Here is a 288,358-nt window from a genome sequence, read left to right on the forward strand (position 1 = left end):
TATATATTACATATATACTGTATATAAATAAATATCATCTACGGTTCCGAAGGTAGGCCTGGTACAACTCCAATTGATCAGAGCTGCCCATTAATCCTACTGTCAAGCCCAGATTCCTCCGCAGACCCCCAACCCCTGAGATTCCGCCTGGATGCAGAGATCTGGGCCTCTGCGTTTGCGCAGCACTCACGCCCCCAGAGCCCTGCCTTTGTCTACGGGGCGCGCGCTGTGGTCTCCTGGCAACGGCAGACGCGGAGCCCAGGGTCTCGGAGCCTGCTCCCAGTCCCAGCTGAGCCCAGCCTTTGCCATGACCACCAAACAAGCCAAGAAGAAAGAGGTGCATGGTATCACTTCGGTGCATAGCTCGGATAAATCTAAAGAGTAAGGGACCTCTGCCGGCCCATCCACCCCTAGCCTAACCGCCTGGCCTTTCCCTTCTCCAGGGGCTGCTTTCCTTAACAAACTGCCAGAGCTGGATTTTAGCGGGCGCCCTCCCAGCTGCTTTATCTTCTGTGGGGACTCAGATCGGGAGATGGAGATTCTTGCTCCTGTTCCTCCCCCACGCCAGCTTCCACCCGCCCCCTTGCCCAAGACCCTACTTTCTCTGCTTCCGCTGCTGGGCTCTGTGTGTGTGTGTGTGTGTGTGTGTGTGTGTGAGAGAGAGAGAGAGAGAGAGAGAGAGAGAGAGAGAGAGAGAGAGAGAAGAAGAAGGAGGAGGAGGAGGAGGAGGAGGAGGAGGAGGAGGAGGAGGAGGAGGGATCTTAAATCTTAACTTTAAATGGTGATCCCCTAGTTTAGGTCTGCTCCCGTCTGTAGTTACTAATGTTTACTCCAAGAAATTATACAGAGCCTAGTTTATAGAATCTATATGTCTCTCTATCTGAGGTGTCTGTGTATGTACCTCCTTATTATTTTTACCCTTTGGTCTTCTTTTTTCTCTAGAAATACCCAGTCACTAATGGCACAGACTTTGGGCTACCATTTGAAGTTAAAAAATTGCTAAAATATATTCCAGTTATGAGAGAGTGCCAGCTGCCAAATCTACCTCAGTGGGATCAGCTGCCAAATCTACCTCAGTGGGATCACTCATGTTCTTCTGGCCATGCCTGTGGGGGTGGGGAGAGGCATTCTTTTTAACCGGATTCTCACATTTGGATGCCTATTTCTTCGCCTCCTTCCTTGCCTAAAAAAATTCCCACATTGGACTTCTGTTCTGGTCCCTAGTATTTTTCCTCCCTAATCTCCTCTCCCATCCTCATTTCCATGTTCATGATTCCAGATTCTCTAATTCCTAGTTCTGTCATAAGCAGGCATCCTGCTACCTGGCAGATAATACATTCATTTTTAACTTAATTTTTAGATAATGTATTATACACATAAGTACAATTTTAACAAGATCGCTCCCCTGCTAATGGCTTCCATTCGTACAGGTCCAAGACCTACAAGTTTCTATAAGATTAGGTCCCTATTACTTTTCTGGCTTTACCTTCCCTTGTTCGCATACTGGCTTCCTCTGCCCTGGTACACCCAGGGCTTGTGCCTACCTCAGGGGTTTGCACTGGCTGTTTCCTGTGCTGGAAAGCTCTTCCTCCCAGATTTCCATACTCTCCTCCCTCACTTCCATTAGGTGTCTATCTAAATGCCATTTCCTCATGTCAGCTTCTTTGGCCAATTGGTTTAAAATCGCAACCTCCACTTTTCTGACCAAACCAAAAAACTCCCTGTTTTCCTTTTTCTTCATTAATCTTTTGCTCATTTAACATGCTGTATATTTTACTTTTTAAAAATTTTGATTTATGTGTCTTCATAATAGAATGTAAGTTTCATAAAGGCAGGGCATTTCCCATTTCTATTTTATAGACCAATGAAACCTTAGTACCTCGACTGATTCCTGGGTCATACATAGTAGATACTAAAAAATATTTATTTAATGAATGAATGACAGTGATTAAATAAGAAGTTATAAAATTATTGTAAATAATTTTTAATAGACTAAAAATAACTTAGTCAATGATGGTTAGCATTAATGCACATTGAAGGCTCATAACTCTTAAGGAACTTGGGGAAAAAATGTTTGACTTTAAAGAGTTTATATCCTGGAAGACATGAGATTCCTAACTCCTATAAGAAACTCATCAAACCAGATACCATAAACACAGTAGTGGCCTGGTCCTATGATGGTTAATAATGCCCCTATGGTAAGATGCTAACTCTTTCCTTGCCTGTACTTCTTATTTCTTTTTGAGATGATAATGTTATTTCTAAAATGTTTTCTTTTCCAGGAAATATCTGAGTTGAATTATTTCAGTAAAAACATATGTGTATATTTATGAAAATGGAAGAGTAAAAGCTAATAGTTATACAAAACCTAGGCTTTGCTAGAAGTTATCTACTGAGCATTAAACATCAAATCATTAGGTTTTGCTGTAGCATTATATGATAGATTGTCAAGTTCATCATAAACCAAGTTTTTCCTCTAAGTTCCACTGGAGGACTAATCATAGATACCAGGCTAAGTCATCAATAAAAGGTAAAATGTTACACAGCATAGGGCCCAGAGATCAAAGTCTAGCAAGGCTCTGCTGTAATTATCATTTGAATATACTGGGGACATATAGAGTAAGTTTTTATATGCCATTTTACAACACCTTGTGGTTATACATCCAATAAAGGCAACTAACTCTACCTAACGTGGCTGTCCTGGATACAGAAATAAAAGAAAAAGTCTTCAGAGTCTTGAAAATGGCCATCCCATGGAGTCTCATTCTCTGAGAGCTGCCATTTATAGCATATATCTTTTCTTCCCTAAAATTATGTGTCCGATTGGGAACAAGGACCATGTCTGGCTTTTGCCTAGCATGTGGCTAGCACATAATAAGCAGTTACCATTTGTTTATTAAATGAGTTCACAGTTTAGTTATACCCAGCTTAGTTTTCATTCTTTCTGATTTTGATTGAGGCTCAGTTCTCCCTTCCTTTCTGTCTGATTCACTGTTGGCAAAGTAAAAAAAAAAAAAAAATTAAGATGTTACAACTGCGAAAGCAGAATCATCTATGTCCACTTGTGACCAAATTTGTAAATAATTATGATTTTGAATCCCCAAGAAAAATTATGCCAGGTAACTGAGCTGTCAGTTTTACACCAAATTATCATATTTCTGCTTTAGTTATTCTCTATTTCTCTGTATTTGGGAAGAATAAAATCTATATTATAGGGTTTGCTTTGATACCAATTTTGTGATATTAGATATGTCATTTTTCTATTTCAACATTTAATTTTCTATTCTTTAAATGAAGAGCTATCTAATTAAAATCACTACCAATCCAACATATTCTATCCTCTCTTCTCTGCTTTATTTTTTCCCTCTAAACTTCCATGACTTTCATTATATATATATATATATATATATATATATATATATATACACACACACACACACACACACACACACACACACATACACTAGAAGCCCGATGCATGAAGATTCGTGCTAGAATGGGCTTTCCTTTCCTTGGCTGCCGGCACCACCTTTCTACTCTGGCCCAGTCCCTTTCCACTCAGGCCCCAGAGCCGCCTCTTTCCACTCCAGGAGCCGCCTCTTTCCACTCCGGCCCCACCTTCCCATGAGCCCCAGAGGCCCTGAGAGACCAGGGGTGGGGCAGAATGCCTGCATCCCGCCCCTGTCACTTGGCGCCTGTGTATGCAAATCAACCACCATCTTTGTTGGGTTAATTTGCATATCACTCCTGATTGGCTGGTGGCATAGTGGAGATACGGTCAATTTACATGTTTGTCTATTATTAGGTAAGACTAGTGGCCCAGTGCAAGAAATTCGTGCATGGGGGCGGGGTGTCCCTCAACCAGGTCTGCACCCTCTCCAATCTGGGACCCCTTGGGGGATGTCCGACTGCCGATTTAGGTCCAATCCCATTGGGCCTAAAACAGCAGTCGGACATCCCTCTCGCAATCCAGGACCGCTGGCTCCTAACTGCTCACCTGCCTGTCTGCCTGATCACCCCTAAATACTCTGCCTGACAGCCTGCTTGCCCCCAACTGCCCCCCCGCCAGCCTGCTCGCCCCCAACTGCCCCCCCCCCCCCCCGCCGGCCTGCTCGTCCCCAACCCCCCCCCCCACTGGCCTTCTCACCCTCAAATGCCCTCCCTCCCTGCCTGCCTGATCACCCCCACCTGCCTCCCCTGCCAGCCTGATCGCCCCCACCTGCCCCCCCCACCAGCCTGCTCGCCCTCAACTGCCCCCCCGCTGGCCTGATCACCCAACTGCCCCCCACTGGCCTGATTGCCCCCACCTGCCCCCCCTCCCGCTGGCCTGATTGCCTTCAACTGCCCCCCTGCCGGCCTGATCACCCCTAACCACCTCTCCCTCAGCCCTGCCACCATGGCTTTGTCCAGAAAGACGTCCCGAAGGTCTCCCAGTCTAATTAGCATATTATCCTTTTGTTAATATAGATTTACCACCACTGTGTCCATGATAAGTGAGGGAATTTTGCCATAGTTAAATAGTTAAAACTTTGAACTATATGTCATGGACAAGCACAGATGGTTTTAAATATCAAAATGATGAATTATGAGCTATAATTTTAAAACTGCATGGAATTCATACTGGATAAGAATCAGGGTAGCAAGAAATTGGTGGTGGTCTGAGAACAGGGATGGCTGATTCTGGGAACTTTCAATGATAGGAATATTTTTAAATGGGGGGAGGTGAATGGGTACAGAGCAGACCTGAAGGTGATTGTGGTTCAAGCCTATAAGAGCCAAATTTCTGATCTTCAATTGAAGTGACAAAATGTGCTCTGATGTCCAGGTGATGCCACCACATCTGAAAAGACAAAAAATTAAATAGTGTAGATAAAGTTTAATTACAATTTTCTAAATGCCTTACCTTATTTATTTTTGCATTCTCTTCAGGGCCCGGCACAATGAGAGTTTAATAATGGTGTGTAATTTAATTGAGCTGAACTGGAAACCTGGTATGGCAGCTCGGCCATAAAACCCTCTGACTCAGAACCAGACGGGGACTGGAAGCCAGAGGGAAGCGGCCCTGTCAGTCACCCCAGGGATGCATGGCAGCACGTGGCATAGATTGGGGCATTGTAGAAATGTCACAATATGTAAATATAAAAACCTAGCCCAAAGCCCTGTTTAATGAGGTTCGATGTAGCCCTTTGGTCTTAGTGGGGTCTGCCTTCAGTTCTTCCTTTGGAATTGTCTTCATCTGAACATTTATTCAACAATTTATTAAACTTTGACACAGTTTAAGAATCGTCTCTGGCAGTAAAATACATTTTTTTAATCACCCAGTTTTTAGTTTGTTTAGTTAAAGTGGTTCCAAATTTACTCTGTAGCATTTTTAGTGTAGTAGACATTAGATTAAAAAGATTTAAATTTATAAACTCATGGAATTTGTACTTTATTATTACCTAAAAATATAATCAAACTCATACTTTGAAACAAATAACATTGTTGTTAATGTTTCTAGATTTAGCAAATTAATAGTGCCTCAATCAGAAGTGACTATTTAAAAATATTTTGATTGACTTTAATATTTCTTTGACATTTCCAGGTCACAGATTATTTAAGTCAAGGGATTAAATAGTCTGTAAACTGGTCATGCCACTTAATGTGAGATAAAATTATTAAAAACTGTAACCAAGATGGATTAAAAATATACCTCTGATATGACTTGTATACTTTGTATAATAGGAAAGATTTTTCCCTCACTTTCACCCTTGACAAAGAAGGTACACATATGTTATAAAAAGTAGCCAGTCAAGGAATGTTAAAATTTTATTAACATTCCTTCCCAAGGTCAGTCCATGCTAATTAATTCCAGGTTCTGGGGCTATAACTGTGTTAATTTTGTATGGCTGAATTAACATATGGTGCATTTTTTAAAGTGAACAAATATTTATATTTTGCATGTTCTTTTTTGCTGGTGTCAAAATGAATGCAATAGTCTGAATATTTTGTAATTATTCTTAGTCCTTCTGACCTGATGACTGTCAAAAGTTCATATATTGAGGCCGTGGGCCCCTGGATCCGGGTGAGCCTGGCCCCGGGTCCGGGTGAGGCCGTGGGCCCCTGGATCCGGGTGAGCCTGGGTCCCGGGTCCGGGTGAGGCCGTGGGCCCCTGGATCCGGGTGAGCCTGGCCCCGGGTCCGGGTGAGGCTGTGGGCCCCTGGATCCGGGTGAGCCTGGGTCCCGGGTCCGGGTGAGGCCGTGGGCCCCTGGATCCGGGTGAGCCTGGCCCCGGGTCCGGGTGAGGCCGTGGGCCCCTGGATCCCAGTGAAGCAGTGCCCCTGGGTCCGGCCGAGACCAAACCAGAGGGAGTCGGACCTGCATTACCACCATTTGTCCACCATCCAGAGCTGAGGGGTCAGTGCCGACATGTACTCATAGGGAACTGGTGGACATTGATATTGGGTCTCAAAAGAACTGTTGGTCCAGAAAGAAACTCACTACAGACTGATTCATTTGCCTGTCAGCATAACTATTATTGCTCGTCGCACATTCAATTCTTATAAGTATATCTCTAGTGACATATGATTTCGCTCATCTAGGGGAAATGATGAACAACGTAGACTGATGAACAAGAACAGAACCAGAAACAAGGAGGCATCGATCGGACTATCGGGCCTCAGAGGGAGGATAGGGGAGGGTGGGGGGAGGGGGGAGAGATCAACCAAAGGTCTTGTGTGCATGCATATGAGCCTAACCAATGCTTAAGTTCAACAGAGGGTTGGGGCATCCAAGGGGAGGGGTGTGGGATGGGAATGGGGGGATGAGGACAAATATGTGACACCTTAATCAATAAAGAAATAAAAAAAATAAAAATAAAAAAAATAAATTTCCACCTTTGTTGTAAAAAAAAAAAAAAAAAAAAAAAGTTCATATATTCCCTTAGTTCAAGTTCACAGAAGATCAGTGTGCCCTTTCTGCCCCCATTCCCTCACTCTAACCTTCAGCCCAGAGTACCCTTCCACACTCTCAGAGGTCAGGGTAAGCTCGGGGCCGCTCCTCCTCATCTTCACTTTCCGCAGCACTTGCTTCTGAGTAGCGCTGCTTAGGAGGGTGTTCAGAGGAAACGTATTGAAGCTGAGAGGAGGAAATGTACCTGGGTTAGTTATCAATTAATGAAATCGGCCCACAGTCACCAAACCTTGTGGACACACTGGCAAAAGGAGAGAAACAGGGAGAACTGCGAATGTTCTGCCTGCTTTTGCCCCACGTCTGAGTCACAAACACAATGAGACTTGAACCAGGTCAGGCCAAGGTCAAAAGTGAAGGCTGGAATGATCACACTGGCACCAGAGTCCTTTCCGCATACCGTTATACTGAATTGGAAATTAGAGGCAAAGCTTCCAAGCAGGACAAACAAACTGGCACTGCTCCCCCTTGAATCATAGGCTCGGGGGAATTTAGGGCTGGTTTCATCAAAGATAAAGAATGAGCTTACGAGGAAAATAATTTGGAGTTGTGTAAAAAAAAAAAATGTTCATTGGAACCTGTGCATGTACGAGTCTGTGGATTTGGGTTAAAGCCATCCTGGATACTCATGCCTTGCATACCATGTGCTGTGCTTGCTCTTTATAAACATCAGCTTTGCTGCTGGAGGTGTCGCACCCTGGGAAAAGGCAGAAGCTTAATTTACGATCCCAGCAGCCTCCCTGCCCTGGGGCCAGAGCAGCAGGAGCAGCTCCAGCTTGTTTGTCCCTCCCTGGCTCTCTAGAGGGTTGGGCTGCTTGCAGGGGAACACGTGTCACTCCAGCTACACACTGTGTTGTCCTTGCATGGAGTCCTCAGTTCTTTCTGCCCCTGCTTTGTTTCTTTCTTCTATTCCCCAGAATTAAGTGATTCTCCAGTGGCCTTACTTCGCTCTCCTTTCTTCCCTCATCTGGTCATCTAAACAAGCATTCCCGATTAAGACGACCAAGTTAACATCTGTCGTCCTTGTCAGGTAATTGAGCTCAAGTTCACTTGGATGTGCTCATCTACCCCAAAGCTAAATATGTCCAAAGTGGAGGTCATCATGTTCTCTCCCAAATGCATATACCAGGGTGGGCCAAAATAGGTCTAAAGTTGTGAGTATCCAAAATACAGAGGTTATTCTTGTATTGCCCTTTGTTAATTGTTGTATTAGAACTGTAAACCTACTTTTGCCCACCTCTGTATTTTCCGTGTTCATGTTAGAGAATCTTATTAGGACTTCCCTGATACCTCAAGTCTAAAGAGCAGTCATCTTTGACCTTCCCCTTGCCTCTGCTCATCCTATCCAGTCAGTTTCCCTTTGAATTTCCCCTCCGAATTCTTTCTCTTCCCTGGCTCAGCATTCGTTGTTTTCCTTGACATCCTCTAGTTTGGGCCTTTATTAATTCCAGGTAGAAGCATTGAGAAAACATTCTAGTTCCCTTGTCTTCAGTCAAGGGTGTTTCTGACCAAGTGTACTTTATATGTAACTAGAGGCCCGGTATATGAAATTTGTTCAAGGGCCTTGGCCCTGGCCCCTGCCCGCTGCAGCTTTGTCCAGAAGGAATGACGTCTGGAAGGACGTCCAGTCTAATTAGCATATTACCCTTTTGTTACAGTCAGTAATCTTATTACTGACAATTCCAATGATGGATGTTCCTGTTTTAAAAAATAACAGAAGGAAGAGAGAGAGAGTGAGCTAAGTGTCAAGGCCCCACCGAGCTTCAGCTCCCTCCTGTTCTCTGTATCAACAAAACACTAACATACTATTTACAGTCTCCACTTTCTCCCTTTGCACCTCTTTCTATCCGCCTTTTAGTTGGTCTCTCCTAACCTTCAATCCCATCCTTAGTTTCAGTGCCACTTGTCCATGAAGCCATCATTTGATTTTTTTGAACTTGAAAGCAATTTTCCACCTCTTCTGTGTTGACAAAGCACTTTGTTTATAAGTTCACTTAAACGCTTCACTTTGCCTTTGCATTTTTTATTGTGTGTACTTATTCACATTAATTTTGTTATTTGAGAATATAAACTGAGTCTTATTGATCTTTGTATTCACATAAGCACAATGTATTTAAAAAAGATAATGTTGAACTTTTATTTTTTATTCTATTTTTAAAATTTTACTTTATTTTTTCATTACCATTTATCCCCTCTATGCTCTCTTCTACCTCCACCCACTCCCCTCCACCGCCCATCACCACACTTCTAAAATTAAATGCCCAATTAAAGACGTCTACTAAAACCAAGAGAATAAAAGGTCAACATTGTAATCTGGCTTTAACAATTTTAAATTTTTCTAAGATTGCAATTTATTTCCTTACATAGTTAATATTTCTGAAGAGTGTGGGTCAGAATGCCCTTAACCCAAATTAAGTCAATTGTGTAATTCTATTCATATTTTGACTACTTCAGGATATTAGCTGACACTACTTATGATGGCATGCTGATTGCACATTGCAGAAATAAACTGCCTCCCACTATGAATAAAATTATGTCCTTACCCTGAACAGCATGCTTGAGGAAAACAATGGCAAAATTTCAGAACCTCATTCTATTGAAATTTTAATATCCTTACAGTGAAATGATCTAACGAATATATAGGAGTTTGTGTGTGTGCATAAGATTCTGCTGCTTTTTTTCCTCCTTAGAAGTCTCTGTGAAGATCTCTCCTCTAGTGCTCTGTCCTGCAAACTCTACCTGCCTTGGTCTCCCCAGACTCTCATCTCCTTCTCCTCTACTCAGGGAGTCTGCTGGGATATGCATGGGCTAACTCTCCTGCACTGGCCTACTTCTGGTGTCCTGACAGTTACAGGTTAAATTCAGCTTCTTTTCCAAAATACACTTAGAGACTTTTAAGCTTGGACTGCTTCTGCTCAAATCCAATTCCTCATACCTACTTGTGGATTTCATGCACTATTCCAGCCCCCAATCCACAACTTACAGGTTGTTTCTGTAATTAGTCCATTGACTTTTTATATTGAGGTATAATTGACATATTACATTATATTAGTTTCAGGTGTACAACATAATAATTTGATATTTTTATATATGGTTAAATGATCACTATAATAATTAGTTAATATATGTCATCATATATACTTTGCATATTCATTTTCTCATTCAAATTAAGACTTTTTTCTGTGATGAGAACTTTTAAGATCTAATCTTTTAGCAACTTTCAAATATACAATATGGTATTATTAAATACTAGAGGCCCGGTGCACAAAATTCGTGCATGGTTTGGGGGTCCCCTCAGCCCTGCCTGCACCCTCTCCAATCCAGGACCCCTCAGGGGATGTCTGACTGCCGGTTTAGGCCCAATCCCCAGGATCGAGCCTAAACCGGCAGTCGGCCATCCCTCTCACAATCCGGGACCACTAGCTCCTAACTGCTCACCTGCCTGCCTGCCTGATTGCACCTAACTGCCCCCCCGGGTGGCCTGGTCACCCCCAACTGCCCCCCCTGAATGCATAGTTGCCCCCAACTGCCCCCCCTCTGCTGGCCTGGTCGCCCCTTACTGCACCCCCTGCTGGTGTGGTCACCCCCAACTTCCCTCGCCACCAACCTGGTCACCCCTCACTGCCCTCACCTGCTGGTCTGCTTGCCCCCAACTGCCCCTCCCCCCCCCCCCCCCCCCGCGGGCTTGGTAGCCCCATGCAGCCTGCTGCTCAGTTGTTTGGTTGCCCCTCACTAACCCCCTGCCAGCCTGGTTGCCCCACTCAGCCTGCTGCTTGGTCATTTGGTCACCTCTCACTAATCCCCTGCCAGCATGGTCACCCCATGCAGCCTGCTGCTCAGTCATTTGGTCATCCCTCACTAACCCCCCTGCCGGCCTGGTCGCCCCACGCAGCCTGCTGTTCGGTCATTTTTGGTCATCCCTCACTAACCCCCCTGCCGGCCTGGTCACCCCACACAGCCTGTTTGGTCGTCCGTTCAGTTGTTTCAGATGTGATGGTCACTTAGTCTTTTATATATATAGATTCCATGCCATCAGACCGTCAAACCTCAGAGGGAAGGTAGAGGAGGGTGGGGATAAGGGGGAGAGATCAACCAAAGGACTTGTATGCATGCATATAAGCCTAACTAATGGATACAGACACCAGGAGGGTGAGGGCATGAGTGGGGGGTAGGGTGGGAGGGATGGGGGATAAGGACACATATGTAATACCTTAATCAATAAAGAAAAAATAATAATAAAATAAATAAAATAAATTTTCACAAATAAGTTTTGTATATATAGACTTATAGTCTCTGCTAAAAAGGACATTGACAATCCTATCTTAATAGCATAATTAGACTCTGTGGAAGGGAACATTTAGCAATATATAAAAATAGATTTATCTTTGGAATCTTTTATAAAACTTGTAATTTTAATGGATTGAATCATTTACTAATACTTGGGTATATTGCTATGTGAGTAAGATAACTCTGTGTATATCCCTAATTTTTTTCCTGGTGTGTTAGGTTTGATTTCTTTACATGTTTATATTTCCTAACATTTGGCAACATATATTTCCTAGTATTATCAGTTCTTAAATCTTCAAAAGTCCTAAGCTACTTTTATGTTTAAAGATTATCTTGTTCTCAGAATTGATGAGACCAAGAATGAGGTGATTTAAATATTTAAAGGATCCAGACTATGTTAGAGCAGTAGTTATACTCTGGCAGTGAACTTTAAAGTTCAGAGTTTCAACACTTGTACGTCATCATTTGAAGTCTGCAGTATATTTGACATTGGGCCTATTTGACCAGTGTTTATATTGTGTGTATAGCACTATAGGTGAGCTACTGAACTGATATAAGATACCTCTAATTGGTACCAGCAATGTTGGCCCTCAGTTCCTGAGTTCAGCAAAAAAAGAAATCACAGCCAATAACTCTAGTGAAAGAGGAAGTATATTAGTTTATTTAGCATCAAAGCGAAAGTACATGGGAAGAGATTTGAGCAGGCTGCTCAGAGAGCTGCCTTGCCCCTTTAGAAAGGAAGTCACAGAGGCAGAAGAATTGAGCCAGCTGGGCTGTGTGGACTCAGGAAATAAGTTACAGAGACTAAAGAAGGGCCCTTGGAGAGACGTTCAGGGGATTAGCCCAGGATGAGCTGCCACTGCCCATTGCTGCCCTGATTGCAAGTCTCCTGGGGACCCTTAGAGCTTAGGAGAAAGAAAGCAAAGATAGCCCTAGCTGGTTTAGCTCAGTGGGTACAGCATTGGTCTGTGTACTGAAGGGTCTGGGTTCAATTCCGGTCAAGGGCACATGCCTGGGTTGAGGGCTTCATCCCCAATAGGGTGCATGCAGGAGGCAGCTGATCAATGATTCTCTCTCATCATTGATGTTTCTATCTCTCTCTCCCTCTACCTTCCTCTCTGAAATATATATATATATATATATATATATATATATATATATATATATGCAAAGATACATGCCTGAAGAGAGAAGGTGTGGGCTTCCTTTGTCTTTAGGGGTTTTATTTGTTTTCTAAAGGCAGAAATTTTAGGGAAAGTCTCAGGGAAGGGTCTCAATAGAATATTTCACCAGCTATCCAGGTTTGTCCTTTAATATGCTGATTCATCAAAATGAACATATAGGGTCAAGGTTGTGGTCTCCACTGATTGTTTAGTGCTAGGGCAGGGGGCCATTCACCAATGCTGCTGGTCCTGATGTCAGCCATGGTATAACTTCATCGGGTTTCGCTGTTTTTCTGGGCCTGCAGCTGAAACACAATTGAGGCCTGGATGTTATCTCTAGTTTGACCAAAACTCTGTCTCTTTGAGCTACAAACCCAAAGCTTTGTTCCTAACATTATTTGATGCTGGTAAAAACCTCATGGTCTGAGTGCTGAATGCTTTAGGGAGTGGTCCTGCAAGGGAGAAGGAGGCAGGTGAGTGGGGGTGCTGTCTGAGGCTAGTTTGAATTAGCTATCTGTCTCAGTTTCCCCATTCCACTTGCCAATCATTTTTTCTGGCTTCATACTATCCTGCCTCATAATAAGAGTCTTTTTAAATGATCTTCAACACAGATGGAAACGAATTTGACATGTTACAGAAAAACTAGGCCAATTAGTGGTAAAGATGAGCAGCTTAAGGGAGGGAGCCAGAACAGTTCCTTACACTTGACAGAATGAAGAGGAAAGCAAAACATGATCTTAGCAGGGTCCTCGTTTTTTAAGAAAGTATATCTTCCTTTTATAAAAATAGCTTTTATTTGAGCTCCCCAAATGAGGTAATTTTATCATGGTTTGAGTGGATACAAAATCACCAATTTCTTTTATCTGTTGTACCAACACTCTTGATTTTTCCATTAATATGAAAAATTTCCCCTTTTTCCTAAAACAATTCTTCTCATCATTTTCTCATATTTCCCTACATGCTACTTAGGGACTATCCTTTACAAAGTATATATTCTCAGACTTTCTTCTCCAACAAGATGGTCGATTAAGATTTTTTTTGAAGGTAACAATATCTAGAAATGCCTACATAAAAAAAAAATCTCCAGAATTCAGAAATGAGGAGGGAACTGAAGGTCAGAATGTCATGGCTCTGAGCTGAAGCTGCTGCTTCACTAGGGAAGGCTTACCAGTCTTATGAAAATGGAATCTTTTTTAAAAACATATTTGGTCAAGGTCTTGAGCCCAGAAAAAGAAAAGGAGTGTTCCAACCTTAGATAAAGGTATGTCTTTCCAAGAGTTAAATTCTCTTTAATATGGTGAATGTGAAAACCTACCCAACCAAAAAATAAGCAGAGAAAGGTAGCTTTTCTCTGCATGGGGTCTGACTGAAAAAAAGAAAATTTTTCTCGAGAAATAGAAACTCTTGGCATGAAACTGCAAAAGTTTGAGATCTTGCTTTAAAGCACCTATGGGAAATGTAGGAAATGGGGAAAAAAATTGGTGAGCATCTGGTCAAACTCTACCTACATGCAAAAATTTGAAACAGTATTAATTAGAAATATATTACTATAAAGGCATTTGTTCTTTTATTTTATGTAAATAGATAGATGACAGAGAGACAGATAGATTGCTATGTTGTTCAGACACTCTTCCCAATGTTGGAGATGAAAGGAATGAACAAATAACCCAATGTTCCTACCCATGTAGACAATACAAACCCTTCCTGTGGAAACATACAACAAGCACATTAATAAGGATTGTCAAGCACTCTAAAAATAAAGCAATAAAAGCATGCAGAGAGGTGAGAGTTGCTATAAAAGCAGTTCTTCCTGCCCCCAATCCCAGAAGTTGACTTTTGAGAGAGACCTTAACCTTCTTGTTGCTAAGTACACTTATTTGTTTATACTTCATCTTGTTTGATCTATTAGTAGCATTTAGACCTGTGGCTCATTATCTCAGTTTTGAAAAAAATTGCTTTTCTTGACATCCAAGGCATCACCCTCTATTGTTTTTCTACCTCACTATTTCTTATCACTGCTGTAACATAACTGAAAACAATATGTATTTATTATTTGCACTTGTAGAGGTCAGAAATCCAAAAGCAGTCTCACTGAGCTAGCATCCAGGTGTCTGCAAGGCTGTGTTCCTCTCTGAGACTGGAGCAAAGAATCCTTTCCAGTTTCTGAAAGCGTTCCACCTTCCTTGGCTGCAGCCTCTTTCCTTTTCATCAAAACCAGCAATTTCGCTTTTCTCTGTGCATTCTTCAGGAGTCACATCTCCCTCTGATGACTACTGTCTCCTTCTTCCACTTTTGAGAACCTTTGGGATTACATTGGGCCCACCAGATAATCCAAGGATAATCACCCCATCCCAAGATACTTAAAGATATCTACAAACTCTCTTTGCCACGAAAAAGAGATCCATGTATCCATTGGCTCCAGGAATTAGGATGTGAGATATATATTATATATATATAATAATATTATATATATAATAATAATATATATAATAATATTATATATATATTATTTAGTCTATAATTAGTCTATAATACTGACTGCTTTTCTCAGTTTTCTTCCTACTCTCTCTGACTTTTAACATGGAATGCCAGGGCAAATGTACAGCTATAGTGACAGTTCTAATCCTGAAACATTGTGAGAGTGATTGGTGAATAGCCTTAACAATAACCTTACCAATAACCCTGAACCCAAGATATTTCTGCCCCTTGCCCTGGGTCCTGACCTACCCTGAAGACCTTACATACCCAACCTACCACTTAAAGTAAAGAATAAATGTCTGGCCTTTCTGGTAGCTTTGAGGACATGACCCAGCACTGTGACCAGGGTCCATTTAGATTTTTCATTCCATACCAGTTTTTATCTGTTTTGAATATGTCTCTGGGAGTGCCTATGATAAATTCATATTGTTTTAAGTCATGATGTTTGTGGTGTAGGTTTGATCCCCCATTAGGGGGTATGTGGGAGGCAGCCAATCAATGATTATCTCTCATCATTGATGTTTATCCCTCTCACTTTCCCTTCCTCTCTGAAATCAATAAAAACGTATTTTTAAAAATATGTTTAAAATATATTCTTTTTAAATTACAAAATTTTAGTCATGTCATCTTATACTTCTGCTCAAACCCTCCTTTGCTTCCCATCTTCCTCAGACTAACAACCAATGCTCTTTGGCATAGATCATCTTTACAATCTTAACATCTCCTGTTATCTCTCATAATCTGCCCCCACCTTCCCTTCAGCCACACTGACCTCTAGATCATTCTTCAAATAAGCTAGGATGCTCTCTGCATCTGGAATATCCTTCCTTGCTCTTTGGACTTGCTGTTCCTTGTGTCCAGAACATTCTTTCCACAGATAGCCACACAGCTTGATTCTTTGTTTTCTTTCACTGTTTACTTCAATATTACCCGGTCATAGAACACTTTCCTTGACCACTGTATTAAAACTTGGGTATCTTACCTCTTCAGTTCCCTCATCCTGTTTTTATTTCCCCTTAACATTCCCCACTTTCTAATATACTGTATATTTTACTTAAATTATGCCTTTTATTTTGTGTCTCCACCCACTAGGACAGTGGTCGGCAAACTCATTAGTCAACAGAGCCAAATATCAACAGTACAACGATTGAAATTTCTTTTGAGAGTCAAATTTTTTAAACTTAAACTTCTTCTAATGCCACTCCTTCAAAATAGACTCGCCCAGGCCATGGTATTTTGTGGAAGAGCCACACTCAAAGGGCCAAAGAGCCGCATGTGGCTCGCGAGCCGCAGTTTGCCAACCACAGCACTAAGATATGAACTCCATACGGGTAGATTTTAGTTTGGTTTGTTTATTTCTCATTCTAGGGACTAGTGCAGGGTTGTAGCCTCGTGTGTAGTTAAAACTTGAACAATTAAACAAGATGCCTAGTTTAGACTTTAAAATTCATAAAAATAAAAACTCAAGGTTTAGAGATGTGAAACTGTAATACACTAATAATGAGAGTATAAATCAAGTCCAACTTTTCTATGGAAAATTAGGCAAAATATATCATAAGCTATAAATATGCATATATTTTGGTAGAGTCTCTTTATTAAAAGCCATCCTACGGAAATAATTAATAATGCATAGCAATATTGCATGTCCATATTTAAAAAATAGTCATTAGGCTTGTTTTTAATAGTGAAAAAAATTTTAAGCCAATACCCTCAAATTTCTAAAATAGAAGCTTAATTAAAGGAAAGGCAGTATATTCATATAATGAAATATTATGCAATCATTAAATTCATATTTAGATAAATATTTATTGATCTGGGCACTATTTTTTTAAAATATATTTTATTGATTTTTTTACAGAGAGAAAGAGAGAGGGATAGAGAGTTAGAAACATCGATCAGCTGCCTCTTGCACACCCCCTACTGGGGATGTGCCCACAACCAAGGTACATGCCCTTGACCGGAATCGAACCTGGGACCCTTGAGTCCGCAGGCCGACGCTCTATCCACTGAGCCAAACCGGTTTCGGCGATCTGGGCACTATTAACAATATGCTGATAAGTGGGTAAAAGCAGTCTATAAAAAGAGTATGCTGAATGATGGCGTCTTTGAAGAAAAGATGTGTATTCTTGTATATTAGCGTAAGGAAATGGGCAGTTGTTAATGTGGTTTCTAGAATGGATTGGGTATGCCCTTCTTCTTTACCTGATTGGTTAAATTTTCTTTTTAAATAATGATCACATAGTCCTTTTATCCTGAGAAAAATAAAAATTACGTTTGTACTAATCTCCAGAAAGCTATTAGTACTATACATGTAAAGGATTTTCAAGTGGAAATTGTATATAAATATTTCCCTATGTGGCATCTTATAGGTTTATGATGAATGTCCTGCATTAGTAAGTAGGGACTAATGTACAACATTTATTTATGGAATTGTCTGTTTGGGATATTTCAGTCATTAGAACCCTAACATGTGGAAGCTGTATGGCCATAGGTATGACTGTATTGAAAAATGCATTTACCATGACTGCTGACAAGAGAATTACATTTATGTCATGCAATTAATCTAACATTTCATCTCAGAGATTTGAATTAAAACTAACCCACCTCCCTCCCGCTCTGTCTCTAGTCAGTACTCTTTTGGTAGTAATACACAAAGTACTGTTGAACAGAAGAAGTGGAAATTCCCAATCTGGCCAGAATGGAATGAAATTGACATAAATACAGAAAAGTGGGATGCAGGCAAAATTGGAAAAGAAAAAGACAAAGCCGGAAAAAGCCCTATATTTGTAAGTAAATTTGAAGGTCACTAGATTTCATTTTGGTCTTTAACTCTACAATAGAAAAAGATTTGCTAACCTGTAAGTGTACTCATTTTTCTCCACAGCCTCAATTCAAAAGAGAACTTCTGTTTTTGTCCTCATCCTACCTTGTCATCCAAACTTAGTCCTGAGCTTTGGTGGATCACACTTGAATAAATGGGACAAGAGAGATGACCAAAGAGGCATAATGAACTAAAAGGGAAATTGATAGGACAGGTTAGCTAGAGGGTTTTGGACAGAGTTGGGAACCAGGCATTTCCTTAACCAGGCTGTGGTTTAGAAAATAAGAGACCTCTGCAGACTTGTGAGCTGTTATTTGGAGTTTACAGGAAAGATAGTTGTTTTGTTTTAAAGAGAGTGAGAGAGTGTTACAGAATGGCTAGGTTGAACTCTGGTGTCTTTATTTATATAGAGTACTCTGAAATAGTACTTAGTGGCATTTACATTTTGTTCATAAAATGCAGAATCCCAAACTGTATGATTCATATCAGTAACTTATTTACAAAAGATATTCAATGCATATTACTAATTTCTGCCTCTCAGTACTTGAGCAATTTCACATTAGCAATGTGTGTGGGAATGCATTCTTTATACCACACCTAAGTTGATTATGGAACTCTTAGGTGCAGAGGACTTTTTAACATTCTGGGTCCAAATGAAAAAAGTCACATTTTACATATTTTTAAATATGTTTATTGATTTTTTTCTTTAGAGAGAGAGAGAGAAATGTGAGAGGGAAACATTGATTGGTTGCCTCCTGCTGGGGATCTAGCCTAAAACCTGGGCAATGTGCCCTGATTGGGAATCGAACCAGCAACCTTTCAGTGCAAGGGACGATGCCCAACCAACTGAGACATACCACCCAGGGCTATTTTACATATTTTAATAGCATTCCAAACTTATGGAGGCTGTGTGTGAGTTTACATCAGGAAGGTAGTTTGTGCAAATCCTTAGTGAAGCCGTTGAGCACAGCAGTGCCAAGCGGTACCATCTGGGACAGAACCTTGCTCCCCTACCCCAGTTCTGTTCCTCAGCATCAGCATTCATGGCTTGGGAAGCAGCAGTCCCTCCACTGGAGTGAGTGGTGGACACTGCAAGGCTTGAGATTACATTTCTGTGGTATATTGGCACAAGAGCTCTTAGCCATGATTTGCAGCATTGATTTTTTTTTTACCAGGATTAATTGCCTTAAGCATCAAACCATAGCAGATAACCTTGAAACTTTACAGAAAGCGGCTACTTTGGATGTGAGGCTAGTGATCAGGGTATCAGCCTCAGATGGATTAAACCTTCCCTGCAAGCTCAGAGTCTGGCCCCCTACTTCAGCTAAATGATGGCAATGAAAGGACATGATGGGTGAACCAAACTGAGAAGTATACGATGACGTATTGCAAGGTGGATATAAGAAATATACCTAAAATAAAGTGAAATGGAAAAGTTACCATTAACTTAATGTGAGGGGTTCAAATCCTATAGGAAAGGGAATCAAACCAGGATGAGCCCCACATTCACCTTGGTTTTGTTTATTTGTTTCTCTCAAAGACATTTATCAATTTAAGCCATGGTAATTAGAGTCCAAGTACAGACTAAGGCCTTGGGGCTCGTATCAGAAGGGAGAGAATCATTAAGGGCTGCCAAGTAGGCAGAACTTGTCCAAAATCCTAGCGGTAACTACAGAGAAGTGATCTGAAAATTTTGCATATAATTTTATTTTGAGACATTTGCCCAACTTCTAAGCTATGTATTTGAAGCTTTTGCTGCTGAGAAAATGAGTAAAACGTTAGTAGTTTGAAGGCTAAATAACTGGGAAAATAATTAGAGAATTCCTGGTACTATCGCCAGAAATTAGAATTCAGGGTACACCAAGGGAAAGGACCCTGATAAACACTCCATCCTTTCAAGTAGGACTGCACTGTGTTCTATATTGAGGAAGGGCAAACCAAATTTACACCAGCCTTACCAAATCCTGAGGCCCATTCTTGACTGGGTCAAGTTCGTCTTGTACTCTGTCTGCCAGAAGAGAATAAAATCCTCCTCTCTGGAGCAAGACGTTATTATTTATAGCCCGTAAAACTTTTTATGTTCAGTGTATAGCATGCAATCAATTTTACTAGACATGAAGATAAATAAAACCAAGCGACTGAAAACCAAGAGGAAAAACCAGGTAATATAAACAGAACCACGGGTGACTCTGATTTTCGAATTGTCAGATAGAGGACTTTAACCAAATTAATATTTGCAAGGAAAAAAAAACAATGGGAGGGAATCCCAGAAGTCTAATGCAGCTTCTGGAAACCTCAGCCTATTTTTAAAAATCTCATTCGCGAATCATTTGACTTGATGTTGGGGTTGCCTTTGTCTCCATCTAAATTATTCCAGTATCTTAAATGTTTCAATAAACCACATGCTCCAGATACATACAGACACTTAGCTTTAAACCTTAGATGATGCCCTCAAATATAACCCATTCTCAGGACACACCAGCATTGGGATAAAAATATGATTACCATGAAAATCACAAAACAGTATTTATTCTCCCTCACCCCCATTCATTAATATGAAATTTAGTTACCTTTTTTCCCTGTGCAGATAGTTCATATTTCTTAAGTATTTTGCTTGTACTCCTACCACTTTTCATATTATTTCCTGTAAGGAGCTATACACACACACACACACACACACACACACACACACACACACACACACCTTTATGAGCTGTGAAAACTTTTACACAGTAGCTGCCTGAAGCCTCTCTAACTTACTAGACCACTAATATTTGTGAGTAGACTCTTAGATATCATTCTTTCTTCAGAGCTCACTAATTGACCTCAAGATTTAATTAATTAATTTAATCTGGGGCATTTATCCCACGGAAATGTAAATATGTTCACATAGCACCTGTAACCTGTACACAAATGTTCATAGCAGCTTTATTAGTAACAGCCTCGAACTGGAAACCATCCAGATGTTCTTCAATGGACAGATGGTAAGCAAACAAATATCCAGATCATGAACTATTGCTCAACAATTAACAAGAACAAACTATTGATACATACAACAACTTGGATGAAATGAATCTTCAGAGAATTGGGCTGAGAGGGGATAAAAACGGGTCCAAAGGGCTACATACTCTATGATTCCATTCATATAACATGATGGAAATGGCATAATTATGGAAATAGGACCCAGATTAGAGATTGCTAGGTGGTAGGGATTAAGCACAGGGTGTAGAGTTTAGGGTAGGTGTGGCTATAAAAGGGCATAGGTAGGACCCTTGTGCTGATGAAATTGTTCTGTATCTTGACCGTGTCGATATCTATTTCCTGGTTGTGATATTGTAGTATAGTTTTGCAAGATGTTACCACTGGGAAAAGAGAAAGCAGGAACTCTCATATTATTTCACACAATGGAATGTGAATGTATAATTATCTCAAAATAACAACTTTAATGAAAACAATAAATGAAAGTCAAATCAAAGGTACACATTGCATATACATATTATCTTTTTTATGGATTCTAACAGTTGACAAGTAAACTTGTTCAGTTTTCTCCATTAAGTTAAACACAGCAACAAAACAAAACAGTATTTTCAGTGGGCAGGAACTCCATATCTGGCCTTTCCAAAATGGTTTTCCCTCCATTCCTACTTCACATTCCAAAGAAGCTCATGCTTGCTTGTATTGTTTCTTCTGCGATCAAAATGATACTCAACAATCAAGGTCTCATGAATTAAATACAGTATCGTTAACTTCAGTATTTTCCAAATATCCCATAAACTAGCTCTGAGAACAAACAGACGCAATGCTCTATAAATGCCTTTTTATTGATCTATGCATTATTAATTTTTAAGATTGAGTTGTTTTTATTTTAATAAAACCATATAGAGATAAAACTCAATGTATTTTCATATAGCATTATTTTGAAGACCCTGAAGGCAAGATTGAATTACCGCCATCACTGAAAGTTTATTCCTGGAAACGTCCACAGGATTTTTTATTAAATCGGGTAAGAAGTATTTTTATTTATTAAACAAAATATATATTAATGATGGCATGCAATATGCTAATTATGAAAATCTACATTTTTAAACAATTTAGGATAATTTTTTCTTGTGGTATTCAATAATAATAAGTAATTGTGTTTTGGCATTTAAATTAGAAATAAATGTTTATCGGTATGGTTGAATATTGCTTGTACTGATTTCCAAAAGAATATTGAAATTTTGTTTAGCACCTCCAGTTTTCTTTTTCTTCTCCCCATGATGTCACATTATAGCCCTTAATTTCTGACAGACTTTCTCCTTTCTACTTTTTAGCAGGAACTTATATGGCATGAAGGTCGGTTTACTGTAGTGTTTATTAGCCTTAATTTTCAAGCCCAAGAGACTTGCATTTGGATCTCTCTATCCCAGGGATTGTTGAAGTACTTTCCAAGGGCCACCTTCATTTCTGGACCCTATGCCCAGCCACTTTAATCATATTGACTAGGACATCATCTGAGAAATCTTTATTTAAAATAGCACTTATGTAACATGAAATATTAGACCCACTGGCCTATCTTCCTAATAGCTATGTTCATTGAAATATATTTGGTGTTTCCAAGTACTTAATTATCATTAATGCCTTTTTTCCCTTCTTGGATCTTTTATTATTTTTTAGTTAATGCATAGAAAATCAGTAGGCTTAATTAGTTACTAGTTAGCTAGTCAACTGATTGCAATGGAGCTGATTCTTGCATACATTATGGAATCCATTGAATCTCTGTTTCTATTCAAAGTAATTTTAACCCAAAAGTTTTATCTTTTATAAGCACTACCAATGCAAGAAAATATAATTTATCCACCATATTTTTCAATTACTGTTACTAGCTGAGGAAGTCAGATAATCCTACATTTAAAAACACTAAGATGAGAAAATGGAAAGATACATCTCTCTTCTTCAGAGTATTTATGGAATGTCACCTGCACCTGTAACAGAAATAATGTGCTTACTTTTTGTCTCTAATCTCTCTGGTTGTAAGAGATGAAATCGGGTTTGGCCTGTGGACAGCACATGAGCTACATATCCTTTCTATTTCCTAAGGAATAATACCTTCTTTAAAATATTTTATTTCAGGTTCCAGTAGTTGTAAAGAATGAAACCCAGTTTGACTTGTTTTCAGTAAATGAACATTTACTCTGCAGTGAGGTATGTACAGAAGCACGAACTAAAGCCTCGTTGCAAAATGCCTTCCGGACCAGCTTAAGCAATTCCCAGTCTCACTTCTCCTTTGCTCACCTTTAAGTTTTGGTATAACTGAGCTGTGAATACACCGGACTTTCAAAGGGAAAGAGAAGCCCCTTTGCGTTCAGCAGGCAAATTGTGGGGAGCTGTTAGTATCAGCACTGCTTGGTCTGCTCTCCTGCCCGGTACTGGCTTCTCACAATCTAGGCTTTTCTCCTCCAGCTCCACATGCCTGGTAATTGACTTAAAGTTGCTCTCCGAGAGAGAGTAGGGTGTTATATTGTTTGATTTGCTAATATGGGGGAAATCATGGGGTGCAGTTTGATTGCAACACCTCCTCTAAACAAGCCAGTTACTCAGCACAGCGGTCCTACTTCCTGTGGGGTGCAGGTCCCCACCTCCCCACCCAGCCTTTTATCCGTCAGAAGCAGACTTGTTCCACTTCCCCACGGTGGTTATTCAGAGACAGGGGATTTCTGATGGTTTTCTTTTAAGACCAATTAGAGGAGTGGAGCACAGTCATTATTGATTCAAACCCTTTGTCTTTCTTATGTTTAGTATTTCAACAAAATTATCTCCCAATTTATGAATCCTAAACATATATAGACTTTAGCTTTTTTACTTTTCAAGAGAGGAAATTATAAAATAACATGTAGTATTGTCATATTTACAAGAGGATACCTGATTGGCCTATTTCAACTTAACCAAAATAAAGCAAATTAAGAAAAACATAAATCTTATGAGGTCAGTTTCAAGTATTTAATCTGTAAATACCAGTCAGTAAAACATGAGATGAATATTTCAGAAAAGCTAGTACTACTGAGGGTAGTAGTGGCTTTACTCAACACCCACTGTGACACATAGATTTCTTATGTATTGTTTCTATTACTCACAAAGAAGGCTGAAAAATAGATAGTTTAATCTACATTTAATAGATGAAAAACTGAAATTGATAGAGGTCGAAGTGACTTACTCAAGAACAGAAGGATTTGAAGGAGGATTCAAATCCTGGTCTCTATTTCTACTCCAAAGCTCAGCTCCCCACTGGGCCTTTCTGCACGTTTTTAATGCTGCAAGTGGGAGTTTCACTTGGAGCATTTATTTCTACATCTGTAGATCAACACATGAAATATGAGCTTAGCCTAACACATGTACAGGCTTTAAAAAAAATTAGAGTATATTTAAATGTGTGTGCAAATTTAATTTTTTTCATGTCTCATTCCTTGTCTAATTAATCTTATTGATAAGAAAGATATATTTTTTTCTTAAACTTCTTAACGTTTACAGAGAAGTAGCTCCCTCATTTATAAAAAGTTAATTCCAAAGTAAATCATTGTTTTCAGAAGCATTCAGGCTCTCTCTCTCTCTCTCTCTCTCTCTCTCTCTCTCTCTCACACACACACACACACACACACACACACACACAGAATTCAAATGAAGGTCTATGTCAAATGGAGGTCATTGACAGTTTACTCTGGAAGACAGATCTTAGCTAAGAATAGATTTAATATTACATCTTTTAGCCTGTAATATGACAATACTTCCCCCAAACAAAAGCAAGATGTATGACTTTATTCTGCAGGTCAGCAATGAAAATGTGAACACATTACATATAGAACTTAATGTTATTATGGGAAGTAGGTTTTTAACTGATTTCTCCCCTAAATCACAGTGCCAACAACTGAAAAATAACTAACACTAATGGTTTTTGTCTCTAGTTGATGAGATGGATTATCAGCGAAATCTATGCAGTGTGGAAGATATTCAATGGGGCTTTTCTGAACAATAATTTTAAAGGGACTACAGGGGAACCTCCCCTTCCCATCTGGAAGCCCTGGGAACACATTTACTCTCTGTGCAAAGCCGTGAAGGGTCACATGCCTTTGTACAACAGCTATGGAAAGTATATTGTGAAACTTTACTGGATGGTAAGTTCATGTTCGTGTGCATGGAAATTCATTTTCTTTAATATTCAAATGTTTCTGCCTACGGGCTGATACCTAGGCGAATACAAAATGATGCCGTTTATGCAGGATATCAATCCGGTAGCTGCTGGGGGGAAATGTCCTGCATTCGTAATTTGGGATTAATAAGAAACAGTTGTTTCTCCTGTGATACCAGTGCCCTGTGTTTTTTAAATTGGTGCTTCATGAACCAGTTTGTGGTTCAGGCAGGCAGGCGGCGCAGGCAGGTGGATGCACTGGGCTCTCTCCCTTCCCCTGTTCTCTGTGATGTGCTGTCAGGGTCACGAGCAGGAGGACGTACTTGGGCATGGTCCACTCCTTCTCTCCTGGCACTTGCTGCTGCTGAGGAACCTGATGCCATCGTTTTTGTGTGTTTTTTTTTTTTTGTCCTAAACTTGAGATTTGTTTTCATGTGCACAAACCTTACAGTGACACAGAAAGTTCTACCTCTGCCTAAAAGGCAGCCAGAGGGATAGTAAGAAGTACATATAGAGAATCAAAAACCCCTCGGTTATTAGGACAAAGTAGACTCACACCACAGGCAGCAATGCGAGATTATATTAGACACCTTTGGGTTGTTCATGGGGAAATGCTCTTTCTGAAGACCCAGAGTCCCCGGCAAGACCAGCGACATGATTTGCGGGTCTCCTTGTCCAAAAATTGTTAGCAATTTCAAGGCAGTGATAGCAGCACTTTAAACCAAATATGAGGCCCTTCTGAGCATGGGGTCCTGTGTGAAAGGTCATATGCCCACGAAACTGGTCCTAGTCACTGAGAAGGTTCTTGCACATTTGAAGAAGTGGGGAAAGCATGAAGAGTTACACATTCCATTCTATATGTCTAAGAACACGACTTTTTCTTAATGAGGCCACGCCATCCATCTGGTTGGGCTAGGGAACGTTGGAAGACCAATGCTTAGGAATTAAAAGGACCATGACAGTGGGAAGGTGGAAGTAAAGAAGACAGGCTTAGCCACTATTTTCCAAAATAGGATTTTGAGGTTTGTTTTTGGTATTCATAGCAAGACCATAGACCTTGAAAGTCAAAATGTTATTAGAAAAGCCCAGCCTGTGTGGCTCAGTGGTTGAGCATCAACCCATGACCAGAAGGTCACAGTTCAATTCCTGGTCAGAGCACGTGCCTGGGTTGCGGGCTCAAGGCAGCCAATCAGTGATTCTCTCTCATCATTGATGTTTCTATCTCTCTCTTCTCCTTTCCATATATGGAATTATTGAAATCGTATTTTTTTAAAAAGTTATTAGAAGAGAAAATAACTTCTTTAATTCCCTTATCTATTTATTTATCATCAGGAGATAGGCTGGCCGACTAGACTTCAGTTTAAATGTGTGCAGAGGCATGAAGGGGAGGCTATGGCATTGAGAAAGTGGATTCCCAGTAGATAGTGTTGAGGGATGATGGAAAGAAGGTAAACATGGGAAGAGTGAGGAGGTCAGATGTCTGGGCATTTGGCCCCCAGTTCTGAACATTCACCTAAACCTGACTTGACATGGAGTTTGAAGTTATTAAGAATTTCAAAACAGCATCAGCAAAACATTAAACCAATGTTATTAGTTTCAACCTCTCTCTCTCTCTCTCTCTCTCTCTCTCGCTCTCGCTCTCGCTCTTGCTCTCTCTCTCTCTCTCTCTCTCTCTCTCTCTCTCTCTCTCTCTCTCTGCTTCCTGAAATCCTTCCTTCTTTTCAAATTTCTTTCCAGACAGGGATCAACATTTATTAATACTACATTCCATTTTGCATAGAAAATGTGATTTATTTTTCTTTAACTATACTGATTCCTCACTATCCCAAACCTACTTAGATACAGAAAATTTTAAAAAATTGTATAGCTAACATAGTCTGTCCTTGAGGTCTCAGAGCCTCTCTATATGAAATTCAAAGTTCAGATTTCCATACCAGTTTTTCCCAAAAAAATATTCTGATTATTTCCAGTTTGGATTCTAAGTAAACAGCATCAAGGTTCTTTGACACCAGCCAGACCAGAATATACTGAGTAGCACAAAGAACAGCGTTATGAAATGGACCAGTTTTCTCTCTTCTTTCATCTGCAGTGATATATCTGGAATATATACAGTCTGGTCATGTACTTTCCAATGTCAGCATTCTTTTGGCTCCTTGAAAGAAACAAATTCATTCTAGCTTTCCACTTGAAATACTCATTGCTCTTGGCAGCCTTTCCATGATTGTCCCAATGCTTTCATTTGTCTCTGAATAAACAGAAAACACACACATTGGGACCAATAATTTTCCCCAGTTGCCATCAATCTATTGGTAAAAAAAATGTATTAGCTTTTGTTTCTGATTAAACCTTGTACTTCTTAAGGACAATATTATTGTAGAATTCAGAGTTTATTATTTTTATAGATTTTTATGGAGAAAGAGAGGGAGAGAGAGAAAGAGAGAGAGAGACATCAATTTGTCATTGCACTTATTGATGCATTCATTGGTTGATTCTTATATGTGCCCTGACCAGGGATGAAGCCTGCAACCTTGGCATGTTGGGAAGATGCTCTAACCAACTGCGCTACCCGGCCAGGGCCATTTCTTGAACTGTGGAGGTGCAGAAAACCTTCAGTGCTTCCATGCCCCAGCCCAGACCCCTGAGTCAGTCTCTGGGCAGAGCCTGCAGTCTGCATTTGAAACAAACTCTCTCCCACCAGGGACATTTCTGTTGTTCTCTAAACCATATAAGCAAGATATAGACCATGACAAATTATTTTTCTAACATGCAATTACTTTTTTACAAAATGTAAATTTTTAAATTCTTATTTCATTATTATTAACATTCTGCATGTTTTTAGTAAAACAAATTCAAATACTGTTAAAATGTTCAGAGTAGAAAATGAAAGTTCCCTGACTCTACCTATATAGACAATCACAGAAAATGATTTATGTATATCCTCCTAAACATTTTTCCTTAGAAACCTAAGCAAACCTACTACATATAATTTGTAGCACCAATAATATCATGTAGGAGTTATTGTTCTGTAAAGTATTTTTTTCCCTTACCATGGACATTTTTTATGCCAGTTTATCTACCTTGTACTCCATTGTTTAAATACAACAATGACTACACATATTTTGCTAATTTCATATGGACATTTAAGTTATGGACCAGTGTTTCAGCAATACAAAAATAATACTGTAAAATAGCATCTTTGTGTATAGACCTTTGCCCATTTTCATGACTATTTTTTCTTGGATTTCTACATGTGTAATTAATTTTTCTGTCAAAATACATGCAAATTCTTAATGTTGATAAGTATACTTAGTTACTCTTTTGTTTTAATTTGTGTATACTTTATATTTCATATAATTGGAATTTAAGTCTGTTAATTTTTTGGGGGGAGGGATGTTTCCCTTTTCCTGTCCTCCTGTGAGTTTCTTGAACATTTCATAGGATTCCATTTTCAGTTATCATCTATTAGTAAAGGAAGAAAAAGACATATAACCATCAAACCAGGCAATGTAAGTTTAGAGTTACAAGTGTCATACAAAGAAAGCATTTTTTTACTCTATTGCTCCTATCTATCTGGGGAAAATATACTGTTCCTTGACTTTTCATTTCAAATGCCACCTTCCTGTGAAGACATTAGCAAAATTAGTTATACTTCCTTTCCTGGTCCTAGAGCACTTTGAACATATGGAATTTCATATTGTTTCTTTCCTCGCTAAACTATAAGAATTGAATGGCATTAGCCCTGTGTTATGTCAGTCTTTGGATTCACAATGCTTATATCACTGCTGAAAATAGTCATTGGGTAAAGGAAGAATTCTATAATAAATTCTATATGTAAAACCAACATTAACAAAAAATTTAGAGTTCATAATCATTGTTATCATTGCTTCAAGCTTTTAATTATTAAGTAATATGCATATAGGTGAATGTATAATGATTGTATTAAATAAGGTATTAATTAACTTCATGTTAAAAATTAGATCTTTAATTACAAGTGGGAGTAATATGATCATTAGAAACATAAGATCACTGAGTTTAATAAATAATAATTACTAAAGTTACATTTAGAGAATTTTTATTATGACTATATTAAATTATTTAATTATGCCCAAATTCATTCATGGTTGTATAATGTTTTGATTCTGTTATTTGAAACACTTTAATTTACTGCATTATGTAGGATGGGACATGCAAGAATATGCTTACAAGACCTCATAAATAAAGACAGATGCTTATCTTTGTCCTTATTTGAATGCACTATAATTACATTAAGTAAAATAATAAGCCAAAACCCTCAGCCAGAGTAGTACTAAAGACCAGTATGTCAGTCTTTAGATGTAAGAAGTTAAAATAAAATTGTAAAACAAAAAATATAAAACAGTAAATAATGATGTCAGTAGTATACAAGGTGGGGCAAAAATAGGTTTACAGTTGTTTGTTTGGAAAATAATACAATAATTAATGAATAATAATCCAAGAATAAACTCTGTGTCACATATAATTGCAAACCTATTTTTGCCCCCCCCCCCCGCTCCTCCTCCCCCACATAATGATGTATGAGTGAAAAGAACATAAATCATTGTTGGTATATTTCTTTCTTCTCATTTTTAGGGTTGCTGGAGAAAGATAACCATTGATGACTTTCTGCCTTTTGATGAAGAGAACAATCTATTGCTTCCAGCTACAACTTGTGAACTTGAACTCTGGCCAATGCTTTTGTCTAAAGCTATCATTAAGCTGGCAAATGTTGAGTATGTAGAATGTGGAATTATCACTCACTTGTATAAGAACAAAAAGGCAACCCACAGTAAAAACAACAGTACCACATCTATATCCCACAGCTTTATTTTTTTGATTAATTTTTAAAAACTTTCTTTTCAAACAGTGTAAATTTTTTTATGTAAAAATGTATATGCCAAAGTCACTAATTTGAAGTCTTGGGTTAGCCAGCAATCAAATAAAATTCCCCCCAGTAAAAGTATTCAAGAAAACTAGTCTATATTCAATGCTCTCTAGGAATGGAAAGTCAACCCCAGAAACGAATGCTTCAGCTTAAGGGGAGAAAGAAGTTGTTTTGTAGAGGAAAATACTGGCTCATCTAAATACTGAATAATATGCTGGGATCCAGTTAAAGGGTTAGGTCTGTCTGTGCAACAATAATGTGCTAATCTTGAAAACCCTGAACCGTTTTGAAGGATGCCAACATGCTCCTCATGCTGTTGATAACATTGGTCCCTTTTAATACATTCCTGGTGTTAACTATTCATATTTATTCAATATCCTTATGAAATCTGCTTGCATCCTGCATGACTTGTGCACCAGCATAGATGAGGGATTTCTGCTATGTTTATTCTCTCAGTTTCCACGCCCAGAGACCTGTGGTCATTCCATCTCCGCCCTAGCGATGCAAACAGGCGTAGATGCTTGAGTTGCCAACGCATGGTTACTTTGTGTCTTTGTTTGGGGGGAGAATGCTCACTTCCACTGCACCAGATTGAATTTGACATACCCCTCCCCTCACAATGTGTCCTAATAGCTCAGTGTTCAGCAGAACACAGGCTTTAACAGGTCACATCTGCCATTTGCTCAAACCCCAGCGCTCCCCCTTCTGTAAACACAGCAAGATCAGTCAGAAAGCAGGCCTGCTCTTCCTGGATTTTCTTTGGCTCAGCTTCCTTTTTCTCCCCCAAGGCTAAACAGCAAAACCACTCCTCCTGCCATCCTCTTCATCCCCCCTTTTTCTTAACAACCCTCACTTTCCCATTGGGAATTTGTTCCACCCAGCTTGCAGCGCTTCTTTTCAATAATTAAAGAAAAACAACCTTATTCCATAATGTTTTTTGGTGTCCTAGGACACACTGCAGTTTATGTATGACAGTTTTCATGGATTTACAGGTTTTTATAACCTAGTTTTCATACAACTAACCCTAAAATAAAAAATAAAATATGGTGATGCTAGTAATCTCTCTAAATTATGAGATTCCCTCAAGTTTTCTTGTCTGTCATTCAGAGCAAGAGAGAGACCAGTGTCAATCTATTTATTAATTAGTAGTAAATCTTAATTAATGTTTTATTTTCTATAAAAAATAACTCTAAGGCCCTAGCCAGTTTGGTTCAGTGGATAGAGCATCTGCTCATGGACCCAAGGGTCCCACGTTCAATTCTGGTCAAGGGCATGTACCTAGGTTGCAGGCTCAATCCCCGGCCCCAGTTCTTGGTGCATGTGGGAGGCAATCAATCGATGTGTCTCTCTCACATTGATGTTTCTCTCTCTTAGTCTCTCTCCCTTTCACTCTCTCTAAAAATCAATAACCAATGGGAAAATATCCTTGGATGAGGATTAACAAAAATAATAATAATTTATAAATAACTCTAAGTTCAAAAATTTTCTTCCTGTAAAATAAATAAATACTTATCCAATATCTTTCTAGGTAGCTGAACACTATTAAGTATTCACACTGGTGACAACTATGTTTATTTTATTTATTATTTATTTATTTATTTATCAATCCTCACCACAGGATATTTTTCCAATGATTTTTAGGGAGAGTAGAAGAGAGAGGGAAAGACAGAGAGAAACATCGATGTGAGAGAAACACATCAATTGGTTGCCTCCTTTACGCGTCCAGACCAGGGCCTGGGCTGGGAGGACCCTGCAACCAAGGTACGTGACCTTGATAGAAATCAAACCCGGGACCCTTTGGTCCACAAGCCAATGCTCTACCCACTGAGCCAAACTGGCTCAGGCTATGTTTGTTTATTTTGAAAGAAAATAATGTTCCTAAATGTCAAACTTCACCTGAAGTTCTGAGAATTAAAGCTGCAAGGCCAGTGAAGCATTAAAGGCATGACCTGAATAAATGGAGTGGCATTTTGTCTTTCTTAAAGCTATAGTTCAATAGAATTTTCTAGCAACTTGAGTAATAGAATTATTGTTATTTTTAAAAAATAAATAAATCGAGCTTGGAAATAAAAGATCAGACTAAACGTGAGACATTTCTTAGGCTTTCAAATATAATGGTACAACTTATATTTGTCTACAAATTTTTCTCAGATTATATTTATTGTCATATGAATTTTAGCTTTCTACATTACAAATTAATATTTAGTAGTTGTTTCAATATCACTGTGAGATATGTAAAGGAAAAAGCATTATTTATATGAAGCTTTTACAGTCAATTCTTAAATATGATTATCCAAAGAAGAATTTAGACTAAACTATGAATTATCTCAATAGATACTTGTTATCTTTGAGATATGTAGACGCATCAATCCATCTATCATCACCATATGGTCGACTAAAGCTGTGACTCCTGGGCAGAAGAGGGATTTGGCTGTTACTGTAAATGGATTAATCTTGTCAGGAAAAAAAAAAAAAAACTAAAATGATAAGAGTGACATTTGGTCAATCACAATGTCATTTGATTTTATGCTATGGTGGCAAATTCACTGGTTTGTATAGGATGGAACAGCTGTTTGTGGTTTCTCTGAAATTATCTAATAATTTAATTAAGGATGGCTGATGCCCATCTTGACCTGCCATATAAGAGACTCACAATACACAGCTTCATAGGCATCTTAGAATAATTACTAAAACCAGAAACATAAAGTCACTGTTCTATTTTTAAAAGAACAACATGACAATATATTGAATATATAAAATATATAATATATTATCTGTATATATTTTAACATAGATCACATATATGAATATGTTTTATGTATATGACAGTAATCTTAATTTATGTCTTTTAAAAATAAAGCTTATAATCATGTTTTGTAAATAGATATGACATTTTATCATTGGATCTACTTAAGTGCTTTACCAAAACAAGTAATCTGACTGTTGGAATAGTATTTTTTTGTGCTATAATGTTTAACCAGTATGACCCCTACATTCATTATTATACCACTATTTAATAGAGATTCCTACTTCTTATATACCTCTCTATGCTTTCAAATTTATTAACTATACTACTGTGCATTTGCTTCTTTAGCATCCATATAATAGAGAAGAGAGAGCTGGGAGAGTCCACCATTATTCATGCACTTACAGGATGGTTACCAGAAGTCATTCCTCTCCAGTAGGTTTGACCATTAACTTACTTGTGGGGTTTTTTCTTTCTCCCCTTGTAAAGTTTCTTTAACCAAAACATTTGTGCTTTTTAAGAAAATTTCAAGAAAAGTTACATTTTATAAAAATGTTGGGGAGAATAACATTTTATAGTTTTACATAAAATTCTTTGAGAATTTCAAGACAAGAGACTAAGCTTTCCACATCGTATATTCTTGGCTTTTTTTGTCATGAATTAATTGACTGTATATGTGTGAGTTTATTTCTGGGCTCTCTATTCTGTTTCATTGATCTATGTGTCAGCACTAAATAGAATGTTAGCTGTGGGCTTGTCATATATGGTCTTTACGTTGAGATATGCTCTCTCTATACTCAAGTATTTGAGAATATTTATCATAAATGAATGATGCATGACAAAGGGTGCATAAAGATAGTGCCTGCCCTCTGGTCTGTGGAGAGAATTACAGTTGGCCCTTAGATGTGTGTTTAATTATAAGCCTGCCCCTCAGGCCAGTGCATTAAAATAAGCAAACAAGCCTCTTTCATAGAAAGTTTGCTGCTTCTGCACTGGGCTTGGGGTGGGCGAGTCTGTGGGATCTTTTTAAGAACTATTTCTGAGGATACTAGAGCCTCATGGGTCTTTGGATGCAATCCCCATGAGCTTTCAAAGCTAGATGTTTTGTGGGCTCATTTATTAGGGGAAGGTCTTAAAAGTTTGGGTGCCAGATGTGAGTTTCAAACCCTTTGCACCTCAGGGATAAACTCAGGGTTGCGAGTTCCCTCCAGTTGTGGGTCACCATGCTGGGTTTATGGCGATATTGCACCTCAGTCTCTCCTACCTGCATCAATGTGGGTTTATTCTCATTTACCAGATGTGTGGAAGCCACTCAGCTACTGTTTTTCCCCCAGAGGTAACTATTTTATATGTACCTGTAGATTCAGTATAGTCATAGGAATGGATGAATTCAGGGTCCTCTTATGTCTCCATTCTGAACCAGAATTCCTTGTTTGGTCTCTTTCCATCAGCAAAGCCCAGCACATCATAGGCACTCAATTCAAATTTGTTTAATCAATGAATACATAATGGTGTTTTAAACTAATATATGAAATTAATCTTTTAAAATAGTAAGTTGATTTTTTTTCTGTCAGTAATTTCTTGATGTGGAGTTTAAATCTTAATTTGAAAATTAGTGTTCATGTGTTTTATCAAAGCCCACGATATATGGACAAAGTTTGGGAGCTCTTGAAAGAAATATTGCCTGAATTTAAGCTGACGGATGAATCCAACTCTGAGAGTAAAATAACAGAGGTAGATAGCAAATTAAAAGATACAGGAAAAGAAGTGAATTATGGGAAAGAAGTGAATTATAGCAAAGAAGTGAAAGATGGCAAAGAAATGAAAGATGGCAAAGAAGTGAAAGATGGCAAAGAAGTGAAAGATGGCAAAGAATTCAAACCTGAGCCTTCAGTTACAACACTAAAATCACTTGATAAAAGTGACAAAGTTCCAAAGGGTAAGACATTATATATCGCACATTATTTAATATGGATATTGTATGTAAATGCTTTACAAACATTGCTGAATTTAATGGTTCTTCATTGTTATTATCATGTATTAAATGTTGTGGAAATAATTAAGATTCTTCCTTGATAGGATTTCAGAACTTCTAATGGTATTTGCTACATGTTAACTATTGTTTCATATTTTACTCTCTTTAGAAATCAAAGAAAATTATACAATTTGATGATACTAAATTAATATAGTATTAATATAGGAAGAGACATTGTTTTCAAGTTTCATCTTTCTTATATATTATATGTAGGGCACAATGAACCAAAATAGCAAGGAACAAAGTGGTCCTGTTTATTTTTTTAGGAAATGTGAAATGGCCAGGGATTAGATGATGATTCATTGATCATTTATTGTAAAGTGAAAGTTCAAATTTGAGAAGAAAAAATTCTAGTTGTTTTACAAGTGTAGGATTATTTTCTTAAGGCAGGAAATGTATTGAGTAATTTTTTATTTCTTAAATATTTTATATAGCTATGTAAATAAGCAATAATGCTTGTTAAATATTCTAGAAAAGACTGAGCTTTCTTTATATTTTGATCTTTCAAATATTTATGTTTTAGAAAATATTGACATTTTATCCAATTATTTCTTATCAAGGTCTTATCTACAGTACAGTGCATAGAAATTGTTACCATAAATGTTCCTCAAAAATATACCAAGACCAAGTGTGTGAGTGATATCTGCCTATCATAGGCCCTTTTTGAAATGACCTAGTATGCTAGTATGAAAGAAAGCAAAAAAAAAAACAAAAAAAAACTGATCAAATTTGTTTTATCTAGTATATCCCCAATTAATTTCAACTGAGAAGCCCTTTCTCACATACCACAAATTAACATTTATCTCTCCACCCATTCATCCAGCCACCCATTCATCCAATATACAATTTACTGAGTATAATTCCAATAAATGTTCCAGGGATTAGTGATAACTTATTGAACAAAATCAGATGAGAAAGGTACTTCCTGAATCTTATTGTCTAGGGATAGAGACTAACATTCATTTAAAAATCATAACCACTTACTAACAAATAAGCCTTAAATGGAAATGAAGGAAACGATGGGAGTTCATATAGGGGACCTAGTCTCATGTAGGGAAAGAAATTCCTAAGGAGTTTTGAGCTGCTTTTGCAAAGATGAGAGGGATACCTAGAAGAAGATGAGGGACTGTGGAAGAAAGGGCATTCTAAGTAGAGGAAATAGCAGATATACTAGTAAAGGCTATGAGACAGTAGGAGGAATGACATTTTGGAAGACCTGGCAGAAGCTGTATTTAGCTGGAAGAAAGGATGTGAGGATTAAAGGATTGTTTGAGAAAACCTGGAGAAGTAGGTAGGAGAATTTATCTTACCTTATAATAGAGAAACATGCAAATTGACCGCACCTCCGCTATGCCCATGATTGGGCCAGTGGAGGCTGAGGGCGGGACTCCGGGTGGCCTGTGGACCGTTGATAAAATCAAGATGGCGGTGCCCAGTGGCTGCGCCCGAGCCGCTGCTCCCCTGGGGTGCCTGGGGTGATAGGCACCCCTGGGGGTGTGACCACGCCCGTGCAGCTGCTCCCCGGGGGTGCCTAGGGTGATCGGCACCCCGGGGGGCGTGGCATGGGGGCGTGGCCGCTCCCCGGGGGTGCCTGGGGCGATCGGCACCCCGGGGGGCGTGGCCGCGCCCCTGCTGCCACTCCCCGGGGGTGCCTGGGGTGATAGGCACCCGGGGGGGCGTGGCCACGCCCGTGCAGCTGCTCCCCGGTGGTGCCTGGGGTGATCGGCACCCCGGGGGGGCGTGGCCGCGCCCGTGCCCGCTCCCGGGGGGTGCCTGGGGTGATAGGCACCCCGGGGGGGCGTGGTCACGCCCGTGTAGCTGCTCCCCGGGGGTGCCAGAGGTGATCGGCACCCCGGGGGGCATGGCATGGGGGCGTGGCCGCTCCCCGGGGGTGCCTGGGGCGATGGGCACCCCGGGGGGGGGCGTGGTATGGGGGCGTGGCCACTCCCCGGGGGTGCCTGGGGCGATCGGCACCCCGGGGGGGCCGTGGCATGGGGGCGTGGCCGCTCCCCGGGGGTGCCTGGGGTGATCGGCACCCTGGGGGGGTATGGCCGCGCCCGTGCCCGCTGCCCGTGGGTGGCTGGGGTGATCGGCACCCCGGGGGGGCGTGGCCGCGCCCCTGCTGCCGCTCCCCGGGGGTGCCTGGGGCGATCGGCACCCCGGGGGGGCGTGGCCGCGCCCGTGCCCGCTCCCTGGGGGTGCCTGGGGTGATCGTCACCCCGGGGGGCGTGGCCGCGCCCCTGCTGCCGCTCCCCGGGGGTGCCTGGGGCGATTGGCACCCCGTGGGGGGCGTGGCCGCGCCCGTGCCGCTGCTGCCCGGGGGTGCCTGGGGCCATCGGCACCCTGGGGGGGGCGTGGCCGCGCCCCTGCTGCCGCTCCCCGGGGGTGCCTGGGCGATCGGCACCCCGGGGGGGCGTGGCCGCGCCCGTGCCGCTGCTCCCCGGGGGTGCCTGGGGCCATCGGCACCCTGGGGGGCGTGGCATGGGGGCGTGGCCGCTCCTCAGGGGTGCCTGGGGCGATCGGCACCCCCTGGGGGCATGGCAAGGGGGCGTGGCCGCTCCCCAGGGGTGCCTGGGGCGATCGGCACCCCGGGGGGCGTGGCCACGCCCCTGCCATTGTTCCCCGGGGTTGCCTGGGGAGATCGGCACCCCGGGGGGGCGTGGCCGCGCCCGTGCCACCGCTCCCCTGGGGTGCCTGGGGCGATCGGCACCCCAGGGGGCGTGGCATGGGGGCGTGGCCGCTCCCTGGGGGTGCCTGGGGCGATCCGTGTGAGAGGGATGTCCAACTGCAGGTTTAGGCCCGATTCCACAGGGATCGGGCCTAAACCTGCAGTTGGACATCCCCCGAGGGGTCCCATATTAGAGAGGGTGCAAGCTGGGCTGAGGGACACCCTCCCCAGTGCACGAATTTCGTGCACCGGGCCTCTAGTCTATAATAATAAAAGGGTAATATGCTAATTAGGACATCTTCCAGACAGCCATCCAGACAAAGACACAGTGGCTGCATGGGAGAGGCGCCACCACAGGAGAGGCGGGCCGGTCCAGAGCCTCCTGTCCGGCGCCACAGCCCCTTCTGCAGAGGCGGCAGGGGACAGGCTGCTGCGTGGCCCCTTCCGCAGCCGCAGCCACAGAGGCAACAGGGCAGGCTGGTCCAGGCGCCATGCCTCGGCAGAGCTGGACAGGGTGCAACCAGCTGTGCCTCAACCTCCCCCAGCCCCTCCCCCAGCTGGCCTGGCCCCAGATCACCCCCCACCCACCAGTGGGCGGGGCAGGGCCAGCGCTAAGAAGCAAGGGCCAAGGGCCAGCCACTGCAGCAGCAGTGGGGTGATGGGAGCAGTACCTTCCCCTGATCAGCCCGGTTTCCTCCCACAGAGGAGGACATCCCCTGAGGGCTCCTGGACTGAGAGAGGGGGCAGGCCGGGCTGAGGGACCCCCCCCCCACCCCAGTGCACAGGGCCTCCAGTGATCATATAAAATCTAGGTCATGTTAAGATTATTGATCTTTCCCATAAGAAAAACTGACAGCTAATGAAGAACAGACTAGATTCTGCACAACCTAAATCCTATTTTTAAAACAATATTCTGGTTCTTTAAAAAAATAAAAGACCTTAGGGTGGGGGTCAGGACCTTGAGGTTTGGTGACATGAGTGTATATAAAAAAAAAACAGTTTGGAAACTCTTGTACCAGCTCATGTTAGAGACAGTGGTAGCTGGGAGTGGGTAGTAGGGTAGTAACAGTGAAGTCCCAGACAAGGTGAATAATTTGAGATATATTTAAAAAGTAAAAAACATGGTAGCTGAAATGGAGATGATGGTGGATACTGAAAAACGAATGGCTTTATGAGGAGAGATCATAAAATGAGTTTGAACATATTGAATTTGAGGGACCTTTTGAGATATGCTATGAGTTTCGGGGTGGTAATATACGTTTTGGCATCATTGACAAATGCATGCTAAGTTACACTATGAATGATAGTCTCAAGAAGACAGCATGGAATAAGAAGATGTGGCTGCCTGAGACTGAGCTTTAAAGAAGCTAAGCATCTGAGAGCCAGGTACACGATGATGATCTGGCAAAGGAGGCTAAGGGATGGCCAGAGAAGCAGGAAGAAAACCAGCAGAGCATGATGCTACTGAAGTCAAAAGAAGAGAGTTTCAAGAATCAGAAAGATAGTTTGTGTCCAATAGTGAGAGTTGAAATATGATGGGAACTTAGGTGTCCCTGTTGAAGGTTGTGATGTGATGGTCATTGGTCACTGGTGGAGGATGGGAGTGGAAGGCATATTGAGAGTGTTAAGAAGTTAGTGCAAAGTAAAATAATGTACAAACAACCCTGTTAGAAGTTTGTGAACAGGAAAGCTACAAAGAGGAACCTGACAGGGACTATGTGGACCTACACGGGGATACTTAGGTTTTTAATCTATTGAAGGAGAAGTAAGTATTTTTAAGTGAAGATTGAAAGAATCCAGCTGAGATTAAAGTAATAGTGTATGTTTCCTGAGAAGGCAGGCAGAGGAGGACAGGAGTCCAGGTGGGAAAGGTTGGACCAATCCAGGGGAGCAGGCGCTCCTCTGTTCTACCAGATGGGTGCATGCCACGGGAGAGGATAGGCGCAAGTGTTGGTGGGTGAATGGGTTTCATAGGGAGAAGCTGAGTGTTTCTGACTAAAGGCCTCTATTTTTCTCTCTCTCTCTAAGTAGCTTATAGATGAGCCGAGAGTGAGGTGGAGGTGGAAGATGAAGGTTCTCGTGGTGATTTAAATTAGATGTAGCAGAGGTTTGCAGAACTAGGGGAAGGTTATCTCCAGTAAGACTCAGCTGCTAACTTTACTTAAAGTGATATTTGCTAGATGGGTGGCATGAAATGGCAGAGGAGCAACACATTTGGGTAAACACTGTTGTATATTATCCAAATTGCTATGTGAAAGAGTGTATTTTTCTATTTGTAACTTTTATTATAAATTCTATTTTCTGAATTCTGAATAGGAGTTTGAAGGCTTTAAAGTCCCATTTTAAAATCATACATGAAATTATATATTTCTACCTAAAATTAATTTTGAGTGAAGTCAAATATTTATAGAAACCCAAAGTATAAAATTTGATAAACTTTAGTTTTCCAGTTATATGTTTCCTCCTGCACTTAAAGTTAACAGCTATCTTCACTTTTATATCTCACATAGGTGATAAGTCTACTATAAAAGCTAAGATATGAGACAGGTTTCCATTATAGGCTAAGGAACTTTACAAGTTGTTAATGTCACAGTTTTTATTTATGCAAATTGAAAAAAACAACCTGATTACTAATTTAGCAGATGATGAAAGAATAAAAAGGCAGAAATCTGATTTTTTGTTTCAGAATTGAATTGACTTCATTAGGGAATAAAAAACCTTGGATTTTTAATTTTCAATCTTTATACTAATTATTTTCTTTTTAAATTAAAAAATAATTACAGTTTGCATTCAATATTATTCTGTATTAGTTTCAGATGTACAGCATAGTAGTTAAAAATCATGTACTTTTCAGAGTGGTCCCCTGATATTTCAGGCACTCACTTGGCCCCATACACAGCTGTCATGATATTGTTGACTATATTCCCATGCTGTAACCTACATCTGCATGACCATTCTGTAACTACCAATTTGTACTGCTTAATCCCTTCACCTTTTCCACCCAACTCTCAACCCCTCTCCCCTCTGATAACGGCCAATCTGTTCTCGGTATCTTTGTTTCTATTTTGTTTGTTTATTTTGTTCTTTATGTTCCACATATAAGTGAAATCATATGGTATTTGTCTTTCTCTGACTTATTTCACATAGCATAACACCCTCAGGTCTACCCAAGCTGTCAAAAAAGGTAAGATTTCATTCTTTTTTGTGGCTGAGTAGTATTCCATTGTGTATATGTGCCACAGCTTTTTTTTTTTAGTTGAATGTGAATACGTTTTATAAAAATGTAATTATGAATGGAAATTCAAAGGGTGCATATAGTTCTGTGTGTAGGGTGTGATTAAGAAAGTCATTTTGGCCATAATGTATTGGTTTGGCATTCAGTTTTCATCAGAAGATATTCTGGAGATAGCAAGCTATATTTTCTTGAGATGTAGGGCCCAAATAAAAAAGATCTGAAAGGTCTCCACATTTAGAACTCAACTTTAAGAATATGATTTGTTGTACTTTAATTTTTCCTTTTAAAATGAGAAAATTAGTCTGTAATTTTCTATACAAAAATCATATATCAAATTATCACCTATATTGAACATAATATGATGAGTAGTCAATAATAAATAGTGCTGCAGGTCTTTCACAATACACATTGATTTTCAAAATGTTGTCTTGCTTTATTTTAATGTTTCTAATTAGAGGTAAATAGTGTTTGAGGGAATTTGTGGCTATTGTGTTTCAGGTTTTATAATTAAAAGATTTATTATATTTTTTAATATGTTAGAGAAAGCAGATACAAAAGACATTGGGAAGAAGAAGAGTAAAGATGGAGAAAAGGAAAGAGAAAAATTTAAATGGTCATTTCACGGTTCCAGACCCTCATCAGAAGTCCAGAACTCTCTGATGTCTCTGTCAGACTGTAAGCATGCACCAGGCCTCTAGTATATTATATATTAGCAGATTACAAAATTTATATTATTCTACCTAAGTAAAATATGTTATATGTTATATATTCTATATAAAGTACATATATTAATATACAATTATACAAAGTGTATAAATATTAGCATATATATTATATATTAGTATATGTCTTCTGTATAAATTATATGTAGCATATATAATATTTTAAGATTATATAATATATATTATACCCATTATCTTTGTTTTAAATAAATATGTTTTTATTGACTTTAGAGAAGGAGGGAGTGGGAGAGAGAGAGAAATAGCAAGCGGCTGCCTCCTGCACACCACCTGTTGGGGACCGAGCTCACAACCCAGGCATGTGCCCTGAGAGGAATTGACCCAGTGACCTCTCCATGTATGGGAAGATGCTCAACTGAGACAACTGGCCAGGGCATATTATACACATTGTCTTTTTTAAAGACTTTATATTTCTACTATTGGGTCATCTATCTTGGTGCTTCCAGAATGTAGGTTCTAATTCTCAGCTTGCCATTCATTCCATGGTTGGATACACATCCCTTTTCTTCCAGCACTATGCTTTATCTAGTTTTTCTTTTCATTTTGTCTTCTTTCTTAATACATGATTATGGTTTTTGTGAGGACATTTTAATAATTATGGCTTTTTATAATTATAGAAACATGTCTGGTGGTTTGTTAGAGAAGAGAGTCATTAGTCATTATATTTTTAATTCTGTATTAAAAATTGTTTTCTTCTTTTGATGCCTTAAGCAATCTTTTTTGATAGTAGATGACATGACATTCCCAAAGTTACCAATAATTCATCATCACTGTGAAAATGACTAAACCTTTCTCTGAGTTTCTTTCTTTGGGAAAATAAAGTTAACAATGCCTTTCCCCCCTACCAAATTAAGAGATAAAGTTAATTTCAAGATACAGAATATGGTTTAGAATTTGGGCTGTGGATAAAACTGCCTGGGTTCAGATCTCTGCTCCATGAAAATCACACAAAGTTTAATTTTTTTATGTAAAAATATGTTTGTATAACTTTGTTATATTTTACAATTAATCCATTCAAGGGAGATTCTGGTTTATGTCTAATTTATATTTTGTGTCTCTAAAGATAGTATTCTCAATGAATACATCTATTACAATTACATGTAAATGCTCAAATTAGTAAAGAAATAACACAAAACTTTTAATTAAAAATAAAAATAATAAAGGAAAATAAATTCTATTATTTTGGCCAGAATCTTTAAAGAACAAAAGTACACCCAATCAAATATAGAAATATCAGGGATGTTAAGGAACATGTTGACAAATAAGTGATGCTCAGCAGCAAAGTCTAAAAGCATTAAACATTTCAAACTAAGTTACTTATGTTTTCCTTCTTTCCTGGATGGATTTATTTATTTATAATTTTTTATTCCTTTTCTTTAGGTCTTATTGATTTTGTTGAGAGGAAGGGAAAGGGGGAGAGAGAGATAGAAACATGAATGATGAAGAGAATCATTGATCAGCTGCCTCCTGCATGCCCCCTACTGGGAATTGAGCCCACAACCTGGGCATGAGCCCTGACCCGGAATTGAATAGTTCAATTGCTGGTTCTTGTGGACGCTCAACTACTGGGCCATGAAATGACATGAAAACTCCTGTACTTCTTTAAATTCAAAATAAAGATTTTTATCTATGAAAGCTAAGAAATGTCACAATGTTAAAATCATTCGTTTGAACATAATTGTTTGTAGACCACCCTAAGTTAGATTGACTGATGACTAGTAAGTCTATGTGATAACATTTTTACAGTGAGATAAAATTATTTTTAAGCAACTAAATGGTACTTTATTGAAGGTAAAACTAATGAGATATTCTATAAAATAAATGCACATATTTATTTTAAAATTTAGAATCATTTATCTATTTTTCACCAGCAAAGATAAGGAATTATCTTTAATTCTAATTTTTTAACTTTTAATTCTATCTTAATGTTCATTAAGGAATTTTGGAATGAACTACTGACAGACCCATTATAACACAATATATGCTTGCTTTTGTAGGTTCTTCAGGAATACAGTCCCCTCACATGGTTGTATATGCTACCTTTATTCCTCTCTATTTGTTTGAAAAGAGGATCTTTTCACTAGAGATGATGGTGAGTACTCACATCCAGGAGGCACAGTATCATTTATGGTTTGTGTGTGTGTGTATGTGTGTGTGATTACTTCTTGTGATAGAAGGTATATCTGGGTTTAAATAGAAACCACTCCTTCCTGTAAAAGTCTGCCATACAACAAGGGTAATATTGTCAAGCTAATAGGACATAATGTGCCATTATCAATATATAGTACCAGTTTCTCTGTTTTAATTCAAAGTTTTTTACTTTAGCATGGGTAAATGTCAGTGTGCTTCCCAGCCCGCCCTCCAATTTGAGCCTCTTGTGAAGATCTGGATAGGCCACCTCAGCCCTAGTTTGTTGTTTCTTCGGTTGGTTGTTTTTAATTTCTTTTTTTATGGCATTGACTAAGGTGCTATCTTAGATATTTCCGAGAGATTAAATGTTCCAACTCCAAGGGCTACAAAACAATATGAGCCATGCTTTTGGAGTGCCATGGTCTCGAGTAGAGGAACCACTTAAACACGTTTAAAGCTGAAAAATGTAAGGATGGATGAAGGCCTTACAAAAAGAAAAGGGCTCAAAAGAATCCATGTGAACTTCTTTCTGGCCATCCTACTTAAAAACTAACATTTAAGCACAAAGTTAAGTTTTGAATTTAAAAGATGAAAAGAAAAAGACATTTATTCGTTAATTCAACAGATATTTATTGTTACTATAATGAGCTAGGCTCTGAGCACGATGAACAAGATGAACAAAGTGCCTCCCACCTCTCCGCCCCAGGAAAGTTTAGTCTAATGAGGAAGGCAGACAAGCAAACACCAGCAATGAAGTTAGAAAACTGGTCTAACAGAGAGCATGTGAGGTGCCTGGCCTATGGTAGTGCCGGTGTTCAAATAATGAGTTGGATGCGTGACCGAATGGATGGGAAACTGAATATGGCACACAGAGCAGAAACTCATCTTTCTGTCTAATGGTTGGCTACAGAAGTCTTCCCAAAGAAGAAATGTTTAAGCTGTGGCCTTAAGAAGTCAGCCTAATTAATAGGAAAAACTCTCCAAGCAGAGGAAAGCTTGAAGGTGAAGGAGAACCCACTGGGTTCAGGAAATGACTAGAGGTTGAATAGATTGCAAGGGAAAAGTATTAGAGGCAGTTTGAGAAGTGAAAGGGAGTCAGGACAGAAAGAGAATTATTATTCCTCCTGACAATGGCTTAAGGGACTCAAGGCTCAGGCATTAGCCCAGTGTCTGTAGCAGTAATTAAATGAACTTCAAGGCTGTAATGAACTGACTGTACTGTCACAGTCTTCCTAATTTGCCTGCTAATTCTTTTATATTACCCACTAGGGTGATCTAGTTCTCCTGGTAAGAATCAAAATTCAATGGAGGTATAATGTTTTAAAGTTAAATCTACTGAAGAAAAATATCTGTTCTAATGGAATTTTGTTCAATGGAGTACATTGATAAAAATTATAGCCCCAAAGATAATGAGCCCAACATATAAAATAAAGACAATACTTTACATTTATTTAAAGAATTGGTCCAGAATGCAGAAAAGACAACAAAACTTGGGAAGGAAAAATGTGTCATGAGCATTCCACATTTCCCCCATCTTCTTGCTCTTGGGTATTCTAAATGCATTTAGTTTTATTTAAATGGGTCCTAAAAAGGCCTCTCCCATCTGCTCAAACCCTACTTTTTTAAAAAAATATATTTTATTGATTTTTTACAGAGAGGAAGGGGGAGAGATAGAGAGCTAGAAACATTGATCAGCTGCCTCCTGCATGCCCCTACTGGGGATGTGCCCTTGACCAGAATCGAACCTGGGACTTTTCAGTCCGAAGGCTGATGCTCTATCCACTGAGCCAAACCGGTTTTGGCTCAAAACCTACTTTTAGAATGTTTGAGGTGGGATGGGAAAAGGGAGTGAAAGTGTCTTATGGGCAAGGAAACTTCATTAATTATTTTTAAATATTTTAAAGTGCCTGGCCTATGGTAGTGCTGGCCAAATGGTCACGCATCCAACTCATTATTTGAACACCGGCACTGTTTCACTGTTCTAAATTCCTCTCTGTCCCTAATTCTAATCAAAGGAAACTTGAGATCCTTTAACAAAGCTTCTCAACATCAAACTATAACTACTATTAATAGCATTACCTTACATCACTCAGCAATGTTGTGTGTTAGAAATAAAATGTAGCATGAGAAATTGGCTTACATACCTTAAATCTGGCTTGTTAGTACTTTTGTAGATTATTCAAACAATACAATAGGTACTAATACCAAACTTAATTATTTCACACAATAACTTACACTTGCAAAATATTTCAAATTGTTTTGTTTTATAATGTTTGACAGCTCAAAAACGGAAAGTAAATAGACTACAACTTTGGTTGAAATTGTGAGAAGGGATTGAGATTTGCAGTAAATTTTATGAATAGTAAACTATCTTTGAAATATGCAGCTATCTTTGAGTATGACTTCTATTTTTGATATTACTTCAATGTAGATTTTATAGCAATATAATTTTTGGTTTAACTGAGGCATTATCTTTTTGAATAAGAGCCATAAATTTTATAATAAATTCCCATGAAAAGAATTAATTTAAAATATTGGGAAATTTCTAAAATTTGACGGGTTAAAACTGTAGAAAAAAAGTTAAACTTTTTAACATGCATTAAAGTAATTTTTAAGCTACTATTGGGCATAATTCCAGAGTTTCTGATTTTTTTTCAATAAATTACTAACATTTCACAAAAGAGATTAAGTGAATATGAAAATTTTATTTTTAAATTAGTCCTTTTTAAATAAAATCACTGTTCTCTTTATTTTGAATATTTATAACACTTTTAATGGCTCATCTGGGCTCAATAGCACCCTGATGAACTCCTTACAATTCTTGTTACAATGACGAACTAATCCCTGGATTCAGAAGGAACTGTCCAATGTTACAGATGCCCCACACCCTCCCTATTTGGTGTCTCCCTGAAGTTTAGATTGAGCCATAGAGAAAGTCACAAGAGCAAGGCATGTTCTAGCCGAGGCAATAATTTGGAGTAGCCTGAAAGGTGGGTTTCTTGTCCTAATGACAGCTTTATAAATTTACATTTTCAAGCATTTCTATTCACATAGAGATCAATGATGCAAAATCACCAGGAGAATAATAGTTACTGGTAAAACTAACTTTAATGTAGTTAATATTTTATTATACTTTAACAGTTTCAACATTTAGACTGTGAGCATCAGAATTTGACTACAGTGTAAATTCCTTTAATCTTCACATTCTTCTTGATTTCTTATGGCATATCCAGCCATCAGTCACTAATTGAATTGCTCCAAAGCCGAGTGGCTTCAGATCTGAATGGTGGAATATGGGAAGCATCTGCGTGGGAATCTACTTGCTTTGGCAGGATACAGGGCAGACCCTATTCTCTGTCCTATGAATGGCTCCATTGTCAGAGGGACCACGGGGATTTCCTGTGGGGAACTGCTGTTTGCAGGCGAGGGCATAAACTATGGACAAGGCAACTGATTATCCCCAGACACTCAGTGCAGTAGTGCAGGGGCCTGATGCGGCGGGGGCCAGACATGGCGGGGATCTCCCTTTTCCGCGTCCCGCGCGGAAAGAGAGATGAACGAACCGGTTCTAAGTGGAGGCGGCCAGGGATTGAGAAATAATAGAAATAAAGAAAACAAGACGCAGAAATAGATTCATGAAGCTGGGGCTGGGTGGGACGCCATCTTTCCTCTCTGATGGAGAGGCAGCATGACGACTACGCTGAGCCACCCAGCAGGTTTATTTTATATCCCAGAAATCCAGGAAGTAACACCAAAACTTAGGATCAAAGGAGCTTATTTGCATTCTTAACTAGGCCCCAGCATTACTGGATTTACATATCTAGACCCGCCCCTGCTGACACTTGGGCTGCTATGAAGTCAGAACTGATTAACATGTCCAGCCTCATTGGGGAAGCATGTTCCCAGAGCGTGACTCGGCCTAAGCCCTGAGTTCAGCTGATGATAATTAAGGAAATGCCCAGGTGCCTCCCAGGCGGCCCTCTACACAGTAGATTTTATGAACATTGTGTAGCGATTGCTGGACACACACACACACACACACACACACACACTACATATTAAGTACCTGTATCAAAGTTTTAACCTATAAATGCCACGATTAATTACTTTGGACCAAAACCAATGTACTAAGATTTTTCACAATCTCATAGATCAAACTTTTAGAACTCAAAAGTAGCTTATACCAGTAGTTCTAGAGTCTCATTTTGTAAATAAGGAAATGGGGCCACAGAAAAAAGAAGAGATGTTAAAAACACAAAAGGTAATAGTGCTTATATTAAGAAATGTAGTAATATGGGTGCTTATTTCTTTTCCCATTATTATCACTACATCTCTATAGTGGTGGCAGTATTTCTATAATGACAAAAGTATTGTTTTAAATGCATGAGACAATGGCAAGCATCTTTTTAAATCTGCCTTCTACCTGTTAGACCACTTCTGCTGAGAAACTCAGAGAATATGGCCTGTCCCACATCTGCAGCCATCCCGTGCTGGTCACCAGAACCAGGTCCTGCCCACTCATAGCACCACCAAAACCACCAGCAGTGCCTGCCTGGAAACTCATTCGTCTAAAAAGGGAAACTGTGATAACAGCTGAACCTCAAGGTATGGTGTACATTATTTGAAAGTCTTTCTAGTCAACATCACTCTGGATGCAGGTCTCATAGTTTCATTTGTAATGAAAGATGTGTTGCCCTAGCTGGTTTGGCTCAATGGATAGAGAATTGGCCTGTGGACTGAAGGGTCCCAGGTTTGATTCCAGTCAAGGGCACATGCAGAAGGCAGCGATCAATAATCTTCTCTCATCATTGATGTTTCTATCTCCCCCTCCCTCTCCCTCCTTCTCTAAAATCAATAAAATAAAATAAAAGATGTGTATTAAGGCAAACCACCCAACATTATGCCTAAATCCTTCATTGAATTTTATGTCTCCTTTGTAAAGTATATGATTGTCTAACCACTATGTGGTATACCTGAAACATACAAAATAATATTGAATGAAATATTAATTTTTTAATTAAATTTTGTATCTTTAAAGGATTAATTCTCCATAAAAGACGGGCCAGTTTGGTTTATGTGTAAACTGGCCAGCTATATCAAGGCCATTATGATTATAATAGTGGTAGAAAAGTGGTTTGTAGTAAATAATATAGAAACTTGGGTAGCATAGGTTAAACGACTGCAGTGAATTTCTAATATGGAAATCACTCTAGGTTACCCTTAGGATATAACCTTTGAAAAAACTGGTTTCTATTTAGAACTTCTATAGGAATCACTTTTGTCCTGGATCGCCTCCTGTGTTAACCTTATCATATAGCCACTTAAGGAGTGGCATTTGTCCTCAGAAATAGAGTCACACTGACTGAGAGTGGGGCAGGGGAACCGTTCCCACCCTGCTGTTATTCTCTCAGCACATTGCTAAATTCCTCACAACCCCTGCCAAATTCTTCACTTCTTCAATATTTTTCTTTACAAGTCTTTTTCCATGGGCATTAACTGAATGAAAGAGAGATGAAGATGGCAAGAGAAGAAATTAGATAGTAATTGAAAAATCAATTTTAAAGTAGAAGCACAAACATAAGGAGATGGAATTAAAACAAAAAAAGCACTAATAATTTAAAAGTTATGACCTAGCAGAATAACTCATAATTAATGTTTCAACGAACACAGCCTTTCCACAGCAACTTTAGCAATTGTAGCTTTTTATGAAGGATGATAAAAAACTGGAGTGCTATGTTATATACACCGAGTGGCCAGATTATTATGATCTCTGAATGCATAATAATCTGGCCACTCAGTGTATATCCTATATAATAAAAGGCTAATATGCAAATTGTCCCCTCGACCAGGAGTTCGACCAGCAGGCAGGCCGACCAACCGCCCATGTCCCCTCCCCCTGGCCAGGCTGGCCGAACCCCACCCATGCAAGAATTCATGCACCGGGCCTCTAATATATATATATATATATATATATATATATATATATTAAGAGGCTAGGTTATTATGCATTCAGTGATCATAATAATCTGGCCACTCAGTGTATGTTAGATGTTGTTATTAAACAAACTTAAATTGTGTTTAATAAGAACAACCGCTTTTGTCATTTTTTGATGTCATTTTCTTGCTTTTGCGCTCTCTCCCTTTGTCGTTTCTAAGACCTCATTATTATCTCAGTGCATTCCCCCCTCCACAGTACTTCACGTCCCCGAGGTTAGTACATCAGGGGCTGTGTTCACAGGCCTGTCACTGAAGGAACAAGAAAGCCAAAGCCACAATGAACATGCCAAGTGCCAGTTTACAGCAGGCATCCCTGTGACGCGTGTCAGTGTGCTTCAAGCCTCTGATCCCATGAACCATGGTTTGTACCTCCACTGGCGGTGATGCTTGGTGTCGCTCCCGGTGCCAATGCAAGCATCGCTGATCCTTCATTGCAGGTCACAGGAGAACCACACCTCGGTCACAGTGTAATTCACACATCTCAATGGTACTCAGGGTCCTAGAGCTGCAATAGCCACGTGTATTGGAATATAGACCTATTCCTCACCTCCTTCTTCCAACCATAGTTTCCACATTTTAAAAATATAAATAACAACTGTTAGCCATGTCATTTTCTTCACATTTGCTTTCTGCCTACATTCATACAGCCAGTACAGCTGGTAGCAAAGACTTCTCTAGCACAAATGTTTTATTTTTGCTAAGAAAGAACAAAGAATAAAGAAATGTCTAGTTTGGGTGGAGAGGAGAAATGGTCAATTTGTTCTTTCTTTAGGCCTCTCTGTCTCTCTCCCTCCTGCTTGATTACGTTAGTCATCTCTTTACATTTCTTGTATTTCTGCAACGGGCTATTGGTGCCCCCCCCCCAAAAAAAAAATGCCATCAGACACTGAAAAGGAAAGAAACTCTTATCTTTAAACACAACATTTTAGTTAAATGCACAGAGAAACATTTAAAATCATTGTTCCTCCAGATCATCAAGGAATTGCTAAATGAAAGGAAAAGTATTAAACATATAGATATTTTCTATTTCACTACTGATGGTTGTGTAATTCTATGTGAGTGATTGCTTTTGCAAGCTGGTCAAGAAAATTAAGGAATTGAGGAATTCCAAAGTCACAGTGTCCCAACTCGAGGCTTCCACATATTTGTCTTTCTCCTCTCAATTAGGTTTAATGTTTAGGGTGAAAACTAACAGGAAATAGATAGAGGACATTTCAGAGACTACCCCAGAGCAAGCACAGAAAAGTCATGTGCATGTGTCAAAGCTTCACTTTCTCCCCAGTGGGCATCCCTTCGCCATTCCAGGAGCTTCTGTTAAAATAACCTTCCTTAATGTTTAATTTCAGTGTTCGCCAGGCCAGTGCATAGTCTGTGTCCCGTATCCACTGAGAATTCCTTCTAGGTTAGCTTCACATTCCTAGGAACATCCACATGCCCTTTCTCGACCTGCTGCTTTCTTTGCTGCTCATGACCTTTACTTTGTTACATTTCTGTCCTTCCACTACTACTTCCATGAGTTAGTCCATGTTTCCTTTTCATGTCCTAAGCTATTGCACAGGGGTTAACTAAGAAAATACCTTTTTTTTTTTTTTTTTTTTTTTTTTTTTTTTTTTTTTAGTAAAAGTCTTTTATAGAAAGCCACTCCTGTACTTATGTACTTGAAATAGCAAATGCCAAGTAATAACTCCAAAAGACATTGCTAATGTTCTCCATTGAGACTCCATTGTTTCATGCTGTAAATCTGAAAAGCAACTGAGGAGTAAGCTAAAGAAATCTCATATTGGCATGACTGATAAGCTTTTTACATTTTTTTTTTAAGAAAAACAACCTTATGTATCCTAGGACATTCCTATTTAACTCTATTGAAACTTGATGGGTAAATAGTAATGTAATTAGTATTACATGTAATCTTAGAAGATGGAGAAAAAGAACATCACACTGCCTTTTTCTCTTCAGAAATAATACAAAAGAAGCCTGAACAGTTTCTTGAAATATCAAGTCCATTCTTGAATTTTAGAATGACTCCATTTACAATTCCAACAGAAACGTAAGTATGTTACATTCTTTCTTTTTTAATTTAAGAATGGATTTTATTTATTTTTTCAAAGCCGTTTATTTATTTATTTTACATTTTATTTTTTAATTATATTGGGGTGACATTACTCAACATGAACATATAGGTTTCATGTGTGGATTACTAATGTACAGAATCTGTATATAGGACCCTGTGCCCACCACCCAAAGTCAAATCTCCTGTCACCTCATATTAGGACCCCTTTCTTCCCCCACCCCCCTCCCTCTGGCAACCACCACACTGCTGTTTGTGTACATAAGTTTCAGTTTTATATCCCACATATGAATGGAATCATATAGTTCTTAGCTTTTTCTGACTGACTTATTTCACTTCGCATAAGTTCTCAAGGTCCATCCATGTTGGTGTAAATGACGCTATTTCATCCTTCCTTATGGCCGTGTAGTACTCCATTGTGTATATGTACCACATCTTCTTTTTTTTTTTTTTTTTTGCTATGTGTTTTTTTTTTTTCAATTTTTTTATTAAGGTATTATATGTGTACATATCTTACCATTGCCCTCCCCACACCCCACTCCCATATATGCCCCCACCCCCCAGAGTTTTGCATCCATTGGTTATGCTTATATGCATGCATACAAGTCCTTTGATTGATCTCTTATCTCCCCCACCTCTCCCTAACCTTCCCCTTGTAATTTGACAGTCTGTTTGATGCTTTACTGTCTCTGTATCTATCTTTTTGTTCAAGTTTATAATGTTCTTTATTATCCATAAATGAGTGAGATCATGTGGTATTTTTCTTTCATTGACTGACTTATTTCACTTAACATAATGTTCTCCAATTCCTCCCAGGTTGCTGCAAATGATGAGAATTCCTTCTTTTTTATGGCAGCATAGTATTCCATTGTGTAGATGTACCACAGTTTTCTGATCCAGTCATCTGCTGACGGGCACCTAGGCTGTTTCCAAATCTTAGCTATGGTGAATTGCGCTGCTATGAACATAGGGGTGCATATATCCTTTCTAATTGGTGTTTCTAGTTTCTTCGGATATATTCCCAGGAGTGGGATTACTGGGTCAAATGGGAGTTCCATTTTCAGTTTTTTGAGGAAACTCCATACTGTTCTCCACAGTGGCTGCACCAGTCTGCAATCCCACCAGCAGTGCACGAGGGTTCCTTTTTCTCCGCATCCTCGCCAACACTTGTCGTTTGTTGATTTGTTGATGATAGCCATTCTGACAGGTGTGAGATGGTACCGCATTGTTGTTTTGATTTGCATCTCTCGGATAATTAGTGACGTTGAGCATGTTTTCATGTGTCTCTTGGCCTTCCTTCTGTCTTCTTTTGAAAAGATTCTATTTAGGTCTGTTGCCCATTTTTTTATTGGATCATTTATCTTCCTTTTATTAAGTTGTATAAGCTGCCTGTAGATGTTGGAGATTAAACCTTTATCAGTGATGCCATTTGCAAATATGTTCTCCCATGCAGTGGGCCTTCTTGTTGTTTTGTTGATGGTTTCTTTTGCTGTGAAAAAGCTTTTTATTTTGATGTAGTCCCATTTGTTAATTTTCTCTTTAGCTTCCATTGCCCTAGGGGCAGTGTCAGTGAAGAATTTCTTTTGGCATATGTCTGACATTTTGCTGCCTGTGGATTGCTCTAGTATTTTTATGGTTTCCCGTCTTATGTTTAAGTCCTGTATCCATTTTGAGTTTATTTTTGTGTATGGCGTAAGTTGGTGATCAAGCTTCATTTTTTTGCATGTATCTGTCCAATTTTCCCAACACCATTTATTGAAGAGACTGTCTTTATTCCATTGTATGTTCATGCCTCCTTTGTCAAATATTAATTGAGCATAGTGGTTTGGGTCAATATCTGGATTCTCTATTCTGTTCCATTGATCTATATGTCTGTTCTTGTGCCAGTACCAGGCTGTTTTGAGAACAGTGGCTTTGTAATACAGCTTGAAATCTGGTATTGAGATCCCTCCTACTTTATTCTTCTTTCTCAGGATTGCTGTGGCTATTCGGGGTCTTTTTTTATTCCAGATGAATTTTTGGAGAGTTCTTTCAAGGTCTGTGAAATATGCCGTTGGTATTTTAATGGGGAGTGCATTGAATCTATAGATTGCTTTGGGTAGTATGGACATTTTAATGATGTTGATTCTACCAATCCATGAACATGGTATGTTCTTCCATCTGTTTACGTCTTCCTCTATCTCTTTTTTCAGTGTCCTGTAGTTTTCCGTGTATAGGTCTTTTACCTCCTTAGTTAAGTTTATTCCTAGGTATCTTAATTTTTTTGGTGCGATGGTAAATGGGATTGCCTTTTTAGTCTCTCTGTCTGTAAGTTCACTATTGGTGTATAGAAAGGCCATAGATTTCTTGGCGTTAATTTTGTATCCTGCTACATTGCCGAATTCATTTATTAAGTCTATGAGTTTTTTGACGGAGTCTTTCGGATTTTTTATGTACAATATCATGTCGTCTGCAAATAAAGACAGCTTTACTTGTTCTTTTTCAATCTGGATGCCTTTTATTTCTTCTTCTTGTCTAATTGCAATGGCTAATACTTCCAGTACTATGTCAAACAGGAGTGGTGAGAGTGGGCATCCCTGTCTTGTTCCTGTTCTTAGGGGAAATGTCTTTAGTTTTTGTCCATTGAGTATGATGTTTGCTGTGGGTTTATCATATATAGCTTTTATTATGTTGAGGTATGAGCCATCTATTCCCACCTTGTTGAGAGCTTTTATCAAGAAAGGGTGTTGGATTTTGTCAAATGCTTTTTCTGCATCAATTGATATGACTATGTGATTTTTATCTTTCAATTTGTTTATGTGATGTATCACGTTTATTGATTTGCGGATATTGTACCATCCTTGCATTCCTGGGATAAATCCTACTTGATCATGGTGTATGATCTTTCTGATGTACTGCTGGAGCCGATTTGCTAGAATTTTGTTGAGGATTTTGGCATCTATGTTCATGAGGGATATTGGTCTGTAATTCTCTTTCATTGTGTTGTCTTTATCTGGTTTTGGTATTAGGGTGATGCTGGCTTCATAGAAGGAGCTTGGAAGTGTTCCTTCCACTTGAATTTTTTTGAATAGTCTGAGGAGGATAGGTTTTAGTTCTTCCTTGAATGTTTGGTAAAACTCTCCTGTGAAGCCATCAGGCCCCGGGCTTTTGTTTGCTGGAAGCTTTTTGATGACTGCTTCAATTTCGTCCATAGTTATTGGCCTATTGAGCTGTTTAGATTCTTCTTGATTGATTTTTGGAAGGTTATATTTTTCTAGGAATATGTCCATTTCCTCCAGATTGTCCAGTTTGTTGGAATAGAGTTGTTCGTAGTATTTTGTAACAATCCTTTGTATCTCAGCGGGGTCTGTTGTTATTTCACCTCTTTCATTTCTGATTTTGTTTATTTGGGTCCTCTCTCTTTGCTTCTTGGTGAGCCTGGCTAGAGGTCCATCAATCTTGTTTATCCTTTCAAAGAACCAGCTCTTGGTTTTGTTGATCTTATGTATTGTTTCTTTGGTCTCTATGTCATTTATCTCCACTCTGATCTTTGTTATTTCCTTCCTTCTGGTTACACTGGGCTTTTCTTGCTGCTCTTTTTCTAGCTCTTTGAGTTGTAGGGTTAAGTAATTTATTACCATTGTTTCTTGTTTTTTGCAATAGGCCTGTAGAGCTATGAACTTCCCTCTCAAGACTGCTTTCGCTGTGTCCCATAGATTTTGGATTGTTGTGTTTTCATTGTCATTTGTTGCCATGATGTTTTTTATTTCTTCCTTGATCTCTCTGGTGACCCAGTCCTTGTTTAATAGCATGCTGTTTAGTCTCCATGTGTTTGATTTCTTTGGATTGTTTTTATTGTAGTTGATTTCCAGTTTTATGCCACTGTGATCTGAGAAGATGCTTGATATAATTTCTATCTTCTTGAATTTGAAGAGACTTTGCCTGTGACCCAGCATATGGTCTATCTTTGAAAATGACCCATGTGCACTTGAGAAGAATGTATATTTTGTGGCTTTGGGGTGAAATGTTCTGAAGATGTCAATTAATTCCATCTGGTCTAGTGAGTCATTTAGGATTGCTGTTTCTTTGCTGATTTTTTGTTTAGAGGATTTGTCCAGTGGTGATAGTGGGGTATTAAAGTCTCCTACTATGATTGTGTTGCTATTAATCTCTCCCTTGATATCCTCCAGGAGTTTTTTTATGTATTTGGGTGCTCCTATATTGGGAGCGTATATGTTTACCAGAATTATTTCTTCTTGTTGGATTTCTCCCTTTAGTATTATGAAGTGGCCTTCCTTATCTCTTGTTATGGCATTTACTTTGAGGTCTATTTTGTCAGATATAAGTATTGCTACCCCAGCTTTTTTTCATTTCCATTTGCCTGAAAGATATTTTTCCATCCCTTCACTTTCAATCTGTGTGAGTCTCTCGTTCTGAGGTGGGTCTCTTGTAGACAGCATATATATGGGTCGTGTTTTTTTATCCATTCAGCTACTCGATGTCTTTTGATTGGAGCATTTAGTCCGTTTACATTTAAAGTTATTACTGAAAGGTATTTGTTTGCAGTCATATCTATTTTTGTGTCTGTATTCCTTCTTACCTGTTTATTTCTTCTTTTTACAGTATTCCCTTTAGCAATTCTTGCATTGCTGGTTTGGTGGTGATAAACTCCCTGAGGCTTTTTTTGTCTGCAAAGCTCCTGATTTCCCCTTCAATTTTGATTGATAGTCTTGCTGGATATAGTATTCTTGGATTCAGTCCTTTGCTTTGCAACACTTTGTATACCTCCTTCCATTCACTTCTAGCTTGTTGTGTTTCTGATGAGTAATCATTTGACAATCTGATGGGTGTTCCTTTGTAGGTAACTCTCTGTCTCTCTCTTGCCGCCTTTAGGATTCTCTCTTTATCATTTATATTTGCCATTGAAATTATGACATGTCTTGGTGTGGGTCTTTTGGGGTTGATCCTGCTTGGGACTCTCTTTACTTGCGTAACTTTTATCTTTCCCATATCCGGGAAGTTTTCTGTCATTATTTCTTCAAATAGATTTTCTAATCCCTGCTGCTCTTCTTGTCCTTCTGGCAGCCCTATTATACGCATGTTACTTCGTTTCATGTTGTCCCGAAGCTCCCTTAGGCTTTCCTCCTGCTTTTTAATTTTTTTCTCCAATTGCTGTTCAGCTTGAGCTTGTTTCTGTACCTGATCTTCTAACTCACTAATTCGGTCCTCTGCTTCTTGTAATCTACTGTTGAAACTTTCCATGGTGTTTTTGATTGTAGCTATATCACTTTTCATTTCTTCCTGATTCTTGCATAAGTTGTTGATTTTCTCATCCATCCGATGTATAAATTCCATGACCATTACTCTGAACTCCTTTTCCGTCATGTTGCAAGCTTCATTTTCACTAATTTCCTTTCTTGGCGACTCCACATTTTCTTTCCTCTGTGAGTTATTTCGTTTCCCCATTCTGGCTATTACCAGAAAGCTCAAGCTTCTGTTTGCGTGGACCTGGGCCGTGTGCTGTGGGGACTTCGCTCCACCCTAGTTTCACTGAAGTGCTCTGACACTAGGACGTGTGACTGTCTTTGGTTGGTGGGAACCAAACTTGCCCAGGATCAGTGTCCCCAGTGTTCCGTGTGGTCTCGTGTGCACATTTAGAATCAGGGGCCCTGTCTGCACCACACTGTTGGTATGTGCCGAGAATGAGATCCTTAGCATGTGCCAGGAGTCAGAGTTTCCCTGTGTCTGCACCAAGACTCGAGTGTCAAAGTCTCTGTTGCCTTGTGCGGTTTCTCGTTGAGAATCAGGGTCCCTGTGTGTGCACGCACCAACAATTGGGGTCGCTGGCTCTTAGTGTGAATGCGCTGTGAGTCAGGGATCCCAGGAAGCTGTGTCCGGCGTGCCAAATTCCCTGAAGTGGGGCTGCGTCCTGTGTGTGCTCTCTCTACTGAGCCAAACCGGCTAGAGCGCACATTCTTAAAAACCTGAAGGTGAGCCGGCTCAGTGCACTCTCCCAAAGTCCCAGAAGGGGGGCGGAGTCCGTCCTGCGCGCCAAATTCCCCAAAGGGAAGCCCCTCTGTGCACGCTTTTAAGAATCTCCAAAGGGGGAGCTGTGCCCCGCGAGCCAAATTCCCCCAAATTCCCCGAAGGGGAGCCCTCTGTGCGCACTGACAGATTTCCCCGACGGGGAGCTGCTTCTGTCCCGTGCGTGAGCGCGCGCCAAATTCCCTAAGAGGGAGCGCGTCCCTGAGCAAAGCTCGGCAGCTTGGGCCAGGGGCGGGTCTATCAGTTACTATGGCGCTGTCTGTGCGCGCGCCTGTGAGCAGCTTGGGCCAGGGGCGCATCTATCAGTTACTATGGCGCTTTCCGCACGCCTGTAGGCGCTCAGCAGCTTGGGGGAGGGGCGGGTCTATCAGTTACTATGGCGCTATCAGCGCCTGCGAGGAGGGGGATAGGCTCTTTGACTCACGGAAATCTGCCCGGAAGTCTGGATTCTTGTTTGTTTGTCTGAAGCTGTGATAGCAGTTCTCTGTCCCCAGTGGCTGCAGGGTCCTGGTTTGTGTCGGAAGCCAGGATCCGAGTCTCGGGCAGCTCTGTTTCCCAAGATGGCGTGGTCTCTGCGTCCGCACCAGCCGCCGAGAAGTGTCCGCTTTGTGCGCGGGGCTCCGCCGTCTAGGGCTGCCCTGTTCGGGAGCCCCTTGGAAGACCTGCAGAATCTAACTGACCCTATCTCATACACACACACACACACCACACACATCTACACTCTCCTCTATGGGTTCCTCACTCACACTCTCTCTCTCCCTACCTTCCTGCCAGTCGCCATCTTTTTTCGGAACTCCACATCTTCTTTATCCAGTCCTCTATCGTAGGGCACTTTGGCTGTTTCCAACTCTTGGCCACCGTGAATAATGCTGCAATGAACATAGGGGTGCATATATCTTTGCATATAAGTGATTTAGAGTTTTTTGGGTATATACCCAGAAGTGGGATTGTTGGGTCGTATGGTAGCTCTATTTTTAATTTTTTGAGGAATCGCCAGACTGCTTTCCATAGTGGTTATAACAGTCCACATTCCCACCAGCAGTGAATGAGGATTTCCTTTTTCCACAACCTCTCCAACACCTATTGTTGTTTGTCTTGCTGATAATGGCCACTCTAACTGGTGTAAGGTGGTATCTCATTGTATTTTTAATTTGCATTTCCCTGATTGCCAGTGAGGTTGAACATCTTTTCATATACCTATTGGCTGTTTGTATGTCTTCTTGGGAGAAATGAAATATGTTACATTCTTTCCCACAAATGCATCTTGCTCTCCAAAAAGTATTTTGTGGTTTGTGTGGATAAAAATAACACCAAATGGGAGCATTTTGAAAATTATTAATTTAATGAAAAGGTGAAATATATGTATAAAATATAGTAGACGATAGTTCTTGGATCTTGTACAGCTTGTGATTTCACTAATCTACTTAATTAACAAACATGTCTTTTTCACTTTTTATGTGTGTGTGTTATGGGCTGAATGTTTAAGCCCTGCTAAAATTCAGATGCTGAAGCACTAACCCCAGTGTGGCTGTTTTTGGAGATAGGGCCTCTAAGGAAGTAAGTGTGGTTAAATGAGATCATAAGATTAGTGTCCTCATAAGGAGACAGAGTCCTCTCTCTCTCTCTCTCTCTCTCTCTCTCTCTCTCTCTCTCTCTCTCTCCATCCACTGAGGAAAGGTTATGAGAGGACACAGCTAGAAGGTAGCTCTCTGCCATCCAGGAAGAGTGTCCTCACTAGAAACTGACCATGCCATCACTCTGACCTCAGACTGACAACCTCCAGAACTGTGAGAAAATAAGTTATTGTCTAAGCAACCCAGCAAACCTAGAAAACGACAACACTTGAAAACAAGTGTTTATATTTCACTTGAAAACAGAAGCTAGCACACTTGTCTTGCCCCACAGAGATGTCAGCTCCTGGGGAAGCTGTATGTATAAGGAAATAACTGTAATAAAGTATAATTGTCATAACAAAGGTATGTCCCAAATGCTATGGTTACCCCTCCACGAACCTATTTTGCAGAAAGAATTAGAACCCCGAGGGAAGGAGCCCGGATGTCAGTGACTGTGCAGGCGGTGGGAGACCTTGCCACCGGCCTGTGATACAGGTGGCTCTCTTTGTAAATGTCATGGCTCCTCATCTCCCAGTTGGAAGTATGTGAGGGCCAGCCCGGCTTCTCTCCCTCCATCACCCAGATAACCTAATTCAGAGCCACACTTCCAAGCCGCAATGGAAGCTTTACCTGAGGCCAAAAGTTCCGGTCAATTGCTGGGGAGGTGATTGGAGAGTTAGCCCACCTGCCCTCTCCATCACTTGCTGTTGCGTTGCCCATGTCTTTCCCTGGCCTCTGCTGCCTCCAATTTAAAATTCTCCAGAGAGGCTCCAGGGTAACCTCACAGGCTTTGGATGCCCTCCTTTTTGTCCTAATGGGGTTTGGGGTTCTCTGCTCTGCTGGGTTTTGCCATCAACCTGTTCTTATCTGTCTCTAAGGGATGTGTTACTATTCTAATCGTGGCACCTCTGTTTTGCCAGTTCTGTATGATTTTGCTTTTATTTCTTCTGAGACCCCAGTGGGGTTGTAGGTGGGAGGAGCGCCTACAGTACAATACATCTGTGTTCAGTTTGGTGTCTTGAACTGAATGTGTAACTCTGGTGGTGATTCCCTGCTTCTCCTGCCCCCTCATTTGCATTTCACCTGGCATGGCTGTTCTCTCCTCTCTGCTCCTTACCCATCAGGTCCAGAATTCACTTTACCTTAATTATTCTCTAGTTCCTATTCTCTAGAATCAACCAAACAAAAGCAAAACAAACAAGAAAAATACCCCAAAATTTGTGCATACAGCAGACTTTTTTTAATGGCACATGGAAAGTTAGGGTAGGTTGAGGGAGGTATTATATTTTGGTCCTATTTGAGTAAACCAGTTAATTAAAAGAGAGGATTAGGTACTCCAGCTTTTAAATCATTCAGCCACTCTACTACTGGGAAATCCCATTGGCCACCATTCTCCCTACTCTCCAAGCTTCTCGCCATGTTGCATAGTCTTGTCCATCTTCTCCTCAGGCTGGTCCTCTCCATCTCTTCAGTTCTCATTCAGAGAGCAGGCCAGCCCTCCATTTTGGTTTTGTGCTGCCTCCTCACAGACGGTGTTCTCAAAGCACTTCTTACGTCACCCTTCCCTTACCCCTTGATCTAGCAAGTAATGTGTTCTGCCAAGATGTTTCCTAAATGAATACCGTTCTTCCCCCAAAAGGATTAACCTGTGAAGCTATTAAAGTAATATGCCTCAGTTTTTCATTGTCTTTCTACGTAGCAGATCTTTATATATTTAACAACAATTATATACCTAGTAGGTTTCTAGAAAGGTAAAGAGAATATTGTATAGGTTATTTTCCATTCCTGTTAGACTTTTCAGTTACAAAAGCCAATGTGGTTTCTTTTTCTACTAATTCTACCAATGAATTAGACTTCCTGCCATTTTGGGACAGAAATAGTCCTAACTATTAGTATAATATAAATGACACAAAAGCTATCATCATTGTTGTCATTAATTTGATTTAAAAAAAAGTCATGTTATGTCAACTACTTGTTTATGTTATAAATATACACTGAGTGGCCAGATTATTCTGATCTTGGAACACATAATAATCTGGCCACTCAGTGTATATCCTATATAATAAAAGGCTAATATGTAAATTGTCCCCTTGACCAGGAGTTCGAACAGCAGGCAGGCCGGCCAACCACCCATGTCCCCTCCCCCTGGCCAGGCTGTGGCCGGACCCCACCATGCACGAATTCACTCACCAGGCCTCAAAAAAAAAATCTATATCTATATATCTATATCTATATCTATATCTATATCTATATCTATATCTATATCTATATCTATATCTATATCTATATCTATATAATGCGTTCAGAGATGGCCAGATTATTATGCATTCAGAGATCAGAATAATCTGGCCACTCAGTGTATTATACAATGTCTTTTCTTCCTAGGTAGAGCATACTCTAAGGTTTCCTTACCTAAATGAATCATACTGAGCATTGTTGCTCTGCTGTTTTTCTTATGTCAGAGGGACTTCAAGAAACTATATTTAACCAACACTCAATGGCCCCAGATGACCGGCCTTTTCTGGAATGTGTTTGTTTGGTTGGTTTAGTTGTAGTTTCAGTTTTGCTCTCACAGTTCCGATTATTGTTTTATCAGTGCTCAATATTGTCTGCTTCTAGTAACTTTGCTTCCTCCAAATTTGGCCCTAAATTTTTGGGTGCAATGAGAAACATCACCAAATTTTTTGGCTTAAATATAATTAGAATGGGGACCTTAAGGATGCATATTAGTCAGATATTTTGTAGATTATAAGAACGGAGGCTGAAAGCCACCGGGACAAATTTTCTCACAGTTCAGAATGCCACCCAGACTTCTAAAATCTCTATGTCAACAGGGATCACAAGCAGGTTTGTTTTGTAACCGGAACTCCTCAATCTACTTTCTTACTTGATTTTCCTAGGCCTCCTTTCAGCTTTATTACCTGATTAAGGTATATTGACTTCTATAACCCAAGTCCAGGTGACTAACACTTGATTTAATTCAACTAACCTGTATACCACTTGAAACTTATGAATTTGCTAGCGTATTTGCTTTATCTGTCAGACGCAAACACGAAGATACGTGAATGGCATTTTATCCCATGTAGGAAAGTAATAGCCCTTCTCCCGCTTTGCTGTAGAATCTCAGTTCTCAGATCAACATTAAAGCAATTTTTCCCCCAAGCCCTTGAAAGTGACTGCTATCACTATTGCCATTCATTGGAACAGTCCCTGTGTAGCAACAAGCCAGACTCACCCCCTCTTGGCTCCTGGCCTTGTTTGTCAGAATGGAAGCCTCATAAATATGCTTGTGCTGCCCTCTAGTGGCAGCTTCAAGGAAATCGGAGACGTGTGGCTTCAGGGGGATTAAGAAGTTTTATTGAACACTGGCAAGGGAAAAAAATCAAAACGTTTAGGAAGTCTGTGTACATGAATTTAATTTTATCTTTGAACACACTTATCTAAAAACATATATGTATACATATATACTAAAACAAATGTCTTTTTATTGAGCTTATAAATTTTTCACTATGCAATGATGACTTGGAGTCATATTTGCAATTAAGTACTTGAATGGAAATACTGTAAACTTGGGTAGTTACTATGGATGTTTCAGTTATTAACTTGAGTGCTCATCACTCATAATTAAATTTGACTCTGAGCTCTATTTCCCTCATACATAACTATGATGCTTAGGTAAATCAATTCTAACTGTGGTCAAATTCCTATGTTCTGTTCATCGACATTCAAAATTGATAGCCGTTGTTTTAAAATAAATAGTGCTTCAGAAATTTTTTGCACAAGTGCATTAACTGATAGAGGATACTTCTTTGGTCTTATAGAAAGAAGTTTAATGTTGTTGATAGGAAAGAAATACGATTGGTTGTAAAAGAATGACAATGATGAAATGAACAAAATCATAACATTCTGTTGTTGACAAACTTCAGTTAGTAATATATAATGAAACATTATTCAACAATCATAAATAAGGAAATCTTGCCATTTGCAACAACATGGGTGGACCTTGAGGGTATTGTGCTGAGTGAAATAAGTCAGAGAAAGACAAATACTGTATGATCTCACTTATATATGAAGTCTTAAAACAAAGAAACAAACAAACAAAAAAAGAAAAAAAAACACTAATTCATAAGTACAGAGAACTTAGTGCAGTGGTTGGTTAGATTGGTGGGTGAGAAAAATGGGTGAAGGGGGTCATAAATTGCAGTTATAAACTAAATGTCCTGGAGGCACAATGTAGTAAATAACACTGTGTGTATATTTGAAAGTTACTAAGAGAGTAGATCACAAGAAAAAAAAATGTAAGTATGTGTGGCTATGGAAGTTAACTAGACTTGTGGCAATCATTTTACAATATATACAAATTTCAAATTATAACTGAAACTAATATTATGTTATATGCCAATTATATCGCAATAAAAACTGCAGTTGTTGATCAGTAACTTTAAAGAAGAGATAAGATAACAAGTTTGTTTTTGCTTTCCATTAGTCATTTAGTACAATCTGTTATTAAGAAAGGGATGCCTCCAGGATCTGGTTTATCTTCCGTTCCGGAAAATGATGAGACCTGTACCCAGTCAGATGTAGGTCAAGTGACAGGAACTACATCTCCGGTAACTATGTTACTCTTACTCTTGACCCAGTTCTTAATTATAATTGATGTTTCTTCCATTGTAAAATATATTCTACATAAAAAAGATGTGTAACATGCATCTGAACAGAATAAAGAGTGCTGTTACAAGAAGCTTCTTAGGTATCCATCACCTGTATTAGCAAAATGAATATTCATCGCTTACAAAAAGTCTCCTCTGTGTCTCCCTTCTGAGTTGTATTTGCCATTCAGAGTTTGGCATTAATTAACTCCATACACTTCTAATTTTCCAATTATCTGATCATTTATAAACCACGTGTATCTTACTTTAATTGTTACATAATTGTGCTTAAATGGACTCTTGCATTAATTCTCCTGGGCCTTCATTCACTGAACCTTGTTAATGAGATGCATTTATTTTGCCACATGATCACCGTTCACTCATTTCACTGGTCAAAGACATTTAATGTATAACTTTCACAGTGGTACCGACCATATCCATTGCTTGCTGTTCAGCGGTACCAGGGCTATTCTTGAATGTCCCTGAACACATGCGCAAGAGTTTTTTTTAGTTCCAGAGTTGGTAAACTTTTATATGTCATGGCTCCCTTTGTCAATTTTCTAAAACTTTAATACACAATGAAAGCAAATCATCTCTTTGTGTGTATTAGTTGAGTATTTTTGATAGGGAACAGGGGAAGGCAATATAGTTGTCTGGGTTAGCACTGGGAGGACACACAAGCTCACTATTGGGTGGCTGAATGACTGCTAAACACAGTTGCTAGATAGTTGGCCAGCTGCAGGTCACAGGACTTTCTGTAGACAGAAAGATGTCACCACTTGAAATCTAACAATGGGCCTAATTACTGCTTTAATTTCAAAGTAGTGATGAGTGATATTTTAAGATATTTGCAACAATTGGAATATAATGTAAAATAGTGTGATTTATTTTCTGGATAAAGTCACAATTATTGAAAATTGAAGAAATGTTGAGTTTCAGCTAAAGATGTATTTTTTAAAACATATCCATGTTCATGAACTCCTGAAATCTAAGCACAGGCCCTGTGCACACTAGACTAGGAAACCCTGCTAGGATAAGAATCTGGTCATAAGGCATGTATCTGTTTAATCTATATTAATAAAAGGGTAATATGCTAATTAAGACGGACACCTTCCAGACATCCTTCCGGACAAAGCAGCAGTGGCTGCGAAAGGGGCCAAGGCGTGGCTGCGAAGGGCCCAGACTCAGGCCCGCAGTGGCAGCAGCATTGGGTAATGGGGGCGGTGCCTTCCCCTGATCTGCCAGGTCTCCTCCGCAGAGGGAGGCCAGACTGTAGCTTAGACCAGGAGCGGAGGCAGAGGTGGTTAGGGGCGATCAGTCCAGCAGGGGAGCAAGTTAGGGTCAATCAGGCCGGCAAGGGGGCAAGATAGGGGTGATCAGGCCAGCAGGGGGCAAGGTTGGGGTGATCAGGCTGGCAGGGGGGCAAGGTAGGAGTGATCAGGCCAGCAGGGGGCAAGGTAAGGGCGATCAGGCTGGCAGGCAGAGGGGTTAGGGGTGATCAGGCAGGCAAGCAGTTAGGAGCCAGCCGTCCTGGATTGCGAGAGGGATGTCTGACTGCCGGTTTAGGCCTGTGTGGATGGGGCCTAAACCGGCAGTCAGATATCCTCCGAGGGGTCCCAGATTGGAAAGGGTGCAGGCAGGGCTGAGGGACCCCCCTCTCCCTGTGCACAAATTTTGTGCACCAGGCCTCTAGTGTTAAAATAAAATACCAAGCAATTTTCAATATTGGTGTATGCTTAGCCACTCCTGTCAGCCCTGGATGAGAACTGTCTTTGTTCCATATCCTGGCCAAGACTTAGGTTGTCTGCCAGTTCAACTTTTGTCAGTGTGGTGGGTGTGAAAAGGTATTTGTTTTTAATAGGGAATATATCCACATGTTCAAAAACAGAAATATAAGGCATGCATTACAAAGTCTTAGAAGTCTTGCAACTTTCCCCTTATATTCTCTTCTCAAAGTGTTAGAGTCTTAATCTCTTTATCTATTGTATTGACTCTAGCTTACCTTATAATAGACAAATATGCAAATTGACCGCACCTTCGCTACGCCCAACCCACGCCCACCAACCAAGCCATGCCCACCAAACACACCCACCAGGAAACCGTTGCAGGGACGTTGGGGTGTGGCGGAGCCCAAGGCCGGGAAAGCCTCGGGTGGAGGCTTTCCCGGCCTTGGGCACCAGCGGGGAGCCTGCACCGATCGCAGGAAACCACTGGGGTTCAGCTCATGCGATCCCTAGCAGGGACGATGGGTGCGGCCGAGCCCAAGGCCGGGAAAGCCGCGCGAGGCTTTCCTGGCCTTGGGCACCAGCAGGGAGCCTGCACGGATCGCAGAAAACCACTGGGGGTCGGCTCCTGAATTCTGTAGCAGGGATGCTGGGTGCTGCCGAGCCCAAGGCCACCACCCGGGGCCAAGCCCCGACCCTGAAAGAAGGCAGAAGGCGGTGGCCACAGCCAAGGACTGGGTCCCCGGTGCCGGCAGAAAACTGGTGCAGGCAGCCAGGTGAATGAAGGTCTATTGCACGAATCTTCGTGCAAACGGGCTACTAGTCATTTAAATGTTCTATTGAATATATTTAACTTTCCTATTTTTAGTTCCTAAGAGCTCTCTCTTGTTCTTGATTATATTTTTGTAGAAGTTTATTATTTGATAAATGAATATCCTCTTATCTTTCTGATGGTACTAATTTAAAAATTTCCCCTTTGTTTCTGTTTTCTATGAATCTCCCCACCCACACACATTAGTGTGTGTGTGTGTGTGTATATATATATATATATATATATACTAGAGGCCCGGTGCACGAAATTCGTGCATGGAGGGGTGGGGGAGGCAGTGTCCCTCAGCCCAGCCTGCACCCTCTCCAATCTGGGACCTCTCGAGGGATGTCCAACGGCCCATTTAGGCCCAATCCCAGTAGGATCTGGCCTAAACGGGCCATCGGACATCCCTCTCAAAATCCAGGACTGCTGGCTCCCAACTGCTCACTTGCCTGTCTGCCTGATTGCCCCTAACCGCTTCGGCCTGCCAGCCTGATCACCCCCTAACCACTCCCCTGCCAGCCTGATTGATGCCTAACTGCTCCTCTGCCAGCCTGTTTGCCCCTAACTGCCCTCCCCTTCCAGCCTGGTCACCCCTAACTGCCCTTCCCTGCAGGCCTGGTCCCCCTCAACTGCTCTCCCTGCAGGCCTGGTCGCCCCCAACTTCCCTCCTCTGATGGCCTGGTCACCCTTAACTGCCCTCCCCTACAGGCTTGATCGTCCCCAACTGCCCTCTCTTGCAGGCCTGGTCCCTCCCAACTGCCCTTCCCTGCTGGCCATCTTGTGGTGACCATCTTGTGTCCACATGGGGGAAGCCATCTTTGACCACATGGGGGCCATCTTTGTGTGTTGGAGTGATGGTCAATTTGCATATTACTCTTTTATTAGATAGGATATATATATATATATATATATATATATATATATATATATGAATCTTTCCTCAATTGTCTTGTGACACAATTTATTGTACATATGCATTTAAGGAATTTATGACATTAAAGAACTACCCATTGGAAGCAACTTTATGACACTGATAGACCTTGTCAACTGGTAGCTTTAATTTAGGATAATTGGGGATGAATGAGCTTCATTTGAAGGTGGGATTAGTTCCAAATGTCAGATTCCCTGAGGCTTTCCCTGGACTCTGGTCAGTTTATCCAGTTGAGGGTCCTCTAATCTCCCTCCTGGGGAAAAAGGGGGTCACAGGGATTGGCATGCACTTACCCATTAATGTTATTGAAGCCAAGCAGTACAGAATTACTATCAAGGTTCAGAATGTGGACTTCCTCTCTACATTGTAGACTCTCCTGCTTCCCATGGCATCTGTGAACCCAGATCTGAAGGTTTCTCAAGTAATTTCTTCACGTGTAGCAATTTCCAGGGCCCTGTTCAGGCAGAAGCAGGATAGATGTTAAATGGATTAGAGAGAACTGGAGACTTATCTGTTCTTTATATAGATTGTCAACCCCTTTCTGAGTGTTCAGCCCATATCTCTTTTCTCTATTTCTCAGATACCTGCTAATTGTTTCTGGGGTCCTGAGGCTTGGCTGGGCTTCTTTCTCACTAGCACTTAGCTATTCAGTTATCTTTATTATAGTATCACCTCCATCCACTTTACATTATCCAAAATATTGTTGACATTACCTATCATCAGCATGTACAAATTTAAACCATTTTAACTTCTATACTTATTTTAATTGTGTTAGAGAGAGAACAGGTTGTAAATGTGAATTCAACTTAATTTCCCTATTAAAATTTTGAGGAATCATTTTTATAATTTAAAACCAGTCTTTTTATGATCTGTCCACTAATTGCCTATCATAACTTCATTATATTCAATCTTTGTTAATAACAGGTGCCACATACTAAGTTATATATCTACTTAGGGATATTATTGTTTTAATTTAACTTTTATTATAAAATTAAATCATGGAATGCCCTCAGATATTCTGTATTTTAATGTCAAATTTAAATCCTCAAGAAATGATTTAATTAAATTCACCTCTTGAATTTTAAGATTAAAAAATTCTCTGTTTTACTGTATGCTTTAGTATTTTCAGAAATTAATTTCTAATGTTTAAAAGACTGTATTAACTTTTAAAAACTGTGATGCTTTAGAACTATAATGTTTTGTTCAATTTATAAATGGTTTCTTAATGTGCTTTTTTTCAATTCATAGGGCAATGTTTACTCCCAAGTTATACATGGAAAAGGTAAGTGAATCTTCTCATGACTTTGCCTCTTGACAGTTTCGAGCTCCCCTCCTGACTCCCAGAAGCCTCTCTCCAGGGTCTCTTCTTATGTAATGAGGCTAATCTGCTCTGGGCTAGAAAAATCAGATAATCTCACTTGTTTAATTCAAGCTTAAAGTCAAAATAAAAGGCAATCTGATTAGCCCCATGAGTAAAGATCATGTGTTTTAATGCATGCATGTTTTGATCAAAGCACTAAAACATATTAGTTCTTGAACAAAGAAGACTTGGCCAAACCCCAAATCCCCAAAAGTGTTGATAGCAAATTTAGGTTCAAGAAGTCTATAGGAATTTTGTGGATTTACCAAATGAGCATGAAATAAGATCATGAGATTACTGACTGTAGGAGCAATTAAGTCACTTACTGAAATACATTGATTCTAATAAATCTTTCAAATTTTCATTTCTCCTTCTGTTATCCAAGTTATCCCCTCTTATATAAATATGTCTGTCTATTGCAGATTTTAAGTACATAAGCTAGCTAATTTCTGTTATCCTATCTAATAAAGAGGGAATATGCTATTTGACCCTCATGCTGTCACAAAGATGGAGGTGCCCACAGCCAATAAGGAGGGAATATGCGAATTGACTGCCCCGCCCTCAAAGATGGCAGTGCCCACAGCTACAAGATGGTGGCATCCAGTCCCCTCAGCCCTGCCAGGGTGGCAGGTGCAGCAAGGCCGAGCCTGCCCCCAGGCGGGCCCGGCTGCTCCACGCACCTGCTTCCAGAGTCCCCCAGTCCCCTCAGCCCCCCAGCCGCCCAGGGCTGGCCTGAGGCGCAGGCAAGCCTTAGATGGTGGCTGCCCAGCTGCCAAGGGCCACCCAAGGCTCAGGTAACCAGGGCCGGCCGAGGCTTGTGCTTCTGGCATTGGCAACAACAGAGGTGTGATGGGGCATTGCCTTCCCCTGATCGCCAGGTCGCCTCCTGCCCCTGAGGGCTCCCAGACTGTGAGAGGAAGCAGGCCAGGCTGAGGGACGCCCCCCTCCAGTGCATGAATTTTCATGCACTGGGCCTCTAGCAACTTTATAATCTCTAAAGAATGTGTGCACAAATTTACAAAGTAAATTAGAAATTGCTAAAGACTCTACTATGCATATGTTATGAATAAATTATGTTGAGTTGTGAAAATATTTATCTGTATGGACCTCTACAAATTTGAGGCCTGCATGTAAATGATTATCTCAGTAAATGTTTTCTCAAAAGTAGACTTTGAACTGCCCTCTATGATTTTCCATGTCTTGATAACTTAATACTTAACAACATAGGTGGATTTGACCTGTGGTTGTCTTCTGCCATGCACAGATGAACTGATAGACCTTACATTGAATGACTCATCCCATCCAGTTGATGGATTGAGTTTGGAAAGAGATCTGGTCAGCCTGACAACAACACTGGATAAATCACAAGAGGAAGTTACAGATATGAATACTAGTGTTACTAAAGAAATATGGTTAGATTTTGAAGACTTCTATGCATGCTTTCAGTAAGTATGTTTTTCATGTGCATTTAACATAGTAGATATGTAAGGTATTAATTTTTAGCTATTACTTAAAAGAGTTAAGTCAATATTAGTCCAGTTTTGGTATCATATTAAAAAAAAATGTTAGGAGAAAAAACGGCTGAGCTGATTGTCCACATAGAACAGTAGGAGGTAAGCCAATTTTTAGGCCAGTTTTAGCTTATCCTCAAAGACTTGTTTAATTAAAATAAAAACAGTTTATTCACTGAGGTCATTTTTGTCTCTTTCAGGCAATTTAATACAGTTGTTATTTTTTCCTAGATTTATTAAGGTATAATTGACAAATACAGTTTTAAGGTATTTAAAGTATACGTGGTTTTGAATTGATATACAAATACATCATGAAAAATCCCCCCCATTGAGTTAATTAATATATTCATTGCCTCACATATTTACCTTTTAAAAATGAGAACACTTAAATTCTACTCTCTTAATAAATTTCAATTATATAAGCCAGTGTTATCCATTATAGTCACCATGTTATATATTAGATCTTCAAACCTTATTTATCTGAGAACTGAAAGTTTGTACCATTTTCTCAACCTCTCCCTATTTCCCCCACCCCTCTATCCCTGACAACCACTTTTCTTGTCTCTGTAGTCATTATTTTTTTAACTTTCATCAGTCTTTACTTTGTTCTGCCTATAATTAAATCTAAGAAATTTAACATGTAATAGTAATTTGTTGAATATAATGACAATAACCTATTATAAATAATGTTTTTCAGAAATCTATATATTTTCCACAGGCCAAGTTCATATTGCTTTAACTTTCAAAAGTCAGAATTCAAGGTAAATAGTATGATCTCTTATTCTCTTTCCCTTCTTATACTTAAACTAGAGGCCTGGTGCATGAAATTCGTGTGGGGAGAGGCATTCCTCAGCCTGGCCTGCACCCTCTCCAATGTGGGATCGGGCCTAAACCAGCGGTCAGCCATCCCTGTCACAATCCAGGACCGCTGGTTCCTAACCACTCACCTGCCTGCCTGCCTGATCACCCCTAACCCCTCTGCATGCCTGCCTGATCACCCCTAACTGCCTCTCCCTGCCTGCCTGAACACCCATAACTGCCTCTGCCTGCCTGACTGATGCCCCTAACCACTCTCCCCTGCTGGCCTGATCACCCCTAACTGCTCTGGCTGCCTGCCTGATCACCCCTAACCGCTTCTGCCTTGGCCCCACCACCGTGGCTTTGTCTGGAAGAATATCCAGAAGACGTCCAGTCTATCTGGTGTAATTAGCATATTACCCTTTTATTAGTATAGATCTTTGATAGAATCATGCTGGTAAAAAATACCTTCAAATTTAGCAAGCATTTCTAAATTGGTGATATAAGTATATTTTAAAATCAATTCTTAGCATGTTCTGCTAATTTCTTATCTAGATAACAAGAAAAATTCTGCTACTTCTTATCCCCAAGTGTAATTATGTTGTAGTGGTTCATTATTATATCAATTCACAAGAAGAAAATTTTGATCTTTGAGTAAATGAAAGAGAAGCACAAATAAATTCACTATATATGATTTCAATTAATTGTTTATTGAAACACTTGCAGTTCCTAAAACAGCAAACTTTTCACTAACATTTATGTTATTTTTACCCATGTTCTTCCTTCTGCTGCGAGTTCATCCCCCTTCATTCATATTGCTTTCATCTAACTAATGCCTATAAATCCTTTAGAACAGCATGGATGTCCTTGACCCTGTCCGACCTCCTTCCCTGGCCATAAAATCTGGATTAAGTTCCCTGACTCCACAGACTCTGTAGAACCTATTCTCACCCAGACACAGACCTCTCTCCATTCTAACTGCCTGACTACTTCTCCATGTCCCTTCACCTTCTCACCCAACTGATATCAGCATCTTTGGGAGAAGAGCTCTGCCCCTTGGTTCGCTATTGCAGTACCCACCCTGGCATAAAACATTGTTGAGTGAATGCATGAACGAATCTCACCTTGAGGGAACTTTTTTGGAAAACTCTGAAACACGTTCTGGGAAACTAAATTGTTCTGAAATTGGCATGTTGCTTGCCCCACACCTCCGGGAGCAGTAGGCAGCATTGGGGGAAGTTAGGAGTCTTGGCGATGACTTTTCCTGTTGCACTTGGACTGGATGACAATACAGGCAGAGAAAAGCTTTCGAGCATTCCTCAAGAGGGGCTCTGTAGCCAGCTGCCTGCTCTGAAAGTAAGAGTCAAATCTGTAGTAGTGACCGGGGATGGGGTAGGCAAAACAATGTTCAACCTAGTCTTCAGTGTATCTATAAGAACACACAGAGGAATGCTTTGGCTTTATGAAAACAACAGAACTTTTCATTGCAAATGACTGAACCCAGAGTATGCCATGAGAGTACTATACAGTTTACAGTCAACTTAGCAATATACCCATGTTCAAACTATTGGTAAAAATAAAATGATAGTCATTTATAGACGCTTACTCTGTTGTCATCCCTGAACTAGGCTCTTCATTGCATTAGCTCCTATAGCAAAGCCTGTGAAAGGACTATCGTTATAGTTTTTCAGGTAGGGAAACTAAGGCAGATCAAGGTTGAGTAAATTGCCCAAGATCACCAAACTAGTAAGTGGCACAAGCATCCTGAGAACTGGGTTGTCTGGCGTGGAGCCTGTGCAGTTCTCACAGGTTGGCCTTTAGGAGAAGCAAATTAGTGACTCTGGAGTGCTATTGTCTGGTTTTGAATCTGTGTCCCATTTGGGGAGGGACTTTGAGCAAGTTGCTTAACTTCTCTTTGCCTTAGTTTTTTCCTCTGTAAAATGGCAGTAATAACAGACCTGCATCATAAAGTTGGAGGGTAAATGAGATGATGTATGTAAAATACTTAGAAGAATGCCTGGAGTAAATGAAAATAAATGTTGACTGCCATTATTAATTACTAAGGGCAGTTTGCATATCAGTGTTTATTATATACATCACCATTCTAACATATTTATACTAGAGGCCCAGTGTTCAAAATTCGTGCACAGGGCAGAGGGGAGGCCCTCAGCCCAGCCTGCACCCTTTCCAATCTGGGAACCCTTGGGGGATGTCCCACTGCCATGCAGGATCGGGCCTAAACCAGCAGTGGGACATCCCTCTCACATTCCAGGACCACTGGCTCCTAACTGCTCACCTGCCTGCCTGCCTGATCGCACCTAACTGCCCCCCTGCTGGCCTGGTCACCCCCACCTGCCCCCCCTGCAGGTGTAGTCACCCCCAACTGCCTTCCCTGCTGGTCTGGTCACCCCCAACTGTCCCCCCTCCCCGTCGGCCTGGTCGCCCCTCACTGCCCCCTCTGCCGCCTGGTCGCCCCTCACTAATCCCCCTGCCAGCCTGGTTGCCCCATGCAGCTTGATGCTCAGTCGTTTGGTTGTCCCTCACACAGCCTGTTCTGTCATCCATTCGGTTGTTTCGGATGCAATGGTCGCTTAGCCTTTATATATAGAGATGTATACTAGAGGCCTAGCATGCAAAATCATGCAAGACCCAGACCCGCTACACCTGCGGGACCCCAGACCAGCTCTGTGCCAGCCGCGGGACCCCAGACCCGCCCTGCACAAGCTGCGGGCCCCGCCTCTGCTGTGCGAGCCACTGGCCCCGCCAGCCCCACCAGCCCCACCAGCCCCACCAGCCCTGCCAGCCCCACCAGCCCCGCCAGCCCCGCCAGCCCTGCGTGAGCCCCAGCCTGCGAGAGGTGCTCCATGCACCTCCTGGTGACTGGTTGTTTGGTTGTTCCCCGTTACAGTGTCACAACCACAGGCCTTTTATGACATAGATGTGTTTGAAAAATGGCCAACTGTTCTTTATGCTGATCCTATTTTTAAGAAGTGATGGTAAATATGTTTTCTTTTTAATTTTAAAGTCCCAGCTTAGTAAAATAAAATGATGACATCTCTATATGTTTCTCTTCATTACCCTGATTTTTTTTTAATACCAATGATGTGAGAAAATGATAACTTTTTCTTAGGATTTTTGGAACGCAAACATAAAGACATTTAGTATGGCCTTTAAGGAAGGACAGGTTGTGGCCTGAGGCCAGGATTCCTGATTCTAGTGGCCACAGCACCACCAGGTGAGCTGGGGGCGTGGAGCCTGAGGCCTCTCCTGGGCACCTTCCTTAGATGTTCCCTTGGTGCTCAGTGTTGGGGTGAGGCAAGGGCTCTCAAAGGTGCCTTGTGTGGCACAAGGGAAGTCTTTTCACATAGCCACCCCACCCCAAAATTCTCTTAAAAATGACAGCAAATGAACTCAGCTTAGAAAATTCACTCAGGCATGCACACAGGGTTGGCCAACCCAGGGTCCTTCATAGGTTTAGATAGTGAATATTTGAAACAACTGTCTCTATCCCAACATGCTATAGCTAAACAGAAACAAGGGAAATAAAGTGTCAAATGCTAAGTATTGCAAAATACTGGGGAAGCGATCATTGAACCCTTGTTACACTCTATGAAGCATTTCTAGCAATCTTGTCATATTTAATTAAATAGCAAAGTTTCATTTTTCACAGTAATACTAGAGATTTTTCTTTCATATTTTAACTGGTTATTTAAATATTGTGGTAAAATAACATGAAAAGCGTTTAAAATATAGTGACAGTTAAATTAATTTAACACATTTACCATGTACCATAAGTCAAAATTATGTTGAAGCACCGAGATTCTGAGATGCAACAATAGCACAATAGTCGAGATTACTAGTCTTGGGGTCAGATAGACAGAAAGAACGACTTTTGAATCTCAGTTTTGCTACTTGCAAGCTCTGTGACCTTTGGAAAATTACTTACCCTTTCTGTGTTTCGGTTTTTTCATTCATAGTTATGGCTATTAGTAGTGCCATATAGGATGGATTGAGATCACGTATATGTAACTCTTATGTGGCTGTCCATTAAGGGAATTTTCGGTTTTGCTCAATACTTTCTTCCATCTCCAAAACAAAAATCCAGGCTGGTGCCTTAGTGTGCAATGGATATACACTGAGTGGCCAGATTATTATGATCTCTGAATGCATAATAATCTGGCCACTCAGTATATATATATATTAGAGGCCCAGTGCATGAATTCATGCATGGGTGTGGTCCGGCCAGCCTGGCCAGAGTGAGGGGACATGGGCAGTTGTCTGGCCTGCCTGCTGGTCGAACTCCTGGTTGAGGGGACAATTTGCATATTAGCCTTTTATTATATAGGATATACACTGAATGGCCAGATTATTATGCATTCAGAGATCATAATAATTTGGCCACTCAGTGTATTTCTGAAGATCTTGTAGAAAGAAGGAAGAGAGGGTTTATATGGCATTACACTCTGTAAAATATCTTAATGCGTCCTCATTACACACTTCCATTCTCTGCCAAAGTTACCCTGTGGCCTCTCTGCCTATCAGGGACCCACTCTCTGAGCATTGCTCAGCCTGGGTCCAGTCTCCTCTCTGTTTCTGGGACAAGCACACCCCTTTCATTCCTCATGGAGATGAACTTTGACTCTGATATGGGACCAATCCCACACAGGCCCTGTAGAACCCTAAACATTCACTCCGTATGATTTTCTTCATCTCACGAAACCTGTAAAGGACTTATTGTGGTGTCTGGAACACAGTAAGTTCTCTGTAAATGAAATGTTAGATGTTGTATTATTATGAGAAGTGGGGATACAGCACTTATAGGCGAATATTAAGTTCAATGTTTGGTATGATTTCTTGCAGTTCTCAGATGAGCGTGTATCCTACTATCTCTTTGTGGATAGTCTAAAACCTATTGAACTACTCATTTGCTTTTCTGCGTTGGTACGCTGGGGAGAATCTGGAGGTAAGAGAGCTCTGAGGAAATTATAGACTTAAATCCCAGCTCACTTTCATTCAGTCCAGGGGAAATACAATAATAAGATTTTAAGGCTCTGTATGAAGGAACTTATTTCCTCTTCAGACCCTCTTCAGATGATTATAGGAGATGGTGTGTATATCTCTTGTAATTGTCTTGCTCCCCAGACATCAAGGGTTGTGCTCATTTTTATCACCCACACCTCTTCCTGCAGTCATCTGTTCACCTCCTTGGCACACCTAGTCACCCTATTCGTCAATTCTTTCAAAATCTATGTTGAAGAACACGAACCCTTTCTTCTTTAATTTGACAATTCTAAAGATCTTTTTTCTCATTCACCTACTTTCATGATTATACTTTAGAACTCATTGTACCAATAACTGCATCATATCCAATGTTTCAATTTCAAGCTCTCTTACAACCCCCTTTCCTCCCACCCCCTAACCTCCCACCCCCACCCCCGATTCTCCAGTTCACTCTCTTGGGAACTCTCACTCCTACAATTGTTTGACTTCACTGGGACTACCATCCATTGACCCTACCACTTTTTCTCTTTCCATTACTCTCCTCATGTCTTTATTTCTCTCATTACCAGTATATTTTCCATGCTCCACCATTATAATTGTATTCTCACATGTACCTCAACCCTTTCATCTGACGTTCCTGGAGAAATCACAATATTGGGTGAACTCAACAATGGAACTCTGCACCAATACTGTGGTTACATCAGAGCAGCTGAATGTGACTGAAGAAAAAAACAAAACAAAAACCCTATCAGCTAGCTCCACTTTAAATTGAGGACCACAGATTTCAAAAAGGCCTTGGGGCACTGACAACATTTCTCAAGTTTGTTTATTCTCCCACTCGCGTTTTTTCTGGATGTCTATCTTAGACCTTCAAATCTCTCCCTTCAGATGTTCACTACCCACTCTTATTCTTACTCATTTTCAACTGATGATGTTTTCACTGAAGAGATAGGAAAAATTCAGAAATGACCTGCCTCATCCTCCCATAATGGGCTCTCCCCAGCTTTAGTCAGCCTCCCCTCCTCTTCTAATGGATGGACTGTTCCTGCTTCTAAGACCAGCCCTTGCACACGCACGCACATTTGCACAAAATATTCTTAATTATTTGGCTTGTTTTCTTAAAACATTTATCTCTAACTCAAATTAATAGTACCTGGCACTGTAGAGGTTCAATACATATTTTTGAGTGCTTTATATTGAAAGTCCTACCAACATTGAGTGCAGAGACTATGCCTTTGTACCGAGATATAGCCAATGTTTTCAATGGTATCAAGAATGTAGCAGGTGGGCAATAAATACTTGTTTAATAAACTTTTCAAACTTTAGTGGTGTAGGCTTAGTATTTCTACCTAAACAAGAGCTCCTAAGCCATACCATGTCCTCAAACATTTAAATTCTATGTGTATAGAGGTGCTTTGGGTCATGTTGGGACCGTTATATACTCAGCTTGAGTATTATCTGGAAATAAGGTAAACATATAAATCCCAGAGGTGACTATAGTTAACAATAGTGTGTGGTATATTTTAAAGTAACTAAGACAGTAAATCTTAAAAGTCCCCATCACAAGAAAAAAAATGATGTGTGGTGATGGATGGTAACTGAACTTACTGTGATAATCATTTCATGATGTAGCATATATCAAATCATTATGCTGTTCACCTTAAAATAGTGCAATGTTATACATCAATTTTATCTCAATTGTTTTTTAAAAATTTTAAATGTATTTTGCCCTCAGCTACAGATGAATAGTCAATATTCTTTATTTATTTTAGGAGAAAACACGTAATATTAACATTAAATATATGTTAATTATTTGCTATTTCTACACCCAGTCAAAGCTAAGAATCAAAAGTAAAACCTTTGATAAATAATGGACTATTTTGACCTTGCTTTGCCACTCTCCTAGGAAAATCTTGGTGTCTTTTTTTTAAAAGTACATCTAGAGGTATATTCTAATTTCTGCCACAGATAATAAAAGTGATGGTTTACTCCAATAAATGTCCTTGCCTGTTCTGTTCCTCATGTTCCCATCCCTGGTTTCTTCACCTGAGGAGATGCTTGTGAGGAAGAAAATGGAACAGGAAGGAAGATCTGGATTCCACTTAGATATTATTTCCAATAAATATTTACCCAGAGTAATTTCTAATGTTTATGAAAATATTAGAACATCTCTATTTCCTGATGTTATTATGATTAATGTTGTGAAGTGAAAGCCAGCTACACTCTATCAATAAAATTTTAATATTTTTCACTTTTTCTAGCTCTTACAAAAGACAGCCCCCAGGTAGAGCCTGGACTACTTATAGTTGAAACATTTTTTTGGAAATCTGTGAAGCCACGTGACATCATTCTGAAGATTCATACTTATAATACCAAGGCATCTATGGTTCGCCTGCCTATTGGGTATGGACTGACTTTATTTTTCCCAGAGTAAGAATTTTTAAAGTCTTGTAAGCTGTTAATTATTAAGTAATTAAACAATAAAGAACCTCAGATATTGTTCCCTAATGTGATTTGATAAGAACAAGTCTATTATTATGGTTATTGAGAACAAATAAATTGAAAAAATGCTGTACACAAAACCTCTTCTAGAATATTCATAATTGTCAGACTAGTAATTTCTTTAGTAAAACATATGGTTTAAATTTATTTTATCAAGCATTTCCTAAAATTCATTTATTGAAAAATCCTTTTAGTTTTCTTATAAATCTCATTATATTTCTTAGCAAGAACCATGATTTTATTAAAAAGATTGAGAAAGAGAGCATTTCCCCTGCCAAACCATAGTTTTATCTGCAGTTTGTTTTTCATTTTACTTGTAGCTTTATTTTTCATTAAGATAAAGTTGGCTAATCTCATCACATTTTCCATTTTAAAGAAAACAGGTATAATCAAAGAGGTTTTTTTTTATTTTGGTAAATAAAATTCAAAATATTACCTTATATTTTAGATTAATTAAATATTTTTCCTGGATTTCCCAAGATCAATCATGCTAATTCCATGTGATCAATGACAAGCTATGGCTCTGGTACAAAAGAAAAAAATCAGAAGCAACAAAATCAACTGCTAAAGTAATCTATGGCAAGCATACAATATTTCTTTAAAAATAATGAATTTTAGAACTTCAATAATTCTTACACCTGCCTTAAAAACTCTGGCATGGAGAGATTCTCTTAGAAATCTTACTCTTTCTGAGTGCTCATTCATTGAGATAACTAAGGTCAGGGACCTAATAAAGAATCTCCTTATATTCATGTTTTCCTCCACTGGGCTCTCAGCATATGTGTTTTGAACATGCTCTAACTGGTCAATAACTGAGAGAAATGAATCACCTGCTCTCGGTGACACTGCATCCTGGTAGGAGAGACATAAACCGCATTCATGAAAGTATGTATTTGTAAAAAAAGTGACTATGAAATCTACTTTCACCATGAATGATTGTTGTTCAGGAAACAACATGGAGAGTCTTTCACAATGTGACTGCTGTGTGTGACAGGTGTTGCCACAGTGTGAACATCTGTCACTTAGTGTAACTATTTTCGTCTGATAGTGAAATGTAGATTCTATGATATCTGATGGCTCTTTGCAGTGAAAATTCAAAGGGCTTTATTTCATCTGTGTTAAAGAATTCATTCCTCACTAATGTTTAACGTTAAGTGCAAACTGTCATCAAGAAACACACAGAGGCAAGAATTCCAACAAAGGAAGCCCTTGGTCCTCAGCATTCTCCATTCTCTCTAGGAGGCATTTGCTGCTCCTCACGGCGTACTCGCCCATCGGGCACTCCTTACACGTCTGCAGCATGGTGAATTTTGTCATCGGGGATGAGGATGTGGTGCTGCCCAACTTTGAGCTGGTAAATAATTTTAGCAACTGTGACGTGTGTGTGTGTGTGTGTGTGTGTGTGTGTGTGTGTGTGTGTGCGTGTGTGTGCGCGCGCGCCTTATTTTCAAAGAATTTGCACTAAACCATGTTCTAATTTTATATTTGACTTACCCATTTTTTAACCCTTTAAAACTATTATAAGTATACTCTGCAAGAAATTCCAGAATATGACATGTACAATAAACACTCTAAACTCTCCAGTGATACAAATAAAATAATTTTAGCTTTTCTCTAAAAACTACCTTCATCTCTGCTCTGTTGAATCCTCTTTCACATCTGTAAACATTTCACATAGATTCATTCCATAGTATTAGTGGTCTTTCGGGAGGTAGGAGGATCAGTACAGTCCTTTTTAATATACTTTAAAATTTGGTATTATACCTCTCCCTTGGCCTGAGGAACCTGCAGTGTGTGTCCCTGCCATTCAGGAGGAGAGGATCATGGAAGGTTCTGTCCCTCTCCTTCATCTCCCCTTCCTCCTCCTCATGGCCTCTCCTTGGTTTCGGAAAGAAGAGAGGAGGTAAATGGGTTCAGCATCTCCCCCAAGGGCCTGTCTTGGTTTTAGACATCCTCTAAGCGGCATCCTCTTTAGATATGTAGGCACGTACATTTGGGGGACAGATTTGCATAGGGCTTTCCCACTACAAAAGTCAGCTTTATCCCTCCCCCCAATCCATCTCCTACATAGCACAGTTTCATAGTAACAAGATGGGATTTTCTCAGCCAGGGAGCAAGCTCTGGGTCAGGGTAGCAACAAGATGGCTTAAGATCAACCACTGAGCCCAGGCAAGCTGAGGTTATGCATGCTTGCCTCTCTGGCCAGTGGTTGTGCAGGCTGCTTCATGGTTGCCTCCAATCTTTGCTGCACCGTCTCTCACCAGCCTCTCCCTCCTGCTCAATGGACACAAGGGAAGAACAGCAATCCCACTTGATTAATAGATGTCCCTCATAACCTTCATCATGTTTACCCTGCTTATTTTAAATTCGTGTTTTGTCTTTTCTCTCTCTAAAGAAAAATAACTGTTTTAGATAGCATGGCTTTTCTGCTTTGTTTCTTTTGTTAGATGGCTTAACTTCCTAGGTGCTTAGTTATTTTGGTCTGTGAACCTATATTTCCCTGGGGTTATCAACCCCTCCATCTTATAAAAATTATTGGGGCTCAAGGCCAGGCTCCAGTGTCCTTTGGTTCTAATGAAAAAGCAAAAGGGGACAGGCTTTTATTGTTTCTTCCTAGTTGATAGCAGGAAGGAGCCAGCATCCCATGCTAGTTCACACTCTTGTCTTCTTTTTTAAAAATATTTTTTTTATTGATTTTAGAGAGTGAAAGAGAGAGGTAGAAACATTGATGAGAGAGAATCATTGATCAGCTGCTTCCTGCATGACCTCCTGGTTCCTGGGCCAATGCTCAACCACTGAGCCACACTGGCCAGGCAACTGTTTTGTCTTCTTGATCTTTATTGCTCTCTCCTGGACCCTTCCCTGCCCATCTGTCCTCATACCCCATGCTGCTTTTGTCAGACTAATCCCTAGACATTCTTCAGAACTAAGTCTGGATATTAATACTGTGGAGAAGCTTTCCCTAACTCCAATATCAGGTATGCAGTCTTCCTATGTGTTCCCACTGCAGCAGGAACCATTGTTTGACATCTCTGAGACAACACCACCCAGTGAACAGCCTTGGTGAAATAACTTCTCTATAAGTAACTATTGAATCAGCCATGTAATAGAGATTTAATATATTCACAGAACTTAAATTGTTGTAAATCTAACTACACTTGACTAAATGAAAGTGAAGCTGGCTGCGATGCTTTGTCTTCACAGGAGAGCTACCGATTTACAGAGCAGGCTCTCACAATTTTGAAGGCTGTTGGAAATGTGATTGCTAATTTCAAAGACAAGGGCAAACTTTCTGCAGCGCTGAAGGACCTACAGACAGCCCACTACCCTGTGCCCCTCCACAACAAAGAGCAAACTGCACAGCACTTCAGGGTAAGCACACTCACCACATGATCTTAGGAGGAAACTTTCTCAGAGAAAGTGACTCCCAAATCAGAGCCTGAGAAATGTTGTGGATGAAGGCAATTTGGGGGGAAAGTGACTTTGGGAAGCAGAAATGATGGAGTAGGCAGAATGAGATGATAAAGAATGTGGTATTCTGACTGACTTATTGCCAGAGGGAAGTGGGTTGGAGAAGGTCCTACTATACGGTAACAGAAGATTTGACATTGGGTGGTGGGCACATGGTGCAATATACAGATGATGTAACATAGAAACTCACACCTGAACCCTATATGTTCATGTTGACGAATGTCACCCCAATCAATTTAATAAATCAGAAAAAAATAAAAGAATGTGGCATTGGCTGCTGTGAGCTGCTGTGGCTAAATTGTCCAGGGGATGCTGATAAGTTAGGACATTCTTCTGAAGGGTCCCACTAAAGGATGGGAGATGGTGACACACCCACCAACTCTTTTCCCACTGACAGATGGTTACTCCCAGGGGTGGTAACTTCCCCACAGTTAAAACTTCCCAGGGGGTGGGGGTGGGGGGGTGGGCTGAGTAGCCTTCTGGCTTCACAGAAAGCATTGAGGGAGTGAAACAGAAGACTCCATGGTACCCGCTAGGTTTTGGTTTTTCAATCCCGACACAATTGAAATGTTGGGCCAGATGATTTCTGTTGTGGGGCATGGCTGGCCTACACCCTCGAGATGCCAGTAGCATCTGTTTTGACAACTAAAAATGGCTTCAGACATTGTGAGATGTCCCCTGGGCAGTAGCATTGCCAGATCTAGCAAATAAAAATACATGGCACCTGGTTAATGGTTTTCTTTTTTTTGTTTTGGTTTGGTGTTTTCTTTTGTTTTTTTCACTAAAGACATTTTTAGAGAATTTAGGTTTACAGCAAAATTAAGAAGAAGTTAGAGATTTCTCATATTCACCCTGCCTCCCCCCTTCCCCCCCACACAGGTACAACCTCCCCCATTAGCAGCATCCCCACCACAGTGGGACATTTGCTATATTGATTCAACTTACATTCACACATGATTATCTCTCAAAGTCCTTAGCTTACATTAGGGGTCATTCTTGGTGTTGTGCATCCCATGGATTTAGACACATGTATAATGACATGTATCCATCATTATGATAGCAAACAGAGTATTTTCACTGACCTAAAAATCCTCTGTGTTTTACCTATTCATTCTTCCCTCACCCCAGCTCCTGGCAACCACTGTGCTTTTCACTCTCTCCATGGTTTTTCCTTTTTCATAATGTCATATACGATAGCTGGAATCATACATTATGTAACCTTTTCAATAGGCTCCTTTCACTTAGTAATATACTTTTAATATTCCTCCATGTCTTTTTATTGCTTAATAGCTCTTCTTTTTAGTGCCGGATAATATTCCATCGTCTAGATGTGCCACAGTTTATCCATTCACCTGCTGAAGGACATCTTGGCTGCTTTCAAGTTTTGGCAGTTATGAACAGAGTGGCTATACACATCCATGTATTAGGTGTGTGTGAGTGTGTGTGTGTGTGTGTGAGTGTGTGTGTACATAAGTTTTTAACTACTTTGGGTAAATACTAGCCTGCATGACTGCAGGCTCATATAATAAAAGAATGTTTAGTGGTTGTGCCATTTTTCATTCCCACCGTAATGAAAGTAAGCTTCTGTGGCTCCACAGCCTCAGCAGCCTTAGGGGTGTTTCTGTCCCAGATCCTGGCTTTTCCAGTGTGCAGTGCTATCTGGTTGTTGTTCTAATTTTCATTTCCCCGGTGACATACGATGTGGACCATCTTTCATATGCTTAATACCGCCTGCATGTCTTCTTAGGTGAGTTGTATGTTCAGCTCATTGGCCCATTTTTAATCAGGTTGTTTGTTTTCTTATTGTTGAGTTGTAAGAGTTCTTTGTATAATCTGCATACTAGTTCTTTATTATATGTGTCTTTTGCAAATATTTTCTTCCATTCTATGGCTTGTCTTCTTATTCTCTTAACATTTTCTTTCACAAAGCAGGAGTTTTTCATTTTATGCAGTCTAGCTTTATCAATTCTTTTTTTTCATGAATCATGTCTTTAGTGTTAATCTAAAAGGTCATTGCCATATCCAAACTCACTATTTTCTCCTAGGTTATCTTTTAGGGGTTGTATAGCTTTGCATTTTATATTTCTGTCTGTAATAAATTTTGAGTTAATTTTTGAGAAGTGTGTCAGGCCTATGTATCAAGTTATTTCAGCAAGTTAAATTTTAATATTAACAAACAACATGTGCAATAAATAGGACATATACAAAAATTATTTATACAAAAATTTATTTTATGTATTATTCCAATTTAACTGGGGATTGGATTTTGTTGGGGAAAGGTAATTAAAAACAAAATCTCCAAACTCATAAAACCTCTCTATGAAAATAGAAGAGAAAGAAGGTAATTTTGTTGTCGAATGAGTATTAAACCAGGATAAAATGCACCTCACACCAATCTGTTAAACAGATTACAAAGACAGAAAGAAATCTCACCCTCTTGCATGGCCAAGCACATATAGCTCATCACAGACATGTTCTAAAGATAAATGGCCACGAGTAAAAGAACTTGATAGCACCATTCATCACACAGACTGAATACTAAATTCACTTGGTATTGGGGATGCTTGACTGAGTTTACTAATTGACTCTATCCAAAAGAAAAATAAACCTCTCTTGTATTTATAACAAAAGTAGTTTTTTGCAACTTGGAGGTAGATGCCCAACCAAGTTAGACGATGACCTTCCACAGATACTAGAAATAGTGGTGTCATCTCCCAGATTATTACTTTTCAAAGAGATGATTCCAAGGTCCTTGAAAAATATATTCTGTATTTTAAAGCTGGCAAGGGCTTATTTAGCTTTTTAAAAGAATTGCATACATTTTAAAGAGAGAGAAAGAATTTGCAATGATACGTTTTCTAAAGGAAATGCTCTAAGAAAAGGGAAGACAGGATCCTCTTCCCGTATTTTTCATAAGGAGAATTAAGTGTCTCATTTTTTAGTTGTATTTTCCTTTGCAGTGTCCTGCTGTTGTTTTTATTTGGCAACCTTACCTGGGATACAAATCACTCCCAATCAAAAACCATTCTCCTGGGGCATGAATAATATACAAGAAATATCTGTCGTGATCTGTCTCTTGAGCCAGTATGATTGTGCCTCTTTTAGGTGAACTCTGTCATCCACTCTTAAAGTGGTGGCTCCAGATGGCTCAAGGTGGTAGTCACAAGCTCTAAACATAATTAAATCATTATCTGGCAAGGCAACAATAGAGCCCACTGCTGGCCCCAGGCCATGATTGGTCTTCAACACCTCTCTCATCTCCTTCCCATCGCCTTTCTTCCAGCTAGTGTTTCATCTGATCTAGTTGGTTGCCTGATGGGTGACTGAGACCACCCATTTGATAGCGACAAGATCTTGACTGCCCTACTCTTACCAGGCCCTGATTGCTACAATTAATCATTTTTTTGTAGAAGCACCAAGAAGTATCTGAGCAAATGCAGACATAATTCTTCCTGTCCCCATTTTGTGGCAGAAACCCTGTTCTTCCCCAACTCCGTTATATTAGTTCTGTTTTTCCTGCTTGTCCACCAGGATAAAGACCTCAGTCTTGTCCTCGGCATGAGTCATATGTCATAGTTAAGATTTATTGTAAATTATGTTGTGTTGCCTGGTGGGGCCTTTCCCTGCCACCCAACTTCAGGAATCAGATCTTCCATTCCAGCAAACTCCCTGTTGTGGGGACAGGAAAAAACACTAATTATGGCAAATGAGTGACATGATGGTGAGAGAGACTATCCTACTTCTCATTTGTAAATCCCAGGTCTGTTTTACCTACTACAGATAGAGCACTACTTATTGGCGTATGGTTCTGTATATACAGCCTGCATCCTGCAAGGTACTGCTTCAGTTATGCAGGGTGTCATCTCCGGGCTTTATTTATTTTTTTTTTTATTTATTTTTTTTTTTTAGCTGAGCCTTTTATATGCCATTCCAATCTACCTGAAATTTTATCAATTCTATCTATGATAGATGTTAGGACCAATGAGTTCCAAACATTCCCCAGTGGTTAAATCTGTATAATGTGACCCTTGGTCCAAGAGATGTTAGGCTGGATCCCATGTTTGTAAATCAAATTTTCTGTGACAATTTAGATAGTGTTGGCACAGGTGCTGAGCACAGGAAAAGCAAACTCATATCTGAGTTAAGTATTAATTCTAGAAGGCCTTGCTGCCCCTTCTTGATAGAAGTCCACTGAAATCAACTTGTCACCAAGTGGCTGGCTGGGCTCCTCAGAGGACAGCACCATATCACAGGATGAGTCAGTTTCTGCTGCCGACAGGTTAGACAGTGCAGCCTGGGTGGAAGAGGGCCCATGCCGTTGGGCCCATTCATACTCTCTATCTCTGCTACAAAAGGGGCCTTTGTGCATGCCTCATTTACACAGTAGGGAGATATTGTGGTAATGAAATATCTTCATCTTATATTTTGAAAATTACACATCTATATGACATTTTTCAGAGAGCCAAGTTCCATAAATCAATAGATTCCAATTTATTCTCAACAAATCAGGTGCATTGTGTTGTAAGTATCCCATAGATAAGAACTCTCCCACTAGTAAATCACACTTGTGTGTGTGCTGTGAGGTCTTTCATTAGCAAGTTTATGACAAAAAATGGACCAGGTGATCTTTCTGTCTTTCCTGGCCTGCCTAAACCTCCAGCAGACCACTCTCTTGCTTTGGATCTCCCTCAAAGCTGATGGTTCTTTGAACTGTTCAATAAGTTCTTTAGAATAATATTCCCCAAAGCAGTATTCCCAAAGCAGAATATTCTACGACCACAATCCAGAGAGGACCACCAAGCACTGTTCTTTTTCTTCATTGCAATATCTCATGCTTTACTTTGGAGGGGATGTCTCAGCATATCCAGCCCTCTGGACACCTAAAATCTCCATTGATATAGTAAATTCATGAGTCTCTTTTTTTTTAAATATATTTTATTGATTTTTTACAGAGAGGAAGAGAGAGGGATAGAGAGTTAGAAACATCGATGAGAGAGAAACATCGATCAGCTGCCTCCTGCACACCCTCTACTGGGGATGTGCCCGCAACCAAGGTACATGCCCTTGACCGGAATCGAACCTGGGACCCTTGAGTCCGCAGGCCGACGCTCTATCCACTGGGCCAAACCGATTTCGGCCATTCATGAATCTCTTTAGGGATTATTCCCCACTCTCTAGCATGCATGTGTCTTAATCATGAATTCAGAGTAATGGCCACTTTCTGCCCACAGAAAGAGTTCACTGAATCATCAGCATTCACTTATAGACCAGAGTGATGTCCTACAGAATGAAGATGATCAAGGGCTATGAGCACTCAAGTGTAACAGAATGAAAGGATTAACATTGATTTTTTCAATTTTTATCTTGAATGTTGGACATTTAGGACATTTTTAGCATGTCATAGAAAGCACCAAAAAGTTGGATGTGTGTATGTTGATCTATTATAAGAATACAGGGACATTTTTTTTTGACACCTAAGGATAGGAAAGACTCAGTGAGGAACTGCAAAGAGGGAACAGAAGACCCTTAGAACTTTCCTTTCTTTTTCTATTTATAGACGTCTTTTCTCTACTCCTAAGTTCATATCATGGAAAATATGGCTCCTCCATTTTACATCCTTTTCCCCCATATGAGGCAAGTCTAGAATGTCTTGGTCCTGATTTTATTATTGGCCAAAGTGACAATGATTTGCTCTTGTGTTAACTGCTTGCACTCAGGATTGTCTACTATTGCTGGGTGATGGGGCAGGTACAAATACAGGTTATGAGATTAGTGCCGGTTTCTATACATACGGGGAGGGAGGAGTGAAGAGTTGTTAGAAAATGTACACTAAGCAAGAACTGTAACAGTCATTTGCCTTTGAAGGAACCGTTTTTCACCAATTCTATGATGCACATTTCTTCACCCTTTAACATCAGAATGAAATCAGAGTGTGTGCTATACTTGGTGGTACCTTATAATTGTTGCTTGTCAGGTGACCTCTAAATTCTCTGTGTGCTTGTGGACTTGTTCATAAGGTTTCATATCATCATTGCTTCAAAAGATATGTGTATTTATGTGTATCATTTGACAAAAGCCTAATCCTTCTGGGAAGAGAATTAAATGGCATAATAGAGATTCTCAAAAAAAAAAAAATGTGAAGGGAGAGAGATTTTCCTCATACCAAAATGACTCCCTTAAGGCTCAAACAACAACAACAACAAAAAGAGAGAAAGGTGTGACTGACAAAAAGTCACCTCAAATGGTCCCCCAGGAGCTCTGCATAATGCACCCAGCACAGTGCTTCCTCTGGACAGGGAAAGAGCTGAAAGTAAGCCCGCAGAAATGTGTGGTGGCTTCATTGTTATTCTCAGTGGCTTGACTGGATAAATGGAATCCCTCAGCATTTTAGGGTAAAAACCATGAAACAACATTGGAAGACGGAATATGTGTTTTTATTGTTGTCTAAAATCATTCCATCAGTCATCTTTGGCAAGATAAAATATGAGCCAGCACCAACACTTTCTGAATGAGGGTCAGTGACTTCAGAAAACCCCAGGGACAAAACTAGAATATTCTTTAGGCAATGGTGCATCTTCAAAGCCTTTGATAACATAAAGGACACATTATATAGGAAAAACAGATGCTAAGTATTTTCTTTTTTAACATGTAAATAATTTTATAAGTAGTTAGAAAGAAAAAACATGGTGGGTTTTTGTTGTTGTTTGTTTGTTTAATCCTTGCCCCAGGATATTTTTACATTGATTTTTAGAGAGAGTGGAAGGGAGAGGGAGAGACAGAGAGCAAATTCAGATGTGAGAGAGACACATCTATTGGTTGTCTCCCACATGCCCCCTACCAGGGCCAGGAACCTGCAACTGAGGTACGTGCCCTTGACCAGAATCAAACCCGGACCCTTCAGTCCACAGGCCGATGCTCTTTCCACTGAGCCAAAACAGCTAGGGCAAAAAACATGTTTTTAACAAAACTAGAGGAAGGTTAAAGTATCAGTTATGGAAATCAAAGAATGATGTTAAGTATTATCAAAAAAATAATTTGCAAAAGTATGAATTTGAATATGAATAAATTTTTGGAATATGTAACCAATTTATGTAGCTTGTTTTATTTTTCATGTGTGTGTAAGTGTGATAAATGATGGAAAACTGTGTCTAAATCTAAAAGAGCTTTTTCAATAAGAAGTAAATACTCATCGATAATAAGAAAGCGATAAAAACTCTAACTAGTCTATTTTCTTTCCTGTAGCACATGAAATAATAGTCTTACAATAGATGGCATCTTAGAATCTATGAAATACAGTATTTAACTTGCTTAAGCTCAAGGACCATAATATTTTTTATCTTATGCTGAATCTTTTCAACCAGTTTAATGTTATATTTTGATTGAATGTACATTATAAAAATTGTTATAGTGATAACATTTTATTAGATTAGAAAATCATATGATTATTTTGGTTTCTTAGTGGATGAGTGAGACTTTGAAGAGTCTTTTTGTAGATTGCGTATATATCTGAGAAATATATTTTTAAAACTTTTAGAGTAGCTGAAGTTTTTTAGACCTCTCTGACCAGGTAATAGTATTTTCTTGGTTTAAAACATACACTAACCTATTTCTGTTTTAGTTTTTTCACACTTCCTTATGGCGTTTAATGAAAAAAGCTCAAATAACGAAACCTCCTTCATACTTTAAATTTGCATTCCGTGCTATGGTTTTGGACTTGGATGCACTCGATTCCTCCTTGGAAGAGCCTTCTATAGGTACTGAATAATTTTAGATAATTATTAGACAAAAAAATTCCCAGGCTCACATAGGAGAAATAATTTGAGAAGTGCACTCAAAGTGTTTGTGGAGTTGTAGAGTTTAAGGTGTGCTCTGGAATGCTCACAGGGTTCCAAGGTTCTTGTGTGTCCCCTACCACACATACATCCAAAATCTCCTTGTTCATTTGTTCCTGACCTTAAAAGGTATGAAATTCCCTAATATACAGGGTGTCCCCCCCAAAAAAAATCTATATATACTTTAACAGCTGATAGCTCAGTTTTGAAAATGAAATGTATTTTAATGAACACTGCCTTTATTATTATTCTAAGTGTGTATACATTTTTGGCACACTCTATACACAATATGATTTGAGGAATTCTGGAAAGTTTTTCTGATCCAAGTAATACTCCTTTCCCGCCTCTCCCAATACTCCACTGTATTTCCACCCTTTTAACATTTTATTTTAATTTTGAGAGAAGCCTCTTGCTACTTTCACAGAAGACTCAATAGTAGTTCACTAAGGTGTCAGTATTTAGTGTTACCTTCTCCAGAACAGTTATTTTCTAAACAAGGATCATGTACAGAGGACAATCCTATCTAATAAAAGAGAAACATGCAAATTGACCATACCTCTGCTACACCCACAAGCCACACCCACCAGCCAATCAGGAGCAAGTATGCAAATTAACCAACCAAGATGGTGGCAGCCATGGAGCTGGAGCAAGCAGGAGGCTTGGATTGCCCCAGGCAATTGAGGAAGCCAAGCTTCACTCTGCCCTGGCCTGCCCTGGCCTCCGCTCAAGGCTACAAAGTTTCAATTATAGAAGATAAATAAATCCCAGATACCTGCTTCCAGCCTATGCTTGGGTCACTGGGGGGCATAGCCAGCCTGCACACCACCACAGGCCCCTCGCTCAGGCTGCCCCAAGCCCCAAGGGAACCCCCACCCTGATCCGAGACACCCTTCAGGGCAAACCAGCTGGCCCCCACCCATGCACCAGGCCTCTATCCAATCTAATAAAAGAGTAATATGCAAATTGATCATCACTCCAACACACAAGATGGCTGCCCCCATGTGGTCAAAGATGGCTGCCCCCATATGGACACAAGATGGCCACCACAAGATGGCCAGCAGGGAAGGGCAGTTGGGAGGGACCAGGCCTGCTAGGGAAGGCAGTTGGAGGTGATCAAGCCTACAGGGGAGGGCAGTTAGGGGTGACCAGGCCGGCAGAGGAGGGAAGTTGGGGGCGACCAGGCCTGCAGGGGAGAGCAGTTGGGGGGGATTGGGCCTTCGGTGGGGGGGCAGTTAGGGATGACCAGGCCTGCAGGGGAGGGCAGTTAGGGGTGACCAGGCCTTTAGGGGAGGGAAGTTAGGGGTGACCAGTCTGGCAGGGGAGGGCAGTTAGGGGCAATTGGGCTGGCAGGGGAGCAGTTAGGCATCAATCAGGCTGGCAGGGGTGTGGTTAGGGGGTGATCAGGCTCACAGGCAGAAGCAGTTGGGGGCAATCAGGAAGGCAGGCAGGCGAGCAGTTGGGAGCCAGCAGTCCTGGATTGTGAGAAGGATGTCCTAGATTGGAGAGGGTGCAAGCTGGGCTGAGGGACACACCCTCCCATGCACGAATTTCATGCACTGGGCCTCTAGTGTTAAATAAAATAATAAATCTGTAGTTGTGGTACTTTATATGTCAGAGGGCTTTAGTAGTTAAAGACATTGAAAATTGGGGAAGAGATTAAATATAACTTTCAGTACAGTTTGTTTTTCTCTTTCCAGCAGAATTAGCTGATGTGAAATTTTTCATACCAGTAAGTGATAAAGAGACAATAGCAGCAGCAATTAAAATTCAAGCCATGTGGAGAGGGACTTATGTGAGATTGCTTATGAAAGCTAGAACACCAGGTATAATTTTTCAATCACTTATTAAATGAACTTGCCTGTATATCAATGAATATTTGTGTGTGTATTAATGAAAAATATTTTAGAGTCATTTTACTTTATGAATAGGCTAAATATTTTCATTTCTATAAATATTGAAATTCTTTGAGATCAAAAAAACATTTTCAGTACACTCACTCTCTTGCTTCCAGAATTTAGCATAGTGCCTAGCACAGAGTAAGCACACAACAAATACTTGCTAAAAGAATGAATGGGAGAATGAATGAATGACTCAATGAATGGGTAAATGAAAGAATAAATGAATTGAATGAAGAGGCTTCTATGTATGTCCATGGTCACATACATTTAGAAGGCATACATTTTAAGTGTATTAGTATATTTATTAAATCAAATATATTTGTGCATATAAAATAAACAATTGTGTGAAAAGATTTAACAACCTGTTGCAGTAAAACACTGCAGAGGCAAAAAATTAAATACAATTATGTTCATACTGCAATTTTGTTTACATTTACATAGGAAAAGCCTTCCCTCTAGTAGAATTCTTCAACTTTATTGAAACATTTTGTTGTAAGAAATGTTTCTTACAACATTAATGAGAATCATCCAAATGTTTGCCTAAGCAGTAAAAACTATACATGCACAAATGTAGAACAATCTAACTACATTGCATAGTTTCATGATAGAAATATATTAGTGTTACTTGATTTTTATATTGTTTCTATTAGAAAAATAATTATGAATTTGTCAAATTAACTATATGGTAAAATACACTTTTTATTGTCCAATTGCTGCAAAAATTACATTCGTAAAATAATTTTTTCTCTTGATGAAGACAAAATTTGAGCAATTTAAAAGTGTTTTCATAGTATTTGCATGCCTTCATTCAGCACATACTTATTGAATAACTCTTGAGTATTCAGCACTGTTCTAGATTCTGGCCTTCTAGGAATCAGTAAAATCAGCAAGCTTTCTGCTCTGATGAATCTCGTTTTCTACTGGTGGTGGGCAAATAGTAGACAAGTAAATATATTAAGATATTAATTTCAAATACCGGTAAGTACTTTGAAAAAATCAAGATGAGGTAATTAGAAATATGTCAGTTTTTTACATCAAATTTGAAGTGTTTACTATAGATTTGCATTTTTCTTTCTAAATGATTTACTCTTAAACCATTTGTGGATTATTCTTTAGGTTGAACTTTAGTGAAATCTTATTAGCCACTGTTTTTTTTTTTGTTGTTTTTTTTAGAAAACTTGGATGGATTATTTTTTCTGACATGATACTTTTATAAAAAATATATTTTATTGATTTTTTTACAGAGAGGAAGGGACAGGGATAGAGAGTTAGGAACATCGATGAGAAAGAAACATCGATCAGCTGCCTCCTGCACACCCCCTACTGGGGATATGCCTGAAACCAAGGTACAAGCCCTTGACCAGAATTGAACCAGGGACCCTTCAGTCCACAGGCCAACGCTCTATCCACTGAGCCAAACCGGTTAAGGCTGACATGATAATTTTCAAAACAAATTTTTGGTGTGATAAAAAGATCTGATGTGAACTCATTAATGAGTATTTCATTAGATAATAGAATATTTTATGATTTTTTTAAACTAAAAATAAAGTGAAAGCATAAAATGGTGAACAATGCTCTCTGCTAGAGGGATATATCTTTATATTTTATACATGATTTTGCTGCTAATAAAGCCTATGAGTTTGATACCACCTGACTCATGAGTTTCAACTTCTTTTGTAGAAAGAAGGCTTTGAACAAAATCATCTTCCAGGCAACTTACGGCATTTATATTGTTATTTTTATTGCTATTTTTAGACACAAAGGAAAATGCTAATGTTGCAGATATTCTTCAAAAAGTTTGGGCTACATTGGAAGTTAATATAGATCAGTATGCAGTTTCTCTCTTAAGGTAAAGTAATATAATGATATTTATTTTTTTACTTAAAACTTTTAAAATTATAGTTGACAGAAAATATTATACTAATTTTAGATAGTCAATATAGAGATTAGACATTTATATAATTTATGAAATCATCATCCAGGTAAGTCTAGTATCCACTTAACACCGTACCTAGTTATTACACCATAATTGACTATATTTCCTATGCTGTACTTTACATTCTCACGACAATTTTTTAACAACCAATTTGTACTTCTTCATGTTTTCCTCTTTTTACCCATCCCTCCACCCCCCATTCTGGCAACCATCAATTTGTTCTCTGTATTTATGGATTTGTTTGTTTTGTTTGTTTGCTTATTTATTTATTTATTTTATTTTTTTATTTAACATGGGCCAGAAATTATGCCCAATGCCTTACTTTCATGTAAATGAAGTGCTAAAAATATGACCTCCCCTCTGGAGGTGTATTTGAAACACAGGCATAATTTCTTTAGAGATCTGGTATTTCTCTCCAAATGACCTGCCCACCATAGCCAAGAGCATTTATTTCCCAGAAACTCAGCAAATATCCAACCTAGAAGACATGCTTTTTCAAAAGTTTGAATTCCACACCCATGTCTAGTGGACCAATGAAACTGACAAGTCTGACACTTAAATGCCAGGAGCATCCAAAGCTACCTCCTCATGTTAGCAGGCATTAATTACACGGTCAAGAGCACATCTTTTGGTATAAGACCTAATGCCAACTTCAGCTCTGTTAATTATCAGATGTATGACCTGGGGTAAATTCCTTATTCCCTCTGAAATTATAATTATTTTTCATCTGTAATATTAGGGATAAATTCTAGCTTATTTTACCATCCTATCTAATAAAAGAGTAATATGCAAATTGACCGTCACTCCAACACAAGGTGGCTGCCCCCACGTGGTCAAAGATGACTGCCCCCATATGGACACAAGATGGCCACCACAAGATGGTCAGCAGGGGAGGGCAGTTGTGGGCAATCAGTCCAGCAGGGGAGGGCAGTTAGGGGTGACTGGGCTGGCAGAGGAGGGCAGTTGGGGGGGGCAGGCCTGCAGAGGAGGGTAGTTGGGGGCAAATAGGCCTACAGGGGAGGGCAGTTGTGGGCAACCAGGCTGGCAGGGGGAGCAGTTAGGAGCAACCAGTCTGGCAATGGAGGGCAGTTAGGGGTTACCGGGCCAACAGGGGATGGCAGTTAGGGGCGATGAGGCTGGCAGGGGAGGGCAGTTAGGGGTGACCAGGTTGGCAGGGGAGGGCAGTTGGGGGGGACTAGGCCTGCAGGGGAGGGCAGTTGGGGGTGACCAGGCCGGCAGGGGAGGGCAGTTAGGAGTGACCAGGCCGACAGGGGAAGGCAGTTAGGGGCAATCGGGCCAGAGGAAAGCAGTTAGGCATCAATCAGGCTGGCAGGAGAGTGGTTAGGGGGTGATCAGACTGGCAGGCAGAAGCGATTAGGGGCAATCAGGCAGGCAGGCAGGTGAGCAGTTGGGAGCCAGCAGTCCTGGATTGTGAGAGGGATGTCTGACTGCCCGTTTAGGCCCGATCCCAAAAATTTCATGCACTGGGCCTCTAGTTTCATTATATAGTTGTTAAGATAAATTAATGTAGGAAACATATTTAGCACAATGCTGAACATTGAGCTAATCCTACCTAATAATAGACAAATATGCAAATTGACCATACCTTCACTATGCCTGCGATTGGCCAGGAGGCGCAGGGGGGCGGGACTTGGGGTGGCCGAGGTGGCTGATTGGGCCGGCGGGATGCTGAGCTCGCGTCGCCAGCGGAGGTTCGAGCTCAGCGTCTGCGCCATGGCTGTGCTGCGGCACAGAGGGGGCCTCTGGGGCAGCAAGCTCACGTCACACCACAGACCATCAAAAGCGGGGGAGCTGGGTGCCTGTCCGCTCAGGCACCAGGCCTTTCAGAAGCCTCCAGTGGGGCGGAAGCTTCTGAAAGGCCTGGTGCCTGAGCGGACAGGCACCCAGCTCCCCCGCAATCAAAAGCGAAAGTGTGGGAGCTGGGTGCCTGTCCGCTCAGGCACCAGGCCTTTCAGAAGCCTCTGCCGCGCTGGAGGCTTCTGAAAGGCCTGGTGCACCAGCGGACAGGCCCCCAGATCCCCCGCGATCGAAAGCAAAAGTGTGGAAGCTGGGTGCCTGTCCACTCAGGCACCAGGCCTTTCAGAAGCCTCTGCCGCGCTGGAGGCTTCTGAAAGGCCTGGTGCACCAGCGGACAGGCACCCAGCTCCCCCGTGATCGAAAGCGAAAGCGTGTAGGGGACCCTACACATGCATGATTCAATCATGCACTGGGCCTCTAGTACTATTATAAATTGTATATGTACACTATTATAAATATTGGTATTATTATTACTAGTATATGGAGGACTTTGAGGTTCAGGAGCTGAGCCTTTTATTCTTAGACTAGAGACCAAATGCATGAAATTCATTCATGGGGGAGGGGGTCCCTCAGCCCAGCCTGCACCCTCTCCAATCCGGGACCCCTCGGGGGATGTCCGACTGCCTCTCGCAATCCAGGACTGCTGGCTCCTAACCTTGCCTTCCTGTCTGCCTGATCACCCCTAACACCTCTGCCTGCCTGATCGCCCCTAACCAACTCTGCCTGCCTGCCTGATTGCCCCTAACTGCTCCCCTGCTGGCCTGATTGCCCCTAACCACTTCTGCCTTGCCTCACACCCAGGACCCAGGATTCCCTCCTCTGGCTGGTTGCAGGCACCTGGGACCTGGGCTTCCCTCCCTCTGGCCAGCTGCAGGCACCCAGGACCCAGGCTGGCTGTGCCTGGGCCGGCCACAGCCGCAGGGGACCGTGGGTGGGCAGCTTCACCTGGGCCTCAGCCACAAGTGCCCGGGACCATGGGGCTGACAGCTTTACCCTCTCCCAAGCCACAGGTAAAGGTGCTGCCATTGATGCCCAGGACCCTAGGGCAGGCGGCTTGTCCCTCTCCCAGGCCACAGCCTGGCTGGTCCCAATTCCTCTCTCACTAGCTCATTTGTTCCTGGCTGGTCCCCATTCCTCTCTCCCCAGTGTTGCGTGTCTGAGCCATTATGGAGGGACTTCATGAGGGCGTGATGACCATTTGAATATTAGCTCTTTATTATATAGGATCATAAGGGGCAGAACTTCCCAAAGTCTACTTTGGGCAAGGCTCAGTTTACCAATATGACTTTCTCTCTGTCTTAGAATGCAAAGATAAAAAAAAAACATCTTTCAAGTCTGTCAGGGATATCTCTCTGGGTCATTCAAAATATTCCACATGGTTCATCAAGATATTCTAATGAACATGGCTGGCCCCATCTTCATTAGAATTTCCTGAGGTGTATGAAAAAGGAAAGAAACTGGGGATAAACCAAGATGGCGGCATAGGTAAATACCTAAACTTGCTGCCTCGCACAACCACTTCAAAACTACAACTAAAAGACAAAACAGATGTCATCCAGAACCATGGGAAGGCTGGCTGAGTGGAATTTATACAACTAGAAGGAAAGAGAAAAGCACACTGAGACTCGGAGGAGGTGTGGAGGTGCGGAAGTGAAGTGTGGAGGCGCGTGCGGAAACAGGCTGACAACTGAGTACGCTGTTGTCTTTTTCAATCTGGAGGGAGATACAAGCTCCCAACTGCTCTGAACTCCAGTGCCAGGCAAGACTCTGGGGACCCAGACTCATACAGGGAGAAACTGGACTGTCTGGCATAGGGCACGAGGGTGGTTTTCTCTCAGAGGTGCTTGCAGCGATCATTGTTCCTGCACGGTGCCGCATGACACAGAGATCTGGGGACCTCTTCAGGGCAGGGCTGACGGTCAGCCATTGCTGTTTGCTTTGCCCTGGTGATTCCCTGAGACCCCACCCTACCCAATTTACATCCCTACCCAAGCTGTGTGCAGAGGCTTTTGCATATGAGTGGCCCAACCTTTTGCAATCTAAAATCTAACATACTGTAGCTGGGTCAGAGAGCTCCAGAGCCCTCAAAAGAAAGCCCAAAGCTGGACAGCAGCTTGCATTGCTTCACAGCTGGGCCTCATCTGGGCACCTCAAAACCCCAAACAAAGAGGAGGAATCTGCAGATCTCTCTGTAGCTCCTGCTGGGTGGCCTCAGGCAGTGGCTGACTTTGCACCTCCTTGGAGATCCAAGAGCCAGTGTACCCAGTGGTCAGAGTGAGACCATCCAGATTACAACTCTTCACATCCATAAGAGACACACTCAAGGGGCAGACTCAGTGAGCGCCAAAGCCCCACTGAAGCAAGTCTTGCCCCATAAGGGTGTCTCCAGCATAGAAGTTCTCCCATTGTAGACACAACTGACCCTCACAGCCAATTGGCCTGGAGGTCAATTCCTCCCAGTGATAACAACAGCAATCAAGGCTTAACTACAACAAGACTGTGCACACAGCCCACAAAGGGGTGCGCCAAGAATGTCCACCTCAGGTAACTGGGGAGGCTGAGCCACTGGGCCCTATAGGACACCTAGCACACAAAGCCACTCTATCAACACAGGGAAGCAGCCAAAATGCAGAGACAAAGAAACAGGTCACAAATGACAGAAATGGAGGAAAGCAAACGACTGGATATAGAGTTTAAAACTATGGTTATAAGGTTATTCAAGAATCTTCTAGAAACCTCTGAGAAATTTAGTGAGACCCTCAAAGATATGAAAAAGGACCAATCTGAAATTAAGCATACAATGACTGAAATAAAGAATAATATACAGAGATCCAACAGCAGACTAGAGGATCCCAAGAATCAAGTCAAAGATTTGAAATACGAAGAAGCAAAAAACACCCAACCGGAAAAGCAAAAAGCAAAAAGAATCTAAAAATATGAAGACAGTGTAAGGAGCCTCTGGGACAACTTCAAGTGTACTAACAATTATGGGGATGACAGAAGAAGAGAGAGAGCAAGATATTGAAAACCTATTAGAAGAAATAATGACAGAAAACTTCCCCTACCTGGTGAAAGAAATAGACTTACAATTCCAGGAAGTGCAGAGAACCCCAAACAAAAGGAATCCAAAGAGGACCACACCAAGACACATCATAATTAAAATGCCAAGGGCAAAAGACAAAGAGAGAATCTTGAAAGCAGCAAGAGAAAAACAGTTAGTTACCTACAAGGGAGTACCCATACGATTGTCAGCTGATTTCTCAACAGAAACTATGCAGGCCAGACGGGAATGGCAAGAAATATTCAAAGTGATGAATAGCAAGATCCTACAGCCAAGATTACTCTACTCAGCAAAGCTATCATTTAGAATTGAAGGTCAGATAAAGAGCTTCAGAGATAAGAAAAAGCTAAAGGAGTTTATCACCACCAAACCAGTATTATATGAAATGCTGAAGGGTATTCTTTAAGAAGAGGAAGAAGAAGAAAAAGATAAAGATAAAAATTATGAACAACAAAGTGACAACAAATACATATCTATCAACAAGTGAATCTAAAAATCAAGTGAATAAAAAATCTGATGAACAGAATAAACTGGTGAATTTAATAGAATCAGGGGCATAGAAAGGGAGTGGACTGACAATTCTCGGGGGGAAGGGTGTGTGGGGGTATGGGAAGAGACTGGACAAAAATCATACACCTATGGATGAGGACAGTGGGAGGAGTAAGGGCACAGGGTGGGGTGGGAACAGGGTGGAGGGGAGCTATGGGAGGGGGGAAAGAGGAACAACTGTAATAATCTGAACAATAAAGATTTATTTTTTAAAAAAAGAAAAGAAACTTTGACAGGAACAGTGATTAGGCCAGCCCCAGGTGATAGACGATGGTGTTCTACATTGTCAGACTACCACATTATAGTTGGTCATTAGGATGATTAGGTTATTTATCATCCAAACTGGGACACTTTCACAGACAGAGGGGACACTGTTCATATTTATGATAGGACTATGAGCATAACCCAGGCTGCCTCAAGTTAACCAGGATATATGGCCAGCCCTTGTTCTTGTGACTAAAAGGCTTAAAAGTCTTCCAAGTATAAACCTATCAATTTCCTCTCACCACCAAAGATGTGATCACATGGACATATAAATACAACCCCCATGAGAATCTCCATGGCTTTACAATTAAAGCATCTAGAAGCCAAGAGCACTGAGAGCTCTGTCTAGACCTCCAGGAGGGAACTATTTTCTATGTTTATTATGGCTTCTATCCAGGCCAATACCAGGGATTTTATATGCAAGATCCTAGATTCCTCGTGCTAGATCCAGTTGCTGACAGAGTGGGAAGAATATGACCCAGAGAATCCCTCACTTCACTTTCATTATGTTCTGGAATATGTCACCGCCTTCCAGGGTGCAAATGTGGAGACACTTCAGCCCATAATTTACAAGTTGCACTCACTACTCACTCATGCACCAGAAATCATGTAAAAGGAAAGGTCTGCACTCTTCCCTTGCTCAAGGTCTTAGTTTTCTAATCTATATTTTTCCAAATCCATGCCACACTTTAAACTCTATCCTACTATTGATTTCTCTATATCCACTCCAGAATTTTCATGGCTGCCACCGAGTTTTGTTGCTACTTTGCCCGCTTCTAGTTTTCCTACCCATACAGCTTGAATTTTGGTCCTGACTTTCCATGATGTATAAACACAGTTACTCCCTGGATCATGAATTAGGTTCTTCCTTGACAAAGAATTTCAGATAAGTTTGGGCACCTTTGAGTGACATCTTTCATGGTTGACCTGGAGTGGTCTGCCCTACCTTGATGCCATGATCAATGAGCCCCACAGCTCCCCTTGATCAATGACTATCATACTTTATGCTCATTTTTATCAATTTCTTATTTTGTAAATAGAATTTATTTTTAAAGTTGCTTTTGCCATTGGTACTTAAATTATTTTTATATTTCTAGACTAATGTTTAAAAGCAAGTGCAAATCTATTGAATCTTATCCATGCTATCAAGATGAAGAAACTAAGATTGCTTTTGCTGACTATACTGTAACTTACACAGACCAGCCACCAAATAGTTGGTTTATAGTATTCAGGTGAGGCTCTCATATATTGGTAAGTGATGTCTCCCTTAAATGGCATCTATATTCATATGTATAGAGTTTTATTCATAACAGTAGTAAATGTATGAACTTGTAGGTTGCTTTCACAGCTTAGTTAAAATTTCTTCTACATCTGCTATGGATAAATGAGATAGTACAGAAGTGTTTATACATGTTTACTTAAACAAAATATGAAAAATGTGAAGTTAATTACTAGAGCTTTTTATTAGTATGATAACCATAATATTATAAGCTGATGTGCTTTTAGTATAGAAAGAAAAATTTGATTTCTAAGCAATGGCATATTAGGTAAAAGTCATAAATTACAAAATTGGATTTCTTAACAGGTTTGCATTGGCATGATAAAATAATATGTTAATCATCATTTTAAAGGAAAGCAATAGGTGCACCTTATAGTTATTTGGAACTTTAAACTTAGGTGTTTATTTCTTAGTATCAAACCTAATTTCAAACTTTCTTTACAATTCATGTCAAGGGAAAGTTCATGCTTTTGTAATTACAGAGAAATATTTTCGGTTCATCAAGATATGATTTTGGTTCCCAAAGTATATACTACAATTCCAGTCTGTATGCTCCATGTTGTTAATAATGACACAATGGAACAAGTGCCAAAGCTATTCCAAAAAGTGGTGCCTTATCTTTATACCAAGAATAAGGTAGGTATAAAATTTATTCTCCCTGTCTGATAGAATGGCGGTGAGAAGCTTGCACTTTGTAGAAGTTTCAGGAGGAGGTACAGTGGAGATGCCTTCAATCTACGTAACAGAGGAATAAGGTCATGGTCTTGTTCCATAGAAGTTCTATTATTTGACAGCAGGATGTACTTAATGTGAGTGCTAGGACATTCACCTCTAAACCCTCTTCTTTCTTCTCTCCAAAGAAAATAAGAAAAGGAAAGCAATAGAAATTCTCATTATTAAAATCATAAAATCTTACAAACCCTTAAAATGGAAATGGAGCTAGAGAGCTCTTTTAGTCCTATCCATAAATCAAATCAGCTGGTTGTCTCAGTTTCCCACTAGGTCTTTATTCTGTTGCTAAATATTTCAGATGACTGTGATTACACAGCCACTCAGCACCTGCCACCCTATATTTTCTAGGGCTACAATTCCTTCCCAGGAGAGGAGCACTTGCCACATTACTCCGGCAGTGTGAACAACCCTGTCATTCACTGAAATCACATTGCCTCTCTATTTATTTGAATCTCATATTTGTGTTTTTGGCCATTTCCTCTGGGGGGGAATCATGACAAAAAATAGTGTATACATGCACTGGTAACCAGGAAATCTACTTTAGCTGTGATCTTTCATTGTTTATCTGTATGACTTTGAACTTCACTTTTCTCTTTGAGCTGTGGTTGTAACTGACTTTTGAGGTTTATACCAGTCTATGATTCTATGCATTATTTTATAGAAATTAAGACATACCTATCTAATGAGTACTGATCTGTAGAAAAAATAAAAAAAGTTTAATGATTCCATAAAAAACCCCAATAGCTCTTTTGAGTTGTTTTAATGATTTTTAAAAGTAAGATCTAGATTTCCTTTTGAATAGAAACATTTGTTTAATTTGTATTTATTGGAAATAAATTATCACAAAGACTCATATGGAAAAGATGATTTCGTTCAAGGGGCAACTCTATCAAAGTCATAAATGTCATCAAATCCTAGAAATGAGCTCTTTATTTTACTAGATAAGTAAACTTATATTAGTCACTGACACTTAATTTTGGTAGGGACCATTTGAGTTGAACCAAAAAAGAATCTGATACTTATTTACAGGTAGTATGCTTTGTTGTTTGGATTTGGTTTTGTTTTGTTTATTAACTCCAGTGAAGATCTCTCTTCTGTGACTAAGCATGAATTTGGGGGCATGTTGGGGGAGCTCTAAATGATGCATTTTCAGTCAATATACAGAAGACCATCCTATTTTCCATCTATAATAATAAAAGCATAATATGCTAATTAGACCGGACAGCCAAATGACCTTCCGGATGTCCTTCTGGACAACCTTCCAGACAAAGCTGGGGCTGTGAGGGCTGAGCTCCTTGCACAAATTTTGTGTACCAGGCCTCTAGTTTAAGTATAATTTTTAATTGCAAATTCAGGATTGCAACAAAGGTAGCCACCTCACTCATCTGAGCTAATTTTAGGGGGTGGAGGGGAGATGAAAGAATGGGGAGGAGGATGTCTAAGAATAGTGTCAGTGGTCCCTTTTGTGGCATGGTTTTTCTTTCTTAATGATTCCTGATCTTTGGATATTTCTCCAAATTATCTCTGTTCCTTCTATATTGTGGTTCCAGAACTGAATGCAGCCTCTAAGGAAAATCTTGACCCATCTAAATCTAAGAAGGATCATTATTCCATTGTCTTGTAGCTCATGATTGCATTAGCATTTGGCACCTGCAAGGTATTTTGACAAATATTTTGACAAGGTATTTTGACAAATTTTTCAGTGTATGTCCACATAACTAGTGTCCCTCAAGATATTCATTTGTTTTATGTAAAAAAAAAACACAACAGTATTCTAGATTTAAAAAATAAAACAGGGATAAACATTAGGAATTGTTTTATTTTTTCATAATATTTCAAAAACTGTGATTCAAAATACTCATTTATGAAGTTTCTCATTGTGCAGTAGTCTATTATGTTTCTCTTTCTACTCAAGAGTCTTAAAATCATTTAGAATAAGCCAGGTCTTCTCTTATAATCCTATCACTGGTTTAGCTTTAGATTTTCACTTACCGATATCTATCCTATTATTTTATAACTCTTCTTTTCCCTATCAAAGTTACTCTCTGAGTCTAGACCAACAAAAAATAAGAATCCTCTTACTTTGTTTTGCTTCTTTAATACATTAGTACACAAGTTCAAATAATAATGAAAATAACAGTAAATCTTTGCATTACAATTTGCAGATAAAAATATTTCATATACCTGATTTATTTTCCTTTTCTCTTTGCTCTAAACATATCAAAAGGTCTTTATTGGTGTTGCAAGTTTCATCTCATTATGAGTGTTTGCATTCTAGTTAATACTCCTGGACATTTATTGCAATGTTATGCATTTATTCTATCTTGTGCATTCCTGATTTTTGTTTCTGGAAATCTAAACACATCAGAGAGCTTCCTCTCATTGATAGCAACTGAAATACAAAGCTATCTTTTTCTTTCTTACTGGAAGTATCTGGAGTTATAAACTCAAAATTACTTGGAGCTCTTGTGTCTCATGCTATTGTACTTCTTTGTACCTCATTATGATCCTTACTTCACCAACTCCTTGGCCACATATCCAGTTATGTTGAACCCAGCTATTGCCCACTAGGTTGTTACCCCTTTCTCAGGTTCCTTAGCTGCTGCTTTTCTCTAACCTAAAGAGCTCATCTCCAGACTCACATCTCGGTTTCATGGAACCAGATCTTCTGTCAATTTCTTATCTTTACCTCCCAAAGGAACTACATTTCCATAATCTCTTCTGCTTTCCTCATCTTGTACTTAGAAAGATGAGGAGACAGGGATATCAAGTAGGAAGCTACTGGGGTGCTCCAGGATGATGCAATGATAAAAAAGCTGCCTTAGGAACCAATAAAACAATTTATTACTACTGTTAAGCACTTTATCTTATAGGTAGGGAATCACACAAATCAAAGTGTTAAGAGTTATTCATTTCCTCTGAAAACATGTAAGATGGCTCTTTCTAAGAGGGATTTCAAGAAATAATGCTACTGATTTGGTGTTTATCAAAGACCTTGGGATCTTTATGTATATCAAGATGATAAAGTATTTCAGTACTGAAAAGCCACATACTGTACATGGAAGAGACTAGTGGCAATGTGACTTCGTTCTGTGTAATTCTCTTTCCCTATAGAAAGGATACACATTCGTGGCTGAAGCATACACTGGTGACGCATATGTATCCGCCTCACGATGGAAACTGCGTCTCATTGGTTCTTACAACCCACTCCCAAGCCTCTCTCGAGATTTTCCATGCAGCACTTTTGCCATAAAAGAAATCAGAGATTACTATATACCCAATGATAAGAAAATTGTATTCAGGTATGAATATAATTCAGTACATGATAGAAGGGGAAATGCAGTCTTCTTAAAATAGTACTTGTATTACATTTTTACATATTAGTATTATTAAAAACAATAAATTCTGTAGCAAAATTCTGAGTCATTTGGAATTTCAATTTATATACTCTCTTAGAAACAATTAAATTAGAGAGTAATTTTATTATTTAGATGGTATATAGGAGGATATCAAGCCTATGTGGTTGCATATAATGGCAGTGATACTAGCTAAGTATCATTTGACTTTTATTAAGCATTTTTCATAACACTCTTTCCTCTTAGTACTTCCTTTTTGTGCTATTGTTTCTTTGACTAGTGGATTTCTCCTTATCTGCCAATTAACCTTCTTTTCATGTATATCTATATACTTTCCATGAAAAGCCTCTTTATGGACTCCACTCTCTTTCTCTAATCAGTCCTTTTGATTGCTAATCCGACTTGCCTTTAATCTCCAAGCCCTTCTCTCTGTTCTCAATGTCCCTCTACTACTTCAGAGCCTCATTATATTTTGTCTATAGAAATGCTGTTTTCTGGAATTTATGGCTCCATTGTATTTATGACATAAGAGTTTGCTTTGCCCATGCCTTACCTGTTATCTCAAAATAGCCTAGATTCATTTTTGTTATTTTTAAAGATCAATCACTTTTAATGATTATTTTCAACAGTGACTCCTCTGTGCTGAAATTTCCGAATACAATTTGTTGGTACTGGTCATTTCCTACAGCCCCTTCTTTCTGAAAATATGATACAAAAGTTGTCATGCTCATAGGGGAAGAGTTTTAGAGAAGGTTGATTAAAACTTATCAAATTCTCCTTAAAGGTCAACAAACAAGAGAACCAGAAGTTTCTAAAGGGTGGTGACAAGCTGCTTGAAACTGTCAAGAGCAAGTTTCACACCTGGGTTGGGGGCCCAGTGGAGTGCTGTGAGCAACTGGGAGGTGATGAGATGAGGACGGTGGAGGCAGCCAAGTCTCATAGATGGCGAGCTGGGGAGGAGCGAGAGTCCTTGGATGGCAGAGTTGGCTGGAGATTTTTTGTTTTGTTTTTTGTTTTGTTTTGATCTGTTTTTAAGATGGATGAGACCACACGTGTACAAAAACCAACAACAAGGAGGAATAAGGAGGGGTGTTAAGATAAAGGAGAGAGATGATACTCAGAAAAGCTAATTTTAAGAGAAATTGAAAGTTGATAGGATTCTGAGCATTTGCAAGGATTCCACAATAATAGGGGAGGGGAAACCCAAAACAAACAAACAAACAAAAAAACCTCTTAAATTGCTTTAAGGGAGGAGTTGGGTTGGAGTCTGACTGTATGGTCCAGTTTTCAGCAAGAGGTTCCCAACCTGCACAGTAAAGGTTGAGCATGCAGGCGGTGCAAACTACTTTCGATTTCTCTGTATTTTGAGAATCACGGAAAGCTTTGAGGCCTACTGCTCTGGCCAGTTGTGGTCCTTGCCCAGATGGAGAGGAGGAGGATGTATTGGACAAGTTTGGCACTAGTTTGCCCATCAGTCAAGTTTTATAAGTGAATGCTTATCATATCTAAACAAAATGTTACATTTTCTGTTTAAGATTTAATGATAACAATGAAGGTCCTATATTTATTTAATTGTACCAGACCTTTTTGGGAATTTTGCCAAAGTGTACAATAGTTATAATATTTCCAGGATTTTAGTTGACTTTGCAAAGTGGTTTTACTTTTAGATTATCATATCAGCAAATTATAATTTCCTTACTGGTTTGAGGAAAAGACCAATACAGTTGCTGATAAACTTGGGTGTCTTTCTTTATAGGTATTCAGTGAAAGCTGTATTACCACACCTTGTTACAATCCATGTACGTGTGTCCAAGCCAGATGCCTTCATCAAGCTACAGATTCTAGAGAGTGAAGAAATTGTCATTAGCGCCACCGGGAAAGGCCAAGCCATAATCCCAGTATTTAGCTTCTTGGGGAATGAAAAAGTTCTGAGCTCCCAGTGTAAGCTTGTTTTTTTGTTTTGTTTTGTTTTTTGTTAATTATTTACTTATTTATTTATATTTTTATTTTATTAAAAATTTTTAATGTTGACATTATTGCAGTTGTACCCCTTTTTGTCATTGTAGCCCATGGGTATGCCTTCCCAATATGAATAAGAATTTGGAGGAGCAGAGAACTGAAAAGACTCCACACTGTGATGACACTATTAGCACACAGATGTAGTGCTTTAGATACAGGGAAGTGTCTAAAGCTCTACATACTATAAAACATGCATTATATCATATTAGTGAGGCGGAGCTCGGGTAAAATTGCAAGTTAAGCAGGTTTTTTGTGCGTTTTTTAATATGTCTCCTCTCCCATCATTGGTCCTTCATCCCTGCACACCCCTTGGGTCATTTTCAGTACTCAATTCACATCTGTAATTTTTCATTCGGATCTGCTTGTACAACATTAAGCATCTCCATTAGGCTCATAAAATAATTTGTTTGCCGGATACAGTTAGGTGTTTGTATAAATGAAGTTTAGAATTCAGCTAAGAACTCCGGTGGAACCCTCTGCATAATTCTGAGCTCCTTTGCTTCTTAGCTGCCTCCTCTTTGGTACCCTGCCTCACAAACTTCAATCTTTGCTTCCTGAACATAACAACACTGATGCTCCCGGTCCGGACTCTCCTTCCCTGTGCAGTGTAGAAGGTTCTCACAGGCAGAAATCTGGGGGAGTGGAGCCATCATCTTGAATGTTTCCCTTCTCTGAAGGACCACATCCTGGACTGTCTATTGCCCAGTGAGTGCAAGCAGTTGCTTTACATATTTTGTCCAATTTTATCATTTGTATGGTAAGAGGATAATCCAATACCCATTATTCTGTCCTGGCTGAAATTGGAATACCTCTATGTTCTTCACTTATGTTCCCTCAATACATATTTAATGAATTAATAAATGACATTCTGTACATTTTTATTTTTATCCCTCCTAGTGGTGCTCATTGTTAATTACAAAATAATGAATGTAGAAATTAAAATGAAAGTTTTTAAAAAGTGTGATAACATATACACACTTACTATAAAACACGGAAGCTGTCATATTGTGTGGTATTGGTGTCACTGGAGTGGCACCGAATGAATGAGAAATCATTGAACTGTTGTGTATTCTTTCAGCAGTCAGCGGTTGCTCAGAAGATGCATTGCTCTGTGCTAATCACATACTGTTATAGTAAGTTTCTATAAGACCAGAATATTTCCAAGAAACCAGTTGGTTTTTATCTCATTAAAACAAAACAAATTGATTTTCCTTTTGAATGTCTTATAAAGGGAAATGACTAAATGATACAGTCAGTAATATCTGTGCATTTCACATATTTTAACTTAAGCTTAATATTTTTTCTATCCAGCTAGCAAGCAAATTCTTTTGCTTCATACTCCATCCAAGAAAGATCAAGAAATGTATGGTAAGAAGAAAAGTGCCCAGGGAAGCCAGAGAGGCAATAAAAGTAGACCTGGAAGTGCAATAGTAGACAGCAGTCAGCTTATTTTGGAAGAGGAAACTGTTAACACACCCACCCTAGACGAAAATGCTGGCATATCACAGCAGGTATATTTACATTTAAATTAAGCATTCAATTGCACTGCTCCTAAAAATCTCATATAAATTATTTTCCTAAAAATTGTCAATAAATAATGCTCTGTATATGCACTGTCATGGGTACATAATCAGAATTGAAGGGTTTCTCTATGCCAAAAATTTTAAATATGTGGCAAATTCAATCTGTACACTGACCCTATAGTGTAAATATAATTATATTATGTTACATATGTGGTTATCTTAAGTTATAAAAGGCCTCATAACTTTTAAAAGGGTCACAATATTAATAAAAAATGAGTTGTATATCTTGTTAAAGAAATGTAAAACAATGCATATAATTTAAAGCAATGGAAAAAAATGGCCTATCCATTGAAAACTAAAATAAGAAATTAAGAAAATAAAATGCCAGAAATGAATTCTAATGTGACAGTAATATAATAAATACAAATGGATTATTAATAAGTTGAAAAGATAAATGTTTAAAGTTAGATAAAATCAGGATCCACAGAAAGTTTAAAGCGAAACAAAAGAGAGCTGTGATGATATTTTAATATCTCAATACACATAATTAATGAGATATTATAATAAACTAGAGGCCCGGTGCACAAATTTGTGCACCAGTGGGTTCCCTCGGCTGGGCCTGTGTGGTCCCTCAGCCAGGATCAGGCCAAAACCGGCTCTCTGACATCCCCCAAGGGGTCTCAGATTGCAAGAGGGCACAGGCCAGGCCAAGGGATCCCACCAGTGCACAATTGGGGCCAGGGAGGGACATGGAGGTTGGCCAGCCAGAGTGGGACCGTAGGAGGGCTACAGTGTGTGTCTGGCCCCTCTTGTTCAGTATTGACTGGCCGGACCACAGCAGCTAGCTAACCTACCAGTCAGAGTGTTTGCCCCCTGGTGGTCAGTGCACACCATAGTGAGCAGTTGAGCAGCCTTAGCATATCATTAGCATTATCAGGCTTTGATTAGTTGAACGGCAGACCAGACAACTGGACAGTTAGCATTTTAGGCTTTTATTATATAGGATAAAAAGCAAAAATTATTTTACAGAGAAAAATTAATGTTAACAATTAATAGTTAAGATTTTAACACAAATCTCTCAGCAACTGATAGGTCAAGCTGAAAAGGAAAACACTTAATTATCACTAGAATTTGAAAAATATAGATATGTGTAAGCTTAATCCTTTAGACATCTATATGAACATCTCACCTCATAAACAAGAAAAATACTTTTTTCATAGCACAGAAAGCCTCAATAAAAAATCAAACTGTATTATGTAGATCAGAACAAAATGCAGTAATATAGACATTAATAAACGGACTAAAATTCCATAAATATAGAACCAAAATAAAATATACTAAATAATTTTTAGTGAAAACAGCAAAAAGAAATTATGAAATACAAAGAATTCAAAACAATAAAAAGTTTTATATCAAAATTTGTAAGTCACATCTAGAGTAGCATTTAGTGAAATGTTGACTTTTAAACTAATTCACTAGAAAGCATGAAAGATTGAAAAATGAGCTAAGCTATAGGAACAAAAAGTTAGAAAAAGAGCCAAAGATTAACTCAAAGAAAAAAACTTCAATAACATTGAGGACAAAATTTTAAAAGATTAACAAACCCTCATTTTTAAAAGAATAATACAGTATTCATGCTGCTTATAAGACCAATTAAGAAAGAAAGTATAAATAAATGAAATATAGAACAAAAAAAATAGGCTGGAGGTACAACTCCAAACAATAGGATTTAAAAAAAAAAGTATTATATACAACTTTAACAAATTTAAAACAAAAAAACATGATAAATTTCAGGGGGAAATGGAGGAATGTTAAAGTTGCTTCACTAGAAAATATAATAATAATAATAATAATAATAATAGTAATAATAATAATACTTAGAATAATAATTAATAAAATTGAATTGATAATCAAAGTCTTATCTTTCCAAAAAGCCTAGGCACAGCTGGCTTTACAGGTTAGCACTAACAGACTTTTAAATTGTTCTAGAAAACTGAAAACAATAAAACTTTCTAATCTTTCCTCTGAGATTAATGTAATCCTAATTAAAAACTGATAAATAGAACAAAAGTAAAATAAATACAATTTATTTACAACATGGATAAAAAATTATAAATACTAGAATATATCACGGCAGGTACTGGTAGGGATGTGAGGATAAACTTTTATAGACTGTGGTGTTACAGAATTTGGGGGAACATCTGATAGTATTTAATTAAATTATGATTGTATGATTCAGAAAAAATAGGCACTTATTATGTGCCTAAAATAATAGATTCTTCGGCACATATGTTTATTCTTATTGATTTTGCTTAAACCTTGCATTTTATTTCAGACTTACAAGTATATTATACAGTGTTTGGTATTGTATAACAGTTGGCCTCTCACTGAAAGTCAACAGATGTTTGTTCAAGCACTAAAAGACTTGGAGAAAAATGACATCAAAGGTATGTCAGCCTAATTATTATTTATGCATTTAGTATTTCATAGAAATATTTAATAGTAAATGTATCATGTAATTATTAAAACATTATCAACTCAAAATGGATTAAAGACTTGATCATTAGACCAGAAACCATAAAACCCCTGGAAGAAAACATAGGGGGTAAGCCCCTTAGCATTGGCGTTGGCAGTCATTTTTTGGATTTGATACCGAAAGCAAACAAGTGAGACCACATCAAACTAAAAAGTTTTTCCACAGCAAAGGAAACCACCAAAAAAATTAAAAAGCAACTCATGGAATGGGAGAAAATATTTGTGAATTATATACCTGAGAGTTAGTAATCCAAATATATAAAGAACTTATAAAACTCAATGGGAAAAAATCTGATTGAAAATGGGTAGAAAAATTGGATAGACATATTTCCAAAGAAGACATACAAATGGCCAACAGGTACATGAAAAGGTGCTCGACATCATAGTCACCAGGAAAATTCAAATCAAAACCACAATGAAATACACCTCCTACCTGTTAGAGTGGCTCTCATCAAAAAGACAAGAAATAACAAGCGTTGGCAAGGATGTGGAGAAAATGTAGAATGTATATTGATGTAGCCACTATGGAAAACATTATGGCGTCTCCTCAAAAGATTAAAAAGAGACCTACCATATAATCCAGCAATTCCACTTCTGGATATAAATTAGAAGGAAATGAAATCACTATCTCAAAGAGATAACTGCACCCTCATGTCCGTTATTTACAATAGCCAAGATATGGAAACAAGATAGGTGTCCATCAACGAATGAATGAATAAAGAAATTGTGGCATATATACACAATGGAATATTATTCAGTCATATAAAGAAGGAAAACCTGCTCTTTGCAGCAATAAGAATGTATCTTAAGGGCATTATGCTAAGTGAAGTAAGTCAGACGGAGTAAGACAAAAGCTGTATGGTCTATTTTATATGTGGAATCTGTAAAAAAACAGAGACCATAGAAACAGAACTGATTGGTGGTTGCCAGAGAGGGAGCAGAAGGGTGGAGAAAATGGGTGGAAGTGGTCAGAAGGTAAATAAGTCCTGGGGCTGTAATGTATAGTATGATGATTATAGTTAACAACACTGTAGTATATAATTTAAAGTTTCTGCGAGAGTAGGTCTTAAAAGTCCTCATCACAAGGAAAAATTTGTAACTGTGAGGTGATAGATGTAAACCAAGCTTATTGTGGAAATTGTTTCACTGTATATACTTATCATTATGTTGTACATCTTAAACTAATATAGTGTTATACTATATCTATTACATCTCAGTAAAACTTGACCAAAAAAACATGGAGAACTTATGTCCATACACAAACCTTTACACCGATGTTTACAGCATCCTTATTCATAGGAGCTTCACGTATAGTGACACAATTAATCCTCACAATAAACCCATGAGGTAGATGCTATAATATTTTACAGATGAGAAAACAGGCACAGACTGTTTAGTAACTGTTTAGTAACAGCTAGTTACTGCCATAGCTAGAATTTTGAATGGAAATTAAGTGTTCAGTGAAAGCTTTTGAACAGGAAAAAAATAATTTACAGTAGTACCAGTTTCAGATCTTCATTGTGTCCTCAACAAATGCCTTGATTGAGGGAACTGCCTAATTTTTTAGTGAACATAAAAGTTTGTATGAATTACTTTATTATATTTTTCCTTAGGCTCTTTTAAGCTTCTCAACTCCAAGTTATTCAGCAAGATGGATTTCCAGTAAACAAACCACTATAACAAACTGCCGTATTTAATACATTTAGGTATATTGATGAATAAATGCTAAAAATTCTAGAGGAAAACCGAAGAAAAATATTGATAACTGAAATGGACACAGTGGTTTAATTCATAAACTAGAATGGTACAAAAACATAGAATTAGATAATGGTACAAAATTATAATATGAATTAAGTTTTTAAAAGGAAGTCAATATTAAATAAAGAAATGCAGCATAGCAACTAAATTGCCCTAGGTTGGCTACCTGAACCTGGGTTATTGGTCACCTGTAAAATTAGAATGATAATTCCTATCTTTTAAGGTTGTTGTGAAGTTTCAAGATAATGTACATCTATTTCTTAGAATCTAGTAGCACTAAAAAAGGGTATTATTAGTCGTATATTTTCCAAGTAAAAAATAAGTCTTCAGAATTAATTGTCTTCTTTTCTGACATCATATTTGACAGTTTTATGAGTAAATGAGCAGCTGCTAAAATTAAATTACACCTTGCATTGCATAATACACTTGTTGCTGAAATTCAGAATTGAATTGTGTTTAAAATGAAACTAGGGAAATTTTCTATTGGAAAGAATATGTGGGTTAATCTTTTTGAAAGTTAAGCAGCTTTTGAATTTAGAATAATGTCTCTGATATGTTGATAAATGTGAACTTTTAGGTAGCTAATTTGTTTAAAACATATCAATATGTCAATTTCTATGAGCAATTATATTTACAACTCAGAACCTACAAACTTTAATTTTAAGGGGATGATATATTTTAGAAAAATTAAGTTGCTAATTTCTTCTGACTATAACTTAGCTTACTTTTTAATTATGAATAACTTATATCAGGAAGAAATTGGTCTGGTGCTTTGTTTGTTAATATATTGGTGACCCAATTTAAAATTTTAGGTACATCCTAAAGTCAATGGAAATCTTGGCTCATTAACTTATTTAAACTCAACAGTTACTTTCTATGAAAAGTATGATACATAATTTAATGTTTTTCAAAATTTTACACTTTTATTATCCATGATAAAAAGTAAGGCTTGAAATAAAGTGATATACATGCAACCTAGGATATTTGTGTCATAAATATGAAATTTAGAAAGCATGGCCTCTGGTTAACATGAGGCAACAGTGCCACCTTTAGTTATAATTCTAAATCTACATTTTGGTAAAGATTGCTTACTGAGACAGCTCTCACTTAAGAAAATCGGAATTGGAGAGTCTTGAGCTGGTAGTACTGTACTTAGTAATACTATCTGCTGTGATATGTAATTAGTGGTTTTGTAAAAGCACATATAAAATTTGTTATCTTCAGTTCAGGTCTATGAAGAAACAAAACAATTTTTATATGTATATTCCAGTTTCTGTTTACCAAAATGATTGTGGTTGGTAAATGTATACTTAGTCTTAAACAAGTATGCTAGTTTGGAAATTACATTAATGTTCAAATCCCAAGCAGTTTTTAGCTCCTGGATAAAAAAGTTTTTAGCTCTATATAAAAGGTTAATATGCAAAGTGTCCCCTAGGGAGTTTGACTGGGAGACCTGGAGTTTGACTGCTCACTATGATGTGTGCTGACCACCAGGGGGCGGCATGGAACATGGCGGGTGACCAGCTGTGGCGGTGGGGTGCTGAGGGAGTGATGGAAGGAGGAGGCGGGGAGGCAGGGGGTGGGGGGAACTGCACAGTGGCTGCACGCAGGTGGCGAGGGAAGGAGGAGGTGGGGAGGCGGGAAGGGGAAACCACATGGTGGGGGTGCACTGGTGGGGAGGCAGGGAGGTGGGGAGGCGGGGAACCTTATTGGCCCTGGTCACTGGCCAGGCCTAGGGAACCTACTCGTGCACAAGTTTCATGCACCGGGCCTCTAGTATAAATATAAGCATTGAATTTTAATAATAAAATCAAAATTACATTCCTTTAAAAAGTGTTATAATTCACTGAAGACTTCTGTCTACTGTATGCTGGATATGTGTAAGATAATATAAGGGGATATCTAAAGGCATAAAGCTAAAGATCCTTTCAAGCTCATTTTATCAACAGATCCTCCCTGAGCAGGTCCTCTCTGCAAGGGATATATTAGTTTATTTCAGTGGTCATTTCCTTTTCAGCTCTTCTAATTACATGAATACACAGTGTGTGTGGGGGGCCACATTTTTCATAATTTTTGAATCAGTAGGATATTTAGTCCTACCTCTTACTGATATATACACTCCCAACACAGGCAGATTCCCTACAAAACTTTACCTATGAAGGTTAAACTACCTCATAATGAGTACCTACTATAAGTTGAGCATTATATTAGGTGAAACTAGGAATTTAAAATGCAGTGTATAATGATATTCTGGCCTTTGGAGAACTTGTAAATCCTGGGAGAAAAGTTTACCGTGCTGTATGCCATTAAAATGTGAAAATTGTTTTAGTCTGTCTATTAACAACGTAAGGAAAGAAGATGGTACACACCTGCTATGTGCCGGACACTCAAGTGGATGCTCACTTATGTGAACATGAATATTAGAATATGGCAATTTGAATAGAATCCAGACATTGAGACCTATGGATAAGAAAAAAAGAATTCCAGAAATATCTAATGGGGCAGCTTGATAATCCATGTCATCTGACATTTGTTAACATCTTAAAATCCCAAGGCATACTAAGTATGATCCTATTTGTAAAAGATTATTTTAATCCCGGTAGGCTTGATGTCAGTTTCTCCCTTAAACAGAGGAAACTTAAACTCAAAGAATGTAATAAACCTGCCAGAGTTATCCTATCCGCCGGCTAATCAAGGATTCACCTCCAAGTCATTTGACTATTTGGCTGAAAGATTTTCTCTAGTACAACTTCTCAGCAGCTGGAATTGCTGGAGAAAAGCAAGTTGCCCCTGTAAATGCATGGTGCTTACATTCAGTCCTCACCCAGGAGGATCTGCCCCAAATTTGAAAGTACCTAGTAACTGGCACCTATAAGATCTGGATGCTTTATAATTACTATTTTACTTTGCTACTGGGGTGACTTACAAGACTTTTTGAAAGGGACAAACATGTCCTTTAAACTTGTATCTGAATTCCGATTCAATTCTTACCATTTGGGAGAGTTATGTAACCTCTCTGAACTTACCCTACTGGATGCTTCCAGAAATAAAAGAGAAAGAAACATAGTAGAGATTCAACTAAAATTATTTGCTCCCCTGCTACTTGGCTATTTAGTTGTTAGAATCAATAGAACGTAAAAGGAAACACACACACACACACACACACACACACACACAAAAAAAATCCCTCGTGTTGAGAAAAGGTAATGATGCCTCCTAAATGTAAACCAGTGCTTTTCTAAATGTGGTCCTTGGACCAGCAGCCTCAGCACCCCTGGGAACTTGTTGGAATGCACATTTGGGGCCTCTACCTCAGACTTACCAAATGAGAAATGTTAGGGGTTCTACCAGGAATCGGTTTTTAAACAAGCCCTTCTGTGATTCTGATGCAGGCCAACATTTCAGAACGAGGCTTATGAAGAAAAATCCTGCCTCCTCGAATTCTAAATCATTGGTCTTCTTCCCTTTAGCTCATCCTTTTGCAACACTTGTTTCTAGCAAAAGGGAGAATTGTATCCATTTCTTAAAGTGGTGTTTCTCAACATACAGAACATAGGCCATTCGAATCAGAAGCCCTTGAGGGTGTTTTTAAAGTTGTACATTCCTGGGCCCATATCAGACAAAGCCGTTGGAATCTCTAGGTTAGGGCTCCAATATCTATATTTTATAGCTTTCTGGGTGATTCTTTTGCTCACTGAAATTGTGAATCACTGCATCGCTGTAACAGTTGAAACTAAGAATTTAAAACGCAGTGCATAATGAGCCAAACCGGTTAGGGCCAAGCAGTGTTTCTTCAATCTCAAAGTTTTTGGTTGATATTCTGGCCTTTGTATTAAGTAATACTTAATCCTTAGCATCACTGGGCAACAGTTATCTGGCAGCACGGGTGAAAAGAATGAGTTCTGCCCCAGTTTTTGTGAGGTCCTTTTAGCCAGCGCTGGCCCCAGGAGGAGCTCTGTAATATAGTTACCTCCTGGCTTTGCCAGCCTGGAAATCTCTGGGACCTGGATTTCACGGGAGCACGAAGCGGAGGTGGTGGCCGTGGCCACCGAGACTGGAGACAGCCGAGTTGTTTCATGTGGGGCTTAGGATGACGAAGAGCTGGTACTATGCCACCTTTATATAGCAGAGGCAGCAGGAGGAGACCAAAACACATGGGCTCCCATTTCTGTACAAGCAGTGTTCCTTTTTCTTTCTTTCTTAAGATATATATATTTTTTTTACAGAGAAGAAGAGAGAGGGATAGAGAGTTAGAAACCTCGATGAGAAAGAAACATCGATCAGCTGCCTCCTGCACACTTTCTACTGGGGATGTGCCCACAACCAAGGTACATCTGTCCTTGACCAGAATCGAACCTGGGACCCTTGAGTTCGCAGGCTGACATTCTATCCACTGAGCCAAACCGGTTAGGGCCAAGCAGTGTTTCTTCAATCTCAAAGTTTTTGGTTGACAAAGGATACCAAAGAACAAAGAAAAAAATGTATCCTCTTAGCTTTTATCCTGGGTTTCTAATAAATACATGATTTTATTGTGTGGCTTCCGATAAATATCTTTGTCCTTCACTGGATACATTTTCAATGGATTATCATCTCTACCTATATGCTTCATCCTTCTCTGACCTTATTTTATTTTCTTTCTGTGGTCTCTTATTTTTATTTTTTGCTTTTCTGCTCACAAGTTAAATCAGTCCTTTGTTGTTGTTGCTGTTGTTTTTGTTCTTGTGGTTTCTCATCACACTTAAGCGCTGAGCTACTTAGACTAGAATCTCACCTACCTCCACCGAGTTTTTTGCAATTCCATGCTTTTGTGACAGGGTCTCCATACACAACTCTGAGAGACCTAGCCTATGTGAATTCTCCATTCTCTCAGGATTCTGCCCCAGACAAACAACATGCAGAATTAACTCAGGAGGTTCAAATAAGAACACAAATCCAAGAGAATAATAATAGAAATGACAAAGTAAGGACTCCAAAAATTAGCTCTTCCACAAAAAAAATCAACAACAAAAAATGGCAGAAATAATCAGAATCAATATTTTCAGAACTCTGGAAATTAACAAAAACTTTATTCAAGAAAAACAGGCAAATCTCTTTGAGAGCAGTGAGTTTTATGGTATTTTAATTTGCCCCCGTCTCATCCTCTGGTCTCCAGCTCATTAGTAGCCTTGAAAACTAACAGCCTGTCTTCCTGGTGTGGGTTAGTAGCCACCAGAAAGAGCAGAATGGAAATGGATCTCTTTTAAAGTCTCATTCCAAAAAATAAAACAAAACAAAATTGAGAAAAATTGTCACCAACAATTCTGCCTTCTGAGAAATACTAAAGAAAGTCCTTCAAGCTGAAACAGAAGAATACTGGGCAGTAAATTGTATCTACATGAGGAAATAAAATACACAATAAGAAAAAATTTAAAAATACTTAGAGATGAATAAAAAGTATACCAAAACTGATGAAATGCAATGATACCCGTGCTGAGGAAAATTTATTGATATAAGCTATCAATATAAACTATAAATGCTTATATTTAAAAAGAAAAATGTCCCTAGCTAGTTTGGCTCAGTGAATAGAGCATCAGCCTACGGACTGAAGGGTCCCGGGTTCGATTCTGGTCAATGCCTGGGTTGCAGCTCAATCCCCTGTAGGGGGCGTGCAGGAGGCAGCCGGACAATGATTTTCTCTCATCATTGATGTTTCTATCTCTCTTTCTCCTTCTCTCTTTCTCTCTGAAATCAATTTAAAAAAGAGATATATTTAAATAAAAATAAATAAAAAGTAAAATGATCTCAAATCAGGAACTTAAACTTCCACCTTAAAAAATTCAAAAACTAGGAAAAAAAAGGAAACACTAAGCCCAATCTAAGCAAAAGACGGGTAATAATAAATACTAAAGCAGACATGAATCAATTCACTATTATTCTGGAGATACTAGTCAAGGCAATTATGCAAGAAAATGAACTGAAAACATCCGCATTAGAAACGAATTACATAATAGTGATGGTGTATAGCCTTATGGATATTCAGAACCCACTGATTTATATCCTTTAATGGTGAGTTTTCAGTATGTGAATTATTTCTCAATTTTATAAAAGAGTCACAGATTTTGACAAAAGATCATTTTGTAACCACTTTTTCTTGGATCACTTCCTTTGTTTCTACATGACATGATTTTATTGTTCTATCATGACTCACTGGTTTCCATTTTTATGTCTCCCTAGCTCATGGAGAGAGACATGAGGAATTAATTTCCTTGGGAATCCCAGATTCCCATTTTATCAGTGAGGGGCAAAAATCTTCAGGAACATCCAAAGCAACAAGGAAAGGCAAAGAAAAGTCTTCTGAGAGAGAAAAGACAGCCAAAGAAAAACAAGCACCTCGCTTTGAGTCTCAGGTGGGTGTGGCACTTTTTCCTGTTGGAGTTACTTAATACACAGGTTCATCGGGTCCCTCCTTGCCCATCGGGTCTCTCCTGAAGACAAAACTGTGAGAAGTCCCACCTCCCTGTTTTCATCAGCCATCCAGATAGCTTAAGGACAGTCCTTGAACACCTTCTGCAAGCAGCCTTCCCTGATTTAGTACCAAAAACCATTAATTTAACTTTTAATATGTAAGACACTGTTTGGGGGACTTGGGTTTCTAATATTAACATTATACACATCCCACTCTGAAAAAAAATTACAGTCTGATGGAGGAGGCAGAAGGTAAACTGTTTTAATTAGACTGAATGTGCAGTGGTAGAAAGCATAGGTCCCTTATCTAGCTTCTTCCTAGAAGAGCAGAGTCCTGAACTGAGTCAATGAACAAGGGCAAAATCTAACAATTTTTTTAAATGATTGAAGTATGAGATATGAAGCGGGAGGGGTAGGTACATATCAGATGGAGGAAAGCCATTAAGCCTCATTAGAAGCTGGAACTCTTTTACAGCCCATGCCTCCTTAACCCATATTCCTTCCGGGCCAGTTAGATCATTATAATGATGGGGATAAGAAAGATGTGGGTGGAAAATTTGAGGAGTGCAAGCATGGGCTTAAACATATTCAAATTCAAGTTATTTAAACACTGACCTATGAGGAAGATCTCTTCCCATCATTTGTGATCATTGCTTAAGCTAAGCAGGGCTGGGAGGTCAGGGGTTTAAAATGTGTATTGCCAAGGTCAGATTTACACTGCAGATCCCTGGTGACTTTTAAAGGTATGCATTTAAAGGGGGAAAGCATAGAGATGGGGAAACCATTCAGGAAAGTACCTCAGTACTCCAGGTAAAAGAGTGTAAGATGTACTAGGTACAGGTGAAAGAAAGGAAGACTAGGACAAATCAAGAAATATCTAGGAAACACACAGGATATGTAGTTATTCATCCAACATAGAAGATAAGGAACAAGAAAAAATGAAGGATATCTCCCAGGTTTCCAGGTGGATTAACTAAAATAGGCTGATGGTACCACTAGTAAAATGGACACTAAAGAAAAATGAACAAATTAGGAGATGATGACTCAGTTGTCCCCGACTCCACTTGCATCTCCAAGATTTCATTTCTTAGCTGTTGGAGTCTACACTCCGCAACATTGAGAAGTAAATAAGCCATATCTGATTTCCACTGGGGGCAGGAGGGTGGCCCTGAGGCTGCTGCTCTTCTGTTTGTGTCAGAAGACCAGCGGATGCAGCCCATCCCCAGTCCATGTCAGTGCGGGAAGAGGCAAGTCCCCGCTGGAAGTGGTTGCAGCCTGCCTCCCACAATGCACAAGTCTTATGGGAAAGCAGAGAAGCAGGCAACCGCTTTTCATGGGCTCACCTCCACATTATTGGGTGGTAAGTCACATTAGTCTACAAAGAGGATCTCAAACAAGCAAAATAAAGTGTAAATGAACCAAAAACACAGCATGCACTTGAAGTAGCACTGTTACTCTCCAAGCAACTACGGTTTACATATTGGGGCTTTGAAGCTTAGCACTTCTGCTTTGCCAGGACTTACAAAAGTGAGCATTCCTGCCCTATTTTAAAAGCACTGTGAACTTTGTTTCAAAGACTGTTCTTGGCAATCAGAATGAAATGATTTTACGTTTAGCTCAACGTCAAAGTTCTTGAAATCTTAAGAAAAGAAACGTATCCGATAGTGGCTGGTTAAAACAGAGAATTGTTAAACAAACCATCATAACTCTGAAAAAGGCAGTGCTCAATTAGAAGAGCAGTTTTTTCCAGGAAAGGGAAGCCACGCTGTAGATGAAGATGAAGATACAGGAAACAAAGCCTCTTTCATTACACAAGTAGTTGAACCACAAATTTTGGAGAATCATTCTACTTTTTACCAAATCATATTAATTCATACTTCAAATGTGAGGCTAAAACATCCCAAAGAAAATAGACAGTCCCAGAACAAATGAGAAATTAAAGATAAAAGCACTGACGAGGGAAATGCCGGTCTGCTGATATGGGCCATGTGGGTGTCTGGACTGATAAGAAGCTTGGCTCTGAATCTTCTTGATAGACTGACCACAAGCAGGCAGGTCCCAGTGAGACATCTGAGGCTTCCCTTAAACGAAGTACTGCTAACGTTCTCATCCCACTGAAGGTGTCCAAACTTGAGCAGGTGGTTATGTTGGTGGACTTTTCTCCACACGATTCAGTGAGAAGTCAGTCAGAACAGGAAGTGGCAATGAAAGTTGAGTAGGCTGTGAGCAAAGACAGAAACGCACAGGAGAAAAGGTGTTTATCTCTTCCACCAGGAAAGATTGTGAGCATGAGTATTGATGACAGAACTTGGGTGTTAGGAACATCTGACCCAAAGCTCTACATCAACAGGATTGAAAAGCCTTAGGAACATCTGACCCAAAGCTCTACATCAACAGGATTGAAAAATTGACTTTTCATCTTCTAGAGTTTCCTGAGGGAAAAGGAGTGGCTGCCAAGGAAAGAATTATTCCATACTTTTTACTTGAGACAAATTAAGGATGACACTCTTCAGACAGCAGTTAGAGAAATTTTGGGCTTAATTGGCTGCATGAATCCATTAAAAGGAAGAGGAATCCTAATTTGAGCAATCGATGCTCTAGGAACAAGGGGTGAGGTTGCTCTTCAGACACAGCAAAAAGAAGCTGAACTGACTCAGAAGTCAATTCATTAGCTCACTAATTGCATTTGTGGTGTAAGCACAGGGACCACATGAGCTTTCCTGTTGGGATTGTTTCATATGCCCTCGCATAAATGTGAAGAACTTTACATAAAATTGGGGTCAGGTGAGGCTCCACAAAATGTCATTGTTGGAAGAGTCAAAATGACTTGGAGCCATGTGCTTTATGATAGTCAAATGTGGGGAAATACTCTTAAGAACAGAATGGGATACATACTGATGATTAAAGCAGCAAGAAATCCCACACGTCCTGAGGTAGCTGCTAGTAAGTACCATGGTAAACAGCGGGATAATGCCAACAGCTTTTGTGTTCAGGCACTATGATCATTTTCTTGCAATCAACTCTTACCATGTGGGAGGCTGTTGTTATAAAACATAGCAGGCCATTAGAGTCTCATCTGCTACTTTGCAGAGTGTGCATTTGGGAAAAGATCTTCCTCAGGATGGAGGATTGCATCTGTATAACCCCTCAGCATTACCAATGAATGAATTAAATGTCTTTGGCCAGATGTCCCATTAGAGTGCATAGTAAGCCTGGGCAATGGACATCATAAGAGTAATATGAGAAATACCATGGCAAACACAAGCCTGGAAACCAACCTATCTAATGTTATCAACGGTGCTAAAGGTGCAGAAACAGGTCTTCTGACAACTATTTTAGATTCCGTCCTGTAATGCTGAAAACATACCTGTAGATGAAAGTCAAAATGAAAAGCTGGAGCAGCTGCAGTTGAAAGGTTGAAGTTGTAGAAAGAAACAAAGAAAAAAAAAACTTGCAAAAATATTAAGCCAAGAAAAACCAATTCTGCAAAACATTAATGACTGGATAAAACTAAAAAATAGCATATATGAAACCTTCCATTCTTTTCAAAATCCTGATGAATATATATGTGCAGTCTCAAAAATGAAAGCCTGTTCAGTAGCTCCACCAAACTTAATAAGGAATTATGGGATTCAGCAAAAGTTAACATTGAAATACTTGTGAATTCTGGGGAATCCTGAAAAAGCCAGTGCTTGGACAATTTATATGCTGGGTTCCAAAATTCATATGGAAATTAGGTTTTTATGACATTAATAATTAACTAAGCTTTAGGAACCTTAATATTTTGCTAGTCGGTTTTAGTTGATATTGGTATTATGTAGTTTGTTGTTTTAAAAAGTATTAATGTATGTGCCAAACAGCAAACTGAAAACTATCATATTATACATTGTATTTTTGCTTTAGTCATCATAATCATGTGGAATTTATGCGATCATTGATTTTGTTTCAGACAGAAAAGCTAATTTCTTCTTAAATTTGCATTGCTTATATTTTCACTAGCATTTAGATTATTTTACAATCCAAATGCTGACTTTTCCTGTAATATCATCTTAACAGATGTGGAAAAATAATTTTTTTATCTATCAAAGGATGATTACATTTGAAATATGAAAGAATTAGATACAGTTTTCACTTCAAAGCTTGCTTGTTTCAACAGTTTGGTGCAAAAACATTGGTGGAGTTCCAATCAACTACTTTTTCCCCTTGAAACTTCAAGATAATGCTGTGTGTTAACTTTTCTAGATGTAGCTCCAGCTTTTTGTTCACTGTTATAAAAGCAATCCTTTTAATTCATTGAGAAAATATCCCTTTCATTAACAAAAATAAACGATTGCAATTTAAAATAGACAAACTTAATTCAATCCATACTTCCCATACTCCTTCATAGTGTTCTCTTCCCTGATCAAAACTTGATCCCAGAAAAGTTTCTGGTAAACTCATATATCCAGCAATATAAAAGATAAGTAACAGTTCATGTATTGTGTTTTAAAAGAAAGAAATTTTTTTTTTTTGCCGAAACTGTTTTGGCTCAGTGGATAGAGCGTCGGCCTGCAGACTGGAAGGTCCCAGGTTCAATTCAGGTCAAGGGCATGTACCTTGGTTGCGGGCACATCCCCAGTAGGGGGTGTGCAAGAGGCAGCTGATCGATGTTTCTCTCTCATCGATGTTTCTAACTCTCTATCCCTCTCTCTTCCTCTCTGTAAAAAATCAATAAAATATGTTTTAAAAAAATAAATAAATAAAATAAATAAATAAAATTAAAAATAAAATAAAATAAAGAAATTTTTAAAAATCTAATTTTGAGACTTAGGTTCTCATCAGAATGTTAGGAAAATATTGTAGGGAGCAAGGAGGTCTTTTTGGGAACATTAAAACCAAACGGAAAATTTTATTCAGTGGCCTCCCCATCCCCACTTCCCCTGCATTATGGATAATTATGGATACTTAACATTGCATCAGTCTTACCTGAAGTACCTATGAACCACCTCAGATTCAAGCCTCTCACTGGACCAGGCAGACACCAATGAGCCTCACTCATCTGGACACTTTTAAGTCCTATGTCAGTGTGCTTCCAGCCTAAGGCCCATGAAAGTGACCTTATAAAACATCAAAATGTTAACTTTAAAAATGAATATATATCCAGTAAATTATCAGACTTGGAAATGATCAATTATTCCTGCCCTCATTTTTCTGAAGAGATGCTGTAAGCCTAACAGTAATTTAGAGCTTTTTGTTTAGTGTTTAGGTGAAATGCAACAATCTTAAATATATAATTCAATGAGTTTTGAAAGTTGCATTCACCATGTAACCCGCATTTCAATCAAGATATAGGACAATTTCCATATTCTTAGACAATCCCTCAAACCTCTTTGCAATGGATTCTGTCATCCCCATACCTCATCCTAGGCAACAGATTTACCTGACCAATAACAATATACAAAGGAGTCATGCAAAAGGTTTTCTTTTGTGTTCAATTTTATCTCAGTATAATGTCTATCTATAAGATACAGTTACTATACTATGATGTATGTCAATTTGTTTATTCATCAATCACCAGTTATTTAATAGTGTTTCTTTTCTTTTCTTTTTGTACTATTACAAAAAAGGCCATAATGAATGTTCTTGTCGAGGTATTTTTGTAAATAAACGTATTCATTTCTCTTAGGTTACTACTTAATAGGGAAATTATGGATCATAGGGTTAAATCTGAACCCTTTTGAAAGAAGGAAAGCATCTGACCCAAAGGTTTTTATTTTATTTTATCAGATACCCACTGCACACTCCCAGCAAGAAGACCCAAATAAACCCTACTGGATTTTGAGGTTGGTCACTGAACATAACGAAGCAGAATATCTTGAAGTGAAAAAGGATACAGAACGAGCAGATGAGATCCGAGCTATGAAGCAAGCCTGGGAGATGGCAGAGCCAGGAAGAGCCATCAAGGTCACTTGAGTTTGTAGAGTTGTTCTTTTCCTTTTTATTACTAGGCACGAAGAAAGAGCCATGTTGGTGAAACCACATAGTCTTTCCTTCAGGAATGGCATCTGGAACTTTCTCAGACATTGGCTGACTTGATGTTAAGACCACATTTGGACACACTGTCCTGATACCCAGATGACTTGAAAAAGCAAAGCATATCATGGTGCCGTGTGTTAACCCAAACTGTGGGTGACCTCCTTCTTTTACATAGTCAGTCTTAATGCTGTCTATCCTTAACGCTCCCAACTAAGACAGCCTAAAACTGCTTTCATGGACTTGGAACAGCCTTAGGCAGATAAAAAGCATGTGCTGCTGCCTGTGGTATAGTACATACAGGGGTGTGCAAAGTAGGTTTACAGTTGTAGTACAAATAAATAATACAATAATTAATAAATAACAATACAAGAATGAACTCTGTTTCACATATTCACAACTGTAAACCTACTTTTGCCCCCTTATACCTCATGTCTCCCTCTCCCTACATTTTATATAAGAATCATTGCCATAGTGAAACAGTATTATTTGTGTGTGTTTCATGTCCCAACTCAGGGTGACTGAGGCAGATAAAAGCGATTCAGAAACAGGAGATGCGGGATTTCAGTGCATTAATGTTAGGACCACTTCTTCATTAATTCTCAGAAATGGCTGTCAAAAACATGGATGGTTTAGAAATTGAGTTTATTTGATAATTAACAAGTGCTGGCCTGGTCCCAGCTGCCTCATTCATTCACATTTCCCTGTGTGTTTTTTTTGTTTTTGTTTGGGTCTTGAGTACCTTTAAGATGTCTGTACTGTCTGTTGATCATGTTTGTTCCTTAGGCTTATCAGGCTCGTCTGCATTACCTCAGCCGGTTCATTAAGAAAACACCCGATGCCGAGAGCGCACCGATGACTGTGCCTCTGTCAGAAAGCCACTCGCGAGGAGTGGAAGAAGGTTGGTGAGCCGGCCCGCTCCCCCGTCTCCCTGGGCCTCAGGGCCCTGCCCTCCAAAATGACAGGCAGCAAGTCATGCTTGGTAAAAAGAAACCATGTCAGAATCTGTTTTCTTAAGGATTGTGAGAAGTCACATACAATCCTATAAAAGACTAGAGGCCCGGTGCATGAAATTCATGCACGTGGGGTGGGGAGGAATCTCAGCTGGCCTGTACCCTCTCCAATTTGGGATCCCTGCAGGATTGGGCCTAAACCAGCAGTCAGACATCCCTCTCACAATCCGGGACCTCTGGCTCCTAACTGCTCGCCTGCCTGCCTGCCTGCCTGATCGCCCCTAACCACTCTGCCTGCCTGCCTAATCACCCCTAACCGCCTCTTCCTGCCTGCCTGCCTGATCATACCTTTAACTGCTTGCTCCCCCTCGCTGGCCTGATATCACCCCTAACTGCTTGATCTCCTGCCAGCCTGATTGCCCCTAACCACCTCTGCCTCGGCCCCCGGCACCATGACTTTGTCCAGAAGGAAGTTGGACATCTGGAAGATATCCGGTTGATCCGGTCTAATTAGCATATTACCTTTTTATTAGTACAGATAGATATTTATTTCTTTTTCACCAAGCATATGTTTATGTTTCTCATCAAGAAGATACGATTTTCTTCACTGAATGAGAGATGAAACCAGAAATAAGGGTACGACCTGGCTAGAATAGCAGTATGCAAACTTAAAGGTAGACATCCTGCTATAAATCTGGCACCTTTTCTAATCATCATAAACATGAATAATGGCAGTTAAGAATCATAGCTATCAAGTCAGTGATTGCCTTGGACATGGAACTGTGAAATGCTAATTATTTTAATACTTACATCAACCCATTGATATATATTATTCTCAACTTACCAATAAGGACAAAGACCTATAATTATTTTCTCAGTAATTTACTAAATTCACAAGATAGCCAGGAACAAACCCAGCATGTAGACAGAGCCCTCCAACAGCCCATGTGTCTGATATCTTCTTACCAATATGTGGTTGCCTCATTCACATCCTAAAACATGCTTTCCTACTCTCACATCTTCAGGAGAATAATTTAATAGTTGTTATAAAAATAATGTTTGTTAACTTTTCTATAAACAATCTAAACAGTAAATATCACCCTAATTTTGTTATCCTGGGATAGAACCTGTTCAAAATGCTTCATGTTTAGTATCTCACTTTAACCTATAGCACAAACCTTTAACTATGATACAAACATTACTATTTCTATTTTACAGATAAAGAGACCAAAGCTCAGAGAGTCATCTTATTCTTCCTAAGTCACATACATATAAAAAGTGACAACAATGGGATTTAAAATACTTCTAACTCCTAAAGTACTCACTACTCTAATTGATGAAATTAAATAATATTAGGAATAGGAAGGTGAATAGAATGCAGCTCTTATTCTTTAAGCTCTAGATTATGATTATTATGTAAATGTATTACGTTATATGTAAAAGAAAAATTGTTGTGCTAGATGTTTGTTAAAAATGGCAAGAAAGACTTTATTCAAGACTATTGCAATTGGGAGAGAGATTGAATTCAACTCTGAATATTACAGGAACAAGTGGGGATTTATAGCCAATAGGCAGAGAGTAGAGAGAAAATACTCAGAGGAACTTGGATAGGTCTCAAGGGTCAAGGAAGAGGAACTTGATTAAGTATCAAAGATGGGAGAAAGAGAAGCTTAATTGGTTATCAAGGGTAAGGGCAATCTATAATAATAAAAGCAAAATATGCTAATTAGACCAGAAATCCTTCTGAACGACCTTCTAGACAAAGCCAGGGCTGTGAGGGAAGCCCAGGTCCCTGGTGCTAGAGGGAAGCCGGTGCTGGCAGCTGGGGGAAGGAAGGCCTACTCTTGCATGAATTTCATACATCAGGCCTCTAGTTCTCAATAAGAGGGTTTAGCAGGATTCTTTGCTAAAACTGGAATTCTTCCTAAGCCAAGGACAAGATTTAGTGGAGAACAGAGTTCTGAGGAGCTTGATCTTGTCATCCAACATTCATGCAATAAAGGCACAAATTTCAATTCTACAGCTTAACAAATTTCGCATATGTATGAAAATTCAGACCAAGATATAAAATACTTAATACATCCACAAAGTCCCCCTCATTCCCCTTCCCCGCCATTTCCTTCTTCAAAGTAACTACTAGTCTGACCTCTATCACTAGGAATTAATTTTCCTTGTTCTTGAACTTCATATATTTGGACTCACACAGTATATGATGAGAGGTTAAAAAAAAAAAAAAGATATGGGTGGCCAATTTGAGGAGTGTGAGCATAGGCCTAAAGATACTCAAATTCAAGTTATTTAAACACTGACCTATGAGGAAGATTTCTTCCCATCATTTGTGATCATTGCTTAAGCTAAGCAGGGCTGGGAGGTAAGGGGTTTAAAAAGTGTATTGTCAGGGTCAGATTTACACTGCAGATTCCTGGTGACTCTTAAAAGGGGAAAGAATAGAGATGGGCAAACCCGGACTGCCGCAGTCCAGGTAAACTCGTACAGTATATGCACCGTATATGTCTCGATATTTATCTCTTCTATTTCTTCTTGTGTCAAGGTTAGTTAAGTTGTGTTTTATAAGAAATTTATCTATTACTAGAAGCCAAGTGCACAAAATTCGTGCACTGGTAGGGTTCGCAGCAGTTGCTAGCTGCTGGCCAGGACCTCCCTCCCTTCCCCTGGGCAGCCCCCCCACCTGGTTGAATTCCCGGTCGAGTGGGTAATTTCAATACTACGCTTTTATAATATAGGATATCTAAGTTCAACTTCCTTTTGACAATATTGATGCAACCAACATTGACTCCTGATTGTCTCCCTTTTATTTCAACATTTCTCCACACTCTTGAGCACTAACCTATTTCATTCAAGCAGACTATAACACCAATTAAAACATGGGCAATTGAAAAAATAGAGGGAACATGTCTGCATAATGTGGAAGTTGCGGTGGGTCTTCCAGTTTTTTTCCTGGGCACAGAGATATGGAACAAGGCGAGTAGAATCATAGCTTTAAGAAAAACTTGTTCAAATTTTGCAGCTTCGCAAGAAAGATCCCTTTCCAGTTCTGTTTTACTAGTACGACAATTTTAGACAAGTGCCTGCACACAGGGCTTGCTCTCCAGAAAGAAGGGTCCCATCTGTTCACAATTCTCACATGTGACGGGCGGCTCTTCCTCCAGCACCCAAGAGAACAGCAGCCCCAGTGGTTCAGAAACCCCCTTCCTATTTGTAATGTCTCACCTCCACAAAGCTTCTGTTTTTACGTTACCTTTTTATATCCTGAGGCAGCTTCCAGACCCAATGGCTGCTCCGTCATCCATGTCACCTTGTGAAGTGCCAATGGTTATTTTTGCCAGTGCTCTGGTTTAGAAGTTGCAAAGCTTTCAAGTCTTTTGCTCCAAACCTGTGCTCTCATAGCCCTGTTACTTTTTGCACATGATTTCGTAGAATGCAAGTTTTTTGTCAGTAACGCACATGCCATGTTATTACTAGAAACAGCTATAAGTTTTGCAAAAGAGCCAGAAACAAAGATTTTGGAGCCCAGAGAACCAATGCAACAGGGGAGTGTGCTCTGGAAGAAGTGGCAAATGACCAAGAGCTTAAAGGATCTGACCAAAACGGTAATGGGTGAGATCGGAGGGAAAGAGGACCCTGAGCTGCTGCGGAAGGAAAACTGGAGTGAGTATCACTCTCGTGGGTAAGATAAGTACATGTTTTGAAAGAAAAATCCCGGAACATATACTAACTTCAAAAAAATGTGACGTTGTGCCACAGAAAAATTTGTATTTTAGATGCTCAGGTCTTCATTTGGCTTATCAGAGTTGATAATCTGCTTAAGAATCTGATTGCTTCAACACTTATCCTAAAGCTAAAAGTAGGCAAATATTTCTTAAAAGTAGCAGTTCTAAAGTGTGTAGTTATACCTGAAAGTAACATTGTACTAATCACAAACACATTGTCATCAAACACAGATCCTTTTTATTTTCTTTACAGTAAGCTACAGAATAGATTTTCTTCTTTTCCTTTCATAACAAATTTTAAATATTTAGTTTCTAAAAGGTTGGAAGAAAGCAGTTAAAAAGAAAGAAAGAAAGCAGTTTTCAGTGGCACACAAGTCACACTGACTTGGTTAATTTTTGTGTGGCATGGATTTGCATTTATTTACTAAAATGAACCTAAGTCCTTCATGGATGGTGTTACTGAGAGAGATGTCTGCACATTCCTGGCTTCTGTGGGGGAAGGGGTTGGAGGACCAGTGAGGATTTTCCCTAAGCAACTCTCAGACTTTCTATTGTTAAGAGGCTGCCTGTCTTATCTGATTGATACCTCTGGAAACAATAAATTGGGCTGCCCATGGGGGCCCAAGTTCCCTGCTCCTTCCTGAATTGGAAGCACTACTTATGAGTGAGGGGGGCTGCCTGCTGGCCACCTCCAGGGTTCTGTGATCTTGGCCCATTTGCCTCCCTGAGGCTACACCCTCCAGTTACACCTATATCAGTAGTAAAATCTCACTCTTTTGTTCTCTGCATGTTAAGAACCCAGGCAAGAGAGGAGAATGTTCTAGAAGGAAGCATCCTCAGAAATGCCAGCGATGGTTCTCTTTTCAAAATTACTGAACCAGTCTGAGAATTTTAAAATTAAAAACTTTTAGGACTAAAACATGTCTTTAAATGATTTCCACTGTAAAGAAGAAAATTCAAAGGCTCTTTTATCACACTAAAAAGAGATACTAATAGTTTTGAACCCGTATTTTGAAAGCAAGCACTCATTTAATAGGTAGTGCGCATGGTAGTGGCACTAGGACATTATCTATCACTTCACATTAATATTCAGTTGATAGAGTGCTTTGGCATATTTATCTCAGCTGAGCCTCTGTGAACTAGATAAAACATATGGTATCTTTGCCTTGGAAGCTAAGGAGAGGAAGCTGGTCGAGTTTGGATAGAATCAGCACTCAAACCCTAATTCTTTCGATTCCATAAACTTTTCCCCCACACTTAGTTAATTTAAAGATATATAAAATGAAAATAGAATTAAATTCCCATAGCAAATGGTTTATTTATATGCTAATGAGGTGCTCTTCCAGTTGACAAAATGGAATGTAACCAGAGCCGCCTGGATAACAGTGTCCCCTCTGCCATCAGAGTGCAGATTTTACTTTTAATCCCAAACCCCAGACCAGGCTTCTGTGTCAGTTCTCCTGCTGCTCATTTCTTCACACTTTTGGCCACCAGTCTTCAGACATTTGCCTTCAAGTTTGCACAACTGTAGAAGAGTGTACTTTGTGGTGAGGAGGAGGGGACAGCAAACAGGGAAGAAAGGGAAGAAGAGTAAGCAGGAAGGGAGGACCACCGTAGCCTGTCCTCCAGCAACAATTGCTTTAAAACATTCTTAAATACCTGGTGTTATCATTTTAATTTAATATAAGATGGGAAGTTTATTTACACACCATCAAGAAAAACTATGTTGTTGTGTGGTTGCAATACATCCTAACCCTCTGAAACATTGTCACGTGCCCAGATACTGTGGTTGTAGAAGGAATCCTGCTAGAGATCCTGGGTCTGATTGTCAGCTGTTATCTGGAACTTGCTATGTTACTCGCACCTCTGCTGTTGGTGCATCACAAATTGACCCCCATCCCTGGAAAAGCATTGCCCATAAGATATTAATATGAACTGCGTCCAGCATGGCCAGGGGTGAGCCTGAGGAGGGGCGGTGAAGGATTAAATAAAACAGACAAGAGAATGCAGTTGGGGCCAGGTGGATCACTGTGCCTGGATGAGGACACAGTGACACAGCCTGTAAGCCGAAGCTTTATTTTATAGTCAGAGCAACCAAAGGAAAACAAGGGTAAGATGTTTACAATGTTCTTGTGAGTTTCAAATCTGCTTCTTTCCTGTTGTTGCCATTCTCTGAACTCTATCAAGCTTTGTTTTGGCAACACTTGCTGCACACACACCCCGCACCAACACACATCCCATAGCTACCTAGGACTGCAGTGTCAGACTATAAGGTCAAGCTTACAACCATAGCCTTTTGGCTATAATTGTGCTGGGAGGGCTTTGCCCTCCAAGCTGGGACTTGTATATGGCTTTGCCACAAGTCAGTCCAAGGCTTGAACCTGTCTGAATGCTGTAGCCGCTCTCCACAATTATAGACCCTGTGAGAGCTTCACATGGTGTGGCCTCAACCTTCCCATCAATATTTGTGACTCCCTAAAGAGACCTTATTCTTGCTACTTTCTATTTTCAATTAGTAGGTAACTTAGAACAACTTGCTTCATAATGAGAGAGGTCATGTAAACAATATCATTATGGAATTCACTCCTAAGCAGTCTTCTACACCAAGCCATGGTCAAGGCCAAGATCCTAAACATTGCTTTCAACTTCCCTTTTATTTCTGGGGGCCTCTGAAAAGTGCCTCTTCCAGAGGTTGGCCATGATCACTGTCTTTATTCTAAAATCTTTTCTTCAGGCCGCACAATAGGTCAAACCATTCTTTGCCATGACTTTTAAATACTAATTCTCAAACTACCTGTCATGAAAGTTGTCGCCGAGTCTTTTGCAAGCTAAAACTTTGTAAAATACGATAAAATAACCCAGTGATGACCAATTGCTGTAAAAACATTCTTAGGCATACTGTCACTTTCAGATGGAGGATGGTATACACACACACACACACACACACACAAACTTTGAGCTGCACTGTTCAGAGGTTTAAGACTGTCATACTACACTCATACTTTGCTCTGATACAACAGAGTTTTGTAGATTAACATGAAGATTTCTCTGCCCATTTTCTACCCTCTGTGTTTAAATATATATTATTTGGCTGGATGTAAAATATCACAAACATCTAATTAATCAGAAAATATTTTCTTTCCAGCCAAAGTCAGCAGTTGGTATCTTAGAGAAATAATTCAAGTTAGAAATGCCAAAAATACACCCAACATTAATATGGTAGATATGTGATAAGAAAAGAAAATGTACTTTAGAAACCTAAGATCCCAAAATAACTATGATGAAAAAAGAAAAGTTAGTGCTACTGGTTTTTAAAAGAGTCATATAATAAAATTTTAATATTTTAGGAATCTTTTATTTAATGTTATAAAATGAAAAACATGATTGAATTTATGTTTTAATAATGGAGTAGAGTTGGGATTTGTATTAATATGTTTTATTTTCTCATGTGTACATGACTATGTATTTTGGGGGGAAAAAACTAAAAAATTTATTTGGATGTTATTTTTTATATTTTTAAAGGTTTACATTAGATTATACATATTTTCAATGAAAGGTCGCTTTTAACAAGTTATTAAAAGTTGAATGCTTTATAATATTTTTTGGAGACTATTATAACCACATGTTAAAAAGCAAAGTTAAATAGTCAGTGTGGGGGGGTGAGACTTCTTAAATGGTGAATACTTGACATACCCTCTTCTCAAAAAGCAGTGATAAGGGAAAAAATGGCCAAAAAAACATTTCCAACTCTGAAGGCATACAACAAAGTAAAACATATTTATTAAAAATAAGAACAAATACATTTTCTTAATTGAATTAGTTTTCTTTTGCTGCTTAATGACTCAAAACAACACAAACTAATTTCTTATAGTTCTATGGGGAAGAAATTCTAAAATTTAGGTGTTGGCAGGGCTGCCTTTTTCTGGAGGCTCTAGGGGAGGATCTGGGTCCCTTTGGGGATTGTGATGCTAGTCAAGGCAAGCAACCAATCAGTCAAAAATTGGACAGGGAGATGTGGATAATAAAATGACCACAGTGATTTCAACCTAAAGTGAAGAACAAGGCAAGATGACCACTCTAACCATCTATATTTAATACTTTAAAGGAAGTTCTATCCATCTCAATAAGAAAAAATAAATAAAACACATCCATATTGGAAAGAAAGAAGTAAAACTGTATTCTCAGACAAATTGATCCTGTATATTGAAAATCCTAAGGGATCAGAGAAAAAGAACCAAGAATATCATTTACAACTAATAAGTGAGTTTAGTGAGGTCACATGATAAAGATTAATATACAAAATGAGCTTTTATTTCTACATATTATCAATGAGCAAACAAAATTAAATTTAGACAGTTTCTATCGCAATAGCATCACTAATGAATATATGAAAATAAATTTTAAAGAAATGAAACATTTACATACTGAAAGTTATAAAACATCGCTGAAAAAAACATTCAAAGATCTAAATAAAGAGAGAGGTAGTCCATGCTTTGGATTAGAAGATTCAATATAGTAATATAGTATATTTATACTTAATTCTCTCAAAATTGATCTATAAATTTAGTGCATTCCCTATTAAAATCCTAGTACATGTTTTACACAATTTGATAAGCTGACCTCCAAATTTATATCTATAATAATAAAAGCATAATATGCTAATTAGACTGGATGTCCTTCCAACATCCTTCCCCGGGGGCCGAGGCAGAGGCAGCTGTCGTGATGGCAGGGGCTGAAGCCCTTGCACGAATTTCATGCATCAGGCCTCTAGTGGAAATATAAAAGGCTCAGAATTACCAAACTAATTCTGATAAAGAACCAAGGAGGAGGATTATGACTTTGTGATTTCAGAGTTTATTATGAAGCCAACAATAATCAAAACAATATGACTATCAGTTTATTGAAAAGTTAGAAATCATTTTACCATTTCTACTTACATGAAATGTCCAAGAAAGGCAAATCTATAGAGACACAGAGTAGATTAATGGTTGGCTGGGACTTGTGGAGGACATGAATGACTGTAAAAGGGCATGAGATTTTAGTTGGGTAATAGAAATGGTTTAAAAGTGGATTTTGGTGCTGGTTGCACAACTCTGTAAATTTACCAAAAAGTATTGAATTATACTTTTTAAATGGGCAAAATTTATAGTGTATAAATTATACTTTAGTAATTTTTTTAAAAAAGAAACTAAATGGTCTAGAAAGATGGAATATTATTCAGCCATAAAAAAATAAAATCTTGCCTTTTGCAACAACATAGATGGACCTAGAGGGTATTATCCTAAGTGAAATTAGACAGACAGAAAAAGATAAATACCATATGATTTCACTAATATGTGGAATATAAAAATAAACAAGTGAATAAGCAAAGCAAAACAGAAATAGACACCAGAGAACAAACTGATGGTTAGCAGAGGAGAGTGGGGTGGGGGAATGGGCAAAAAAGTGATGGGGATTAGAAGGTACAAACTTCCAGTTATAAAATAAGTCTCAGGAATATATTGTAGAGCATAGAGTCAATAATACTGTAATAACTATGTATGGTGTCAGATGGGTACCAGACTTATTGTGGTGATAACTTCATTATATAAAAGCCTAAACAACCATCCGACTGTTCGACTGTTTGACTGGTAGCTATGATGCACACTGACCACCAGGGGGAAGATGCTCAATACACAGGCATGGAAACATGAAACAGACTGATGAATCTCAGAGGGAAAGCGGGAGGGGGGAGGGTGGGGAGAGATTAACCAAAGATCTTATATGCATATTAGAGGCCCAGCACACAATATCGCGTGAGACCCAGACCCGCTGCACCGGCAGGACCCAGACTGACTCCCACCATGCTGGGCAGGATGCGGGACCCAGAGTCAAGTCCCCGCCCACCTGCGCGTGCCTCACCGCACATGCAGCCTCTTGGTGACCAATCTTTGGTCATTCCGTGTTATGGTGTCACGGCCACAGGCCTTTTATTAGTATAGACTAGAGGCCCGATGCACAGATTGTGCACTGGTGGGGTCCCTTGGCCTGGCCTGTGGGGATCAGGCCAAATCTATATACTGGGCTTCTAGTATATAATATCTACACTAATAAAAGAGAAATATGCAAATTGACCGTACCTCCACAATGCTCACCAGCCAATCAGGAATGGATATGCAAATTAACCCAACAAAGATTGGTGGGTTGATTTGCATACCAGGCACAGACTGAAGACTGAAGGCTCCAGCCCAAATGAAGACTAAAGACTGAAGACTGAAGACGACTGAAGACTGAAGAGGCTTGGTTTCTCCTCTGTGGCCAGAGCAGAGAAGCCTCGAGGCTTGGCTTCTCCACTGCAGATGGAGCAAAGGCCTGGGTCCCGGGTGCCAGAGGAAAACTGGTGATGGCAGCCAGGGGAAGGAAGGCCTATTGCATGAATCTTCATGCCACGGGCCTCTAGTGTATATATAGATATATATGTATGCATATATATAATCACTTTGTTGTATACTTGAAACTAATAATATAATAATGTATGTCAACTATAATTTAAAATAAATATATTTTTATAAAATGGTCTGGAAAGGCTGATGGTAGGTTAGTATCCTAGATTCTGAAATTTTTCTTAACTCTGTTTTTATGGGTTTATATTGGCCTATAGAGTAAAAAGCTCCTACTAATTTTACATTCACTGTTTATCTATTGTATGTTGCCTACTCCACTGGACTAAAAGTTTTCTGAAGATAGAATACTGTGTCTTAAACATTTTTATGTTCCACCCATGCATGCTTAGTATAGCTTTCCATATAAACCAAGTTCTTTAAATGTTGGGCTATTTAATTTGTTTATAATGTAATTTCATAACTTAAATGACTTCTTTTTGTTCCCACCTTCATTTAACCATAATTAGAGTAACATTTTGTTACGTTTCTTATAGATTATATTCATTTTGTCATTTTTTTTATTTAACTGTAAGTATAGTAACATCAGTGGAAGATAAATATAAAAAATAATTATATTTTAAGGCCTATTAAAACACATTAAAATCATTAAATAAGGCAAGTCCAATCAATGGTTGTTTTCTTAACAGAAAATATTATCTTTCGTTAAAATGAAATCTAACACTCATTTAGTTAGTCATTGATTTTTTTTTTGAAGTTTAAGACTTTTATTTTTTAACAGAGATGACTACCCGATCTCAATCATTTTTGGAAATGTCTCCACGACTTATTCAAAAGGCGCTAGAAGATCTAGATATAAGTCAATATGTACGGTAAGTTTTAGTAAACATGATTAATGTAGACATCCGTGTTTGTAGAATTTTGGATACGCTGCTAACAGACAGCTGTAAGTGAAATTTGAAATTAAATGCTTAACATATTTTCAGTGTATTTAAATTTTTAGAAGTGCATGAATTTCAGTGTTTTCTGTAAGACTTAATGTGCAGCTTAAGGTGAGTTGAGCTGCAGAAAATTCTCACCATACCTACTGCCATTATTTAGTTAGATTCAGCTTTCTTAAGAACTACACAATAGGATTAATAAGGACCTAGTTACTCAAGCATATTTGTATGTTTGGAAACATTTTCAAAATTATTTAGCTGCTTAAATTAAAAAGGAAGACCTGAAAAATAGGCTCATATTTTCAAACACCAGTTCCACAAACATCTTATCAAATGGTGCATCTAATTATACTGATATTTTCCTAAAGTAATTTTCTAAAATATCGATGATTCAATGGATGGAACATAGTCCATCTAAAAATAATAGTTTATTCTTTCTATTCCTAATATTTGATTTTATTCAGACAACCATACTGTTATGATATTAAATTATTTGAGTTCTAAGATAAAATTCATTTTAGAGTTCTCAAATGATTTAAGTCCTTCTTTTATTTTTTATTTTAATTTTATTTTTTTCCATCTCCATTTATTGCCTCTCTTTCAATGTTTCTTATATGAAGGAAAACAAATACTGAGCCTTTGCTGCAAACCGATGACCTGAATCAGCAGCAGGCAATGCAAAAGGCAGAGGAGGTTCACCAGTTCCGACAGTATAGGGCCAGGATCCTTAGCATTCGAGACATTGACCAAGAAGAACGGGCTAAACTGCAGGATAAAGGCCTGGAGATGTATGCAGAAATGTGGGTGAGTCTAAAAATGCATAGATCACAGTCGACACATTCTTTTGCATTGTGTAAAAGGTGTCAGAGTCACATAGTACCTGGGAACAAAGAAGTCTTGAAAACATTTAGTTCCCAACTTCTCAGAAAAGATGGCAAATTGATTATACACACTAATTTCAATTATTCCCTAAAATCCCTCTACAATGCCGTATTGGGAATCAGTCCACAAAGTGAGAAGAATGGGAGAGAAGACAACAAAATGTTTGTGAAGTTGGAAAACAGCTGATGAAGATTGCCTGAACAGACTTGAGGCAGCCAAAACTTAAGCTGGCAGTAGAAAAGAAATATGATCAGTATTGTATTTTTCATCAGATAGGAGGAAAATGTATCAATCCTCAAGGGGTTTCTGACACATATTAAACGTAATTTACACTAAACCCTTAAAATGGCTCTTTCCATATTATTTTTAATGTCACTGCAATTATCCTGTACTTGTGCAAATAGTTTAGCAAAACCAATTTTATTTTAGTAGATACAGTATTTTTCTCTCACCTTGTAAAACTATCAAACATTTTTTGAAGAATTTAGCAATGAAAACAAAACATTTCTAGAAGCTTTTCTTATAGCCAGCATCGGTTCGTTAATCATTCTTTCATTATATCATCTTGAAACAATAGACAATACATTGCACCATAACTGTGGCCATGCTATCAGAAATGCAAATGAAGTTAGGAATCGCTGCCTTATTTACAGCCATTTTGTAATCCATTTCTAGAATGTTACCTGGAACTGACATTAAGTGTTCACGTCTACAGTTTTGAAAATTATTCTTCTTTTCTAAAATATTTATCTTAATGTTTCTAGTTTCCACAGTTTATTCACTCAACAAATATTTCTGGGCAGTTTTGTACCAGGGACGCTCCTAAGCATAAACAAAAGAGATAAACCCCTTGCTATCCTGTAGAGTTCAAATTCTAGTGAGGAAATAGATGCTTAAATATAAACACAATACATAAGTACATTGTGTACTCTGATGGAAAGGGATCAGTGTTGAGAAAAACAAAAAAGTAGACTAGGATCAGAGCACAATGGTTGCATTTGGTGTGTTCGAGGAAGCACAGTGGGAGCCTGTGCCGCAGGAGCAGTGAACAGAGGGAAGTGACTGGAGAAGAGGTCAGAGACAAAATGGGGACATGGGGCTGGGGGAGGTCATCGTGTAGGACTGCAAAGGCCACCATAAAAGCTTTAGCTTTTATTCTAAGGGAAATACGGAGCCATGACAGGATTCCAAAGAGCAGAGGAGTAACATGATCTGACTTCAGTTTTAAAGGGATTGCTCTGAATATTGTGTGGAAAACAAGTAGAGAAGGGGGCACATGCAAAAAAAAGACAGATCTGTGAGGAGACCATTTCATTGAGCATTTCAGTGAGAGGTAACCATGGTTCACACCAAGGTGGTAGGGTGGAGAGGGTAGTGAGAAGCAGTTGAATTCTAGATGTATTTTCAAGGTAGAATCAACGGGATTTTCTGTTGGATTGTTGGTGCATTACAAGAGAAAGAGGAGTCAAGAAATGCTCTTAATTTTTTTTGCCTAAACAACTGAAAGGGTTGAGTTGCTATAAGATCTGATGGTTTGGGAGAAAAGATAAGGACTTCAATCTGGGGCATTTTTTTTTTAATATACCTATTGTATCAAAGCAGATAATTTAATTTACCTAATAGACAGTCATGTGAAAATTGTATTGAAGTTACATGTGTTGATTCTGGAATTTGGGAGGGAGATATGGGCTAGAGATTTTTAAAAAAGGACCCATCAGTGTATACATGAAATTTAAAGCCATAGGGTTAGATGAATGAGATTGCGAGGGGACAAGGCCTAAGGTCTGAGATATGACCACTTCCACATTAAAAGATAAGTTACTGCATGCATTTTCTGTTTAAAACTTAATGGGATTTGGTTCAGTGGGGACCACTTGGTTGCTTAGAGCTGTGGTGTGAATAATGTTCTTCTTCCAGCCCTGATCGTAGAACAGAACAGAGTAGCTCAGTACTTGGGATACTTCCAACACTGGAGGCTGACTATTGAATCTCAGTGATAAACATTTAACAGTATTTACTTTTTGTATTATGAAAATAGTCAATAACAAAACATTTAGAAATTACAGAAAAAAATGAAAAAGAAGATAATTTAAGCATCAGTTATAATAGCTGACATTTGGGTATGTATCTTTCTAGTCTTTTAAAAATGTGCAAATCAATTTCTTATGTAACTGAAGTCAAACTATAAAAATAGTTTAGTATCCTTTTTTAAAACTTAACATCATATTAAGAGTATTTTCTAAGTCATTGAAATTGTTTGGAAACATGATTTTAAGAGCTGTTTCTATATCTCCATTAAAAGGTTTCATTTATATTATATAAATAACTCAGAAAAAAAAGATGAAGGAGAAAAAGAGAAATAAGCAGAGGCGACTGATAAGGAACAGATAGTGAAGTGAAAGGAATGTTAAGAGGGTGTGATGTCAAAGAAACTAAGTGAGGTCCCTTGATTCAGGAGGAGAGAGTATGGTTAAGTAAGCATAGGACCAAGAAATTATCTTGGATTTAGCTACATATAGGTCTTTGGTGTCTTTGATGAATACTGTACAGTTTTTTCGAAGTGGTAAGAATGAAAGCCAAACTGACACTAACAAAGATAACCAATGGATTAGGTGATATTATTTGTTAGTAAACTCAGATATATTTTGTCAGGACTAGACTATGTGTGGGGAACTAGTACTTTATTGAGCACAGTTACTGTGAGAGACACATGAGAACTGTACATTTGATATAGATTATATTTGAACTCATTTAAAGCAGATAGCTGCTTTGTCAAAATGTCTGCCTATTTAATTCTTAACTTTTTATTTTCCTCCTATTGAAGCTTTTATTTACTATCCTGTTAAAATCTCATGTACCCCTTGTTACTATTTCATGTTGTATGTATTGATAAACATTTGAGACCATTACTTAATTGTCATCTTTCTTTAATAATTTCCCCCATGAATCTACTGGCATAAAGAAAGGATCCAGGTCTTGCATTGTTGTGCTTGTTTGTTTGTTTGTTTGTTTGTTTTCTGGGACCATAAGCCTTTTAGCAGTGGGTCTTATTTGACTGAGTTTTTCTTTTGAAATAGGACTCCTTAGATGATGCCCGTCAAAAGATCTTCAATATTCGGGAAGAGTATAGAAACAAGATGCTGGAGGCTGAGCGCCTGAGGTTGGAGGCTCTGGCTGCAGAGGAAGCAGCCATGCGGGCAGAGACAGCAAAGAAGATCTCCTCAGTCCATGAGAAAGACAAGAAAAAGAAAGGAAAGAAAAAGTAACCAGGGGGTACACAACACCCCCTTTCTTCTGAAAAAGGAAAACCTATTTTTCATTATCTATAACTTTTCCTGTTGACAAAAAAAAAAAAAAGAAAGAAAGTTAAAAATTAAACGTTTTCCTACCTTAGAAATAGTTTCTGTATTTTAATGTTAATTTGTTAGTTTTTTCTCAGGAAGGTTTATTTGAAGTCATTGGGAGTTTAATTTTTCTAATTTCAATAAAAATGCCTCAAATAGATAGAATGTGATAAAATGTATGTCTCACTCTGAATAGCTCTAGTTTTAGCTAATACTAAAACAAGATCATAAATGAGCAAACAGAATTGCCTTTGAAAAATTCAACGATGAGAGAAACGGCTATTGTTCTTAGAGAAAATTTCATCTCTAACTTTAAAGGCTTTACAATATTAAAAAAAATATATGTTTCAGACTTGTACTTTTATTTTTTAAGCTGAATGTCAATAAACCTCCCTCACTGGGCAAGAGCTATTGTGGCTTAAACTCATCCAAAGTGTTAGAACTATGAATCGTAACAGTGGTATTCTCATGGTAACCCAGGCATTAGAGAATGTGATCACAAACATGTCTCTTGTCATGTGTACCCACATCGTATTTTATGTAAGACAGAGAACATGTTCTTGTACGGTTGTTTTAGAAAAATATGAGTAGATAACTGAGGCACATAGAAGGAAACTGGCTTTCCCAAAGGTATTTCACTGTGATAGATGATTTTCACTTTCTGCATTTATTTACATTTTTATTTTTAAAAATTAATTCTTTATACATACATCTAATTTTGTTTAAAAATGCACACACATGCATGTTTTCCTCTATTACTTTGTCTATACTTTCCTTCACAACCCTATGATCCTCCAGCCCTCTAAAGTAATACATGATAACCTACTATGAATGTTTCCATATATTTCACTTATTTCATATAATCATATATCAATATTTTACATAATATTATCATTTGTTTTATAAAATGTCACTTTATTATACATGCTGTATTGGTTCTTGATTTTTTTCTCACCAAACAATACAAAATCTGAGTCAAACATAACTTACTCTTTTTAAATGCTGTGTAATATTCGATGGTACAAATACATCACAACTTATTCAGCTAATTCTCTATTGATGGATATTTGCCATATAGGCTATCTACTTAAAATGTGTGTGTCTTTGTGTATGTGTGTGTGTAAGCATATTAAAGTATTGACACTGGTATTAAATATCTCTTCAAGTCAGATAAAATTCAACTGCAAAAATATATTATTCTTATAATGAAATGATATACAGATATCCCTAGTTTCTGAAAGTTTAGGTTATTTCCATTTCAATTTATGAGAGAGAGAGAGAGAATAGAATATTGATCGGCCATGAAAATAAAAGAAATCTTGCTATTTGTAAAAACATGGATCTGGAAGACTTTATGCCAGACACAGTAAGACAAATACTACCTGATCTTACTTACATGGAGAATCTAAAAACAGTAAAAAAGAGACTAATTTATAGGTGGTTTGTAGTTGTGACTCACATATTTAGAATGAGGTGATACATTTTCCAAAATGGTAAACAACCCCTGGTAAATTTTCAAAGATAACAATGTTTAGTCTGCCTTTATTGTACATAACGGTTGCATTTCTGAAATATTCAGTGAACTTTAAAACTGCAAAAATACCTTGGTTTTATATATCTTAAAGAGTTAGTTTCTTGGATCATTAAATCGCTTTGAAACCACATGAATAATGGTCCATTCAAATCATATAACAAATAAGATAATTCTTTGTTGCATGTGACTCTTTCAAAAATTAGGGGATGTCTAACTTTCTTGACCTTCATCCTCTAAATAGCAGTAGTTCTCCCATTATTGGGACAACCCAAAATGCCCACCCATATTTCCTAACTATACTTTAGAGGTTTCATTCTCCCCACCGAGATCATCCCCACGTAAAAGAATAGTAAAGATTGCTGAGAAGCTAAACATTGTAATGTCTGTTGATCTCAGTTAATAAATAACTGCTTAGAATACATAGCCATAAAATACCCTCCATTGTGTTGACTGAGTTAACAAGGTATATCTGTGATGGACAGTAAATGGTCTACCATTCCGTTTCTTTCTCCTTAGTCTCCTATCATCTACCTCTTTGCATCCACTCTGCACCACCCAGATACTTCAAGGTCAGCCCCTTCTTTCCCAGGGCTCCTGTAAGGGCAGAGGAAACAGTTTTCCTCCTCTGCAGTCTCAGGCCTGCTTCTGAGTCGATAGTAATAATCCCCCGGGTGCAAGTGTGGTGATAATGAAACATCATTATAAGGGAAATTGAATTCCTCGGTGCCTCCAGCTCCTCCCCTGGAGAAAGGATTGTGGCTGTCCCTCTTGCAAAATCAGAGGGTCCACTAAGTGGTTTTTGAAATATGACAAAGGGAAGTCTTCAGTTAAATGAATCAGAAATTTGCTGACAACTTCAACAAAGTTTAAACTGGCTTCTAGGAATCAAGTTTTCAAAAAAAATAACAGTAAACAAACAAACAGAAACAATGACTTCTAATCTCAAGGCCCCCTGTAATATACAGACTATTTATACACATTAAAATGTTGCATAGTGTTATATATTAACTGAAATTTACCTAGTGTCTCTCTCTCTCATGCAAAAGAAACCTTTGCATCCACTGTCTCTAGGAAATAGAGGGAGAAGTGATCGAAAGAACCGCGTAGTTCTGGAATTTGCCTCTGAAAAGAAACTGTGTGCCCCACTAGCACCCCCCTCTCTCACCTTTCAGCTTGGGTCATATCCCAGATGGGATTATTTATAGCAGATTTATGAGAGTTTCCAATGACCTTTACAGAACATTTCTGAAATTAATATTATGAAGGAACTTGGTTTCTAGCTGTTGTTCTAACATCTTTTGCCTAGTAAATTATAAAACAGATTTTCTTCATCTCAATTTAGGTAGTTTCCAACCACAGGTGTGTCTTCATGGAATAGTTTTATTATGTATTGAAGGCTTTGCATATACTTAGAACTTTAGGATAAACATCCTTGTTTTAGGTATGGGCACAGATGGCAATATCACCACACAGGAAGCCACCTTTAATACATTTTGTTAATCTAATCAGTAAAACCCTTTTCCATCTGGTATATAATATAACGGCACTCCTTATTTTCAATGTTTATCAATTTTTTTATTTCAGAACCAACAATTCAAATAGCATATGATGTCTCTTTCATTCTACTGTTAATGGTTGATATATTTAGACAGATACAAAGAAACCTAGTAAAAGTGATATTTGCCTGTGTGGAAAAGATTCCAAAATTAATATGTTACATAACAAAGACTGATTAGTTAATATTTAAATTACTAAACAATATAAATCATGATTATACCTTGTTAGTGAAATTGGGAAAAAATTGGTTAACATCTCTATAACATTTTACAGGTTTGAAAAGAAAATTTACATACTTTTTTTCACTGGAAGATTAGTTTAAACTTGTGCCAATGGTCAAAATCATAAGAGATATAATAATCTGTCCATAACCATTCCATTGTTTAAAAATAGTATGATTCAGCCCTGCTGGTACAGCCCAGTTGGTTGAGAGTTGACACAGAAGGTTGCCAGTTTGATTCCTGGTCAGGGTACAAGCCCAGGATCAATCCTTAGTAGGGGCATGCAGGAGATGGCCAATCAATGTTTCTCTCTCATTGATGTTTCTATTTCTCTCTCCCTCTCCCTTCCTCTCTCTGAAATCAATTATTTAAAAAAAAAAATAATGGTATGTATATGCCCTGACCGGTTTGGCTCAGTGGATAGAGCGTCGGCCTGTGGACTGAAGGGTCCCAGGTTCGAATCCTGTCAAGGGCATGTACCTTGGTTGCAGGCACATCACCAGTAGGAGGTGTGCAGGAGGCGGCTGATAGATGTTTCTCTCTCATCGATGTTGCTAACTCTCTATCCCTCTCCCTTTCTCTCTGTAAAAAAGCAATAAAATGCATTAAAAAATAAAATAATGGTATGATATAAAATTGTTCCTATGTATTTTTTCCTCAAGGAACTTTAATGTTTTCATGTATTTCACCTGGAACTTAGCCCAGTTTTAACTCAGTTACTTCTGGTGTAGCATATGCCCAAAGTCTACATATTTTACAATACGATATCTGCAAAACAACCTTTGGCAAATAATACTAACATTTTTCTAAGGACCATCATTTCCATAGCAAATCATCTGAAGTCATTAAACTATTAAAATAAGATTCCATGAAAACAATTTTTAGAATAGTCAACTTGAATTCAAAAGCTGCTTTTCAATTATAATCCACATAGACTCCTTGTAGTTCTTGTTTTTTTTTTCCATTTATCAACATTTAAGTCATCTTTTGCTTGATAAAGACAGAAAGAAAGCAGGGGAAAATCCAAAGTTTCATTTGTGGTTTTCAGATATGATAAAAAAAAGTTATTGAAAGGAAGTTAAAATTCATCATGAGGCTGCTCATATGTCATTTGCAGATTTCAATAATCCTTGGCCTCAATACCCTGGATGCTTCAAATTTGGCTAAGCTTTATTTCTTCAGTTGTGCCATTACTGTTTAACTAGTTTATCACATTAAGACCATTTATAATAGTTTGTATAAAGATTTTATGTATCTGTTATATAATGGGTTATAATCTCCTTACGTGCAAGAACTGTATCATAATTGTCATATATTGTGCATTTTAATTACCCACTGATTATAGCATGAAACCTCATAGAATAGGCTCTCAGTAGATTATAGTTTAATAAAATACACTATTTGTATTATTTGGGCTATTAGGCTGATGCTAAAATGGGTCTACATAAAAGCTTATGCTAATTTTCTTTTTTTTTTCTTTTGTTAATCCTCACCCAAGGATATTTTTCATTGATTTTTAGGAAGAGTGGAAGAGAGAGGGAAAGACAGAGAGAAACATCGATGTGAGACAAACACATTGGTTGCCTCCTGCGTGAGCCCCGAGCATGGCCCAGGCCGGGGAGGAGCCTGAAACCAGGGTATATGTCCCTGACCAGAATCGAACCTGGGGCCCTTTGGTCTGCAGGCCAACACTCTATCCACTGAGAAAAACTGGCCAGGGTGAAGCTTATGCTGATTTTCAAAAATACATTAGATTGGCCTCAAGTGAAAATATTGAAAAATATAGTTTACAGAGCTTAGAAAAGAAAGATTCACACCCTTAAGAGACTGTGATAATACCAGATGGCAGGTGTTTTGCAATGTTCACAGAAGACATGTGTCATAGTCTAGTCGAGACAGCTTCATTTTTCAAATAGGATCTTAATTTATACACTCTCCTAAAGCAAACAAGGAGTTCATATGCATGCAATTAAAGTGAGAATGTTACAAACTTATGGCAGTATATAGCTCTTACTGATGTCTTTGGCCAGAAGATCCCTTTGTTTTTTGCCCATTCCCCCACACAAATCCAATCAACAGTTGTAGATCAGAGAATAATGAATAAACACTCTTCAGAAAGGAGACACTGCTTCATAGCAATTCTGAAATTTCTCAGGGAGACATGATGAAGGCCCCACCAAGAGTAGGGAAGATCCTTAGTCAGGTCTGCTCTTGTACTGTAGGACCTCTCTGTTCAGTTGATCTCCATGACCCCTGGTTCTGTTTTCTGAGTATTTCTTTTTGTCTGTTACACGTTTTGGCCACATCTGAAGTGGTTGTTTGAAAGTATATCTTTCTTGGAAGCTGACCTGATTCCTCAAAAGTCATATAGGTAGTTGTGTGTAGACCTAATAAGTAAGAGAATGATTGTCACCATAATGTAAATATCAAAGGCAGTTAAAATAAGGGATAGAAATAATTTCCATTCTTACCTCCCCAGAAGTCCGCGGATACTGTAATAAACATTGCTGGTTCTGCCTGCCCTGAATACCCTCTACTGTCTTTTGATAGCGGCAACAAAAAAGCTGAAGCTGTGTCCATATGAGCATCTCAAAGAGACTCTCCATTCCCTTAGCACCTTCCTCACTTGTTCTGTCTAGTAAGACTTTTCTTCAAATCTATGAGTTACTCAAATATATCACCAGTGACTCCCCCCCCCCCCGCCCTTAGTTAGCTAGAGTTTGTTTCTGTTAAATATAACCAAAAAGAATCATAATTGATACACTCAAACCTCACTTTGGATTCTACTTCTTGAATTAGTTTATTTGAGAAACTTTGAAATTTAGGAGGCACCTTAGAAGTTCTCTAATAAAATTACCTATACTCCAGGCAGAGGATCTTAACCTGGGGGCTTGTCGGGGGCGGGGGGGGGGGGAGGGGTGAGGCCTTAGGTGGCACCTGAGACTTCTGCAAATATATATATTTATTTATTTTAGTGAAATCTCTAATTTTAATCAAATGATTAAAGGAGTGTGTAACTCATAAAATTTTAACAAATACTACTCTAGAAATTTATTTTCAGTTTTCAATTTGCACAAGGGAAAGTAAAATGGTAAAATATTTTGTTCTAGTATAAATTATTTTTTCTTTGGAGAAAGGCTAATACCTAATAAACTTGGAGAAATTTATTTGCAAATAAAGCTGCTAAAATTTGGATAAATCTGCAAATATAACATGAAAATTATTCCCAATAAGATTTTAAAATGTAATGTAAATTGTTTGGTTTAAATGTGTCCTCTTTAAAAAGATTGTGTTGGACATCTTATGAATTTTGAACCCTTCCCAATCCCATGTTTTTAAGATTCTGTCTTTTTTGGGTGGCTGGGGGGGAGACAGGGAGTAGAATGGCATTTAAATAGAAAATTCTGTGTGGTGTCAGAGCTCTGGGCCAGAAGTTATTAAGGAAATAAGAGCAGAGAGTTTCAACTGGAAGGTGTTTGTTCAATTGAGAGGTAAAAGTGGAGCCTGCTTCTGCAGTAGAACTATCATGCGGGAGGGTCAAGCACTGAAGTGTGTACAGATACATTGGCAGGAGTTAGTCCACTCACCCAAATGTTGCACTTGGAAATGTCAACATGATTTTTCAGTGAGCAGATCTCTATTTTCATAGAAGTATTAGGTAGATACAAACACAATGGCAGAGAAAATAAGGAGGGTTCATGTAGGGAGAGACACAGAGCGCTGATTCAAGTCCACAACGTTGCAGACATTGGAGTTATGTAAGCCTGGTGGGATAATTAAGGGAAAGGAGTTTCATTTTCAGGCAGTTCAGTAGAACTCAACTTTAACTAGTCAGTGTGCATAGCCACTAACTAGTTAAAGACAGAACATGAAAAGAATTGCATGTGATTTATAAGGGAATCTGGAAGATCAGTATACTTACTCAAATTGGAATTTAGCTTAGACTCTATTTTTGTCAAAGGAAAAAAAAAGTTTAAGCATTTTAATAAAGCACAAGAGCATTGGTTAACTGGGGTTGTGGCAAATATTTTCTAGGCTCTGAAATTTCTGTTCCATTCTGCATAAGGGGTCATGGGCTGCTCTTGTTAACCAATATCTTTTGGATTAAATAAGCAGTTACTTATCTATTTGGTTGTGTGTATTTTTAAATATCTCTTTGATAGAGCCTTACTTCTAGTCTTGTCCTTGCTTCTCCCCATTAAGTGCAACTATAAACTCTGGATGCCTCGGATAACCAGAGAACTCTTGAAAATGGTAAGAAGGTGAACTGGTTTTGGGCCCCAAGACTGGAGAAACAGCACAGCAGCAGTGGGGCATCTTTCTTCTGCCCACACAGCAGAGGTGGTTCACCCAGACCCATTGTCTTCTGATCACCAAGCCAGCAAAAGAAGGCAGTCAAGGAGGGTTATTATTCTCCTGGTCAGAATGGGAGTCCTGAGAACATCAGGTGAGCTGACACCCTTGTAAGGATGGTCAGTTGGGGGTCCCACCACAAATAAGCAGTTAGAAGAAGCATTATCCTTCCCTGCTAGGTCTGCTTGCCTTTATCAATGAGATTCGTAGACAGGTCAGTGGAGCTAAAAGGAGGAACCTGGTCAAAGAAGCATCTTTGTCCCCATGGGCCCAAATTCTCTAGGACACAAGCCCTAGAATAGCTATTGACAAAGGAAGAAAGTCTCTATCCAATATTAAGGCTAACTTTCTAACTATCCTCCTCAAAATAATGTGGTAGTGGCAGCATGATAGACAGTAGATAAAGAGAACAGAGTAGTGAACCTAGAAAGAGATTTGCACAAATATGCCTAACTAATTTTTTTAACAAAATGAGAATGGTGATGTCAATGTCCTGGAGATGACATTATAGTCTAGCAGAAGGCAAACTATGTCCTTGAAGAGGTTGGGATTTGGGGTGTTTAGAAAGCAATGTTTCTCTTGCTTTCTTCCTATGTATGAACGGGACTGACAAGGACCAGGTTGATACTGGTAGTGTCATCTGCTGTCACAAGCAGTGAGTAGTTCTGTGTCCAAGCAAGAGCTCAGTTCCTGGGATGATAGTGACGATACATGATGACCATGATAAGAACCATCTGAAATGAGGCAATTTACTTAAAGGCTCAAAAGAAAAACTAATTCTTTTTGGACTTTCAACCCACATACCTATATCCCTGAAACCTCAAGGACTTGAAACTTATCCTGTTATTAAAATCAGTACACGAATCCTAGCTTTCAAAGAGAAAGTAGAGCTACTTCATTTGTGTTACTTTCCAAGTGGCTTTTCCCATCTGTCCTACTTTATTTTGGCTGGAATTGTGTGTGTTACAACAGAGTGGAGACAAGTCAATTATGAGATAACTTGATGCTACATTTAAAGATCTGTTGAAGTGTGAAATGATTCCCAAGCCTCAGATACAAGACTGAGTAATGGAGCACCCAGAATAACTTCTAATCTGTTAGAACCCAAAACCAAGAAAGGCCATGGGGAAGAAAGTTTGATGTTGCAAATTGATAGACTTCAATTCCCAACAAAATTAAAGTCCATTATGTAAATATTTTCATGAACAAAGCAGGTAATAAAAGCTACCACTTTATACATCTTCAGTGATTCAGTGTTCTTATATTTCCCCCATATTCTTCCCTTTCAACTTTCATCTCCATCCTTCCTCCTCCTCATAATCATTAGGAGATGTGCATTTGTTTGTATTTCAAGGAAAAGAAGGCCTGTTTGCTCCATGCTCTTTGAGTATCTCATATATAGCCACACTCTACCGAAGAATGTTGCCACCGGGTTGATAACCTAAGTCTAGTTTAGTGTTACATGGCTTTCCCCTAGCCACATTAATTTACCTGTAAGGTCCCTCTGTCTCTGGTGTGGCAGTGGACAAAGTTGGACCATCACATTCCAGAAGCTCCCCAATTTCTTTACCTAATCCCAGTTATCAGTCTCTCCAGACAACAGGTAAGTTGAAACCATGAACTCAGGGTTTCCATAATAAAATGTTCTCATTATCAAGACTCTTCTACACTCAAAAAAAAAAAAAAAAGCAGAGACAGAAGCAAGAATTAATAAATGGTATTTTATACCTTACTAGAATGTGAAAAAAATATAGTCCATTTATCTTTTAAAAGTACAGCACTCAAAATGAAAAGACCTACTTTCCCTAGGAGTCCAAAACTAGAGAATTGTCTCCATGAGGAGTGTGGAATAAAGCCAGCACCAGGCCCAGGGATCCATGGTCAGTTCACATGAACATTTACTCAAATTTATTCAAATCTACATTTATTCCAATTTTTAAGGGAAAGAACAGCCGTGTGGTAGAGGAAAACCTATTTCAAAAGTTCAGCACACATTATACATTTATTTTAATTTTTTTGAAAAGTGAATACACATTCATTTAATAATAAAATTGAACCCTGACCTCTGTGGCTCAGTTGATTGGAGTGTTGTCCTGAGCACCAAAAGGTTGCTGGTTTGATGCCTGGTCAGGGCACATACCTGGTTTACAGGTTCAATCCCCAGTCTGGGTGTGTACAGGAGGCAGCCGATCCATGTTTCTCTCTCTCTCTTTTACCTCTCCCTTCCCCTCTCTCTAATATCAGTAAAAACATATTCTCAGATGAGGATTAATTTTTTTAATTGAACAATAAGATGTATACAAAAATCATAATGATAGCTGCAATGTGTAGGTTATATTCCTTGTCTGGTAGCTAATTATTTCACTTAATCATCACAACCATGTTGTGAAGTAAAATCATTATTATCCTTGATATTCAGGATAAAAAAAGAAGGCGAGGCAAAGGAGTAGAGGGGTTATGTTGCCCAAAGTTTTATAGTTAACAAGTTAAGGGACTGGGAAGTGATCTTTAGCTCTGTGTCTCAGGATCTTATAACTAATAGCTAGCATGTTATATAAGCCCAGACATCATCACTATTAATAGTGTCATTCCACATCATTTTTACATATTATATTACATATAATATTTAGCAACTTGCTTTTTTTCACTCACCAATCACATAATCTTGCACATAATTATGCATAAATGTTGTCAATGTGTTCATGACCTGCTTAACAACTTTAATTCATAACTGACACTGTGAGACCAAGTGTAAATCATTAAATTGAAAGGAAATATTTATATCCATTTTAATGGGAAAGAGTGATTCCCTTCACCCCAACCTAAGATACCAAAATGATTTTCACAGAGAAAAATAGATTAATTGACAGCAAAACCAAGATTGTATAAGCAATGAGAAATAATGTGAGGAAAAGCAAAATGAGTTGTTTTATAAGAGCAGTAAATGTGATAATGTCATGAAGGTCAGTGGACTCACTAAGGAGGGAGAGATAGTGAATGGTGAGGAGGAGGGAAGTGGAGGGGAGGCACTGGGAGGAAGACTGAGAAAGCTTAGGCAATGGATTTTCAGCCAGGCATTCAATACTATATATTATTAGTATTGAATGCCTGGCAGCAGAGGTGGTTCACCTAGACCCAACCTTCTTAAAAGGTTTCAGAATTTTTTCCTCTCCTGCTTAAGTTAATCCTCTTTTCTCCCACCCATCCTTTGCTTCATGATTAAAGTTGATCTCACTCTTGTTTCTGCAACATTTACTTTGTCGATTTGTGAGCCATATGGGGGCTCATGGTTAACTTAAAGTATACTTGAAAATGAAGACTAAACATAAGAGTGGGTGGGGACATTTGGAAATAGGAGTGCATGTGCGTGAAAGACCAAGAGCCTTAGAAGTTGCTACTTTATCCCTCTTGGTCTGTGCGTCCACATAAAGGAAGATGTCTCGGGGCCAGAAAAATCTAACAGCAACTCAAATTTGTCCCACGTATCTTCTCTGCACACAGAAATTGTGTTGAGTAAATGTGGAACGTGTCCTTACCTAAAATTATAAAGTCAAATATTATTTTTTATTATATTTATTTTGTATGTTTTTAGGTGAAAGCATTGTTACTAAAAAAATATATAGTCACCCAAAAAGTGGTATAAATTTTCAAAAGACATTATGGTCAAAAGTTAGCAATTAAATGGTCATTTTGTGAAATAGGTCTACAGTTTTGGTGGCATATAGAATCGCATAGAATGGATAAACTCTGAATTGTTTAACCAGTTCCCTATTAATAGATATTAATCACAGTGTTTAAATGAGCCTTCTTAAACTAACTTTATATAGATTCCCTGATATGAAATTGCTGAGTTACAGGACAGATATATGTAGAATTTTAATAAATCACATCAGATTATTCTCAAAAGTATTAGTGTAACTTATATTCCCTCTAATACTATGTGAAACAAATATCTATTTTCTTATCACTTCACTGAAACTGAGAATTATAAATTTAAACCAATTCTGTGGTTGTGATAAGTAAAACTTTTAACTAATTACTAGTCAGTATAAGCATCATTATCAATTTACCATTTCATTCATATTCTTCAAGTAACTCTTTTATAAATATTCTACAAATATCTTTTCTCCATTTTTCTGTTTTTGTTTGTTCATTATCCATTTATTGGAGCTTACCTGTACATTAGTGATATTAATATTGTGCTATTTGACATTTTAATTTGTTCAGATTTTACTTTGTAAGGTGTTCATTAATATACAAACATTTTAACATATTTTGCAATTAAATTTGTCATTTTTTTCTTAATGGTAGCTGAATTCTTTATCTTGCTTAAATAGGTTTTATCCATTATTAGTTTATTACAAACCATGTCCAATATTTTTTTCTGCCATGCTTACAACATATGATATTAAATGTAACTAAAAATTACTTGTATCACGGTATGTGTGAGAGATTTCGTTGGTGCCCACCATTACCTAGCTCTCCTTTCCTGCCTAGACATCCATCCAGACGATACTTCTCAGCCTTCAGGCAGTTGTGACAAATGGACATGAATCGATGTACTGCAGGTGCCACTTCCATGCTGGAGCAGAAAACAGCCCCTTTGTGATTTCAGCTCCTTTGTTTCCCTGTTTGCAGCAAGTGGAGGCCCTGAATTAAACCGTCAGAGCCATAAGCCCCAAGCAGCCTGGGTATCCGAGTCACATGCGGAAGACAATAGCCATGGAGATTCTTCTGACCTGCAGTGGATTTGTATGAGCAAGAAATAAACACCCGGTGTTAATCTGCTGAGACATTAGGGGTGTTTTACTTCCCTTACTCCATCTGGTACCACCCTTCATTGCAGGAATTTTTACCATTTACAATCCCATGTAATTTTAGTTCTGTCCTCCATTTTTCTTTCTATTCTCCTATTGTTTGCACTCACTTGAGTACCCAGTCCAGCCCCACACATGTGGGGAAAGAGGAACTTTCTAGAAAGACTCTGAGAAACCTACTACTCCGGGACTCAAGGAGTTCACCTTCTCATTTGGCCAAGAGATTGGACTTGCCTAGACTCCCAGAAGGTGTATTTTTGTTCCTGAGACTCTTTGTGTCCTGCCTCCTCTAAACACCTGGCACCTCGTTCTTCTGCTTCAACCACCCCAGAGCACCCTCTGTGTGCCCGGCAAGGCCTCCTGCCAGGCTGCCTCCCTCAAACACAGGCAGCACGCCATGCTTTCTTCCTCATCAGGTGGCTTTAAATTCTTCCCTGTTCCCCACCCTGCCTGTCCTGCTTGCTGTCTTCTCCTTCTTACCCTCCAGTTCTACCCTCCAAGGATGGGAGAATATTACCAGTCCAGTACAACAATAGACACAGGCTGCTTGGGGTGCTTTTCTCCTCAGCGTTAGCCATCTGACCCATCTCCTGAAGTCTGTCCCTGCAGCTTTCCACCCATAGGTTTGGGACTGCCTTTATTGTATTACTTATCCATTAATTCATTCATTACAACATTTTAGCATATTTGTCATAAAGGAGTATACATCCATGTTTTGCCTTCCCAGACCTCATTCATTCATTCACTCACTCATTCATTCATCAAACATTGCTGAGTTCCTATTTTGTATAAGGTCATGTGCTACACACTGGGGAGATAAAGACTAGGACCGTGGTTCTAATTCTTAGTTTATCCTCATAGTCATCTGAGAATCTTTTTTTAAAAAATACAGATGTCCTGGCTGCACTCCAGTTCTGATTTAATTGTTCTGGGGCAGAGCCTGCGCATCACTGAATTTTAAAAGCTCCCTGGGTGATTCTAAAGTGCAGCTAGGATGGAGAACATGAGAAGACAAGTACACAAAATAGCTTGGACCAAAACTAAATGGCACGGGTTCCCTAAAAGATTCAGAGAAATTACTCTGGGGCCCACATTCTTTGCCTGCACAACACTGCCCACCCCTGAGTCTCCGCTCAGCCAAGGCCACACTTGAGCCACAGATCAGGTGGGAGATGCGTCACATCTGTTAGGAGCTGAGCAAAGAGAAGGTAACAGTGTGGTTGCCTTTTTCTCAGCTGAGCAATCAGGAGGCCACCTTCCCTAGTGAAAATGCACGGTGGTATGAGAGTTGTGACGCTAGAGCCCACCTAAGGTCAGGGGTCATAAAACTTCGAAAGGGATGATTTGGAGACAAGACTGAACACCTCTGACATTCTTATGACTGGGTGCGGGCAACAGCTTGCCCTTCTATACAAGCCTGCAGTTCTAGACAAGTGACTGGCAATTTGTCAAGATTGGAGGAAGGGCAAGGAAAGAAGCAGGGGACATCCCGGCCGTCTGGGGGTCTTTCTGCTTCTGGGATGCTATGCTGAGGACTTAAAGGTGAGAGAGGCTGCCAACCCGGCCCCTTCACTTTGGCCGCCTCTCTGCCTGGGTTCTGCATCCTTCCCTGCAGGCTTAAAGGGAGAATCAGAGCCGTGTGGGGAAGCTGCTCGGAATGGGCCCTTCCTCCCATGGACACTGTCTACTGATTGGTGCTCCAGTGGATGTTCCGTGCTGCGGGGTGAAAGTTCCTTGCTTCTCTTACTCTGCAGAAAATTCCCTTCTGGTGGTGGCCTGGTGAGAAAAGACTAGACTAAGTGGAGAAGGCCCGGGGCAAGCAGCAGATGTCGGTGAAAGCGGCGTTCTCCTGTTTGTCCAGCAGGGGGAGCCTTCGACAAGCGCGGGAGCGGCCGGGGGATGGTTATGCAACGCCCAGGGCGCGTGCTCGGCGGGGACCGCCCAGTCGGGCGCTGACGCAGGCCCGGGTCGGGAAGAGACACATCTGGGGCGCGAGCGGCCCATTTCCCCAGAGCCGAGGACAGGCCATTAGGACTCTGCATCCTTCCCCTGAAACCTTGGAAACGGTTCCGTAGTTCTTCTGGTTGACTTGCTGCTGCGTACAGCTGTCAGCTGCCTGTGAACCCGGGGACACTAGCCGCTGCTCCTGATTGTTTTCCAAAAGGGGTAGTCCTGGTCGTTTTTTAGAGTAAATAATAAAGGTTATCTTAGCGCCCTTTCCTGAGCAGCCCCCTGGGTGCCTTCCCTGAACCCGGCTCCTGGGGTGCGGAGTGTACCTTTTCCAGCTCTGCGCTTCCTATCCCCCACCCTGCCGCCAGGGGTCCCACCAGCGCCTTGCAGCACACCTGGCCGCAGCCTCAAACACAGGTTGTTTTTAAATTAAGGGAGACAGGGAGGAAATCAATCCCTCCCCTAATGAACTCGATTTATCAAACAAAGAACTTGAGTTTAGAGAATGAACTGGAAACTATCCTCGGATTTCCTTCTTTTGAAACCAGTTGAATCTCATGGGGCGTGTGTGTGTGTGTGTGTGTGTGTGTGTGTGTGTGTGTGTGTTATTTATCAATTTCCCTCAAATGTGTTGATCTTTTCTGATACCATATTTTAACGAAGGATACTGGTTAAAAGGGAGAGAAAAGGCAGTTTGGAGTTTTTTTCTGGTTGGGTAAAGTGCTGCTTTTTTTTCTTTTCATCTCTTTTCTTTCTTATGTCATAAGGAAAATCATGAATTTTTCTTTATAAATAAGAAAACGGTCAAAACCAAGTTTACTTCAGTGAAGACAAGTTAATTGTAGAAAATTTGGAAAATATGGATCTGGAAAAAAGAGGATAAAATTCACCCATAATCCTTTAATCTAGATATAATTGTTATTTAATTTAGTGAATGAACTAATGGCCATTTTTTTCTAATGTTACATATGCTAGGCTACAAAGTGTTATAATATTATACATACTGGTTTAAAAATCTGTTGTTTTCCTCACTTAATATATTCTGATAATTTTTAAAGCCTGCATAGTATCTCTGATCATATGTCATATAAATGTAGCAAACATATTCAGTTAATCACATCGCGATAGACACTAAAGTTATTTCTATTTTTCACAATGGTAAACATCACTGGGATAATAATCTTTCTATACATTTGTATTTCCTTTGGAGAAATCCTAGAGGAGAAATTGAAGATCAACAGATTTTTGTTAAATGTATTTATTGATTTTAAAGAGAGGGAAAGAGAGGAAATGAAACATGGACTTGTTGTTCCACTTATTTATACATTCATTGGTTGATTCTTGTATGTGCCCTGACCGGGGATGGAACCTGCAACTTTGGCATATTGGGATGACGCTCTAACCGACTGAGCTACCCAGTCAGGGCCAAGATCAACAGATGTTTTAAGATGCTCGGTGTGTGTTTACAAATGCCCCTCCAGAAGCATTGTGTCAATTTGTATTTTGACCATCAATTATGAGCCAACACCAGTATAATTCCTTTTTGTATGCTTTGCCAGTTTTATAGGTAACAAATAATATTTTGTCGTTCTAACTTGTATTCCACTGTCATTTTCTTTCGAATTTCCTTTAAGGACCTTTCTAACAGGTTTATATTCTGATGTAAGCAACAAAAAGTAAGAATGTTTGGCAGCCAAATAAACAAGGTATATGCAGTGAGATGCGCTGGCACTTAAGATATTTGACCCTTGAATAGACTGAGGCTTTTATAGAGACTCAGGAGCTGTTTATTGGGAGAGATTCACAGCCAAGAAAATTAGAGAGGAACTGTGCATGGGATCCAGGTGGGAATAATTCTTAAATTTGGTTAACTTTAATAACTAAAAGACCCACCATGGTCAGAAAGAACAAACAGGAGAATTCTGGTGATTTTTGGTCCCAACGTGTCCTAATATAAGGCAACATTGCAGCATGGGGGCAAGAGGCGACCTTGGAGAAGACATTCTTCACCTTGTAACGGGAACTGCATGACTGTGTGTGCCTACAGGTGGGCACATGTCATCTCGTGGTGTGCATATGTGCATCGTTGGGTATGCCTGTCTTCGCAGGTGTCATCCCTCCTTATTTTCATCGAGTGTGAATGAGACAGGAGCCTGTGCTGGAAAGGGAGAAACAATTAGGAGATAGCTCTGCTTTGGGGAAACAGGTCAATTTAGGGAAACACACATTTACTGAAAAATAATTTGCCAAGTGCCCAGTTTCCAAAATTGGAGAGATGTTTTAAAAGTTTCAGTTTCATCCTCACCCTGTGCTTTCCACTGTCCCGTCTCAACAGTTTGCCGAGGCTGTTTTATTAGAGGCAGGGGCAAGTTCAGAGGCAGGGGCAAGAGGAAGCAGAAGGAAGGGCGAAACTAACACGTATAAACAAACTCCTCAATGAATTAAGAAATTGGTCACTCATGAAGTTAATTGTAGTCAAGTGGCTTTCAATAGATTGGCCCAGGGCCCCGCTTAGGCACCTTCTTCTGGAAATGTCTCCCTTTCCTTTCCCAGTCCTTCTCCGCCCAAAGTTGTATTTCACCTAGACCTTGAGACGTGCTATTCATAAGTGTAATCCTAACACTCACCACTTGCTTTAGGACAGAAAGATTTAACTGTTAACTGGCTAAAAAAAATGCTTCTGTGGAATCTTAGAGAACCTTTAATGATGTCTGATAATACATTCAAAGTCCATAATATGATGATGATTTGGAAACAGCTTCCCTTACCTATTCTAACCTGATGTCCAGCTCCTTCTATGGTCATGAGCCCCACTGTTGGACAGAGAGCACCCCTGTTCCTCCCCCTGCAAGCCCTTTCCTGCAGTCCGTCTATAGTCCTTCTGATCACCACCTGCAGATCAAAATAAATAAGTCAATACACAGCAGCCTCTGCCTCCTCCACTTGCCTCTGCCCCTGGGGTGAGTTCCTGGAGGTTTGATCCACCCTGGACAGAGGCCTTGAAAGCTTGGAGATTAGCAAGGACAGCCAGTCTCTCGGTGTGACCTTTCCTGTGGAGGAGAGACAAATGGGGGAGAAGACATGTTGCACTGAGATTAGCTCCCTGCCAGTTCAAGAATTTCCCTAAGATAAAAGTGCATCTCCTTCTCAGCCTGCTTACAGTTGAAAAGTCCTCTTCTACTATGGCAGCCTTGATAGATGCCAGACTCCAGGGAGGATTAAGGTGATGGGGATGGTGAAAAAGACGAATGCGACATAAATAAGCTGTCCCTGCCACACGTTGGGTCATAGCAAATATTGGCAAAGCTCCCGTTATTTGCAGCCACCATTATGATCTCTGTATGGGAAATGTAAATTGGCCTATAGTTACAGAGTACAGAGAGATAAAATATATTTATAAAAACTTCAAGAAAAGACGATATGTGCTAACTGGTAAGGCACCAGAATGGTCATAAACTTCACTGGGACATCAAGGATGTTGGCAGAGGTGACATCAGAAGCAAAATTGTGAGCCAAGTGCTGAAATGACTAAGAAAGATGGAAGAGTGAGCTGGAAGACAGTGTCAAGGGCACGTTGATATATGGCCTGAAGTATAAAAGAGGAGACATAATAATTGAGTAATGGATGCAGAACACTTTCATCCATCATGTTGGAAATCTAGCAGGTGCCTCTTTACAGCCAACCATATAGAACTCTAGACCCAGGAATGATTTATCTGCAGGGGTGAACCAGATCTGCTCTGGACCAAACATGAAAACATATTAAATATGTAGCCTTTCAGAGAATCTTATTGCTATATTTACAGATATAGATATAGGTAGGTATTTCTGAATTGTGAATTGAGGCAGATCATAACCTAATAAATAGAAAATCATTTGTGTTCTTTTTAAAAATTCTCATTCTGCCCAACAGAAGGAACAATTTCACGCTTTCAAAAAGGCAGCGTCACCTCTGATCTATGAACCATTTTATTTCGAACACAACTTACTGTTACAATTTTGTCTGCTGCTTGTTTGGGAAAGGGCCTTCCTATCTCTCTCTCACTGCAGAGCAATTCAATTTTCTTGTAATATCCATCTGCTGTTTATATCCATCTCTTGAAATGTGGGGGCTATTAGAATTAGATAGAAATATTCCATGTAGAATGGAGTTAAGATTCATGGGGAGAGAGAGGGAGAGAGTAAGAGAGAGAGAGAGACAGAGAGAGACAGAGAGAGACAGAGAGAGACAGAGAGAGACAGAGAGAGACAGAGAGACAGAGAGGAGAGAGACAGAGAGGAGAGAGACAGAGAGGAAAGAGACAAGGAGACAGAAAGACTATATTCTGAGGTCCTGGATGGTGGGTCACCATCAGCCTGAGGTAGCAGAGCCCCTGGATTGGTTCTACTGTGTCATTTCAGAACACCCCCCTCAAGCCTTACCTCATTTATTGATTGACACTAGGAATTCTTTTTTCAAGAGGAAGAAATCTTTTTATTCTGATTAGAAATAAAGTTTAAAGAAAAATGGATGGGAATGGCGACATGGGTAAGCTCACACGTGGCTGTACAAGGTGGGTGTCAGGACTTTGTCAGGAGCAGGTTTCTGTGCGGGAAAGGAGTTAAAGGCAGTGTGCCACGGGCAGCTCAGGGAGAGGGGGACCCAGGGCTTGCCGGGACCAGGCCCACCTGGGCACTGGACACATGGACCAGGACCTGGGCACCCTTCACTCTCTAGAATCTATGTCTAAGCACCGTACACTTTCTAGGAATCCAACCTATTCATTAAAGCCCAAACTACTAAGACTGCAATTATTTAGCATCAATAACTTCAGTCTTTATGTTTCCAGTCTGTGAAGAACAGCATCAGTTTATATCTGAAAATCCAAGGTGGCCCCTGGTGCCTGCCAGCCCTCATGCAGGAGTTCTGAGTTGGGTGTGGACACAGTAGGACCACCGCAGGGGAGACTTAGGGCATCATCCATACGAGGGGAGCTCCCAGTCACCTCCCGCAGCCGCCAGGCTGACACGGGCACTCCCTCCCCAACAGGCCTCTCAGGGCCCTCTGGTCCTGGGCTGTCTAGAACCTAGACAAAGCCCAGGGTGCTGAGGATAGCCTCGATTGCAGGAAAAGTTTTTGTTATTTTTAGTCAAAACGTATTTCTTTGTTTAACTTTGGTTCATAGGTTCTCCTCTAGCAACCCAGAAAACAAGGTGCCTCTTTTGACATCAGAGCCTTTGTCTAAAAGTCAGACATAAAATGGAAAGAGCGCTGGGGTAAGTTTCCGGAGTCCCGAATTTGCTCCTTCACTCTGCTGCAAATCAAATGCGTGACCTGTGCTTAAACTCAATTAGCCTTTTCCTAAGAATTGCTTTTTTTTTTTTTTCCTTCTTGGCGAGTTTCTTTTTTTAAAGATCCGCATCTGTACATTTCAAGGGGAAATACTTTTTTTTTTCTTACAAGTCATTTTAGTTTAAATTGGGAGGTAGGATTTAACTCTCACTTTTATTATGAGAAATTTCAAGGCAAAAGTCGATGTAATAGAATAATGAATGCCCCGGTAGTCAACAGCCAGCTGCAATTATCAACTTGTGATCAATCTTATTTCATCTTTATCCTCACCCACTTTCCCTCCTCCCTGGATTTGTTTTGAAGCAAATCCCAGATGCCTTACAAAATCATCCATAACATATAAGGACTCTGACTTTGTAACTTCCACAATACCAATTTTATTCTCTTCCAAATTAAAAATAATTCCTAGCCTTAACCAGTTTGGCTCAGTGGATAGAGCATTAGCCTACGGACTGAAGCATCCCAGGTTGGATTCCGGTCAAGGGCATGTACCTTGGTTGCGGGCACATCCCCAGTGGGGGGTGTGCAGGAGGCAGCTGATTGATGTTTCTCTCTCATCGATGTTTTCTAACTCTCTATCCCTCTCCCTTCCTTTCTGTAAAAAAATCAATAAAATATATTTAAAAAAATAATTCCTAAATATCTTAAACTATACAGGCAGTGCTCACATTTTTCCAACATACCTCCCTCTCTCTCTATTCCTCTCTTTCTCTCTGCTTGTTTAACATCAGGATGCAAATAAGGGCCTACCATTACAATTAGTTAAGTCTCTTTTAGTCTACTTTTTCCTTACAATTTTGTTAAAAACTAAATTACATGTAACCACTGCACAGTGGATAACTTAGTAAATTTGTGTTTTGTGTTTTTGTTTTGTTTTGTTTTTTCATTTTCACCAGTTTGTTTTCACATTAATGTCAGAGAAGTAGAATTTCTGGGTCAAAGGGTAAACGAAAATGTAATTTCTTACAATACTGTAAAGTATTACAATATTGTCTTCATAGGTCTCCTTTGCACTCCCACCATCCCTAAGAGGCATCAAACTGATGATGTTGGAGGCCGCTAAAGTTCTCAAATTATAGAATAAGAATTTGATGAGACCTCCCATGTTTTCATGACTCTTCTCTTTTCCAGCCTCAACTTATTCTGGTTCTTGCACATTTGATAAATATATCTTCTATGTTTATAGCCATTAATAAAATTATTAAAGATGAGTAGACTAAGATACCTTGACTAGCACCAGAACACTTCCTTCCAAGCTGCCATTGGTTGAGTATCTTTTTAAATGCACACACACACACACACACACACACACACACACACACACTGAGTGGCCAGATTGTTATGATCTCTGAACGCATAATAATCTGGCCACTCAGTGTATATCCTATATAATAAAAGGCTAATATGCAAATTGTCCCCTCGACCAGGAGTTTGACCAGCAGGCAGGCCAGCCAATCGCCCATGTCCTCTCCCCCTGGCCAGGCTGGCCGGACCCCACCCATGTACAAATTCATTCATCGGGCCTCTAATATATATATATACTGAGTGGCCATATTATTATGTGTTCAGAGAGGTAGGGAAAGAGATAGAAACATCAATGATGAGAGAGAATCATTGATTGGCTGTCTCCTCCATGCCCCCTACTGGGGATCGAGCTCACAACCCTGGCATGTGCCCTGACCTGGAATTGAATCATGACCTCCTAGGTCATAGGTCAATGCTCAACCACTGAGTTACACGGGCTGGGAAAATATCTTGAATTTATCTAAAGGCCATCTATAATTTCTCATTATGAGTTTGTATCCAGCGGCAGTCAAAATTAATATACAGTCATTGTCCACATCTTTCCCCTAAAAGGCAGTGGGTATAACTAGTTAAGATAATAACTATTCTATTGGATCAGTTATTTAAACCTCTGTGCTATGTAGGGATTTTAATAGTACCTGTTGTGATGATTATAAGAGATAATACACATAAAGTATTTAAAATAGCACCTGGAAAGTAGTATGTCTTCTAAAGATGGTTGTTCTTAAATGAAAACTACTAATCTAATAATAAGGTCTCAAAATATTAAGGTAATTTAGCTATAGTTGTTCTTATTGAATGTGTCTTGTCTCCTAAAAATCACCATTTCATTCCCTAAATACTTTCTAGGTGACTTAAAATGCTTTTTTATGGGTTTTTCCTGGGATTTATGCTCCCTTATGTCTAGTCTCTAAAATCCATTTATGGTCTCTGGAAATTTTATCAGTTAGAATTAAGTTAAGCTGCATAACATACTCCAAAATAACATAATCTTAATCAAATAAAAGGTGTGTGGGTTTTTTCCTCTGAAATAAAAGAAGTCTGGAGGTAAACAGTTCAGAGTTGGGCATGATGGCACCATGGAACCATCAAGAAGCCAGGTTTTAATCTTTATTTTTCACTTTTATCAGCATATAACTTTCCTCTTGCATACTATGGCATGGATCTCAGTCAACCTAGAAGTTACATTAACACCTGCTCTTTTATTTCATTGACCCGAAAATATACTCACCTAGCCATAATGAACCATAAGAGAGACCGGGAAATGTATGTTTTGCATTGGATGCAGGAGGCCCCAAATGAAACAGGAGTCATGCCACTAAAGTAGAAAGAAGACTAGCCATTGGAATAGGCAACTGAATATCTTTGCCATAATACTTTTGCATCCTTTCACCCCTCGCTCATTCTTCATGTCTCATCACATATTACCAACAGTGATACTTGGATTACATCAACAAGTTATTTTAAGAACCTGGGATAAAATTTCTCCAAACTGTAGAGTCAATGAAAGAAAGGTGGTGACTCTAGAACTATAGTAGGTTCTGGTGTTATGGAGATGAATAAAATAGAGCCACGCTTTTGTCGTTTTTAGAAACACTGCCCCTTAGAATTCTAATAAACATTGTTTTTTCTTTATGTACTGAGTCTTTCTTTTTTTCAGATCAAATTCCTTTTAAAAGTAGATACTGAGTGCTCTCCTCCTGCGCTAGTTTCTTAAACTGCCTCATTATCAATATCTTCCAAGATTGTATACTAGACTGTTCCTTTTGAGCTGTCTTTACTTTGTAAAAACTTCAACCTGTGGATTGTGTTATTTATTCTTCGTATTTCCCTCCTAGTTATTATAAACACAGAAATGACATGGTTACTTTCTCTCAACATTCTTTACTATTTTACTTCACCTTGAATTTCTTCCCAGTTTCTCATACTTAAGTCTACAATGGTATCCCCCACCACACACCCTTTAAAGGTGAGCCTAGTGACAAAGTAAATTAAGGAATGCTTAGGAAATCTGCATTCATCTGAAAGAATCTTTCTACCAATATTCAAATGATCAAAATTTAAAATCCAGCATTGACCATGATTCAGTTACACTGTCTACACACACAAAAATGGGAAAACCCACCACTGTGTGCATGGAGTAAAAAAAAAAAAAAAAATCAGACCAAGTGATCAGTATGATTTGCATTGCCAAAGATTTGAACATCTTCCAAAGCTTCAGAATGTGAAACAGTATGGTATCAGTGTCACGATAGGCACCCATATCAATAAAACAATGCAAACACCAGAAAAAGGCCCATGCATAGAACTTTTTAGTGTGCACTTAAGATGACATTTCAAATGAGTGGGGGAAATGATGAATTATTCATTAACTTGGATGATTTAATTATTTTTAAAAGGCGATTACACACGTGTCAATTGCATGTTGGAAGTGGGTTACAGATGAGCTGGGATGTGATCCCTTCAGTGATTAGGGTGGCTGATAAACTCTGGGAGAGCAACCTCATGTTTACCCCAGAGTGCCATATAAATAAACATTTTCTATGTGCACTATAATGCAAAATATAATAGAAAGCACTCTTTTATTATATACCCAAATAAATTTAAAATGAATTTAAAACTAAGTGCAAACAAAACTATAAAAGAACTACCAGAAAATATGAACAAATATTTTAGGTTCAGGAGGCCTTTGGAAGAATAAAACTGAAGACATAAATTGCAAAGAAAAACAAATGAGATTTGATGAGCTAAAATGAAGATTTCTATACCTCAACAGTAGAATATTAACAGCATTAAATTGGACATATGTGTCAGACAATGTTGAACAAATGGAAACCTACTGCAAACCTATAAGGAAAAGAAAGATAAATATCTACTGATTTTTTAAAGTAAAAGGCATGAACAGGCGTTCATATAGATGATTTTTTTAAAAATCAAACTTATGCAAACATGTTAAAGATCATTAATAATAAAGAAATGCAAACTGAAAACATAGTGAGATTCACAAAGACAAAAAAAATTCATGACTCCCAGGGGTGGCTAGGTTGTTGGGCATTAAGCACTTTCATTTGTTGCTGAGGAGTAAGTAAACGGAAATTAACATTTAAAGGGCACTTAAACATAGATTTCCTAGGTTCTTAAAATGTTCATACATTTTGACCTAGTAGTTTGGGGGATCTATACTAAGTAAATAATTAAAGATGAAGTCAAAGTTACATATATCCAATCAGCCTAATTTATGAAAGGGGCAATTTAAAGGAATCTAAAAGTCGTTTAAGTAGGGGATTATTAATTTCTGTTATATATTTACTATAGAGTTCTATTTAGTCATTAAAAATATTAGAGAAAATACTTACTGAAAAGAAAAATATTTACAAAATAGAGCCAAGTAATTAAATGCAGGCTGTTAGAGTATGATGTTATTTTTTTAAAATCCTACATAATAAAATGGTAATATGTAAATTACCATCACTCCCCTACGCCCACGATTGGGCCAGCAGGAGGCGCAGGGGGCAGGACTCAGGGTGGCCGGGGTAGCTGATTGGGCCAGGAGGACGCTGAGCTCGCGGTGCCAGTGGCGCCGCGAGCTCAGCGTCTGTGCCATGGCTGCCCTGGAGGCTTTCGGAAGGCCTGGGGCACCGGCGGACAGCCAGCCCGCTGGTGCACCAGGTGCATGATTAAATCATGCACTGGGCCTCTAGTAGTATATAAACAAATGAAAAACATAGTACACAGCAAATATAATTGATTTTATATTAGTGCCAGATTATAGATAACTATTATTTATTCTCTATGATTTTTCTATATTTTAAGTTATCTGTATGAACATGTAATCCTTCTGTAACTATTTTTAAAAGAAGCTTTATTAAAATATAAAAATATAAAAAAGTTTATTGCATTTCCACTATGCTTATACAAGCATGATTTAAATTAGTAATTTAAGCTTCAGCTACATAGTAGGGTTCCTATCCCCAGAAGAATCATTCTCCTGATTATTGATTTGCTGTAATCACAGAAGATTGCAACATCTCACAAGATGGGATGATGAGATAGGAGTGGAAATATTTAATGGGACTTGTGCACTAACCAATTCTTCAGTTCTAGCTTTGCTGTACATCCCACTGAGAAGGCATCACCTGAACAAAAGTACCTTGTACTCAGCCAATAAATATTTGATGCTGTCTTTGGAAGTTCCTACTGTTACTCACTTACATTGCAGAAACTTTGCATCTCTGATCCTGAAAAAAATGGCTATCAAAAATTTAAAAACTATCATTTATATGTAAATTGCCTGAAATTTTGTGTTTAATTTATTGTGTAATAAATTTTTGTGTTTATATGTAAATTGCCTGAAATTTTGTGTTTATCATTTATATGTAAATTGCCTGAAATTTTGCTATATTTTAATTTTGTATATTAAGTTAAGAAATAAATTTAACTTTCAGGACCATATATAAAAGGAAAAACATTTGATCTTATCTGTTTGGGTGACACTCTGAGGTGGGATGTGGCTTTATGTGTTCATAGGTTTGGGGAACTTATACAATTTTATGACCTACTGAGATTTATTTACTTACTAGAGGCCGGTGCATGAAAATTCGTGCACTCGGCGGGGGGAGGGGGGTGGTAGTGGGGGCAGGGGGGCCCTCAGCCTGGCCTGCACCCTCTCACAATCTGGGACCCCTTGGGTAGGGTTCCTAGGCCTGGACTGAGATCAGGGCCTATCGGGTCTTTCCTTCCCAGGGCTGCAGGCAGCTGGCCCCACCCCCGCCGCTGCCACTGCTTGCCATCTGTGCAGCACTGCCCCCACTCTCCTGCCACCAGTGGCCTCCCTCTGCAGGCGACAGGCTGGGATGCAATGGCTTGGCTGGCCTGGGCCTCCCTCTTTCTTTGCTGGGCGGCGAGGCCAGCCCAGCAAGGGGCCGTCTGCCTACATGATCTCCCCTAACCACTTGCCTGCCTACTTGATCACCCCTAACCACTTGTCTACCTACCTGATCACCCCTAACCACTCTGCCTGCCTGATTGCCCCTAACACTTGCCTGGGGGCAGGGCCAGCCCAGAGAGGGCCAGTCTGCCTACCTGATCACCCCTAAGCACTCGGCCTGCCTGCCTGATTGGCCCTATCTGCTAGGTTGGGGGCAGGGCCAGCACTGACTTCCAATTGGTCAGCATCGGGTCGTTACTAGTGGTTGCAACCCAGGGTTTTTATATATTAGGATTTTTAGATGTAGAATATTGAAATGTAACATTTTCATGGATATAATGATATCGACAACGTGGATTCTTGTTTGAAGATTTAAAGAGTGGAGCCACATAATTGGGCTTAAGAGAGAGAGTGTAAGCATGCTGTAAACGTCTTAAACATTTAGGGATATTTAAATATTCCTTGTAACTCAAGGCATTAAATAGAATAAAACTGGGGTGATGTGCAATTTGTGAATCTTTTCGTTTGTTCTGAAAAAAAGACTTGCACTACCTTTTACTCCGGAAAGCACACTCACTCTCCCAGTGAGTTTGAGGCTGAACTTGAACTTAGAATGAGCATGTAAAAGGCCCTCCTGACAAAAGTCTAAGAGGCACCTTAATGGATAATGGGTAGTGTTTCACAGCATGGGTTTCGAAGCAACATCAATTTGACCATAATATGTTTCCATGGTTTCCACACTTATCACTCTCTACCTTGGTAATGAACACCAATAAAATATGACCTGACTGGATAATAGCAAGAGAAAAATGTGAAGAACACTCTCTTTTATAGTTTCTTCTCTTATGAAATACTTGACTCACTCTTTTTGCTAAGGGCTATCCTAAATTTTACTGTACAGTGCAATATGAGGTCATCGGTTTTCAGTATTTCAGGAGGATTCTATGCTGCAATCAGATCAATATTGTGTGCCTCACCTTTGTTATTAGAAGAAGGAGATAGCTGCCTAGGAACTGTAGTGAGAGAAAAAATGCTGGAGGGTGGCACAAACAGGAAGATGCCCGGTGCCATCAATGTCTATAAAATGCATGAAATGCACAAAAATCTGTATCTTTTATGGATAAGTAACAGATGGAGCTGTCAGGTAATGGTAAAAAGAAAAATCAATTGTAATTTAAGTGATTCTCCAGAGCTGTCTGGAGAATAGACATGCTGCATTGAACTTGCAGCTCGTTAGGGCTGTGTTAGGTGATAGAACAAGATGGGGCAGGTTTTCGTGGTGTGATGGATTAAAGGTCACTCAGTCACAATGAGGTCCTTTTGTGGAAGATTCAACAGCAACTTATGTTTCCTGTGCCACGTGTAAGTCAGTTTCATCAATAGGAACTCACGGTCTGTAGTTCCTTTTAATAGAGTGTGCTGCCATGATTGGAAGAAGGGTCTTCCTCGCTGTAATGTACAGCCTCGTGTGCACCCCCCTCCACTGCACCCCTCTCTTCCTCTCTCCTCTCCAGCACCTGGCTTGCCTAGCGCTGCCTCTCAGCTTCCCTAGGTGGGTAGGAGGCCTCACCAATGGGCTTTTTGGTATGTGTCTGGTGAGTAAAACTGGTATGAAGGACCTTGTGCCTCCAGCATTTGGCAGAGCAGGACAGAGCAGCCAGGAGCCCCTGCTCCTCTGCGGGAGGAGCAGCTTGATCGCAGGCATCCTCGTTGCTTGGGCTTTGACAGCGCTGATGACTGAGTCACGCTCAGAAAATCCCTGGAAAATGTCATAGGGACCTGTTTTTCTTGAGCATTGGGAAATCTCCTCTAGCCATCACTGATAACAACTGTAGGAAACCAGGTTTATCTTCTTTTTTTAACCCCAAAGAAAACGAGAGAAAGAGAGGGAGAGAGAGAGAGAGAGAGAGAGAGAGAGAGAGAGAGAGAGAGAGAACATAAAGAGAGAAAACAAAAATAAGCTTCTCAAGCTAATTGAACAGAGATTGCGCAGTGACTGCGAAAATTCCTATCCATTTTCATATTCAGATACCTTAGAGACCAAAGGTTAAGAGTCTCAGGATAAGAAAACCACATTTTTTTAAAATGCCTCAAATGTTTAAGTCCAGATAAAGAACTCTAGTCATGGCCAAGTTATCTATTCTGTCCTGAAGAATTTAAAGATTCCTCATCTGTAAAATTAAGATAGTGATGATTCCTACAATGCAGTCTTTGTGAAGCTTAAATAAGAGAATGCACCTGATGATGTGGCATATGACAAAAATTCAACAAATGTCACTTATCAGTGTTACAATTTCAGGAGGACAGAATAATATTTTTTCTAATTACTACACATTGTCTAGCTGTTCTATGCATAGACTGCTTTTATTCAGGGGGGGGGGAATAACCTTTAAGAAGTGCTTTTATTTCCCAAGGGGTTATTAAAATGTCTAGTCCTATTATAAAGACTTTTTATTTCAGCCCAATAGACATGCTCAGAAATGGAATGGACTCTGGAGCAATGGGGCTTTGGGTTTAATGACATCAGGTACATAACTCCACTTCAGGCAAGTCTGAAAATGCCCTCTGCCCTGCCTGAACCCAACACAAGCCAAACCCCACAAGTTACACAGCCGAGAAATGACTTCTAGGTTCCTGGGTCTGTTTTTATTAATTCTTTATCCATTATGTATTGAGTATTTATTGAGTTCTATATGTGAAGTGTTGTTGGCTAGCTGCTTTGGGACTGCATAAAAATGTATAAGACACAGTTTTGTGACCCCCAGGAGCATATGTGCAGTAGAAAAATATTACATGAAGAAATAACACAATAAAAGTAGGTGTGAAAACCACTGTCTGAGTCATGAGAGCTCAAAACATCCCCTTGGTTTCCACAAAAATGTTAGGATTTTGCTGGGTAATTATGCATTGAAGAAAAAGGCCTTCAAGAAGGAGCGAATGATATAAACAAAGGTGCTAACAATTCTGAAAACCATTACTGTAATAATGATAAATAACCAATTTACATTTTATACTATGTGCTAGGTGATATATCAGATCAAATGGATGCTATAGAGCATGTTAAGGCAGGCAAGGGATTAAGCTGCAAAGATAAGCTGATAAAAAAGGCATCTCTAACCACTCAGTGATGTCAAACTTCCCTAACTGGAATGAGGTGTTTTCTGACCTGTGGTGAGATTATGGTTCTAGTGTCCGGTGGCAGGTAGCTAAGTGAATGTACGTCTGGTCTGACCAGCTTTTCGGATTCAGCACCTTACCACAATCCTATGACTTGGGCAGTGAAGGGATTGTTGCATCCAGTTTACAAGTGATAAGAATGAGGCACAGGAGTGGTTTAAGTGACTAAACCAAGAGTACTTGGGGGGTTGACTGCAGTGCTGGAATTAGAATCTGAATCTCACTTGACTTACTTCCAATTCTCAAAGCCAAGTTGTTACCCTGGGGCTCCAAAGCACCTCACATTGCTGAGTTTGTATTGGAAGGCAAAACCATTACGTCCAGAGAGCACTATAATAGGTTACGATAAGTGGCAGCAAACCCAGTGTGCTTGGGCTACTTGAACTGCGTGCAAATTGCAGAGATGCTAATGGCTACAGTTGTGCTAATATTTATTTGAGAGGAGTTATAGGGGTGGCTCTGAAAGACTTGGGAGAGTCCAAGAACCTGAGCATCCAGAATTCATAGGTCACAGAATTTCAGAAGTGGGAGAAGTTTTGAGATCATCTATCTTCTTTGTTTTACCAATGAAGAAACTAAGGCTCAGGGAGGTCAGGCAAATTGCTAAGGTCATATGGAGAGTGGAGTGGGAAAGGGCTTGGTCTTTTTAGTCTTAATCCACTTTATTAGTCAGGGTTCTACAGAGAAATAGAATCCACAAGATATAAATATATATACATATCTATATGTAGAGACATTTATATGTTTTATGTAAGATTTATATACTTATGGTTAAAATGAATTTATGTTATGTATGGAGATTTATTTATTAGGTGGAATTGGCTCACACATTATGGAGGCTGAGAGTTCCATGATCTGCCATCTGTAAGCTAGAGACCTAGGAAAGCCAGTGCTGTAATGAAGTCTGAGTCTGAGTCATGAGTCCTGAGAACCAGGGAAGCCAATGGTACAAATGCCCATCCAAAGGCCAGAGAAGATGAGATGAGATGTCTCAACTCAAGCAATGAGGCAGGAAAAAAAAAGTCAAATACTTCCTTCCTCTGCCTTTTATTCTACCTGCAACAGATTGGTTGATGCCAATTCACATGGGGGAGGGCAGTCTACTCTACTGAGTCCACCAATTCAAATGCTAAACCCATCCAGAAACACCTTAAAGACATACTCAGTGATGTTTAAGCTGAGCATCCCCACTGGTGGCCAGTCAAGTGGATACCTAACATTAACCATCACAGCACTTCTTATGGGGAATAAAGATCTGAGTTCTGAGTCTTTTAGAAAAACCATTAAAAAGGGCAACAGATGATGTGGAAAAAAGTGGTGAGTCCAGGAACAGAACAGAGTGAACTGAGCATGGCTGTGTGTCCAGAAGGGAAGTTGGCCCTCTCAACAAATCCTGGAACATTTTCCAGAGCGGGATGCAAATGTGAAACTATAAAGTGTCCTGCTTCCCCTCTGAAATACTGCCTTTAGTTTTACCACATTCATTTTTACCAGGTTCCTCTCCAGACCAGGAAGTAGGAAAAGGCAAGTGGTCTTGAATATGTCTAAATTTTCAACCCTGATTGACTGAGAAGTCATTAAATCTTATTAGATTTGAATGGAATTGGTAGAATTAAATCTTCTACATAAGACAAATTGGGAGTTCAGAGTCATGCATTAAAATTTAGTTTTAGAAAATAAAGTTATAGTTCAGTGTCACCTGAGACTATCATGGTAAAGTTTGTATTTTATTTGAAAAAAATTGGGTGAAAAAAAAAAAAAAAAAGATCGTGAGGCTTAAAATAAACTTTGAAAAATGCTCATATATTCCACAGAGAAGTTTGAAAATTTCTTGTCCATTCCTACAGAGAAACTCAGGAATTTGCCCAAGGTCACAAATAACAGGAGCTAGAGCAAAAACATGACCCAGGGATATTTCTACCATTGACTTAGAATTTTCACGAAGCAAAGGAATGCCAGGTGCCATTGGTGTTGAGTAGGATAGAATACTTTTATAAACAAGGCTTCCTCTTCTGTGTTGAGGTACCTTGGGGTGGATATTCCTGGTTCTTCCCAGGGTGATCGTAAGCCCCCTTGGCTATGTCTAGGTTGCAGAGACCATTGCAGGCCTGGGGGAAGAAACACTAGAACCAGACACTAGAACAGACCTGGACTGAAGGCTGCCCTCCCTAAGGCCTAAAGAGAAGGTGTATTCATTTGCATAAAAATCCCAGAGGCTTCTGGGAAGCAAGGAAATGAAGAACTTTGATATCTGAAGTTCAATAACGTGTATCCTAAATGACCAAAAAACCTATTGACAAGAAGAGACATCAAGTAAACTCATGGAAAGGGATGGGGCATTGCATTGGTAACTTTGGTACAACAAAAGCCTTCCAGGCCTAGGCAGGGAGGGCTGGTTCACATTATACAGATCCCTTCTGATAACAGTCTAGGGAATGTGCAGCATGAACTTAGAGTATAATGCCATATTACTTGCATAGCTCCTTTTTTTTTGTGGTTCCTTATTTTTAAAAATATATTTGTATAAAAGGCATTCTAGTGAAAGAATCATAGAATATTCTCCTTGTTTTCTTAATTCGATTTTACCCTTTAGATATAAAAATGTTACTAAGATACATTGTTTAAAAAAAACACACAAAAGGTGTATGAAGGCTGAAATATTCAGTATAGTTACTTTAAAATTTACAGGCACTTAGATTTTTTAAATGAATCTCTCTGCTTGTTAAATTTTCCCTAATTATTTCCACACTCAATAGTAATTTCTCCAGCAGTGCTTATGGTAACAATAGAGAAATATTATTAGAGCCAAATGGGTGACTTTTAAAGCAAATTCCCTTTTCCTGCAGTGGTATCAAAAGTTAAGAAGTCAAAGATTTTAATAAAACATTTCAAAGGATGAAACCAAATCTTCAAATCAGGAAACAAAAGACTCAAGTTATTTCTTCTTCCAAAAATGTGTCTAAAGATAGAGGTTGACAAGGAAGTGAAATGCTACCACCATGTTGCATAAGGCTGAATACTTTCCAGGTTTGCAGACAACGTTTTAGAGAAAGAGAGAGAAATCAGCAGGTCTCTGACTTTTCTTGGGACTAAACTAAGCAGATTTTTAAGCCACTTACTCTCAGCTGCTTCAGGTGCATGAAGACTCTCTCTGGCTTGATTGAATTGCTGGTTAATACACAGGAACTAAATTAGGTCTATAATTTCAGATGCCCTTTTTTAATGACTCATTTTTCTGTCAATAAAATTGACAACACAGACCAGCACAGTTCCTTTGCCCACCTCTGATCTGCCTTGTTAAGTCATGTGACATAGACGAGTGTTGCCAGATATAGGCCATCACTCTCTACTGGCGTTTTCGTGGAAATAAGATTAAAGCAATGTAGCCTGCACAAACCCAGGGAGGTTTTCAGCAGACAGGAGGGAGGGCATCAATCACTCACCACCAAGTCTCACATGGGACCTTGTCAGTGATAGGGCAGACTTCCTCTATTAAAAGGTGAAGTCAGTCCCTTTTCTGGTAAAAGTCATCTTCTTTGACATGGGGTTTGCTATACTGACCTCAAGAACCTCCCAAAAGATTCAAACCGCTTATCTTTCTCCCATTCCTGAAACTAGAGAAGAATCTCTAAGATGAAATAAGGAAGTTAGTTTTAATCATGAATTAAAGTCACATAAAGAATTTGTGAAATGTGTTCATCGCAGGGAAAAAGTCTATTAATCCCTTTACAGTCCTTTTCAAAGGAAATAAAAAGGATAACTCTCAGCTTTATTCTGCTATTTCCCTCACTGATGCCAATCCAGTCATTTATTGTTTAAGGTACCCAGATAGACTCATGAATATGTCGACATTTAGAGACAGATAACAAAGGGACAGGTATATGCTTGCCAAAGGAGTCACATAAGGGATATGATGATAAAAGCCACCTTGATGCCCGGCTGGTGTGGCTCAGTGGTTGAGCATCGACCTATGAACCAGGAGGTCATGGTTCAATTCCCGGTCAGGGCACATGCCTGGGTTGTGGGCTCAATCCCCAGTAGGGGGCATGCAGGAGGCAGCCGATCCATGATTCTCTCTCATCATGGATGTTTCTATCTCTCCCTCTCTCTTCCTCTCTGAAGTCAATAAAAATATATTTTAAAAAAATCTTGACGATAATCCACTCTGTATATACACTCCTCTCTACTTTTAAAAGAGAAAAATGAAGAGGCCCAGAGAAAGCTGTGAGAGGTCAAGTGCAAATTTAACAATTCATATCACCAATATATGAATTATGAATCTATTTGAACTATTGTTAATTTTTTATTAATTTAAATAACAAATTAAAAGACACAAAAATACATTTTAAAACTGATGCTAGCTGTTCAAGAAAAAGAAATAAAAGTAACTTTTAAATATATGATGAGATGCTTATTCTCATTCAAAGTAAGAAAAATGAAAAATAAGATAATTGAGATAATTGGCAATAATTTTTTAATGTCTAACATGCTCATTGACCAGAGTATGGGTAACCCGGCATTCTCATCCTTTGTAGTGGTTAATATAAGTTGGTAGAGAGCAATTTGGTCATATCCATCCAAATTATAGATGAACCACACTGTTTCACCCAATAAATTCCAATTTTAGGAAATGATTCTACTGATATACTCCCACTCATGCAAAATGCCTTTGAACAAAGCTATTAATTGAAGCACTGCTGGTAATACCAAAAATATTTTTAAATGGAAATGGCTTAAATGGGCATCAATAGAGGGCTATTAAATATGTATTTTTAACTTACAAATATGTACAATAAAATATTATATGGCATCTAAAAAGGATAAGACAGAAAACTACATAGAAATTGATATGGTATAAGTTTAATTATAAAACCAAAAAGCAACTAATGTGCAAAATATAACTCTATTTGCACATATAAGCTTATTAGTACACAGGTTAGCTCTAGGAGGATACGTAAGAAACCAACAAAAGTGGTTCCATATGGACATAAAAATGGAGAAAGTTTTTAATTTATATCACACACAGATGTTACCCAGAGGGAAAAAAGATAGCTAATAAGATAATTAAAGAGAGAAAAGAGCATAAAAATAATTCTTTGTGTATAGTCAATTCAACATGATGAGTAAAGTGCTCACTGTGTGAAAGGCAATCAGCCTTTATTGGTAATTATTCTCTCTGCTTTTATAGGATTTTAGAGTTTGAAAGCATTTTCCCAGAGTTGGTGCCAAGAGATCTATATTCCAAAACTTGGACTCATGCTGACTCATTGCCTAACTGTGAGGAAGTAGTTTTATCTTTTTGTAGTTTTATATCTTACTCCTCGTATAATGATTCTAAGACTCCTATCCTCTTTTCATATCAAGTGTAACAGTGAAAAATAGACCAGAGAATTAAATGTTTTTATTAGCAAATGGGCTCCATAGTTCTAAAAATTGTTTCTTAGGATCCTTAGGGAAAGAGGAGAATATTTTAATATTAATCCTTTTAATTCAAAGAAAACTTTTCTTAAACCATTTATTTCTCTAATGTTTTTCCCTGACTTGAGTTCATATATTTTAGCTACTTCTGTTTTCATCTGAGTTTTTGTTGATTGTCTTCAAAAACAGCAGTTATTTAACTCCTGCTGCCAATGCAGTGAGTTATTCAACCTTTTAACCATTGCCAATCTAATCCATGCAGCCACCTTGTGCCTGCCTCGCCACTCCCTGAGTTACCCTGGGCACTCTGTCTTCTTATAGGTCCACCAGATTTCCCTTTCCCATTCCCACCAAGCCACGTTCTTGCTCAGCCTGTTGTGACTTCTACTGAAACTGAGCTGCTGTCAGCTCTGATTAGATTCTGTTTCTCACTACAAGCATACTGTGGAATGTGCTTCTATAATAAAATTTAGTCTGAAATAGACTATGTGCTAAAGGTCAAACTAAGATACCCGTTGGCTTCCCCTTAGATTATAAATTGATGTTCTAGTTCATGAATCTCCTTTTTTATATTTGTCTGCAGGATGGCATAATCTTAGTGGAGAAGAGTTCTGATAATCCACCCCTCTTTGTCCATTGTCTTTTGGTGAGTTTATTTGGAATGGGTGGGATTCTGGGTGTCTGATATCCTCTAAAACTAGATAATCAAGGTCATTGTATTTCTATGCCAGAGCCTCCTCTGATACCTCTTCCCTTAAGTGTTTATGCCATCCCCTCCTTCTTGCTTAATATATAGAGTTCTACTCTTCAGGTTGAACCTTCATACGCTTCTATAACACGAATAACACAGGGGAATGGGGCAGCTCTTCAGGATATTGATTTATAAAAGATAACCAAGACCCCAGAGATTTCTCAGAAATTACAATAGAAAAGACTCTCAATTAACAGGCCTTTATTAAATCAGATGTTATGTAGCCTCAAATAGCATATAATATAGTTTGGGAAAAGAGACATGGACTCGTGAGTAGGCTATGGAAAGAGTAAATAATGAATACCAAATAAATGATACTTAAAAGAAATTGGAAGCACATAATCAGATAACAATGACCTCCAGCTGGAGTTAGCATGGAAGACTTCCTGGACAGTAGCAAGGACAGGGAGGATTGAGGCCATTAAAGGAAAAAAATAGACACATCCAATAACAGAGCAGACATAAACGGAAGAATGAAATCAGTAACAAAGTGTCAAGTAGGTTTGGGCTGCAGTGAGCACACACACTAGCTTGACTGGAGGTGTTTTGGAATGTAGGTCAGAGGGCTTGCCATACCCAGAGACACCTTTTGGAAACTGCCCAGCTCACAGATTTCTGCTCAGGGCAGAAGCCACAGTGTCACTTCCCACCACCACTTTTTTTTTAATTACATAGATGAATAGCTACTTGTTAAACTGGATTGAGGCAAGTGACTCTAAAGTCAATCAATTGCCACCATGGTGTCCTTGTCCTGACAATCTCTGGGAAGATATTTTAACTTTAAGTTATTTACATCAGCTACCTTTGGAATTTGAAGATTGATCATGTGATAGCAAAGGACAGCAAAGCCAATACGATGGGGAGACTATATAGGATGATAACCCTTCTTACACTCCCCTTATATCTTACCTCTCTTCCTCACGTCCACAAAATTCCAAGGATCCCAGGGCTTACTCTATGAGATAGGAGGATGAGGTCATGCGGTGGGGCCTTGGGCATTAGCCCTTACTTATGGCTTGGGAATTTGTAGAAATATACAGAATGCCTCAGGTCCTCCAGCCCCATGGCCAGAGAAATGTGAGAGTAGGGTAACATGGGGGAAGAGGGAGATAGCACAGATGCCTTGCTGTCTTCCAGTATATGAGGCTTCTTTCCATCTGTACATAGATAATGCTACCTGAGAAACACATATCTCCATTTTCATTTCAAGAGACAGTATAGTATAGGGGTTCAAACACCAAAAATCTGGCACCAAGTCTTTGGAAAGGAACCCCAGCTTCCCCACCTATTAGCTATTTAATGTAGAGCAAGCTACTTTCTCTGTGCCTCAGTTTCCACATCAAAAAACAATGAGGAGGAGGATAATAGCTATATCTACCTCATAGGGTTGTTACAAGAATTAAATAAAGCACTTAGAAAAGAGCATGGGACATAATAAGAATTATATAAGCGTGGTTAAAGAAGCATAGCATCTTTTTACTTCCAAAGATCCCATATAAATGCAGGGGTTACAGCCCTAACCGGTTTGGCTCAGTGGATAGAGTGTCGGCCTGCAGACTGAAGGGTTCAATTCCGGTCAAGGGCATGTACTTTGGTTGCGGGCACATCCCCAGTAGAAAGTGTGCAGGAGGCAGCTGATCAATGTTTCTAACTCTCTATCCCTCTCCCCTCCTCTCTGTAAAAAAAATCAATAAAATAAAATATATTTTAAAAAATGCAAGGGTTACTGTATGTCACATAGACTTGTCCCTCAGCCCAGGCCCCAATGGACTTATATAAAACACTAACAGTCATGTTCATGATCAATGTATGATATGATGGTATAGGGAGTCCTGCTTAGGTACCCTGCTAACAGAATATAATAAAAATAAAAAAATTTAAAGGACTCTAAAATATCTTTCTTCCCACAACATGGAGTAACAGGGAGAGAAGACAATGGGACCTCATGCCCAGGTGGTGAGTACCACAGAGGGAGGGACAACAATTCCAGGTAGTCCCAGCCATCCCTGCACCTTCTCTTTGCATAAATATGGGTGACTGCACCACACATGCAGGGGGCTCAATTCTTTCTTCACGAGGAGAGGGCAAGAGCCAGTAATGCGAAGGTTACATCATGGAGGCCTTTTAAAATTCCCTGTTAGAAATTCTCTAAAACAAAACAACGGCAAGCAAGAGCAATACTAGACTGCATGCCCCAGCAAGCTGCCCGTCACTGCCCTGGCCTTGGCTGTGACTTGGAAGGGGAGTCACAAGCAGGACACTTGGAGACCTGCAGATCTGAGAGGGAGAGAAGCTTCTTTCACAGCAACCCCGGGGAGATGGAGAACTAGAGAGCAGAAGCCAGGGATGAGTTCTCCGGGGGCGGCTGGGGTGACATGATCTTAACAGATCTGTCTTTATGCTACCCTGGTTTCCAGTCTCCTCTAACACACTTGGGTCACACGGAGGGCTGTCTTACTTCCCAGGCCCCAGTGGGAGTCTTTGCTGACATTAGGTCCATTTTCCTTCTTTTGTCCCCACAAACTTAACATCTAGTGAAGCCTTACTTTGTGAGAATCCGCTCCAGCTGTGCTCTAAAGCTCCACGATCTTGGGCTTGACATTGCTAATCAAAGCAAGATCTTTATTTCCTGAATCTGCTTTATCTTAAAAACCTCCTTCCTCTTCTGGTTTCAATGGATCACAATCTATTCAGAACACTTGAAAAGACTGCATCTGCCCGGGCACTGCTTTGTCACAATATTTCCTTTTCCAGAATCCTACATTGTTTTCACTGCTTCCTGAATCCCATTAAAACCCGAGACAATGGGCTTTATTGCCCCCAGGTATTGGACCTCCCATCCTCCCACATTCGATCTCGACCCTGACTACCATATTTCCTATTATTTTACCATTCTGCTGCTATCAGAGCTTTTTATAGGCCATCCTCTTTCTCATGCCTCATTGTTCATGCTACATCTTCCATTTGAATATACTTGCCCCAGCCACATCTTTAAAAACCTTCTGGATGACGGCTTTCACTCAAAACTTGCTTAAAATTCATTTTCCAAAACAGTAAAACATTCTTTTTCTTCCTTCTCAATTCCTGAGAAATCTACCATTATAAACATAGAGGATGATGAAGTAGAAGATAATGATATCTTTGATGACTAAAGTAGTAGTCACAGCTTACATGTGGGCAAAAGTTTGCATAGCAATTTCACACACACACACACACACACACACACACACACACACACACACTGTACTATATTGTCCTTTAATGAGCAGAAACTATGTCCGGAACTCTTGCTTTCCTCACATCTTCCTATATTTCATTTAGCGCTTCATATACATGGAGTGAAACAAGGTAGATGGATAAACTGAGTTTTCATTGCATAATTTTAGAAAATAATTTCCCCTGAGCCCTCTGATTTTCTCAATTTACAGGTTGGGGTGGTAAATAGTTTGTTACACCCTCTCCTCTACAGGAGAGCTTTGAGGATTCGTTACATAACCTGAAAAGGACTCATTTTACAGTCACCGAGAGAAGAAGTGAAATTCAAGAGAATGATGGCCCAAAGGGGCACCCAGATCAGCATATTCCTCCTGTCTCCTTCCTGGAGCCATCCCAGCTTTAACTTTACCAAGTAAGCAAAGCAAAAGAAAAATTATCCCAGAATCCTAAGGTCTTTATCCTAAAAATCAAGACACACACTGGCTACTCATTAAGTTGACCAGCAAGTTTGACAGAAATATCTTTCAAATGGTATATAATTAACTGTGCACATAATTCCAGCCCCCCAGGCAACTTCCGAATAAATGTTCATCATTTCCACAGGCAATAAAACCTACTACCTTGGGGAGGAAAGTTCTAAGAAAAGATAATCTCGGCATCTGCATTACTACATCAGCACTCTGAAATAAGCATGTTTACCCTGTTTTTGTATTTATTGAAACATGTTAATATTCTGGGTATTGGTTTTTGCTGTAGTGCAGACTGCTAATTCTGTCCTCTTAATTCTGCAAAACACTTAACATGCAGCACCATGCGCTGCCCCTTTTGGAGAACAGATCAACCTTGCAGAGCTGCCAATTATCGCCACTCCTGGCACTTCTACAACACGCTGCCCTTTTGTGCTTTATGCTTTTTTCAGAAACTACTTTTTTTAGGGTATTGTAACTAGACCCAATGTATATTTAAATAACCATAATGAGGGCTTATTGCAATGGAGGAAAGTGAGCAAAACTAGAAGAGGAAAAAGGAAGAAAGAGGAAAAGGTAATCAACATAAGATGAACATAGACATGGTACTTGATGTGATGCTAGGTATTTTACTTTAAATTATTTACACAGTAAACATTTTGAAAAATTTGGAAGAATGATATATAAATACTCAAATACTTTTCACTTATATTCACTGATTTTTAATATTTGTCCCATTTGCATGATATATATACAATAGATTAGATTATACATATATGTTAAAGATATATAGAGACATGTATATTCATATATGTGTGTATATATAGCAATAAAGATACTCATATTAATGTGTATATATAGACACATATCCTATATAATAAAGAAGTAATATGCAAATTAACCATCACTCCAACACACAAGATGGCCACCCCCATGTGGACACAAGATGGCTGCCACAAGATGGCCAGCAGGGTAGGGCAGTTGGGACGGACCAGGCCTGAAAGGGAGGGCAGTTGGGGGTGATCAGGCCTACAGGGGAGGGCAGTTAGGGGGGGACCAGGCCTGCAGGGGAGGGCAGTTGGGCAGGGACCAGGCCGGCAGGGGAGGGCAGTTAGGGGCGACTAGGCCAGCAGGAGAGGGCAGTTAGGGGCAACTGGGCCAGCAGGGGAAAGCAGTTAAGGGTGATTAGGCCAGCAGGGGAGGGCAGTTAGAGGCAATCAAGGCTGGCAGGGGAGCAGTTAGGCATCGATCAGGCTGGCAGGGGAATGGTTAGGGGGTGATCAGGCTGGCAGGCAGGCAAGCAGTTGGGAGCCAGCAGTCCTGGATTGTGAGAGGGATGTCCAACAGTCGGACATCCCTCGAGGGGTCCCAGATTGGAGAGGGTGTAGGCTGGGCTGAGGGACACACTCCCCCCCACACACACACCATGCACGAATTTCGTGCACCGGGCCTCTAGTATATAAATATGTGTATATGTGTATGTATATGTGGTTTATATACACATATATATAGTATATATGTGGTAATTTTAAAGTAAGTGTCATATAGATATCATGACGTGTCACCTGTAAATAGTTTAGAATATATCTCCTAAAAACAAGGATGATTTCCCACAAAATCTCCATACCATTATCACTCATTAATGATTAAATTAAGTCTTATCTCTTGCCTATGTCTCAATTACAAGATCTCTTATAATTTTTCAATTGTAAGAACATTCAATTGTAAACATTAAATAAATTTTATTCAAATTACATTGCCAAAATGTTCCCCAGAACAGGATTCATTCCTGAGACAGCCAACTTTCCCAACCAGCCTTTTCTTTCATTCTGTCCAAATTCAGGGCGTCAGACTGTGGAGCATACAGCTCATTTCACACAGGATCTTTGACTGCTTTAAAGTTGAGAACAACAATGTTGATGTCTATATGCTGTTTAGGAATGGAAGAGAATACAAAAGATTTCCCAGTAGGCTACTCTGACAGCTTGTCACAGGAGAGCAAACACAACTTGTGAAAAAAGACAAAGTCCCTGGTTGTGTGTGCACTGCCCTGAAAGATGCCAGTTGGAGTTGACACCACTTTGTTTCCTGAGGCCTGTCGATACTCCTGACCACCTCGCTTCTCCTCCCAAATATCATATATATTTTTCCCAACCACCTAGCTATGAAAGAGTTTTCTGCCCTGTGGCCAGGACTGTGTCCGAGTTCATAAGAGTCTCACCACTCCTGTGCCTCTTTGCCGACACCATCTCAAGAGAAATAACTCAGACAAGAATTGTTCCTAAGAGGAAAAAAGAAGAAAAGCCAAGGAGCATTAAGATAAATTTAAGTCTTTTGAAGATCTTTTCTCTTTAGCCAGGATCAAGGTGAATGATTACTCCCTTGAGCACCCTTCCTCTTCTAATCATTGTTATAATATCTTGTTGGGCAGACCTGTTGCATTTTTGTCTTCCTCTAGCTTCCAGAAGTTACATGGAATATAAGAAAATTGCAGAATGATAATGGTGACAAAGTCTAGGGTAAACCAGAGAGATGACTTTGAAAGATTTGGGGGAACATGTAGGGAAGCGTCAGTAGTTTTTTGAAGGAGAATTTCAGAAAGGAAAGGAAGACTGGGCAGAGGGGTGGCATAAATCTGGAGAGATGTTGTTTGCCAGTGGTAACAAAATTCAAGTAGTTCAGGTACTGAAACGTGCAATCCAAACTGAAACACGTGGTTTCTTTCTGGGCAGCATGCAAAGGTAATTTCTTTCCCAGGTTCTTCTCTAGGTGGATTCAAAGAATGAAGCCACGGACAAAAGGTAGTATATGAAACAGTGGAAATTTATGGGAAACAAGTACAGACTCCCATATGAGGAGGAGGTTCCAAAGGGGTAGCCCACTAAGCCCCTCTTTCTAAGGTTTATATAGGTAGCAGTTCTTTGTGTCCTGATATTCCCCTCTGATTGGTCACTACAGCAGCTTCAAAGCTCAAACCCCACATGCTGCCCCCCACCCATTTTCTCCCCCTTCTGGGGTAGAATTCTCTATCTCCTGTGAAAATCTGTTTTCCTCTTTCTCCCTTTTGTTTCTCTACTCTCTATGGCTTTCCCCTGTCCTCTGTGAATGAGTGTATTCCTCTCCCCTTATCCTGTGGCATCTCTTTTCTCTCTCTGTGAATGTATGCCTTTTGGCAGCTCCCAGCCCCCCAACTTTGCAGTTCTCCCCCATGTACCCTCTTTATTTCTAAAACTCCCTAAAGCTGACCATTTTACCCCTAAAAACTCCTTTCAATACCAATAAGCAAGTCATTTTTTGTTCTTAAGGAAGGTTATAGCTTCCTAAGAGTAGAAAATATAACAAACTGTGGGCATTTCCCCATAAATGTCAAGGAATCTATTAGCCTGATAAAAAGATTCCATTTCTTTTACTATATTTAATTATCAAAATATGATTACTATGAAATAATAAATAATAGTTCACAATTGTTTAATAGTTGGTAGAGCTACATGTTATTTAAGTGTTTTGCAAGTGTTAACAGCAAATAGCACCAGATGTTAGATCTCAGTCCTTGAGTTTTAGCTAAAAAAGAATTTAAAGCCAAGACTCAAATGCAAGCAAAAGTTTGTTTAGAAAGTCATAGAGATAGAAGAAGTGAGCCAGCTGGCTGCATGAGCTCAGGAAACAAGTTACAGAGGCAAAAGAAGGGCCCTTGGAGCTTAGGAGAAAGAAAACAAAGGTATGCCCCTTGAGGGAGGAAAGGTACTGGCATGCGCACTGGGTCCTTCTCTTAAAGGGTTTTTATCTGGAGGTCTTAGGGGAAAGTGTCAATAGAATATTCATCAGCTTTCCAGGTGTGTTCTTTCTCTCTATTGATTGGTAGGCACCATGGCAGGGGTCATTAGTCATGGCAGCTGGTCCTGAGGTCAGCCATGGCATCCCCCTGCCTGGCCTTGCTGTTTTTCTGAGCCTGAAACTGAAACACAATTGAGGCCTAAATGTTATCTCTAGTTTGACCAAAACTCTGTCTCTGTGGTCGACAGACCTGAGGATTTATTCCTAACATTATTTGACGTGGGTCATAACCTCATTGTCTTGAGGTCTTAATGCTTAAGGAAGTGGTTAGGCAAGGGCTTGTATAGGAGTCATAGGCTTTTCTCTGGCCCCCTAGTTCCTCCTCTAAGGGGGTCTACCACATGACTAGTGGCATGCCACAGGAGAAAAGGTCAGCCTGGGGGCAAGGTCCTATCCTACAACCCTTGTCCTCCCAGTTTTGCCCCTTGCTAGGGACCTGGGACTTTCCACCCTGGTGACCTTCTGCTCCTGGCCAATCATTCCTGCTCTGTTCATGTCTGTCTAACTGTCTATGATAGTGTGTCCCCAAAAAACGTATTCACATACTTTGAATAATTACAAAGGCAGTGTATATTAAAATACATTTCATTTTCAAAATTGAGCTATCAGCTATTAGTGTGTATACATTTTTGGGGACACCCTGTATATCACTAGGATTACTCTCATTTTATAGATGAAGAAACTAAACCTTAAAGAAATAAAACAATTTCCCAAATTTCTAATATTACATAATTAGTAAGTGGTGAAACCATGCAGACCTCCACAACCTACTCAATACCTTGTACTCTGAAGCTGAATTAGCCAATACAGAAAAACTCCTGAAGAAAGATTTGGGTCTATGGGGGATCAAGAGTGATACAATCTTAACATCCTACCTGTGGCTCTACCAGATCTCCCCAAATCAACTTCTGGTTAGTGTCATCAGTACCACTTTTAGGTAAACCAAGTAAAAATGTACAAAAATAGACCACCAAAAGAGGGTAGTGGAGTTTTACTGGTCCTAAGAAGCTAGTCAGCTGTTCTGTTATCCTGAATGCATTAGAGGAAAGATATTCACATGCCTGCAGGGTGAGGGAAAAGAATGACTAAAGGTTGTTTGTTGGAGACAGAAAGAGAAACAGACAGCAGCACAAACTTGCCGGAGGGTAAGAATGCTCACTTCCAGGAGGTCCCTTTAGGACTGAAGTAGAAAGAGAATGGGGAGCTCTCAGGAAAGCTAAGCTGCCTCTGTCTCCCTAGAAGGAAAGGTATGGGGAACTCCTTGATGCTGTCCTCAGACAGCAAAGATTCTGGCGCTGTAACTGGAGCCTTAAAGTGGAAATCCAGGTGGGGCTCTTACTGTTTCCAGATCCCTACTTCATTCGAGCCTTTTTGAGTAAGTAAACACCAGCAACAATTTCCAATCAAACATTTTACCTTTGTGTTTGCTCGCTGTCGACCATTTGTCTTTGATTTCAGCCTGATCAATGTTCAGAAATGAGACCTTGGAGAATCAAGGCCTTTCACCTTGCATTTATTCCTCTGCCTGCCCAATAACAGCACAATACTGCATTGCTCTGGAGCCCTACTGCAGATAAATTAGCTAATGTCTACAGAGGAAAATGAAGATTAAAATGGTGCATATACAATGGTCATGAATAATGAACACATGAGCGATTTGTCACTCCAAACATAGGTATTAAAGCTGATCTGCTATGAAACCTGTGCCATTTTTCTCGATGATAGTTCAATTTAAAAGGATGCCCCTTTAAAAAATGACCTAGTAGCTTTAAATTAGATTTTAAAATAATTTTCATGTTTCAAACTATTAGCTGTTTATTTAGAGTCCCATTTTACATAATGACTCATTATCTGCCAGGTCATTCTGAGCATTCCACAAAAGGATTCAACTAGGGCCAGATTTTCTTTTTTTTTTTTTTTAACCTAGCTAGTAAAAATGTTTCAGAAAATTGCCAGAATATTAGGAAAAAAAATAGACCTGGTTGATGGAGTACTGCCCACTCATCAGACCTCTTGAGTCCTCCCACTGATGTTACTGACCCGATCCAGTGAAGCAACCCACGTATGTGCTTTTTCTCAGCCTAGTGCCACAGTCAGCTCGCTTGTCCATCTAACTGCCTAACCCATCCCAATTCAAATAACTGAATCCATGATGAATCTTTTAAATTTTGATTTGTGGTTTATGTACTCAATCAATCAATCTGTGTGAAGGAATTCTAAAGTAACTACACCTAAGTAAGACTTTCACGTTTTTACCTGGGACCTCCTAATAAGGGTGTCTGTCCTCCCAAGTCTGTTCACACAGCAGAGGTTGTCGGCCCTCTAAATGTCCTCTTGGTATTTATGGACTCTGTGGCCCCCTCAGGTTTCACTGCTCCAGGGCATCCTCTGCGCTCACCTCAAGCCCTCCCTTTGGCCTCTTCAGCTCTTGATTTATTGTGCAAACTGTAAATTGGTTGTGACTTGTCCCTTTGGCACTTTCACTGGACAAGCTTCTTTACTACAACACATTTTAAACTAATCGGCTCTCTGTGGAAGCTAGTAGGAAATTTTATTATTCTGAGAGACAGAGCCACAAAGGAGAAAATGAGCAAGGAAGAAGTGACTCATTTCTAAACAAAATCCTAAAATAAGCAGGCTTTCCAAATGTGCACAACACTTCTACTGCATCTGTATGTCCAGCAGGCAGCAGTGAGTTGTATGTCCCACTTATCTCTGGTATAATGAGGCATACGAAAATCGCCTCCAGAGCTTGCTCCATGCTCCAGTAATATTGACAGTGCGGTGTGGCAGGACAGGAGAGCTTGTGCAGCAGGAGATAGACTGGCTACAGAGGACAAACTAGAGGGCCTGCCTCTTCAACACTGCTGCTGGCCATGTGCACATGCAGGGCTGAGTTTGGGGCCTCGGAGGTGAAGCAGAGAGAAACAAGGTGGTGGTTATTTTTATGGGATTCATGGAGAAGCAAAACAGTTTCCTAAAGAAAGTCTTTGGCTGAAAAGGATAATTTGGAAAGGGTATTTCTTCATCCCTGGTATTAAATGAGAAATTCTTAAAGCAGAAATAATTCTTACTTGGGCTCTCTGGAACCCCTTAGGATTCATGGGGCGGCGGGGGGGGGGGGGGCGGGGGAACAGGGGGAGGGAATTCTGCAATTGGATTCAGTCACGTGATGTGTATGGATGTGGTGTGTGTATTCGGTGAGGAGAATATTTCCAGAATGAATATGATTCTAAAATATGATCAGAGTCTCAAAGGATAGCTCATGACTTCAATATATATATATATATATATATATATATATATATATATATATATAATTAAATGAAAATTATAACTTACAGAGATGCAAAGAGAAAGAGAAATTCTGAATTACTGTATGGAGACTTTACACATGGGTATTGTTTTATAGGGTAAGGTAAATGATGGCCAAGGTAAATGAAAAACACTATTTATTATTATTATTATTATTATTATTATTATTATTTAACCTTCCCTTTCTTATGCACAAACCCAGTGGAAGTAGGGGGGTGCCTCATGGAAGACAGAGACAGCAGGATGAACAATGCTCTGGGGTCCCAGGGATTCAACCATCTAAGCCTCTTTTATCAACTCTAAAATAAGGATTAGATCTGATATTTCAAGTGATCTTTCAACTCTACATTTCTATAGCAAAGCCTTTTCTATATTATGATTTAAATGTTTGCTCTCAAATGTACATTCAAAACAATATTTCCAAATTAAAAAAAAAAAAAGCTTTTGCATTTTCTAAAATCTCTCCAAAAATTAAGGCCTTTTATCATCACAAACAACTTTGGAAAATCTTCAGAATTTGGCCCAAAGCACTATTTGCTTCTGAGTTGGTGATAGTCATTGAAAAGAGGTTTGGAGGCTTGCCTAATTTGCTGATAACTAAACACTAGCAGTGATTCTAAACACTAGCCAACATCAGAATCACCTAGAGGGCTGGCTGAAATAAAGATTTCTGGGCACCAGCCCCAGAATTTCTCATTTAGCACATCCTTGGTATAGAACCATGTATTTCTAACATGGTCCTAGATGATGCTGATGCTGGTCCAGGGAGAACAGTCCCCTCCACCCTACAAGGCCGGCCTCCACCTCCACACTAGAAGGTTGTCTGGACCCAGGAATAACCCAGTAGACTGTCTAGAGGCTTAGATCTATTTTTTATTTAAATCTCTTAGAGCAGATAAATGATGTTTAGAAACATAATTCTCTTACAAAACCTTGCTTCCTCCATCTAGATATAGATTTATTCTCTGAGAATTTATCAGTTTCATTGACTTATTTTGACCTCTGGGTGGCAGCAACTCTAATCTCTCCCATTTTCCCAAAGAGAGAGTGAGAGAGAAAAAAAAAAGTCGTGTGTACATTGAAAAAAAAAAAAGTTAATACCACTGAGCCTTAAATCTGACCAGGCAAAGAGAAAAGGCCAACATTCAATGTCACGGCTTAGGAAGCATGAAATGAGCATCGTCTAGGGACCACCAAGAAACAGACAGCACATGCTTGGTGTCAACACTGCTCAAAGTCTTAATAAAGCACCTAAATTTTCAATCAATAGTATGGCTATATCACCTACCTAATTATCCAGTATTTGTTGAGCTTACTATGTTTAAGCAGTGGTTCTCAATCTTTCTAATGCCGCGACCCTTTAATACAGTTCCTCATGTTGTGGTGACCCCAACCATAAAATTATTTTCGTTGCTACTTCATAACTGTAATTTTTCTACTGTTATGAATCGTAATGTAAATATCTGTGTTTTCTGATGGTCTTAGGCTCTACAGCAGCGGTTCTCAACCTGTGGGTCGCAACCCATAGGTTGAGAACCGCTAGCAGGGTCGCCTAAGACCATCGGAAAACTCAGATATTTACATTACGATTCATAACAGTAGAAAAATTACAGTTATGAAGTAGCAACGAAAATAATTTTATGGTTGGGGGTCACCACAACATGAGGAACTGTATTAAAGGGTCACGGCATTAGAAAGGTTGAGAACCACTGGTTTAAGGTTTTATGCTAGACCCTATAGTGCAGGGGGTCCCTAATCATCATCATCAGCAGCAGCATCACCTGGAAACTTATTAGAAAGTAGATTTTTGGTTCTCTCCACAGAACTACTGAATCAAAAACTCTGGGTCCCAGAAATCTGTGTTTACCTAGGCCACCAGGTAATTCTGATACTTGCTTAAGTTTGAGAATCACTGTCATAAGAAATTCAAGAAAGTATTAATATTTGCACTAGCTGGTTTGGCTCAATGGATAGAGTGTTAGCCTGCGGACTGCAAGGTCCCAGGTTCGATTCTGGCCAAGGTTGTGGGCTCGATCTCCAGTGGGGACCGTGCAGGAGGCAGCCGATCGGTGATTCTCTCACATCATTAATGTTTCTATCTCTCTTTCCCTCTCCCTTCCTCTCTGAAATCAATAAAATATATTTAAAAAAAGAGAAAGTATTAGTATTAAATAAGTGGATTGTAATGCAGTGAAGATCAGAGTTCAAATAGCTACCACACTAGGCAATATACCGCAGTTGAGTGTGACAGAGTTTGATGCGTTCCATGGAGGCACAGAGGACTTCAGATTGGCATATTAATAGGGAATTCAGGGAAAGGGTACCGTAGAATGAGGACTAAAGGATCTTAAAATGCAGAGCAATGAGGAAGGGCAAACAACCTTCAGGAACAGCCTGAGCAAAGCTTTGGAAGGCTACTAATGATTAATTCAGAGACCTCTGGGTGATGAACCAAGAGAAGCAGAAAGGTGCTACATCTTGGGGAATTTGGAACACTGCTAGAAATGTACTCCCAAGGCAGTGGGAAGCCACTTACATTTTGAAGAGGAAAGTGCCTCAAACTGACCTGTGTTTTAGGAAAATAACCCTGGAAGCAAAGTGAGGGATTTGGCATACAAGAGTTTGGAGGCAGATAATGATGTCTTATAGCTCTTTTATGAGTGACTCAGTTCTAGTTTAAGATAGCCAATGTTGCTTAAAAACTGCAGGATTAAAATAAGGACTGCATGTTTTGTTTAAATGAGAAATGTTGCCAGTCTCATTGGATTCTGATGCATACCATGCATTGCTGCAAACTCTAAATCATTTGTTTAAAGTAATAAATGTTTATGTGAATGTGTTTTCTGTGTTACAATGGGAATAAAATTATTAAATAGAATGGTGTTTCTCTTCCCAAACTTTCCTGTAAAAAAACTATGCTTTCAAGTCAGTGGTCTTGTGCTTATGTGTCATCCTAACTTCCTCTTTTCTGATTGGATGACCCAACCTTCCCTGTTTATCAGTCCATCTGGTATGATTGCCAGTTCCTTCCACCCTTCATGAGGGAAATTCTAAATGAGACCAATCTCATGAAGGGTGAAGGAACTGACAATCATGCTGGATGGACTCATATCAGACCCCCAAAATGCTCATTAGAGGCAGGGATGGCTTATCATAAAATCAGAGAAAAGGGAGTCAATAATTTGGACAAACACTGAAAAGACAATATTGGGTTTAGAGGCTGTAAGATTTGAGTGGCATGAATACACGTGGCTGTGTAATATTCACCAGAATCATCAGTTGTGAGAAGCAAGAACTGAAAAGATCTATAACTAGATTAATCCAAGGTTGGGATGCAGCTGGGCACGTGAAATAGGAGGACGGGCAGGCAAGAATATTAAACTGAAGTGACTGAAGTGATGTGTAATAGGGTGTAAATTGGATGAGAAAGCAGTAAAGGTGGGAGGAGGTTGATGGACAGAAAGAAGAATAGGAGATGGATTGAAGCTCTTGATGAGGCTGAAGAACAGAAGCTGTGGGCCTCTTGAAAAGGCGGAAAGTATAGAGGTGCATGATCTGAGAAGGTTAGTGAGTGTGGGGTAATTAGAATTAGGAGCCGAAGTGGAAAAAGGTGAAGGACATTGGATCTGAGATCAAAAGCTCAATTGGTCAGGGTGTTGCATGGATGATCCATGAGAACAGGAGAGTATCTCACAATGGAGATGAGGCTTAGGGAGGAGAATAAGGCTGTAGGGGCAGACCTAGGAATTTAGCAAAGGAGTGAGATGAGGAGAGGTGATTTAGTCAGACGTCCCAAGTCTCAAAAGAGTAATGATTTTTACATGAGAAAGAAGAGGACTCATGACTTGGAAGCAATTTTAATGAGGAGGAGTAAGCTCCCAAGTTCCTGGAGCTGGGAATTGGGATGCCTCCACTTGGGGGAAACCATGTCTTCAGGGCTAGTCAAGCACCAGCTATAGCAAGAATGTGGTGGAAATATTCATTAAAGGGCCGAGGGCATAGGGAGTGGTAGATATAGAATAAGAGTGTGCACCAAAGAAAAGTTTGTGAGGAAGGAAAAGTCTGGTAATAGGAAGAAAAGCACAGGACAGTGGAAGAAGAGCTTACATGTTGAACAGTCACCAAAGTAATGGACAGAAATCACTTGTTACATCTGTCCCCAGTAAATGAGGAGGTGATACGGCCAGGAATCCATGGATAAAACTTCCATGGTAGAAAATAATTGTGACCTGTGTTGATGGTACTTTCTAGGGAATTGGAGAGGCTGAGTTAGAGTTGTCCCAAGAGAAGAGACATAAAAGGGAGGGGATATGTTGAATAGGGGCTAGATACTTTTTTTTTTTTACTGTCTGGCCCGAAATAACCTTGAACCCAAAGGCAGGCTGGCTGAATGTCTCCTCCAAAAGAAAAAGCTTGAACCTTTTTCACTCCCTCCTGGAGTTTACTGAGCTCAGAACATTTCTTCATATGAGTCCTATGAAACAGTGGGCATAAAACAATATAGATCACAGAGCTGCAGTGCAAACAGCAAAGGCAGGAATCTTACAATATGTTCATACCGGTGTAAATATTTTAAAGTTTAGTTACCAGGGGATTAGTGTATTGAATCCAGGTGGGGAAATACAGTATATTGTTGTAGCACCCGATAAAATTGCAAAGCAACAGCTCTTCATTTATTCTGCCTCAGTATTCTTTTGAAAAGATAGTGTGGTTCTTTGTATACCCTGCAGTCCTTGTCCTTCCTCTGCTTAAAACAATATCTCACAAACAGCAGACTTTCTGGGCAGAGATAAGAGAATCTGGGAGTGTCCAAATGCAGCCAGAACAGTTGGGGCCCTTATCTGTTCAAATTCCCTTGCCTTCACTATTAAATGCTAACCTTTCCTGTTTAACAAGAGCTGACTCTGGAGTAATTTTCCACAGCCTGATGAGAAAGATGTGGAGGTCCACCAAGACCATGCCTTTCACATTTCTGCCACCTGGAAGATTTAAAAAAAAACACACACACACTTCATTAAACAGTTTGAACCACTGTCAATAGTATATTTGCCCTTCTCTTCACCTGCAGCTGGCTAGCTGAATTTGATGTTCTCTGTAGCGCAGCAATTAAGTCTACACTGGTCATGGAAAATGGTGAAAACAGTCCTTGAAGCTACTTTGGCCGCAGGGGGGTGGTAGTCTTCCTAGGCATAGTCTCTCTTTGCCCTGGGGGTGTCAGTCGTGTTCCTGAGCTGTGCTCAGCCCATTTCCCCTGGCATTTCATTTCTTAGGTGTGCAGTTTCCCCTTCTAAGTCTTTGAACCTGGAATGGTTAAGACAGTCTGAATCTGATCACACCGAACACTACGTTCAGAAGCAAAATTAGGCAAGATCATTCTGAGAGGCAACTCTTTAGGAAAGTGATAGTAAAGTATTCTTTCACTTTCAAACAATCTGCTTATAATTTTAATTTTTGAAAATTAAGTCCTGAGGCCCAGGATGACCTAATCATTGATTGTCCCTTCAAAATGATGGTTTAAAAATATGTGTTCAACATGCATTAAGGAGAGAGGTTTTATATTCTGTGGGACAAAGCCAAGGAGGAAGGCTGCTCCTAGCTGTGCTGAACTGTTCTGAGTGATTCAGTCCAGATCCCAGATGTTTGTAAACAATCACTCTGCAAATATATGTCTTTCCCTTACCCAACTCACTATCCTCAGAATCAAGTTGGAAATTCTGTTTTGAGAGCATGAGTCTTGGAAGACTCTACTCACATCTTGTCTCATCAGAGTAATTCTTGCCATTCTTTTCCCAAGAGGAATTCTGGTAAATATTATTTCTTCTACTTATATCCCCATGGATGTCTTTGCACCCAAGGACATTTAGCTCTTCTCACAGATGGATGCCCTGAGCCATCTACCCTTTAACTCAACTCTGTTGATAACTAACATACCAAAATATATCGAAGTCACTGATTTTGATGCAATGGTAGCAATAGAACAGCAAGGCAGTATCTTTATATTATAACAAAGCAATGGTCAAGATTGGAAAAAAACCTAATGGAGATTCTGGAAATTTTTAAAGATTTGTTTTGTTTTATTTTTTAATGCTTAATTCCAATGTCTGGGGAAGTCTAATAAATTTACCAGACAATTAACTGAGAGGAATGTTTTTGACAAAATGTATTTTGATTTTAGCAGAACACTGGGCAAATTTTCTGCTGTATTGTCAGATAAGATTACTAAGGATAAGTATAAATAAGAAGATAATGCATGGGCAATTTTATTTTTACCTTTTATTTTGGAAACTTTTAAGTACATATAAAAATAGAATGGTAGAATGAACCTCTATGTATCTGTCACTTAACTTTAAACATTTTCATCACATGACTAATTTGTTTCTTTTTATGGCTAATTTCATTTTATCAGTACCATTACCTCCCCTCAACCACCAAGATTCAAAAACATCTCAAAAGACTAAGTAGATATATTGATACTAACAAGATAAAGTTTCATCTGCATAAGTAGAAATTTCTAATTTTGAGGATTTTTAAATGTATGCTTTTTTATCAAATGTGATTAATTTTAAGGATGGAGAAGGACTGGTTTTAAAGAACTTTGTGAGGAAAAGATCTTAGTGGGTTAGCTCAATATAAACCAATTTTGTGAGAGAACTGCTAAACAAATAAACACCATTCTAAACCAACAAAAAAATTGTTTTCAGATCAACGGAATCATGAACTTCTGTCTTTGGGTCCCTAGCGAGATACCATCTTTAACTCATAACGTGACATTTTAAGATGGATAAGATAAAAGTAAACTATACGCTGGGGGCCACAGAGAAAGTGGAGAGTCTAAAAATCAAGGTAGCAGATGAAGAAATTGGCTATTTCTCGTTTGGGTTGAAAATAATTAAAAAGTCAAAGGACAAGAAAATTGCCTTAGTAATTGCCTAGGTGTCTGTGGAAAAGGGACTAGTTTTGTCAAATTTAAGGTACTGTGTGTTTTTTGTGACCCTTTGCAAGCTTCTACTGGTTAATTTGGTGATAAATTTTAGACTTTTTCATGTCCTTTATTTCTGTATAAGCTAAATACCAGGCATACTAAATACTATCTATCAGATGATTACTGTTTTCTAAAAGATAACCAGCCCAAATGCAGACTTCAAAAATGCAGTCAATATTGGGTATGGAATGAAAACCTTAGACATCCCTCGTAACTAGTATAGATTCTGCTAAGGCAGGATGAGAATTATTTTTAATGTAAAATAGAAGAACAAGGTACTGAGGATGTTGTTCCACAACTTGAACTTTCCAGAAAAGAGGGATAGATTATTAAGGAAGAGAAAAGGGAAATGTGGTTTATGACAATCCTGTTATCATTCCCAGGATCTCTCACACAGAACTTGGTAGATGTTTGTACTGGTTGAACATATATGAACATCAATGCTAGCTGAATTGACATGAATTAGAGCAAATACACTGCATCAGGGACCTATCGCAACCTGTCCTCTCCAGCGACTGGAAGTTTGACTGTGGAATCTATCTTTCACTGTCTGAACATGTTCATGATTAAATGCAAATGGTCTAGGACAGGCATATCACCCAGGCACTGAGCTGTTAGACAGCATAGAGGATGGACTGCCTTCAGGGTTTAATTTCTAGCTCTGCCATTAGGTTGACCAATCTCTTGATCTCTTTGTATTTCCTCCTATACTAGATGCAGGGTTTTTATGAGGACTAGCAATAGAAAGTGTTTGTCAAACATGCTCAAGTATTGGTAGCTGGCATTAGTACTAGTATCTGAAAATTTTGAGAGAGGAAGAGAAGAAAGACCCTGAGGAAAGCAGGACCCAGGGAGTGAGGCAGAAGGCATGCCATCCAGAAGGGGAGCCAAAAGAATCTACTTCCATTTGGGGAGGGAGCCAGCAATAGCCTTTTTGGAGGTCCCATCTGTAAAGTGGCTCACATCCCATTTGGTTATAAGTATACTTATGATAGAATCTTCCATGGTAAAATTCTGTATAAGCCTTTAAGTGGGTACTCATTCTTTAAATAATGAAGGGTTCTTTTATAGGAGATAGAAATGAGCCAATTAGATGAGAACCAAGGGGGGCGGGGGGGGGAGCAAAAAAAGAAGCCAGGAAGGAACAGGATATATATAACATAGATCACTTTTTAAAACAGAGAACATAAGATGTGATTTCTCAACCTTACATTGAGGTGAAACCAAATTCTTTAGGACAATTTAATGGTTTTTAAGCAGCCAATAAATTAACTTCAAAAATTATAACTATTTCTTAATTTCAAAAATAGGAAAAAATTGTAAAGCATGAGGTATGATATAAACTAGGTTCCAAGAAACTTTCTATTGCTGTTTTATATATTGAACTGGGATCTCAAGGGGGTTATTAAGTCTTCTCAGAGAGACTTCAGCCTCGAATTGATTCTCACCCGTGACTTTGTCAGCAGGAAAGCTCACAGGTACCCTTCATGACTAGCCAGATGACACTATCAAGGAATGAGAACATCATTCGATGTTGATATCCCCCTCAGTGTTCCCTCTTCACCTTCCCTGCTTCTTTTTTCTCCTTCTTTCTTAGCATCCTCTAACAAACAGTATATTTTACTTACTTATTGTCTGTATTTCCTATGAGAATGTAAGCCCCTTGAGGGCAGAGAGTTTTATCAATTCTTGTCTATTTGATTTCTTGTATTATCTGCAGGGCAGACTATGGACACAGTACTCACTCCACAGTATTTGCTGCATGAGTGAATGAAAGGGTACACAAAAGCTACTCTTACTATTAGTGCCCTTTTCCCCTGATGTGGCTACTCTTTTTTCATTTTCTACAAAATACTTCCTTTCCCTTTGCTGAATGATGAGTTCCTATTAGTTCGTGTAATTGAAACCCCATTTCTCTATAAATTTTCACCTCCTCCAATCCTTAAAGGAGAACCTATAATCCTGGTCATGTTTGAACTAGAAAGAAGTTTACTTTCTTTTGCATATTCAGATACAACAGAGTAGGAATAGGCATTTGACCATGTATCTCAGGCAACTGACCCAATAGTGCACTACTTCTAGGACTATCCATGGAGATAGGCTACTAGATTGTGGTGCCAGTTTATTGAGAAAGTAAAAAAATGTTTTTCTTATCATCAACTGAGCTTTTGTGCATGGATAGAGTATAAACAATGTTGTTACCAGAAAGGGGACCTGGCCCTTGGCAGGTCTGTCTAGTGCCAGCCAGTAGTGTGTGGGTTCTTGACTTTGTGCAGGAAAAATTTAACATGAATCCAGAAGACTATGAGGGAACATTTATTAAAGCTGAGGATGTAAAACAAGGAAGGGCTTAGCATAGAAGAAGTAACAGGAGAGCCCAGGTTTGGCTGCCCTAGCTCTCTGGGAAGTCAGAGAAAAGGGGGCCTTGGGATCAGGTTCAGGGCTTAACCTGGGACGAGCTGCTGCTGCACATTGCTCCCCTAGTTGTAAATCTCATGGGGTCCCTTAGAGTTTAGGAGAAAAGTGGGGAAAAGTGGGGGGAAAAGAGGGGAAAGGGAATGGCAGGGGCTGCTCCCCAGAGGGAGAGCACACACTGGGTCCTTTGTCTTGAGCCTTTATCTCTTTATCAAAGGCAGGAATCTTAGGGGAGATTTCAGGGGAGGGTTTCAGCAGAATATTAATCAGTTTTCTAGGTGTGCTCCTCCAAGGCCATGGTCTTCATCAGGACAAGGGTCACCAGTCATTGCAACTGATCCTGGTGTAGTCCACCTGGTTTTGCTGCTTTTCTGCATTTGGAACTGAAATACAACTGAGACTCAGATGTTATTTTAGCGAATTGACCTTTGGTATCTGCTGTAAATTGTTCAGCTGTTGGTCTCAGTTTTCCTATTGCACTTGTCCTGGCCTAATGGCCTGTCTCAATATGATAGGACTACAGGCCCAGTGCACAAAATTCATGCACGGGAGAGAGGATGGCTCAGCCTGGCCTGCACCCTCTCCAATCCGTGACCCCTCGGGGGATGTCCGACTGCCTCTCTCAATCCAGGACCGCTGGCTCTTAACCGCTTGCCTGCCTGCCTGATCACCCCTAACCACCTCTGCCTGCCTGCCTGATCACCTCTAACTGCTCTCTTGCTGACCTGATCACCTCTAACCACCTCTGCCTCGCCCTGCACTTGGGACCCAGGATTCCCTACTCCACTGATCGCAGGTACCTGGGACCTGGGTTTCCCTCCCTCTGGCCAGCAGCAGGCACCCAGGACCTGGGCCAGCTTCGCCCAGGCTGGCCACAGCCGCAGGGGACCATGGACCTGCGGCTTTTTCTGGGCCACAGCCGCAGGCACCCAGGACCGCAGGATGGGCGGCTTGTCCCTCTCCCAGGTCACAGCCTGGCTGGTCCCCATTTCTCTCTTGCGAGCTCATTTGTGCCTGGCTGGTCTCCATTCCTTTCTCCCCAGTGTTGATTGTCTAAGCCATTATGATGTGATGGTGTGAGGGCGTGATGACCATTTGCATATTAGCTCTTTATTATATAGGATTACATTGTGGGCAATGGTGGCTACAGCAACATCACCTAGTCACAGGGAAGCATCATCAATAAAATACTAAGGGTCCTAGATTTTATTGTAATTACCATTAATTATTCCAACTTTTGAGAATTTTGCCTGAGCTGGGACCAGTACTAGTAGTGAATGCATTTTCTACTGACTCAGCACAACACCCATTTCTGTGAACACAGTTCATTCACTAAAGTGTATGCTGGCACATTGAGCCATGACATTGCTTATGTAGTGAACACATTATAATTTGGATGAATAACTTGGAAAGGTAGGAAGAAAATTTTCACTCCAAGGAATATTGGTTTGGCATTAAAAAATATTTAAAGTAGAGACAATTTGAAAAATGTAGTTGTAAGTCTTTCAGTGAGATGGCACTCATTGTCTTTCTTACCTTTTGCTTAAAGTTTTTGATGTATTCATTAAATATATATACACATATGTATATGTACATATGCATATAGGCATGTTTGTATTTAGTGTCTCTATCTTAGGTTTTATAATTTACCTAGATTGTTCATATTTTTAAAAAATTTAATCACATTTTGACAAAATTATCATTTATTTGGGCCCCTTGCAGTGATTGGGACAGGGAGTATGTAGGGTGTTGTGTTGGTGGGTATGGAGAGGGAATCATTATCTTCATCCTCTTCACTTTCACCCTATGCTCTGCTTATGCCAAAGGATGAAAATATCAAGCTGCTTGGAGCCTGGCAATCTACCACACTAAGTGAGGAGGAAGTACAAAACCATAGAGAACGACAATGAACAGGAGTCTCATCAGATAAGCTATTTATAGAAAGACTCCTATCTAGATTGTTAAGGGACCGAGCAAGGTAGGAATTTGAAAAGCTGGTAACTTTTTAGAAAAAAAAAAAATACATTGAGATTTACTCCACCCAGGAAGAATCTTGTTTCTGGTAGTATCTGAGGTCTGAGAGTACCGTTCTTTTCCTTTGTTAGTAAGGTCTTATAGGAATTAAAATAAGGTCTCCTTTACTGGAAGGGCTCCCACTGTCCTTTGCAGTCTTGTGTTTAGTTAGGATGCACCACCAATGACTGACCTTACTTTGGATTTTGAGGTCAGACTCACAATTACAGTCAGCCGGAGAATCAACCGGGGCTTTAAATCACGAGGACATAATTTTGTTTTCATTACATTAGCACTAAAAGAGGGGCAAAGATCAGGAACTCAGACTCTCTAGAAAAGCGTATCAAATAATCAATGGGGGCAAAACAAGTTTCTCAGCAACAATGACATCAACACACAACAGCAAACTGGATATTCAACTCAAATTGACCTTGAAGGCACTCAAACCAAGTGGACACTTGGGGGACAGAGATGGGAAAGGCCGTTTAGCCCTTTCTTATTGCCACACGCCTTCAATAATGGCAGCCAGCCTGCCTGCCTTTTCTGGAGCCTCCTCCTCGTGTGGCCTCTTCCTTTCTAGGAGAAAGCTCTGCACGTTCTACTTGCAAGCTTCAGTTTTGCTCTGTGTAAATCCCTAACATCGTGGCTTATATTTATAAAGCACTTTGTTCATTCTAAAATACTTTGACATCTAAGAATCTTCTTTGTTCTCTTCAACCACAGTGGTATGAAGGTTGATATGTCCATCCTAATTTCACAGATAAGAATCCTGAATAGGGGAAGTAACATGTCTAAAGTCATAAACTAGACAGAATGGAGGCCTGAAATGGAGAGAACCTGGTCCCAGACCCCAGCCTACTCTGCCTTTCGTCTGCTCATGTGAAAAGCCCAATATTGACACATCATAGGAACTAAGGCTCCATTTTCTTCCCTGGCAGATGCAGGACAGTGTGTGAAACTCCCTTCCCAGAGGGTACTTTACATGTGGTGCTTTCCACCCCTAAATATTATTTGCTATGACCTGCTTCAGGATAGAGTCACGAGCTCAGAGAAAAGACAGCATATTAAATTTCTCCCGGTCCCCAGACTGCATTTTCGATGAGGCCACTTCCTGATTCTTTTTTGGTACTGCCCCAGGCATGTGGGGAAAAGCTTATTTTCATGGCTAGCCAAGGCATCATTCAAAAGACAGTTTGAATTGAAGCCATTTATGTTTTTCCCCCAGAAGCCAATGTTTGGGTAACCTGAAGGGAAAACTTTAAAACACCACGAAAATGAATGCTATTTCCTATATAGTAGACACACATGAATAGAATAGTGCCTAATCTGAGTGTGTGTGTGTGTGTGTGTGTGTGTGTGTGTGTGTGTGTGTAGGAACAGGAGATGTGTTCTTTGAGAAATAACTAGTCCAGAGACTCTTCTTAATTCATAGGCCAATGAGTCAATCCTCTATTTTCCATCCCTTCCCCACTGGATTGAAGGAGTCTGAGACTATACAGGCAAACCAAGAAAAACCCAAAAGTCTGGGGTATTAATAGTATCGAAAAAAACATTCAAATTTGCTTCTTTAAAGATTTTGCTCTGAGCTACCCAGAGCTGCCTGAGACAGACCCTAAAGGCATGGCTAACTCTACTCTGTCAAGTTGCTTTCTGCTTGCTGCCCAGGCAACCAAAATGTCACTGTGCACACGTGCATGTGTGCATAGAAGAAATACAGCTGCGTCTCTCACATTTTCATTCTTTACGGGCTTTCTCTCTGTCTCCCTCTCCCTCTGTGTGTGCGCATCATATGTATGTTTAAAGTCATTTTTCCATTTTAATTTTTGCTGCTTCTTATTTTTGAAAGACCAATGGAAAAGGTCTAAAAGACAACAGATTGCATACAAAATCTGTTTCACCAAACTGGCTTTTGATTCTGTTTTCATGTACTAATGTGCACACGCGCGTGCGCGCACGCGCGCGCGCACACACACACACACACACACACACACACACACATCTTTTTCACCCCCTCTTAGTCCTTTGAAGGAAGCATGCTTTCACATTAGAAACTCCATCATTCCTCTGCCAAAATGCAGCGGATTGGTCTTCAGAGCTGTGACCCTGTTGATTTTGCTCACTGCCAAACTTCATATGGTGGAAAAAAAATAGCTTGATATTGGAGTGATTAAATTTCAGGGAGAGCTGACAGAATGGAGTTCTTCAAAACCTAAACTCTGCCAATTTTGATATCTCTAATTTATTCCGACAACCATTTAAGTCTAAATGCCTCCATTTTAATCGCATTAACAGTATATTACGAAGAGACTGAACACACGAAGAACTCCAGTTGCAAAATGAATTTGGCTCTTCCCCCGCCTCTATGTTTGGAATGAGCAAGGATCTGCTAGCAGAACCCATTAGCTGGAGCCAGCCCTTCGGTAATTCCCTTTGACTCCCTCTGTTTCTTTAGCCAGAGGCCTGGACCTTGGCGCTTGCCCAGATTACACAGGAAAAATAAACACACCTATTATCCAAACAACAGCAAAGGTACTGAGCTCCCAGGGCCAGCATTTAGCTCACCTTGAAAGCTCACATTTTCCTTGCATTTGAGTGGTGCTTTAGAGAATTAGCTATATGACATGAACCCACATCAATTCACACCAACCCAGAGTCCAGGTCTGATTGACATCTTGCTCAAACCAGCAATGGCCCCCAAGAAACTGTGCTCCTGGCCCCCCTCCTGGTTCCTGCCAGTTGATAATGTGTTAGGTCTTCAATAGGGCGATGTAGGGGTTTGTTCGTGCCCAGCCTGAGCTCCTGCCAGCTTGCCTGTTCCTCTGGTAATGTGCTCAGCTCACATAAAGCTGCAGGAAAGCTGAATATTTCATGCAGATATTTTATCTGAAACCAAGTGTTTCTGTTCTCCAGGGTCTCCTTTCAGTCATCAGCCTGCATCCTAGGAAATGGAATAAATGTTTTTTTCTGCCCTGCACAAGCCAAGCTATTTCCATATTTTGTTTCCCAGCAGTCATTCAAGTGCGTGTGTGTACAGACTCCATCAACTCAAATAGCTCCTTACCTTTTTGGTACTATTGCATGGTGGGTGCAAACTGGGGCCTGCCTGCCAGCCAGCCTGTGCTAGTCTCTTAGCTCTGCCCCTCAGTATGTGACCCGTGGCAAGTTATTTGTGCCGAGATTCAGTTTTCTCAACTATTAAGATGGGAAAAATAATTGTATCTACTTCACCCAAGTGCTGTTGTGAGAAACAAGTGAGAGAATGCACAAGAAAGCCTTAACAAAATCTGGCCTATAGTAAGTGTTTAATAATGTACTTACTATAGTAAGTGCATAAGTAAGTGCTTAACTAGTGTGGTTTTTTTTAATATGATCATTGTTAATATTATCTACTTGTAAATACTTGAATTCAAGGTTTATCATAACTTGATAACAACACAGAATAAGAGATGAGGAAGCTATAAGTTACAAGAATTTCTAACTTATATGACAGCCATATGCTTGGAAGAGGAACTGGGCATTATCATGAAGTAGCATTTGCATAGTAAGACTACTCATTTTCTTTAGGTGATGTGATTACTTAAGGTGGCTTGGTGAATATAGGCATTGATGGAGACTCAAGGATGCCATCGTTTAGTCTCTTCACATTATACATCCTCTATTCTACCCCCCAGTGTTTTATGATATACTTTTTTTGCAATTTTATCTTCCATGGCCAAGAATATTTAAAGATTTAATAATTATTTTGCAAAGTCTCCTATCTCCATTTCAAAATCTTTGAAAGAAGTACACTGTGGAAAGAGAATTAAATACCTAAGCACCAATTGTTTTCCTCCTTTTATTAAGCCAATGAAACATCTTCTAAAGCTGGGCTCTGCTGATAACCTTGGGAGATTTCACAACAACCGATATGGATGGAATCCCACACTGAAAGATAAAGGAGTGAATCAAACAAGAGGTAATTGTCCTCAATCAGACTAAAAAGGTGATAGAAAAACAAGATATTTTAAAGTTTATTGTTCATCCAGTCAACATATACTTTGGAGTATAAGCAGGAGAAATTGAGGATTGTGAAAAATGAAATAGAATTTTTTTGGTGATTCAATGTAGATGGAGACTTCAAGTGTCTGTTCAAGCAGCAGACCTATTTTCTCTGTAGAAATCAGTAATATTTCCTTGTACATTGGTTTAATTAAAACCTTGATCTGGTTCAATAAATAGAGCTAGAACAGATTTTATTTTTCCTAAACAATTGGCCCTTCACAGACTCAGACTCAAAAAGGAATGAATGAAACACAAGTACTAGTAAGTGTGAGTACCACCCAGGTGCCTCCTGAAAGAGAAGTTTCCCTAACCAAAGAGAAAAATGTTCAAATTTCTCACCTCTCCCAGGAAGAATCTGATGTTTGCATTTGAGAAGGGAGAGTGAAATTTTTTGGACACTCATGGGTCCTTGAGAAATCAGAGTTCACTTTTATCTGGCTGGAGAATGGACAGGAACTTCGTGGTGCTGAAAGCAGTAAGGCATTGAGTGTGTGCCCTGTTGCCTAAGGCTGTCTTGGAATTAGGACACTGGGTTCCCTTGCTTCTGAAGCCAGTGAGGTGTATCCTGAGAGTATTAGGTGTAACCAGTCAGTCAGAGAACAATCAGCCTAACTTTTGGAGGGTCACCAGATATCTGGGTCAGACTGATGAAAAACATCAACAGCATTAAGCTGCTGAGGGTCCCTAAGGAAGATGTTACTCAACAATCATCTTTAAAATGTAGCTACAAACGAATCACACTTAAAATACAAATATAGCATTGACTAGAAAATCATTCCAGCCAGCTATATGTCTAAGGTCTATAAAGAACAGATAGTTGACCCCCCAAAAAAATGTAGTATTTTCTTGGAGGGCCCTAGGTCCCAAGAAACCTTTCCAACATACAGGGGAAGTAAAATGTCTTGAAGGAATAGGCTAAAACTGAAAACCTTATTATCAAATTTTGGATCCTGGGCAGTAAATTCTTTTTTACAATTTCTTTTATGAGGCTAAGGATATTTGGAAGATACTGTTTCCTGCAGAGTATTTTGATTAAGCACAAGTAGATTTAGTCTCTCTATGCATAGAAGGACATGGTTATTATTAATTATTTCATGTTAAGATACATATTTTAGCTCCTTCAGGTCAATCTTCAATAAAAAATGTAGTAATAATACCAGTAACAAATGTGGAGAAATGACTTTGCTCCTTTATCCTTCGTGGCACCATCTCTGCCAAGATGGCTTCCTCTTGAACACGCGATACTCTGAATTTTCAGTGTATATTTTCTTACTAATGTTCTCTTTTAAATCCAGACCTGGATATAGAAAATTCCTCTCAATTTTTACCTTCATCCTCTTGTTATCAACTATCTGAGATATTGACTGATCTCTCTGTCCTGTACATTCTCTCTGGTTTACAGAGCCTGAGTCATTCATGTACATTTAGAGCTATCTTTGGATGCAGACCTGCTAAAGTACAAGGCAGTCTGATGATGAAGTACCTTATCCATTTACACTTGTATAGAAGAACACCATCCATTTATCTGCAGTGTACTTCTCAAGTAAAGCAAGTTGGAGATTTGCTCCTATGTCGGCCTTTGTGTGCGATTTCTTTTGACTCTTAATCATTCTGGCAGCAAGTGCACTGACATTAAGTACACTGTACACTGTGGCTTTGCTCATGGTGTCTCCAAGTATTTGGAAAAATCTCAAAGTCAATGCTAGTAAAATAAATGTTTTAAACAAGATTAGAGAAAATAAAGAGTCAGTTACTTGTAAGAAAGTATGCTCAATTATAATATAATCTGTGCAGTATGTACACTAATGATTTAGAAATAAAGTAATGCTTGTCTGTAGGGAAAAGTGAATGCTAAAACTAAACAGTTACAGTGCTCTGAAGAGCAAACATAAATAAATGTTCTGACTCTTAAGACCTTGGCACAGAGTACAATAATGAGTTTCTTTTGACAAGTCCAAAAAAAATGATTCTGTCTCTCCTCTTTCCTATGATTCGGCACCTCCTTTACCTCGTATTGATTTGTTCCTCATTTCCCTTGCAACAAAATTTACCTTCTTGTAAACATATCATCTGATATTCTGTCCACAAAGACTATTTCTAGCCTCTACATTCTTCCTAAATTATTTACTATTTTTTTCTTTCCTATCCTCCTTCCACTCAAAAACAAAAATTTAAGCAAGACAGAAGAGAATATTGATTGCATTTTTCCAATGATCCAGAGAATAAAGACAAAGACAGGGTGAATGCTATGTGGACAGCCACCTCGGTTGACACAAGATGAACATTACCAGAACTCCTTTCACCATTAAGTCTTTGTCTCTAAGACTTTGTCTCCAAGTCTATCTTACATCTGGATTGTTAATAACTGCTCTCCCTGTGTCTCCATGTCAGGGTGGGTTGACATGCATCTTTCTCCTTGACTACTCCCATGTGCTCAGCTACAGCTGAGGGACAGGATACAAGATAAACCTGCAAGGGGAGATGCTGAATTCAGCCAACAGAATTGTGAGACACAAGGCACATAGCATTATGAATACTTAATCACAATTTCCTTTGTAACATTTAGATTCTGTCTCATGTTTCCTAACTGGAGATTCCATTTCTTTTCAAGGGCTAATTACTTCTCAAAGATACATTTTACATCACCTTGTTCTCATCCTCTTCACCAAGGTAAATATCCCAAAGATATGCAGTGCAGTTTAACTAAAATGTTTGTCTCTTCAGGCAAAATGTATGTCCTCCCTCGGAATTGCATAGCAAGGTGCTATGTCCCTTTTATGCTTTTTCCTTTCCTCTGGAAGGATCATATTTCTTATTTGAAAACCATAATAAATTAAACCATGAATTGAATTACTTTCTTCTGGTAATTATCAAACCTTAAACTATATTAAATAAGCTATCTTTTGAGTTTTAGAAGGTCAACTCAGCACATTTCTTTTAGTTTCATGGTTTTATAACTGGCAATGTGCTCCAATACAATGTTATGTTTTATAAATAAGAAAAATAAGGCCTGAAATAGCTACATGACTTACTCAAGATTACACAGCTACTTTGTGGAATAAAGTGGACAGTGCCCTAGATTTTCTGATTTTTTTTTTTCATTAACTGCCACATAAGTGAAAGAATTTTGCTATAGTTCTCTCTCTCTCTCTCTCTCTCTCTCTCTCTCTCTCTATATATATATATATATATATATATATATATTTGTGTGTGTGTGTGTGTGTGTGTGTGTGTGTGTATGAATATCATGCACACCCATTGAATATGTTTAAATCAATCTTCATGCTGATAATTTTTTCATGTCTGGACCAATATAGTACTTCCATCAGAGCAGAGTAGAACACCAATACCATGATGATCTCTTTATCCTCTAGCTAGAAAAGATAGCTGACATTTGCATACCATCTGCATTTATAAAGAGCTTTCATACACATGCTGACATTCTACCCTCACTCTGACTCTTAGAGGTTAATATTATTAATAGTTCTGTTTTATAGATGAGGATACCTAACATTCCAAAGTAGAAACCTTTCTACTGCCCAAGTCACATGACTTCACACTCAAGGAGATCTTCCTCCAGTCTGGGATCTATTTAGAGCCCATTCCAAACTGATGGATGTGCCCACACTTTCTTAGCTAAAGTGTCCTGAATGAGAAAAGCTTTAACTGATGAGAAGCAACAACCGTATAATCTAATTTCACATTTTTGTCCCACCTAGCACCTGGCCAAACATACTTGTGTGCTTACAAGTAAATTTTGATGAAATAGTGCTATATGATTCATCCTCAAGTCTCTAACATGGATGACAAATCCCATATTGTGGTACACTAGTTTTTAAATTACAAATTGGAATTTAATAAAAGCAGTTATAGTTTAAATTATTTTGACAAGATCATTTGGTAAACAAATAAGCATCTAGATTCTAGACAAACATTTCTGTTTTAATTGCTATTTTATTAATCATTTTAAAAATGCACACAAATCATGGTAATAATCATTTTTCTCTGGATGACTTCTATTTATATTTTTCTGTCTTTAACATAATTTTTAATAATTTATAATCTCATTTTTTAAAGTTGCTTTGCTGCTGGAGCCAAGATAAAGGCAATGTGATTTAGCTTCACAATATTTTATTTCTCTCTTCACCCCTAAGAGGGCGGGTTTCCCAAGAGGGCTGTGTTATCATGAGGTGATATTCTGATAATTCCATAGAAGTCTACAAAAATAGCAATATTTTTTTCTAAAATGAAAAAGGAATGTATGGAAATCAGTTTTCAATATGCAGATTGATAGTGGTTCATGTTAGTGGTTTGTGCTTATCCTGAAAAGACGCTCCCTGATTTACAAATAAATAAAAGCTCCCTCTGCTCTAAGGGACCCCAATACAGAAAGAAGTTTAGACCCAATGCATTCAGAAAACCAACAAAATCATTAATAGGGACATTCTGACTTTGTATAAAGCCAACAAAACAATCCCATCAGCATGAAGTTGTAAGCATTAGAGAATGTTCTGGAAGAGAGAGTCACAAAAAGATGACACCCCACACAGAACACAGAGAGAAGGATGTCCTGGGAAGAAGTGCGGTTGGGAGTAAAGGTCTTAAGCATTACCTATTTCCCTTCCCTCCCGTCCCTCTTGTGAACACTCAGGGATCCTGCACCCACACACCTCCCATGCCCAGCTCCTCAATACCATACTGTTCCTGCTCCAGCCATCCCCATCTCCTTTAGATGCTACTCCTAGGGTTAATTACTTTCAAGGTTCTGACTCCTTAGGACACAGTCTGATGAAATACAAAGCTGTCTAAGAGGTTCATGACTGATGATGGGACCAAATGATAGTGTGTCCCCGATCACAGACTCTGCAAGAGATGCAAAGCTGTAGCAGCTCAAAGCCTCAGCCCAAGGCACTGACAGGTAGTCGATAGAGTTTTTGACCAATGGCCTTGTTAATTGTGGTAGGGTGAGAAAGCTCTGAAAAATCATGAGTTGCAGGGTTCAAGACCTGACTTTCCATCAGGTAACTCCTCTCATTTTGAGTAAGTCACTTGACCTGCCTTATTAGATGGTTCTCCCATCTAATAAATGAAGATTTAAAGGGTGGTTTGTGAGGGAATAAAACAGATTGTCAATGATCTATATTCCTGCAGGCATTACAGGAGTTTAAAATCATTTCGCATACCTTGTGCATTTATTGTGCATGGTATAAATCAGCCATGCTACTAGTGTTGCTTTCAACTACCAAATGATATAAAATGTCCAAAGCAAATCCGAGTACTGTAAATGAATTTTCATCTCTTTTTGCCTTCATTTCTGCTTCTTTCAAATGCAAAGATTCACACATAACTACTGTCAAGAGCATTTTTCATCCTTAGAGTCGGTTGCTGTTTGGTAAAGGAGTCAGGACAATGCAGATCTGCAGGAATGAGGAGCCTCTGCGCCACGGGCGTCCCGCCGGCTCCCGGAGGTAGTCAGGAGCGGATGCGGTGCCCAGGGAAGTGGCGGAGCGCGCCCAGGCAGTGACGTTTTCCTGCCTGCTCTGCGGGCCGCAGGCCTCTTTCCTCCCCAGCTGTGCAGTTCAAAACTGCCGATTCATGCTCATGATACCAGCCTAATGACCAGGAACACTCTCTGATTTTTTTTTCTTCAGGCACATTTTCTTGGTAACCAGGCGGATAATATGCTAATGCAAATTGGCAGACTTGAACTGAAACGACAAAAATACGGTCTGCCACTTGGAAGGAACAAAGGACAAAAGATTTCAAGGTGGCCGTTGGCCTTGGGTTTCCCCTTCTGTTGCGATGCACACGGTAAGGGATCAACAAGAGATGTGGTATACAGGAGGGACCCGTGGTGACCATTCGGATTTTAAATCACTATGAGCAATAATTCTTTTCATTGAAAATAAATGTCCTCTCAGCCCTTTTAGTAACCTTGTTTTAAGAGACTCGGGTAGCTTTTCTCTTTGTGTGGAATAGCTCTGGGTCAGTGGCCTGTGCTGACTCCAGTGAGGCAGAAAAGTCGCGATTTGCCTTTTCTCTAAATCCATCTTGGCCACAACCTGGCCACATCTGACTTCTGAGTCATATAGCAAAGGTTCACTGGAGGTCACCCTCGTTCCATGGACTCATTGGGAGTTTTAATGTATTGTATTGAAATAATGTTTAATCTCTTCTTGTCAGCTGGCTGGGTGATACAATAATATTACCCTGTGTTGCTGCACAAGTGATTAAAACACAAGAGCACAGCAGGTCCTGCTTCAATAGCTGCCTCACAGGAAAGCGCTGACGATTCTGCAGAAAGAACAAGCCTTCTGCAACATACAGATATTCCCAGAAAGACAGTTCCAAAAGCAATTTATTCGTGTCTGTGTTCTCTGCACTGTTGAGGGCAATGCCAAGGCTGCTAGCTCCTGTTTTATTAAGGTTCTCTTCTATCTGACTGAGTCTCACATATCTTCTGACCACAGACTTAGAATTTACTGTAAAGTGAGTGATCTTATAGGAACCAATCAAAATTCCCTAAACAAATTCAGCTTAGATTTGAAGTTGTTTCTATTCTGAAATATGCCTATTCTTATCTGGAAACTTGTCTGCTAGGTGGGTTTGGGTGAATCTGTTTTAAGATGGTAAAATTAATCAATATATCACCTTGGGTAATTCCATGCCAAAAGCCACAACATCCCGTTGGTAAGAAGGAAGATGTTTGGTTTCAATTGGGAAGGTCACGGTTGCTCTGCTAAGCTGATTTTAAACGTGATATGGTGATAAACACAGAAAACGGAAAAGAAATTCCTTACAAGGCAGAATAACAATGAGGATTTCTTTTCGCATCACAGGGGAGTAAGATTCATATCAAAGTCCTGAGAAAGAGGTCATTTTGAGATACAGAGAACTAGAGGTTGGCTGTAAGTTTTCAGTATTTATAAATTGCTTATAACTGGTGTTTTCCTTAATCAGTTCGGCACCTATTACAATCTTGAGATGCTTATTACCATTTTACAATAAAACTACTAGAAATCAGAATTTTATCTTCTCTAATATACTCTGGAATGCCAAGTCTTAATATCATCCAAACAACTAGATTCCTACTTTATCTTTTGAAGTGACCCAGAGCCAACAACTAGCCATTCACCTTTAGTGCACATGATCCTGGTGGTCAGGTTAGCCCTGGGGCCCACTCTGAAGGATGAGTCAGGAGGACAGACACAGCCACCACCATCCCTTCAAGTCCCTAGGGCTGTCATCAAGTGGTACTGTGGGCAGTATCTGAAGGCTGATCACCATGAACCTGAAGTGTTTCAAATACCACTCACAGGAGGAGTGTCCAGAGTTCCAGACAGCATGGCCCTTGCATTTAGACTCCAGAGGAAGTGTCCAAGCCAGAAGTTCAAAAGGAGGAATTTATATTAAAATTGCTATCCTTATTAAATAGACAAGAACAACGAGGCTAGAACAAGTCGGTGACTTCCCTGACAGCCAAGGAGTGAACTGGAATCAATATTTCCTTCCCTTGTGACTTAACTTGGACATCCATCAGACCCTGCCACTTCTTTCAGGGAAGGGAAAAGACAAAATAGATCATTGGATCAACAAGCACAAAAGCCAAATTCTGAAGTTAAAGGAAAATCCAAGTTGACACAAGAGGGGCAATTTTCCAATGACCCATTGTTTGAAGATTGAGGAGTAGACATAGGCTCCAGGGAAGAACCAGAAACAAGTTCCATTTAAAAAGTGTTTGACTCAGGGCAAGGATATTAAACAGAATTCTGAAAAGCTGATCCTGACATATATTTCCTTCTAATAGATGGCTAGGTTAGCAAGGGAAATAAATTCTCTGCTCTTGCCCACTAAAGGAAAGGCTAATTTAGTCCTTCACAAGCATGTGCCCATATCCCAAGTGTCCGAAGAACAGAAATGGTCAAAATAGCATGTCTCTCAAATGCAAAAAATAACTAATGGAAGGAAAAGGACTTGGATTGAGAGCCTGCTTATTTTCAGAGAGAACATGTGTGAAGGAAAAAGGTAATAATGGCAAAGATTAGCAAAATATGGGAAAGATGGCAATGAGAGAGTGCAGAGCAGAGTGGCCTCGGCCTGGGAGAGCTGGCCTCTGATCTGACCTTCCACCCTGGCCACCTGTGACCCTCTGTGCCAGCTCCAGTGCCTGTACTATTCCCTGGAAGGCTCTTCTACCCATTAGAGTACAGAAGCTGTGGCTCGGCTCTATTCAGGAAGGCCCAGCCCCAGTCCAGGTTTTAACCTTTTGCACTCGGATGTCGAGTGTGACTTGACACGGTTAGCATTGGTAGCAGCTCGTATGTCGAATTGTATTGAATGTATCAATAATTTGAAATATAAAAAAATCCAAATAAATCAATAATTTGAAATATAAAAAAATCCAAATAAATAGGTTTGTATGAAAAGAAACTCCAGTTTTTTATTCTACTGCCGCGCTTTGTAAAATCTGGGGTATTTAAAAAATTAAATCCCGAGTAGAATAAAGGAATTGAGAAAAAAGCAAGCGAGTGCAAAGGGTTAAAAAGGAAGGAAACTGCAGAAATGTAACAACTGAACTGCCTACTGAATACGGGTTACTAAAATATGGGCGATTGCCAGAGATGAGGGACGGAGCAAGGACTTCATTGAGCATTTTATTGAGCAAGTACTGTATGTCAGTTATCATACCAGGAACTCTGTCTGTTTCGCACTGAATGTTTTTAAGAACCACATGAGATGTAAAACGGTGCCAATTTTACTAGAAACTGAGAAACAGAAAGGTTCTGTTACTTCCTCAGCCTACAGTTGTAAGTGAAGGGGCTGAGATTCAGTTCCAGGTGGGTTTTAGTTTCCATCTAATAATGACACAGGTGAAATTTTTGTACACATAGTACATGCACACACATATTTCAAAATGCATGACCATTAACTAATATCTTTGTTATACAATTGTAAGAGGTATCATAGGCCAGAACGTAATGAAGCAAGATTTTCCATTAGTACATCTATAATTTTGAATACTGTAAAATATAGGCAAAGTAATTCTCAGTGAGAGGAGTCGGGGAAGAGGTGCACATCAGAATCACCTGTGCAGCCTGTTCAAGCACATCCCCCATTCTTATCCCCTCCCTAGTCTGCTTCACTTCTGTTGGCCAAGATTTTTGGTAGAATATGTCTTAATCCTTAGAAACACTTGGTCAGAAAAAAACACAATGTTGTGACATCACTTTGTAAATTTCCATGCTCCTGCGTTATCCTATTTACTTAAAGTAAAGGAATTTCTAGATAATCTGTTCTCAAGTTATTCAGGTTGTCATATGTTTTGGTAGTTTGTTTATATTGCACACAATTTCACAGTAACCAGTATTCTAACAATAACATGAATGATTTGCATCTTTCATTTGCTTCACTGGCATATTCTGCACATACACATACACAACTTCACTAACGTACTGACTTCTGATAAGATTAAAACAGAGTAAATTACTTCATTAGAAAATAGCAAAACTCCTAAGGATGGTATAGGAAGTGATTTCAATGGATCTGGCTACTTTATCACCTATTTTTAAATTTATTTCAATATCAATTTACAGTGGTCTACAATATGCCAAGCAGTTGGGTTTTTCCAGATAAAGTAGAATGTACCCTCTTGTTGAGATAGCCATTTGCTTATGTTGGAAAACCCATTTTACATTAAGGATGTACTAAATGATACTGAAGATACTCAGAATTATCTGGGGAACTGTTGGTTTGTTTTTCAGTGATTCTATATTTATTGGAGATAATGCTTTCCTGCCTTTCAAGTGACACTTTCCAGATGGCATCAATTGTAACAATTATTACTAATAATTTAATTCACTACAACCTATGTTGTTATTTAGGCTGAAATTTGAGCTTTAAAGAAAATTGGGTGGGCTAAACAGTATAGAGCAGAAGAATCAAACATACTAAAATGGGCCATTTAGACTCCAAATACCTTAGCAGTGCCATTTTAGGGAATTCACAATAAAACTCTAATCTCTGTATGAATCTGTACTGGTAGCTGGTGCTATACCACCCAGGACACCAGAAGAAGGGGAAGATACCTGGGACTGGGAATCTCAAGGCCTGCACCCGAATCTCAATTTGCAAGTTTTGGAACCACTGATAAATCATTTAATCTCTCTGTGTTCCGCTTACTTCAACTGTAAAGTAGAAAAAAATAATGACTTTGCCCATATTACTGGAATGTTATAAAGATCAAGTGATCTAAGGATTGTGAAAATGTTTCAGAAACTGTAAAAGAATATATTAACATAAAATATTAATTTTGTAAAAGTGCTTCAGAAAATGTAAAATGATATATTAATATAAAATTTTAGTTTTCCTATTAGACCTCAAATTTTTATCTTTTATTTTATAGCCATATTTAAGCTCATGTAAAATAAGATACTTGTTCATTATACATATTCTACAAGATTCAGAGATGAGGCAATTCATAATAATAAAAGTGTAATATGCTAATTAGACTGGACAGCTGAACGACCTTGCCGACGTCATTCCGGATGTCCTTCCAGACAACCTTCCAGATGAAGCTGCGGCGGTGGGGGCCAAGGTAGAGGCAGTCGCCATGGCAGGCGGGGGCAGAAGCAAAAGTGGTTAGGGGCAATCAGGAAGGCAGGCAAGCAGTTAGGGGCAATCAGGCAGGCAGGCCAGCAGTTAGGGGTGATCAGGCAGGCAGGCAGAGTGGTTAGGAGTGATCAGGTGAGCAGGCGAATGGTTAGGGCTATCAGGCAGGCAGGCAGAGGCAGTTAGGGATGATCAGGCAGGCAGGCAGAGGCAGCTAGGGGTGATCAGGCAGGCAGGTGAGTGGTTAGGGGTGATCAGGTAGGCAGGCAGAGGCAGTTAGGGGTGATCAGGCAGGAAGGCGAATGGTTAGGAGCCAGCAGTCCCAGATTGTGAGAGGGTACAGGTTGGGCTGAGGAACCCCTCCGCCCCGCCACATGAATTTTGTGCACCAGGCCTCTAGTGTAGTATAAAGGCAAAAACTCAAGGCTTGAATATGCTGAACTTGAATCCTAGTTACACAATTTATTGAACAAGACCCCTTGGCCAGGTTGCTTCTCTGAAACTGTTACTTTATCTGTTAAGCATCCATAACAATACCTACCTATATTAAAGGATATAATGTATGCAAAGCATGCAGTTCAGTTGCTTCGTACATGGACTAATGAGAATTACTTCTTTATTACAGAGTTATAATAGTCTTTGATCTCCCCATTAACCACAGTTACAAATGTCCATATGGCTCATATCAGAATATGATACAGTCAATAAGGAATGTATCATATTCTGCTAGTTTTGTAGCCTCCTCCTTATGTTTTTTTTTTCTCTCTAATTCCCTTCTAAAAGAAAGGATTTGCAACTATCATAATCATTATGAAAATGTATTGGGTGTGCAATTAAAAGTTCATGTGAGAGTTATTCTTTATACTAGAGGTTATATCCCACTGAGATTTAACAGTGAGTCTAGGCTAGGTTGAAAGATAAAGCAAGGAGAGGGTCATGCAGGTGTGAGACTTGTTCTCTTGCAAGGTCACTATTGTCAAGTTTATAGTCTTGATTTTGTGTTATTATATTTTTTATTTTCCTTTGCTTGAAGTGAGTTTTTTGAAAATATTAGAGGGTTTTTTTTTTTTTAATATTGTTCCACTTGGAGAAATCTGGTAATTGGTTAAAAATTTTAAAAAGTCTCTCTGAGAAACAAAACACTGCTGCAGAGAATCTGATTTAGTATCATGACTTTTATTCATTTCTAAGATAGATTTTTCATGGCTCATCAAGGAGTAAGCAGTCCGCCATAAGAAGTTGTCTTTTTGTTCATTTTAGAAAGCGCCCTGCTGTTATTGCCTCTGAAAAATCAACACGGTTTAAAAGGCAACCAGCACTCTGTGCTCTCCCCCCTCTTCCTTTTCAAGATCACTGAATTTGCCCTAAAAGGCCATCTGACAGTTTTATCAATTCCTTCCTGAAGCTCATATTGAGTGTCATAGCTTAGCAACAATCATCATTTTACATTTAATTTATATTTCCGCTAATGTGATGGAATGAACTCCATGCCAGAATCTCTTAATTTCTTTTCCGTTCCTTCACACAACTGCAGACTGGAACCAAATGCTCAGTCAAATATCTTTCTTACATAACTAACAGGAGGTGAGTGTTCTCCTGTTTCTCTTTCTCTCTCACCCTTATTCTCTGTCTTTCTCTGTATTTATAGAACCAGCTTTAAATATAATTAACCAGTGTGCTGAGGGCACATCAGCGATTGTCCAGATGGCTCAAACTGACCCTGAGAATACATTTCTCTTCACGTTTGATTTTCGAATAGCTCATATGTCCCTAGCAAGAACTGACCAAGCAATTGACCTGTCCATTTGCAGGTAGTTTTCATCTACCTGCTCTCTGATAATGAATACTAATATTATTTGATATTGTTGATCCCCTAATGCATCTTTATATATTTTCCCCTTTTAGATTTTATTTTATGTTTAATCTGTGGCTCAGTAGGAGGGAAACCTTTAATTAAAAAATTATTTGGTTATTTAAACCAGATTTTCTTTCTAGCATATGTTACAGCTTCCAAAATTAAGGTCTTAAGCTTCATGTTGAGGAGTGCCAGATATTTATTCTAAAAGCGTTTCTGAGAAAGTGAACAGTATGGCTATAAATAAATGAAGAGAAGAGAAAGATGGGGAAAGGAAGGTTTTATGTTTGATATGTTCTTTCATTTCCTCTGATCAAATTCTCTGCCAAATTTTTAAATAAAGTTATATAATACCAATTTGATTACTGTGTAGCCAAGCACTCCTACCATCAGTGCAGATTTTGCATTTCTTTAATTCCAAAATAATGGAAAGCAAATGTTCCAGAATGATCCTAGGAACTGTAAATAAGCCAGAGATGGCAACGTGTTTATTAGAAGTGGTGATGCAATATATGATACAGGATTCTCATCCCATTGCCTACCCTGCTCTAAAACCAACTAAATATAACAGAATGATATTTTATAGTAAGTGAAAAATATTCTTTCTAAATAAATATTCTAAGTTTGTTATTGGGTCAAATCGAGACTTAAGCAAGTGGAACACTATTAAAATTCTAACAGAATTTAAGAATGTTAGAATATTTGTGTTAATATATTAGTAAACATAAAAGCAAATGCTTTAGCCCTACCTGGTTTGGCTCAGTGGATAGAGCATTGGCCTGCGGACTGAAGGGTCCCAAGTTCAATTCCAGTCAAGGGCATGATCTTCAGCAGGGGGCATGCAGGAGGCAGCCAATCAATGATTCTCACTCATTATTGATGTTTCTTTCTCTCTCTCCCTCTCCCTTCCTCTCTGCAATCAATAAAAATATATTTAAAAATAAATAAATAAATAAAACAGATGCTTTAGCTTTCTTTCAATGCCTATTCTGAACGTTCATGGTAATTCTATTGTACCATTTATTCTCTCATTTGTTCACCTGACATACCCACTGTGTACCAGCACTCTGAATATGTATAGGGGATGGGAGTAGGTCAAACAGAAGAAAAGTAAAGAAATGTTAGGAATATTTCAGGCAGAGAGTTGCCCCATGAATGGAGAGGTGAAACCACCTGCCATTTATGGTGATTATCTTGATTTCTCTGTAGCATAGGAAGGGGGTCATAACTGGCATAAATGGGAGACAGAATTTAGATGGCTTTGTGTCCTACACTGGAAATTGGATTTTGTCCCTTTACCATAGGTAGGGGAAAAACTGATTCATTTTGAGCAGATAAGTATCACATATTCCTTAGATATTCTCATTTGCCTTTGATATTCCCAATGGCAGCAATTGAGGGGTGTCATGAGAGGGTATGAAACTACAGATAATACTTATTAGGATGCCATTATTAGAGTCAAGGTGAGAGATGAGAAGGGCCTTAATTAAGACTAGAAAAGTGGAAATTTAAAAAGACATCATATATAGAATGTAGTGATGATTTGACATCAGTGTCAAAAGAAAGACACAAGTTTAGGGTGACTCTGAGCTTTTTGGCTTGAACAGCTTGATAAAGTGAGGAAGGCAAGATGTAAAGGTGGGCTTGTGAAAGATGATGAGGCCAGTTTTGAACATGTTGTGAAGTATATGAGACACATCTCAGTGACAGACAGTTGTGACATATAAGTCTCAAGCTCAGGAAAGAGAGGCCTGAGATGGATAAAACAATTAATCAGATTTGGGAATCATCAACAAGGGTGATTGTTGAAACCCAGAGATTAATGAGCTTGCTCTGAAAGAGCCTATTTGAAGAAAAAACAAATCCCTGTATCAGAGCCCAGGAGAACACAAACAGTTAAGCCATCATTAGAAGAAGAAAAATTAGCAAAGAAGAATTTTTAAATAGGAAGGAGGACCACCAAGAGAGTCATGATTCAGAAGGGAAGGCAATAAATAATTTCAAAATTAAATAAGATGAGGACTAAATGATAACATTGTCTTTGCCCATAATTATGTCACTGGTAAACTTTGCCAGAGCAAATTAGTATGGTGAATTGCAGAGGCTATGACCAGTAAAATTTAATATGCACCAATCTTATCAACGGATCAACTCATCAATTCTAAAAATTACACAGAAATAACTTATTCAAAAGACTAAGTTCATTTAAAAACAAAGAACTATTTGCATATGCTAATATAAATATTGATTTAGAAATTACATTTCTAGAAGAAAACTGCTTTAAAAATCTGATTAAAATAATGGTATTTGGGGAATATGAAGCTTCAGCTTTGGCTATTATGGAGCAACTGATACTGGACTAGTCTTGTTGTTGTACACAACTAGAAGCTAAAATACACTATATATTGTATATATGTTTTTAACATATATAAAATGATCCCTGTGATGATCCAGTCTTTCTGGCAGAGGCAGAGGCAGGAGGAGGAGTCCTTACAAAGCAGAGATCTCACTAATCAGAGTTTGGAGAGGTTGAAGTATTTAGAATAACAAAACAGAGTAAGGGAGAGAAGGGAGTGAAGTGAATGAGAGTTCTAGAAACCTGCACAGAACTATCCTTAAAAAATTTGGTGTAATACAAAGTTGTTGATGTCTAGGGACACTTCACAAAACTAACTACCAGGGAGCTATAAATTTAACAACTATTAGCGCTTGCACAGACCTGGGCTGGGTTCAAGTTCCAACCAACCAGAGTTAAGAGACTTCAATGAACACTCTGAATATTCAGTAGAGAGCAGAAAAAGGCCATGGCCTAGGAGAAGGCCAACTTAGCTGAAGAGTAGAAGATAATCTAAATAATTTCAAAATTAAATAAGATGAGGACTAAATGATAACATTTACCTAAGCTTAAAAACCAATACTCGAAAGATCAAGCTGATTCCCTAAGTAGCTTTCTGTCCAAAACTTACTCAATATTTTTAAAAGAAAGATAATAACATACAGTGTCAACCATAAACATTCAAATTGTACAGTATTTAATAAAAATTAATATATATAAAAATAAGAAGGAAAATATGACCCATAGCCATAAGAAAAAGAAATCAATAGAAATAAGCCCAGAATTTACTGAGATAGTGGAATCAACAGACAAGATTTTTAACAGCTATTATAAATATAATCAAGGATTTAAAGAAAATCATTCACAAAATGAGAAGAGAAATAGAACCTATAAAAAAAAGAACTAACTGGAATTTCTGGAGTTGAAAATGCAATATATGAAATAAAAAATTTACTGGATGCGCTTAAAAGCCAATTAGATGGTACAGAAAAAAAGATCAGTGAATTTAAAGCAGAACAATATAAAGAGAAACACACTTAGAAAACAGATTTATACCAATAAGTTTGATACTTTAGATGGAATGAGAAAATTCCTTGAAAAACACAAATTGCCAAAGCCAGTACAAGAAAATAGAAAATCCAAACAACCCTAATCTATTACAGAAATTGTATCCTTAATTTAAAATCTTACCACAATAACAAAACAAAAACTGCAGGTCCAGATGGCTTCGCAAAATTTTATCAAATGTTTAAAGAAGAAATAATCCAAAGCACACACACATTCTTTAAGAAAATAGAGGAGTAGGGAACACTTCTCAACAATGATATTACAGGATCTTACAGAATAATTTTAACAAAGACTTATGGAAGGTCCTTATGGACGAAGAAGGGTCTTAGAGATCTCTTCTGCATGCTATGGTCAGGAACAGAACTACAGAGAACCTGAGTGTTAAACTTATCTTTAAAGAAGTTCAGTAGGAGGGGGAAGGATCATTCTAATTTGGAGAACTAACATAAAATGATATGACGCAAAGAAGCGTATGTGCATGGGACAGTGAGTACAATCAGATGACATCATCAGGTTCACTTCAGAGACTTTTAGGGCTGGGCTTTAAACATAGATAATGTCACAACCATGGAGCAACTTCAGTTCCAAGTGAGGGAGTTTGGATTTTATTCCATAAGCAGTTGTAGAGTCAATAAATGCTTTTGAGCATGGGACTGGCACAGTCAAATAGAGATTTTGGAATCTTGATTGCATAAAAGCTATTTGTACTTGAGGGTAGAAAGTTTAGTGACAGAGACAGGAAAATCCTGCAATTGCCTGGTATGGTTCTTTGAAAATGGAAAAAAAGACATGGCACCCAGAGGAAGCCTCAGGGAAGATTCTAAAGACAGTAGCCAAAAATCTAATCATATTTTCTAAGCATTAAGATTAAAATATATATATGCTAATGCAGACTGTAATTTCTAAGCTAAGGAAGAACATCATATGGAGTGAAATTTTACTAATAAGAGCTTACCTGTCTGAGAAGATAAATACTACTTCAATTTTTGCCATGTTGTGGGTCTGAACTGACATTTTAAAATTTTGTCCGAAGTATCTGTGCATGAAAATTATTTTAAGTAAGAACCATGATGCTCTCTACAACAATTTTTAACATGAGGCTAGGTTCAAGTACATTTATAATGGGAAATAACTGACTTATATGTATTGTGCATTTACTAGATTTTCAGTTGATTTTAGGAAGATGGATTTATCTACTGAATTTGAAAATAATCAATGCTGATTAAATCAGATGTATTTGATGTCATCCATAGTTTCATTGTTTTGCTCTCAACATAAAATTTGACTAATGCATTTTTCTCTCCTCAATTTACCGAGGTTCAAGTACACATGTCTCTGAGGTAGCATCTAAGCCTTTGTGTTGCTCTGGGAAGCGTTATCAGGGGACTTAGGCAGACAAGAATTTGATACGTTGTGATTTTGCAGCAGTAAACAAACTGCAGTGGAAAAAGCAGCAATTAACATTGTGAATTTAACATCATAGTTGATATAAAAGAATTTTAATGGCAATCACTCTACAAAAAGACTTTCTGTTTCTCTGCTAGGCTTCTGTAAATAGAAATCAAAACAAAACAAAATTCCTTACAAAATTAATAGTTAGGAGATGAAGGATTGGTTTGAATACTTCAAGATTTTGTACATTTGGCTGAATATAGAAAATATTCACTCACCTATTTATTGATTTATTCAGCAAGCACGTGCTGAGCATTGCTTTCTCTTGGGTATTGCAATGCTTTGAGGTGGATGAGATCCACAGCCTGCCACAAGGGGACAAGGACAGGTATGACTTCAGGAAATTACTATAGGCAATATTATAAGCAAAAGCTTCCCTTAAAACATTGCCCACTCTTGAAAACAACTCTTTTCAAACACCCTGAAAACAGAGAATGCATAAAATCTTAACATCTCTGTTTTACTGTTCACATCAAGTCTTATACATCCTATATAATAAAAAGCTAATATGCAAATTGACCAAATGGTGGAACAAACGGTTGCTATGACGTGCACTGACCACGAGGAGCAGACCCTCAACACAGGAGCTGTCCCCTGGTGGTCAGTGTGCTCCCACAGGGGTAGCACTGCTCAGCCAGAAGCCGGGCTCACAGCTGGCGAGCACAGTCGGGTGGCAGGAGCCTCTCCTGCCTCAGTGGCAGCACTAAGGATGTCCAACTAGGCCCGCTTAGGCTAGCTTAGGCCCGCTCCCCACACAGGCCGGGCTGAGGGATCCCCCCACCCCGAGTGCACGAATTTCATGCACTGGGCCTCTAGTTTTAAATATTTTCCTGGCCTGTTGCAAACATCCTCTCCTTAAGAATTCATATTGCACAAAGCTAGTGAACATTTATTGTCTGGCAGACACCAAGATAAGAGCTATCGCTCCCCTGGAAAAACTCCATTCTATTGGTAGAACATATCCTGTTTTCATTGCACTTTATAATTTGTGAAAGGATATTTTTCTAAACTCATTTGGTCTCCACATCCTGTGAACTTAGCAAGCAGGCTTTTCTATTTTTTCTAGATACATTGCAGCTCTAAGTTCATGTTTGTACTACTAATTAGAAGTGGTGGGATCCAGATATGCTCATTAACCATCTAACGCCTAAGTCAGTGTTCTTTCAATCACAACACACAGTATGTGTATACTAGTATGTTGTGGGGAATGGGATTATATAAATACATTTCCTTTCTAGTTCTCTGTCCCACATAATTCATGGTTATGGAATGATGGGTTTAGGAAAATATTTTCTTAAGTCTCTCACTATATCAAATTACCACTCTGTAGTCAAGAGGCTCATATGCAAACAGTAACATAGACTTTAGAGTTATATAGGGCCTGTCACTTGTTCGGTACCTTTCTTACCACGTTATGTATATTAAATTAATTAAACATCAGGACAACCATAGGAGCTAACTTTTCTTATTATCCCCTTTGTATATGAGGAATCTCTCTGTATATATGAAACACTGAGAAGTTAAATAACTTGTTCAAGGTGATACAAATAAAAAGGGACAGATTTAATCTGAGGTAATTTGGCTTCAGAGCTTCCCCTATATCATATAATGATATTTAGGATGGTAAGAGTCTCCTTAGCCAGGTACAATGTCTGACATAGACTCTACTAGTTACATTTTAAGGCAAATATTAACATATATCATATAATACATACAACATACATTTCAAACCTGTGTCTGAAAACATTTTATCATGAATTGTTTAATTGGATTAGCTGGTTGCTAGTTGCATAGCTTGGCTATTAGGATTGGGTCACAAGACAGAAACATTAAGGGAGATGAATGTAGAATGACTAAAATAATGGAGAATCTTCTAGAAGGTTAGGTTGTCATAGAGGAGACCTTGGAAGCCAAGAAGGTGTTAATGCTTAGTCTGAGACAGTAGAGGACATAATGGCCCCAAGAGGAAGAATCAATGGCCAGTGGACATCCCACAAGGAGTTCTTAGTCAGGAAGGGTGGTAGATATGTCACACATGATTATATTCTCATAGGCACATGTTCTAATATAATGTGTGCAAGGTTCAAAGAAGGTTCAAAAGAATACTAACTGACTTTACCAGGGGTGGGGAGACACATTTAGGAAGATAGCTCCTAAAGAATGGGAGGATCCCCAGGCAGAAGATGAGCTATAGTAGGTGATTACTGCAATTTTGATTTCCAAAGCACTCAAAAGTACTTCCAAGAGGTAAGATGTTTGAAGCATTTTAAATAAGGAATAAGACATTTTATTTTACTATCAATATATTTTAAGACCTTATCAAAATAATAGATAACAGATTGCTACAAGTTTAAGTTAATAACAAATCAACCAGAGGCACCAAGGGAAATAGAGTTTTCAAAACAACCCTGTCAGCTGCGGTGCCCATTTACAGATGAGAACATAGATGTTTAAATAAGTATTTGCTACTAGATAAGTGCTAAATCTAAAATCTGAATCCAGACACGTCTGTCTGATTCCAAACTTTATGCCCTTTATAGAGTATCATTTGTTCCATTCACCTGACCTTGTCACTCTAACCTCCTCAGGAAATACAGATATGAACGTTCCACCAGGAACCTACAAGAGCCTTCTGCAGCAATGCCCAGCAAACCCTTGCTCAGGGTTGGCAGTGGGACCTTTGGGAAGAAAGAATCAGGGAATTACCAAAGCTCTCTTCCTTCTCCTGCACTCTCTTAATTTGGAAAGATTTGGAGCAAGGTATTCCCTTTTGTTGCTATATGCCTTCGGCCCTAGAGATCTGATAGTGGTCGAAGGACCAGAGATGACAACTTAGCTATACGTAAGGCTTTAAGGGAAAGGGGAAAAGATCTTGGGGTGTCTACATTGCCCAACTGAGTTCTTCAGGGCAGAGGAGCAGAGAAGGTTTCAAAGTAAAACCCTCAGGTAGAAAAAAAAATTCTGAATTTACTTGAATTAGCATCTAAGCAGAGTTGTAGGTGGCTGGATAAAGCATAAGTCCTGTGGAGGTGAGGGTTCCCTCATGTACACCATGGGAGGGAGGGATAGTTGCAGCAGCAAGATGCAGTTAGCCAGTCTCCCCAATTCTTCAGAGCATCAGAGAGAGAAATAGAGTAATGAAAAGTTCAGGTCTTAGGAAAGAAGACCTACCCAATAGGAACATCAGAGAAGAGAAGCATGGGTGTGAACAGGAAATCTAAAGAAGTGCTAAATGTCAAGAAAGTTCGTGAGAAGGATGCCAATCCCCAGGTCAAGGGCAGATTGGTTTTACTACCTCTTACCTAAGCTTTTACATTCTCTTCTTCAGCTTTCTCCTCTCTCTCTTCTTAGCAGGATCATGATTCTACTCTGAAATTTTCAACAGCTTCTTTCTGCTTGCAGAATAATCCATGCTTCTCAGGCAGGCATTCAACAAGCACTACAATGTAGCACAACTTGAAACCCTTAGCCAAATTAAATCAGTGTATGCCTCATTCCTAAATATTATTGTCCTTTCCCACCTTCATGATTTTGCTCTCTCTATTCCCTTATTTTCCACTCTTTTGCTCTCTCTGAACCTTATATACAGTATGGAGTATAATAAAGTTGCCCTGTGGAGCCTGCATTGAGGTTACATCTCTATGTCTTATCTCCTTTGAAGGTCAATATCATATCCATATAACCCATTAATTCAAGGGATAATTCCTTGTGCATAATAGACAATCAATATAAAACTGATAAATGAAGATAATAAAAAAATAATGATCATATTAATTAAATAGATAATTTGCCAATATCTAGTTCAACACCTTCGTTTTAGAGATGAAGAAACTAAATCTAAAGAAGTTAATAATCTTTATCTCCATAATAGCTAGTTGAACCAGAGCCAGGACTAATAGCTAACACCATTTGACTACCTAACATACTAGGCACACCTGTAAGACTTATTTCAAGTTTTTCTTAACTGTTTAACAATCCTGTGAAGTTCTTAATAGCTGATTTAATAGAAAAATAGTCACAACGGTTAATTCATACCTAGTCACATAGCTTTGTAAACAGCAGAATGAAGATTTGTCTACACTCAGACCGATTCCAGAGAACCTATGCTTTACCATGACTTTATTCAATGGTCCTTCTGTTAATCTTGCCCTCATTCTACCATGCCTTTCTATCTCCATTTGTTAGTTAAATAGGGCATAAAAAATATTGGCTAATTCTGGTTCTTGCTACAAAATGAATGCTTGGAATGATCACACACATGTACTCACTGATATCACTAACAAAGTTAATAAAGAAAACGAGGTTAATTCAAGACAACAAGGGATGTGATTCTTATTGAGAAATGAGGTGTAGAACCTACTTAACAAACTTAAGTCTTTTAGTCTCTACTATTAAGTCTTCCTCACAGGAGATAATAAACAGACAAATCCTCTGCCAAGACATAATCTTGGATATTCCAAATCCACCACCCCTTAAATTTTAATTGCTATCTACCTGAAAGGAAAAAAAATATATATATATATATATACTATATTGGTAGTACTCATGGCAATTTGGGGGATTATGTTCTTTTTGATGATCGCAACGATATCTCAATTCCAATTTTTTCTATGTATGAGTAACCTTATTTTATAGAGCTTCAGAAGCTCAAACTTGTCTCCAGAAAGCCAATTTTGAACTGTTTTATGCTTAGTTTTCTTTGCTAATTAGATTCCATTTTAAAATTTATAACAGTGTTCCTTTTTCTCATTCACTGTATTTCTGTGAGCTATTTCTAGAATTGAATTTTGAAATTTTCTCAAGGAAATATAAGCCTTGCCTTTCTGTTCATTATAAGAGCAACTGTGACCACAAGATAATTATGGAAAGGCAATTAAGAAGTGTTTTGATATTCTCCAAAGTTGTACATTTGTAGTTAAAATTCACAAGTCTTGAAGGTTACTCTCTCCAGACCCCCACTCACTGGGAGCACTCTCTTCACAACATATTCTTTGGATGGCAGCCTCTGCTTGACCAGTGCCGCCCAAGAGATCTCCAAAAATAGAAAAAGTTGCTCATGTTTTTCCACTGCTACAGCCCTCTGTGTTTTCTCATCATCTAACCTCCTTAACATGGATTATCTGTTGATGCTTTGGACTCTATCATCCAGCCTCATCTCTCATCATTTCAGGTCCTAGCAATCAACTAACCACCATGTTGCAATTTTTGCAATTGAAAGTCTAGAGAACAAATCTAATAATTCTTCCTTGTGACCATCTCTCAAATATTTAAGTGCAGGTACTGTGTATTACCACAATTTTCTATTTTTCAGGTTAATTGTTCTGATTCTGGCCATTTTTCGGTAATTATGCCCTAATGTACCCATGTCTTGGTAGAATCTGAAAAAAAATGAATCCAGTATTTTGATATTGTCTACTCTCTTCAGAGAACATTGAGCTTTTACTTTCCTCATTGTGGGCACTATCTTGTACACGAAACAAAACTTCATACATCTTTTTATCATCCACATCCACTCCAATTTGCACTGCAACTAAAGTCTTACATTAATTTTAATTACAGAATTCCAAAAATCTGTACTTTGCATTGTTGCTTTAAACATACATATCATAACTTATATTTATTTCTGTTGCATCGCATCTTATTATTTTTAATCCATCATTTCACCCTATTGAGAATCCTATTTTCTTTATTATTTTTATAATGTTTTTTATTGATTAAGGTATTACATATGTGTCCTTATTGCCCCATTGCCCCCCACACACTCATGCCCTCACCCCTTCTGTTGTCTGTGTCCATTGGTTAGGCTTATATGCATGCATACAAGTCCTTTGGTTGATCTCTCCCCCTTACCCCCACCCTCCCCTACCTTCCCCCTGAGGTTTGACAGTCTGATCAATGCTTCTCTGTCTCTGGATCTGTTTTTGTTCAACAGTTTATGTTGATCATTGTATCATTCAAAAATTGGATAAATTAGCTGACTTTGTTTTCATTCAAGTTATGGATAAAAAAATTGAAAAGCACAGGGCCATATACTTAGTTTGAAAACAGCCACTCTATTACTATGATTAAAGTCACATTTCACTATCTCATTTATGAAAAAATTTAGAAACTTTCACAAATATACTATACTTAATTGTATTAAATCACATTACATATTCTTGATGAATCTGTTAGTTCTTTTTGATCTAAAAAACATCCTCATAATCCTCTTTGAAAGTGTATTAAGCATTTAAGTCACATATATGACCCCAGAATAGACTTTTTTCTCTTAGAAAACTTAAAAAAGAAAAGAGGAACTGTCTCTACTTTCCATAACTTTTATAGATAATTCATAAAGGCTCCACAATCACATCAGCAATTTCTTCATCATGTGATAAATATGCTGTAATCATCTCTTCACCTATATTGTCATTTGATATTTTTCATAACCACAATGACTCAACTTTTCCTAATGTGAAAATTATTATTGCTGCTAGAGGAGACAGAAGTAAAGCAGGAGGTAGATTTTTAAAGTGTGGATAGGTTTTAATGTAATTTTACCTATATTTTCCTAAATCACATTAAATGAGAGCTAAAGAATTCCCAAATTATTGTTTAAAACACATTTTTCTAACTCAGTCTCCTCCAGCAGAATTTCAGAAGGCCATACCCTGTTTTCCATCAGCCCCAAACTTTCCTAAACTTCTGGATCTGTGGAAGGATGAATTGCTTGATTTTGTGCAGGCAATGGTGCTCCTTTGTCAGGGCCATCCCTGCTTTCATGCCCTTCCTCTCTTCCAGTGCTCCTGTCCATAATGCCATAGTCCCTGCTTACCCCCAAGCCTTCTGCGACCCTGCCATGGGCTGTGGGCATGCTGCTCAGGTCGCCATGCTTTCTCCTGCTCCTGATACTGACTACTCTGATGTCACCTGCTACTTTCTTGCCTTGTCTTCTTGACACAAACAAGTCACCTTGCTGAAGTGTTGGAATACCTTTCATTGACAACAAGCTGTGTGGAAGCTGTTACTCCCTCTTCTTTCTTAGATTCTAACACCAATCTTGGTAGAGGAAGGTGCTGATAACTGAGCAGTACACACCCAGCTACACTCCAAACACTCACTCCCTTGTTATATTTCAGCACACTCTCTACTACGTTGGGCCCAGGATAATCCAAAGTAATCTCTCCACCTCAAGATCAACTGGCTACCTACTTTAATTCTATCTGCAGCTATAATCCCCTTGTCATGTAATTTAACCTATTCATGGGTACCAGGAATTAGGACATAGACATCTTTAAGAGGCCACTACTCTGACGGTTATATCCACTATCCAGTAGGTCACATCTGTCCATAGGCATACCTATGCCTGACTTGCTCTGACAAATGGAGTGCTAGCTGATCCCAATTCGGCCACTTTAATGTACAACCACAGGGCACTTGAGCTTTCTTGGGCAGGACTACACACCACGTTCTCTGCAACATTCAACTTGGAGGAACATATTTCTGAGGAATCCTCTCTAGAGCTCCCAACTTGGATTGCTATCATATATTTCCTTCTCCCTCTTAGAAACAATGTCCTTACAGAGCCTCGCCAGTCTTTGCCCCTTCCTCATCATCCTTGACCTGGGCTGATGGATTCAAGAGTCACAAGATTACTTAGATAGTATTTTCTTTGTAAGTCCTATGGAAGGAAATCTATCTTAAGACTTAGGATTTGAAATTCAATTTATTGGAAATTAGTGAAAATGTCATTTTAAACATCCTGTTACATGGTATTTTCAGTTGCTTAGTATTACAAATGATTCTGCAGTGAACGTTTTTATACATACACCATTTCATACATGTTCAATATGTTAGATAAGTCCAAGAAGTAGAATTAATGGCTAAAGGATCCTCATTTTAACTTTTGATGGATATTGCTAAATTGACGTTTTCCCAGGTTTATACTCGTATATTTATGCATACATCAATTTATACTCCCAGGAGCAAAAAGTTAAGGGAGATTGTTTTCCTACATCACCACTAACAAGACATACTGTCTACTTTTTGAGCTTTGCCTATTAAATTGATGGTAAAATATATTTCATTGCATTTCTTTCTTTGGTTAGAAATAGAAGAGTTATGATTGAGAACTATTTGTAATCATATTGTTTCCTATGTGTTTTTATGTTTTAGAATGTAAAATACTCTGAATTTTTAAATGACTTCTAAGAATTCAAGTAGTATGAAGCCAGAGTGGCTGGAACAAATTTTGAGAAGCTTCCAATGGCAAAAAAAATCTAGGAAAAGAGAATCTGAAGCAATGGTACTCAATAACCAGAGCTGTGAAGCCTCAGACTATTCAACTTTTCTGATTCTTCTAAATGTTGCTGACAGCTTGAAGAGTGATGATCATGAATATCTTCTTATGACTCTCATACTATCCCCTTCTCTCTTAGCAGAGGATACATAAACAGAGGCTGCATTCTGAGAAATGTGGAGGAAGTCTCTCTTTGGTTGGAGCTCAGTTTGATAAGGGTAGAGTTAGTATTAAGGGAATCAAGAGGGAATATCCTTAAGAATGCTGGTGTATGAGCAATCCTTAAAATGTGCAGAAATTCTGAATGATAATTTTTCAATTGGATTTTATTATATTTAAATGGTATGCATCAATAGCAAACGAATGACCAAAATATTCAGGCCTATTTTTAACCTAAAAACATTAGAAGTCTACAAATGTCAAAATGATATTGATGCCTGCTTAGAAAACCTTAAAGTTTGTGTTCTTTCTTAAGTTGGATAAAATGACTATAATGCTCTCTCTGTTATTTCAGATGAACATTGACATTCAGTGCCCTTTAATGTGGGATCTTACACAATTCAAGTTCTATATCGAGCGAATAATTTATGTCCAATGACACGCTCTCCTGAACTGCTGACGGTAAAAGAAAAGACTCCTTTCACTCCTTCCCCAGGAAAAATACAGGGCCGGGAAATGAGAATGCAGACTTCAGGTATTTTGATCTATTTAGAGAATCCTTACTTATGAGTAATCCACGTAAGTAAAGTTTTGTGACACTATTTAATGAGTAAACATTGGGTCAAAAAACATCCCAAGGATAAAATAACTTGCTATGTTCGAATAAAACCTTTATTGTTTTCAAGCTTCTTGCCCAAACAGTATAATCGTTTTTGCTCGGGTGATTTTTCTCACCTCTCTTATTGAATTGGCGCTGCCTCCAAAATAGTACATGTAATCCTCACTTTGCACGGCAGTGCAGGGCCATATAAATGTCCAAGCAAGCTGAGACCACACAGTGATCTTCATAAGTGATGGGGAAAATCACAAATGCCCCATGGCCTTTAAAAATGTTTCTTAAAACTTTAAAAATTCTCTCATCATAGCTTATAAATATATATGGAAATTTCAAAAAGAGTAAAAATAGTATTTGCTTAGTACATTGTGATTTAAAATATTAGAACCATTGAGAATTCAATTTCTTTGTACTTTCAAACAAGAATAGTTTGAACAGTGCTTGCCTTCTCTTTGTCATTGTATAACTTAAGATACAAAAAAAGCATCTTTCCTGCTTCGGGGCATTGTCATGGTGCTTTCTAAGTTTTGATCAGCTTCAAACATTTTAGCCTTCATATTTTCAATATTGTAAAATATCTAACTATCTCTGAGAGTTCTCTCAATGTGAAGTCACTTTCTCTAGAGCAGCTTTATCCTTTTTATCACAACCTCTTGCCCAATTTATGTAAATAAATTCACTTGCACTAAGTTCCTCTGGCTACATATCCACAGTCTCTCAACTGGGCCCATGTCAACATTCCCACAGTCAGCTATTTCTTCTACAGCTCCATTTATGTTCATTTAATCTGCTATCACTTGTCTCTCCAGGGTACTTTCATCTTTGTTGACCAATTCTTCTGTTGATTATCCATTTGTGTCCAATGTCATATGGGTCTATCCCTGGGAGACAAAGAAACAACACAACAACAGGCTGAATTACAGATATGCAGTGACCAATCACCAACTAATTTTAAAAGAAGTGACATGATTCACGATGGGCACCTGTTACTGACACCGGATTATGGACTGAAGAGCTCGCAGGAAGTATGCACTATACGCACTTACTCAGTTAATATGCCTTGGTAACTAAAATTCCAACCATATTGTTGAAGAACCGGTGTTAAGTAAGCCACAGTAACTGAAATTCATGCATGTGGAAACTGTGCAAAGCAAATAGTGACTTACTATAAATAGAAATGATGTGCTTATTTCTTTATTCATAAGGCCTTACTTTTGGAAACAAATAGTTCTTCTTTCTAGGTGTACTTTAAGAATATGGAGAAAAAGTAAACAGAATACTAGGATCTAATGAGAGTTCATTCCCTTGTACATATCTGCATTGTACTTTATTAAATAACTTACATAATATTTATTATGACAGACATTTTTCTAAAAGCTTTACAAACATGATCTCTTTTAATCATCTTAGCAGCAATGAGCTAGTTACTATCATTTTGCTTCTTAAAGATGGGGAAATGGGAACAAAGAAGGTCAGTGACTTGCCTAAGGTTACACAGCGAGTAAAAGGAGGAGCAAGATTCAAACCCAAGCACTCTGGCTTTGGGAGGTGTGCTTTCTTTCCACCATAACGCTGCCTTGTGCCATCTGAATGCGTCACTAATTCCACAAGTAACATGTTATCAGGTCATTGCTCTTTCTAGTAGAGTGTTCTAGTTCATTTATTGTTGTAGTTTATGATACAGAATTCAATACATGCAACTGCATTGTTTGCAACAGAGATTTCTAAGACCCCACACAACTTAGTGGGGAGGTTGTGCCTCCCAGCATGAAGGTAAGAAAAAAACAAAACAGGGCCCTAACCAGTTTTGCTCAGTGGATAGAGCGTCAGCCTGCAGACTGAAGGGTCCCGGGTTCAATTCTGGTCAAGGGTGCATGCCCAAGTTGTAGGTTCGGTCCCCAGGAGGGGGGCATGCAGGAGGTAGCAAATTGATGATTTTCTCTCATCATTGATGTTTCTGTCTCTCTCTCCCTCTCTCTTCCTCTCTGAAATCAATTAAAATATATATATTAAAACACACACACAAACAGGGATCAGAAAATGAATAAATCTCTACTCAGATTACAAGGATCTCTTAAGGGAAATATGCAAGCCAATTCTACTGAAATTTAAATGGCATCAATTTTACTTTGCTTTCCAAACAACTGTCCATCCCTCCAACCACTAAACCTAAAAATTGTAAATTTTAGTGAACCTGACAAACAGAAGGAAAAATAACTGTAAGTAGATGCAACTGATAAAACACAGCAAGTTCAAAAATATTATGTCTGTTTGGAGTAATCAGATAACAGTCTGCTTCATTGGAATTGTGGTTAAAGATTAAAATGGTTGTTTATTTTTAAATCTCCTTGTGTTTCATTGCCACTTCCTGAATGTCTGCTTGGTGCCTAGCAACTGCCAACCATCCAATTTTCAATGCTGTCTTTTTCTCTCTTTGGCAAATAAAAAGAAAAACATCAAAAGGTTATGCAGGCTGTTACTAAAAATAACGTATTTCATAAAATGATATGAATGACCTGGAATAAGTCATTCATGAATATAAGATCACAAAGAAGAGCACAGTAGAGGGTCTATTTCACATAAAGTCTTTCTTTTCAATTCCTGAGTCCAGTCCCACTAGTTGTAAGAACTTCTTTATTATCTATACAATAGATCTTGGTTTGTGAGTGATTTCACTGAAAAAGAAGAAGAAATGAGAGACTCTATACTAAAGGAAAATTAGTGAAATGGTGTGGAGGTGGTGGGTAGCACAGTAAAAAGTATATGGACTAGAGACAAGAGACAGACTTTGTTCCAGACAAGTGAATTAACCTATGTAGGCACCAGTTTCTATTAAGAAGAATCAAGCTATATGACCTCTAATTAATTCAAAAATTAATAATATCCTAAGAGGTAGATCATAAAGAGAACTCAAAAACAAGAAAAAAGGAGAATCAAGCTATTTGATCTCTAAATTCACTTTCAGTTCAAAATATGAATAATTCTACAAAAGCACTTTAATTATTTTAAGGTCATCCAATAAACTGTAACCTTCAGTACCGCATGCTGTTCAATGCTGAAATGCCTTAATTGGCTTCCCATTTCTCTTAGAATACAATCCAAATTCTTTATCATGGCCCAGGAAGCCCTGAATGTTCTCTCTCCACAAGCTTCTCTTCATTCCCACCACTCTCTGTTCACTTGCCTAGGTCAGTTATTTACACTTGCTAAGCTGATGTCTGTCTCGGGATGTTGCCCATCCTTTTCCTTAAACATCCTCAGTTCCACCTTCTTGGCCTTCAGGTCTCAGCTTACATGTCACCTCCTCTTTCTCAGAGAGGCATTCCCTGTCCAGCTGACAAGAGGGACCTTTTCTCCAGTTAATCTTTATCACCTATTCTATAGCAATTACCACAACTTGCAATGATCTGATTACTTCTTACCTGCTTTCTTCTATATAAGAGCATTAGCTGCCTTATTCTACCATGTGTCCCCTTGAACAGTGCCTGGCAAATAGTAGGCATTAAATAAGTATTTTGAGAATAAATGAATGATCATATGTGGCAGGGGGCCAGATATGGCGGGGATCTCCCTTTTCTGCATCGAGCATGGAAAGAGAGATGAACCGGTTCTGAGTGGAGGCAGCTGGGGACTGAGAAATAAAAGAAAGAAAGAAGACACAGAGATAGAAGCAAAGCTGGGAGCCGGGTGTCCTCTCAGATGGAGGGACAGGGACCCAGAGCCTACACAGCGTGTTTATTTATACCCCCAAATACCAGGGAGTTTCACCAAAGTTAGGATCAAAGGAGCTTATTTGCATTCTTGAGTAGGCCCAAGCATTTCTGGTGCTTAAGTGGATTTACATATCAAAGTCCCACTCCCCGACAGACACCTGGGCTAAAATGAAGGCCAAGCTGATAACACTCCTGCCTTTTTGGCAAATCGTGTTCCCAGGGCGCGGCTCTGCCTGTCGCCCTGAGTTCAGCTGACAATAATTAAAGAAATGCCCATGTGCCTTTCCAGGGGGCCCTCTACAATCATATATCATTCACTGATGCACCATTAATGTCAAAGGAAAATGCTTGGTATGTAGTAGGCAATTCAATATTTTCTAAAGTATTTTCTTAATGTAATTGAATGAGTGAACCTTTATCACTTTCTTATAAAGGTGTCAGTATGAATTATCTACTATGTATTCTGTATCACTGCTATAAAATATTTCCACAAACTTGGTGACTTAAAACAACACATTTATTACTTTATAGCTCTGGAGGTCAGAAGTCTAACATGAGTCTCATGGAGCAAAAATCAAAGTATTAGAAGAGCTGCATTCATTCTGGAGAATCTAGGTAGAATCTGTCACCTTGCCTTCTCCAGTTTGTAGAGGATGCCTGCATTCCTGGGCTCGTGGCCCCAATTCCATCTTTAAAGCCATGTGGCCAGTTGAGTCTTTATCATGCTGTATCAGTCTGACAATGATTCTCCTGACTCCTTTCACTTATATGCAGCCCTGTGATTATATTGAGGCTACCTAGATAATCCAGAAGAATCTCACCTAAATACCCTATTTAATCACATATGCAAAATCATTATATTCACAGTTTCCAGGGATTAGGACATGGGTATCTTTGGGGACCATTATTCTGCTTGCCACATTGTCATTTGGTATGATTCTGGGAACAAATCACCCTTGTCTTGGGTAATCCATTGAAACCTCTTCTCTTTCAAGCATGTGCTACATGGTCGCATTCTGGAGATAAATTTCCCATAAATAATCTTATTTCTCATTTATCCCTCTCTGGGCTGTGGCCTGAGGGTGTTAGTAATACTATTTTGCATAAATTGAACTACTACTTTATATGCATATAAATTGCCTAAAAGTAAACATTGACATCTCTGGACAGGCTAAAGATTCATTTCTGTTGCTGGTAGAAGATAATTACAAGAAGAGAAAACACATTCTAGTCCTATCATCAAAATAAGGATGACATGTATAATGTAAGAAGATAAAATTCAGTGAGCATCAAGCCAATTGCATCATTATTGGAAGGATCTATCTTTTTAAGGGATGAAGGTGGGATTTGTTTTTTATTATGAAAATTTTAAAAAATAACTCCTCAGAATCTTAATGAAGAAAAGGAATATTTCACACTCAGAACAGACACCAGGATACCAAATTACAAGTGTTTGACCCCAGTCCTCTCCTCCTCTCCTCTACGAACAGAGATGTGAAGGAGACAGTTGAAGAAAAGAAGCAATTCTGTAAAACAAAGACCTCAGATCCCTATAAATATTATTAAAATATAAACTTCTGTTTTGCTTTTTTAAAAGGAGACAAGGGCACAAGGGTAGGACGATGGACTCCAAAGCCTGCTTTGAGCGAAGACAGTTCTCACTTGCTTAAGGTAAGTCGGCCTGCACAAGTAAGCAAACCCACTGGCCTAACACATCAACCTGCCGTCTATATATTCTATCTGCCTTGGCACAGCTTGTGTTTCTGGCATTATTTATGAAGGCACTCTTGCTATATTTGCACAGCATGCAGCATTGTTCACAGCAGGGTACAGATTATTGTCAATGAATAATAACCCAAAAGCTCCTAACCCTTTTGTGCTGATGCCTAATAACTAAAACACCAGATAGCCACTTCTCTGTGTTCTGCTTAAGTTTATAGTACAGCCATAAATAACCTACCAGCAGCAGGATCCATTGGGCATCAGTGACCACCACAGCAAAGTTACAAGTTTTATTGTTCCCTATTATACTATAAGCAATGTTCATTACTAAAAATTTTTTAAGTGATGAACCCTAAATGTGGACATCAGAATTTTCTGAAATCTCATATTGCTTGAGTTGTTAATCAAGCCAAAGAATACATCAGGTCTGGTTTGGGAATTTACTGTGAAAAAATGGGAAGAACATTTCAGAGAAGTGGAAGTCCCTACATAGGCATTTATTCTCTCCAAATTATTACAATTGCATGGAAATTCATCTTCTAGCATTCAGCGGACAATGGAGCTTTTGTTCCTACCAACTGGTTTACCTTGTTTTGGCTATTTTCTCTCTTTTCTTTTTCCTGATCCAAGATAATCCTATATAATAAAAGCATAATATGCAAATTGACCAAACGGCAGAACAACTGGTCACTATGACACATACTGACCACCAGGGGGCAGACGCTCAATGCAGGAGCTTCCCCCTGGTGGTCAGTGAGCTCCCACAGGGGGAGTGCAGCTCAGCCAGAAGCAGGGCTCATTGCTGGCGAGTGCAGCGGCGGTGGTGGGAGCCTCTCCCACCTCCGCTGCAGGAGGGTGGTAAGGAGCGAGGGGTCCTGGACTGTGAGAGGGATGTCTGAAATCCAGCCCCGCCATGGGCCTAAGCCGGCAGGCGGACATCCCCCGTGGGATTCCAGACTGCGAGAGGGCACAAGCCAGGCTAAGGGACCACCCCCCCCCCCCCGCCCCCGAATCTCGTGCACTGGGCCTTTAGTTTTACTATAAACACTAGACATAAACAGAAATCTCCCATGGATACTTTGACTGAAATTGCCATAATTTTCCTTTGGACTATAAATCTATTATATAAAGTTACACTTACCTCTATGGTTCTATTTTCAGTTACTAAGCAATTATTCCTAATCATATTTTGCCCAATAATACCTTAATATACCTGACCCTAATGTTCCATCTTAAGGGATCACACTAAACTGACTTGTCAATTCAGGTCATCTATTTCAAACAGCTCAGAAGAGTTGTAGGACAAAAGGGAAATTGCTTAGAAGTTGTTTTTTTGGGGGAGGGGAGGGAAGAGAGGGGAGACTAAGTTACAATTCCAAATATTATTAACAATATAAGTTTATAAATCAAGATAAATAAAAATTCACTTAACCTATCCTTTTTATTAATTAAAATAGTACAAGCATTTGGATATACACTGAGTGGCCAGATTATTATGATCTCTGAACACATAATAATCGGGCCACTCAGTGTATATCCTATATAATAAAAGGCTAATATGCAAATTGTGCCCTCGACCAGGAGTTCGACCAGCAGGCCGGCTGGCCAACCGCCCATGTCCCCTCCCCCTGGCCAGGCTGGCCGGACCCCACCCATGCATGAATTCATGCACCGGGCCTCTAATATGTATATATATATATATATACACACACACACACACATACACACACACACACACACACACATACTGAGTGGCCAGATTATTATGTGTTCAGAGATCATAATAATCTGGCCACTCAGTGTATGTTATTGTCAATACAAAGCATTTCAAATATTTTATGATTACAATGATGTAAAGGCTAGCCTGACCCAATATACCATTGTTCTAGAGAATGGAACAAAATAGATGTTCCCTAACATTCTTGTTTATAAAAAAGTATAGAAAATGCATTAGGTTCCGATGGCCATCTCTTGGAGCTTATCACCAAGAACAGCTAGAACAACTATGCCAGCTTTAGTTCCTTCCGAGTCCTCTTCTCTACTTGTCCCACACTGTTCTTGTTCCTAGCTGTCTGGTCTGCAACACTTATCTCTTACTTTAGTTATCTATACATGCTATTCAGAGTCATAAGCAAATATACATATAGTTTCCATGAGCTTTGCCAAAAAGAAGTTAAACAATAAACTCATCTAAATTGTCCAGAGTATCTATCAGCAGATAGTGAATTACCTTTATTTTCTATGAACTTGGATACAATTGAATAATTAGGTTGCCACAATTATCCTTCTATAGGCAATAACTTGTTAAAACTTTTGTTTAGTCTATTCCAAATGTCAGAACTCATAAAAAATAAATGTAATTTATTAAGTATTCATTCTTTTTTCTCTTGACACCTAAAATAGGTCAAATTTCTTATTCAAAGATCAAAAAACCTCATCTTTATATGTTAGGGTTCTTTGTTGTTTTCTTTTTGAGAATTGAGTTGAAGCATATTAGGTATCAATTAGGTAAAGTTTTAAAACTAATTTCAATGGTAAATAAACGATTGCAAAATTCTATAGTGAGGCCCAGGATAAAGTGCCAGCCATGAAAATAGGCAAACCTGCAATGAGCCCTTCTATGTGATGTCTGTATTCCTTTGTATTGATCTCAACCTTACCTCCCTTTAAGTGGATAGTTTCTCAATCCCAGCAACTCTGTCTCTTTGGTGATTGCATGAGATGCAGCATTTAAAAGATGTTCTGGCCCTGGCCTGTGTGGCTCCGTTGGTTGGAGCATCATCCTGTGCACGTGAAGGTCGTGGATCCAATTCCAGGTCTGAGCACTTGCCTGGGTTGTGGGCACGTGCAGGAGGCAGCGGTCAGTGTATCTCTGCCACTGATGTTTCTTTCTCTTTCCCTCTCTTCCTCACTTTCTAAAAAATCAATAAAATATGTAACCTTTAAAAAAAGTGCTCTGGAAGTTCTGAAGAACTACTCCAGCTTCTCTATATATGTCCCCGGATGCTCTTACAGTAGCAACAGGAAGCCTAGCCATCTGGAAGAATTATCACTGGGGATTTCACCAGGGATCTCAGGACTTGAACATGCCCCTCACACAATGCAGAGGGATCCTTTGCAAACACCATTGCTAAAATGATCTGTATAAGATCCAAAGTTCTCCTGGGGTACTGCACCCACAGAATCACATGGGGCAAGACCAGAAAAGCAGCTTCCACCATGCAGGCATCAGACCGAGGCTGTAAAAGCATTCTGCAGTGGTCGCTGTACCTTAAATTCCAAGTACATAGGTCTTCTTCAAAAGTCTCTTATCCAAAACCTCTGAAATATCTTATTTCCCCCAATATCAAGTGGCAAACACTCTATAACTGGATATAATTTAATTTCTATGTAAATGAAATTACATTTTCATTTATGTTTCAATTGAAGCTGAAAAAGTCACTATGTCTGGCTTATTAAAAACAAAAAGATTGAGTAGAATGAGTTTTCTTACATGGGCTAAAGATAGAATTCTCAATTATATTTATACTTTTCAATTTAGTGACATGATTATAGTGAATCAGACTTGTGACATGTCTAAATTGTCTAGAGTTTTTTTACTCAGCCAGCAACTTTTTAGTCTTCTTTCCTTATTAAAAGCTCATGAACTCACTGTCTCACTTTTCCTTTTCTACCCCTACATTGATATCATAGTAGTCACACATTATCTTGACAATTAGAGACGATAACTACTCCTTTTAAGACAACCTTGTTGCATGTAACTTTCATGATGTCTGGACATCATGAAGGCACTTACCTCTTATGACTGCTTTATTTATGTTTAAAATAATTTTAAAAGTTCTTACTTTCCCTTGGATCTTTATCATGAGATATTTTAATTCCTCTGGGGTGATATTATCATAGAAGTTGACAAATAAAGACTCCAATAATTCTATGTACAGGGTCATGCAATTAACATACATATAACAGCCTGACTCAATGTAGCTCAGGGTTGAGAGACAACCTATGAACCAGGAGGTCACTGTTCGATTCTGGTCAGGGCACATGCCTGGGTTGTGGTCTCGATCCCCAGTTGGGGCCTTCCAGGAAGCAGCAGATCAATGATTCTCTCTCATCATTGATGTTTCTATCTCTCCCTCTCTCTGCCTCCCTGAAATCAATAAAAATATATTTTAAAAACTACACATAACATTGTTTGAGTAAACAAATAAATGCTCAGGAACATATAATTAAGTTAAGCATCCCTTTTATTTACTAAATTAATTTTAAATGACTCATGAGTTTAATGTTACATTACATGTAAGCAGTCTAAGATAAATTTTTAAAACATGCCCAGAAATTTATGTGGATCTTCTAATCACTTGTTAATATATATACAGTTTTTTAGATGTGCCAAATACTTCATGCTTATCAGTCCACTTAATCTTTACAACAACTTTAAGTTAGTTTCTATTATTCCCATTTCACAGATGAAGAAGTTAAGGTACTGGAAGGTTGGCCAAAGTAATGTAACAAACAGTGGGATAGTCAGGATTCCAACACATGCCACCTGACTCCAAATTCATGTTCTTAACCAGTATGCAATACTGTCCCTAGCGCTTATTCCCAGCAGTTTCCCATCCGTATATTACCCAAGAGCCTGACCTTACTGAACTTCTGTCAGCTGAGTTGTGACTGATTCACATAGCTTTGCAGGATGGAATTTACAATTTTGCAATAACGCCCAAAGCTCCTACAGTTTGGTAATAACTACCCAAATTAACTGACAGAAGATCTTGATTTAGAAATGCCAGATTTAGCACATAAAAATATAGGCTGTTCATGTAAATTTGAATTTTAGGTAAACACAATTTTTAAAAATTAAGTATGTTTCATGTAATATCTTGGACATACTTACACTAAAAACATATTTGTTATTTACCTAAAATTCAAATTTAACTGGGTGTTCTGTATTTTCTCTGGCAACCTATCCTGACTTCATTTCTTTCTCTAATGATGTCCACTGAACAGGAAGGGAATACCCTTATGCAAATGTGATAGCCCATCTTAATCATCAGGGTGATCCCAAGAATGGTTCAGACTCCTCAGCCAACCAACTTCCCTGTGGTAGCAACCCCTCAGGTACAGTGTCTGTGTGTGACTTAATTGTCTGATTTACAGGAAGGCCTCAATTCCAAAGGGTTTACTCCATGCCTTTGTATTTCAGTTGAAGCCTGAGTCACACATCAGCAAAAATTACCAAAGCATCAGCAAAAACTGTCACAAACTCCTAATGGTCATTTTCACTCCCACCATATTCCTGGTCTCCAATCCTCAGTGTAATAAAACATTCAAAATTTCATATAAAGGCCTTCGTATTTCTCATTCTATTGCTTTCTGGGTGTTCAGTTTGCATCATTAAATTTAGAGACCAGATAGATGTAGTCTTTGAACGTCTGAGGACAGAATTGGGTCCTGGATGTTTTGTAGCTGACTGTCTTTTTTTTTTTTTTTGACATATTTTTATTGATTTCAGAGAGGAAGGGAGAGGAAGAGAGAGACATCAATGATGAGAATCATTGATTGGCTGCTTTCTGCACACCCTACACTGGGGATTGAGCCCACAACCCAGGCATGTGCCCCTGACCGAAATCGAACCCAGGACTCTTCAGTCAGCAGGCTGATGCTTTATCCACTGAGCCAAACTGGCTAGGGCTGTATCTGACTGTCTTAAAGCCTATATCGGGGATCAGGCCAAAATGCATGATTCCACGTAAAATTAATTACTGGGTGAGCTTCCCATTACTGAGTTCACAGTGGCCTTGAAAAATATTGTCCTTCGAGGGATGCAAAGTCAATCATGCAAAGTGCTATTTAATTGCTGCATTGAGCTTAAAAGCAGCCAACTCTATCATATTAGCCCTGTGTTGGTCACATCAGCAACTGCTGAATAACTTGTTGGCTGATTGGCTGAAGGGCTATTGGAAAGGTACTGGGTAATTCTCTTTGCTATTTGATCAGATGTCCTTTTCAAGGGTGAACCCAGCAGGACCCTAGAAAGCAATTGGGGGAAACTGCTGAAAACTATTCATGAGAGCAAAAGAGAAGAGAATCACATTATCTGCTCTCTATGCTGGACGCATAAGCTTTGGAAATGGAGTTGTCACACAGTGAGAACAGAGAAAATGGCACAGGATTGCGAGTTTAGAAGCTTGGGTTTTGGTCCTCTGCTAATAACCCTGTGGGAGGCCATGGAGAGTTCATTCTCTCTGGAAGTTTAGCTAAATGTTTTCTAAGGTCACTTCTTTAATTTATAATTTTTCATCTGACTCAGATTTTTATGCATTTTACCAGGAAGACGTTTTAGCCTTCTGCCCCATCTCAAATATTGATTTGCTGCTTTTATTCCTCAACTTTCTAAGCAGATCACATACTTAAAAATGTGATATCAGTTCTCATGAATATCCCAATTATTAAGGGAATTCAGCTAGTTAGGTTAATCAGTATGGCCCTGGTGCTATGACACAATTGATCCTTTTTACAGTTATTCATTCATTCTTTTATTCAGTGCATGCTGAAATTTTAGTCAGTAAATATTTCATACTTAAGAACCTACTTACTACATGTTATGCACTGAGCCAGGTGCTGGTGAGAAGGTCCCCAGCTATAGAGCTATCATCTTGGAAGAGAAACAAGAATGCAAACAGAATTTCAACATACTGCAGGTGTTAGAAAAGAAGTGTTGGTGAAGAGCCATGGTAGGCTAGAGGGAATGTGGCCATCGACTGAATCAATCAGAGGAGCGTTGCACAGAGGAAGGACTGTTTGAGCTGGACTTTGAAAGGTGAGGTTGTCAGATGGGAGAGTTAGAAGAGGCATTCTGGGCAGAAAATACAACATTATTCTGCAATTATAAGCACAACTGATGTGAGCTTGAAAGTAAAGAGAGGTTGAGAAGGCTAAAGAGGCCAAATTGGATGGCTAAAATGTCCCAGAATAAAGAGAAAATTAAAGCATATATGTAGAAAAAAACATTTAAATAAGTATGTATGTTTGTGATGCAAGGGTTGAGATTAAGACCATGAGCTCCTGCCCTACAAAAAACAAAAAACAATCATATTGAATAGCACGGAAAACACCCATGATCTTCCACAGGCCAGTCTTTAGAACAAAAAATTTTATTGTTACATCAACTAATGATTCTGTATGGAGTTTCCAATTTTCTTAACATTTGGTCTTCACAAAGCTTACTTCTCATTGATGCCCAAACTATAGTTTCCCTTCTTTCCCTAGCAAGTACTTGCCATGGTGTGACATCATTGATTACTACATGTAGTGCCTTGTCTACTCATCTATTTATTTGCTTTGAAATTGAAAAAATATTTTTCTTTCTGCAGACAATATTACTTGAATTTATGTTTCCATTCTTGAGTAATGAGTTAATTTCATATGTACTCCAAACTTGTCAGTTCCTGGCACAGTTTTGGCATAGCAAAGCCAAAAATCACATATTAACAGCTTGGAGTAGGAACCATCTTTCCTCCTTACATTGCACTAACCTTCACATCTCATATTTCCAGGGGCCTTACTATCCTTCAATAAATAGTGGTCAATTTTTCTATTTCATATGTGTATTATATTTTATAGCTTTAAAAGCTCTGAGGTTGGCTTCTAAATCCTAAAGAAACCCATCTCTCTATACATATATTAGAAGGAGTTAAGGTGCTGGAATAGAAACAGATGGGGGAAAAGAGATATAATTAGAAGTCAGCAGAAACTGTGGCTTTCCTATTTGTACTGCATGGTTCCTTTCATTGGCTGTAATGTATGAGCTTCAGCATAATCTGTAATGTGGTCATCAATTTTAATTTTGCCAGCCTTTCATTCGACTGTTGCTGCCATTCCCACCCGAATCTTCAAAGGACACTGTTAGGATCATTATCACAGTCACCAGATCTTTCTTCTATTATAACACTGAATATGATCAACCTATTTTTTCTTTGCAACTTGGGATCACAGAGAGTTAGCATGCTCACTCTGATAATCATCTTTTTCTAAAAGTACAGCTTTTAGGAGCGTAATCACAATTACATATTCTCTAAGTAACTAAGTTGATATAATAATTAATAATACTAATATGGCTCATTTCAGGGAAATATTTAATTCTATTCCACGTTTAAATGGTTACAGCACATTGAACTGCGCCCCCCTGCCACTACCCAGTTAAAGCAAGGTTTGCATTCTCATTTGAAGACATAAGAAAAGAAAGTGCTCTCAAACTTGGCCAATTCACCGAAAGATATCTCTGATGTTTAAATGCTTTGCCTGAAAACTCTTCCATGTGCATATAAAAGCCAGGATTCCCCTTCTTTCCTCTGATGTGCTTTGCACATGTTCACAAACCAAGTTTATGCAGGAATCAGTAGTTAGTCCTAAAATTCATGAATAAATGTGATCCTAGTCAGTGTTTTAATTCAAGGGAGATGCTTTTTAACACAAATCTATATAGGCGGACTTACTGAATTACCAACCTTAGTGAATGTTTACATTCTCTTAGTTCACTTTAGATTCCCCCAAGAACTAAAAAATCAGGACATTCTTTTATTAGATTGGTAGTTATGTTTTTTTCTCTAAAATTTGAAGAAATTCACTTGGTGTCTGACTGTAACATTACTATCGGATAAATGTCTTTCCCCTGGAATAATCAAATATACAAGTAATTTCCCAGTTATTCCAATAAAATTATGAAGGAAAACTATGTAAACTGTGAGTTCTTGGCTTCCTACCATACATTCAAAGCTAAACATAAAATAGCAATTCTGACATCCTTGCTGGCTGCAGTCCACTTCACTCACTAGTTACAAGTTATTGTTTTTCTCACCTAATTCTATTACTCATATAATTCTGAAAAGCTCTCATAAAATGAACATGCAAATAGCATCTTCTGTGCTTCTAGATGAATTTATTACTGAAATTTATTAGCACTTAAGGACAACAGAAAAATACTCACTTGAACTCATAGTCTTGTGAATATAGTTGACCACATATGCCACACAGTTCAGTTCTCTTTAAACACTGTCAGACACACACACACACACACACACACACACACACACACACACACACACACCATGATATTATAAATAATGGCATTCTGCATGGTAGACGATTACGTTTTGAATAATTAGTCTCCATTAATATCCTTGTAGGTAGTTGTGTTTACAAATAAATGAAGACCAGCTTAATTGCAATATTCAGAACAATAATTAATGGCATGAGTTCCAAACTGACATGTAAGGCCTATTAAGTTAGGAATGTTTATTCTTGTTCACCACTGTACCTCAATACCTAGAGCAGTGCCTGAATTCTACTAGGTTTTTAAATATATGTATTTGCTTAAAAAATGAATAAATAAATTATCTAGAAATATTAGGTAGGAAATAATTTCCTCCTTTTTAAATTCCTTTAAAGTAGAGCAATATAGAGGATATACTGTATTTCAGAGGAAGAGAAAACACAAATTTGACCACATGCATTTGATTTAGAAACAGTAGCTGACTTGAGCAGGACTTTAGGTGAATATTTCCCCTTAATAGGAGAATCTATAATTACTTAAAAATTGAAAATCACAGTGATTTCCAGACGCTGAGAATCCTTATGTGCAGCAAGTTGCGGTAACCAAGGAGATTAGTGCGTGGGGGCTGACAAAGGGCAGAAGTGAATTCAGGTGAGCACATTGAGCTCAGACTCTCTGTGGAACGTGCATCTGAGCACAATGCACTTACCTGCTTAGATCTAAATATCACAGTTGTCTGTCTGGTTGGAGATAATTGGTCTAACATACCTGGCTTGTGGAGAAAAGCACGCAGTGTGCCTGGTCCATGGGAAAATAGAGTCCTCCACAAAGTGTTAAATCTTGACCACTTATGCACTGGATCCATCGTTATGCTAACCCCCTCATTTTCTCTCTTTGGCTGAAAATGTTGGAGTTCTTACAGCTTTCCCTTTTGTGTGAGATCAATATAAAAACAGGATGATGGAAACAGGTTTTAACAAGTCAACTTTCTAGCCAAGTAATTCATGATATAAGACATGGAACTTGATTTTCCTGTTTATCCTGCTGGCCTTTAGCCTGGCCTAAGTCCAAAAGTTTGAGTGAGGTTGACTCCATTGGGCCAAACTAACTCTGTAATTCACAGCCCCTAATGTTTCATCAGACCTGCTCCAAGAACCTTGCTGAGGACTTCATGGTGCTCACAAGAACTTCTGAATAGATAGGGCCCACCTATTAGATTTTTAAAATTAAATCAGAAGATATTTGCTGGCAGACTCAAAAAAGCATGTTTCATAATTGCTAAAGAATCCTGCTACATCGTGGAACATGATGGTAAATGTATGGGGAACAAAGAGAAATAACAATGAAAAGGAAAACTAAAGTAGAAAAAAAAAAAAAGCCAGAGACTTAACACCTTTGGGATTTCTCCATCCTCTGGCTGTATCTACTTGCTAACTCTGCCACTTGTTCACAGATATTGTGTGGATCTCAACTCCAGCATCCCCTTTCCTCTCCAAGTACAGCCAGGAAGGTGTCACTGGGAAAGCTGAGATACTATCTGAGAAAAACAATGAACAAAAAAACAGTACTAACTGGGACGTAGCCTAGGGGAGGGAAGGCTGAAGAGAAGACAAGCCATGGGATTCAGATCAGTTCACATGCCTGCTGGGCCTGCTGCACACTGTTCTTGGTTAAGACTATAAACTAAACAGAAACCTGAACATTATACTGATTGAAGGGACTTTAGAATTCATCTGGCCCAACATTCTCACTTTATAGCTAAGACATTTGTGGCTGACATATAACCCTTAGGACTAAATACCTGAACTTGAGGATCCACAACTACCTACAAAGGAGATCGATATGCTGAGGGCATGGCCGACTAATACTTTATAGATCAGTTTTTCAATATAGATCTGACTTTAGGTAATACAAAGGCAGCAGTATATTTTAATATTTATGTATTTGTTTTAATATATTTTTAAAATATAATCAGCACATCAATTTAGTAATGTATAATTTCCTGTGAGAATAAACAAATCCTATGATGTGCCAAAAAAAAAAATTGCTCTCTTGGAGATGTAGTGTAGTAATTGCCCTGATCTGCATTGCACCATCTCAGTCACCTCCTTAGAAGTGAATGGGGTTGGGATGAAGGCGACTGGAGCTTTTCTGAGAAGCCAACAATGAGAAAGCCTTTTCTCACATAAGCGGTCTTTATTTTTAAGGGAAATTGGTTTAGTCACTGAGGTTAGGGGAATTCCTCTGGATGCATTCCTAGAAAAAAATTAAATCCATCCTTCCTTGAAACTATGAGAAATTAGACAAATTCTTCAAATATTTGCATCCATACGTGTCTGTAATTATTGAGACAATGTAAAAAGTGATAATACTGCCAAAACAGTAACAACATATCATGTGGTACACAAATCAGGTGTAAGTTAGGATCTCATCCTATATAATAAAAGCATAATATGCAAATTGACCGAACGGTGGAACAACCAGTCGGCGGGGAGCGGGGCCGGTGAGTATGCAGCGCCAGGCCAGCCAAGTTGTGTGCCAGCGGGCAGAGGGAGGGGATGGCGATGGGGGAGGAGGCGGCAGCAACCAGCTGCAGTGGAGGGGCAATGGGGGGGCGGGGCTGGCCATCCCCTGATCGGCCACCTGGTTGCCTCCCACAGAGGGTGGCCAGACTGCGGAAATCCCTGAGGACTCCTGGACTGCGAGAGGGCGCAGGCCAGGCTAAGGGGGGACCCCCACCCCGAGTGCACAAATTTTCATGCACCAGGCCTCTAGTATTAGATAATACCAATCTCCTATCATACTTTTTGGGTTGGATAGCAGTGAAACAGGAAATAGAGAAACCTGGAACATATCTAGTTGGGTTTTATTTGGGGTTGGTTATCATTATTATGGACTCACATTCCCCCTAATTAACAGAAGTGCTAAACAATAGTATTTCAACAGTGAATCCCAGCCCCTCTGTGGTTAAAGTGACTGATGAATAGGTTCTCCTGAGTTAGGTCTTGCTTCTATTACCAAAGCTAAGCGTGATAGAGACTATTGTGGTACATTGTAGACATGGCTCTATATGGAAGTCAGCTAGACTGACTGCTTCCTACCACTGAACATGGAAAGAAACCTGATAAGTAACTTTGGACCACTCCATTTTGGGCAGCTGTAGTGTCTATACCTCATTCTCAGATATATTTTTCTTTTTCCACTGAAGAGATGCAATGGTGACATTGTGCGTAATATTTCTGCCCATAAACTATTTATTCAACCATAGTTAAATGAATAAATAAATACTGAGAGAACATGAAAGAACAACTGTATTTGGTGATTGATTTTCATATATAACTACAGAACTCTGATTTTTGCAGGCCTGAGAGATTTGTGATAGGACTCAACAGATCCCCAGCTACTCTCAGAAAAATATGATCAGAATCCAAAAGTTTCTGTTTAGTCACTTCTCAAGAACAGCAGTTGTCTTCTAAGATTTATTCCAAGTCTCCTGGCAGGCAAAGGATACACTGTCATGCTTTTATTTTTTTATTAGATTTAGGCCACTAAATATAATTTACACCAAAGCTCTGAGACCAATCACTCCAGGAAAAGTTTCATGTTACCAAGACAATGTGTCAACTGCTTTGTAAAATAATAACACTATTGATCTGTCAAAATAGACTCTTGATGAGCAGGAAATAAGTTACTAAATTATTAATGGGTAGCTTCAACTGGCTTTCTCATTTCTAGCTATTCCCTTCTTATAACTATGAGATACAAAACTATATGCACAAGTCAACTTAAGATCCTACGTAGTTAATAAAGGGCTTTGCTTCGTTTGAAGAGGTAAGTCAGGGGTTTCTTCTAAGATCAAAACTTCCAGTAGAATTAGCATAACAGATTTGGATATGGGGTGAGAAAATTATGCATGAAACAAACAAAAATTCCAGAACTAACCCATGGTCAGAAAGTATATATGTATAAGTTTATTATTAGGTAAAAGTCCTCAATAAAACTTTCTGATTGTGCAAATTATAAAGTTAAGTACATTTTTCTTTGTACATGAATCTCTAATTTGCCACAACAGTAGTAAGTCAGACTAATCCATCTTCTTACTGAAATAATAAGCATTGCTTGATTTTAAGAATATGTTTTATGACTCACTGTCATAAAATGCCTATTTTTAAGCATTTAAAAAAGTAACATGTTTTTTTGCAAAGTCATCATGTGGTTTAGATAGTAAATGGATTCTTTATGTTAGATCATCTAGTCATATAACCAAAAATTATTTCACTTTACCATTTAGCTCATTATATTTCTTTTCTACTATCTTTGGTTTCTTTTACCTCATGCCGGTGGGCATAATTATGAACATTGACTTCCACTGTGTATAAGAAACTGTTGGGATTTCATCCCTGCAACTTCTAAGTATTGGAATGCCCCAATGTTGAATTCTTTGGTGATCACTTTTAGTCCCAGGGCTTTATCCAACCTAGTCTATGTTGTAAACAGGCAGATTTATATGACCAGCAAAGCTCTCTCCCTTGAAACACAAACCTATATGCAACTTCCCACCTCACATCTCCAAATAGATGTACACTAGACATTGCAAGCTGCACATGACCAAAAAAATATAGTGGATCTTCACCTCAAACCTGCTCTACCATTGTCGTCTTCATCTCATTTGATAGCAACGACATCCTTCCAGATTCTTTGCCCACATCCATTGGTTTCATCTTTGAATCTCTCTTTCTCTCACATTCATTTATGATGACTGGGGAAGCTTGGTTGTGAAGAAAAAAACAAACAAATAAACAAAAAACAGCAGTTCTGATCATGGAAACTGCACTCATTAACGCCTTGCAGAACAAAGGCCGTCTCTTTTTGTCTTCTGCACCGTTGAATGCTAATGCTAGGTATTTTGTACCTAATGTATAGGACAAAATAAAAAATGTTCGATAAGTGCTGAATTGCTGAAGAATGCATAGTTCTTTCAATAATTTTGGCAAATAGTCTTTTTAAAAATGTTCTGAAAACTATCTTTAAAAGTTAATGACATACCATACCAAGTACACATACACTCATGCTATTTATAGATGTGTTTACCAACACCAAAACATCGCCAATGCTGTTAGCTAAGCAGTTCCTAGGCTTTCCTGCTAATGATCAGGATGTCTAACGCTAAGTTATGTGAATAGTTGAGAGGCCCCATTTGTAGGTTTCATTTTAATGGTTTCTGCAAGGGAGATCTTCTCATTATAACCCTTACTTATGCAGAACCTACACTTTATCTTTGAATTTATAGCTAGTTTCCTGGTAAAGTTTTCCAAGCCTGGATATCTATACTTATCAGAGAAATTTCCCAGAATTTATATTTCCTGTATTCCACTGACCCAGAACATAACTTGATTTCCCCATATTAAAAATATTGTCTGTGAATAGCTGGTCCTTTCATTTCTGTAACACATACGTTTGCAGGCTTACTGACTAGAAATTCCTCCTGAGGCATTTCACATGTTAAATTGAGAAGCACATTAGGGAGTTTCAGCTTGAAATTTCATATCCATTATGTCCAGCACCAAGTTGTCTATGAAATAATAGTAATGAATAGCATTTGGAAAGATGATGAAGTTGTGAAGTAGCATAAACATCTAACCTTTTATTCAGAATATAAAAGTATAAGCTTTACCTTCTTCAATCATGACTGAATAGTAATGGTCAATGAGATTTTCTGCAGTATTTCAACAGTTTCAGAAGTGTTTTAGTCATAGTTCAAGGGTGGCCTGGATATAAAGATTTTTATGATGACACTAGAGGCCTGATGCATGAAATTTGTGCATGGGGGGTGGGTGTCTCTTAGCCCAGGCTGCACTCTCTCCAATCTGGGACCCTTCAGAGGATGTCTGACTGCTGGTTTAGGCCCGGTCCCCAGGATTAGGCCTAAACCGGCAGTCAGACATCCCTCTCACAATCTGAGACTGCTGGCTCCTAACCACTCGCCTGCCTGCCAGCCTGATCGCCCCCTAACCGCTCCCCTGCTGGCCTGATGGCCCCAATTGCCCTCCCCTGCTGGCCTGATCGCCCACAACCCCCCCCCCCTGCTGTCCATCTTGTGGTGGCCATCTTGTGACGACATGAGGGCAGCCATCTTTGTGGCAGCCATCTTGTGATGATGTGGGGTGGCCATCTTGTGATGATGTGAGGACGTTGCGTGAGGGCGTGAGGGCCACCTAGGCTTTTCAACATAGACTAGGCTTTTATTAGTATATATATATATATTGAAAGACTGAAGGAGCACATGTTTTGCTTTGTTTTTACTTTTATTTTTCACATGCTCTAGTAATTTATTTTCTACTATGTCAAATAAATGAATACCAAGAAATAAAATGACTAATCTTAAACTTTTCAAAAGTCCTCACAGCAGCCATTTTTAATCACAGCCTCCATCCATAGCATCTGTTACATGCATTATTTCCTCTGTTTCTAACACCTTTCCACCTTGTTCTGAAAATTCCTACTTATTCTTCAAGGATTAGTTCAGATGTCAATCACTGTCTTACTACTCTGAGGTACCTCTCCACTCATCACTGCAGCCTCCACTAGGGAATCATTTTCTCTTTCCCCTCTGACATAGTAACTCTCACTAGGGAATATCTCTCCATATCTTTCCTGCTAGACTGTGACCATCTAGATGCTAGATACCATATCTTGTTTATCTCTAATTTCTCAGTGCAAAGCAAATAAAGTATTAAACAATGTTTGGAATTTAAAGGAGTAAACCAGCTAACATTGTAATGTCTTTAGATCATGTACTTAAACAAAGCCTCTCTTTGATAGAATCTACACTTTGCAATCCTGCATCTCAAGCAAAATATCATTGTGAGCTGCCGAGTGACAGAATGTCTCAGCCAGTCGGCATGTCATGATCAGAATTCTCTAACATGTGAACTGGGGATAGAATTTACAAGAGAAGCTGCCTTATCAGGGTTAGTAACAAAGTACATTGATCTTTCCTAAAATTGGAATCATACCACCTATTCTCACCCAGATTTCCTTCAGTAGAATACCATCCTCACTGAGACATGTTTGACAGTAAAGAATGGAAAGGGATCATCCACAGCCCTGCCCCACCCACTCTTTTATGAGGAACCTACCTTGAACCAACAGTAGTCAATCCACTGCTGTCCTCAAACCAAAGCAACTCTCCAGGTGACTGAGCAAACCTTGACCTACCATCATGATCCCAGCACACAGATATTCTCAAGTGTTTCTTTCTGTAAGCATTGGCCAAAGTGGGGTGAACCACACTGTAAAGCTGGCACTAACTTGAGAAGGAGATAAAATGAGTTGAACAGGTACAGATACTAATTTTACTGCTCGACAGACCATTATTTAGTGTCAACAAATATTGCATTGCAATATACTTCTTGATTTAGGATTTCGGCTTCATGTGAAGCACAGTTGAGAAGGCAGCTAAAGCAAATATTTTGGAACTGAAAGGGGACAGTGGCTTTGAAATTCTTAGAACAGGTATGTGAGCAGGAGGCAGAGAGGCTATCTTTGAGTCAGGCTCCTAAAAACAGATTCATTTTGTTGATGTGGCTGGTGCTGTTTTATGCTGTGATTCTATTTGAAACACTGGGAAGGGGGATACTGGATTATTCTGGAGTCCTCACAGGCTAATGATCATTCACCACTGATGTTTGAGTAATTTAACACATTGGAAAATAAGTCTGTGCTTCAAATCCTCTATACTGTGGAACCAAGTGTTCCCGGCTTGTTCTATTTTTGCTGTTGGACCATTTCATTTTGTAGACACACTTGGGGAAGATGACAGCATTAATGTAGGTAACAATATTCATTTTGTTTTTATTAGTTTGTTTTTGTAGTTTCATGTTTTGATGCTTGATCTGACGAATGCATAATACCCAGAGGGTGCCGCTCTGTTTGTACTAATAACGGATCTCATTCATACTTAATCAATGATAGAACAACTCAGTCTCGCTGTCAAAGGAGCATGAATCAGACATGTTCATGAGAAGGGATTATATAATGCACATGAAAACTATAGGGAGAGTGGGGGTGAGGTGATTAAGGACAACTATTCTCTGAACTGTAAGGCACTATATAGGATTAACAGACATGCATTTTCTAAATAACTGAATGTCTTGGACAAGCCACTTGAACTATCTAAACCTCAGAATTTTTATCTTCAAAATAGGGTCAGTTTCACTATTAAAAAAATCCATGCATCTATAATTGTACACTTGTATACACTGAGGTTTTAATTTTACAAACTCTAATTGAACTCTATTTAATTGAGCTCTATTTAAACTCTATTTAAGGGATCCTTGTGGTCCCTTAACAGAAAATTTTAGAAGGAATTGGTACCAATAATATTTAGGAGTCAATAAATAATAATAACCACTTACCAGATGCTTATGTGATGGGCATTATGCTGTTTTATGGGTATTTTATCCTTATTTTAAAACTTAAAAGACCTATCCTCAGAAGGTTTATATAACCTGCCCAGTCACATATAGTTAGTAAATACCAGAACCAAAATTTAGACCCAGGTCTCTCAGACTTCCTAGCCTAAGCATTTAACTACATCACCTCTGAGTTAAATTCCAAAGCAGCCATATTCATAAAGTTTCATCTTTCAGGTGTACATGACAATTACAAGTGTTTGTCTCTATGTCACAGAAATGACACATCATTTTGTTGTTAGCATGAATGTCCATAACATAAATATTCATTCTACACCACTACACTACACAACTAAAAAAGGTTAAAAAATGTAATCTTAGAAATAAATGTTTTGGCAAACCTAAGGAAGAAACAACAAGTATTTGACTTTGTCTTATCAGTTGTTATGAATGTTGGCTCACAATGTCTACATCTAGGAAAACGTGTTTATACTTCCATTATTATCCTTAACCCATTAGAAGAAATCATCTTACATGTCTATTTCTCTCATTAGACTTGACATTTCTGAAAACAAGCAACTAAGCCCTATTTATCTTTAAATTCTCAGCACATACCCAATGATATTTATAGAATAAAGAATAAACAGTGGCCATGCATAACTGAATGAATAAGTATCCCCCAAAACCAATTTATCTTGAAAATTTGCCTTAGCATCTCTTCCTTTGTGAGTCTCTGAAAGAAAAAAAAATTAAACGGCAAATGTTTAATTCCATTAAAGTGGAAATGGAAAACCTGAGGCAGAAAAAGAAACTGGATGTTTAAAATATGCTTAAACATCCATGCAAAGGAGTACGTTGTGGTATCAGTGTGAAACTAAACCCTACCAATAGGTAGGCAGTCTGAAAACTACTTTTTTAAATGTGTATGTTCTTTATCTGATATATTTATAGAAAGAAATGTAATATCACTTTCTACATGATGAATTATATTGACTTCAAGTAATTTATCCAACTCTATCAAAAGGGAATTTGAGAAATGGGCCATTGTCCGGATCCAGATGACTCATGGGAACTGAGCCGAATAGTAGCTGAAGGAACATGGAGATAGAAGACACTAACCAAGGAATGTGGTCTTAAATTACGATATGAAAACTTAAAAGTATGAAAAGAGACTAGAACTAAGGGTTCTGCTGCCATAGTAGAATCTCTCTCCTTGGTGGTCCTCAGGGGCAGGTAGATGTGCTCTCATTCTCCTCATCTTCCTTATGCATTGACATCCTAGAGTAAATAATATCCCAGAGAGGTTATGTGCATAGAAAATGAATCTACAGTTGTCCCATGTTAGATTTCTCATGTATTTAAAGAATGTGTCCACATCAGCGGCCATGAGTCACACCAAATAAATGACCATCACTCCTTAACTGTGCTCTTAAAATTATGCACACAAATAGCTACTTTACTTACATCCCCAGAGTCCTTCTGTTGTCTTTGAATGTTGATTCAGAGGGATAATCTTGTGTTTAAAATCTTTAATTCCTTTTTTTCTAATCTTTCTCTTATTATTTTGGATGGGAGAATAAAGAAATCTAAGTCACACTGCCAAGGACTCACATTAGCATAAGTATTTCTCTTTAGCATGCAATTTAAATGTTCTTATGATAAAAAAAAAGGAGAATGAAATCGTTATCTCTCCTGTACAGTGGGAAGAATACTGTGTAATCAATATCAATTTTGTATAAGAGTATTTATTTTAATTTTAAGTGATAGTGATAACATTAATGGTGACTGTCTGCATCCCTCCTATTTTCCTTATATAGCTCCTTTAGCTGGGTAACTATGAAGACAGAAGTACTTTGACAGGTATCTGAGCTTGTGATAATCAATGAACAAAACTCATTGTGTGTGTATGTTGTTTTTTTCCAGTTGATCCCTGCCCCAGATTCTCTTTCTTTTAAAGTGGAAAGGAGAGCCAAAACCGGTTTGGCTCAGTGGATAGAGTGTCGGTCTGCGGACTGGAAGGTCCCAGGTTCAATTCCGGTCAAGGGCATGTACATTGGTTGCAGGCACATCCCCCAGTGGGGGGTGTGCAGGAGGCAGCTGGTCGATGTCTCTCTCTCATTGATGTTTCTAGCTCTCTATCCCTCTCCCTTCCTCTCTGTGAAAAATCAATAAAATATATTTTTAAAAAAATAAAATAAAAACAATAAAGTGGAAAGGAGAAAGCTAAGGCAGAAAAAGAAACAGAATATTTAAGCATCCATGCAAAGGAGGAAATAGTAGTATCAGTATAAAACTAATCTTACCAATGAGGTAGGCAGCCTGAAAACTACTTTTTAATATATGTATGTTCTTTGTCTGACATAATTTATTTCTTTTTTTAGTTAAGGGTTTTTTATGTGATGACTTATATTGACTTCAAGTATTTTAGTTAACTCTACCAAAATGGAGCTTGAAAAGTGAGTCGTTGTTTGACACTTTGACACCTTTGCTTGAGCCCCAGGAACCTGATCCTTACCCACTACATCAGCCAAGCTCCTTTCACTCTATTCCCTATCAGTGCAGCCAATGGAAGGTACTCCTCTCAAGAGACTGAAGGAGATAGCAGGAGTGAAAGGTTGGGAAATTTTCCCCTCTCTAGCTTAGGGATGGCATTCTTCCACAAAACTACAGGTCCTACCTGGTAGCCCCTCCTCACTGTTCAAGTTCTCTGATTTCAGAAAAACCATTTTCTCACTTTTCTTTTAGACCAGGGAGCAATACTGGCTTCTTCTGTTGCTTCTTTCTTGTTGTCTAATACATTTTTTTGTTCCCTAATTCAGGAAGTCATCCCTTCACTAAACTTTCTTCCCTGGGGTGGATTCTGCTTCTTCCTGAGTCTTGTGAACAAGACAGAGAAGCATGGATCAGACCGTCAAACCTCAGAGGGAAGGTAGGGGAGGGTGGGGATAAGGGGGAGAGATCAACCAAAGGACTTGTATGCATGCATATAAGCCTAACCAACAGACACAGACAACAGGGGGGTGAGGGCAGGAGTGGGGGGGTGCAATGGGGCGATAAGGACACATATGTAATACCTTAATCAATAAAGAAGAAGAAAAAGAAAGTGTATGTGTCACCTGCTGTTGATTCAGCTCTGACTCCTGGTGACTCCATGATGAGTGATGTCCACAATGTCCTATCCTAGACAGCCCTGCTCAGCTCCTGTGGACTCCTGCCTATAGCTTCTTTTATGTAGTCAATCCATCTCATATTTAGTCTTCCTCTTTTCCTACTGCCTTCTACTTTTTCAGAATTATTATCTTTTCTAAAGACCCCTGCCTTCTCATGATATGCCCAAATAGGATAGTTTAAGTTTTGTCATTTTTGCCTCCAGCAATATTTTGGGGTTTATTTGCTCTAGGACCCAGTTGTTCCTTTTTTTTTTTCAATTGGTCCAGAACATCCATAGAACTCTCCTCTAACACCATATTTCCAATGAATCAATTTGAATCTTGAAAATACACCAACTTAGACCTTTTCCATTCCAATACTTTAATGCTGTTGAAATATCTATAAAAAAATGATGTCCCTCTACTTTATATTATTGAGGCTGGGATGAAACAGTTTCCGTAGCCAGAAGGGCTCTTTAATCCTGGTAGTCAGGAAGCATAGTGATGTCCATAAACTTCATATACCAGAGAACTGCTTCTCCTGGGCCCCATTCTGCAGTCACCCAAAAGGAGTGGAACATCATACTCCCTCTTAATTCACTGAGAACAGACAGGAACAGAGCAGTACGCAGACAGCAATTAGAAAATAGAGCCAACCAAGCCATATTGAGGTAACACTGATTCTATCTTCACTTAAGTTTTTTAATATTTTGTTCACCAGAGGTTGTTTGCATTATTTTTAATTGTAATATATTGCATTTTTAAATTACTTATCTTGGTTACTGAGTTTTTTTTAGCATCCCCTTACATTTTGAACCCAGGTGAGTTCCTCAGTCTCCTCCCCTTACTCCAGGCCCTGTTCAAAAGAGTCAGAAAATAAAAAGTTGTCTCACATTGAAAGAGAGCTGTTATTGAGGATGGAAGCCAGGAATTTAGACAGACTTAAGTTTGAATATCACCTTAACACTTACTAGCTGCGACCTTGGGCAAGTTTCTTAAACTCTCTAAGCCTCAATTTCCTTATTGCAAGATGAAGATAATAATATAGGTCAACAAACCCTAATCTGCATTGCAACATCCAAAATGTTCTGAGAAACAAATGATTTTTCATACTTTTGGCAAAAACTAATTTGCAGCAAATCTGACTGGAGTAGATAAGACAATTCACAGTCTTTCTTTATCCCATGTATAACGTGATTACTTATGGGGTGCCTCCCCAGATCTCACTGGGGGTGGTACAAATTAAAGATATGGCAAAAGCATTCTATAGCCTCTCTGAAAACTGAAAGTTCTGAATTCAAAAACGAATATGAGCCTAAGGGGTTTAGACAATGACTGTGAACTTATAATAGCTCTTTGTGGGAAGTCAATGAGATGCTGCATGGAAGTACATCACAGAGTGGTGAGTAGTCACTGGAAAATGGGCTTTCCCAGAACCCTAAAAAGTCAGAGATTGTACTGCAGGGCATCCAGCCCCTGACACTGCTTGCTCCCTGGTGGGGAATGAAATCTTGCAGACACTGATTTGGGTTCAAGAGGCAGACAGGTTGTTATATAAGTCTTTCTAGAAAATGATGTAAATCCTGACTATTAAAGGGCACAGGCCAGGCACGAATGGCCATGTGTCCTCTTTGTGTGGACAGTGCCTCCCGCCACTATGGGTTCCTGTTAGATTTGGGGGGAGCCAAGGATGCTATGCTGAGATGTGCTGCCGCTCTTCCTATCCTGTGTGGCCACCTCCCTTCTGATTAGGTTTGCATCCTTGGCTAATTAAATAAGGAGCTTAATCTAACCTTGCAGTACGTGTGTTGGGCATGGGTCTCTTCCTGTCAATCTGTAACTTGGCTGAAGTACTGCAGTGCTCAATAAACAGCGCCCATTAATGTCATCTTCATCGTGATTATTTCCTAACAGACAACAGGCATTTTTCAGAATTGAAGCTTTCTTAGAAATCAGTTGATTTACAGTATAATCTTTGAGCAATTGCAGATGCAGAGACTAAGATTTCACTGTAATTATGCCTAAAAGCTTGATTGAAGAAAGTGAAAACCTCATCCCTGTCTGGGGTGGGATATGAACTATATCAGCAGAACATGAATGATGAGAGACATCTAGACTGGACCATAACAGAGACAATTCCCTTAATGGCACATGACTAAGGATTTTACCAATTTCCAGTAAGAATGGAAAGTTAATTTCAAAGCCCTGCTTTATATTCTTCAGAGTTCCTTGTTTTTAATTATGTTGAAATTAACTTGCAAGAACAGTACAGAGTTTTTATTTCACAGAATGAGGGTAGCCATTCCCTTTTTGTATTGTCTGTACATTGTCTTCATAGTTTCAGATGACTAATCTGTGTGGGGACCCCATCAACAACTTCAGTTAAATTCTGGTGGGCAAGGCAAACTGCACCAGCTCTGGGCTGTAACCTCATATCTGGAGAAATTGGCTCTGAGGGGTGACTCACTGACTGGATACAAACCCCTCTCAGTGTTGCTGATGTTAGTGAGGAGTTGTGTACCCACCGGAATCATCTGGCAAATGGGCAGTGAAGCAAATCACTTGACGCACTGTCTGTTTCCTCATTTATAAAATTATAAAGTCATACTAAAATTATTTTTCATTTTTTTCTTTTGCAGAACTCTTTACTTGTATTATTTTTTAAAACTAGGAAGGCAAAAATATGACAGATAAAAGAGGCATTCTGTTTTAAGTAGTTGAAGTGCAGAGTCCTTTATCCCTATATTACCTACCCTCTCCCAATGCCTTTGCAAAGCCCTTATGACTCCAAAGGTTCTTAGGAGACTCAATGGACCAGGTAGTTCCTAAGAAAGAATATTTTCTGCTCCAGCTCTCTCTAAAACCACAAATCTATGAAATCCTAATAGCTGCCATTTACCAAGTGGCTAATGTGTACAGGCCCTGAAGTAAGCATTTATACAGAGTATATTATTTAAACTTTAGAAAGATCTTACAAGGACTATGCATCCCCTTATACAGATTAAGTAACTGAGGCTCTAGAGTTTAAATAATTTTCCTGGGGTCACTTGGCCAGAACTTGTGGCTCTAGAATTCAAGCTCAGTTCAACTGACCCCAAAGCCCATATCCTGATCATCATGTCCATCGGGGAATCCAAATCACCTCTCTAGGTCTTTAGAAATTTAAGGCAAGAAACAAGCCATTGATAACTGCTCATTTCAAACCCTATGAATCCAGACAACAAATGCCCAGGGTATTCCATAGTAGACCCATTCTAGGAGCAGGACAAGGGGGTAATCTGGCTATTCCTGCTGCAGTTGAATAGTGGTCTTCAGAGAAGAGAAATAGGAAGGTACTACCACTCTGAACAAAATGTTAGAAGGTGGGTCCATTTCACAGAAAGATGGTCCTGACAGGATTTGAAAAATATGGCATTTTTATTGTCTCATTAAAATAACAATAATTAATATGCACCTGCTTTGGTCCTGCTTGTATGACTACAAAAATCTTGGAGTCCAAAAATGTGGTTTTTATCTAGAGTTTTCCATTCACTAGTTGTACAAATTGCTACTTGGACAAATGACTTCTCTCCTGACTCAGTTTGTTTGTTTATTTATTTATTTATTTATTTATTTATTTATTTATTTATTTATGGGTCAGTTGTGTTTTGGGTTTTTGGATTTGTTTTCAATGTATTAAATGAAAGGATGACCTCTGAAGAATTTTCAATCACTAACATTTCCTGGGTTCTAAGATCTATCCAGGAAATATCTGTAATGCCAAATATCAATCCAAATTTTGGGAAAATCAAAATGTAAGTATCAAAACTCACAATTTTTATGTGTAGTTACCTGAGATCTTACATGTGGCTCTCTCTACAACACTGTAGGATGGTGGTCCAGATGTCGTTACATCACTAATTTTCTGTGTCAGGAGGAAACACATCAAGAGGCTAAATAACTTGTTTAAAATCACACAAGTGACATCATGACTTGAGCTCAGATCTCCTGATTTAGAGACAATATGCCCTGGTTACTTTAAGTAATGTTCCCAAGGTCCCAGAAAGTCTCATTTTAGTTCATTTTTATTTCTCTATATGTTATTATTCCAGTTCTAACTAGATGATGACATAGTGGAGGTCTAACTGCCACTTTCTTTAAGCGGTTCACTTGGCATTTGCAGGAGGTGTGATCCGTGTTGTCGCCTGTGGAAAAGAAGCCGCTCTTATTCTAGAGCATCGATCTACAACCACAGAGCTTCTAGGTCTGATCTGTTTGACAGTCCATAAAGGGGAACTATGAACACCTAATCTTATTATGCTCATCGTGTTTTATAGATGTTTTGGAGTAGGGAGGAAGAAAAAACACACAAGGTAGGTAATATATCTTATTTGTAATTTGCTGTTTTCTTTACTCCCAGTTCACCACTTGTATCTGAACTAACATCTATCTCCTTCTAAACAAGGTTACTGAGTCAGCATACCCAGTGAGATTGTGTCATGTATAATAAATTTTCTGCTCAAAATGGTCCTAATGCAATCTTTTCAGCTTTGATGGGAAAAAATTAGCCTTAGTTAGAAAAGGCATTTCCATAACTCATTTTAAGTCATCTCAGTGTCAGCAACCACATATGTACATAAATCAATTTTGGATCAGATCTTAAGATGGATCATTAGGGAAGGATTTCAAGACAATGAAATAAATAATAGAATAATCTAACCATAGCACAGATGGGTGGACCCTTTTACTTTTCCCTTCTTAACTCCTTGAATCCAGCTTTTGTCCTTATCACTGACTACTAAAATGATATTATTAAAATAGATTATTGTCCTGACCACGTGGCTAAGTCAATTGGAGCATCATCCTGTACACCAAAAGTCTGTGGGTTCGATTCCCAGTCAGGGTATATACCTAGGTTGTAGTTGGATCCCTAGTTGGGATGTGAACAGGAGGTAACTGATCAATGTTTCTCTCACAACGATTTCTCTCTCTCTGTCTCTCTCTCTCTCTCTCAAATCGATAAAAACATATCCTCAGGGGAGGATTTAAAAAAAAAGAGGGATAATTTACCTCCTAACCATCCAAACTGATGGCCTTTTTCTCAGTTCTTGTTATTCCACACAGCATCTGACTCTAGTAATTACCCCCTTCTTCAACTGATCTCCTTCTCTGACTACCTATTTATAGTTCTTTTACCTTTCTGAAAATCCTTTCACTTGCTCCCAATGTTGATTTTATCTTCCTTTTCTCTCTATTAGCCTCCTACATCAGATCTCACATCTTTACTGGGACAACCTGCAAATACATGTAACCGTAAATTTCTTAACAGAAAGAAACGGAAAAGGGGAAGAAGAGACACAAGCACCGATTAATCTACACACTGCTAGTCACCCACTTGAAAGAGAATCCATGTTTCCTGGGAAAGGGACAGAGCGGATTTATAATTAATGAACTATTCAAGTTTTTATTCTTGTTTATAAAAATAATAGAGAGCCCCTTCTTCTTTCCAAGTTTGGAAACTTGCTTTAATTCTCTTTATATAATAGGGTCCTGTATTATCTGGAGATGACATCTACATTTATTGATCTAGGAGCTAATGGATTTTGAATATTAACTCACTCTGTTCGTGTCATGCTCCACAGAAATAGACAGTACACAAAGCAAACACCTGAGTAAAAAAAGCTTACAAAAACTAAATGTGAACCTATATGAAAAATATTAAAATGAAATTGTTTAGGATAATTTTATGGATATCCTGCCCAAAGCCTGCAAACTTTCATTTACAGAAAGGTTCTTCTTTTTATATAAATTGAAACTTCCATGGTTACTTTAAGTGAGAGTACTGAATGGGACATGGGTCTCTGCGTCAAGTCATAGGTTCCTATAGAGCAGCCGTGGGGAACATCTGGCCCGCCAGCCATATAAGGCCCGAGACATCATTTGGTCTGGTCTTGTCAAAGCATTAGGGGTGAGTTAATTGTTTGACCAAATATAGCAGACTAATTTTTAAGTTGATAATTTTGTATGGTCCATGAATGATGTTATAAATATCCAAATGGCCATTGGCAGAAAAAAGGTTCCCCATTCCCGCCATAAAGTTTCCATGGCTTTCTGTTCAATCTCAACTTTATTTCTGAAATGATAGGTTCCTGTTAAGGTGCCTGGGAACATTAAAAATAATGATCTGCCCTAACCGGTTTGGCTCAGTGGATAGAGCGTTGGCCTGTGGACTGAAGGGTCCCAGGTTTGATTCCGGTCAAGGGCATGTACCTTGGTGGTGGGCACATCCTCAGGAGGCAGCTGATCAATGTTGCTCTCTCATCGATGTTTCTAACTCTCTATCTCTCTCCCTTCCTCTCTGTAAAAATCAATAAAATATATTTTTAAAAAGATAATGATCTAATATGTGTATAAGCATGATAGATTCTCAATAAATAGTAGTTGCTTTTATAGTATAGCATCTCCATAGTGGAGGAGGAGGACTGGGAAGCTAAAAGAAAACTAAATGGAATAAAGAAAATCAGATTGTAATTCAAACAAAATCAGGAAGCCAAGTTCAATGCAGAGCAAGACACCCAATATTCTACTTCTATTCAGTATTTGCAACAAGTATAGTTACAATTATTTTTTAAGTTTTTTTTATTTGTGTAATAAAGGAAGGAGCTAAATAATATGGCAAAATCCAAGATAGTTGAGAGTTCTGGTGCATGTGACAGGAAAAGTCAAGAAATGTAAGGGCTATCTGGGTAGTTTGTTGCTCTATTTCAAGGGTCTAAAATAAGTGTGTGTGTGTGTGTGTGTGTGTGTGTGTGTGTGTGTGTGTGTTTTCTTGCTTACTTGCATTATTGGAGTATTTTATTTTAGCCTTGTGAAGTATGCTATTAATCTATGAAATTGAAAATAATTTAAAAGTTGAATGTTGGGTGTGAGCACAGCATGGTCAAGAGAACCTCATCAACAAGCTGTATCAGATTGAGGGGTTGGATACTCTGTATCTGCCATCCCTGGTTGTCTGTGGGTATTAGGCTTTTTGCATAATTATATGGGTAAGTTTAAAAATTTTGTCCAAGTCTCTCTAAAGCAAAATTTGATATTAATTTGTGGTGCCCCACAAGCTTTAGTAAGTTCATGCAGTAAAAAATGTTTCCCTTGCTTTAAAACCAATCACTGCAAATAGCAGATGGAACTTGAACTGTCTCATATTGGTGTCAAGTTTAAAGGAAAGAGCAGAAAAAAATACATTACTACATGGGGATGAACAACAAAATCATAGCAACTGACCTTTGACTAAGCAGTTATAGAAAAATGCTCTGTTTGCTTCCCTGATCCAATTGAATCACGATGCTTCTTGTACCCTAGAAAAATATCAACTTCAATTAGATAAAAAAGGAAAAACTGAACAGGATGTTTGATCAATTAATCATATCTTTAGCAGGCACCCGAAAGAGTAGGCTTATAACAAAAGCTACAAAATAATTACCCTACCTTAGATTGTTCCTAGAAAGTCTTGGGTACATCTCTGAGAAAATGAACAAAGAAATCATGATACTATTTAATCAATCTTCAATTATCCAGAGGTTGATTGCTCCATTTGTGGGTAGTTCATATCTCTGCTCTCCTTCTGCTCTCCCTGGCTGAGTGCCTCATGGCTATTATTGTGTCCATGTCCACTTCCACCAGAGAATGGGCAGGGAGAGAAATCAGCAAGCTTACAAATTGAAGGACAGATAAAAGCAAGGGATAGTAAGCACTTTGACTAAATGAGGTTTATGTATTACTCATAGATCTAAAAATCCCATGCTTTCCCTGAAATTGTATTATGATGTCAGGACACTGGATTATCAGCATTCAACAAATATTACTAGAAAGTATAGAAAAGTGGTAGAGTCTAGGCCAGTGATGGGCAACCTTTTGAGCTTGGTGTGTCAAACTTCGCCAAAAAACTGAGCATAACTCGGGTAGTGTGTCACTTTGAGGAAAAAACATTATTTCGCAAATGTTTCATCCTCAGGAGCAGCAAATGTTTCATCCTCGGCATGCGGCCGCGTGTCATCAGAAATGGCTACGCGTGTCAGTGCTGACACGCGTGTCATAGGTTCGCCATCACTGGTAGGCTGTAGAGTTGAGTTACTTGAGTTAACATCCCATCTCTAAACTTAAAGCTGATGGACATACTTACTTGATCTCCTTATGCCTTAGCTTCCTTATCTGAAAATAGCATTGTGATAGATTATGTCTTTATCAAAACATGTGTTAAAGGGGCAACGTCTGGAGATGAGGATGGGCTGTGAGAGAGTGACTAATTAAATTTCTGACATTTCCACAGCTCCCAACCATAGTACAAGTGCAGGTATCTATGGTGGAGAAAACACCTTCCCAAACAGAAAGTCCATAGACCATGGACCACTCATCTCAAGCGTCCTCTCATTAATGTGATTAGTTTACCAGGAAGAAGGTGAATCCACAACTGATATCTTTGCCCCTTGGCACAAAAGGATAATCTTTACCTTTCCAAATGGACCCTGATACCCCTACTCAAACCTTGATAAAAGCTTCACAGAATTTATCAAATTACCCAGCAAATGACTGACAAGGAACTCAACTTTCTACCATTCTCAGGCTTCTAAATCCCTGAATTGTGGAATACCTGATGTAAGATAAAGCTAAATTGCCCAACTTACATTTTAAGAGAAGGATCTGAATAATCTCCTGGGAAATAAGCAGCAAAACCAAGAATAAAATCCTACTATTTGAGGGCAGCAAATGTAGATAAACCTGTGCTATTCAAGTAAAGTAGAATCTAAAAACTATACAAGAGTATTTAAAATGTTTTATCCAAATTAATATGCCTCCAGATACATGCTAGATAAGGAGAACTGGCATTCAAATGGGAGATGATCATTCTTCTATATCTCAGTCTAGTAGGGAAGAAAAACCAATACAGAGAAATGCATTTTTAGGGTAGTACATATGTAGGAATTAAGAAAAAAAAAAGATAATTTATTGCTTCTTTTTCACATTGAAGAAAGACAATTTATTCTGCTCAAGACAATTTATTATACAATAAGCTTTAGAAGGAAAAAGTATTGAACTGATGTGATTTGAGTTACAGTTGTGTATTAATATTATATACCTTAGGCAAATCACGGGATCTCCTTGAGCCTCAGCTCCCTCATCTCAGAAACTAGGGTAATGACTATGGCTACAGTGCTGAGCTCACCTGGTGTGAGGCTCAAATGAGATAATGTTCCTGAAAACCCTTTTAAATGTGTTATATGCAAAAGTTATTTTCATTAACACCATTAGCATCAAGGTGTAAATGATTGTGAATTTCACAAGTATATTTGAACTTCACACTCATCCATTTGCTCTAGAAAACCATCTTCAGTCACCACTTCTTAAAACCAACACTTTCTTAAGTGAATAGTGTACAAAGGATCTTGATTCCGCAAAGATAATGGCTGCTTTCCTTCATCTTAAAGCCACAGTCATATCCTAATAAAACTAAGATCAGTATGTGGTCCAGAATGTCAAGTTATTTGTAGCCTAAATATTGAGGTACTTTAGGATATGCTGTGCTTATTCTTTCAGACTATATTCATTATTTAGACAGTTTGTTAATTATGAAATAACATTCTAATTACTGTTACAAAACAATAGAAGTTCTCCAAACTGTCATCAGGTTAACAGATTCTCTGGAATGTTGACATTCTGTTTAAATATTTGAGTGATATGCTTTCTAATAGTAGATTATCTATTTCCAATCTATTGATGTTGGTTAAACTGTTAATTATAAAAATATAATTTAACTTACTATTGCATAAACTAATTAAATGTAAGTGGGAAAATAGAATTGTTGTTTTCATCAATGTGAAGTTGAATGGTTTGGAAAGATTCAAACATGGGCAACTCACTTTAAAAATTCACTTTCAAATGACGGTGGACAATTGTATAGGTTAAGGGGAAGGAAGATAGAAAACCTAAAAGGGTTCTGAACTGATATTGTGTCAGAAGTATCTAACTTCTCCCTCTATTTTCAAGAATATGGAAATTTAGGATCAGACCTTAAGCTATGGTTAATGTAAGAAATATAAATTAAAACTTTTATCAGTGAACCCAAGAGTAGGGTCTGAATGGCTAAGGAATAGGCCTTAGCCCTATCTCAAAAAGAATGATAAATGAATTGAATAAATGTATGCTTCATGTCTTAAAAGTTGAATTTTTAAGGTATAACCAAATCATTTTTATGATTCTTTATTTTGACTTTTTAAAAATAAACTCAACAATTATGCATTATTAAAATATTAGTTTGAAAACTGGAATTGTTTCAAAATGACAATATATAAGAACATAGAACTATTTAAAAATTCTATTAAACAAATAAATATGGCTTTATTCCCAACTCAGTCTTAGGCATAATGATAGCTACTATGGGGAATAGAAAAACAATAAAGTTAAGTAGTTACTTTCAAGGTGCTGAAAACTCACAGATTTCTTACATATGAGAAAGTTCTCAGAACCTCATGTATACTCTGCTGTTGTGCAGGTCACAATTTGCATAATCTTTTTGAGTGTGCTGATGGATATAATGTGTTCAAAAATGAAATGCATCCTTAGTTTGGTGAGCCAATCAGACACAGGCATTAAAAATACATCATAATGTTATAAAGTCCATGTTGCATGTCAGCCTCATCAATCATTTTTATTGATAGGAATTGTCACTACATCACTATAACTGTTAGAAAGAGGCTGCTCTGAAGAAAACTCAAGTTAAATATTCAGCAATATTTTTACACTACATATATATTTATTCATCATTCATTCATTCCTTTCTTTTTTTTCCAGCATACACTGAGTTTCTACAATATGCCAGACCTGTAAGTGATGGGGCAGGTAAAAAATAGTGATTAACAAGATTTCTGTATTATTTACAATGGGTGATGGACAGTCCTTGAAGGGTTTTAAGGTTAAGGACATGATCCAATTTACACTTTAAAATCCCAGGTTAAGAGAAGAGAAAAAGGATTAGAAAGGGTTAGAGTGGGGAGAAAAAGGGAATCAAAGAAACTAGAAGTGATGTGGATATGCTGTTGTCTCCAGGTTTCAGGTATGTCATGTATAAGGTGTGTGTGAGTATGCCTCAGCTCCCTTATCCGAGAGTCTAAGCTCCTTGTTATCAGGAATCACAAATTTCACTTCTTGATAACATATATCCAGAATTTTCTAGAATTATCTTGATTTAAAAGTTTGTCCTGAGAGTCCTATATACAATACAGAACACGCTAGACATTCTAACAAGTTGCCCCCCAAACAGCATATCACCACACCTTGCACCCAGAAGCAACATAAACCCTTCCTCATTTTGGCTCAGAATATATAGCCACTGTACTCAGGGCACCTAACACAATAAGTTAAACTCACCATACAGTTTTTTAAAACTACTTTTCAGGTAACTTCTGAAAATGTAGAAAGACAAAAAATGATATCAATTTCTTTGTCATTTTCAGCTATTTTCCTGAAACTGAATGCATTTGCTATTTATCATTTTTCTTTATTTTGGACTCATCTGCCAATTTTCAAGGCAATTTGAATTCACTTTTTGTGAAAGAATCTTCAGGAAAATATATTGTCAAGAGCTTTGGGACAATCAAGATAAATGACACCCCTACATTTCTCTCATACTAATCACTCCTTCATGAATCCATCTAAAAGAATATATTCTTCTCTGTCAGACTCTCTCTATACACCCCTCATTGTTGCCCTGTGTGCTGTCTGTTCCAGGCATTATCACTTCAGTCTCTGTCCTATTTCCCTGTTGAGCTGCCTCTCCAACTATTCTCAGAGTAGTACTGCTTAGGATTTTAAATATTAAGAATTAACATTTTAGTAGAATGAAATCACTGATCTTTTATGCAGTCCTTCTCTCTGTCATCCCTCAGACATTTACATTATATTATTTTTTAAATTTCTTTATTGATTAAAGTGTTACATATGTGTCCTTATTGCCCCCCACCCCCACCCCACCACTCATGCCCTCACCACCCTGTTGTCTGTGTCCATTGGTTAGGCTTATATGCATGCATACAAGTCTTTTGGTTGATCTCTCCCCCTTACCCCCACCCTCCCCTACCTTCCTTCTGAGGTTTGATTGTCTGATTGACGCTTCTCTGTCTCTGGATCTGTTTTTGTTCATCAGTTTATGTTGTTCATTATATTCCATAAATGAGTGAGATCATGTGATATTTATCTTTCTCTGACTGGCTTATTTCACTTAGCATAATGCTCTCCAGTTCCATCCATGCTGTTGCAAATGGTAAGAACTCCTTCTTTTTATAGCCTAAGTTCCCATCAGCAGATGAGTGGATTAAAAAAACTGTGTTACATCTACACAATGGAATACTATGCTGTGGTAAAAAAAGACATTTACATCTTATTTATTTACTTATAATTTAGATCATCTGTAAAAAATACATATAATGATTTTTTAAAATTTATTTTTATTGTTCAAAGTATTACAGATGTGCCCCTTTTTTCCCCATTGACCCCCTCCACCCTGCACACACCCCTCCCAGGCCTTCACCACACTATGGTCTGTGTCCATGGGCTAATCTCTCCCCACCAACCCCTACCCACCCCCGCTTCCCCTCTGAGATTCATCAGTCTATTCCATTCCATGTCTCTGGATCTATTTTGTTCATCAGTTTAATTGGTTCATTAGATTCCACATGTGAGTGAGATCGTGTGATACTTATCTTTCTCTGACTGGCTTATTTCACTTAGCATAATACTCTGCATGTCCCTTTATGCTATCTCAAAAAGTAAGTGATCCTTCTGTTCATAGCTGCATAGTATTTTGAAATTTGAGTTTACTCTTTGGATTATTTTCTAGTTGTTACCAATGTTTTCCAAAACTCACACATACTTTGAAAGAAAAGAAATATTAGACAGCCATAATCAAATTATCAGAAATGAGATTTTAAATTTTCTCTAAACTAGACTGGAATGAAGTTTCTCCTCTTTCCACACCCCAGATTTGAAAACTTTGTTGATATTAGATTGGTGGCAGCAAACTTCTGTTGACAAAGCCTACAACAATATCCAAAGCAAAGGAAAGAGGGAAAGAAGGGGAGAAAAGAACTATGTTCCGGTAAGTCATACATGGAGCAGCATTCAGAGGAGAATGCATTGTTTTTCACCAAGGACAATGGGGACCATGAAAATTTTTCTGAGAGATGAGGCTGTTTTTCATCCAGTCTATACTTAAAGTTCACTAAGAAGGTGGCCTGAGAACCCAAGATCACCTACTTGCTAGGAAGACTATCCGAAGGAGAAAAAAATGGAAGCACTTTAAAAGATAGCACAAATGAAAGCAAAAGCCAGAAACAATGATGAGAGAAAAAGAAGGAGAAACAGAGAGGAAGGAGGAAGGAAGTGAGAAAAAGATCTAGATACAATTGCAATGGGAAATAAGTAAATTAGTCTTTTGTTAATGACATGCCAGAGAGTTCCATTTTTATGTGAAAGCTAAGAACTATGAAGAATCACCAACATAAACACCGACTAAAAGAGATTAAATGTCTTGGGATAAAATGTCATAACATTACACAGTGTCAGTTTTCGGTGTTCTCAAAATGTTAATGACCTCCAGCTTCAGCAGTTTCCATCACCCATGATCTCAAGGGAGAGAAAGCTCAGCTGCAAGGCTCCCGGGAGGAGCTCAGAGCCTCATCCCATTTCCTCGCTGTTAATAGATAAAATTTCATTGAAAATGATTCGGTGACATTTGGCTATAATTCAGAAGGGACCATATTTTTTAAAAAGAATTTTTCTTTTATCAGAAAGTACTTGAGTTTATCTTACCATTTCAATAATGTTCCAGACCTGATTCAGTCAGTCTTCAAATCCCTTTGGAATAATAATTTTCTATTCTCTCACGGTAACATTGCCTCAGCAGTGGTAGCATTTGCAGAGAATTTAGGAAGTGAGAGTTCATCATCTTACAAACTAATTCTGGAAAAAAGCGTGGGTCAGGACGAATGTATAACTATTTTGTAGGACTGATCCAGGAATTCCTCAGGCACTGTTAGTTTGGAGGCACTCTGAGTGGCCACACTTCCTCATTGACTTTAATAAAGATCATTAGTGCTTCTAGTCTTCATTATTTTTGCCTCCAAGCAAATAAAATAGGCTAACACACTGAGGTCACTTTATGGATTAGGTGTCCTCTCCCACCTATTCTACTGACCCAGTTTTTCTCACACAGCCAGGACATGTGCTTTCCCATCTAACTGGTGACACCATTGAACACATGAACCTCCATGCGTATGTATCTGCTGCCGACTAATATGTATATGCCTTTGTGCCTCGGCAGCACTAAGTGCATACAGCCATTTATGGCTGGTGCAATTTTGTCTCATTTATTTAACAAGTGCTCACTGAGTTTTTATTAAGCACAAGCCTGCTTTCCCTCTCTCAAGAAATTTCTAACATCTGGAATGGGAGCAAGGGTGACAGAAAGAACAATGTGGGGTTGGGTAGGTTAAGTGCTACTTATAGTGTCCAATAGAGTGTTCAGTAATTAATGGGAAGGAGACACATCAGGAAAAAATTTAGAACAGGATGGTTACACAAAATGGACCTTGTAAATTTGGACAGAATGTTGCTGAGATACTGAATAAAACATTCTATCTTCTGAGCAGCCACTAGCCACATGTGGCAACTTAAATTTAAATTAAGTACGCTGAAATAAAATAAAAATTTCACTCACTCTAGCCACAATTTCAAGGGCTCAATAGCTACATGTAGCTAGTGGCTACCCTATTAAATAGAGTAGAAGAACATTTTCATCATTGCATAAGTTTCATTGGACAGCTGTGCTCACAGTTGAAGAAATGGGATAATCACTTATGAGAAACAAGGGTCTTTTACAGATGTTGCTGGAGCATAGGGTGCAGATGAAAGATAAGACTGGAAAGGGAGGTTGAAATCAATTTTAGTGAGTCTTACATACATTCATGTAAAAGCAGGGCTTTGTTTAGAACAGAGTACTGAGCTTTCAAAGGATCAATCTTTGGTAATGTATTAAATGATGGCCTGGAAAAGCAATTGGGCAAGGAGTCCTCAACCATGACTGCACATTAGAATAACCTGGGGAACTTTTTAAACCCCAATGCCCAGGCTATTCCCCACATAAATGAAACCAGACTCACTGGGGGTGAAAGACATCAGTCGCTTTTAAACCTCCCCAGGTGATTCCAATGTGCAAAGGTATTTAGGGACAACTGCTCTTTTTATGTATACAGCATCACTTCTCCCACTGCTGTCAACAAAACACTCTTTCCTCCTAAAAACTTGCTCTTATACTTTCTACTCGATCCTGGTAGAGTTGTCAATCATAATAAGTTGATTCCCACAATCACAAGCGGTGGCCTTGGAACCATATCTTGGCAAATTACAATACCCCATTAATTCTGGCTGTGGTGAATGGCTTGGGTTTAGACTGCAATGCAAGTCAGGCAAATGAGAGCCTGTTGTGGGATTTTACGTACATAGTTCTGGTTAGAGAGGCTCTGTATTTTACCTAGGAGGTCATGAAACTGGGGTGGTGTTAGCCTGAAATCTATGAATGTTCTTCTATCTATGCCCCATCATTACCATCATTCCAGTGTAAGGTAGAAAGCCTTCCACACAATAAAACCACAAAATTCACAGATACAAGCATAACTACAAGATTTGAGGTGGAAGTGCCAGTAAAGAGACACAAAGAAGACCTGATGACATAGCTTGGGTTCTCAGTAGAGTCCCTGAGGCCAGCTCCCCAGTCTGCATTACCCAGTTATAGGAGTCAAACAATTATCAGCTACTCCTTTTTTTGCCTTCTTCTGCTTAAATTTGTATGAGATGGGTTTTAATATTTTTAATAGTAAAAAATATAAAGACATGTAGAATGTAGCTTTGCCAAACATGTTTGACCACAGGATTCTCTTTCTTAGAGTACCTATTTACAACTTATGGAAGACTAATCTTTTTTCAAAAGTGCCACAAAGAATAACTGTGAAGGCCCTCTCTGAGTATGATACTCATGGCAAAACTCACTTGTAAACTAAGAGCAAAAGACAACAAATTGATTTAAGCTAATAGAACCAAAGAGCAAGAGGGAGACTGTGTGAAAGCAATGAAGTAGTACAGTGAAGGGAGAACAGGGAAGCGAGCCCTACGGAGAAAGCCAGAGAAGGATAGTAAACGTTCTGCCATCTCCTGTATCTGACCTTACTGCCTTGCGTTTGTAGATGAACACAAACTTGGTCTATTTTGGGTGCATGTTTCACCCTCCAGGGATACTCAGCCTCATTCTTGCGCTATTCTGAGGGAGAATACCTGTTTTGGGTCAAGGCCAAACATCACTTCAGTCACTATAAAGGTAAAGGTTTAGAGTAAAGAACAAAAACTGTCATACTTCATGTGTCCATGTAGTTTATTCTTCTTGGCCTTTGCCTCGGACAACTGCCCCACTTTGGATTGCTTTTTTCTTGGTAACTCCATGCAGAATATTTATTAAGATACAGTTAGGGCCACTTCCAATTTAGAGGGGCCATCTATACACATGACAGGCTTCATACAGCCTTGGCTCGGGAATCAACCAAAGTGTATATATAAGAGTAAAGGGACCAAATGACCAACTTATAGTCAAAGACTGGGAGGACAGGCAACAATTTCCTAAAGCCCATGCACACTCCTACACAGTTCACTACCCCAAATACCCTGTTGTCTATCTTTCTTTCAAATCTGTTTAACAGATTGATCAGGATTGGGAATCACAGTAAATTCTTGATCTCTTTCCAATTTCAAGCACAACCAAAGACCTACTCGGCTCCTTTGCCCAGCTTTCCCTAGGTATAAATTAATTGGGGCTTATTGTGTTCCACATTCATGATTCATGACTGGAAGCCAGTAAAGCAAAGAAAGTATCAGAAGTAGTAAACATATCGATTGAATGAGAAAAGCAGATGGGGATTAGATCTACTCACACAGGAATGAAAAATTAGGCCTTTGGATGAAAAAACATACCAGGTATCATAGGTATCCTTTTCACCCCTCTCATCCTTTCTCTGCTGATATTTCCTGTCATTTTAACTTGAGGACCCAACCTTTACCTTATACCACCTCAGGCATTTTATGTAACTTAATGCAGGCAACTTTCAGATGCCAATCTTGATAGGATGTGCTTTGTATTTTAAAGAAGTTTTACAAAATATTTCCATTTATAACATTTTAAAATGTTGGCTTCTATGACATACAATAAAGAGAAATCTCTCCCTGGTAGATTACTCAAGATGCCCTTTTAAGGCCTCTTCCAGGTCTAATAGTGAGTGACCATATTTAAAAGGTGTACATGTTATGTTAGTGTAGGAAAGGTCAAAAGAAAAGAATAAAGAGAATGCAGGGAAATTTGTTCTATAGTCTCCATAATCAGATAAAAAGTTTGATGTAAATCCCTTTGGATTTGCTATAAACATATTTGTGCTTAAAAATTTCAAGAGACTTGGGCATTTGAGGGCTTCAGCTAGCTGTCTCCGTCACACAATGACACGTAGTTTTTACCTGGCCTCATGGGGTTCATACAAGCTGCCAAAGCTGAAGTGAAGGTACTTGATCATGAAAACCTCATGCATTACCCTAACTCAGGCTGGTTTTGTCAAAGCCATGGGGATTTAGATACCTTCCTGGACACAAAATTATTGAATTTAATACATGTAAATCAATAAAGCAACCAAAAATAAATAAAGAAAAGAAAAATCTCTTTACCAAGGAGTTATGCCCTTTCCAAAAATAGAAAATAACAAATAAAAGTAAATTAATTTTTTTTAATTAAAAAAAAAATATGCTTATCAAACATATTTTCTGTTTTGTAGAATGCTATGTGCGTTAGGGTTCCAGAGAAACCTAAATGTATGTATATTATAGGTAAAGAGGGAGATTTAAGGAACTGGCTCACAGGATTAGGAAACTAGCAAGTCCAAAATCTACAGGATAGTCAGTCCAGCAAGCTGGAGACCCAGGGAAGAACTGAAATTCAAGTCTGAAGGCTCTGCTGTTAGAATTCCCTCTTCTTCCAGAGAAGTCATTCTTTCTATTAAGGCCTTAAACTGAATGGATAAGGCCCACCCACATGAAGGGTAATATAATTTATTCAGAGTCCACTGATTTAAATGTTAATCTAATCTAAAAAATACCTTCAGAGAAATATGTAGAATGCTGTTTGACCAAATATCTGGGTACAGTGGCTTAGTGAGTTTGGCACATAAAATTAACAGTCACAGTATGCAGTCTACAAAGTTCTACTATACTAGTACATGTTATCTCATTTGTTCTTCATCATGAGCCAATTAGATAGAAGTTACAACTTCTACCATATTTTGGCCAAGAAACTGAAACTTGAAAAAGTTAAATGATGCCAAGGGGTGGCTCTGGAATTCAGGGTAATTATCTTATCTCTGAACTGCATGCTCTTTGACCACAGTGCCCTAGAGAGACAGTAAGAGGAGGAATTAAATATATCCTTTGTTCCTTGTGAATTTTTCCCCTGGCATTTCTCCAAGCCCAAGACATTTAAGGGTTATCTAATTTTTCATGTTCACTTTTAGAGTTAGGTAAAATCAATAATATATTTTATAAAGACTTACTTCACTTTTATCCCAGGACAAGCTGAAGTTAATGAACAAGCAAACCACTGATTAAATAGAGGCAAAAAACAAAACACAACATCTGAAAATAAATTTCCTACTGGTCTTTTCCTGCTATTTATTTCCAAAACAGTATTATTAATAGGGTGAGAGAAAGTCATGAAAAACCTGTTACAGATGTAGAAAAGGGAAATGTAAGAAAAAAAAATTACCAAATGATAAACTATGGGCCATCCAAGCTAATTTATTTAACTGCCATTTTTTCTCACCAACTAACAAATAACATATAAAACTTATTTCATAAATTTTTATTATTTTCTAAATTTCCAATTTAAAGGGATAGAATCCCCCCCACACACACACACACACACTTCAGTATAAATGAACCGTTTATTCAGTTCATTTTGTAGCTACTTAGAAAGGGTCATTTATTTAAGCACCATTTGCATTTGCTTTTATGGGAAAAGATGGAAGAAATTCCTTAGGTGTCACCTTTTCCCTCCCACTAGCTAGCTAATTGACCTTGGAGAGAGCAAGCTCAGCACCTTGGGTCTCCATCTGTAAAATTAGTTTAATATCAACTTCAGAGAAGTGTTGGGGGGAACTGCATTAATAAGCAACTAAGCAGTTGGAGATCTGGCTTCAAAGCATGTCTACCCATGCCTTTGTGCTGTGTGCTCCCAAGGCACCTCAGCAAGGCCTTCTCATGTCTACAGTCTCATTGCCCTTTATTCCAGGCCCAACTCAGCCTGGCTCCTTTTTGTCTGTCAGGGAGGTCTTCGCACTCCCACTTCAACAAAGGCTCCCAGACAAGTCACAGAAGGAATAGCTGCCTTCCATTCCTTCAGCACTGCCTCCTCCCAAAGGTGGATGGTGCCTCAGAAATATCAGAAAGAAACAGCACACTTGTTCATATGTAGACAAAGATCTCTATTTCCTGATGGGCCTACATAAGAACCTGTTCCACAGCAGCATATTGATAGCTAACTGGAAATGTGCATGGCGCCAAATGTTATCAATAATATCAATAATAACCAGTTACCAGTTCTAGTAAATGCTTGTTCAAGGCCAAGAATCAACATTATGTCATTTAATTCTTACTCCAACTCAGCAAGTTAAGTATTATTACCTCTACTTTACTCATACCAAACTGATTGGAGCTCAAAGAAGTTAAATAATTTGTGTATAGCTAATAGAGTGAGGATTTGAACCCATGTGAAAGAGGAGAACCCTATAAAAGTATTCATCAGTTAGCACTTGGCACACAGAATAAAAGGCTAATACAAACTTCTCAAAAAGGATAATGGGAACAGATTGTATCAGAAAAGGAGGTAAGAGGTAGGGGTGCCTGACTCTGTTACTTTTTCATTCTAAGGCCACGAGCCCATATCAAGGCACTAAGTGGGGAGGACTGAAGTGAAGTGAAGGCAGAGAAGGTTGGTGCCTGAGATACAAGGCAGAGAAAGTTCGTGCCTGATATATAGTCTTAGCACCTCCACACTCCCAAGAGACTCATCTTTAACAAACAGCTTTCATTCCCTCCCATACCTTTCATCATGTATAGTTCTTTTTAACAGGCACATCCTTTATGTAAAGCTTTCTTTTGGAAATTGATTGGAGGTAGGTAGTTGGGTAAAGCAGCAAAGAAAATAAGAAAAAGTGGTAAGTGGGTGTTTGGGGGTCACTGGAGAAAAAAATGAAATCAGAATTATATTCATATGTGTTGAAAAAATGAGTAAGTAAAATAGCTGTGATCATTTGAGACAGTCAGTCAGTCTGACCTTTACAAAAAGAGCAGGGTGATTCTACTTTCTCCCACTTCAAGTCATTTTGAAGCAATCCATAAGGGCTCACTTTCACCAAGGGTAGTGGGATGCTATAGTACAGCTGTTATCTACAAGGAGAGTTTCAGAAAGGTTGACACATACATTTTTTAAAAGTATAGGGGTGGTGTAGTCTAAAGAAAATGCAGGTGGTTATTCTTGTTGACTCATCATAGATATAGCATAAACAGACAAGCCAGGGGGAAATATCTTAGGAAATATCTAAGGAAAAAATTGATAGGAACAAAATAATAACCTGCTTCAACTTTTTTTTTCCCATTTCAGCATTTTATTTCAGGCTGAACTCCAGGGCTGGAAGGTAGAGAGATGCCACAGTGGGGTAGGAGAAGCAGCAGCCCCAAGCAACTCCTCAACAGTGATATAGCGGAATGAAGAAAGGGTGGGTATCTCATTTCCTCATAAAGCTGAAGAAAAGATGGCCAGTTATGAGAAAAAAGAGAACAAAAGTGAAAACTGATACTTATTCATCTTAAAGGTCTTAAAGTCTGATGACAACATTTTGTGATCTCGACCAAGTGTAAAGACTTCACTAAGAATCCAATGGGCATAAATGTAGAAAATTCGGCTTTCCCTAAAGGAACCTGGGGCTCAGATAACAAAGTGCTATGAACTTAGTGGCTTAAAACAACAGAAATTTATCATGTCTCAGTTCTTGAGACCAGCAGACTATCTGAGCTTTTAGTTAATCAACTGGATAATAAAGACATGAAATTTTGGCAACAGATAGTTTAAATGCAAGCCAAACTACTACTGTAATTTTATTCAATCTGTCTATTCTATGGCTCAGTTTTCTCATCTGTAAAACAAGGTTAGTGATACTTCACATAATAGTGAAGATTAGATGCATGAATGTGTATGTAATTTATACACAGTAAGGAATAATAAGATGTGATGGAGGCCGGAATTATAGCTGTAGAAATAGTATTAATTGTGGTAGCAATCATTCATCATTTTAATATGTAAATGAGAACAATTAATATGAAGCATACAAAAATAATGTCAAAGGGCAGTTATCACCTGTCCTGAGCAATGGGTCTAAGTGAACCAGTTCTCTCTTTTTCTCTCCCTCTCTCTCTTTTTATTATATATCCATGACTTATTTATTTTATGATGGAAATTTTTTTCCTTTTGACCCCTTAACCTATTTTGCCAACCCCCCACTCTCCACCTTCGACAACTCAAATTTTTTCTCTGATCTAGGAGCTTACTGGACAAACCTCCAAGGAACAGAGGATCCCAATCTTGCACTAGCTCTTTCAGGGAAATAAAAAACAAAATAAAAAATAAAAGCCACTCACCTTATTTTATTAGGCCAATAAACCCTTGATATTGAAACTATCAGACTACAAAAAATAAACACATTGACCAATTTTACTTTAAAATTTACATAAATAATGAAATAAAACATTTGCAGATCAAATCCAGTAGGTCATATCAAAAGTCTGCTCAGAAATATGTCATGTTTGGGCAGATAAGAGTATTAATCAATTAGAAAAATCTGTTAGTAAAATTCATCATATCAACAGATTAAGAGAGATAAGTCATCTTACCACCTAAATCTACTTTTAAAACCCCAAAACATGAGATTTATTATTTATTCCTAGTTTTTTAAAAGCTGTGAAATTAGAATTAAAAGGAAGCTGTCTTAACCTGAGAAAATGTATTTAAAAATATCATTATATGAGCATCATACTTAAAGATGGAACTTGGAAAACATTTTATTTAATGTCAACTATAACCCCCAAAAAAGCTGTGTTAATACTTTTACTATACAATATTGTACTGGATGTTCTAGCCAATACAATAATACTGTAAAAAGGAAGTTAAGATAGAAAGACTGAAGAAAAAGATATAAATTCCTTTTTCCCCTTTTTAGGTAATATGATCACCTACACAAGAAACATGAGTAAACAGATGATTCATCTTTACAGAATTTATAAGAGCATTCAATAAGGTTGCCAGATATATAAAGCACATACAAACGATAGAACACTACTTGGGTCATGATTACAAATGGATAAGGTCACTGCATGAGGGTAAAGAGCATCACCCATGTACAACCCACTTGTCCTCTTCCTATTCCCACCATGAGCTGGGACTGAGCATGTAGCTCATCTCCCTCCCTCACCTGTGTGCCTAAGTATGCTGGCATCACTTCAGCTCATTTTACAAAACAGCTGGCCCGAGTATGGAAATGTCCCCATATTTGGACTTGTGCAGAGAAAACAAGCGAGATTATCACTGGCCTTTTCGCTTGTTTTCTCTACTCAAGTCCAAATATGGGGACATTTCCATACTCAGGCCAGCTGTTTTGTAAAATGAGCCTCATTAGACGTCAGCACAAGAGGCATTGGCAGTAAACCAACTGATAAATGACATCTTGCATCCTGTTTATCCCATTGGGAATGTCAAGGGGAAAGATAACTAGTTGAGACAGAATCTGGCATTTCCTTCTTTGTTGGGGGAGGAGGGTGGTTTTTTCTTTGTTCCTTTGTTTTTATTTTCTTGCATAATACAGCTCAATAGCATCAGATTATCACCTTGAATGTTATGCACATTCACTTCCTCATGTGCATTCTCATGTTCAATTAATTTTGTTCATGCTGTTTTCTCAATTAGGAATACTTTCTCCCTTTGCCAATCAAAAGTTTATTCTTCATAATAATTTTACACAAATGCATTATCCATGAACTATCTAGATACTTCCCAGTTAGAGTCAGCTCTGTGTGCACACATGTCTATGTTTGTGTCTCTGTCATGCTTACATGTCTTGTTCCGCTAATGGACTGTATATTCCCTGAGGGAAAGAGCAGGGACTATTTCTGCATCACTGTGGAGCATCAAGCATTGTATAGAATTGTATCTTAAGTTGATCCTAGTGCTTGCTGTTCATCGGCATTTTCTCCAATAATTGGAAATGTTATTTATTAGCACTCTCCAAAATTGTAGTCATTATCCATGTATGGCTAATAAGCCCTTAATATGTGGCTAGTGTGACTGAAAAAATTAGTTTTCAATTTCATTTCATTTTAATAAATTTAAATGTAAATAGTGTAGTTTGAAAGGTTTCTTGTGACAGAAAAAAATCATGTGAACTAATATGACATGCTATTTACCTTCACTGGTAAAAAACTGAAATCAAATTCAAATTCGTTTCTAATTTTATCATCTTAGGTGTCTGGTAGCATCTACCTGCTGCTCGTTCTAGATGGTCTCTGCAGTTGGAGTGGACTTCATTAAGAAGGGAAAGCCTAGTGGTGGTTTTGAAAGAATAATAACCCTTTAATAATGAATGTCAGAATATTCCACCCATGGAAAATGGGTATCACAGAAGCACGGAGGTGAAGCTGTGCTTTATATGTAAGAAAAGATAATTTACTTCAGGACAGATTGTGAAAAATACAGGTAAAGACTTGCACTTTCTCTTGAACATTTTATGCCATCTCCCCTACCTCTAATATCATATTCAAGAATATTGTTCCAGGATTTTGTCCATTTCTTTCCAGTATCATCAATTATTTCCTCTCTGTTTATTAACTGATTCTGAATACAATATAATGAAGCTGTTATTTCCTCAATCATAAAAGGTGGAAAACACTTCCTTTGGCTCCTCCACCCCAACAATCTTCATCTCATTTCTGTCTTTCATTTCTCAGTGATCATGCATTTGATTGATGCTTCAGCAGCCAATCGGCAGCATTTGACACAATTTATAGAGCAGACATTAATATCTTTAGGAAAGTCAAGATTCAGGATTTAACAACTCTCAAGGAGACACCGTCTATAAGGGCATCTAGGACACCATCCTATATCACTTTCCCTCCTACCCATCTGGCAGCTCCTTCTCAGGCCCCATTATATACAGCAGCCAACTCACCCAGAAAGGTTAATAACTTATCAAAAGACCACAGTTAATAACTGGCAGAGCTGTAAACCAAACTCTATTGTCTCTGACATCCAAGACAGTACCTAACACAGCAATGTTAAATACTTTTATAAAATGTTGGATAGGGAAGGTCCAGAAAGAGCCATTTTCTACTTGACTGTGCTGGGGGTGCGGGGGGAGTAAAACACAGAGGTTACAGACTGGTTCTTAGACACAGTTGCCTCCTCTAAAAAACAAACCAACCTACCAACAAAAACTCATTTGATGCACTCACACGTGTGTGAGATTTCCTAAATTATCAAATTAGTAATAGTATGTGGTCCGTCCTGGAACACTAAAACTTTATGACTGTGGTCACCAGTAATTGATGTAGTCCAAACTTCAGAAAGAGCTGGGGTGGAGAACATAAATTAATCCACAAAATTAATTTAATCAGGCAAACGCATACTTGTACTATGGGAGCATTATCTTTTCAGGTTGATACTTCCTAGACATCAACAGAGTCACAACTACTGTATGAATTACCTGCACAAAGATAGAATAATAACACCTTGTATTTGTTTAGTGCTGTGCTTTGCAAAATCTTTACGTTTATATCACTTAATATAAGTGGCAATGGTCTAAGTGAGTAAAATCTACAATATTTGCAGCTTGTTTGAAAAAACAGAAATTTCTTAATTAGTGTATTGGCTTCACACCTGTGCCCTACAGCCTGCCAAACAATTTCCCTCCAGGTGCACTTCCAAGTATTGTTCATGAACCCATGCAGTCCTAAGAAGCCTGGAGTCTGCTGACCTTATGATGCTTTTCTTTCTGCACATGATGAAAATGTCTAGAACTGAATGTAGAAGGTTATAAACTGTTTCTTCTACAAATGTAGTAGAACTCTGAAATCTTTTCTCTTCTGGTTCAAAACGCCAAATGAGCTGACAATGCAGGGTATTAAGCAAATTCCATCTATTTATTTACTCAGGCATTTGTCCAAAAGAAGACAAAAAAATTATTTTTTTTTGCATGGACTTTTTAAGTACTCCTAGTAAAGGGGTCTGAAACTGAGCAATGATGACTATACATTGACCCTTGAACAACACAGGTTTGAACTGGGTGTATTTTTTCAATAAATACATAAAGTACTGTTAATATATTTTCTCTTCCCTCTGATTTTCTTCATAATATTCTTTCCTTAGCTTACTTTATTATAAGAATATAGTATATATTATATATAACATATAAAATATGTGTCGATCAAATGTTTATGTTATTGGTAAGACTTCTAGTCAACAATAAGCTCAAAAATAGACCCAGAGACATAGAAGTATGAACAGACTGTTGAACTTCAGAGGCAAGGCAGGGAAGGGTGGGTGGGAAAAGGTAAACCAATGAATTTGTATGCATATAAGCATAACCATGGACACAGACAAATTGGGTTGTGAGGGCCTGGAACAGGGGTAATGGGAGCAGGCTGAAAGAGATTAATGGCGGGAAAAGGAGGACCTATGTAATACTTTCAACAATAAAGATTTTTTAAAAATAAAATAAAATAAAATAAAAGGAAGCAACCTGGACTCACCCCCCCCCCCAAAAAAAAAAAAAAGAAAAAGAAAAGAAATGTATCTGGGTGGTTAGCACATCAGCATACAAAAACAAACAAAAAACCAACAATAGCTATTAGTAGTTAAGTTTCAAGGGAGCCAAAAGTTATACATGGATTTTTAACTGCACAGGGTGTTGGCAACCATAGCCCCCATGCTGTTTAAGAGTCTGTATTTGAATTACTGAAAAATAATACCTTCTTTCAGTATTCTATTCCTATATTTTCCCCTATTCCACCTGACCACCACCAAATGTTCAACAGCTTTCTCAAATTGCCATACTCATTCCTAAGTCTTTCATTGGGGGTGATGCAATGGGGTGGCAAGCTACACTAAACACTACCAAGGCTGAAGGCATGGCCAGGCTGTGCCAGCCATAAGTATATGATTCTCACATAGATAACTAAGCTTGATCCCTTTATAGCTGTAAATTAGGTGTATTTAATAAGGATTATATTATAGTTTTCAAGTTCATCTCAGAGCTCAGTAATAACAGGCAATCAAGATAAAGCACTGGGGGTGGATAGCAGGGCAGAGTGAGACTGGGCAATAAGCCTTTACCAATTTATTTTTCCATAGCTCATTCTATAGCTTTTTTTTTCTTTTTTTTCTTTTTCCATCTCTTTATGTTTTGCTGTTGTTCATAATGTGATTGCCCATATAAAAGGGATAGATTAAGTATTACATAGAACTTAAGTTACTTCTAGGAGAACATTGCATTTCAATCTAAAAATAATTTATATTTTGTGTGGTTTTTTTATTATTAAAATATTCTACATATAACCAAATACTTATATTTGCCACTAGGTAAAAATTAATATGTCCACATTGTTTCTCTCAAGATTTTACAGGGAAGGGACAGTTTTCTGTTAGACCCTCCAGCTCTGTGCTCACAAGACATACAATGCGTGTAGTTACCTGTTCAATTAATGTCTTCCCTGCTTCACTGTAAGCTCCAGGTTGATCTGTTCCCCACTGTGCACCAGCATCCAGGACAGTACCTGACACATAAGTGACTTTCTGCACATTAAGTTTGCTCAATATTCAATAGTGAATGTTCACTTAAGTCAATCCTTCTGTCAGAAACATTCTAAACTTGTAGATAGATATTCAGAAAATGCCGCAACTCAGATTCTTCAGATTTCCAATGATGATTTTCTGACTGAATAAAGATTAGCTGCAATGCAATACCCAACATCATAACTTGAGAAAAGTTTAAATGCGTAATGTGTCATTACTATGATGGGAAATAAGCATGGATTCACCTTAACTGGGAAGCAGTATGACCTTCTATAATTAGCAGAGCATCGGAAGTGCTTTTTAGGAGGTAGACTTGTTATAGATTTGAAACGATGACAATGTAAGTCATCTCTAGATGCCAACCGAAAGTCAGAGGTCACAGAACTCTAATGTAGAAATGTTCTGTGTGCAACTTAGGCAGATAAACTATGACTTGTACTGAAAGCTTACCCCCATTCCCACATAGGGAAACCAAATTAATACAGGAAATGAGGAAGGGGGTGAGAGTGGAAGGAAGGAAGTGAGGGAGGAAGGATGGAAAGAAGTGAAGAAAAAGGGAAGAAAGGAAGAGAGAGAGGAAGGAAGGGACAGAGGAAGACAGGAAAGTAAAGGAGAAAAGAGGAGTGAGGGAGAAGAAACCTATTGTCAAGGTCGCTTAAAATAAATTTACCTGAAATTCTTCTTGCATTAACTAGAACATATGACTCACGTCTTTTAAGAAAGAATACACATTTTGCTAACATCTACAGGGCACAGGAATGCTTAGCTGACAATTACATGTAAAAATAGCACAGACCTAACTTGTAAATTCATTAAGACTCAGCTATATCCAAAGGGCAAACCTGGAGGATTCTGGAGCTCTCATCCAGGGGTTAATTTGCTTGAGAGACCCTTGCCTCTTGGGAAGGTACCACCCTCGGCTGAAGAAGAGGAGCAATTTCAAATATAGCATCTAACTGATATTAGATATGTCCGCAGCCCCAGAGCCCATGAACTTGGCCCATCTGTAATAATAAAAGTGTAATATGCTAATTAGACCGGACATCCTTCCGGACGACCCTCTGGACAAAGCCAGGGCTGCGAGGGAAGCCTGGGTCCCGGGTGCCAGAGAGAAGCCAGTGCCCGCAGCCAGGGGAAGGAAGGCCTACTCTTGCACAAATTTCTGCATCGGGCCTCTAGTGTCTAAGATAAATGACCATGACTAAACTGAAGTGTCTGTGAGGATGAGGAATACAAATGGCTCTGATTTGAGACTGGAGAGTATGTATGCAGAAGAGGAAGCCTCTCTATTTAGTAAGACACAGGGCACAATGTAAGGGCATGAGATGCTCAGCTTTGAGAGACTAGAACAGCTTCTGACTTCTTTATAGCAATGACATTAGCAGGAGTTTTCTAGAATTATCCCCAGCATTACGGCATCAACACTCTAGCAAAAGACTGCTCTTTACCTACAGACGTCTTTAAGAGGAATTGAAGGCTCCAGAAATGTAGGGAGAGATAAAGTCAGAAAAACACCAATTCTATCACTGTGCCCCTCTTAACTCTTAACCAGTGTGAAACTGGCGAAAAACAAAATGCACATATTTTTGAAACAACTATCGAATTTTAAAGCTTCCAAAAGGCCATATAAAATACTCTTTTATTTATATGTTAAATGTTTCTGTTTTTTATCTTCTGAATCAATGCCAAGAGCAAATCATGTATATATCACATAGGATTGTAATATGAACTACAAATAACTTAAGACTTATCAGATAGCAACTTGCTCAACTATACACCAGCTTCACACATTGCACTTCAACAAACACAGCAGCTGCACTGCAAAGAGCACATTGTGGTTGAAATCTTAAATAAATAAAGATTGAAAAATTATTATTAGGATTAACTCAATAAAATGACTTGAATTCCACTATCTCAGTCTTTAATGTTTTCAAAAAACACTAGTACATCCTTTATATCATGAAAGCCCAGGACTTTCATACAATTTTTTGAATGGACTTATTATTTCAGACTGAGAAAGTCAAGATTAGCATAAACTACAAAATATTACACATTTGGTTTACATGAATAGAAATGTCTCAAAAACTCAAGCCTACATGCCTTATAAAGGGGTAATGGGGTTTAAGGGCTGATTTTCCTACACTGGGTCTCTGAATTGCTCAAATTCACTCTCCCAATTTTGCTCAGACCATACATTAGTATCTCCAGAAATTCAGGATTCAATTAATCTCATGTAGACACATCATAAAAGGAGGCTTCAACTAATGTATGTAAAAGTCTATAGTTTTTATTTTGCATTGATTTCACTAAGGTAAGTAATATTACAACGATCTGGCTTTGAAATTATGTAGACTTGAGCTTGGTTTCCAGATCTACCATTTACTAACTATATTCCTTAGACAAGTTATTTGCCTCTTTAAGCAACTGTGGTAACCCTATAATGGTGACTAATAATACCCCATAGAGTTTAAAGATGAATAAAATAAGGTATGCATGATACATACATAAATGGTAGATACTGTTATTTCTATTACTGCTATTGCATCTACTAATTTTACTGTTAACTTTTATTTACTTACTATTACTAAGTGACCAAGGGTGAGCATTATAAACTCTGCATCTGAGAGCAGTAAGAAGAGTTCATTTTCAACTACAGAAATACAAGAATAAACTCATAACTATAAATATTCTGGATACTGGCTTATCCCTACTAAATTTTCTTCTACAGAAATCATTATGGAATTAATATTAGCTTGGCATGCTTACAGAATAGTTTCTTACAACACAGGGAAAATTCCTTCTCTTAAGCCATGCTATCCTTTGGGAAGTTCACTCAAAATACCCTGGAAATCAAGGACTACAAAACAATCTCAAATAACAAGTGAGTACATTTTTAATATTTTAAATACCTACTGCTTGACAATTGGAAATGATAAACTAAAATAAATGTACCGATAGCAATGTTTTAAGCAGCGGGTATATTTATTAAGCTCATAGAATATTGTAGTTACTTAGGCTTTTACCGAGGAGATGACCAATGACATGCAAGGCACGATCTCTAATGTCAAGAAACTTACAACATATTATTACAGGTAAGACAAAAGTAAACCATTCAAAATAGCATGGCTTCTAAAAGCTGCAGTCAGCTAAAAATGTGATCAGTTAAGAAACAGTCACATAAAATTTCATGAAAGTGGTTAGAGATGCTTGAACCGAGCCCTGACAGGTAGTAGAGTGCAAAGGTAAGAGTTTCCAGGCAAGAGCTTTATCATAAACCAAGTCATGGAAAAAGGATTCAACTTTACATACATGTTTGCAGGAACAATGAAACCAGTAGTTTGAAAAGCATTTGACCAAATAGTGAGATATAAAGTTATATATAAATCAGCAAGCTGATAACTTGAGAAAATCTGTTTAGGAAAAATTAGTCTACATCAAAATTCCAGGTGATGTGTGGATGGGAAAGACTGCAGACAGTATTAATGAGGTTGTAATAATCTATAAAGACGATAATAATGAGGCACAGAGGGTTTGGGCATGGGCAATTACAGAGGAATAAAAATGAAAAAGCAGTAATGAGAACAAGTCTGAAAGAAGATGGGTAAGACATATTAACTGCCTGGATATGGGGAAATATAAGTATCTAATGAGTAAAAATTATCCCAGGGGTAAGCCTGGCTGCTTGAAAAGAGCCATGAATCCCAACAGAAACAGAGTATAGAGAATGAGCCAAGAAGAGAGGAGCCACATAAAAATTACACCAAACAGGTGGAGATACGGGTGTGCCTGTGGAGACATTTAGGAATGGAGCAGTAGATTTTGGCACCACCAACTTTGATGTATGTGGGAGCCATCAGAGCAGAAGGCATCTAGAGAGTCAGAGGACAGGGACTTGATCTTGGAAATGCTCATAACCAGAAGACATTAAAGTCACAGAAACCAATGGGAAAAGGAGGCTGTAGGAAGAAGGGGAAAGGCTTTAAAATAAAGAATTTCTCAGAAATCTTCTTTATGAAATAAGTTCCACCCAATTTCCAAACTACATATGTGACAAAAATGGTAACTTAGGATTTATGCAATACAATAACATTTTATAATGGGTCTCTGTGTGCCAGACATAGTCCAAGGACCGGGGACAGAGAAAAAGAAATGAGGACCTCAGTCTTTGCCTCCTCCCAGTTCAGAGTCACTGATGCTTGACAATGACAGCCCAGCCTTACCCAGGTCCAGAGCCATCTAGACCAATGAAATTAGTATCAGGAAGGCAGGACCCAGAATCAGTCTTGTTGTGGGAAAGCTGATGTTTTGAAGTTGATATTTAGATATATCCACAGTTAAAACTGCTCCTCCCTAATTTTCTAAGTTTATCCCCATTATATAGCTTGATCATAATAAAAAATTATTCCCGAGGATACTGCAATTTGGACAACTGCTGAACTTTTCTAAGTTCAGCCTTCCTAGAGTTGAGTTAATGGCACTGAATTATGCCCATCCTTTTCTAGATTTCTTAACTTCCCTACATATAGCCACTCAGATGAATCATTAATGGCTACAGTTTTAAGGGGGATCTAAGAGAAGTACAGTTACGTACAATTTCTACAATTTCTCATACATCTCAAGATACACATTCACTAACAATCTCAAAACAATCTTCACTCTTTCAAAGCAAAGGGTAGCTTCAGCTCTAACTTTCCACTTGACAACTGAGCAAGGCAGAAGGACTTTTCCACCTTTAGGGAGGTCCCCAGACGAACTCCCAGTCAGATAGCCCTGAGAGAATTACATCTGCCCTCCAGGAACTGTTTATTTCTGTCTATCAGGGCTTACAGTCTTCTGCCCGTTAGTAGCAATTTCTTTTTCTTTCATTCACTCTTTTCAAAACTGAAATTGGACCAGAAATATATGAGATCCAAAAAGGAAAACACACACACACACACACACACACACACACACACACACACACAAACCTTCAAAAAGCAAATAAATAATTATTTGCCTAGATATAGTTAGGATTTAGCCTTGCATTAAGTACCCAGATATTCCCTCAAGCCGCAAATCAGATTTCAAGATTCAAATTCCATTTACTTAATCAGTAGCTTATAATATTACAATGGCAATGAATCTAGTTTCAGAAGACTCAGGAAGTAAAATACAAAGGCAATGTCTTATAGTTACAGTTTTGTCTACAGAACATTGACTTTTTCACTAGGTGGATTTGTTTCTTCTGATGTTTAGACCTAGTCTAGATTCAAAAGAGAATCTATCAGATTCCAAACTACATATGTCTGGCACACAGGGACCCATTATAATAAGTTATTGCATTGCATTGCACTATCAGATAAGTGAAGATGAATAAGGCTCCATAGCTCTAACTTCTAGGAGTTCTAATCACTAGGTCAGTTCAAAATCTTGACCAATCAGAGACCAAGGTTGGCAGTAATTGAGATTGAAGAGGCAGAGAGGAATGCTGTCAGGTGAAGGAAATGACCTTTACTTCCTGTGGTTGGAAGAAGGGATACACCTTAAACTATTTTAAGCTGGAGCATGATGTGATCCAATTTGCATTACAGACAGATCACTAAGGTGATGATGAGTTAGGAAGCTGTTTGAGAAGCAGGGAGAATGAGGGACCAGAAGTACAGCTGCAGCCCAGGCAGAGAAAAAAAAAAAAAAATCAACAACAAAAAAAAAAAGGGGGGGGGGGTGCGGCGCTGCTTGGAGAGATACATGCTGAGTAGAATCTGATTGAACCTGGGTTAGGAGTGAGAAGAATCTCTGACTCTATCTCCTCTGAGAGCTCTCCTATGCTGCCTAAACATTCCTAACACGGAGGATCCTGCCTGCACAGGGCAAACAAGCATCTCTCTTCCAAGGCACCTCCCCTTGGCCCCTTACTTATCAGGCAAGCTTCATATTCTAAGTCCCGGTGGCAGAAAGTGTTCTTCAAAGTCTTCTGGGATGATCCAATCTGATCTTCACATTGGTTATTGTTGAATTTATTCTCACTCTTTCTTCACCAAGCCTAATGCAATGGAAATGACAGTAGACAATGTATTTCAAGTGGTCTTGGGATTTTAATACTGGATTTTGAGGTAATAAGATATGTGACCTTGGGCCAATCATGTACCTTCTATGAATCTCATTTTGTCTATAAAATGGGTATTACTGCCCTAACCTGTTTGGCTCAGTGGATAGAGCGTCAGCCTGTGGACTGAAGGGTCTCAGGTTCTATTCCGGTCAAGGGCATGTACCTTGGTTGTGGGCACATCCCCAGTAGGGAGT

The 288,358-nt window shown here is 38.9% G+C and overlaps 1 protein-coding gene and 2 pseudogenes across 3 annotated transcripts; all 3 read left to right on the forward strand.

Moving 5' to 3' along the window:
* Nucleotides 1-307: 307 nt before the first annotated feature.
* Nucleotides 308-140,945, forward strand: ADGB (androglobin; the record flags this gene model as incomplete). Its single annotated transcript, XM_079781170.1, has 36 exons — nucleotides 308-381; nucleotides 17,503-17,662; nucleotides 21,608-21,700; nucleotides 22,810-22,881; nucleotides 24,636-24,845; nucleotides 29,468-29,607; nucleotides 32,854-32,940; nucleotides 34,143-34,444; nucleotides 40,984-41,118; nucleotides 43,181-43,275; nucleotides 47,744-47,918; nucleotides 51,267-51,357; nucleotides 63,502-63,625; nucleotides 68,382-68,415; nucleotides 69,758-69,938; nucleotides 70,702-70,765; nucleotides 75,663-75,765; nucleotides 78,065-78,206; nucleotides 79,545-79,659; nucleotides 81,510-81,677; nucleotides 89,395-89,530; nucleotides 91,306-91,431; nucleotides 93,262-93,355; nucleotides 100,232-100,366; nucleotides 100,896-101,049; nucleotides 104,260-104,447; nucleotides 106,258-106,442; nucleotides 107,832-108,031; nucleotides 110,379-110,490; nucleotides 118,550-118,722; nucleotides 124,547-124,723; nucleotides 125,579-125,693; nucleotides 129,184-129,414; nucleotides 136,638-136,728; nucleotides 137,418-137,601; nucleotides 140,757-140,945. 36 exons carry the CDS (start codon nucleotides 308-310, stop codon nucleotides 140,943-140,945), a joined length of 5,055 nt encoding a protein of 1,684 aa, XP_079637296.1.
* Nucleotides 120,081-120,693, forward strand: LOC307105373 (calcium-independent phospholipase A2-gamma-like; annotated as a pseudogene). The gene has a single exon. The product of its transcript is annotated as a calcium-independent phospholipase A2-gamma-like (transcript).
* Nucleotides 120,925-122,443, forward strand: LOC307105374 (calcium-independent phospholipase A2-gamma-like; annotated as a pseudogene). Its single transcript has 3 exons — nucleotides 120,925-120,961; nucleotides 121,147-121,722; nucleotides 121,901-122,443. The product of its transcript is annotated as a calcium-independent phospholipase A2-gamma-like (transcript).
* Nucleotides 140,946-288,358: the final 147,413 nt, after the last annotated feature.

Source organism: Cnephaeus nilssonii (genome assembly GCF_951640355.1).
Source record: "Cnephaeus nilssonii genome assembly, chromosome: 9".
NCBI lineage: Eukaryota > Metazoa > Chordata > Mammalia > Chiroptera > Vespertilionidae > Cnephaeus > Cnephaeus nilssonii.